Source organism: Oncorhynchus nerka, linkage group LG28 (genome assembly GCF_034236695.1).
Source record: "Oncorhynchus nerka isolate Pitt River linkage group LG28, Oner_Uvic_2.0, whole genome shotgun sequence".
NCBI lineage: Eukaryota > Metazoa > Chordata > Actinopteri > Salmoniformes > Salmonidae > Oncorhynchus > Oncorhynchus nerka.
In genome coordinates, this window is record NC_088423.1 from 16,188,904 (window position 1) to 16,477,261 (window position 288,358).

The following is a 288,358-nucleotide window of genomic DNA, read 5'->3' on the forward strand; positions in this document are numbered from 1 at the left end:
AAACAGGACCCAGGTGGTAAGTATAAAGATCCAGTCCATTTAAAAAACTGGAGGCCTCTTACACTTCAATGTTGTGATGCGAAAGTCCTGGCGAAATACATAGAATGAAAAAGGTTTTTACCAGATAGTTCATTCTGATCAGACAGGTTTTTTACATGGACAATTTATTGGAGATAAGACAATTAAGACAATTACTTGAAACAATTGAACATTATGAAACATCAAAGATACCAGGCCTGGTCTTCACAGCAGATTTTGAAAAGGTGTTTGATAAAGTACTACTAGAGTATATATATATATGCCTGGATTAGTTTAATTTCGGTGAATCTCTTATACAATTGGTTAAAGTTATGTACAGCAACCCCAGATGTAAAATAGTAAATAATGGTTACTTCTCAGAAAGTATTGCGCTTTTAGGAGGAGTTAAACAAGGCTGTCCGTTGTCTCCATATCTATTTATTATGGCCATTGAAATGCTAGCTATTAAAATGAGATCCAACAAGAACATCAAGGGGTTAGAAATCCAGGGGATAAAAACAAAAGTGTCAATGTATGCCGGTGACTCAAGTTTTTCTAAAGTCTGCAATCTGGATCCCTGCACAGTCTCATTGAAGATCTTGATCACTTTTCTAGCCTCTCTGGACTAAAACCTAATTATGACAAGTGTACCATATTACATATTGGATCGTTAAAAGACACAGTGTTTACACTACTTTGTAGTTTACCAATAAAATGGGCGGATGGTGAAGTAGACATACTTGGTATTCACATCTCAAAAACATGAATTAACTTACCACAATCAAAATAGATAAGATTCTGCAACGATGGAGAAGTAAATACTTGTCTTTTAATGGTAAAATCACATTGATTAACTCTTTGGTCCTATTACAGTTTACTTACTTACTAATAGCGCTGTCTACTCCAGTCTACACATTTTTTAAATCTTATGAGAAAAAATTCTCTACAGCCAATATGTATTCCACATACAGTGAATTGCATTGGGGGCTATGGAGGGGGCTGAGTAAAAGCTAGCAACAGTCTGTACGACACAGTCCCCCTCCAAAACGAATTATGTTTGGTTAGTAGAAACCTCACTGAGTATTTTCCACCCCAGTTTATTTGAGAATGGTAGTAAAGTTTTTCTCTACAGTCCAATATGTATTCCATATACAATTAATTGCATTGGAGGTTATGGAGGGGCGGAGTAAAAAGTCAGCAACACTTCAAATGACCTAGCTTTAGTTCAAACTCATCTGTTTTTTATTGTAGGGACTATATTGAGTAGACGGGACCCTGGTTTTACGGAGACACAATCAATAGTTTTTCCTGTACAGTGCAATATTTGTATGTGCGGTATACAGAAATGTTTATTTGACTTTGAAACATGTTTGTTTTGAAACCCACATTTAATGCAAATTTCACTTAAATATGAACAAATATGAATAACTATTAATGTTTATACAATTATGTTTACTATATTATGAATAAATACAAGTTATTGACACTTTTCTACTATTACGTGGGGGACTTTTATTTCGAAAATTACAGAAATTCCGTGGCCCGGAAATGCTTTTTTTAGTGATGCCAAATATGTTTTTGTATAACTAAACCAAGATAGCCCCCTGTCGTTTCAAATATGAACAGATGAGTCATAGTGGGCAGAACAAGCAAGGAGGTGGGCAGAGCCAAGCACAAGCTAGCGAGATCCTATTGCCCGATCCAGCATACATATGTATATTTCCGTTAGGGAACGCCTACTATGTGAAATGCGCGTGTGCCATAACTCAATCCGATTTTGCAATCCTAAACAACGTGATTTAAAAAAAAGTTGGCGATGGCTAAAGTCTACAAAACTTAGTCCACTCTGTTCATAACATATTCTAGTTTTGGGAACAGAAAACTGTATTGAGATCAAATGTTTAATCGATGAGAACATTTGCAGAATGTAGGCCAAAATCCATCTTCTCCCACTGCTCGCTAATGAGCTTCCTCTCACGACCATATTTGGTAGTAAGTGGAATCTCCAAGCGGATTCTTCATATTTATACATCCAGTGAAATATCTGTCTCATTGTTCTTATCTGTGGTGTTGCTGACGATACGCGGGTCATGGTGACAGTTCCCGCACAATGAAACAGGAAGTTAGTCATAGTTTGCTAAACGTCCTAACTAACTCCAATAGCTTATGTATAATTAGGCAATAATGCACGACGGGGTGTGGTATATGGCCATATATGTTCTTATGGACACAGCCCTTTTAGCCGTGGTATATTGGCCATATACCACAAACCCCAAAGGTGCCTTATTGCTATTATCAACTGGTTACCAACGTAATTAGCTCAGTAAAACTACATGTTTTCTCCTACCAGTGGTATGTCAGCCAATCAGCATTCAGGGCTGGAACCACACAGTTAATAACTACAAATATGCTACCCCCCCAGAAATGCCTCTGTACGTCTTGTCTCTCCACTTAAGTCACACCAGACAACTGAAACCGTTGAGGTGATTGAAAATGCCATCCATCTCTGCCGATGGTGTGGTTTGGGGTGTGCATTGTTAAATAAAGGTTAAAGAAAACAATTAATTGTTGGACAAGACTATGTGGGAACTATTTAGATGTAACACAGGAAGCAAACGTGTATTTCCAGATTTTTACCCCCTATCCCTTTTTGTAGGTTTATGGTGCTTTCAAGACAACTTGGGAACTCGGAAAAAAACGAGTCATGACGAATCATAACGTCAGCGAACTTCAGGTCGGAAAGTCGGAGCTCTAGAAAGAGGCCCGGGTTCCCGAATTGGAATTCCGGGTGGATGACTGTTGAAAACGAATTTTACCAGTCGGGGGGCGTTATTTTTCGTAGTTCTTAGTTGTTTTGAATGCACAGAACTCGGAACATTGATATTTCCCAGTTGTTTTGAACGTAGCATTGCTAGGCTGGCAGTCTTCAGATGTGACCGTCACAAGGCAATTCGATTTGAGCTGAAAGTATTTGCACAACGGATTAAGATGTCGAATAAATAACATGCGGACTCCAAAAGGTCACCACGCCTTCAGGTTTGTGTGTTTGTTATGTTTGGACCTGAAGGTATGCACTGCGTGTGCTATCACAATTGGATACTTTCTGGCTAGCTTATCTAATATTACATCTGTCTAACAACTTGAAAATCTAGTAACCAGGTTGCAGCAGGCACTTTTCCAATAGCTGCCAAATCTGTTGCGTTATTATCGGTATGTGTCATCTACAGCTGAGGACATTGCTTTTTGTAGCGTGGGTGTTGGGCTACATCGCCTTTCTGCTCGGTACTAGAAAGATGTGGACAGGGAAGTACGTGCGCAGTCCACTCGCTCGTTCACTTTTCATGAACATGATAAGCGAAAGCGAAGAATCCGGACAAGAAACCCAAGAGGTAAGTGTCTTAAGTACAGAGTTACCTTTAAAAAACTATTTACTGGCAGAAATCCCTGACATAATTTTGCGGAAGTGAGCATTTTAAATGAAAAATTGTGCATTCAGCAAGAACCAGCGACTGTATTTCCTTGGTTGCCAGGTGGAATAGAATTCGTATTTCCGAATCAAATATTCAAGAGCTTTTATTTTATGTCCGTATTTGTGAAGAGATTGACACAAATAACCGGATAAACCAGTGTTGTGGTAATGAGTAATTCTCACTCTCTTGCACTCTCCCATTTCTCCTCCTTTCCCCTCCCTGCTCCTCAGTGGTACAAGTGCTCCCCAGACCTGTTGGGGGAGGTGGTTAGGCCTCTGTTTGTGCAGAGCCATCTGGACCAGGACACCCAGGCTTTTCTGAGACGCAGCATCGAAAAGTCTGGCTGGATGTTCACCCAGTTCTACCACTCCTTCATCTCCACTGTCCTCAGCCCCCTGGTGTCACGCACATCCATCAATGGGTAGGGAAACAGTGTTTTAATGCTGTCATTCTGTCTTTCTCACGCCCTCCTGTTTTGGGTCTCTGCTTGCTCTTTTCTTGCCTCTCAATATGTTTTGTCCAGGTGCCGTACCCCTCACTCATTATTATCCTTTCTCTACTTATCTCCCAGGTTCCTAGGTCGTGGCTCTATGTTTGTGTTCTCTGCAGATCAGCTCCAGCAGCTGCTTCGCGTCGCCCCCGAGTGGCGAGGGGAGAGACTGCTGGACCTAGGGGCCGGGGATGGGGGTGTCACTGAGGTGATGGGAGCCCACTTCAGAGAGGTCTACGCCACTGAGGTTTCTCCTCCCATGAAGTGGCAGCTCCAGAGGAAGAAGTACAGGTAAGTGAAATACACACATTACACACCATACACAGTCTCTGATGTCCTCTTCTTTCTCTTAGGCTTTTAGGCATTGATGAATGGCAGCATACTGGGTTCCAGTATGACCTGATCAGCTGTCTGAACCTGCTAGACCGCTGTGACGACCCCCTGGATCTCCTCAGGGGCATCCACCGCTCGCTGGTGCCCAGCACGGGAAGACTCATCCTGGCCGCTGTCCTGCCCTTCCAGCCCTGGGTGGAGATAGGTGAGATGGAGCACAAATCAGTGATACAGGTTGAAGACTTAGGGCCATGTCCTTACTTGAGACTTCCAGCTAAATCATATGTTGATGTCAATGAGATATTTGTGTGAATGTGTATGGAGCTGCATTCGGGCTGGATAGTAACAGTATTTAAAATAAAATATATGGGGACTTTTATTGTTTTGGCTGCCACAAGGCCTTTTCTAGCTTGGTCTCCTGAATCTGTGTTTTTTCTGTCTCTAGGTGGGAAGTGGCAGCGCCCTAGAGAGCACATCAAAGTGAAGGGGAAGAAATGGGAGGAGCAAGTCACCAACCTGTCCAATGAGGTGTTCCGGGAAGTGGGGTTTGAGGTGGAGGCAGTGACTCGGCTGCCGTACCTGTGTGAGGGAGACATGTACAAAGATTACTATGTACTGGATGATGCTGTCTTCGTCCTGAAACCTGTGGAGGAGTGAAGTCAGTTACTGTATCTTGGGGTGCATCTCAATTATCCACATTTGCATCCTCATCTCCTTCCTTCATCTGCATTATCTTAAAACAACCAACCATCCTTCCAACGGGACTGAACCATAGATAATGGGCTGGTTCCACAGTGCAGGTGACTGCTGACTGACTGATCTACAAATGATTTAGCACCATACATAACAACTTGTTTATTATTTTTAGATCGTTATGTCAGTCACCATTTGCCCACAATGCATCATGGATTTGATGCTCTCAAACAGGGCCAATGATAAAGTCCTCTGGAGGCCAAAAGGCTGTATTAGCATGGGCAGCGCCATTTAGGGCTTCCACCATTTTAATGTAGTCAACTGGGTGGGACTTCCAACTTTATTTGGCTGATTCCTATTGGTGACCCTGTTGGAGTCATGCTCAACTGTTGCTTTTACCCATCCTTTGTTTTCAGATGAGTGCAGATCGAGGAGAGGAAGCAACTTTAGACTATTGAGATGCATCATCTGACCTTTCCTAGAGCATCTGTGTATAGTAGATACAGTAGAAAGCTTTCTGACTGGCTGCTGGATTTGTATTGAATTAGTGAAGGTTAAGTAAGATTTTCTTAATTACATTGAGAGTATTTCTCATTTACATTACCACTTTATCTCTTTAAAGTCAGCTGGGGAATCCTGGTTTGACACTTGGGTAGCTCCACTGTTTACCAACTGTCGTGTCATACTGTGTCATACCTCTACATTCTAAGAAACAAAAAAATGGATGTTTGCCATTGAATATAATAACTCAATTGGAATATAATAACACAACTCTGTAAATGATAGGGAGGGAGGATTTCATCTTCTGTGCCAACATATCACTGGAAATAGTCTGTTCTTGGTTGACGTATAGTGATGTAAATGTATTGTCTTATTCTGGGTTAGTTGGTCATTTCTCCAACAATAACATTGTGATACTGTACATATGAACTGGTTGATCTAATTGATTTAGTCAAGCACAGATGGAGGGAATTCCTTCCCACCAGTCTATTTGTTTTAAGGTTTAATTAGAAGCACACTGTTTCTAACTGTTGTATTATCAACTGGGCAGTAACGTTCTGTTACAATGACATCTGGGTTGATTATTTATAGCAATGTGAGGCCTTGTCAGTGACGATCTCCCATCTAGTTTAATAGGCAGCAGAACAAGTTTACTTTAATGTTCCAGTCACTGTATTTTACGTAAAGTAATATCACCTCAACAATTAAAATATTTTTTCTGTGACTTATGTCATTCTTGACCTTCATAGTAGCTAACTTATTTATATTTAAAGTGCATTGGACGTTTGAGATGACGTATGTGCAGTATGTATCAGAAAGGATGTAATTTGCATGAAAGATGTCTTGGATGCCAGTGTAATGTATGATGTGCATTTGAGTGACTTAAGTCTATTTAAGCTTATTTGAATATACTCTCCAATGTAGTTGTTCAATCCAATGTCAAATTTCCAGTTCGGTCTGTGGATTAATCCGTTTTTTAATAAATAGACTAGTTAAAAATAATGAATAGAAATTCAATTTCTGTGATCACGGACGTGCCCCTCCCACGGGCGTGTCCCATTCCGCGAACGTCAAGTTTTTCCCGACTTGCATTTGGGCGCCGATATCTTTGGCCACGTCGCGCATTACTCGACATTTTTCCGTTCAGACCGATGAAAACATCCATTTAGGTGCCTGACAGAACCTCTTGTAAGGTTTTAAACCGGTCAGTAACGGGGGCTAGAAGGTCGAATTTGTTTTGACCGGCATAAATTCGTGCTAGCGAAGGCAAGCCGCCTTCAATACCCAGCAGAGTCATGAACATTTTCAGACTCACCGGCGATCTTTCCCATTTAGCAGCCATCATTATTCTACTTCTAAAAATATGGAAAACCAGGTCCTGTGCCGGTGAGTACGATTCCCATTTTGAGTATTTTCAGCCTGCACACATCTCCGATTGACATCTTCATTCCAGCTAGCAACGTTTCCTTAGCTCGGTAACGACGTTAGTGCTTGCGGCTTTATAGCAAACCAGATTGTTAACATTGATGCTAGCACGGCCTTGTTAATAATGTTGGGAAAGGCCGAAATACACCTAGCCAAATTAAATCACCTAAATCCCAGTGATCATGACACTTTTGGTTGGTTATCGTTAGTTAGCTTCTACAGCTAATTAACAAGAAATCAACTAGTTGAGTATCCCATTCATTTACTGACCAGCTAGCTGCTAGTGATGTCAGGCAACAGATTTGCGCATGTCAGTTTGGGGGCACCCATCTGCGCAGCGGGCGAATGCGCCACTATTAACCCGTTTCCCTGTGTGATATGTCATGCATCAGGTAGCCTAGTGGTTAGAGCGTCTAACCACTAGGCTACCTGAATGATTTCTTAACTGACTGGCTAGTTAAAGAACGGTAAAACGAAAATAAATACAATTATTCCTGTTGTAGTACAGGAACTGGGAACTCGGAAACAAACGAGCTCAGATTGGGGGAAAATCGTTATGACCAGCCATCCAACTCGGAATTTCAACTCGAAAACTTACGCCGCTTTCTAGTGTTTAGACTTTCCGACCTGAATCGTCACCGACGACATGATTTGACCTGGTATTCTTTCGAGTTCCCAGTTGATTTGAACGCCGATGCTACCCTGGCCTGACCTGTGACGTGGCAGCGCTTTTACTTAAACGCGGATAAGAGAAATAGCTGTCGAATGCACAGCTAGAGCAGAATATTGACTTTACCTTATACAAAATTAAATTGGTTCAATTCCAATGTCCCCATGGGAATACAATGTTTGTTTTATAGTCTGTTGTGTGAACTAGTTTGGGGTTGAAGGTCAGGTTTAGGATGCATTATCTGAGGAGTCACTGACACCTGTCATGTATCAACAACTTCAGTTGGCAGGTGGCCCACAAGAGTTTGGATTTGTGACACCAATTCCAGTCAGGCAAAAATCTGTTTATGCTCAGGTACTGTGCCTGTCATTAGGAACATAACTAAATCACTGAAGTTGAAAACATTCTTTAGTATACTCTAGACTAGCGGCGTTATTAATGTATTGGGAGGTTGACTACAAGTGGGTGTGAGGGGACAGGTTGCCACTTCAGTGTTTGCAGGCAGGCCTTCTGAGGGGCAGCTGTGAGTCTATGCCTGTTTAGATTGCCTGTAATAAAACGCCTTGGAAGTCTTAAGTTCTTATCACTGTCATCACTATCTGGCCATGCTAGAGAAGACAGAAGCCTGGTGCAGGGTCTAACTGGGTTAGCCTGTGAAATGGGATAAAATTAGCTTGCCAGGTTTGGATTCCTATCAAGAGGCCACCACAGTCCCTGTTCCTCCCTGGGAAGTTACACTGATCTGACTGGATAGGTGAAAGCAAGGATTCCACGTCTTAGCCTCACACCAACCCTGTCGCGTCACATCCGTGGTCACTCTAAGGAAGGATGCACAACAATTTCAGATGAAGGACAAGAAGAGGAATTTCTTAAGGCTTTGGAGAGAGACTCTTGAGGGACTGTTGTGAGTTTGGCAGAGAAGAGCAACATTTGACGTCTCATACACCCGTTGGTTGGTTGTCTCTCTGACAGGTATCTCCGGGAAGAGTCAGATCCTGTTCGCCTTGGTGTTCACCACGCGCTACCTGGACCTGCTCACCTCCTTCATCTCCCTCTACAACACCACCATGAAGGTGAGACACCCACACCATAGACCCCCTCACCTCCATGAGGGTGGCAGGCTCATCCTCTTACAGCTCTTTGTGCAAGCAACACACCCCACCCGTGCTCTGTAGTAGAGCGATCTATTCACAAGTCAATATTGAAGTACTGATAAGTTGACACACCCTTGAATATCCAAGGTTCATTGGTGTATGTGGGTGGGTGTGTCCAAAACGTATAGCTCTAACAATGGATACCGCTAGTTAGTACATTTTAAAACCCAACAAGCAGATAATTTGCTAACTTTTCTCATCTGTATCTGAGGTTGCTTTTAGTAAGATGTCAACAGTGCCTTCAAAGTATTCAAAACCCTTCATTTATTCAACATTTTGTTACAGCCTGAATTCAAAATGCATAAAATGTTCTCTTTTTCTCACTCCTCTACACACAATACCGCATGACAGTGAAAACATGTTTGCAAATGTATTTAAAATGAAATGCATAAATCTCATATAAGTATTGACATCCATTTGCTATGACACTCCAAATTGAGCTCATGTGCATCCAATTTCCTTTGATCTTCCTGTCACAACTTCATTGGGGTCCACCTGTGGCCAATTCAATTTTTTGGGATGTGATTTTGAAAGAAACACATGTCTAAGGTCCCACAGTTGACAGTGCATGTCAGAGCAGAAACTGTACCATGAAGTTGAAGGAACAGTCCATAGATCTGCAAGATGAAATTGTGATGATGCATACAGTGGCAAGAAAAAATATGTGAACCATTTGGAATTACCTGGATTTCTGTGTAAATTTGACTAAATCTGTTCTTCATCTTATGTCAGAACAATAGACAGTGTGCTTAAACTAATAACACACAAATTATTGTATTTTTCTTGTCTATGTTGAATACATAATTTAAACATTCACAGTGTTGGTTGGAAAACGTATGTTAACCCCTAGGCTAATGTCTTTTCCAAAAGCTAATTGGAGTCAGGAGTCCGCTAACCTGGAGTCCAATGAGACGAGATTGGAGGTTTTGGTTAGAGCTGCCGTGCCCCATTAAAGAAAAACACTAAAATTTGAGTTTGCTCGAAGCATTGCCTGATGTGAACCAGGCCTCGAACGAAAGAGATCACAGAAGACCTAAGATAAAGAATTGTTGCCTTGCATAAAGCTGGAAAGGGTTACAAAAGTATGTCTAAAAGCCTTGATGTTCATCAGTCCACAGTAAGACAAATTGTCTATAAATGGAGAAAGTTCGGCACTGTTGCTACTCTCCCTAGGAGTTGCCGTCCTGCAAAGATGACTGCAAGAGCACAGTGCAGAATGCTCAATGAGGTTAAGAAGAATCCTAGAGTGTCAGCTAAAGACTTACAGAAATTTCTGGAACATGCTAACATCTGTTGACGAGTCTACAATACATAAAACACTAAACAAGAATGGTGTTTGTGGGAAACACCACGGAAGAAACCACTGCTGTCAAAAAAAACATTACCACTGCACGTCTGAAGTTCTCAAAAGAGCACCTGGATGTTCCACAAAGCTACTGGCAAAATATCCTGTGGACAGATGAAACTACAGTTGAGTTGTTTGTAAGGAACGCACAACACTGTGGAGAAAAGGCCCAGCACACCAACATCAACACCTCATCCCAACTGTAAAGTATGGTGGAGGGAGCATCATGGTTTGAGCTGCTTTGCTGCCTCAGGGCCTGGACAGCTTGCCATCATTGATGGAAAAATGAATTCCCAAGTTTATCAAGACATTTTGCAGGAGAATGTCTACAGGACAACCAAAAACACAGAAGTAAATCAACGACAGAATAGCTTCAACAGAAGAAAATACGCCTTCTGGAGTGGCCCAGTCATAGTCCTGACCTCAAATCGATTGAGATGCTGTGGCATGACCTTAAAAGAGCAGTTCACACCAGACATTCCAAGAATATTGCTGAACTGATACAGTTTTGTAAAGCGGGATGGTCCCAAATTCCTCCTGACTGTTGTGCAGGTCTGATCCACAAATACAGAAATTGTTTGGTTGAGGTTATTGTTGCCAAAGGAGGTTCAACCAGTTATTAAATCCAAGGGTTCACATACTTTTCCAACCCTGCACTGTGAATGTTTACATGGTGTGTTCAAGAAAGACATGAAACAGTATAGTTTGTGTTATTAGTTTAAGCAGACTGTGTCTATTGTTGTGACTTAGATGAAGATCGTAACATTTTATGACCAATTTATGCAGAACTCCAGGTAATTCTAAAGGGTTCACATACTTTTTCTTCCTACTGTATATCTGGGGAAGGGTATAAAACAATTTCTAGAGTGTTGAAAATTTCCACAGTGGTCTCCATTGGGAAATGGAAAAAAACATGAACTACCCAGACTGCCTAGAGCTGGCTGTCCAACCAAACTGAGTACCCGGGCAAGAAGGACCTTGGTCAGGGAGATGACCAAGAACCCAATGACCACTCTGACAGAACTACATAGTTCCTTGGCTGAGATGGGAGAACCTGATAGAAGGACAAGTCTCTACAGCACTTCACCAATCTGGGCCTTGAGAGAGTGGCCAGATGGAAGCCACTCCTAAGAAAAAGGCACATAACAGTACACCTGGAGTTTGCAAAAAGCCAGGTGAAAGACATGCTGACTAGACCGCGTGCGTCATTGCGCACATGTTGATTTTTGTCCAGATGCGATCAGGACACGCTGGTTGAAATATCAAAACAAACTCTGAACCAATTATATTAATTTGGGGAATGGTCAAAAAGCATATTAATATTCATGGCAATTCAGCTAGCTAGCGTGCTGTTGCTAGCTAATTTGTCCTGGGATATAACCATTGAGTTGTAATTTTACCTGAAATGCACAAATGTCCTCTACTCCTACAATTAATTAAAGGTGAACAGAGTTAGTTTCTAGTAATCTCTTCTTTGAACTTTATATGGCGGTTGGCAACCGACCTTACGATGCATCATCACCAACTGAACTGGAGTGTGGACCTCAGTTAATCGTTCAATCAACCACGTGGGTATATGCTCCTAAAAACCAATGAGGGGGTGGGACTTTCAGCTATTTTAGCGTCTGGCCATGTAGACACAAGTGAGCAGTGTGGATACAATGATTGAATAACATGTATGTGTAATGTTTTTTTGTAACGCAAGTGCTGTGGTCAGCATGAAAGACAAAATATTCTCTGGTCTGAGACAAAAATATAAATGTTTGGCCTGAATGCAAGTGCTATGTCTGTAGAACCAGGCAGATCTCATCACACTTAACACCATCCCTACCGTAAAGCATGGTGGCAGCATGCTATGGGGATGCTTTTCAGCGGCGGAGACTAGGATCCAAGTACAGGGAAATCCCAGATGTGAATCCTATTGAAAATCTGTGGAAGAACTTGAAGATTGCTGTTTACCGCAGCTCCCCATCCAACTTAAAAGAGCTTGAGAAAATCTACAAGGAAGAATGGGAGAAAATCCCCAAATCCAGATGTGCAAAGCTGATAGACATACAGTACCAAAGACAACTCAAAGCTGTAATTGCTGCCAAAAGTGCTTCTACAAAGTATTGACTAGGTGTGAATTCTTAAGTAAATTGGATGTTTATGTATTTCATTTTCAATTAAGTTGCTAACATTTCTAAACATTTTCACTTTGTCATTATGGGGTTATTGTGTGTATATTACATTTTCAGGATATAAAACACTGAGGAATAAGTCAATGGGTATGAGTACTTTCTGAAGACTGGTTAACTCTGGTCTGCAACCTTTTCTAGTGTGTGTGTTTTAAACCTTTTGCAAGCTATAAAGTTTACTTAATTTTTTAAAATAGCTTTCAAATTGGCACGTTCTTCTCTACCCTGCAACTCTTCCCTGGGTTTGATGTACAATGTATGTTTTCTGTCAATATACCTGCTAAATAATCTAAGGGGACCCCATAAAATGTTTAGTATTTTCCCAAATTCTGTTTCCTGTTTTTATTTTGGTACGCAATATTACGTTTTCATTGTTTCGCTATGTTCTGAGTCCATGAAAATATTTCAATCGCATCAGAAGACCATTATTGAGGTCTGATTTAGATTGCTTGTTGTTGGTGTAATTCCCCTTTAATTGCTCATCTAGCAAGAGGAATGTGTAGGTCTAGCAATTTTCTGCTGTTGGCCTACTGCTGTAGCACGTCATGGCAGTTTGCAAAACAATCGCCACCCAATGATTGTATCAATATAGTGCTGTCAGGTAAGCCTACTTTTTAGTTAACATTTCAATGAGATTTTAGTTTTTTTGTGAAACCCATTCGGTCTACCCACAAGATGGTTATCATTAGCATCGCTAACTGTCTAGATAGACACGCGCACACCAAACAGACAGGGCCAATATTGCTGAACATTTATTGGCGGATGTTACATTTGGCTTTTTGAGGCAATAGTAAATAACCAGAGGTGGGATAATGTCAATGTGGCTTTGATTGGATAGTAGCTGGGAGATTTGTTTGACAGTTTGCAACGGAACACTTTAAATGCATGTACTTTTAGAATTGATTGGCGAGCTACTCAGGTGAGCTGCGAGCTAATCTACCTGTTGGAGACCCTTGGGTTAAAGTAATTTGGATGTAAACACACTCGCCTTCCAAGTTATAGTGAAGGGATCATCTAATCAGTGTGCTGTATGTATCCTCACCCTTGACTAGTGGATTGTATTATGTTTCAGGTAATTTACATTGGCTGTGCGTATGCCACCGTGTACCTGATCTACACTAAGTTCAAGGCCACCTACGACGGTAACCATGACACCTTCAGAGTGGAGTTCCTGGTCGTCCCCGTGGGAGGGCTGGCTTTCCTTGTCAACCACGACTTCTCTCCTCTCGAGGTAAGTCCACACACACACGTATCGGTATGATGAGTGCATACTGCATCAGTGTCTTATACAACAATGGATTTAGAGCCACACACTCCACCACTCTCTCCCCATCCTCTCTCCCTCCAGATCCTGTGGACATTCTCCATCTACTTGGAGTCGGTGGCCATCTTGCCACAGCTCTTCATGATCAGTAAGACTGGCGAGGCAGAGACTATCACCACCCACTACCTGTTCTTCCTGGGCCTGTACCGGGCCCTGTACCTCATCAACTGGATCTGGCGCTTCTATTTGGAGGGGTTCTTCGACATGATCGCTATCGTGGCCGGTGTCGTTCAGACAATCCTCTATTGCGACTTCTTCTATCTGTACGTAACGAAAGGTGAGTCGAGTTGCAGTCTTCCAACTTATTTCCTAAGTAAGTTTGGTGCAAAGTGTGACGCTGTAATGTCCTTTTACTCACTCCTCTTACAGTCGCCGAAACTGTTACACAAAGAGTGCTTAGAGTAATGCCCAATTCACATCGTGACTTATTTCATAATGCCGTATGACATCTTCATGCAATCTGGTTCCGCTACTGGACGGCGAGCATAGAAACCCTATGCTTCTCCATCCAGTAATAGAACCAAATTGCATGAAGATGACACAACGCAAGACAAGATTGAGGAGGGTCTCTAGTCAGAGATCACGTTTATTTTGGATAATTGCAAAACGACTTTCATTCTAGACAGGAGAAACATATTGTTTCAGTTGATAATAAAACATTTATTTTAGTTTTTCCTAAACTTGTTTCTCAAATTTTCTACCAAGTTAAACTAGTTTACAGAGCAGCTAGCTAACAGTAGCTAAAAACTAGGCTATGCATAAGATATTGTAGCTAGCGACCTGCACCTAATAATTAGAAATAAAACTCAAATGGGAGGCAAGTCACATAGTATAATTGGCTTAGCGGTCAATGTGTATTTAACAATACTATTAAAATAGTACTCACTTATAGGAATGGTTAATTGTTTATAAGCCACTAGCTATCCCATAAAACCATTGCTGAAAATCTCATCTTGTTCACCTGTATTTAGCTTGTTTTTATTTTATTTCTCATTTGTTTTTGTTCTGTTATTTTTAGTACTACATTGATATTGAGTACTGCATTGTTGGGTTTAGAGCTTGCTAGAAAGTCATCTCACTGTACTTGTACACGGACTCTGGCTGTGCTGAAGCACACTCGATGACAATGCAAAGTTTGGAAAAATGTAAAAGTATGCACATCCGTTTCACAACAGAGCCTTCAACTGCAGGGTGTGCAGTGATACAACACTGTTGCATACAGTCCCCATTTAAATGAATGACATCTGGCACATCTCTACAGACTGCTCAGATGTAATGTGAATGAGGCATTAAGTATTCTATGGGGTACTGGTTTTGACACAAAGCTAAATGTAAGAAAATGGGTCTGGGTGTATCGTGCAATGGTGACTTAATGAGGCCGTGCAGCGTGAATAAGCTAGCATGAACTTTGACTTCCGAGTCTAGTGTCTCATCTTACCCCGTTCTATATTAAGTGGGAGCTATAATGGTTCAGCATTTGTATACGTTGGCTAACTAACCAGGCACTTTACTCCTACTCTCAATGTGGAAGCCTAGGGTCTTAAAGTCCAGTATATATGATTACTTGTCACTTTCAGCACTCACCAGCAGCCTCTGTTAGATGTGAAGAAAATGTGCTGAGCATCGGTTGAACAGGAGCGTTGAACCTAAACATCTCTCCTCTGTTTCAGTACTGAAAGGAAAGAAGCTGAGTCTTCCAGCATAAGTGCCAAAGATCATCAATTTGGCAGACTCGTGGATGGCACGACAAAGGAAATCGTTGCCTCCATCCCACCCTCTCTACTCCCCCCACCAGTGTAAGATGCGTGAGACAGAGAGCGAGACTTTTACAGTTTGTCCTGTCTCCTGACCACTATCAGCGACACCCATGGGCCTGTTCAGGGGGGTGCAAACGTAAGGGCTCTCAGAAAGAAATGTACTGTGTAGAACAGATTATGTAAAGCTAGATAATAGTTGTCAGCTCAATTCATTATATTTCTATCTGCAACGCTTTGAACGCTTCACCTCGCTGAATACACCCTAGAATCAACCTGAAGAGGCCATCCTGCAGCTTTCTGTTTGATGCATCGAGCATTTTTTTATCACTGTATAAAGGAAGAATTTTTCTACATAAGTGTACTCTGATTTGACACGTTAGCGAAAGAGGTGAAAACAAATTGCCTTTGATTTGGCACTGTAAAACATTGGAGCCAACTTCTTGGGGTGGGATATTAACTAAAACCGTTTATCTCAAATGTACATAGTATTTTTTTTCCTGAATCCCAATGGAGCGGAAGTGTAATGGAGGCGTTGTATCCCTTGGCTGGAAAACCTTTTTGTTTTTGTCTTTCTGACCCAGTGTACATTCCTGTATAAAGATGGCAGTTAAAACTGTTCATGTCCTAGTCAATACTTAATATTTCCCCAAACTGGCTTTTTTTTTAGTTGAAGTTGGAATTTACCAGTAACTGTCACCTGCTATTTGAATTAACTGTACATTTTCGGTGGATATGAGATCTCACTCAGCGCCCCAAATATGTTTTCACTGATACAGTAACTGCCGCATCTGCATTGTTGTAAATGGCTTTCAATTCACATTTACGTCAACATTCTTACAATGGGCTATCTATATTTATCATAGTCTGTGATTTCAAAACGGCTCTTCTGAAATTAGTTCATTCAATGGCAATATACTGTAGGCTACCAAGGCAGAAATCAGCTCCTGAAGCCATTCATGTTCTATTCAGATATATTTTGTGCATCTTTCCTTTCAAAAAAAGATAATGTCCATAGAATTGTCTACATGATGTGCATATTGTTGAGCTCTAGCTAGGAGATCTAGCTGTTGATCTTTGTGACAAACATGATTCTACGGGCCTTGTTAAATTGGAACCAGAATGACTACCTTATTTTAAAGACATCTGCCTTGATGTTGTCTTCACATGCAGATCATTCCAATTGGTTAGGATTTGATTTTTTCCTGAGCTTTCTTTTGCATGATGTTGCCATCACAAATAAAGATTTTACGGGAAACATTTGACTCTGGCTTCCTGACTTGACTGAATGAGAAGTGAGAGGTGTTGAGATGACTGTACTTTATTAATTGCAGAAATTAGTTCATCACTACAGCCATAGTAAAAAATGAAATGCAACATTATTCATGTTCAATTCAGGCAGTGTTATTTGCTACTGGCTACATAATAAGCTACATAAATGGCAGTTAATTTACAGTTGGATAACACAAGCATTTATAGAACATTGACTAATAAGCTGGGTGGCATTTGTCTTGATGAGTCCGCAAACGATCTCTACGATTGAAAGCTTTCCCGCAATCCATACATTGGTAGGGCTTCTCTCCCGTGTGAGTCTTCATGTGTCTGCTCAACTGATGGGAGGTGCCGAAGGACTTGTCACAGGTGAGACATGGATAAGGCTTCTCCCCGGTATGACTTCGTCGGTGTATGGTGAGATAATGGGCTTGAACAAAACCCTTCCCACAGTCCTTGCACTTGAATGGCCGCTCTCCAGTATGGTATCTCATGTGTATCCTCAGTTCAGATGCGGATTTGAAAACCCTTGTACACTCCTTATATGTGCAGGAATAAGGATTCTCCCCTGTGTGAATCAGCACGTGTCTTGCCAATGGGGCAGGGCTGTAGAATCCCTTACCACAGTAGGAACACGGGTAACGCACCCCTTTGTGGTAAACATTCTCATGCATTTTCATTTGACCTTTGTCCCTGAAAACTTTGTTACACTGGGAACAAGGGATGCGTTTCACTTGAGGAGTGTGAACACGATTCATGTGAGATTTCAGAATCCCCTTGGATTGGAAGGTCTTACCACACTCCCAGCAAAGGCATGGTTTCTCTCCTGTGTGATTTCTCTGGTGTGTCACAAGAGCAGTTTCAAAATGGAACTTCTTTGGACAGTGGGCGCACTTGTATGGGGGCTCCCCGCCAGTGTGAATCCTCTGGTGTCTGATGAGAGCTGCTAAATCAGCATAGCTTCTCTCACAGTAGGTGCAGCGGAACGGACCGCTGAACTGATGGTCATCGACGTAGTGTCTAGAGAGGTACCTTATCACATTGAAGCTCTTCTCACACATGGTGCATTGAACCGGTTTGTGCTCTACCTTGTGTATTGCAAGTGTTTCTTGGTCTGGGAACATCCTTCGGCAATAGGCACAGCGGAGCGGGTTGTGGATGCGCTTGTGTGCCGTCAGTGTGGATTTTAGCCCGAATTCCTTACCACATTCATGACACTTATGGACTTTCTTTTCCCCTAATTCAACAGGTTCACCCTTCTTCACCTTGCAGAACAGTCTCATGTGCCTCCTCAACACAAAGTCAAACTTGTACTTCGACCCACAACGAGGGCAAGCATGTGGGCGCTCATCTGAGTGAGATAGAATGTGATATCGCAGGTATCCCAATATAAATTTATGGCAAATAGGACACCTTGCACAGCGTTTGGATGATCCTATAGGTGCGCTGGGTTCCGGGGAAGAAGATTCGGTTGCAGTGGTGGAGGACGACTCACTGTCCTTAGGCGTTTCCTCAATAGGAAAGACACATCTTTCAATATGTTTCTGGAAGCTTCTCAAGGTCTTGTAAATCTTCTTACAGGTGGGACATCGATAGGGCCAGTCACCAGTGTGAGTCACCATGTGTTTTCTCAAGACTGCAGGACGCTGAACGACCTTACCACACACCTTGCATGTCCTACGCTCCAGGGACCTTTTGGCCCTTGCGGATGACCCCTCCACGGAATGCATGTAAGTGAAGGCAGAATTCTGTTTGCTCAGAGTGGCAGAGAGCTGTAGGATTTCTGCTTCACATGTCACACTCTGCTGGTGTGTACTGCCCGATGGCCCTGGGTCTGTTTGCCCCGTAGCTGGAAGACCACTGCTCTCTCCAAGCTCCCCTTGTTGACGACTCAGAAACAGACAAGCCTCTTCATGAGCCTTCACACTGTAATCATGCTTGAAAGTCCTCTCACAGTTACTACATTGATGGATGCCTTTCTTCGGATGGGACTCCATGTGGATCTTCAGTTCAGAAGGGTTAGGGAAGACCTGTTCGCACACTCTGCACTTTTTGGGCTCAGTGTGGATAATCTGATGCCGCTTCATGCTCGAGCTTGTGGCTAAAGTCTTCCCACAAACAGGACATGTCTTGCAGACAATGTGTTTTTGTTTTTTTTCGTTTTGGGCTACTTTTTGTCCTGGCGGACGCGGTAAAATTTTCTTCAACATCAGACCCTTGTATTGCATTACTGATATGGACGGCTCACTTTCCTCAGGCGTTTCCTCAATAGGAAAGACACATTTTTCAGTATGTTCCTGGAAGCTTCCCAAGGTCTTGTAAATCTTCTTACAGGTGGGACATTGATAGGGCCAGTCACCAGTGTGAGTCACCATATGTTTCCTCAAGACTGCAGGACGCTGGACGACCTTACCACACACCTTGCATGTCCTACGCTCCAGGGACCTTTTGGCTCTTCCAACCTTTTGACTGGGTTTGGGGGTCTGTGTTACGTTAGCGATAACAACCCCTTGTAGGTCCACTGAGGGCTTTTGTATCATGGAGGACATGATTGCTTTAGACACGCCTATGCTTATCTTTTGTCCAGGTTTGACTGTGGTTCTGCATTTTTGATCATGGGTTTCCTCTTTCTTTTGGGGGTGCTTTTTGAGAAGTTTGAAAGGCTTCTCTATCCCATCTTCCCCTATAACCATCACTGTTTCATACTCCGGATCTCTCTCTGTCACTTGGTCAGCAAACTCGGCAGCATCCTCTGTCTCCTCGTCACTAACAGAGGATATTTTGTTTTTCTCACATTCCCCTGACCTGCTATCCATCCCCTCTTCGCTTTCTTTCACATCCATACGTTTTCCTTCTTTCTCCACCTCTGTTGCAATCACCACCCGTTCCACGGGAGGAAGACAGAGAGCTGAGAGAATGCAGTCCCCATCGGTGGAAGATGGAGGGTCTGTGAAAGAAGGAAAAAGGGAACCAAAACTCAACTCAGTAATGCTCAACAGATGTAATTTGCCATTGGGTGTGTCAAAACGAATCCATCATATAAAGCATGAAAATGATGGGTTCTGTGAGATGCCTACCATGGTTGTCCAGCGGGCCAAGGTCTCTGTGGTACTGAAGTAGGGTTTTCAGCTGCTGAGGGTGAGACACGGACTCAACACATTCCTCCAGAACAGAGGGAACATCGCCGAGCAGCGAGGAAGCCTGACAGATGAGGGTACAGAGTTAGAAAGAACATAGGTAGAATTCCCACAAAGCCTAAGTGCCAAGCCCATGGTTCCTCTATATGATTTTAGTTTATTTCTTCTAGTACCTGTTGGAAGTTTGACATGGGAAGTAGCTTCTCAAGCCTCGAAAGAAATTGCCACATGAGATTCTGTATGGCTGCGTCATAACTGGGACCAAATTCTACAGGAAAAACATCCTAAAACAGAGTAATAAAATATGAGCTATAAAAACCTCTGAGGAGACTATTTAATTTGTGGAAATGACACACAGCTATTCCATACCCACTTACCTGGAAGAAATGTTCTCTCTCATCAGGGTCTTTTAGAAGGGTTTGAACCAGCCCCAGGAAGTTGGATTCAGATAATCCTACCTCTGCATCAGTCGCCTGAAACACAGAATATAATCATGTTGCCTTCATTAGGACATCTAGATGATATCTTGTCATTTAGGCTGCATATGTTTTTGCCATAACTTATCATTGTTAGTGATGCACCGATATGACATTTTTGGCTGAAACCGATATCCAATATTTTCCTTGACAAAAGATTCGATACCGATAACCAATATTTTAATTTTAGCGGCCTTTTAAGCATTCTAGTACAGTTAAATAGTTAACACACACACACACACTGCATGCCAGTGTAAGAGGCGTAACAACAGTCCCTGGTTCGAATCCAGGTTGTATCACATCCGGTCGTGATTGAGAGTCCCATAGCGCGGTGCACAATTGGCCCAGTGTCATCCGGGCAATCATTGTAAATAAGAATTTCTTCTTAACTGACTTGCCTAGTTAAATAAAGGTTACACACACACACACACTGACCAAAACGTTATTTTGTTGGCATAGACGTATGTCCCCATTACCAGTAAAACATAATCAAAACCTATTTCTTTCACTTACTTGCTGTGCTGTTTCGTTGTTCATTTGTTTCATTCTCAACCAGGATTTCTATGGAATGCCGTTTGAGTCTTTGCGTGCCAAGAAAGATACACGTCAAATAAGCTTGTTGACCAACCAGGACCTGAATATGCGTTCATTAATTTTTACACGATGATTACACTATCCCTCGTATTTCATATGTCACAACGATTCATCGATACATATGCTATGATGCTGGTAAAGTTGTCTCACGCACCTACAGTGCTGGTCACAAAAAAAACTATCTAGCTCATGGATGCAAACAATGTTCTTCCCCAAAAACAAAGCAAAACAACATCATCTGTTTCAGTAGCTACAGTTAGCTTGCTAACTATATAGCTAGGTGTCATCTAAAATAATTTATAAGACAGTTCTTATTTGATTAATGGTAGTCGAACCCATCTATTTTATTTTACCTTTATTTAACTAACAAGTCAGTTAAGAACAAATTCTTATTTTCAATGACAGCCTAGGAACAGTGGGTTAACTGCCTGTTCAGGGGCAGAACAACAGATTTGTACCTTGTCAGCTCAGGGGTTTGAACTCGCAACCTTCCGGTTACAAGTCCAACGCTTTAACCACTAGTCTACCCTGCTGCCCCATCTATGTGAAGCTAGCCACAATAGTGGACATTGCAGTCAGCCTTCGAAATAAAACTATGGCATAATTCTACTATTTGTATTAATTTGCATCACTGTCAATGACATACTTTTATTTTGAAGGCAAACTGCAAATTCCACTATTGTGCCTAATTCTTATTGTGGCTAGCTTCACAACACGGTCCGGTTGAGCCTCACCAGCCAGATGAAGCTAGCTGGCTGCTTATAACATTAGCTTTGGGAAACAGGGTTAATCAATCAAATGTATTTATAAAGCCCTTCTTACATCAGCTGATGAAGTAGCTGGCTAGCTATTTATTTTCATGAACTGAAGTTCAATTTCAATAGGCTAACAACAAGTGGCAACCTCGCTAATACTTACTCACAAGGATTCCTAAAACTGCAGTTTCTACTGGTCATTGTTTACAGGCTGGTTGTATTGATGCTAGCTAGGTACCAAGCTAAAGCTAACTACCCCAGAAGTTAAGGTCGAACAAATGATGCTTTATTACCCACGCGGTATTTTAAACACATCGTTTGTGGCTGGTGTTTGCTTGTTTGCAGACCGTTTTGTACAGTTTTGACAGTGCTACTGTATCTTTGTTGACACGCAAAGACCCAAACGTGTTCCATAGTATGCATGTCGTGAAGCGAATATCAGTGAAGCTTATACTGCGTAACTCCGGTAGGGCAACATCTGAAAAATAGCGCACTTGGTAGTGTGTACTGGTGCTCAACCAGTCGGCTTAAGCCAACATGACCAACGACAGAGAACGGTTGATTGTCAAGGGCAATGAATTCCATTATCTTGGCTTTAATAGATTTCGTCTTTGAGTTGTCTCTCTGAAATGTTCTTACTCTTTCAAATGACTGCTCGACTTGTTGCCTGCTCGATCCACATAGCAGACATTGTGTGGGCTAGGTTAGGAATGCTGTGTTAAGCAAAATTTCACGTGCCGTTATTATGTCACGTACCTAAGTTATATAGGTATGCACGGTAGCTTTGACATAGGTTTTTAACATCGGTGTTAAACTAGACATCGGGTCGATACCGATGTTGGCATTTTTGGCTAATATCGTCCGATTCCAATATGCTCACCAATATATCGTGCATCCCTAATCAATGTCTTAACAAAAATATGCCTATGACTGACTGATTTAAACAATAGCTGAGTATCTGCCCTAAGGAGCTCACCTGTGTCCCCCAGAGAGGTGTGAGGGTCTGTATCCTGTCTAGGTGTGGCTGAATGGTCTGGAGGTCTGTGATCGGCTTGGAGCGACACAACTCTAGGACCAGCTGAAACCAAAGCAAACATGTCGGGAGACTTATTTGAGACAAAGATGACTAAATATTATCATATGACATTGTTCCCCACATAATGATGAGCACTAGTTCTGTCTCTTCTTCTCACCCTTGCTCGAAGACCCAGAATAAGTTGGGCCCTCTGTCTGAGGTTCAGAAGCTCTGGAACCATCTCTGTGACCATGGTAACAAATTCCTCCAGCATCCCATAATCCATCACGTGTCTCTGCTGGATTGTTTGCCAGATGGCTGCAGAGACCAGCCGCAGTGGTGGGACCATGAGGCGCAGAGAGGGGAGAGGAAGAGGGGGACCTGAAACACAGAAGTTGACTTAGTTGTTCACAAATCAATTTATAAGTACCTATTATTGCACATTACATCAAACTCTAGCAGAATGAACAAACTATAAAACCCTAAAAGATGTGAGAACGATGAGCAACTATCAGTTCATGAATCAAATGTATTTTATAAAGGCCTTATTACATAAGCAGTTGTCACAAAGTGCTATACAGATACCCAGCCGACAACCCCAAACAGCAAGTAATGCAGTTGCAACTGACTGTGATAAATATATGTTTTTTGTTTATGTTCTTCAACATTCGGTTTCAGGAAGTTAGCCACTTTGCTTGCTAGCTCGTCATGTAGTTGCTATACTGATTTCTTTATATCCACTGTCTAGCTACCTTTTTAGCTAAAAGTCCTGTTTTACCTTTTCCCCCATGGATGCGTCTTTCCATATTGAGTGTTCCTTGCCGTTACATCCGAAAACGGTAGGTGTGAAAATGATGTTAATAATAGCCACGTTTACTCGTAAGTTTGCACAAAAAAAGGTTAGGTCGTTACGTTATCTTTTGTAACTCAATCAAAGATGGTGGCTCAATGGTCGTTAATGGTACCTATTTTACATCCGTGTGGAAGCTATATTGATATTACAATGGTTCCGCACACGCGCTAGAGCAAAACAAAAAAATAACTCGCTGCGCAGAACTTTAGAGCAGTGCGATCAATTCCATACGGAATAATTTTAGAGCGGGACTGCCGACAAGCGCTTCCGTTAATAGCGCAATGACAAAGATGTTCTATTATATTGACAAGATAGTCGAGCAACCACTCAACAATGGAAATAGTCCGATTCGTAACAACCTAACCTTTACGAAACTAATATTCGATCAAATAAGACGCACGTAGCCAATTAAATGTTCTTGTTGACCAAATTCAATACTCTGATTGACCTCCATACATAAAATCCTCACTTCGTGGTTCTATTTTCGTGGACAGATTTTTGGGCGGAGTAAACGCTCTCGCTTCGCTTCTTCCTCTCTGTCAATGAGCGCTTCCGGAGGCAAATCTTTGGCGCCTCACATTCACGAACTTTAAGACCGGAAATTAATTTGATTAACCATAAAGCAACACCACAGTTTTTGAGTATAGATGTGACTGGAGCGAATACCACACGATGAGCGGACACATTTCAGGAAAAAATGGTAAAATGCAGTAGAATTTGTGATCCAAACTAGTAACGCTACAGAGAAGCTAGCTATCTAATTTAGCTAACGTTAGCCAGTGAAGTTCACGTCCTTTTCTCTTTTACCCAATTATCTAACGCTAGCCAGTGAAGTTCACGTCCTTTTCTCTTTGCTAAACCTGCGAACTGTCCGGGTCGAATTGCATTTATTTTAGCCATGTGTAGCTTTACCAAAAAACTCAAGCTAGCTAGTCATGTATTAGCTTAGCCACCACCATCCATTTTTACATTGTTCATCGCAGCGTAGAACGACTGCCCCTTCTCATTAATGCCACGAAGTTCAAGGCCAACCTCGGCAATGCAGGCTGTTGTTTCCAGAAAGCAGGGGACTGATTTAACACCCCGTGCCTAAATGTTTTACTACATTCTGGAGTAAATGGAGATTCTAGAAGTAGCCTGCCCACACCTTTTGGGGATTTAAAGGTATACTTCGGTTTCTTGCAAATTAAGCTTTTGTCTACTTGCTGCCTACAGCCCACATGTCTATGCAAAAGGTGAATTGTTGTTTAATATTTTGTATATTTTGTTTATTAGAAACACAATCATGTATTATCTCCTGCCTTGGTATAGACTCTGAGATTAGATAGGTTACTATGTTGCACTCCTATTTCACAGCAATACTGTAGCCTACCCCTACTGTCATAGACTACCGGTCTATTTACATTTGAGCATGGTAATTGAATGAGCAACGAATAAATAGCCTAATATTTATTGTGGAGTGGGAATACTCAATTCTTGTCAGAAAAAGAGAGACATGCCCTGCAATATGATTATGATTTAGGCCTACGAAATACAATTTAAATAAATGGCTCCCGAGTGGCGCAGCTGTCTAAGGCACTGCATCTCAGTGCAAGAGGTGTCACTACAGTCCCTGGTAAAAATCCAGGCTGTATCATATCCGGGCAAAAAAAAGGTGCTGGTTAGCGCCCCCATATCTAATAGATAAGCTGTTGTCAAAGCTGAAATGAGTATGACATCCGGGCATTATAAAGTATACTACATGTTGGAAATGTTAAACTTCGTTCTACTGTTTAGGATGCTTCCTAGAGTAGCTCAAAAAGCTCATGCAATGTTTCCAAAAACTGCTCCATGAAGCAAGGTGGTGAAGAGCTAAAACGACACTACTTGATCTTGAAATGTGCAACTGAGACGTCACATAGGAAACAATGGGGTGGCGTTATCGATGACTCAGTTTATGGTTCATCTGAACGGAATCAGTTGTAACAAAACTGGCATTGCTGTCCTCGTCAACCAAATTCTCTGTTTTCAGGTCCCCCTCTTCCTCTCCCCTCTCTGCGCCTCATGGTTCCACCTCTGCGGCTGGTCTCAGCAGCCATCTGGCAAACGGTCCAGCAGAGACAAGTGATGGATTATGGGATGCTGGAGGAGTTTGTTACCACGGTCACAGAGATGGTTCCAGAGCTTCTGAACCTCAGACAGAGGGCCCAACTTATTCTGGGTCTTCGAGCGCGGGTGAGAAAGGGGGGGGGGGGGGTGTAGTGTTAATCAAACCATTGGAAAGATGAGATGATCATATTTAGTATTATTGTACCCACTATGTCTCCTGACTGGTTTGCTCTGGTTTCAGCTGGTCCTGGAGTTGTGTTCCTCCAAGCCGATCACAGACCTCCAGACCATTCAGCCACACCTGGACAGGATACAGACCCTCACACCTCTCTGGGGGACACAGGTGAGCTCCTTAGGGCAGAGACTCAGCTAATTTCTAAATCAGTCAGTCTTAGAGATTTCTGATAAGACATTGATGTATTTTGGCAAAAACATATGCACCCTAAATGACAAGATATCATCTAGATGTCCTAATGAAGGCAACATGATTTTATGCGTTTCAGGCGACTGATGCAGAGGTAGGATTATCTGAATCCAACTTCCTGGGGCTGGTTCAAACCCTTCTAAAAGACCCTGATGAGAGAGAACATTTCTTCCAGGTCAGTCAGTATGTGGGTATGGAATAGCCATGGGTCATTTCCTCATGACTGCTGTGTATTTCAACAATTTAAATAATCTCTTTTGAGAGGTTTTCATAGCTCATATTTCTTTACGCTGTTTTAGGATGTTTTTCCTGTAGAATTTGGTCCCAGTTATGACGAAGCTATCCAGAAACTCGTATGGCAATTTCTTTCGAGGCTTGAGAAGCTACTTCCCGTATCAAGTTTCCAACAGGTACTAGTAGAAATAAACTAAGATCATAGAGGAACCATGGACTTGACATTTAGGCACTGTGGGAATTCTACCTATATTCCTTCTAACTCTGTATTCATCATTGTCAGGCTTCCTCGCTGCTCAGCAATGTTCCCTCTGTTCTGGAGAAATGTGTTGAGTCTGTGTCTCACCCTCAAGAGTTGAAAACCCTGCTTCAGTACCACAGAGACCTCGGCCTGTTAGACAACAATGGTAGGCATCTTTCAGGACTCATGTAGATGTTAGATATTTTTTCAGTTGGGGACATTAACATTTAATCTTTATTTAACCATACTATCTTTTTCTAGATACTCTGTCTTCCACCGACGGGGACTGCATTCTCTCAGCTCTCTGTCTCCCTCCTGTAGAAAGGGTGGTGATTGCAACAGAACAGACAGAATCAGAAACACCAGTATCATCCTTGAATGTCTTCATGGATACATTCACCAAAGAGTTGGAGGTGGACTCTGCAACACTGACAGAGTACACAGAGATGGAACCGGGGACAAGTATGGATGTAGTAGAAAGAGAGGAGAGCGTGGAATGTGAGAGAAAGGAAAATGAGGAGGATGATAATGCAGAGTTTGCTGACCCAGAGACTGAAGCGGTGGAACCAGTGTATGAAACTGTGACAGTTTTAGGGGAAGATGGGACGATGGAGCCTTTAGTCAAGAATAAGCTCAAAAGGCACGAAAGAGAGAGAATTGATGCCAGTGGCATGCCTCATGGAAAGAAACACAGAGAACCTAGCCCTGCACCAATGAAAAGCATAGACCTGTCTGATAGGATCATAACGTCCATGCTTCACAAACCCTCAGTGGAGATGCAAAGGATTAATACCACTAACCTAACATTGCCCTTAAGACCAGTGAGAAGAAACAGGGGGTGTAAGATGAAGACCTTGCTAGCAGGAGAACGGAAACAAACCAAAACTGAATTTTCAGAAAAACGCGGTGTCTGCAAAAGAGTTAAAACACCCCAAAACCCCAATACATGCACAGTGTGTGGACGTGTCTTATCCCGCTTTTCAGACATGAAAAAGCACATGCAAACCCACAACAACGGTCGCACCTATCAATGTCGCAATTGTCAGAAGACTTTCAAGCACTTGTACAATTTGCAAACTCACAGAAAGTCATGTCTGTTTGGAACTGGGCAAAAAGAGGAGGTTCCTTCTGGAGAGGGCAGTAGTGCTCTGTTTACTACTTGTGAGACAGAATTCGCACAATCCTCCATAGACCGTAGAACGTGCAAAGTGTGCGGCAAGATTGTGCATCGCATTGGATACTTAAGTACCCACATGAAGATTCACTCAGAGAATCGCCACTATTCTCTCGGAGAAGCGGAAACAGTCCAGAAACCGTCACCTGAAGGAGGGGACACAGAGCCGTCCAGTGGTCTTCCTCTTGAGGCAACACCTGAGGACAGTGACTCGTCCTTCACCAGCAGTACACACCAGGACCCGTCTTACGACCCAGAACCCAGCCAGACCAAAAGACCCAAGTGTTGCAGCACAACAAAGAAGCCTGACCGAAAAACTTTCCAAAAACATATTTGCCGTATTTGTGGTAAAAGCGTGACTGCTGGCGCCTTTGAGTATCACATGAGAACTCACTCAGGCGAGCGCCCTTTCTCCTGCCCTCATCCTCAGTGTGGGATGAAATTCATACACAGCGGAGGTTTGAGGGCCCATCTCAGACGTTATTGCAAGGTTCAGACAGTTGACGCTGCTGAGCTCGACAGCTTCGACATACGTTTTGAATGTGACAAATGTGAAAAGACATTCACTATCCAATCAAAACTAAGGAAACACAAACTTATCCACGGTCCGCTCTACTGCGCAGGATGCAGAAAGGTATTGCCTGACTTACAAACTTTAACCAGACACAAGCTCTGGCACCGGCCTGTTCAGTGCAGCATGTGTGAGGAGAGCTTCATGCTCACAAACCTCAGAACACACTATCTGGATGTCCATAAGTTCAGCGGGCCGTTCGTCTGCACCCATTGTCCGAAAAGCTACAAGAAGTTCCATTCCCTCATCAAACACGAGATGGTTCATACTGGGAACCTCCCCTTACAGTGCTCCCAGTGTCCAAAAAGGTTCATCTACAATTATGACCTAGTCGAACACGAGAAAAGGCACTCTGACGACAGGCCTTGTCTCTGCTGGGAGTGTGGCAAGGCCTTTTATACAAACATTGACCTGAAACAACACATGCAGAATAGCCATGGTGAAAAATCCACAGAGTATCGCTTCCCGTGCCGCCATTGTGGGAAACCTTTCAGGCTTAGTAATTCCCGTGCGAACCACGAGAAGACTCAGCACGGTGGGGTGCGTTACCCGTGTACGTACTGTGGTAAGCAGTTTGTTTGTGCAGATTCGTTGAAAAGGCATGATCTGATTCACACGGGGGAGAGGCCTTTTAAATGCAATCATAAGAATTGTGATAAGGCTTTCAGGTCGAGAGCTGAACTGAAGATACACATGAGATACCATACTGGAGAACGGCCGTTCAAGTGCAACGTCTGTGGAAAGGGCTTTGTTCAAGCCAATTTTCTCACTACGCACTACAGGACTCATACAGGGGAGAAGCCGTATTCATGTTCCCTCTGTGACAAACGCTTTAACTACCATGACTCCCTGAAGAGACACATGTCTACACACTCAAACGAGAAGCCTTATAAGTGCCTGGATTGTGGAAAAGCTTTCGAACGTAAAACGCTGTTGAATGTACATCAACGATCATGTACATCATAGTTTTGAAATGTACTTTTTTTGTTGCATAATATAACAAGATAAGATTGTGGCCTGATAAATAATTTCCCAAGTTTTTTGTTTAACACGGTCAATCTGTAAATGTTCTTTTTCATATTACTGCAGTTGTACTTTTCTTCCATAAGTGAAATTTTAATAAAAGTATAATACAATACATCATTGGAGTTGTATGGTTTTGTGTATGTGTAGCCACACACTAGGAGCTCAGATGCAAAAATGTAATGTCTATTTTAATATATGAGAATTAACCAATGATATCAGACCACACCCGGCCATGATTACAGACACCTGTGTGTGTCTTTTGAGACTATATAAACGAGTCACCCCGCAGTATTTGTCATTATACCCTGATGAAGACAGCTTGTCTGTCAACGTTGGACATTCCATTTTTGCATCTGAGCTACAGTGAGTGGCTCCTTTATTTTTCATGTGTTCCACTCCGATAGCCAGCACCTCACCTAAATAGGTGTTTCTTTCGACTCTAGATTTGTGTATGTGTAACCATGGTCCTTTAGTCACTCTCTTTGCCTCAACTTGGGCTACATTGCACACAGTCTGGTCTATAAAATTTTTAGTATGCAAGTATTTTTACATTGTCTTGTGCTTACAATGCAAAACCATTTAAAAGTACTTGGAGAGTTTATTTTAACTATGAAAACACCATGACACAGAATTAGCTCATTGAACACATTCATTAAATCCCATGAACATCATGGAAATATGCAAATGAGAGACAACCGAAGTGGAACTGATTCACATCACATCGTTTGATTGGGGGTCTTTTAACAGTCGGACACAATCACAAAAAGAAAAACATTTCGAGCAGGCTATGAGTAGCTTTGTTGTCTGTTCCTATACTGTACTGTCAGCCTGCTAACTATATTAATTATTGTTTTTTTGGTACTTTTCCTCAAATGAATAAACCTACGTTGACGATGGCTTCCAGGAATTTACCAGGAATTAAATGACAGCTGAAGCTGATGCGCCAATCGCAGTGTCATTAGCGCACTGCTTGATAAATTCGCTAGCAAATTGAATTCAATGAAGCAAAAAATAATCTATCTGTTTAAATTTTTTTTTTTTTTTTTACAAATCCTTGACATTACAATTAGATTGTGAATAAGTGTGCGGTAGTTTAGCTATAAACGAACTCTTACAATCGCGGCTGGTGACGTTCTAGCTAGCGAAGTGCGTTAGCCTAAATTCGAGAGCAGTCCAATGTCAACACATTAACGACGTCCCCTTGGCATTACATCAACAACAATTGGTCGATCGAGGGTGGTAATTTAAAAAAAGTAGTGTTTCTTCACCCAGAGATAACAATTAAGAATTTTAAACTTTGGCCAGTTAGCTAGCTGTTCACTTTTACTTGCTAGATAGGGAGATTTCTCTCTGTCAAGATGCCTGGAATGGTAGCGTTTGGCCGGCGATGGGGAATTGCGAGCGACGATCTGGTCTTCCCCGGCTCATTTGAGCTGTTCGTCAGGGTTATATGGTAAGTGTTGTTGCCACACAATTAAATTTGTCCTATCAAAAGTGAGCTCGACATTAACGGTACGATATTTAAACGGAGGGATGATTCACAAGTGTTGTCATATAGCACGTGCAGTATTAAAGACTGTTGTCAGTCATTGCTACCTCGATCCCACACTGTAGCAACTAGCAAGGCAGCAGCTGAAGGCCTATTCTCTCTTCTTGGTTTGTATTTATTTTATTAGAAAATTATGAAAGCAAGAAAAACAATGTTATCCTCCTTGCTGTGCCCAACCCACAACCTCATCCTTCCAAAGGTTGCCGCAGTGACCTCTGCTGGTATTGCATTGATGTTTTAATGATCTAATAAAATCAATATGTACTTCTGCCCTGCCCTACAGGTGGATAGGGACACTGGCACTGTACACTCTCCATGAGGGGAAGTTTGACTGTTCTGGTGGGAGAGTTCTACACAGCTACCTGGTGGTTCTACTCATCCTGTTGGCTTTCATCATCATGTCTCTATGTGCCATCGTCTACGTCAGCGCTCAAGGTGAATCCGGCACACTTTTACTGTTATGATATGATGAGGAATTTACATGAATTATCCACAGAGTTTAGAATTTGTGTTATATGTCAATTTTTGTTGTTGTTGACTATTCATAATAATATATAAAAAATAAACAGGTCTGTTTATCATAACATATATCGTCAACATGAAACTCATCTCTGATTGCTTTGTTTCCCTAGGGACGATCACTAACCCAGGCCCGCGGCGCTCCATCCCAGTGCTGGTGTACGTGCGGGCGATGCTCTACGTCCCTGAGCTAATTTGGGCCATCCTGGGGGCCATCTGGGTGTCTGATGACAGCCAGGGCTGTCAGCCTGCTGAGGTGGGGGCCGTCATCGCTGCAGTGGTCGCCAGGTGGGTTGGAAGAACTCATTTCCCCCCCCTGAATGTATACTGTGGTATGTTTACATGTGGTTAAGGCAACACATATAGGCCTACATGCCCCTTGAATACACATGGTCAGTTTACATGATGTGAAACATTCTCCTGTCTCCCTCCCTGGCAGTTGGATTCTGCTGCTGTCCACAGGGGTGGGGGTGCTGTTTGTGTTCGACCCGCTAGGCAGCACCCATCCTGGGCCTCAGTCACAGGAGCTGCTGGGAGTAAGGGACCTGGAGAGCAGTCAGGGCTCACAGCTCCTGTCCACTGCCCGCTCCGTGGCTGTCAGGGTGTGGGAGAGCAGGCTGAGGCTCCTCTGCTGCTGCCTGCCTCGGGATGAGGGCCACAGAGCTGCCTTCTCCAGCATAGCTCAGCTTGTCAGTGGATTTTTCTCGGTGAGTAAAGGAAACAGGGTGTGTGTACGTGCATGCACATCTTGTTCATTTTTTTACTTTGTGTAATTGTAGGATACAGACCTGGTTCCCAGTGACATCGCAGCAGGTTTGGCTCTGCTACACCAGGAGCAGGATAAGATGGAGCAGTGTAGAGATCCAGACGAGGCCCTATCTCACAGCCCCTCATCACCTATCGTAAGTACTGGAGTCAGTCAATTAATCAGTGAGTCTGTCAATCAATCAATCAGTTGCCTTGGTGTGTGTGTTTTCCGTAGGCAGAAGATCTTGAGGCAGAGCTGGAGAAGGCAACCCACTGTATGCAATTTGCTGTAGCTGCATATGGCTGGCCCATGTATGTCTACTCCAACCCTCTCACCGGAGCCTGCAGACTCAGCAGGGACTGGTAAGACTGTGGCACCTCTAATTTAATGTGCTCATCCTTAACGATTTTTGAGCTGGGGTGTGAAAGTAATTTGTCCTACATATTTGTTAACAGCAATATCAAGAACAGTGGACATCAGTGTATTAAGTAACTTCATGAACAAAAACACAAGCACACATATGTACTGTAAACACATACTGTGGCAAGTATGTGAACCCTTTTGAATTACCCTGATTTCTGAATTAATTGGCCATTAAATTTTTATCTGACCTTCATCTGGCACAACAATAGTCAAACACAGTGTTTATAAACAAATAACACACAAATTATTGTATTTTTCTTGTCTATATTGAATATATAATTTAAACATTCACAGTGTAGGTTGGAAAATGTATGTGAACCCATAGGCTAATGACTTCTCCAAAAGCTAATTGGAGTCCAATCAATAAGATTAGATTGGAGATGTTGGTTTTAGCTGCCCTGTTCTATAAAAACACTCACACAATTTGAGTTTGCTATTCACAAGAAGCATTGCCTGATGTGAACCATGCCTCGAACAAAAGAGATCTCAGAAGAACTAATATTAAGAATTGTTGACTTGCATAAAGCTGGAAAGGGTTACAAAAGTATCTCTAAAAGACTTGATGTTCATCAGTCCACAGTAAGACAAATTGTCTATAAATGGAGAAAGTTCGGCACTGTTGCTACTCTCCCTAGGAGTGGCTGTCCTGCAAAGATGACTGCAGAATGCGCAATGAGGTTAAGAATAATCCTAGAGTGTCAGCTAAAGACTTACAGAAATCTCTGGAACATGCTAACATCTCTATTGACGAGTGTACGGTACGTAAAATACTAAACAAGAATGGTGTTCATGGGAGGACACCACGGAAGAAGCCAGTGCTGTCCAAAAAAAACATTGCTGAACGTCTGAAGTTCGCAAAATAGTACCTGGATGTTCCATAGCGCTACTGGCAAAATATTCTGGGGACAGATGAAACTACAGTTGAGTTGTTTGTAAGGAACACACAACACAATATGTGGAGAAAAAAAGGAACAGCACACCAACATCAAAACCTCATCCCCACTGTAAAGTTTGGTGGAGGGAGCCTAGACAGCTTGCTATCATCGACAAGAAAAATTAATTCCCATGTTTATCAAAACCTTACATTCTCCTGAAAAATGTCAACTGTCCGCCAATTGAAGCTCAACCAAAGCTGGGTGATGCAACAGGACAACGACCCAAAACACACAAGTAAATCAACAACAGATTGGCTTCAACAGAAGAAAATACGCCTTCTGGAGTGGCCCAGTCAGAGTCCTAATCTCAACCCAATTGAGATGCTGTGGCATGACCTCGAGAGCAGTTTACACCAGACATCCCAAGAATATAGCTGAACTGAAATAGTTTTATAAGACGAATGGTCCAAAATTCCTCCTGACCGTTGTGCAGGTCTGATCTGTTACTACAGAAAACATTTGGTTGAGGTTATTGCTGCAAAGGAGGCTCAACCAGTTATTCAATCTAAAGGTTCACATACTTGTTCTCACCCTGCACTGTGAATGTTTACACGGTGTGTTCAATAAAGCCATGAAAACGTATCATTGTTTGTTATTAGCTAAGCAGACTATTTGTCTATTGTTGTGACTTAGATGATCAGATCCAATTTTATGACCAATTTATGCAGAAATCCAGTTATTTCCAAAGGGTTCACATACCTTTTCTTGCCACTGTATGTACTGTAAACACATATATGCCCATATACTGTATGTTTCAGCTGTAAGACCCAGTCTGCTGAGTATGACATTGTCGGAGGAGACAATATGGGCTGCCATTTCTCCTCCGTCCTCCACAGCACCGGCCTACAGTACAGAGACTTCATCTACGTTAGCTTTCACAACCAGGTACTTCAACTCAGGGCAAATCTCAAGTGAGATCCTATTCCCCCATTAGTGTGCTGCCCGTTGGCCAGTGTTGAATTCTCTAGTTCTGATAAATATAAATCTGTCTGTTCCAGATCTATGAGATTCCGTTCTTTGTGGCTCTGGACCATAAGAGAGCGGCAGTACTGGTGGCTATTAGAGGAACACTGTCACTACGGGTGAGACTTCTCATCACTCTAAACCTCCTGTCTATCCATCTCAATCTTTCACTAGTTAATGTACATTTCTGTGTAGGATTTGCTGACTGACCTGTCTGCAGACTGTGAGAACCTTCCAGTAGAGGGAGTGTCAGGAGCATGCTATGCTCACAAGGTAGGTGGAATAATCACTTTACATTTTAGTCAGCTCTCACCCAGAATGACTTACAGTTGTGAGTGGGTACCTTTTCATACTTTTTCATACTGGCCCCTGTGGGAATTGAACCCACAACCCTAGTACTGCAAGCGGGGCCACGGGACCAAACTTAACTTAACTTATATTGAGCTTTAATTTCTTAGAATTTCTATCAAATCATAACTCATCTACCAAGGGAGGTATTGGTAGACATGAGCTGGCTGTAACCTCTTGTGTTCCACAGGGCATGTCTCAGGCAGCCAGCTACATCTGTAAGAAACTCCTCAACGATGGCATTCTAAACCAGGCTTTCACCATCGCGCCTGTAAGAGCCCTCACCTTTCCTCTCTCGGATAAAGTACATTAGTTGTATATAACCCTAAAATCACCAACTGTGTGTGTTTGTGTTTTTTCAGGAGTACAAGCTAGTCATCACAGGCCACAGTCTTGGAGGGGGTACAGCCTCTCTCCTGGCCATTCTATTACGGAGCTCCTTTCCCACCCTGCAGTGTTACGCCTTCTCTCCACCAGGGGGACTCATGAGGTAACAAGTTCAACACACATCAAAAGAATGCATGTTTAGCATTACATCAAGCGTTGATTTAACTTGGTGTAATGTACATAGTATTAGATTGATTTCCCTCTGTGCTCTCTCTGCAGTAAAGCCCTGGCTGATTTCTCCAAGGAGTTTGTAGTGTCTGTGGTGCTGGGGAAGGACTTGGTGCCAAGGTGAGGAGCAGAGGAGCCCCCCTCAACCCATCCCTCTGGTTATGGAGACCCTCTGTGCTCCCATGTTTATCTCAAACAAACTGTGCTTTCTTAATGAGTTTCTGTTATGAGTTTCTCACTATTACACATTATTAGGGGCTGCAGGTAGCCTAGTGGTTAGAGCGTTGGACTAGTGGGTTGTAAGATCGAATCCCCGAGCTGACCAGGTAAAAATTTGTCGTTCTGCCCCTGAACAAGGCAGTTAACTGTTCCTAGGCCGTCATTGTAAATAAGAATTTGTTCTTAACTGACTTGCCTAGTTAAATAAAGGTTCAAAAAAATCATAATAATTATACTAGTACACACAGTGGACCAGGATAGGGACTGGGAAACACTTGTTCCTTGTGTGCATGTAATAATAATAATATGGGCCATTTAGCTGATGCTTTTTATCCAGTGACTTAGTCATGCATACTTTTTACGGATGGGTGGCCCCGGAAATCGAACCCACAACCTTAGCAGTGCATGCTCTACTGACGGATCTACAGAGGACCATGCTCTACTGACGGATCTACAGAGGACCATGCTCTACTGACGGATCTACAGAGGACCATGCTCTACTGACGGATCTACAGAGGACCATGCTCTACTGACAGATCTACAGAGGACCATGCTCTACTGACGGATCTACAGAGGATCATGCTCTACTGATGGATCTACAGAGGACCATGCTCTACTGACGGATCTACAGAGGACCATGCTCTACTGACGGATCTACAGAGGACCATGCTCTACTGACGGATCTACAGAGGACCATGCTCTACTGACGGATCTACAGAGGACCATGCTCTACTGACGGATCTACAGAGGACCATGCTCTACTGACGGATCTACAGAGGACCATGCTCTACTGACGGATCTACAGAGGACCATGCTCTACTGACGGATCTACAGAGGACCATGCTCTACTGACGGATCTACAGAGGACCATGCTCTACTGACGGATCTACAGAGGACCATGCTCTACTGATGGATCTACAGAGGACCATGCTCTACTGACGGATCTACAGAGGACCATGCTCTACTGACGGATCTACAGAGGATCATGCTCTACTGATGGATCTACAGAGGACCATGCTCTACTGATGGATCTACAGAGGACCATGCTCTACTGACGGATCTACAGAGGACCATGCTCTACTGACGGATCTACAGAGGACCATGCTCTACTGACGGATCTATAGAGGATCATGCTCTACTGATGGATCTACAGAGGATCATGCTCTACTGACGGATCTACAGAGGATCATGCTCTACTGATGGATCTACAGAGGACCATGCTCTACTGACGGATCTACAGAGGATCATGCTCTACCGACGGATCTACAGAGGACCAATCTAGAATTGGCTTCCTATTTTGCAACAAAGCCTCCTTCACTCATGCTGCCAAACATACCCTCGTAAAACTGATTATCCTACCAATCCTTGACTTCAGCGATGTCATTTACAAATGAACCTCCAACACTCTACTCAGCAAATTGGATGCAGTCTATCACACTGTCATCCGTTTTGTCACCAAAGCCCCATATACTACCCACCACTGTGACCAGTATGCTCTCGTTGGCTGGTCATCGCTACATATTCGTCCCCAAACCCACTGGCTCCAGGTCATCTATAAGTCTTTGCTAGGTAAAGCTCTGCCTTATCTCAGCTCACTGGTCACCATAGCAACACCCACCCGTAGCAATCGCTCCAGCAGTTATATTTCACTGGTCATCCCCAAAGCCAACACCTCCTTTGGCCGCCTTTCCTTCCAGTTCTCTGCTGCCAATTACTGGAACGAATTGCAAAAATCTCTGAAGTTGGAGACTTATCTCCCTCACTAACTTTAAGCGTCAGCTGTCAGAGCAGCTTACCGATCACCGCAGCTGTACCCAGCCCATCTGTAAATAGCCCATCCAACTAACTACCTACCTCATCCCCGTTTATTTTTCTGCTCTTTTGCACACCAGTATTTCTACTTGCGCATCCTCATTTGCACTTATATCACTCCAGTGTAAATTGCTAAGTTGTAATACTATTTGCCTATTTATTGCCTTACCTCCTTACTTCATTTGCACACATTGTATACATTTTTTTCAATTGTGTTATTGACTGTATGTTTGTTTATCCCATGTGTAACTGTTGTTTTTGTCGCACTGCTTTGATTTATGTTGGTCAGCTGGCAGTTGTAAATGAGAACTTGTTCTCAACTGGCCTACCTGGTTAAATAAAATGTTTTTAAAAAATGGCGTACTGACTGAGCTGCAGAGGACCATGCTCTACTGACTGAGCTGCAGAGGACCATGCTCTACCGACTGAGCTGCAGAGGACCATGCTCTACCGACTGAGCTGCAGAGGACCATGCTCTACCGACTGAGCTGCAGAGGAACATGCTCTACCGACTGAGCTGCAGAGGAACATGCTCTACCGACTGAGCTGCAGAGGAACATGCTCTACCGACTGAGCTGCAGAGGAACATGCTCTACCGACTGAGCTGCAGAGGAACATGCTCTACCGACTGAGCTGCAGAGGAACATGCTCTACCGACTGAGCTGCAGAGGAACATGCTCTACCGACTGAGCTGCAGAGGAACATGCTCTACCGACTGAGCTGCAGAGGAACATGCTCTACCGACTGAGCTGCAGAGGAACATGCTCTACCGACTGAGCTGCAGAGGAACATACTCTACCGAGTGTCAGTGTGTCGACTCCAGTGGAAACTCCTGATTTCTGAGTCTGAATGTGAAAGGTCTATGGCGTACGATGGAGACTATATATTTAGGATCTGTCCCCTTGTTACAGGCACACAGAAAATGACCGCAACTCCACCGCCCTCTCAAACAATTTTTTCTCTTGAGTTAGCGTTCATGTGCTAGTTCTGTGTTTTGTTGAAAGGCTGCACATATTTCATTTTCTCTCCATCTCTCAGGTTGAGTTATCCCAACATGGAGGACTTGAAGAGGAGAATACTAAAAATGGTTTCTAATTGCAATAAGCCCAAGGTGAGAACATTATCATTCAAATCCAAAATGAAGTTTATTATGAGTAAAATGATATGGGCAGAATCGTAACTATGGAGAGGGACCTTGATGATTTCTGATGACTTCTTCCTCTTCCTTCTCCTTTTCTCTCTTCCACTCCCTCTCAGTACCGTATCCTGCTCCAGGGCTGTTGGTATGAGTTGTTTGGGGGAGAGCCTGATGACTTCCCTACTGAGATGGACAACAGACGGAAGGAGGAGCTTAACCAACCGCTTTTGGGGGAGGAGTCACTGCTGATTCGCAGCTCATCATCCTATCAAGGCCTGGCTTCCGAGGAGTCACCTGTACACGGCTCCCACCTGCCACTTTACTTACCGGGACGTATACTGCACATTACAGAGGACGGGCCGGCACGGAGGTGTGTATGAGGCACACACACACAAAGTTAACTTTTTTTACAACCAGATCTGTATTTAGGATTTTAAAGAAGTGTACAGACATTTTTTGCAATGTCACTTGTTTTTGAAAAATTTACTCCACCCGGTGAGACTTCCTCGTTCTGCAGTATGGGGGCTTGAACAAAACATGAACAAATGCTCCAAAAACACCCAAATATATCCTTTTAGAAACGGAAACAGTCTCAGTATAGTGATGCGGGTCTTTTAGATGTTGTACACATGAAATTGGGTAATTCCGACTTTTTCTGCAACATTATGTTCCATTTTGTTGTGACTTGAGCGATACCTCTCCCTCCATTCTCCACGCAGCCTACACAGAGCATTGAACACCTGGATAGGGGAAACTACTCAAGTCATACAAAATGGAATATAACGTTACTAATTAAGTTCAGAATTACACCATTTTGGTTGTAAAAAAATTAATTTAAAAAAAGGTTAACTTTTCCTTGCATGGAGTCTTTAATGTTATTTTGAAATCATCACTTTGTCTTAATAAATCACTGTTTATTTATTGAAAATAACTTTTGGATCATTTATTTCCCTGAGCCTCCTTTTTTCTTGAAATGCTTGCTGATCGTGTGGGCATTAGGAAACAAATTTGAAGATGCAGTTGAAGTCGGAAGTTACATACGCTTAGGTTGGAGTCATTAAAACTTGTTTTTCAACCACTCCACAAATGTCTTATTAACAATCTACAGTTTTGGCAAGTCTGTTAGGACAGCTACTAAGTGCTTGACACAAGTAATTTTTCCAACAATTGTTTACAGACAGATTATTTCACTTATAATTCACTTTATCATAATTCCAGTGGGTTAGAAGTTTACATAGACTAAGTTGACTGTGCCTTTAAACAGCTTGGAAAATTCCAGAAAATTATGTCATGACTTTAGAAGCTTCTCATAGGCTAATTGACTTCATTTGAGTCAATTGAAGGTGTACCTGTGGATGTATTTCAACGCCTACCTTCAAACTCAGTGCCTATTTGCTTGACATCATGAGAAAATCTAAATAAATCAGCCAAAACCACAGGGGGAAAAATGGTGGACCTTCACAAGTCTGGTTCATCCTTGAGAGCAATTTCCAAATGCCTGAAGGTACCATGTTCATCTGTACAAACAATAGTACGCAAGTATAAACACCATGGGACCAGGGCAGCCGTCATACCGCTCAGGAAGGAGACGTGTTCTGTCTTCTAGAGATGAATGTACTTTGGTGCGAAAAGTGCAAATCAATCCCGCCAAAACCGCCATAAAAAAGCCAGACTACGGTTTGCAACTGCACATGGAGACAAAGATGATACTTTTTGGAGAAATTTCCTCTGGTCTGATGAAACAAAACTAGGACTGTTTTGCCATAATGACCATCGTTATGTTTGGAGGACTGGTGCTGCAGGAGGGACTGGTGCACTTCACAAAATAGATGGCATCATGAGGCAGGAAAAGTATGTGGATATATTGAAGCAACATCTCAAGACATCAGTCAGGAAGTTAAAGCTTGTTTGCAAATGGGTCTTCCAAATGTACAATGACCCCAAGCATACTTCCAAAGTTGTGGCAAAACGGCTTAAGGACAACAAAGTCAAGGTATTGGAGTGGCCATCACAAAGCCCTGACCTCAATCCTATAGAAAATTTGTTGGCATAACTGAAAAAGCGTGTGCGAGCAAGGTGGCCTACAAACCCGACTCGGTTACACCAGCTCTATCAGGAAGAATGGGCTAAAATTCACCCAACTTATTGTGGAAGGCTACCGAAAACGTTTGACTCAAGTTAAACAATTTCAAGGCAATGCTACCAAATATTAATTGTGTGTATGTAAACTCCAGACCCACTGGGAATGTGATGAAAGAAATAAAAGCTGAAATAAATCATTCTCTATACTATTAATCTGACATTACACATTCTTAAAATAAAGTGGTGATCCGAACTGACCTAAAACAGGGAATTTTTACTTGGATTAAATGTCAGGAATTGTGAAAAACTGAGTTTAAATGTTTTTGGCTAAGGTGTAGGTAAATGTCTGACTTCAACTGTATTTACAAACACAGCCCTGATTGGCTGATAGGATGGTTTCGAGGTTACCCCCTTACCCAGATGAATAGTCATGGTCTATTATAATCAGACCACATTGTGACACACACATTCCAGGATTATTTTTCAATCAGCTCTTACATAAAAAGGGCATTATCATTTTCAAAGTTTTTTTGACCTCCGTGTGAAAATATGTAGAAGGAAAAACAACAGGAAAATCATGTTAACTACACTGCCCCTTTAAGTACATTACATCCATGTCTGCCTTTGTCATTGACCAAAGTCCTCCACTTTTTCTTACCCTTCCTTCCTTCTAGGTCCTGTTTTTCCCAGGTGCGTTACCGGGTGGAGTGGTCCAGTGAAACGGTGTTCCGTAGTGTTCTCATCAGTCCCAGGATGATGGCCGACCACATGCCTGACGCTGTGCTCCTGTCGCTTCGCAGTCTGACACAGGACAGGCCCTTCAACCTCTGCCCCTCGTCGCTTAGCAACAGCCACCTCAACGTCATCTGATTCACACTGCTACACACACCTGGACAGGACAAGCCTGACTGTCTTTCGCTAGTCTGACCCCATTCTGTCCCCAGTCCTTCTGTTCCAGTCCTGTTTCTTCCTTTCCCCTGTCTATAATCCCCCCAGCTTCTGTCCCTGTTTTGTCGCCACCCCATGAGGGGTTCCTCAACAGCCAAGTCAAAGGGGCAAGACAATTAGACTCATCAATAAAAGGAATGTGCAGGACTGTCTTTCTCACTATGACTTTGGAAAGGGAGTTGCAATTTGATTATTTATTTGTAGTCATCATTTGTTGCCAATTCATTGGTTATTGCTTTCTTCTTTTGAGTAATTCCATGAAAAACTGTCATTGTGTCGTTAACATCAAATGCGCTTTGTGTACATAGTTAGATATTATTGCAGTGTAACTATAATTCCAAAAGTGTACATTCAGATTTTATTTTGACTATTTTTTTAGGTCGCTGGTTTTGAAGAGATTATTTGTTGATTGTTTAACAGTGGTTTGTCTTTGTCCTGTGCTGAATGTCTGAGATTTGAGGAAGAAATTGTCCTGGACCACAGATCTACGATCAGATTATCCTCTCCCTAACCATTAGGGTGATGAACAATATCTGACCCTGTATAAGTGGTTGGGGAAAACTTCTACCTCAAAGATCAGGGTGAATAGTGCCTATGCATCACATAACAATACGTTTCACCAATACTCTCGATGCTTGACCAGTGTTCTGTTTTGCTCCATGTATGCAGAATGAGTAGTGCATGATACAAATGAGTTAATTTGCATGAAAACAACTTCTGGGTGATATGAGGTAACCTAAATTACTCCAGTTTCATAACACATTTTCTGTTAACTTGCTATTTACATATTATTACACCATCAGGTAATTCAACATTGATTACATAAAGTCACAGTAATGTAGTAGTTTACATCCTGAATTGTGTATTATTTCGTTTGACGATACAAATAAAAGCATGTCATGTTTCTGTAGTTATTTTTGTTTCTGGAGGCAGCTTACATTATGTATCAAACATTTGCAAAGTCCCGAAGCAGCTTTTTTAGACTACCTGTTAAAACAGTACATTGATGAGGCACATTGAATAAAGATGGGTTATTACAGATATGACCAATATTGATGGGAATGAAAACTGGCACAAATTACAAAATGTTTCCAAAATATCAAAAATGATTACATTTTCTCCCCTCAAACCCCAGCCCGCTTTTAGCATGTGACGTCACCATGACCGGAGCCAGTCAACAACACAGAAGCTCATCTGTTGGGAAGTCGGGAAGGTAACTAAGAAGCGGAGCCAAGTAGCAACCGAGATACTTTTCTATTTAGCCCCCTTGTAAGTCAACTGTCCATATGAGAAAGGGACCGCAACTTGTTGCCGTTCATTGTACTATTGTTTATCTTCTCCGTAGCTAATGGTAACTCGGTTATATTTTAGGGACACTATTTGGTCTCGCTGCACCACAGAAATATAATTGGGTTGCTGCTGGCAGGCTTTCTTTCACAATTAGCGTAACGTTTTCCTCGGCTACTGTTAGCCCGCTAGCTGCCGAGAAGAGAGGAGGACAAGAAAATGGAGTTGGACGATGGAGTTCTTTACCAGGACGACTCTGGCAGTTCGGCGATGATGTCTGAACGGGTTTCGGGTCTGGCGAGCTCAATTTACCGAGAGTTTGAACGGTTGATCTGTCAGTACGACGAGGACGTTGTGAAAGAACTCATGCCGCTCGTCGTCGCAGTGTTGGAGAACTTGGACGCGGTGTTCGCGGAGAACCAGGAGCACGAAGTTGAGTTGGAGCTTCTGAAAGAGGACAACGAACAACTTGTTACCCAGTATGAACGGGAGAAATCGCTCAGGAAATCTACAGAAGAGGTGGGTTTGAGTCCTCGACTGTCAAAGAGGGAAAAGAAGGACAAGTTAGTTGATGGAAAAGCTTTGCATGCTTCCAACTGCTAGACCACTAAAGTTAGCTTTGACAGTTCAAGCACAAGTAATATTCCACAACAAGCAGCACATACATACTGTACCCAATACTGTAGCTAGTAAGTTTTCCAATTTGAGATAACTCTCAGCTAGCAGTGCATGTTTCTTAGGAGAACTTGCGAACCGTTTGCTAGCTATATATATACGCGTGTTTGTTAGCTTTAATCCCCTAATATGCTAGCATGCATGCAAACTATGGCAATGTTGGTAGCCTGTAGGCTAACCTTAAAGCTATAGCAGTCTGACGCCGGGAAGATAATGTCATCTGGCTGCAACAGCTGATACATATGCCTCATTTAGCACTGTTGCAAATATTATGGCAGGTGACACATTACTGTGCTTAAATAATTTACACTATACGAATGCAGCTCCACCCAAGGAGAATTACATGTTTCTCAAATAATGGGTCAGGACGGAGTGGTGGGTCTCGGTTGACTCCTTTTAGGTCACAGCTCCAGATAGCTGTAAGCAGGGTTGCCAGGTCTTGCAAAAATGTGTAGCCCAATGACTCCTCAAACGGCTCACATGGCCGGGAAAACTAGGCCAAAATTATTTTTCTGCAGCAAAAGACTGGTATCATTTATCCAATAATCCCTTTTTCGATAATGCTATGAGCGAATTAGGAAGGAATATCGATGTAACGACGTAGGCTAAGAAGCAAAATGTAGTTTTCCTTTAAAATAATAATTACAGTGAGTTTAAGAATGTCAGAAGAGAAAATATAATTTGTCCATATTAGATCATTTTCCATCGATGGATGTCGATTAACTTGTTTTGACTTCTATGATTAAGCAATAAGGCCCGAGGAGGTGTGGTATTTGGCCAATATACCACTGCTGAGGACTGTTCTTAGGACACAGCCCTTAGCCCTGGTATATTGGCCATATACCACAAATCACTGCCTTATTGCTATTATAAACTGGTTACCAACATAATTAAAACAGTAAAGGTAATTTTTTGTCATACTCGTGGTACATGGTCTGATATACCATGGCGTTCAACCAATCAGCATTCAGGGCTCAGACTACCCAGTTTATAATTGTAAATAAATCCAGTTTGCATGTACATAACTATAGATACATTCTACAGGAGAGTTTGAGTGATAAAAGTTGGACAGACGTAAAAAATGAATCTTTGGCGATTTTCTGGCAATTGTGCTGTTATTATGTGCCAGATGTTAAGACTACAAACTATTATAAATTGCCTATTTGCGAGTGATGCATTTCAATAGGCAGAGGCTGGCTACTGACTAAAATCTGAGGTAATAATTGCAATTCAACTTTGCCGAGCTATATGCAGGTAGCCTATGGCCACTGATATCCCAGTATCTCATTTTAGGGAAAATTGTATTTATTTATTCGTTATTTTACCAGGTAAGTTGACTGAGAACACGTTCTCATTTGCAGCAACGACCTGGGGAATAGTTACAGGGGATGAATGAGCCAATTGTAAACTGGGGGTTATTAGGTGACTGATGGTTTGAGAGCCAGATTGGGAATTTAGCCAGGACACCGGGGTTAACACCCTTACTCTTACGATAAGTGCCATGGGATCTTTAATGACCTCAGAGAGTCAGGACACCCGTTTAACGTCCCAGCCGAAAGACGCACCCTACACAGGGTAGTGTCCCCAATCACTGCCCTGGGGCATTGGGATATTTTTTTAGACCAGAGGAAAGAGTGCCTCCTACTGGCCCTCCAACACCACTTCCAGCAGCATCTGGTCTCCCATCCAGGAACTGACCAGTACCAACCCTGCTTAGCGTCAGAAGCAAGGCAAGGCAGCAGTGGTATGTAGGGTGGTATGCTGCTGGCAACAAACAAAAAAAGCCCACAATGAAACTGTGGAGGATGATATATTTGCGATAGAGCTATGACCATGATTACAATTGATTACTTCCAAATGAATTTAACATGGCCATTAATAATATCATAATAACACAAGGCTACAACAACAAACTGAAGTTATAAGCTATTTATTAAATCTGTTTGCCAGTTCTGATAGGTTACACAAGTGGCACAAATTGATTTTCAATGACTCCAGTGATATTGTAATTTCAACATATTTATTGTACCAAATTGTAGGCTACAGTAGCCTACAATGGCATATACATTAATAGCCTACTTGATGGCCAACAGATGAAAAACTATCATTCTCCATATTTAATGTCAGTTTTTGGACTTTTGTCCCCATAACAGAAGCATGTAATATAACTTCCATTTCATATTTTACTCGTGCAGGACTCAAGACCCAAGAACTGAGCATGCATAAAACCTTATGCTTGATATGGTTTTCCATAATAAATGTTGACATTAGAATGCAGTTTATTTATACCACCTCTGAGCGAATTGATCTAAAGCACTCTAGTGCGCCTAAAGTAGTTTTTCAGTGCTTTGTTGCCGTTATATCAGTTCTTACGCTTTAATATGTTTTATGGAAAGAGATTTGTAAATAAGTGTCTCCACAATGACCAATGTAAATAGCCTACCTACAACTGGTAAGAAGTTGCCATGACGTGTGCGAGTGATGCTCTAGCTCTGTGAATCAGTTGTCCGCTGCAGCAGTCTCAACCAGTGCTCTCAACACTCACTCAGTAACAGCCTACCTCACTGCCTGATAGTCAGCAGCATCAAGTTATATTATATCTATTTTTTTTAAAGAGAAATGCCATGGCGGCCGCAGTGCAATTTAGAAGTATCCCAAAAACCCGCAACATCGTTTTGAAAGTAGCCCAATTTCGCAAGGGAACTGCATACATGGCAATCCTGGCTGTAAGTATGGCTAGGTTCGAGCTTTCTGACTAGAGACATAATATTATGTGTAACCTTGTCATCAGCTGTTGTAACCAGATGACATATCTGCCTAGCTTCAGACTGCTCTCTTTCGCTCTATCCTGCTACAACTGAACAGTTGTTTGTTTGTTCTGCCACCAACGCATTATGCAGTCTACCTACCAGACTACTCTCTTTCTGTCCCCCTGTTGCTCTCTCTCTCTCTCTCCCGGTTCTCTGCCTTTCACCCACTAGGCTATCCATATGTTCTCTATCTATAATCACACTGTTCTAGAGTGGTTGTATTTCACCCCTCCTAACCCCCCTCTGTGTCGTTGAACTCCCTTTATTCCCATAACTGCTGTTGTGGAAAATTTGATCCAAAGATTAAGGCAAAGACTATTCAATGATATAATAGAATAATCTTTAACACAAGCAGCTACAAGGGGAGATCTATCTCTGATTTCACAGGGATGAACTCCAGGAAGAAATGGTTACATGTCCCTTATATATTGGGAGGTGATAATACAATCATATTGTTTACACAACAGTTATTTGAATAAAAGCAGCTCTTCCAGAACACAATGGCTTTGTGTTAGGGTGCAGACATACCAGGAGTCTATGAAAAGCATAACACAGAACATATCCCTTGAAGTTACAACCGCTCACCCTAAATTCTGCCACCACATAGCCAAAGTGAAAGCTCCTTTCCTCTCCTATAGATGGGTTAATTTACAGGTCAGGTGATCCTTGTTTAGCAGTTGACAGCAGCAATACTGTATGCTTCACCTGTTTTTAAATGTTTTGCTTTCTCTGAGCATGGTTTAGAAAGTCCTCTTTTGTAGTGTTGGTTATGGATTGTGTGTGGTGCTCTGCCCTTCAACTTCATTCACTATTAGTGTTAACTCTGACATTACACCACTTAGACAACATTTGAAGGTCACAGTGTAATGTTCCAAATCTGCGACTTATCTCTCACTTTGTCTTGTCACAGCATTCTCTGCCGTTAGCCACACGAATACTGAGAGCTCTTGTAGTACACTATGTAGGCCTAGTTTGTATTAGACATGTCATGATTTGCACACTAAGTGTGTCTGGCCAGGGACTGTGTGTGTCCCTCCAGTCATTTGCTTTGCACTGCTCTTGACGTTCTCCTCAGAGCTGCAGTTCATTGGCATGTGGAATTACAACAAGAATCGAAATGGTTCGTAAGTAGTTAATAAACGGGAAATTACTTAACAAGCACTTTATAAACAAATAGAAAAAGCATGAGTCCAATGTTAAATTATTTACCCGTGTGATGCCTAGGTGTTTACTTTGAGGTTGAAAACTGTCTGCTTAATTTGCTTTACATACAAGCCTGGCTAACTCAGTCATGTTGTTCGTTAGGCTCTAGAAAACCCATTCACGTTCGCAGGACTGTAAAAATCCAGACACCTGCTAGGCTGTAAGTAGAGACATGATGGTTCTCAGTTCGTGAGCAACACTGCAGATGAACACCCCGGTCACAAGTACTTCTACAACCAGTGCAGTCCAGTGTAGCACTGATCTCTCCCAGAGCTGAAACCACAGGAACTCTTTGAGATGGACTGTTACTCTTCACTACAGACGGAGAGAGGAAGAGAGCAGGGCCAGGCAGGAAATTCCTGGGAAAACGAGACTTCCTGAGTTCCTCTCTCCGGCCAGGATACTCCTGGGACACATTCCTCCAGACATCCTGAGGTCATGGACCGGTTCAGGATGATGTCAGAGGGTTATGTCATTTGTCAGACCCACCACACACGCATGCCTTTTCCACCATTTCCTAGTTGTCAGTTCACAGCGGTTATCAGGAGCGACTAAAAAAGCATGTCATTGAATTGGGGCTGGAAAACCGAGGTCGGGGCGAGTTTGCACTTACCTGAAGTGAACTTTCCAGGAGCCGTCCTTGTCCTACGAGTCAGTGGATGAGTGTGACGAATAGTTTTACTTAAATTTTTTTTTTTAATTACCCCCTTTTACTCCCCTATTTTGTAGTATCCAATTATTAGTAGTTAATATCTTGTCTCATCGCTACAACTCCCGTACGCGCTCGGGAGAGACGAAGGTCGAAAGTCATGCGTCCTCCAAAACACAACCCAACCAAGCCGCACTGCTTCTTAACACAGTGCGCATCCAACCCGGAAGCCAGCCGCACCAATGTGTCAGAGGAAACACCGTGCACCTGGCGACCTTGGTTAGCGCGCACTGCACCCGACCCGCCACGGGAGTCGCTGGTGAGCGATGAGACAAGGATATCCCTACCGGCCAAACCCTCCCTAACCCGGACGACGCTAGGCCAATTGTGCGTCGCCCCACGGACCTCCCAGTCGCGGCCGGCTGCGAACCCAGAGTCTCTGGTGGCACAGCTGGCACTGCGATGCAGTGCCCGAGACCACTACGCCACCTGGGAGGGTACGAATAGGTTTTATAGACGTGTCAAACCCAGCCTCTAGTCCAGATGTCAGTTTCTCACAGGTTTATAGACATGTCAATCCCAGGCTCTAGTCCAGCTGTGTCAGTTTCTCACAGGTTTATAGACATGTCAAACTAGGGCTGGGCGATATGACAAATTATTACGATATATACTACCATTCAAAGGTTTGGGGTCACTTAGAAGTGTCCTTGTTTTTTGATAGAAAATCACTTTTTGTCAGTTTAAAATAACATCAAATTGATCAGAAATACAGTGTAGACAATGTTAATGTTGTAAATGACTATTGTAGCTGGAAACGGCAGATAAAATAAAAAAAATATTTAAAAAAAATGAATATCTACATAGGCATACAGAGTCCCATTATCAGCAACCTTCACTCATGCCTTCCAATGGCATGTTGTGTTAGTGTTAGCTAATCCAAGTTTATAATTTTGAAAGGCTAATTGATCATTAGAAAATTGCAAAAGGGTTATGTTAGCACAGCTAAAAACTGTTGTTTTGGTTAAAGAAGCAATCAAACTGGCCGCCGTTAGACTGAGTATCTGGAGCATCAGCATTTGTGGGCTCGATTACAGGCTCAAAATGGCCAGAAACAAAGCAATTTCTTCCGGCGCCGACAGAGATGGCCGCCTCGCTTCACGTTCCTAGGAAACTATGCAGTTTTTTGTTTTTTTACGTGTTATTTCTTACATGTACCCCAGGTCATCTTAGGTTTCATTACATACAGTCGAGAAGAACTACTGAACATAAGAGCAGCGTCAACTCACCATCAGTACGACCAAGAATATGACTTTCGCGAAGCGGATCCTGTGTTCTGCCTTTCACCCAGGACAACGGAATGGATCCCAGCCTGCGACCCAAAACAAAGACGTCTAAAAAGAGGGAAACGGAGCGGTCTTCTGGTCAGACTCCGGAGACGGGCACATCGCGCACCACTCCCTAGCATTCTTCTCAACCAATGTCCAGTCTCTTGACAACAAGGTTGATGAAATCCGAGCAAGGGTACCATTCCAGAGGGACATCAGAGACTGTAACGTTCTTTGCTTCACGGAAACATGGCTCACTGGAGAGACGCTATCGGAGTCGGTGCAGCCAACTGGTTTCTCCACGCATCGCGCAGACAAAAACAAACATCTTTCTGGTAAGAAGAGGGGCGGGGGCGTATGCTTCATGTTTAACGTGACGTGGGGTGATCATAACAACATACAGGTACTCAAGTCCTTCTGTTCACCTGATTTAGAATTCCTCACAATCAAATGTCGACCGCATTATCTACCAAGGGAATTCTCTTCGATTATAATCACAGCCGTATATATTCCCCCCCAAGCAGACACATCGATGGCTCTGAACAAACTTTATTTGACTCTTTGCAAACTGGAATCCATTTATCCGGAGGCTGCATTCATTGTAGCTGGGGATTTTAACAAGGCTAATCTGAAAACAAGACTCCCTAAATTTTGTCAGCATATCGATTGCGCAACTAGGGCTGGAAAAATCTTGGATCACTGCTATTCTAACTTCCGCGACGCATATAAGGCCCTGCCCCGCCCTCCTTTCGGAAAAGCTGACCACGACTCCATTTTGTTGATCCCTGCCTACAGACAGAAACTAAAACAAGAAGCTCCCGCGCTGAGGTCTGTTCAACGCTGGTCCGACCAATCTGATTCCACACTCCGACTGCTTCCATCACGTGGATTGGGATATGTTTCGTATTGCGTCAGATAAAAATATTGACGAATTACGCTGATTCGGTGTGCGAGTTCATTAGAACGTGCGTTGAAGATGTCGTTCCCATAGCAACGATTAAAACATTCCCTAACCAGAAACCGTGGATTGATTGCAGCATTCGCGTGAAACTAAAAGCGCGAACCACTGCTTTTAATCAGGGCAAGGTGTCTGGTAACATAACCGAATACAAACAGTGCAGCTATTCCCTCCGCAAGGCTATCAAACAAGCTAAGCGTCAGTACAGAGACAAAGTAGAATCTCAATTCAACGGCTCAGACACGAGAGGCATGTGGCAGGGTCTACAGTCAATCACGGACTACAAGAAGAAAACCAGCCCAGTCACGGACCAGGATGTCTTGCTCCGAGGCAGACTAAATAACTTTTTTTACCCGCTTTGAGGTCAATACAGTGCCACTGACACGGCCTGCAACGAAAACATGCGGACTCTCCTTCACTGCAGCCGAGGTGAGAAAGACATTTAAACGTGTTAACCCTCGCAAGGCTGCAGGCCCAGACGGCATCCCCAGCCGCGCCCTCAGAGCATGCCCAGACCAGCTGGCTGGTGTGTTTACGGACATATTCAATCAATCCCTATCCCAGTCTGTTGTTCCCACATGCTTCAAGAGGGCCACCATTGTTCCTGTTCCCAAGAAAGCTACGGTAACTGAGCTAAACGACTACCGCCCCGTAGCACTCACTTCCGTCATCATGAAGTGCTTTGAGAGACTAGTCAAGGACCATATCACCTCCACCCTACCTGACACCCTAGACCCACTCCAATTTGCTTACCGCCCAAATAGGTCCACAGACGATGCAATCTCAACCACACTGCACACTGCCCTAACCCATCTGGACAAGAGGAATACCTATGTGAGAATGCTGTTCATCGACTACAGCTCGGCATTTAACACCATAGTGCCCTCCAAGCTCGTCATCAAGCTCGAGACCCTGGGTCTCGATCCTGCCCTGTGCAACTGGGTACTGGACTTCCTGACGGGCCGCCCCCAGGTGGTGAGGGTAGGCAACAACATCTCCACCCCGCTGATCCTCAACACTGGGGCCCCACAAGTGTGCGTTCTGAGCCCTCTCCTGTACTCCCTGTTCACCCACGACTGCGTGGCCACGCACGCCTCCAACTCAATCATCAAGTTTGCGGACGACACAACAGTGGTAGGCTTGATTACCAACAACGACGAGACGGCCTACAGGGAGGAGGTGAGGGCCCTCGGAGTGTGGTGTCAGGAAAATAACCTCACACTCAACGTCAACAAAACTAAGGAGATGATTGTGGACTTCAGGAAACAGCAGAGGGAACACCCCCCTATCCACGTTGATGGAACAGTAGTGGAGAGGGTAGTAAGTTTTAAGTTCCTCGGCGTACACATCACAGACAAACTGAATTGGTCCACCCACACAGACAGCATCGTGAAGAAGGCGCAGCAGCGCCTCTTCAAACTCAGGAGGCTGAAGAAATTCGGCTTGTCACCAAAAGCACTCACAAACTTCTACAGATGCACAATCGAGAGCATCCTGTCGGGCTGTATCACCGCCTGGTACGGCAACTGCTGGTAAGGACACCTACACCACCCGATGTCACAGGAAGGCCATAAAGATCATCAAGGACAACAACCACCCGAGCCACTGCCTGTTCACCCCGCTATCGTCCAGAAGGCGAGGTCAGTACAGGTGCATCAAAGCTGGGACCGAGAGACTGAAAAACAGCTTCTATCTCAAGGCCATCAGACTGTTAAACAGCCACCACTAACATTGAGTGGCTGTTGCCAACACACTGTCATTGACACTGACCCAACTCCAGCCACTTTAATAATGGGAATTGATGGGAAATGATGTATCACTAGCCACTTTAAACAATGCTACCTAATATAATGTTTACATACCCTACATTATTCATCTCATATGTATATACTGTATTCTATATCATCTACCGCATTTTTATGTAATACATGTATCACTAGCCACTTTAACTATGCCACTTTGTTTACATACTCATCTCATATGTATATACTGCACTCAATACCATCTACTGTATCTTGCCTATGCCGCTCTGTACCATCACTCATTCATATATATTTATGTACATATTCTTTATCCCCTTACACTTGTGTCTATGAGGTAGTAGTTTTGGAATTGTTAGCTAGATTACTCGTTGGTTATTACTGCATTGTCGGAACTAGAAGCACAAGCATTTCGCTACACTCGCATTAACTATCTGCTAACCATGTGTATGTGACATATAAAATTTGATTTGATTTGAAACTTGTCAGTCTATTCTTGTTCTGAGAAATGAAGGCTATTCCATGCAAGAAATTGCCAAGAAACTGAAGATCTTGTACAACGCCGTGTACTACTCCCTTCACAGAACAGCACCAACTGGCTCTAACCAGAATAGAAAGAGTGGGAGTCCCTGGTGCACAACTGAGCAAGAGGACAAGTACATTGGTGTGTAGTTTGAGAAACAGACTCCTCACAAGTCCTCAACTGGCAGCTTCATTAAATAGTACCCGCAAAACACCAGTCTCAACATCAAAAGTGAAGAGGCGACTCCGGAATGCTGGCCTTCTAGGCAGAGTTCCGCTGTACAGTGTCTGTTTCTTTTGCCCATCTTAATCTTTTCTTTTTATTGGCGAGTCTGAGATATGGCTTTTTCTTTGCAACTCTGCCTAGAAGGCCAGCATCCTGTTGTCGCCTCTTCACTGTTGACATTGAGACTGGTGTTTTGCAGGTACTATTTAATGATCAACTTGATGTTATTTTAATGGACAAAAAAATTAGCTTTGCTTGCCAAAACAAGGACTTTGTGTTGTTTGTGTGTGTGTATACACAGTGGGGAGAACAAGTATTTGAATCACTGTCGATTTTGCAGGTTTTCCTACTTACAAAGCATGTAGAGGTCTGTCATTTTTATCATAGGTACACTTCAACTGTGAGAGACCGAATCTAAAACAAAAATCCAGGAAATGACGTTGTATGATTTTTAAGTAATTAATTAGCATTTTATTGCATGACATAAGTATTTGATCACCTACCAACCAGTAAGAATTCCGGCTCTCACAGACCTATTAGTTTTTCTTTAAGAAGCCTTCCTGTTCTCCACTATTTACCTGTATTAACTGCACCTGTTTGAACTCGTTACCTGTATAAAAGACACCTGTCCACAAACTCAATCAAACAGACTCCAACCTCTCCACAATGGCCAAGACCAGAGAGCTGTGTAAGGACATCAGGGATAAAATTGTAGACCTGCACAAGGCTGGGATGGGCTACAGGACAATAGGCAAGCAGCTTGGTGAGAAGGCAACAACTGTTGGCGCAATTATTAGAAAATGGAAGAAGTTCAAGATGAGGTCAACCGCCCTCCGTCTGGGGCTCCATGCAAGATCTCACCTCGTGGGGCATCAATGATCATGAGGAAGGTGAGGGATCAGCCCAGAACTACACGGCAGGACCTGGTCAATGTCCTGAAGAGAGCTGGGACCACAGTCTCAAAGAAAACCAGTAGTAACACACTACGCCGTCATGGATTAAAATCCTGCAGCGTACGTACACTACTCATCTCATATGTATATACTGTACACGATACCATCTACTGCATCTTGCCTATGCAGTTCTGTACCATCACTCATTCATATCTTTATGTACATATTCTTTATCCCTTTACACTTGTGTGTATAAGGAATTGTTAGGTTAGATTACTCGTTGGTTATTACTGCATTGTCGGAACTAGAAGCACAAGCATTTCGCTACACTCGCACTAACATCTTCTAACCATGTGTATGTGACAAATACATTTGATTTGATTTTGATTTGATTTGCTCAAGCCAGCGCATGTCCAGGCCCGTCTGAAGTTTGCCAATGACCATCTGGATGATCCAAAGGAGGAATGGGAGAAGGTCATGTGGTCTGATGAGTCAAAAATATAACTTTTTGGTCTAAACTCCACTCGCCGTGTTTGGAGGAAGAAGAAGGATGAGTCCAACCCCAAGAACACCATCCCAACCGTGAAGCATGGAGGTGTAAACATTATTCTTTGGGGATGCTTTTTTGCAAAGGGGACAGGACGACTGCACCGTATTGAGGGGAGGATGGATGGGGCCATGTATCGTGAGATCTTGGCCAACAACCTCCTTCCCTCAGTAAGAGCATTGAAGATGGGCCGTGACTGGGTCTTCCAGCATGACAACGACCTGAAACACACAGCCAGGGCACATAAGGAGTGGCTCCGTAAGAAGCATCTCAAGGTCCTGGAGTGGCCTAGCCAGTCTCCAGACCTGAATCCAATAGAATATCTTTGGAGGGAGCTGAAAGTCCATATTGCCCAGCGACAGCCCCGAAACATGAAGGTCTGTATGGAGGAGTGGTCCAAAATCCCTGCTGCAGTGTGTGCAAACCTAGTCAAGAACTACAGGAAATGTATGATCTCTGTAATTGCAAACAAAGGTTTCTGTACCAAACATTAAGTTCTGCTTTTCTGATGTATCAAATACTTATGTCATGCAATAAAATGCTAATTAATTACTTCAAAATCATACAATGTGATTTTCTGGATTTTTGTTTTAGATTCCGTCTCTCACAGTTGAAGTGTACCTATGATAAAAATTACAGACCTCTACATGCTTTGTTAGTAGGAAACACTGCCGATTTTGCAGGTTATCAAATACTCCACACTGTGTGTGTGTGTGTGTATATATATATATATATACAGTGCCTTGCGAAAGTATTCGGCCCCCATGAACTTTGCGACCTTTTGCCACATTTCAAGCTTCAAACATAAAGATATAAAACTGTATTTTTTTGTGAAGAATCAACAACAAGTGGGACACAATCATGAAGTGGAACGACATTTATTGGATATTTCAAACTTTTTTAACAAATCAAAAACTGAAAAATTGGGCGTGCAAAATTATTTCTTATTGTCAGAAGTAGAACTCACAAATAACATTTTAACTTGTTATGGAAGCGCTTCCCCAGTGGGAATCGAATTTTCTGAAATTTCAAGTGCACCACGCATAGTTTATGATAAAAATCAAAATTTCATAAAAATTGACATCCAATATACCAAATTAAAGCTACACTCGTTGTGAATCTATCCACCAAGTCAGATTTGTAAAATGCTTTTCGGGGAAAGCATGAGACGCTATTATCTGTACCATGCAGCCTCACATACTGCAACGTCACAAAAACGACAGATTTTTCGTTAGCGCTCGCAAACGAAAAGGCTGAAATAAAATATAAAACATTCCTTACCTTTGACGAGCTTCATTCTTGGCACTCCTAGATGTCCCATAAACATCATTTAGGTCTTTTTCGATTAAATCGGTCCATATATAGCCTAGATATCGAGCTAGGAATACCTTGGAATTGGAGGAAAAATTAGCATTTCATAACGTAACGTCATTTTTTAAAATGCCAAAAGTCGACGATAAACTTTCACAAAACACTTCGAAATACTTTTGTAATGCAACTTTAGGTATTAGTACACGTTAATAAGCGATAAAATACCTCAGGAGGCGGTGTGAAATCGTTAGCTTGTCCGTGGAGAAAAATATGTTTGGAAATGGTCGCCCCAAAATCTGGGCGGTGCCAGTAGGAAAGTAGTTCCCTTGTTTGGGTTAGACCAAGAATCAATTGCGAAACTAATGACGTAACTCTAGACAGCATGGGGAAGCTGTAGCCAATGAGAACTCGGCTCTATTTAATTCTGTTCTCTGTAAACAATTGCCTGCAGGCGCGGAAGAATATATTTTTACATTTTCAGTGAACAGATTTTCATGCACTATTCGACGGAAACGCACGTTCTGTAAATGGCACAGGCGTGATTTAAACAGTTTTGGAAAGGTCTGACTGTTTCCTAGCCACACACACTAACCAAATGAACGTACTATATTCCTGGCATGAATAGCAGGGCGCTGACATTTTATTGCATATTTCAAACTTTTTTAACAAATCAAAAACTGAAAAATTGGGCTTGCAAAATTATTTCTTATTGTCAGAAGTAGAACTCACAAATAACATTTTAACTCCACATTTAAAAATAAATAAATATGTAAACCCTTAAGATATAATAGTGCAAGTCGATATGCATTAACTGTTAGCCTAATGGCACATCAGTTTATGTTGGGTTGTTGTCTTATAAGTTGCAAGAAAGACAAGTCTGTCTACGGTCTCTGGCTTTAAAGCTGCCCTATGGCAGGTCACTATGTTGCCACCTGTGCTAAAAACACGCTCTGAGGTGGATCTTTTTTTGGAGGTGGATCTTTTTTTGGAGGTGGATCTTTTTTTGGAGGTGGATCTTTTTTTGGAGGTGGATCTTTTTTTGGAGGTGGATCTTTTTTTTGGAGGTGGATCTTTTTTTGGGGGTGGATCTTTTTTTGGGGGTGGATCTTTTTTTGGGGGTGGATCTTTTTTTGGGGTGGATCTTCCACCAGTCCAGTGGATTGGTTTCACTGTCGGCATCTGGAGACTGAAGGTAGCAGCTGAGTCCCTTTTCTACCAACTGGATTTCAGTAAGACCTGTGGTGGTGGAGCATGGCTTTATGAAAACACTGCCCAGTGACTTTCTCTTTAGCTGGCATTTGTGGTGAAGCAGCAGCAGCAATGTCTCCCTGTGCTGGGCTTGGGTTTTCATGTCCCTCATTGACCATCTCTGAGACAGCTCTTGCTTTTATGTGGCCCATCTTCTCCTCTGATGTAATGTGTTTTCAACCGAGGGTCGAACCAACGAGGCTATGTCCAGGAGGTCATCTGTGGCTAGGTCATCATATTTCTCATTTGCTTTGATGGTTTGGGTGAGACCTGTTTCATGAACTTTGTATTGAACAGGTATAGTACTGGCTTCAGGTAAGACACACTGACATAAGACTCACCAGGCGGAGCATCTGTGAATTCTAGGAGTGGGGTCAATGCCTGGTTTATGGACTCAAGAACATCCAAATCTGTATAGGTGGGAGCTCAGTGCCGGGTCTTCTTGTCACTGTACAAGACCTGTGAAATGTCTTTCTCCTGCTCCAGTACTCTTTGCACCATTTTTTGATGTGATCCCCACCTGGTAGGTGACTCCGTCACAAACTTGTGCTGGGGTCGGTTGTGTTCTTTTTGATCAACTGCCAGGTCTCTTCTTTTTCCACGAATAGGAAAAGGCACCTACCACTTTCTTGCTCGATTGCTCGATGCACCCGTTTGTCTCTACCCACTCTCTGTAAGAGAAATCAATACATTTTAATAAAATGTTAAAATCACAATAATCCCTTTAGTTATGTACAAATGTAATACTTAATCAGTTGATGGGGGGGGGGAAAGCACATTTACTTTATTCTATCCAATCACGTCAATATACACAATTGACAAGGTTACTTACCAATGGCCAAGTGCAGACGATGTCCAAAACATTGCAGTCGGGTCCATTTGTTGATTTGAGCGGCCTTCACAATGTTCGCACCACTATCCGTTGTAATGCAGACCTGTCTGTCTTGACTGGGTCCCCAGGAGGCGTGAGCGTCAATGAGCCCCTCTGCTATAGCTTCACCCGTGTGGTCATCGGGAAAGTATGATGTTTGAAGGCATTTATTACGAAGATTCCACTCTGTCGATATCGTGGATAGTGAAGCTAATTTAAGGCTCTGATGTGTGACTAGACCACAGATCGGTAGTAGTAGCAACATACATAAAATCTGTCTTGAGCTGTTCCTCAACCTTTTCCATACACTCGGCGTAGAGTTTAGGCAGTGCGATGTGAGAGAAATGTTTGCGGCCAGGGAGCACGTACCTGGGGTCAATTAAATTGATAAACCACTTTAAACCTTCATTTTTGACTGTTAATTGGTAGCATGTCTTCAGCAATGCAATGCATACTAGCGTTTGTGATGTCCTTGTGTCTTTTCAATGTTTGCTCATAAGGTATAAACGCTGTCAGTGTTGACTCCCGAGATTAGCTGGTGCTTGAGGGGCGTTTATCAATACCGTGGCTCAAACTTTCTGCATGTTCCAAGGAGTGATTTTGCTTCAGATGGTGACAAAAGTTTGTCGTATTACCAGACTTGGTAGCCACCTGTCTACGGCATACTTTGCATCGAACATTGCTCTGCTCTTCGTCGGACTTCAAAAAGCGAAACCACTTCCAAATAACTGAAACAGTTGGACCCTTTTTTATCAATAGTGTCTTAGAGGGAAGCTGCTTCTTCTCCATGGCTATTACTGCCACTGTTTTTGCCTAAATAAATCATTTTTCGTGGTTAATAGTGGCTACTCCATCACTCGAGGTGCTAAGTGGTTTTTCGTGGCCGTATACCTCGCCACGTGCATATTGTCATTTTTCTGCACTTTCCTGCTACATCACGTAGGTGAAATGGACTGCGGTACCTAATTATTCTATATCGATATTGTCAAAATGAATGTAGACGTTTTTATATGGTTATTGATGTAAGTAATTACCTCTATTGATATTGATTTATCGCCCAGCCCTACGTCAAACCCAGGCTCTAGTCCAGCTGTCAGTTTATGTCACTGTACTGAAACAAACCCCCACAGTCGCTCAGCCCCTACTTTGCTGTACTTAGCTGATGAGAGCTTGAACAGAGCAGACCCTCCCTAAGCTATGGGCCTGTTAAAGGCAGGAGCTGTTACTGTCTTGCATCTGTACCCAGGATGAGTAGGAGCAGTCAGGACTGACACACACACCACATACAGAGAATCAGGACTACCAACATGGCTCTCTGGATTAGACCTACATTTCTGCTGTAAAAAAAATGTGCTGTTTCAATTAACCTACTTGTGTAACCAACCAGGTATTGAACCCAATTCATCAGTTTTAATTAAGTAAAACCGGCATGTTGAATTTCACAGCCTAAACCATTCATATTGTTTGTTGATTTGGACAATGATTGGGATGTTTGATGTTGAGCCAGTTCTGATTTCATATTATAGTCAATTGGGATTTGAAAAAAATTATAACAGGCTTTGATTGAATACCCCCTGGCTGTTATTGACTTGTTGAAAGTGAAAAGGTCTTTGTGTTCCTGTTCACATGATGTTTGTTCTTATAATGTTGTCTCACTGGAAGTTCACAAACGCTCTGACAGATTGTGCTGTGACCTGCTCCAACCCCAGACACATTAATGCACGCACAATACACACACACACACTTCACCCTCAAACCAAGGAACACATTTATAACACAATATGTTAAGTTGATTGCATGTTTAATAAACTCATCTCAAATCTAACTTCGGGATCTTGCCAACCACAGATGCATGACCCTTTTAGTGACTTCCAGATCTGTGATATCTGATCTCCTTTCTGGCAGCGCCATCCTGCTATCCCAGCTGCCCTGTTCTACCCAGGCAGCAACCCAAAGAAGACTCCGTGCACTTAATAAAACTCTGTCAATACAATGTTGATACACTGGGGCACTTTGTGCGTGTGAGAGAAAGAGAGCTGTGTGAGATGGAGCGTGTGTGTGTCTGTGTGATAGAGCTGTGTGTGTGTGTGTGAGAGAGAGGGAGAGTTTGTGTGTGTGAAGGGACAAAGGGAGCATTATGCATGGTCAGGAGGAGAGGGGGAAGAGGAGGTAGATGGAGACTAGAGAAACTCTTTCTCTGGAGCGTTGTCTTATGAACACCCAACTATGGGTCATATGATTAGCAGCCCGGAGAAAGTGTGTGTGTGTGTGGTGGTGGTGGGGGGTGTAATCTAAGGGATTAGGAAGAGGGGGTGAGGTTCGAGGGATTGATGTTGGGTATTATGCTTTTATGACAGTTAAAACCATATGTGACGTGGAGCCTTGTGTTTAGTGTTGTTGACTGATCAATTCTCCCTCCTCTTTCTCTTCTCCCAGCCCTCTTGTCCAGTCCAGGCCTCATGTAGGCTAATGCTCTTATTAGATTTGCTGTTTTACTTGGAGTTCACTGTGAGGAAGTCTGTGTCTTTTCTTTACTGCCCTTCAGACCCTCTCTCATACCTTCCCACATCGTTTTCTTAATCCATTTCTCTCTTGCTTGCCCTCTCGTTCTCTCGCTATGCTTATGGTTTGAACAGGGCCTTGAATACACCTGCAGCCAAACGAATGATTTAATGTTCGTAAAAGGCATTCTGAGGAATGCCTTTATCTGCTTTCTGACATAGAAAGTTGCCTTCATGTAGAGAAGAGCCTATTTGTTCCAGTAGGCCTCCGGCAGAGCAGGGGTGAGTCAATCCCGCAGCAGATGACTGCTCATCCCAGCCGATGGGCTCTGGTCGATAAGCCCTGCATCCACACACAACTCTATGATCACAAGACTCAAGACTGTTTACGTGTGTCGGCAGTGACTGAGGGCAACTTTAGTTCCAGCCTTGTGTTATAACACCGGATTCACCTCAATCTAGTGTCAGGTGTGTTGGTGCTGGGCCAGACCCAAAGCCTGCAACACTGTTCTAATAGGTCTCTAAACTGTCACCGGCTAGTTCAGCTCTTTTACTGTACGTTTTACTGTACGCAACCGGGAGATCCATGAGGTGGCACACAATTGGTCCAGCATCGTCCGGGTTTGGGGAGGATTTGGCCGGCTGGGTTGTCCTTGTCCCATCGCGTTCTAGCTACTCCTGTGGCGGGCAGGGTGCAGTGCATGCTGACACTGTCGCCAGGTGTACAGTCGTGGCCAAAAGTTTTGAGAATGACACAAATATTCATTTCCACAAAGTTTGCTGCTTCAGTGTCTTTAGATAATTTTGTCAGATGTTACTATGGAATACTGAAGTATAATTACAAGCATTTCATAAGTGTCAAAGGCTTTTATTGACAATTACATGAAGTTGAGGCAGTAAATATTTGCAGTGTTGACCCTTCTTTTTCAAGACCTCTGCAATCTGCCCTGGCATGCTGTCAATTAACTTCTGGGCCACATCCTGACTGATGGCAGCCCATTCTTGCATAATCAATGCTTGGAGTTTGTCAGAATTTGTGGGTTTTTGTTTGTCCACCCACCTCCTTGAGGATTGACCACAAGTTCTCAATGGGATTAAGGTCTGGGGGAGTCTCCTGGCCATGGACCCAAAATATCGATATTTTGTTCCCCGAGCCACTTAGTTATCACTTTTGCCTTATGGCAAGGTGCTCCATCATGCTGGAAAAGGCATTGTTCGTCACCAAACTGTTCCTGGATGGTTGGGAGAAGTTGCTCTCAGAGGATGTGTTGGTACCATTCTTTATTCATGGCTGTGTTCTTAGGCAAAATTGTGAGTGAGCCCACTCCCTTGGCTGAGAAGCAACCCCACACATGGATGGTCTCAGGATGTTTTACTGTTGGCATGACACAGGACTGATGGTAGCGCTCACCTTGTCTTCTCTGGACAAGATTTTTTTCAGGATGCCCCAAACTATCGGAAAGGGGATTCATCAGAGAAAATGACTTTACCCCACTCCTCAGCAGTCCAATCCCTGTACCTTTTGCAGAATATCAGTCTGTCCCTGATGTTTTTCCCAGAGAGCAGTGGCTTCTTTGCTGCCCTTCTTGACACCAGGCCATCCCCCAAAAGTCTTCGCCTCACTGTGCGTGAAGATGCACTCACACCTGCCTGCTGCCATTCCTGAGCAAGCTCTACTGGTGGTGCACTGATCCCGCAGCTGAATCAACTTTAGGAGACGGTCCTGGCGCTTGCTGGACTTTCTTGGGCGCCCTGAAGCCTTTTTCACAACAATTGAACTGCTCTCCTTGAAGTTCTCGATGATCTGATAAATGGTTGATTTAAGTGCAATCTTACTGGCAGCAATATCCTTGCCTGTGAAGCCCTTTTTGTGCAAAGCAATGATGACGGCACGTGTTTCCTTGCAGGCAACCATGGCTGACAGAGGAAGAACAATGATTCCAAGCACCACCCTCCTTTTGAAGCTTCTTGTCTGTTATTTGAACTCAATCAGCATGACAGAGTGATCTCCAGCCTTGTCCTCATCGACACTCACACCTGTGTTAACAAGAGAATCACTGACATTATGTCAGCTGGTCCTTTTGTGGTAGTGGAAATGTTTTTGATGGATTCAGTTAATTTGCATGGCAAAAATAGCCATCATACAAATTGATGCAGCAGACTTTGAAAATGAATATTTGTGTCATTCTCAAAAGTTTTTGCCACGACTGTACAGTGTTTCCTCCAACACATTGGTGCTGCTGGCTTCCGGGTTAAGCGAGCATTGTCAACTACCAATTGGATATTGCGAAATTGGGGGGGGGAAGGGGTATTAAAAAAAACAACTTAAAGTAGACAGTTGATCAGTGTGTGTTGGGAGTGGGGTTTTATGTCTCGCTAGGTTATGTCATAACTCCTCAGCCTTATTTTGCTGGCAGCGGCAGAGTTCTCCAGTTACAGACAGATTCTCTCGTTCCCATCAACAGAAAAACTACAACAATTGTCGATGTGAAGATACTGGTGCTGAGCTCTAATGGACAACAACAAGAAAACTTACTGCCGGACACTGATCTGTCAGTGCAACACACACACTCAAGTGGTGTGTAGGCACCAAGGAGCTGGCGCTCTGAACCTGTTGTCTGACATAATGACTGAATAGAACTGAAGACCGACTGTCTCTTCATGTTGACCTCAGACCTGATCCACAGACACAAAACAACACACTGAATGCATCTGCAGACAGACACACACAAAACAACACACTGAATGCATCTGCAGACAGACACACACAAAACAACACACTGAATGCATCTGCTAAGAGACACACACAAAACAACACACTGAATGCATCTGCTGACAGACACACACAAAACAACACACTGAATGCATCTGCTGACAGACACACACAAAACAACACACTGAATGCATCTGCTGACAGACACACACAAAACAACTCACTGAATGCATCTGCTGACAGACACACACAAAACAACACACTGAATGCATCTGCTGACAGACACACACAAAACAACACACTGAATGCATCTGCTGACAGACACACACAAAACAACACACTGAATGCATCTGCTGACAGACACACACAAAACAACACACTGAATGCATCTGCTGACAGACACACACAAAACAACACACTGAATGCATCTACTGAGAGACACACACAAAACAACACACTGAATGCATCTGCTGAGAGACACACACAAAACAACACACTGAATGCATCTGCTGACAGACACACACAAAACAACACACTGAATGCATCTGCTGACAGACACACACAAAACAACTCACTGAATGCATCTGCTGACAGACACACACAAAACAACACACTGAATGCATCTGCTGACAGACACACACAAAACAACACACTGAATGCATCTGCTGACAGACACACACAAAACAACACACTGAATGCATCTGCTGACAGACACACACAAAACAACACACTGAATGCATCTACTGAGAGACACACACAAAACAACACACTGAATGCATCTGCTGACAGACACACATAAAACAACACACTGAATGCATCTGCTGAGAGACACACACAAAACAACACACTGAATGCATCTGCTGACAGACACACACAAAACAACACACTGAATGCATCTGCTGAGAGACACACACAAAACAACACACTGAATGCATCTGCTGACAGACACACACAAAACAACACACTGAATGCATCTGCTGACAGACAGACACAGGCAGGCAGGTGGGTTTTGTCTCATTGATCTCACTCCAGATTTGAGTCAGTCCCTAGTCTCTCCCAATTCACTTCTGTGTCTGTCTGTCTGTGTGTCTGTCTCTGTCTCTAAGGATCACAGGAGGTGGTGGCAGAAGGAATCTGACAAACATGATGCATACAGCTAGCAATGTGTCCTGTCTGTTGGCTAGAGATCAATGACCTTTCTCACAAGTACTTAACACACATGGACACATGCCATTGTGTTACACACAGTGTTATACAGTGTTTTAACAACTCTCTGTCTGTCTGTAGCGGTACATGGTGTTTGAGGACAGTCAGGACATGGAGAAGAAGGACCTTCAGGGTCGACTGGTGATGCTGGAGTCTCACACACGTCAAATGGAGCTCAAGACCAGGAACTACTCGGACCAGAGTGAGTCTTAACAAACACACAAAAGGACAGATTCATACTGTGGTGGTTAATTTTTTTATCAAATGAGGAGAGACCAACTTATCACACAAGTCAGAGTTATACTTAAACTAAATCTTTAATCACTTATTAATAAGGAAGCAGGTCAATACAACACACACGCATATAAAGTGAATCAATTGAGTGCTCTACGATAATGATGGCTGGTCGACGAATCACCCTCCAATGATTTGTTGAGAGCCCCGAGACAATAGTAAAAAGGTATTTTTATAGCCAAGATACACCCCTTTCAACCTACATGACGAACAACAGATGTATAGAATGGGTCACAAGGTTAAGATTTGTATGAAAGTTACTTATAATTCACAGCAGACCGTATCTGCTGTAAAAACAGTTCTCATTATGTAGACTCCAAGGTCTGGCCCTGGGGTCATCTCTCCCTGGTACCTTATAGAACAGAAACATTAACTCATGCTCTGGAATGCGGTCTCTTTAGGTTTTGTCACCCAAAAGACATTGTAAATCTCCTGTCAGTGTTATCTACCATAGGCCCATCCTCAGTAGAACACACACAGATGAGTGTTCTAACAACCCCTTATTCTTTTGCATAAAACAACCATTTGATGCAATGAAGGTATTATAACAATCTTGTAATTTCCACCATAATACTCAATCAGTTACATAATTGATCAATCAATCATTATCTTTTAGGACTGGAGCTGTGAACCCCTAATCAGTGTCTCCCCTAGGATTATTTTCAGCTGGGGTGGGGGGTTTGTTCAGAGGTGTCTGTAAGTGCAGTCTATAAGGGGGTTGTTTGGAGGTGTCTATAAGGGGGTTGTTTGGAGGTGTCTATAAGGGGGTTGTTTGGAGGTGTCTATAAGGGGTTGTTTGGAGGTGTCTATAAGGGGTTGTTTGGAGGTGTCTATAAGGGGGTTGTTTGGAGGTGTCTATAAGGGGGTTGTTTGGAGGTGTCTATAAGGGGGTTGTTTGGAGGTGTCTATAAGGGGGTTGTTTGGAGGTGTCTATAAGGGGGTTGTTTGGAGGTGTCTATAAGGGGGTTGTTTGGAGGTGTCTATAAGGGGGTTGTTTGGAGGTGTCTATAAGTGCAGTCTTCAATAGAGACTTTAATTTCATTCTGCATCACACATCAAAGTAAGTTTATTCCGGTTTGCTGAGTTGGTGTTTGACTCTGATCGGTTTAAATAACCACTTTATGGGGAAGTACATGTATTGCTCTCTGCCAACTGACCCTGACTGAGTGTGTGCGCACGCGCGCGCGCACACACACACACACACACCGCCTGACTTGATATTCACCAACACTCACAGCCAGGTCCACAGTCCTTGTTCTCTCCAATGTTGTCTTTCTCCCCCTTCCCCTGTCACCACTTCTTCCTTTCTTTTATTTAACTTCTTTCTTATTTTAGCCATGATATCTCTCTCGCTCTCACACACCGGAACTAGATAGGGAGAGGCTGAGCAGTAATACGCATGTGTTGAGTCATTTAGATGTGAGAACACTCCTCATGAGGCCAGCTCATAGCTCAGATTGCTCATCAGGTGTGGGTAGAGTAGATGATGAACAGGACAGATATAGTAGACCGCAAGCCCTAAACACACTTCCACTTTCCAATACACACACACAGCAGGTGAATTCCTAAAGGGTTATTTCTGTCTGTTCATTCTTTACTTGGTTCCTCTTTGTCTACCGGTAGTCACTAGTAATGGTAACAAGTAAATCACATAGACAGCAGAGCTAAGTCCTAGGCATTCACTAAACCACCTCTGACGGTCTGGGTTTGAAGCCTGTGTTCTACTGAAGCAAATCCCAGACCTATATCATATTCCACTAAGAGGCAACGACAAAAAACCACAGTCCGCTGTTAGCCGTGCTATCATAGAGAAATGTAGAGGGGGGTAGCAGATTTGATTTAGATAACTTTGTTAGCATTTACTGACAAACACTTCACGCTGTGTTGGGAGGGTCATTGTCAATGACCAGATGGTATTCCTGCTTGGGTTAGTGTGTCTGCCTCACACACTCTGTCTTTGTGAAGGCATTGGTTGAGTTCCTTTCGCATTGCCCGGGTGGGCGGAGTTAGCTCATTTTAGACCATTCCATTGGTCCTTTAATTGAAATCTCCACCCACCCAGGGCACCGGGCCATGCAAATACAAATTCCACCATTATAAGGCTGGGCAGTCATCTGAACACTCACACAGGATATTGTCATGGTGTTTTCACTATAAACAGTTCAAGCCAGCCAAGTTTCCTACAGTGGATTAAGTTACAGAGCTCAGAGCTATGTGTTAATAGAGTAGAGTTGATTCTAATGTAGGCTAGTGTGTTTGGGTTCCTGCTTGTGCTTTTTTTATCATACAGTTTAAACATGGCTTCCGAGTGTGTGATGAGTGGTACAACTTTGTGTATGAAACGGCATAGAATTCCTGAAATTTTTCATAGGGAAACGTTTTTACTCATGGCAGGATTATGGCTGTTCAGGGTCCTTAACCCGAAGCTGTGTAAAATATCTCAGCATGAATGTTTGAGTGAGCCAGACAGTGTTGTTACAAGTGCGCTAATGACACCTGGTGGTCATGCATTGCTACTACAACCGACAGCAGTTACTTACTTTATTTGGTTTCTCATCTTGGAAGCCTGTTTTGAGGAGGATATTACTGATGTTCACGGACAGATGTTACTGATGTTCCAAGATTGCATTCACTTTTAACTAATTGGACACAAAAGGCTTTTCTATGTTCTTTATAACATTTAGTGTTATTTTGCCTCATTGACCATGTTATGTTTTAACTGAGATCACACGTTCTCTCTTTCAGTCGGTAGAATGGAGGAACGAGAAGCAGAGCTGAAGAAGGAGTACAATGCCCTCCACCAGAGGCACACAGAGGTATGAGGAGGGAAGGGAAGTGTGTTGTATTGCGTATTGGGACCAGGGTTGGGGTCAATTTCATATCAATTCAGAAATTACAATGATATTCCAATTCTCTTCCAATGCTTTTCAGTTAGGAAAATTTGGAATTGGAATTTAGGTTACTTTCAGAATTGACACCATCTGTGATTGGGACTGTTCCATTCTTACCATTGTACTGGGCAAGTAAAAGTCAAGTATTTGTAAGTATATGACATATGTTTGAGACCCAGGTCTGCATCTTATTGTTGAGAGAGACTCTCTACATTAAAATATGTTGCCTCAACTCAGTCTGTCTAAAGTCTGTTTTCCATAATGTATTACAAACACATTGGCGCAGACGCCAAAACAAACCACTCTGGCCTGCATAGAGAACATGACATTTTAAATATGGATGGAAATGCGATTTTAGAAGCTGGCACAGTTGACAGCTGAATACCCCACATGCCAGGAGGCTGTCTGTTCCAGCTGTACATGGTACCCCACATTTTTAATTTTTAATTTATTTTATTTAACCTTTATTTAACCAGGTAGGCTAGTTGAGAACAAGTTCTCATTTGCAACTGCGACCTGGCCAAGATGGGATGATCAGTGAGATATACCTGCTGGAGCACGTGCTACGGGTGGGTGTTGCCATCGTGACCAGTGAACTGAGATAAGGCGGAGCTTTACCTAGCATGGACTTGTAGATGACCTGGAGCCAGTTGGTCTGGCGACGAATATGTAGCGAGGGCCAGCCGACTAGAGCATACAGGTCGCAGTGGTGGGTGGTATAAGGTGCTTTAGTGACAAAACGGATGGCACTGTGATAAACTGCATCCATTTTTCTGAGTAGAGTGTTGGAAGCAATTTTGTAGATGACATCGCCGAAGTCGAGGATCGGTAGGATAGTCAGTTTTACTAGGGTAAGTTTGGCGGCGTGAGTGAAGGAGGCTTTGTTGCGGAATAGAAAGCCGACTCTAGATTTGATTTTCGATTGGAGATGTTTGATATGAGTCTGGAAGGAGAGTTTACAGTCTAGCCAGACACCTAGGTACTTATAGATGTCCACATATTCAAGGTCGGAACCATCCAGGGTGGTGATAGTCGGGCGTGCGGGTGCAGGCAGCGAACGGTTGAAAAGCATGCATTTGGTTTTACTAGCGTTTAAGAGCAGTTGGAGGCCACGGAAGGAGTGTTGTATGGCATTGAAGCTCGTTTGGAGGTTAGATAGCACAGTGTCCAAGGACGGGCCGGAAGTATATAGAATGGTGTCGTCTGCGTAGAGGTGGATCAGGGAATCGCACGCAGCAAGAGCAACATCATTGACATATACAGAGAAAAGAGTCGGCCTGAGAATTGAACCCTGTGGCACCTCCATAGAGACTGCCAGAGGACCGGACAGCAAGCCCTCCGATTTGACACACTGAACTCTGTCTGCAAAGTAGTTGGTGAACCAGGCAAGGCAGTCATCAGAAAAACCGAGGCTACTGAGTCTGCCGATAAGAATATGGTGATTGACAGAGTCGAAAGCCTTGGCAAGGTCGATGAAGACTGCTGCACAGTACTGTCTTTTATCGATGGCGGTTATGATATCGTTTAGTACCTTGAGCGTGGCTGAGGTGCACCCGTGACCGGCTCTGAAACCAGATTGCACAGCGGAGAAGGTACGGGTGGGATTCGAGATGGTCAGTGACCTGTTTGTTGACTTGGCTTTCGAAGACCTTAGATAGGCAGGGCAGGAAGGATATAGGTCTGTAACAGTTTGGGTCCAGGGTGTCTCCCCCTTTGAAGAGGGGGATGACTGCGGCAGCTTTCCAATCCTTGGGGATCTCAGACGATATGAGAGGTTGAACAGGCTGGTGATAGGGGTTGCGACAATGGCGGCGGATAGTTTCAGAAATAGAGGGTCCAGATTGTCAAGCCCAGCTGATTTGTACGGGTCCAGGTTTTGCAGCTCTTTCAGAACATCTGCTATCTGGATTTGGGTAAAGGAGAACCTGGAGAGGCTTGGGCGAGTAGCTGCGGGGGGGGGCGGAGATGTTGGCCGAGGTTGGAGTAGCCAGGCGGAAGGCATGGCCAGCCGTTGAGAAATGCTTGTTGAAGTTTTCGATAATCATGGATTTATCGGTGGTGACCGTGTTACCTAGCCTCAGTGCAGTGGGCAGCTGGGAGGAGGTGCTCTTGTTCTCCATGGACTTCACAGTGTCCCAGAACTTTTTGGAGTTGGAGCTACAGGATGCAAATTTCTGCCTGAAGAAGCTGGCCTTAGCTTTCCTGACTGACTGCGTGTATTGGTTCCTGACTTCCCTGAACAGTTGCATATCGCGGGGACTATTCGATGCTATTGCAGTCCGCCACAGGATGTTTTTGTGCTGGTCGAGGGCAGTCAGGTCTGGAGTGAACCAAGGGCTATATCTGTTCTTTTTTGAACGGAGCATGCTTATCTAAAATGGTGAGGAATTTACTTTTAAAGAATGACCAGGCATCCTCAACTGACAGGATGAGGTCAATATCCTTCCAGGATACCCGGGCCAGGTCGATTAGAAAGGCCTGCTCACAGAAGTGTTTTAGGGAGCGTTTGACAGTGTTGAGGGGTGGTCGTTTGACTGCGGCTCCGTAGCGGATACAGGCAATGAGGCAGTGATCGCTGAGATCCTGGTTGAAGACAGCCGAGGTGTATTTGGAGGGCCAGTTGGTCAGGATGACGTCTATGAGGGTGCCCTTGTTTACAGATTTAGGGTTGTACCTGGTGGGTTTCTTGATGATTTGTGAGATTGAGGGCATCTAGCTTAGATTGTAGGACTGCCGGGGTGTTAAGCATATCCCAGTTTAGGTCACCCAACAGAACAAACTCTGAAGCTAGATGGGGGGCGATCAATTCACAAGTGGTGTCCAAGGCACAGCTGGGAGCTGAGGGGGGTCGGTAGCAGGCGGCAACAGTGAGAGACTTATTTCTGGAGAGACTAATTTTTAAAATTAGTCGTTCGAACTGTTTGGGTATGGACCTGGAAAGTATGACATTACTTTGCAGGCTATCTCTGCAGTAGACTGCAACTCCTCCCCCTTTGGCAGTTCTATCTTGACGGAAAATGTTATATTTGGGTTTGGAAATCTCAGAATTTTTGGTGGCCTTCCTGAGCCAGGATTCAGACACGGCAAGGACATCAGGGTTAGCGGAGTGTTCTAAAGCAGTGAGTAAAACAAACTTAGGGAGGAGGCTTCTGATGTTGACATGCATGAAACCAAGGCTTTTTCGATCACAGAAGTCAACAAATGAGGGTGCTTGGGGACATGCAGGGCCTGGGTTTACCTCCACATCACCTGTGGAACAGAGGAGGAGTAGTATGAGGGTGTGGCTAAAGGCTATCAAAACTTGTCGCCTAGAGCGTTGGGGACAGAGAATAAAAGGAGCAGATTTCTGGGCATGGTAGAATATATTCAGGGCATAATGCGCAGACAGGTGTATGGTGGGGTGCGGGTACAGCGGAGCTAAGCCCAGGCACTGGGTGATGATAAGAGAGGTTGTATCTCTGGACATGCTGGTTGTAATTGATGTGGTCACCGCATGTGTGGGGGGTGGGACAAAGAAGGTATCAGGGGTATGAAGAGTGGAACTAGAGGCTCCATTGTAAACTAAAACAATGATAACTAACCCGAACAACAGTATACAAGGCATATTGACATTTGAGAGAGACATACAGCGAGGCATACAGTAATCACAGGTGTTGAATTGGGAGAGCTAGCTAAAACAGTAGGTGAGACAACAACAGCTAATCAGCTAGCACAACAACAGCAGGTAAAATGGCGTTGACTAGGCTGGGAGGGTCGGATTAACTACACACAGAGCCGGAGTGCGGCTGGGGCCGACAGATAAAACATAAACAAGCAGAATGGAGTACCGTGATTAATGGACAGTCCAGCATGCATCAGCTATGTAGCCAAGTGACCAGTGTCCAGGGGGTAGCGGTGGATGGGGCAGGGAAGCTAGACTGGCGAGTATTATCCAGGTTTTTAAAAAACTGGCAGTAGATAACAATGACTAAATAGCTTGTAGCTAGTTAGCTGGTTAGCTTCTGGAGGTTCTTGAATGTGTTTTAAAAATAATAGCGATTCCGTATCACATTGGGTGAGGCAGGTTACCGGAAGGTATAATTGAATTAAAAATCGAAAAGAGATTGAAAGTAAATATGGGTCCAGTGAGTGGTTGGGACGCGGCGATTCAGACAGGCTAACAGTTAGTAGGCCGGGGCTAAACAAGGTAGCAGTTAGCGGACCAGGGCAAAACAAGCTAGCAGTTAGCAGGCCGAATTAGCAAGCAAGGAGATAGCAAGGGCTAGAAAGTTAGCCTTTGGGGGACGTCGCGATGGGGTGAGTCTGTTTATGCCTCTTCATGCGGTGACATCGATAGACCGGTCGTGGGTCCGGATATTGTAGCCCAGGAGTTTTGCTTCGGTGGTAGCACAGGAGCTCTGGCCGGGCTAGCTTCAAGCTAAGTGGATGGAAACACTCCCTGCCCACGCTAACCCCCCACCCTGTCTCCCTGTGGTATGCCCCATGCAGATGATCCACAGTTACATGGAGCACTTGGAACGTACCAAACACCAGCAGGAGACACCCTCGGACACAAGCACAAGCAGATCAAGGTACGGTCATTTACAGCACCAGTCAAAAGTTTGGACACACCTACAATTAAGGGTTTTTCAATTTTTTTGCTATTTTCTACATTAGAATAATATATGTAGAATATGTATATGTATATATATGTAGAATAATAGTGAAGACATCAAAACTATGTAATAACACATTTGGAATAATTAATGAATAAATCAAAATGTATTTTATATTTGAGATTCTTCATAGGAGCCACCCTTTGCCTTGATGACAACTTTGCACACTCTTGGCATTCTCTCTACCAGCTTCACCTGGAATGCATTTCAATTAACAGATGTGCCTTGTTAAAAGTTTCTTTGGAATTTCTTTCCTTAATGCTTTTGAGCCAATCAGTTGTGTTGTGACAAGGTAGGGGTGGTATGTAGAAGATAGCCCTATTTGGTAAAAGACCAAGTCCGTGTTATGGGAAGAAAAGCTCAATGAACAGTCCATTACTTTAAGACATGAAGTTCAGTAAATCTGGAAAATGTCAAGAACTTTGAAAGTTTCTTCAAGTGCAGTCGCAAAAACCATCAAGTGCTATGATGAAACTGGCTCTGATGAGGACTGCCACAGGAAAGGAAGACCCAGAGTTACTTCTGCTGCAGAGGATAAGTTTATTAGCGTTAACTGCCCCTCAGATTGCAGCCCAAATAAATGCTTCACAGAGTTCAAGTAACAGACACACATCAACATTAACTGTTCAGAGGAGACTGTGTGAATCAGGCCTTCGTGGATGAATTGCTGCAAAGAAACCACTACCAAAGGACGCCAATAATAAGAAGACTTGCTTGGGCCAAGAAAAATGAGCAATGGACATTAGACCGGTGGAAATCTGTCCTTTGGTCTGATGAGTCCAAATTTGAGATTTTTGGTTTTAACTGCCGTGTCTTTGTGAGACGCAGAGTAGGTGAACGGATGATCTGCGCATGTGTGGTTTCCACCTTGAAGCATGGAGGAAGAGGTGGGGTGGGGTGCTTTGCTGGTGACACTGTCTGTGATTTATTTAGAATTGAAGGCACACTTAACCAGCATGGTTACCACAGCATTTTGCAGCGATACGGTATCCCATCTAGTTTGCGCTTAGTGGAACTACCCATTTGTTTTTCAACAGGACAATGACCCAACACACCTCCAGGCTTTAAGGGCTATTTGACCAAGAAGGAGTGGGATGGAGAGCTGCATCAGATGACCTGGCATCCACAGTCACCCGACCTCAACCCGTTTGGGATGAGTTGGACCGCAGGGGGAAGGAACAGCAGCCAACATGTGCTCAGCATATGTGGGAACTCCTTCAAGACTGTTGGAAAAGCATTCCAGGTGAAGCTGGTTGAGAGAATGCCAAGAGTGTGCAACACTGTCATCAAGGCAAAGGGTGGCTACTTTGAAGAATCAAAAATATAAACTCAGCAAAAAAAGAAACGTCCCTTTTTCAGGACCCTGTCTTTCAAAGATAATTCGTAACAATCCAAATAACTTCACAGATCTTCATTGTAAAGGGTTTAAACACTGTTTCACATGCTTGTTCAATGAACCATAAACAATTAATGAACATGCACCTGTGGAATGGTCTTTAAGACACTAACAGCTTACAGGCAATTATAGGCAATTAATGTCACAGTTATGAAAACTTAGGACACTAAAGATGCCTTTCTACTGACTCTGAGAAACACTAAAAGAAAGATGCCCAGGGTCCCTGCTCATCTGCGTGAACGTGCCTTAGGCATGCTGGAAGGAAGCATGAGGACTGCAGATATGGCCAGGGCAATAAATTGCGATGTCCGTACTGTGAGATGCCTAAGACAGCGCTACAGGGAGACAGGATGGACAGCTGATCGTCCTCGCAGTGGTAGACCACATGTAACAACACCTGCACAGGATCGGTACATCCGAACATCACACCTGTGGGACAGGTACAGGATGGCAACAACTGCCCGAGTTACACCAGGAGCGCACAATCAGTCCTCAGCCTGTCCACAATAGGCTGAGAGAGGCTGGACTGAGGGCTTGTAGGCCTGTTGTAAGGCAGGTCCTCACCAGGCAACAACGTCGCCTATGGGCACAAACCCGCCGTCGCTGGACCAGACAGGACTGGCAAAAAGTGCTCTTCACTGACGAGTCTGGGTTTTGTCTCACCAGGGGTGATGGTCAGATTCACGTTTTATCGTTGAAGGAATGTGCGTTACACCGAGGCCTGTACTCTGGAGCGGGATCAATTTGGAGGTGGAGGGTCCGTCATGGTCTGGGGCGGTGTGTCACAGCATCATCGGACTGAGCTTGTTGTCATTGCAGGCAATCTCAACGCTGTGCTTTACAGGGAAGACATCCTCCTCCCTCATGTAGTACCCTTCCTGCAGGCTCATCCTGACATGACCCCCCAGCATGACATTCCCACCAGCCATACTGCTCGTTCTGTGCGTGATTTCCTGCAAGACAGGAATGTCAGTATTCTTCCATGGCCAGTGAAGAGCCCGGATCTCAATCCCATTGAGCATGTCTGGGACCTGTTGGATCGGAGGGTGAGGGCCAGGGCCATTTCCGCCCAGAAATGTCCGGGAACTTGCAGGTGCCTTGGAGGAAGAGTGGGGTAACTCACAGCAAGAACTGGCAAATCTGGTGCAGTCCTTAATGCAGCTGGTGGCCACACCAGATACTGACTGTTACTTTTGATTTTGAGCCCCCCTTTGTTCAGGGACATATTATTCCATTTGTTAGTCACATGTCTGTGGAACTTGTTCAGTTTGTCTGTTGTTGAATCTTGTTATGTTCATATTTACACATGTTAAGTTTGCTGAAAATAAACGCAGTTGACAGTGAGAGGACTTTTCTTTTGTTTTGCTGAGTTTATTTTGATTTGTTTAACACTTTTTAGTTTTTCATGATTCCATATGTGTTATTTCCTAGTTTTGATGTCTTCACTATTATGCAATGTAGAAAAAAGTCGAAATAAAGAAAAACCCTTGAATGAGTAGGTGTGTCCAAACTTTTGACTGGTACTGTATACAACTATCAAAATCACTGTGTGTACAGTATCATATAGCACTGTTTCCCAAATACACTGCTAGTTTGTGGCCAGTACATCCTGGGTAGCGTGTGTGTTTTTGTATTTTAGTGTACAATGTCCGTATCAGTATGGCACATCAAGATTCATTGGCATAGTTGGCTCCTCACCCTGAGAGAGTAAGTTGATGTGAGGTGCTTCATCACTGCAGGCAACACTCCAATGCTTGCTGCTCTCCACAGGCAGTTCAGAACCTGATGGAGGGAAGAAGAGAAGAGAAATGGGAGGAGAGGGCAGGCAAGGGGATGGGAGAGGAGATGGGATGGAGAGAGGGCAAGTGCGGATGGGATGAGCAGGGCAGAGGGAGAGGGCAGGCAAAAGAAGAGAGGATAGGAGGTGATGACATTTTAGTGGATCTGAGTTGAAGGGAGTCGAGGAGGAGGAAGAGGAGATTGGGAGATTGAGTGGGACTATTCTGTTGTATATAAACCAGCTAGAAGTTGTCAGTGGTCAGCTGCAGTAATCTCAGTGTGATGATTAGAGGGTTTCAGAGCTGTAGTGTGTTAGTCTGCTGAGCAGATCAGAACAGTGAGTCAAACAGCAGTGAAAAGAGGTCATGGTCTCACGCTGGATAAGCCTCCGTTTTGAACGGTCTAGAGAGGGATGTTTACTTTGACCACTACATTAAAGCAGATTGTGATGCTTTTTAGATTGAAACAGATTTAAACATTTTGTGTTTGTTCACAAGGCACTCATTTGTAATTTTCAGCGGTTTCCCCTAACACAGGTGTTACATTATGTATTATGTGTGTGGCAGCAGCCCTCCAGTCTTTCAGTAGTAGCAGGCGCTGCCAGTATCCACAGGTTTGTCCTCCCAGTCTCTCCCTGGCTCAGCCAATCAGCATCGAGCTGGGAGGAGGCATATGTTACTAGCTCTAATGCTGCCTCAGCATCCGAAAGGGAGGGATAAGAGGGGAGGGAGGCGGGGGGGAAGAGAGAGGGAGGGGAGAGCGAGAATTCTAGACTACAGCGGCAGCAGTGTCGCAGCTTAGCAAAGAAAGGACAAGCAAGAGTATCGTCTGACAGAAAGAGGATACAATACATCAAAAGAGTGGAGAAAGGGAAAACCGCTGCGAAGCCAGTGTCCACTCTCTTTCTCTCCTCTCTTCTCTCTCTTCTTTCTCTGTCTCTCTCTCTCTCTGATGTCACAGTAGTGTTGAACTGAAGCCGGCATCACTCTACAGTAGCAGTTGCTGCTCTCTCTCTCTCTGCCGCCACCACCGCTGCTGCTGTTGTTTCTGTGGCCGTCGCTTGCTGGTCTGAGCTCGCATAGCTCGAGACTGCTCTACTCTGAACCAGATCTCCTGTACCTGACCATTCTTCTCACTCCAGCAGTCAGCGACAGACCGTGTGTATGTCAGGTGTACTTTGTCGACGGACACCAAGGGAATTATACTTCTTGGCGTTGTGATCCAGGGACAGTGTGTAAAAGCTTCAGAGGCGTGTGTTTTAGCCCCCTTCCCCTGGTCCCAGCAGTGTGGGGCGCTGGGCCATGTTCAGGGAGGGCCATGAGCCCGGGGCGTATACTGTTGTTTGTCTTTGGCTTTGTGGGGGGTGCCGTGGTCATTAACTCTGCCGTGCTGGTCTCTCTGTCTGTCCTGCTGCTGGTGCACTACTCTGTCTCTACTGGCCTCCCTGCCCTGCCCGCCCTGCCACGACCGAACAGGTACTGTACGACCCTGTGAGTGTGTGAGAGAGAGACAGAAACGTTGCCTCACTCCTGAAGGTAACTCTGTGAAAGGGATGGGTGTGTTTACCTCCTTCCTGTCCTCTTCTCCATCTCTGCTCTTTCTCTGTTCCTACTCTGTCTTCTCATCTTCTCCTTGTTTCATGCTGTCCATTCTCTGCTTAAATCACCTGTACATTTATCTGCTTGCTTACCCCTCTCACTCCACCTCATCCCTCTTTCCCTTTCTTCTTTACTTCCCGTGGGGTAAAGCCAGTTGCCATTATATTAACATGTGGTTACCATGCTGTGTTTATGACAGACAGCCAGGCATTATGGTTCTGCAGGCTGAAAGTAGGTCAGGTGAGAGAACCTTCTCAGATAGTAGATACTCAGACACACTCATCCATTCTAACATTACATATTATTTACGTTAATGTATCATTTATTTATACAGTTGATCCCATTTGATAAATAAAACATCTCCTTTACAAGAGGGACCTGTCAAAGCTGTATGCTATTTTTGGTTTTAGGATATTTCTTTGATAGTTGAATAAATATAGTTGATTTTTAGTTGAGCTTCTCTCCAGTTTATGTCCAATGGCAGGCAGTGACGCCTGTCTGTCTCTGTCACCCCACTATGGAGAGACAGATTGCCTATGGTCTGCTATTAAGTACAGCTGGCTTAACATGGAAGCCATTGTTTCTGCCTACGGTACTTTACTGTTAGCTCCTCATTTGATGTGGGTGGGTTAATATTGAGCTCCACTTCCATTGATGTTTAAAGTAGGCTTGGGCGGTGTACCGTGTTCTGGGGTATTTAGAAATACAGTGGGGCAAAAAAGTATTTAGTCAGCCACCAATTGTGCAAGTTCTCCCACTTAAAAAGATGAGATGCCTGTAATTTTCATCATAGGTACACTTAAACTATGACAGACAAAATTAGAAAAAAAATCACATTGTAGGATTTTTCATGAATTTATTAGCAGATTATGGTGGAAAATAAGTATTTGGTCAATAACAAAAGTTTATCTCAATACTTTGTTATATACCCTTTGTTGGCAATGACAGAGGTCAAATGTTTTCTGTAAGTCTTCACAAGGTTTTCACACACTTGCTGGTATTTTGGCCCACTCCTCCATGCAGATCTCCTCTAGAGCAGTGATGTTTTGGTGCTGTTGCTGGGCAACACGGACTTTCAACTCCTTCCAAAGATTTTCTATGGGGTTGAGATCTGGAGACTGGCTAGGCCACTCCAGGACCTTGAAATGCGAAGCCACTCCTTCGTTGCCCGGGCGGTGGGTTTGGGATCATTGTCATGCTGAAAGACCCAGCCACGTTTCATCTTCAATGCCCTTGCTGATGGAAGGAGGTTTTCACTCAAAATCTCACGATACATGGCCCCATTCATTCTTTCCTTTACACGGATCAGTCGCCCTGGTCCCTTTGCATGATGTTTCCACCCCATGCTTCACAGTAGGTATGGTGTTCTTTGGATGCAACTCAGCATTCTTTGTCCTCCAAACACGACGAGTTGAGTTTTTACCAAAAAGTTATATTTTGGTTTCATCTGACCATATGACATTCTCACAATCTTCTTCTGGATCATCCAAATGCTCTCTAGCAAACTTCAGACGGGCCTGGACATGTACTGGCTTAAGCAGGGGGACACGTCTGGCACTGCAGGATTTGAGTCCCTGGCGGCGTAGTTTGTTACTGATGGTAGGCTTTGTTACTCTGGTCCCAGCTCTCTGCAGGTCATTCACTAGGTCCTCCCCGTGTGGTTCTGGGATTTTTGCTCACCGTTCTTGTGATCATTTTGACCCCACTGAGTGAGTTCTTGCTTGGAGCCCCAGATCGAGGGAGATTATCAGTGGTCTTGTATGTCTTCCATTTCCTAATAATTGCTCCCACAGTTGATTTCTTCAAACCAAGCTGCTTAACTATTGCAGATGTAGTCTTCCCAGCCTGTTGCAGGTCTACAATTTTGTTTCTGGTGTCCTTTGACAGCTCTTTGGTCTTGGCCATAGTGGAGTTTGGAGTGTGACTGTTTGAGGTTGTGGACAGGTGTCTTTTGTACTGATAACAAGTTCAAACAGGTGCCATTAATACAGGTAATGAGTGGAGGAAGAAGAAGAAGTTACAGGTCTGTGAGAGCCAGAAATCTTTCTTGTTTGTAGGTGACCAAATACTTATTTTCCACCATAATTTGTAAATAAATTCATTCAAAATCCTACAATGTGATTTTCTGGATTTTTTTTCCTCATTTTGTCTGTCATAGTTGAAGTGTACCTATGATGAAAATTACAGGCCTCTCGTCTTTTTAAGTGGGAGAACTTGCACAATTTGGTGGCTGACTAAATACTTTTTTGCCCCACTGTAGCCACGGGAGGGTTTTTCAATACCGTCAATACCTTTTTGAAACTCTTTCAAATCAAATGTTATTTGTCACATGCGCCAAATATGTGCCATCTTTTCAGTCTCCTGAGGGGGAAAAGGTGTTGTCGTGCCCTCTTCGTGACTGGCTTGGTGTGCTTGGACCATGATAGTTTGTTTGTGGGTTGGACACCAAGAAACTTGAAGCTCTCGACCCGCTCCACTACAGCCCCGTTGATGTGAATCTGTCTTTCTGCCCCTGAACAAGGCAGTTAACCCACTGTTCCTAGGCTGTCATTGAAAATAAGAATTTGTTCTGAACTGACTTGCCTAGTTAAATAAAGGTCAAATAAAAAAAATATATAAAAAATGTTGACCTGTTTTAAAGGTCTCGCTCACATCGGCTAGGGAGAACGTGATCACCCAGTCGTCCGGAACATCTGGTGCTCTCATGCATGCTTCAGTGTTGCTTTCCTCGAATCGAGCGTAAAAGGCATTTAGCCTGTCTGGTAGGCTCACGTCACTGGGCAGCTTGCCGCTGGGTTTCCCTTTGTAGTCCGTAATAGTTTGCAAGCCCTGCCACATCCAATGAGCATCTGAGCCGTTGTAGTATGATTCAATCTTAGTCCTGTATTGATGCTTTGCTTGTTTGATGGTTCGTCTGAGGGCATAGCGGGAGTTCTTATAAGTGTCTGGATTAGTGTCCCGCTCCTTGAAAGCGGAAGCTTCTGGTTGGGATATGTACTTGTGGGGACGACGTCGTAGATGCACTTATTGATGAAGCCGGTGACTGAGGTGGTATACTCCTCAATGCCATTAGATGAATCCCAGAACATATTCTAGTCTGTGCTAGCAAAACTGTCCTGTAGCGTAGCATCTGCCACATCTGACCACTTCCATATTAAGCCACTGGTACGTCCTTCTTCATTTTTTGCTTGTAAGCAGGAATCAGGAGGATATAATTATGGTCAGATTTGCCAATTGGAGGGCGAGGGAGTGCTTTGTATACATCTCTGTGTGGAGTAAAGGTGGCCGAGTTAATTTTCCTCTGGTTACTCATGTGACATGCTGGTAGAAATTAGAGGTGGACCGATTAATCGGCATGGCCAATTGGCCGAAGTTTTCATAACAATCGGTAATCTGCATTTTTGGATGCCGATTTACATTGCAATCCACGAGGAGACTGCGTGGCAGGCTGACCACCTGTTACGTGAGTGCAGCATCAAAAGGACCTGGTGGCTGCAAGGAGCCAAGGTAAGTTTCTAGCTAGCTTTAAACTTATCTTATTAAAAACAAATCTTAACTTGTGATTATGTTAACTACACATTGTTGATTAAATTACTAGTTTATCTAGCTTGTCCTGTGTTGCATATAATCAATGCGGTGCCAGTTCATTTATCATCGAATCACAGCCTACTTCGCCAAACGGGTGATAATTTAACAAAAGAGCATTTGTGAAAAAAGCACAATCGTTGCACCAATGTACCTAACCATAAACATCAATGGCTTTTCTTAAAATCAATACACAAGTATATATTTTTTAAACCTGCATATTTAGTTAAAATAAATTCATGTTAGCAGGCAATATTAACTAGGGAAGTTGTATCACTTCTCTTGCGTTCCGCGCAAGCCGAGTCAGGGTATATGCAGCATTTTGGGCTGCCTGGCTCGTTGCGAACTGTCTGAAGACCATTTCTTCCTAACAAAGACCTTCATTCATTTGCCAGAATTGTACATAATTACAACATTGAAGGTTGTGCCAATGTAAGCAATATTTAGACTTAGGGTTGCCACCCGTTCGATAAAATACGGAATGGTTCCGTATTTCACTGAAAGAATAGACGTTTTGATTCCGAAATGATAGTTTCCAGATTTGACGATATTAATGACCTAAGGCTCGTATTTCTGTGTTTATTATATTATAATTATGTCTATTATTTGATAGAGCAGTCTGACTGAGCTGCGGAAGGCAGCAGCAGGCTCGTAAGCATTAATTCAAACAGCACTTTCCTGCATTTGCCAGCAGCTCTTAGCCATGCTTGAAGCACAGCGCTGTTTATGACTTCAAGCCTATCAACTACCGAGATTAGGCTGGCAATATTATGTGCCTATAAGAACATCCAATAGTCAAAGGTATATAAAATACAAATGGTGTAGCGCGAAATAGTTGATGCGTCATAATGCCTATAATAGTGACAACCTAAAACTGGGAATATGGCAGACTGAAGTTTAAAGGAACCACCAGCAAGGAACTTAAACGTTAGCCTTTTTACATGGCATATATTGCACTTTTACTTTCTTCTCCTACACTGTTTTTGCATTATTTAAACCAAAATGAACATGTTACATTATTTTTTTGAGACTAAGTTGATTTTATTTATGTATTATATTAAGTTAAAATAAGTGTTCATTGTTCATTCAGTATTGTTGTAGTTGTCATTATTACATATATCTATATATATCGGCAGATTAATCTGTATCAGATTTTTTTGGTCCTCCAATAATCGGTATTGGTATTGGCATGGAAAAATCATAATCGGTCAACCTCTAGTAGAAATTAGGTAAATACAGATTTAAGTTCATAGCTCTGAGGAAAATGCTCTGTGCAATGAGGAAAAAAATAACCCCATGGAGATGAGACCAGCAATCAACAATCCATCTCTTCTCCCTTATTCTGTCAATACTGAATATTCCTCCCCCTCTTCTTTTTCTGAATCCAGGAAGGAACGTCCCATCTCCATGGGGTTATTCCAGTTACCAGGAAGTGATTTGACCCCTGACCCACAGAGGGAAACCGTGGAAACGCCGTCTGAACCCTGGAGATATAACGACCTGAGCCACCCTCACTCCAACACCAGCCTTAAGGTAACAATCTACTTCCCACCTGTCAATCGCTTTCCTCCGGTGCCAACGTTGTTCTATCATGCAGCCACTGTTTTGGACAGACTTTTCACAAATTCACTGTGTGAGTACAAAGTGTACTCGGTGGTTTAAGTCTGCAATCTAAGATGAATGACCATACCCTCAGACCTGACCATCCCCCATGCCTCCTCTTAGCATTTCCCAGAACTCTGAGGGGTGACGTAAGGCAGGGGTAATTTGGCCCAGAGTAGATACTCTGTGTCTTTGTGGAAACATACGCTTTCAACCCATCACCCTGCCGGAGGACGGGAAGGCTTATTGAAAAGGAAGCTTGATTCAGTGTGTCTGCAGTACCAAAGCACGATTGAGAGGGAGACTTGAATCAGTGTGCCTGGAATGCCTAAGCAGGGGGGTGGGGTATGAGTGTGTCTGTGTGTGGCTGAGGGCCCATGGGGAGAGAGGAAGTGGTACCATTCGGGGCCAGGAGCAGGGGAAGGGTAGAACAGAGGAGAGAGGGAGAGAACAGGGGAAGAAGGGAACAGAGGAGCGAGAGAAGAGGGGAAGAGTCTAACAGAGAAACAGGACAGAGTGTCTGAGCAGACTGAAGGGCTGCTTTCTGCCAGGGCCATGCTAGAACCTCTCCATAGTTGCCCATAGAAACCACGCTGTGAGAAAAGTTCTATCATGAATACTCATTCATGATGGGCTGATTTTAAGTATTCATTTGTTGTGATATTCTTCTACACGGGGGTCAAATGGAATAATTCAGGTACCAGGAAGAGGGGTATTTCATGTCAGAGATTGCAAGACAACATTTGACGTAAGATATGGGACTGGCACTTAAGTTTCATCTATCCATGTTGAAGCTCAGTCCTGGCTGCTGCTAAATCATATTTTCTACATAATACCCTTCTCTCTATCAAACCTTTGCTTTCTCAATCCCTGATCCCACTAAACTGTCTCTTTCTCACTTTAGATGCCTCTGGCACAATAGAGGTGTCACTGTAGATCTCTCATGCTGACTTTTTAGCACACACACACACACACAGCCTTTTCATCAGGCTCCCACAGTTCAGACTCACAGGGATGCCTTTGTGTGACACCTCCGATTCGACATTTCCCAAAGATTTACAGTTTTTGGTTACACTCCTCCCCCTCTCCCACAGTCTCTTTCTCTCTCTCCCTCTCCCCCGCTGATTCTATCTGTCTCCAGTTTGCACACACTAGTGTTTCCCATAGGATTTGTTTTCAGTACTGGTGGGTGTTCCCATAGACTTCCAGTCATTAAGCCAACAACTACCCATTTAAAAGCGTGTCTCGCCAGGAAAAAATAAGTGTATGTGTATATTTGCATACATACGTGTATATATAATATATATGTATATACAGTTTAAGTCATAAGTTTACATACACTTAGGTTGGAGTCATTAACCTGTTTTTCAACCACTCCACAAATTTATTGTTAACAAACTATAGTTTTGGCAGGTCGGTTAGGACATCTACTTTTTGCGTGACACAAGTAATTTTTCCAACAATTGTTTACAGGCAGGTTATTTCACTTATAATTCACTGTGTCACAATTGCAGTTGGTCAGAAGTTTACATAGACTAAGTTGACTGTGCCTTTAACCTGAAAGGCCGCTCAGCAAGGAAGAAGCCACTGCTCAAAAACCACCATAATAAAGCCAGACTACGGTTTGCAACTGCACATGGGGACAAAGATCGTACTTTTTGGAGAAATGTTCTCTGGTCGATGAAATAAAAATGTAACTGTTTGGCTATAATGACCATCCAACGAAGTCAAGGTATTGGAGTGGCCATCATAAATCCCCGACCTCAATCCTATAGAAAATTTGTGGGCAGAACTGAAAAAGCATGTGTGAGCAAGGAGGCCAACAAACCCGACTCTGTTACACCAGCTCTGTCAGGAGGAATGAGCCAAAATTCACCCAACTTATTGTGGGAAGGCTACCGAAAACATTTGACTCAAGTTAAACAATTTCAAGGCAATGCTACCAAATACTAATTGAGTGTATGTAAACTTCTGACCCACTGGGAATGTGATGAAAGAAAGAAATAATAAATTCTCTCTACTATTATTCTGACATTTCACATTCTTAAAATAAGATGGAATTTTTTGAATTGTGAAAAAGTGAGTTTAAATGTATTTGGCTATGTAAACTTCAGACTTCAACTGTACGTGTGTGTATACAGCTATATATAAACTCAGCAAAAAAGAAACGTCTTCTCACTGTCAACTGCGTTTATTTTCAGCAAACTGAACATGTGTAAATATTTGTATGTCATGCTGGAGGGTCATGTCAGGATGAGCCTGCAGGAAGGGTACCACATGAGGGAGGAGGATGTCTTCCCTATAATGCACAGCGTTGAGATTGCCTGAAATGACGACAAGCTCAGTCCGATGATGCTGTGACACACTGCCCCAGAACATGACGGACCCTCCACCTCCAAATCAATCCCGTTCCAGAGTACAGGCCTCGGTGTAACGCTCATTCCTTCAACGATAAACACAAATCCGACCATCACCCCTGGTGAGACAAAACCCAGACTCATCGGTGAAGAGCACTTTTTGCCCGTCCTGTCTGGTCCAGCGACGGCAGGTTTGTGCCCATAGGCGACGTTGTTGCCAGTGATGTCTGGTGAGGACCTGCATTACAACAGTCCTACAAGCCCTCAGTCCAGCCTCTCTGTCTATTTTGGACAGTCTGAGCACTGATGGAGGGATTGTTCCTGGTGGAACTAGGGCAGTTGTTGCCATCCTGTACCTGTCCCGCAGCTGTGATGTTCAGATGTGCCGATCCTGTGCAGGTGTTGTTACACTGAGAGGATGATCAGCTGTCCGTCCTGTCTACCTGTAGCGCTGTCTAAGGCATCTCACAGTACGGACATTGCCATTTATTGACCTGGCCAGATCTGCAGTCCTTATGCCTCCTTGCAGCATGCAATATCTAAATACAGTTGAAGTCTGAAATGTACATACACCTTAGCAAACTACATTTAAACTCAGGATGAACCAGACTTGTGGAGGTCTATAATTTGTTTTCTGAGGTCTTGGCTGATTTCTTTAGATTTTCTCATGATGTCAAGCAAAGAGGCACTGAGTTTAAAGGTAGGCCTTGAAATGCATCCACAGGTACACCACCAATTGACTAAAATGGTCAATTAGCCTATGAGAAGCTTCTAAAGCCATGACATAATTTTCTGGAATTTCCAAAGCTGTTTAAAGATAGTCAACTTAGTCTATGTAAACTTCTGACCCACTGGAATTATAAGTGAAATAATCTGTCTGTAAACAATTGTTGGAAAAATTACTTGTCATGCACAAAGTAGATGTCCTAACCGACTTGCCAAACCTATAGTTTGTTAACAAGAAATTTGTGGAGTGGTTAAAAAAGTTATGACTCCAACCTAAGTGTATGTCAACTTCTTATTTCAACTGTAGGTGTACAGCAGCCCATTATCAGCAACCATCACTCCTGTGTTCCAATGGCACATTGTGTTTGCTAATTCAAGTTGATCATTAGAAAACCCTTTTGCAATTATGTTAGCACAGCTGAAAACTGTTGTGCTGATTTAAAGAAACAATAAAACTGTACTTCTTTAGACTGGTTGAGTATCTGGAGCATCAGCATTTGTGGGTTCGATTACAGGCTCAAAATGGCCAGAAACAAAGAATTTTCTTCTGAACTCGTCAGTCTTTTCTTGCTCTGAGAAATGAGGGCTATTCCATGTGAGAAATTGCCAAGATGCTCGCCTTCTAGGCATTGTTCTTCTGTCCAGTGTCTGTTTATTTTGCCCATCTTCATCTTTTATTTTTATTGGCCAGTCTGAGATATGGCTTTTTCTTTGCAACTCTGCCTAGAAGGCCAGCATCCCGGAGTCGCCTCTTCACTGTTGACGTTGAGACTGGTGTTTTACGGGCACTATTTAATTAAGCTGCCAGTTGAGGACTTGTGAGGCATCTGTATCTCAAACTAGACACACTAATGTACTTGTCCTCTAGCTCAGGCCTCCCACTCCTCTTTCTGTTCTGGTTAGGGCCAGTTTGCGCTGTTCTGTGAAGGGAGTAGTACACAGCGTTGTTCGAGATCTTCAGTTGAGGACTTGTGAGGAGTCTGTTTCTCAAACTGGCAATTTCTTGCATGGAATAGCCTTCATTTCTCAGAACATGAAAAGACTGACGAGTTGCTGAGGAAAGTCCTTTGTTTCTGGCCATTTTGAGCCTGTAATCGAACCTGGAAATGGCAGGTTTCAACAGGTATGCCTTGGTAAAAGTTAATTTGTGGAATTTCTTTCTTAATGCATTTGAGCCAATCAGTTGTGTTGTGACAAGGTAGGGGTGGTATACTATTGGTAAAAGACCAAGTCTATATTATGGTAAGAAATGCTCAAATAAGCAAAGAGAAACGACAGTCCATTACTTTAAGACATGAAGTTCAGTCAATCCGTTAAATTTCAAGTGCAGTCGCAAAAACCATCAAGCGCTATGATGAAACTGGCTCTCATGAGGACCGCCAGAGTTACTTTTCCTGCAGAAGATAAGTTCATTAGAGTTAACTGCACCTCAGATTATAGCCCAAATAAATGCTTCACGGAGTTCAAGTAACAGAAACATCTCTACTGTTCAGAGGAGACCGCGTGAATCAGGCCTTCATGGTCAAATTGCTGCAAGGAAACCACTACTAAAGGACACCAATAAGGAGAGGAGACTTGCTTGGGCCAAGAAACACGAGCGATGGACATTAGACCAGTGGAAATCTGTCATTTTGGTCTGAGTCCACATTTTTGATTTTGGGTTCCAACAGCCATGTCATTGTGAGATGCAGATTAGGTGACCGGATGATCTCCTCGTATGTGGTTCCCACCGTGAAGCATGGAGGTGGTGTGGTGGTGCTTTGCTGGTAACACTGTCTGTTATTTATTTAGAATTCAAGGCACACTTAACCAGCATGGCTACCACAGCATTCTGCAGCGATACGCCTTCCCATGTGCTTTGTGGGCCAATCATTTGTTTTTCAACAGGACAATGACCCAACACACCTCCAGGCTTTGTAAGGGCTATTTGACCAAGAAGGAGTGGGATGGAGAGCTGCATCAGATGACCTGGCCTCCACAATCACCTGACCTCAACCCGTTTGGGATGAGTTGAACTGCAACAGTTTGAAAGATTTTACTGAGTTACAGTTCATATAAGGAAATCAGTCAATTGAAATAAATTCATTAGGCCTTAATCTATGGATTTGACATGACTGGGCAGGGGTGCAGCCATGGGTGGGCCTGGGAGGGCATAGGCCCACCCACTTGGGAGCTGTGATTGTGAGGCCGGTTGGATATACTGCCAAATTCTCTAAAATGACATTGGAGGCAGTTTATGGTAGAGAAATTAACATTTATTTCTCTGGCAGCAGCTCTGGTGGATATTCCTGCAGCCAGCATGCCAATTGCAATCTCCCTCAACTTGTGGCGTTTTGACATCTGTGGCATTGTGTTGTGACAAAACTGCACATTTTAAAGTGGCCCTTCATTGTCCACAACACAAGTTGCACCTGTATAATGATCATGCTGTTTAATCAGCTTCTTGACATGCCAGACCTGTCAGGTGGATGAATTATCTTGGCACAGGAGAAATGCTCACCAACAGGGCTGTAAATAAAATTTTATTTCAGCTCATGAAACATGTTGCATTTTATTTTTGTTCATATATCGATAGATACGTAATGTCTTTGCAATAATCTTGTTTCAACATAAATCTGTTGTTCTCTCTCTTCTGATTGCCCCCCCACCTTTGTAATCTTTATACCTCTGTGTTTTGATTATGTGGCCAGTTGTGATTGCGGCTCTAAAACAGGCCTTCGTTGTAAATTTTCTCTTAACCAGTTGGGGGCGCCAGACTCCCCATGCAGATGGCAGAGGCGTTCAAGCCAATCAGCAGGCTAAACAGAACCAGGTCCAAACTACCGCGTTGTTGTTTTTATGGCCTGTAATTGCTGTGTTGTTGACGACGAATACGACGTCGTCTCATAAAAGCGTAATCTAGTCTTTATGCCACCATAGATCATAGTACATTGCCAGCTGCATGCAACCCAAGCAGGTTCCTCATCTGGACCGGGGTGTGACCGTGGGGCTGAATCTTAAATGATCCCTATTCCCTATGTAGTGCATTACTTTCAGCCCTATGGGGCTCTGACCAAAAGTAGTGCACTATATAGGGAGTAGGGTGCCATTTCAGATGCATCGCAGTCTTTCAGGGGTTCAGACAGCTTGCTAGGATTATTAATGAATAGAGAGCACCAGCTGTACTTCAACCCAATCAACTAGCCGTAACTGTAGAATATGCTACAACATGTTTGTTTTGTTTTCTAACTGTGTGATCTAACGACTTTGATTTGAATTTAGATGTTTTTCTGGTTGGTTTAAACTGCATTTAGTTTTCTTGTTTTATGCACTTTTATACCATTGCCTTTATACCATTTGCCTTTTGACTGAGCATTAATGGTTTTGTTGCATTGGCTAACTTTTTTTAAAATATGCTTATTCCTTTTTGAGAGAAAGAAGCTGACTTGAGAATGACCATCTGTCATTATTTAATTTATTCTTATCTTTCTCTTCGGTAGGATGAGATGTCAAATGCTAACCGTGGAGGCTCCAAGTCCAACCCACCTATGTCTCCTAAAGGGGGCTCCAAGTCGGGGACCCCCATGTCCAGCCAAGGAGCAGGCTCCAAAATGTCTTCTCAAGAAGAGTCCAAATTCAGTACCCCTATTTCATCTCAAGGGGTGGACTCAAAGTCGGTTACCCCAATGTCCAGTCAAGGGGGCGGGTCTATGTCGGCCACTCCCATGTCTACTTCTGCGTCTGATGTTGCCATGGCATCTGTGGGCACACCCCACCAGGAAGAGTTAGAGGAACTGAGCGAGGGTCTGAACAGGAACCTGGACAGAAGCGACAGGAAGCCAGAGAACATCAGCAGTAAGAACACCACAGTACAGGAGGGACAGGACTCCGAGCTGAGAGGAGCAGGAGTCAGAGGAGGGTCAGGACCTCTCACAGGTCAGTACTGTAGTTCCAGGGCATAAACTGAGAACATGGGGATTGGCTATGTTGGGGGACTTGGATTTTGTTACATTAGAAAACCTACTAAAATGTGTTTGGCATCACATTGGCCTCACCACTGTATTCACCATGTCAAACGTACCCGTTTGTCCCAGAAGGTTAGTACTCTAACATGTTATTCCATCTCCTCTACAGACGCAGCAGATGATAACACTGAGTCATCAGAGGTGCAGTCCATCATAGAGTCCACTCCTGAACTGGACATGGACCTCAGTGGCTACAAAGACGCCAGGTAGGGTCAACAGGAACTAGTGTTTCTATCTCCATCTCTGCATCTCTATCCTGAACACTCAATCATCATTTATCTGTCAAACTGTACAGACAATCGCTTCCAGCTTGGTCCTTACAGCCGGATATGAAAACAAACACTTTATTTCATGATGCAGTGTATTGAAGCTGTGGTCACTCAGATGACCTCCCGCTCTCTCCCTCCCCCCATCCATCTCTCCCCCTTCCACCTCCCTCCTCCCATCCCTCTCTCCAGTACTCCTTCTAAAGGAGTAGGTATAGAAAATATGGCGTTCGACAGGAACACAGAGTCTTTGTTTGCGGAGCTGTCCTCGGCAGGACCCGACATGGGAGTAGACATAGCAGACATGGACGAGGGGGCCGACCTGCTCGGTAAGACACGTCCCCTGTAGACACTTGCCGCTCACCTATTCCAAGACCATCATCTCATACCCACACCTTGGGTAAATCTGGAAAACTTTACCTCAGTCCCAAATGAATGGCAAAAACTCAACTGGCACTTGTGTGTACTTGCCATATATACTAGGATGAACTCGCCTTTCTACAGAAAATATTTACTATTTCTCCCCCTTCACATTAACTTTATTTCCATACTGCATACTTCATCTCATTATTTCATATTTTCCTGGTTCTTCTCTTCAGATGAGTTTTCTGGTGTGTATCAACCATTCCATTCACACCCCTTGCATTTTCTCCCTTATCACCCTCTCCCTAGTTCTCCCTTTTTAGCTTCCAAACTATGACTAAAATATACAGTGGGTCTCCCTTTTAGTGAGGTTGTAGGTTAGGTGTTCTTTAGGCTGTATATTGACCTGGTGGAGTCCCCATAGAGTCAAGTCGTGCTGTAAGACGATCTTGTCAAGTTAATCAGTTTTGTTTTCTACCCCACATTGCCAGCATGGGTGTCAGACTCAGACCTTAACTTTCTTGGTAAGACTGAAGGAATGTGTGTATCATGTTGTTTTATATCGTTCCATTTTAGACTGGAGGAATTCCCATTTCTTATTAAAAATGTTTCCTTTTCATCCCTCCTTTTCCCCGAAGGTATGGGTCGTGAAGTGGAGCACCTCATCCATGAGAACACTCAGCTGCTGGAGACCAAGTAAGGCGTGTTTTCAAATCACCTGCATCCATGCTCAAGAAATCAATGGAACATTATTAAATTGCCAGAGCAAGAATGTCCCACGTTGTGTAGTAAATTCACACTACTGCCACCTTCTGTTCACAGAGGGATATGGCTTTCGTCAAAGAGTTCACCTAGCGCAGTGTTTCTGAATCCTGGTCCTGGAATCAACGGGGTGCACATTTCTGTTTTTATCCTAGCACTAAACACCCAATTCCATTAATCAAAGTTTTGATTATGAGTTGATTATAGTGGAATCAGGTGTGTAATGCTAGGACAAAAACAGAAATGTGCACCCTTTGGGTCCCCAGGACCAGGATGCAGAAACAGTGGCCCAGAGAAAGTTGGTGTAGGGCCTAATGATCATGCTGACTAATCTCTGTCCTCACGGTTGCGTCAGAAATGCGTTGAATGTGGTGAAGAATGACCTGATAGCGCGTGTAGATGAGCTGTCGTGTGAGAAGGAGGTGTTGCAGGGAGAGCTGGAGGCTGTGACTCAGGCCAAGACTAGACTGGAGGAGAAGAACAAGGAGCTAGAGGAGGAACTCAGGAGGTCAGTCTTTACTCTGCCTTCCTTCTCTCTGTCTGTTTGTTCCCCTGTTGAGATTAATATGGGATCCCCAGGCATCTCTGTGTGTTCATCTCAAGCATGTGTGTGTCTGGTGTGTGTGTTCATCTCCGGTATGTGTGTCCCCGATGTGTGTTCATCACATGGTGTGTTTCTCTCTTAGGGTTCGGGTGGCAGAGGAAGACAAAGTGAAGACCAAGAGTGAGGAAGATGTGAGTTTGTGTGTGTGAGTTGTTTGTGTGTGTGAGTTGTTTGTGGAAGTGTCTAATGAGGGTGCTGATACCACTCCTGGCAGGCGGATGTTCCCACGGCTCAGAGGAAGAGGTTCACCAGGGTAGAGATGGCCAGAGTCCTCATGGAGAGGAACCAGTACAAGGAGAGACTGATGGAGCTACAGGAAGCTGTACGATGGACAGAGATGATACGGTGAGAAGAGGGAGAGGGAGGAGGGGAGTCTTGTAACTAAGAGCCAATTTATGCTTGATTCAAAAAGGCTTCGTATGGATGATGTGACGCAGGTGCGGAGCCTCCGGAGGCATGCAGAGGCCAAATTTAGTGCCACTGTGGGCCTCCCAAATTTTGTAACAATGCGGAGGGCTCCGTATAGCTCCACATTGACAGGATTGGTTGACGGTTGGTGGCGGCTGGAGGTCCTGTATAAACATAAACTCACTTGATGACAGCTCTGCTCAAAACCTCTGCACTGCTCTGTGAAGCGCAAGAAGTATGAATGCCCTGACTTCTGCAGAGGCCGCATGACCGCCAATGCAGACATCGGATTGACCAAGCAGCGCCTTTTAAAGCTGAGCTACTCCAAAATAAAGTGATGCATATTGAAGAGTTTTTGTCTTCTGTGTTCCACCCACACATTGTTCTTATTGATAAACATGCACCCCTTCTAGTGCGTTCCGTCTTTGGCGACTCTAGCTAGTTGAGTAACAAGATCGTTTTTGTCTCAGCTGAATAGTGATGACTCCATGAAATATGTTGTTATCTTCCCTCAGAGCATCTAGAGAGAACCCTGCCGCCGCAGACAAGAAGAAATCCAGCATCTGGCAGTTGTAAGATTCCCTCCTTTTTTACCACCCCTCCTTTTTCTACTTCCCCTCCTTTTTCACCACCCCTCCTTTTTCTACTTCCCCTCCTTTATCACCACCCCTCCTTTTTCTACTACCCCTCCTTTTTCTACTACCCCTCCTTTTCTACTACCCCTCCTTTTTCTACTACCCCTCCTTTTTTTCTACTACCCCTCCTTTATCACCACCCCTCCTTTTTCACCACCCCTCCTTTTTCACCACCCCTCCTTTTTCACCACCCCTCCTTTTTCACCACCCCTCCTTTTTCACCACCCCTCCTTTTTCTACTACCCCTCCTTTTCTACTACCCCTCCTTTTTCTACTACCCTCCTTTATCACCACCCCTACTTTTCACCACCCCTCCTTTTTCACCACCCTCCTTTTTCACCACCCCTCCTTTTTCACCACCCCTCCTTTTCACCACCCCTCCTTTTTCACCACCCCTCCTTTTTCACCACCCCTCCTTTTTCTACTAACACTCCCTTTTCTACTACCCCTCCTTTTTCTACTACCCCTCCTTTTTCTACTACCCCTCCTTTTTCTACTACCCCTCCTTTTTCTACTACCCCTCCTTTTCACCACCCCTCCTTTTCACCACCCCTCCTTTTTCTACCTCCCTCCTTTTTCTACTTCCCCTCCTTTTTCTACTTCCCCTCCTTTTCTACTACCCCTCCTTTTTCTACTACCCCTCCTTTTTCTACTACCCCTCCTTTTTCTACTACCCCTCCTTTTTCTACTACCCCTCCTTTTCTACTTCCCTCCTTTATCACCACCCCTCCTTTTCACCACCCCTCCTTTTCACCACCCCTCCTTTTCACCACCCCTCCTTTTTCACCACCCCTCCTTTTTCACCACCCCTCCTTTTTCTACTAACACTCCCTTTTCTACTTCCCCTCCTTTTTCTACTTCCCCTCCTTTTTCTACTACCCCTCCTTTTCTACTACCCCTCCTTTTCTACTACCCCTCCTTTTTCTACTACCCCTCCTTTTTCTACTACCCCTCCTTTTTCTACTTCCCTCCTTTATCACCACCCTCCTTTTCACCACCCCTCCTTTTCACCACCCCTCCTTTTTCACCACCCCTCCTTTTTCACCACCCCTCCTTTTTCACCACCCCTCCTTTTTCTACTAACACTCCCTTTTCTACTAACACTCCCTTTTCTACTAACACTCCCTTTTCTACTAACACTCCCTTTTCTACTAACACTCCCTTTTCTACTAACACTCCCCTTTCTACTAACACTCCCTTTTCTACTAACACTCCCTTTTCTACTAACACTCCCTTTTCTACTAACACTCCCTTTTCTACTAACACTCCCTTTTCTACTAACACTCCCTTTTCTACTAACACTCCCTTTTCTACTAACACTCCTTTCTATCTAATTTTCTTTACTCTTTTCTTTTTTGTCTCTGCTTTTTTTGTATTATCTTTGTATTTCTCCGTACACTCCTCATCTCAGGGGTGTCATACCATACCTGAAGCTAAAGTCACTACGATGATTGTTGACCATCATTGATTCTGTTTTCCCCTTTTTGTTTTCAATTTTGTCTTTATTATATATATATTTATTTACATCGCGTTTTGATCTCCAGCGTGTAGGTAAACCTTTGCCATGCTAAGTGTCTTCTTGAATCTGGTTTTCAACAAACAACATTAACAAAACATGCAGGGAGTGCCTGCCTGATCAGGGAATGGCTTTTTACTTCAAGTGACATTTTGTTTTCATTTAAATTCGGAGTGAGCTCACATTTTTTGAAAACTCCTAAGGAAAACCAACACTTATCCTCTTTGTCAAAAGTTTTGAATACGATTCACCTACAAACAGAAGGTGTGTGTACCTAGTACGCATATGAAATGTATTTAACTTAAATGTCTTGTAAATAGCCATTTCCTAATACAGGCTCTCCCTGTTGAGTTTCAGTAGGAATGGCTATGGTGTGTGGTTAATTTATGAATGACATGTATTGTTGGAGAGCGGTGTAATGCATCTGGCTAATAATTTACTTATATTTTAGGCAGAGGGTAAAGCATTTATTTGTTGAAGAGGCGGTGTGTGCGTGAAATGTTAAATGCATGTTTATTGATGAAGAAATCCCTTGTCTTTCCTGTTGCCCTCTGGTCCCTCTGTCTCTGTTATCATGCCTGTGGTTGTTGTTGTTTGTCATATGTGTGCAGGAGGTGTGTTGGGATGTGGGAGGGTGTGTGTGATGGGGTTGTGATGAGAAACTGGGCATACGGTGGAATAGATGGTTGTATTCCAGAGTCAGGTGCAGTATGCCATCTGTGATTGGACAGATTTCTGAATTGACAGACTGAGGTTGTTACCAAAAGGGAAGGCTATTTTCTGCTATATGGAGAGGGTCATGAAGTCTGTTTTGACCTGATGGACTGTAGATATTTGATCTTAAACAGAAAGAATCCTGATATTTTTGGATCTAGCCTTATCTCACTCTTACTTAACAAGCGTTGTCTAGAGCTGGGATTAGCAGTAATAGTTTGTAACTTTTGTTGTGTTCTGTGTTGACATACTAACTGCCTGGTTCATGTTACAGTATTAACCAATGCATTCCCTGCTCTCCCAACCCCTGTAAAATTGCTGAGTGGAGACTGGCTCGCTGTTAAACCCTTCTTTTGGTCATTGGTGTAGTCTTGGGGGTGGAGGGGTGTAAATCAACCCTTGATTTGAATATTTATCCCTTAAACCCTGCCGCTGCTGCTTTGTCCACCCCTCTATATGTGTCTCTGTCTGCTCTTTCTTTCTATCTTCTCCATCCCTGTATCCCTCTCTCCATCCCTCCCTCCGTCCTCCAGTTTCAGCCGGTTGTTCAGTTCAAGTGGTGGAGCAGCTAAGAAGCCGGCCGAGGCGGCTCCAGTCAATGTAAAGTACAACGCCCCCTCGTCCCAGGTCCAGCCCTCCGTGAAGAAGAGGAGCGCAGCGCTGCAACAACTACCCAGTGACAAGAGCAAGGCCTTCGACTTCCTCAATGAGGAGTGAGTGTTGGAGACATCTACTCATCTCTCCATTCACTCATGATCCACCCAATTATTAATGCACCCTTTCACTCATCGAGGATTTAATCCTCCTTTGGCCCCACCTCCATGCCCCCATCTGTTCTGTTTATTTATCTATCTATGCCAGATTGTGTGTCCAGAATAGATGGGTTTTTTTTTTTATGCATCTCCCCGTTCAGGTCTGAGGCAGGCAACATGGTGTCTCGTAGGGAGCAGAAGAGAGCCCAGTACAGACAGGTGAAAGCCCACGTTGAGAAGGAAGAGGACGGCCGGGTACAGGCCTATGGGTGGAGCCTGCCACAGAAATTCAAGGTAGTTCAAGTCTCTTTGTGGATTACTTAATATGGCTGACTTTTAATATAAGTTAGGTTAAGCGACTCCAGGTATTTTGACCACACAATTTTATTTTACAGGTGGCCAACGGTGGTCAGACGTCCGAGAACAAGATGAAGAATCTACCTGTACCGGTCTACCTCCGACCACTGGATGAGAAAGATGCTACCATGAAGGTGTGTATACCAAAGTATGTGAGCTAGAGCGGAGCGTGCCCAATTTGACTGGTGCGTGGAGTGAGTTTCCCAAAGGCTGGCGCTTCGGCCTTCTCGCCCGCTCCAGTAGCGCTCACTTCACAAGCTCAGGCCATGCCCAGCCCAGCATGCATTTGTAGTTTATTTGTGTGCTGCTAATAGCCCTTGCTTTAGTTTCTGTCATCTAGTATGCTAAATATTTTCATAATGAAACTGATAAAACACACAGGTGCAAAATCAGGTGACTTACAAAGATGAAAAGGTCCAAGCACAAGAGAGGGCAGGGCGTGTGGTAATGTAGTGCCCACAACTAAAGAATCATTATGGGGTCAGGAAAGACTGGTATCCCGAAAGTACTTAGTACGTGTACATACTAACAGAAAGGAACGAGGTGAGTAGCTAGCTGTGTCATTGTTGCAAAGTATTTATAAACTAAAAATCACATCTCTTTAAGTTTTGTTCATTTTTGTTCTATTATTTATACAATAGGCCATCATTGATTTTGTCCCAATAGGCCAGGCATATTGCCTCTTTCAAGGAGCTTTATCTGTTTTGATAGGGTTGTTTTACCTAAAATCCTTTTTGGCCTACCTACAAAAACAATAAACTCATTCCTGCCCAACCTGGCAAGAACGGCCCAAAAGGTGTTTAGCGTCCCCAGTGGCTCTGCAAGTGCTTAGAGGGTATTCTCCACTGCTGACCTGTTCTCCAGGCACCATCACATGAGCCTGAAGTCACAGACTGGTCAAACTCATGTTTCTAAAAGTGAATTCAAATGCACTGTAGACTGAGCCTAATAAGGCATTGTTTGTTTAATTTGTAATGAATTCTAAGTAAGTCACAGCATATATATGCAATGTATAGAATAGAATGATTTAATGTGTTGGGTTGTAGTTTGAAATACTTTCTAAACTAGCTCCCTGTCTGGCTCCTGAGCTATTTAGATTGTTTATATGCTGTTTAATATGACATGTAGCCTATTTGAAATGATGAGCACTTCTTACATTCATATTTTCATGTTTATTCAAATACTTTTCCTTCAGGTCATATGGGGTTTGATTTCAATACTTCAAAACAAAATGGTAGGTCTGGGTAGTCACAAAAATATGAGTGGTTTTTAGCAGAGCAGTAGGAAAGGACCGCTCAGCTCCGCTCACAAACTGGTCTGTACACCTATTCTTACCTTGTATGTCTCTCTATATATAGGGACATATTGCTAACTGTGTGTCTCCCTCCCGTAGCTGTGGTGTGCTGTAGGTGTGAACCTGTCAGGGGGTAAGACTCGTGACGGGGGGTCAATAGTAGGAGCCAGTGTGTTCTACAGTGACCTGACCAGCCCTGGTCCTGAGAGCCGTTGCAGGAAGACAGGATCACAGAGCAGTCTGGACAAACTGGACCAGGACCTGAAGGTACATATACACAACACATATGGTCAGCCAGCACACTCACACACACACATGTGCTCATACAATACAGGCACGCTCATACAATACAGGCACGCTCATACAATAAAGGCACGCTTATACAATACAGGCACGCTCATACAATACTTGTGTGGTGTAGGAGCAGGAGAAGGAGCTGCATCACCAGGAGGAGCTGTCCTCTCTGGTCTGGATCTGTACCAGTACTCAGGCCACCACGAAGGTCATCGTCATCGATGCCAACCAGCCTGGGAACGTCCTGGAGAACTTCTTAGTCTGCAACTCCCACGTCCTCTGCATGGCCAGCGTGCCAGGTCTGTGTTTGTGTGCGTTTTTACATGAGCACTCAAGACCCAGCAAAATATGTATATTTATTTTGATTGTAGCTAACCATAACATGTTTGTACACGTTTTTATATGGTGGTCTTGGGTGTATATGTGCTTGCGTGTGTGTCAGGTGCTAGAGAGACTGACTACCCGGCAGGGGAGGAGGTACCCCATAACCCGGAGGCGGGGTCAGGTGCTGAGGGCGGGACTCTCGAAGCCAGCACAACCAGTAGTGGCTCAGGGGGCGAAGCTGGAGTGCTGGCAGGGATCAATGTGGTTGGCTGCTCTACTGAGGGGGCGGTGGCTACCCCCCAGACAGCAAGCCCAGAGAATGAGACCGACACAGGTAAGAGATGTCCCTCTGAAGTTTCTACTGATCTAGTCACACTGGACTGATGTGCCGAGTTGGTGGATACTTTGCTAGTTCCAGAGGTGGGTGATTGCTGGGTTTGCTAGCTCGACGAGAGGTCATGGACCCGGACGAACCCGAGAACAATCAGACCGGAACCCGAATGGAACCTAGACCCGATTGGACCAGAGTGACAAAAACGTTATGTTTATCAGCCAAGTTGGTCTACTGGTTAACAAGTAGGTCTTTAGATGTCGACTAGGCCTTCTGTAAGTTAATACATTCACCTTATTAGCATAAAATAAATATGCTATAGTCTATGCAGAGCTGTGGTTAGGTCCATTCAGTCTGTCAGCTGTAGGTACGTAGACCGAGACCCGATGACAATCAAACAGGACCCGACCCGGTCCCGAGGGACAAGTTACGACTGTCGGGTATATCAGGCCCACTCGGAACAGTGAAGACCTCTAAACTAAACCCTTTCACCCCACTTTCTCCATGGAATGATCCGCTGAATTCCTAGGTCTACCCTACAGGGTTATAGAAACATGTGATTTGGGCTATTGGTTCCCAAATGGGATTCCCGGTCCATTTAAAAAGTAGCCTACTCTTCTTCTCTCTCCCTCCTCCCTGTGTAGACTTCAAGGCTGCAGAGGAGGCTACTGAAGCTACAGAGGTCAGTGCAGGTCCCGCAGGTCCGGAGCATGACTTAAGTCAGAGGGGAGTCTACACTGAACATGTCTTCACTGACCCTCTGGGTGTTCAGAGTACTAGCCCTGGGAAGTCGCCAGCCAACTACACACAGAGGTATGGACAAACACACACACACACGGACAAACAAAAACACACACACAAACACGCATTATACATACTGTTTCCATTCTCAGGGAGTCTGATCTGGTAAAGGATGGTGTGAGCTCCAACCCTAACTTAGAGGAACAGGACCTGATGAGAGAAGAAGCCCAGAAGATGAGCAGTGTTTTACCCACCATGTGGCTGGGGGCACAGAACGGATGGTGAGACGCCAATCTGCTAATTAATCAATCAGATCTGTTTATCAATCTCATATTGATCTCATCAGTCAAACGTGTCTGTGTGTGTGTGTGTGTGTGTGTGTGTGTGTGTGTGTGTGTCAGTGTGTACGTGCACTCGTCAGTGGCCCAGTGGAGGAAGTGTCTCCACTCTATAAAGCTGAAGGACTCTGTCCTGGGCATCGTCCATGTGAAGGGGAGAGTGTTGGTGTCTCTGGCTGATGGAACACTGGCTATCTTCCACAGAGGAGTGGGTAAGGCTGACGTGTTTCCATATGCTTTCTTACATTTGTTTGTGTGTCCGTTGATCTACTTGAATCCCATATAAGGGGATTCACCTGTTTTTGCTTTGTCATTATGGGTATTGTGTGTAGATTGAGGGTGGGGGAAAAAATAAAAGATTTAATGCATTTTAGAATAAGGCTGTAACATAACAGTGGACAAAGTCAAGGGGTCTGAATACTTTCTGATTGCACTGTATATGCTGGTGCTAAACCCCACCCCTTCCCCTCCAGATGGTCAGTGGGATCTGACCAACTACCACCTGTTAGACCTGGGCAGACCCCACCACTCTATCCGCTGTATGACAGTGGTTCACGACAAGGTCTGGTGTGGCTTCAGGAACAAGATCTACGTTGTCCAGCCCAAAGCCATGAAGATAGAGGCATGTCTGACACACACACGGAATCATGCAGGCTCAGACGGACTGACTCTCATTCTAAACACACAGGCTCAGACGGACTGACTCGCATTCTAAACACACAGGCTCAGACGGACTGACTCGCATTCTAAACACACAGGCTCAGACGGACTGACTCGCATACTAAACACACAGGCTCAGGCGGACTGACTCGCATTCTAAACACACAGGCTCAGACGGACTGACTCGCATTCTAAACACACAGGCTCAGACGGACTGACTCGCTTTCTAAACACAGGCTCAGACGGACTGACTCGCATACTAAACACACAGGCTCAGACGGACTGACTCGCATACTAAACACACAGGCTCAGACGGACTGACTCGCATACTAAACACACAGGCTCAGACGGACTGACTCGCATACTAAACACACAGGCTCAGACGGACTGACTCGCATACTAAACACAGGCTCAGACGGACTGACTCGCATACTAAACACAGGCTCAGACGGACTGACTCGCGTACTAAACACACAGGCTCAGGCGGACTGACTGACTCGCGTACTGAACACACAGGCTCAGGCGGACTGACTGACTCGCGTACTGAACACACAGGCTCAGGCGGACTGACTCGCGTACTGAACACACAGGCTCAGGCGGACTGACTCGCGTACTGAACACAGTCTCAGGCGGACTGACTCGCGTACTGAACACACAGTCTCAGGCGGACTGACTCGCGTACTGAACACACAGTCTCAGGCGGACTGACTCGCGTACTGAACACACAGTCTCAGGCGGACTGACTCGCGTACTGAACACACAGTCTCAGACGGACTGACTCGCGTACTGAACACACAGTCTCAGACGGACTGACTCGCGTACTGAACACAGTCTCAGACGGACTGACTCGCGTACTGAACACAGTCTCAGACGGACTGACTCGCGTACTGAACACAGTCTCAGACGGACTGACTCGCGTACTGAACACAGGCTCAGACGGACTGACTCGCGTGCTGAACACACAAGTCTAACCATCCACAGATTATAGTTGTAACCCTCCTCTCCTTTTCCATCCTCTCTCATCTCTCTCCCCCCATAGAAGTCATTTGATGCCCACCCCCGTAAGGAGAGCCAGGTGAGACAGCTGGCGTGGGATGGAGATGGTATCTGGGTGTCGATCCGACTGGACTCTACTCTGAGACTGTTCCACGCCCACACACACCAACACCTGCAGGATGTCGACATAGAACCCTACGTCAGCAAGATGCTGGGTGAGGAACCCAGGGCATTTAAACACCTGTTGTTGTGTTCTATGCTTCTAATGCAACTTGTTTGAGTTTGTGTGTCCTCGTTAGCTGATTAATATGGAACAGGGATTCATGGCGTTAGAAAGCCCAAGTCACGTACAGGAAATATAGACCCGTACTTCATTATTTTATTTTCTTAATAATGAGTCATGTTGATCTCCCTCAGGTACGGGGAAGCTGGGCTTCTCGTTTGTCAGGATCACAGCTCTCATGGTGTCCTGTAACCGTCTCTGGGTCGGCACTGGCAATGGAGTCATCATCTCTATACCTCTCACTGACAGTAAGGGGAAGTAATGCATCTCTCTCTCATCACCGTCTCTTTGCCCATCTCTTTCCCCTCTATGTAATTATTCATGTATCTCTCATCCCTCCATCTATTCACCCTTTCTCTATTTAATGATTCATCTCTCTCTCGCTCGGTCTCTAGCCAATAAGGTGACGGCGGGGCCAGGTAAACCTGGTGGAACAATCTGTGTGTATGGTGATGAGAACAGTGACAAGGTGACAGCTGGAACCTCTGTACCCTTCTGCTCCATGGCTCACGCTCAGCTCTGTTTCCATGGTCACCGAGATGCCGTCAAGTTCTTCACGGCTGTCCCAGGTAGTTTCACTTCTCTTCCCTCTCTTCTTCTCCTCCTCCTGCCTTTTAACTGGATGAAGTTCCTCCATCCCCCAGGTCAGGTGATCCCGTCAGGTGCTGGCGGAGCAGCAGAAGTGGGGAGTGACAAGTTGGTAGAGGAGCACCCTCAACAACAGCAGGAAAGGTCTGTTCTAGTGTTGAGTGGTGGAGAGGGATACATTGACTTCAGGATGGGTGAGTTGGCTAGGACCGTATTATCAGACAATCAATTGACAAGTACTGTCCTTATATGGCAGGGAATGAAAACATACAGATTTGTATAAATTGAAGTGGCTTAATGTTTGTCTGTGTGTAGGTGACGAGGCTGGGGAAACTGAGGAGCCACTGGATGAGCACACTCTGAAGCTGCAGCCTTTCCTGGCTAAAGCTGAGAGGAGTCACCTGATCGTCTGGCAGGTCATGGGCAGTCAGGCCTGAACTTTTAACCCTTGATCTCTAACCCTGCCACAGAGATGAAGAATGGGAGGAGCCTGCTCGAAGCAGGAACAAAGCTGGCCAATCAGATTCACTCCTCTGCATGTTTCTTTTTGTTTTACGGTTATTTTTTATTTAATTTGTAATTTTACTGATTGTATTGAATTTTAAATCTGATACAAGCCCGTTGCTCTTCTATTATTATTTTTATTATTTATTTTTTTTATTATTATTGAAAACTAAATCATTTCTGTTTATTTAATTTTCTTAGGTCATGTTTTACACTTGGTTTTATATTGTATGCCTAGTGTCCAACCAACCCCTTTGTCCAAATACTGCGTGGTGATTGGTGGGAATCAATGTAGGTTCAGGTTCAGTCTTTGGCCACACCCCTGTCCTCATCTTTGCTTCCTTTCAGTAAAGGACCGATGGAACAGAGGAGACAATACTGTATGAAACTGTACGAAACACCTGCACACAGGAGAATAATAATGTCGGTGTTTGAACTGCAAAACCAAATCAACTGCATGATGTCCAATAAGAAAGCAAGTATTACAGGACAATCCAGCGATGGAGCCAATCGTGTGTGTCCTAAATGATACAGGTGTGCTCTTCTTTCATGATCAATTTTATTTTGTGAGAACATGGATGTTGATTTTACGCAATACAGTTTAATCAATTGTCAGTTTTCTGGACTTGGGATCAGTGTTGTTCTCCATGACTATGGTCTATGGAAAACCTGATAGATCGCAGATCAATCATGTCTGCAGCTGCAGGGTCAGAGAATCACCCTATTCCAATACCTAAAAATGCATCCTCCCTTCCTAGGGGTAATTACAACTGGGTTGGATTGATGATTGAGACAGATTAGTAGTTAATTACCTCACGGAAGGTAGGTAGGAAGGCAGGGTTGCACTTTAAGTGTGTTGGAACAGGGTCTCTGACTTTAGTTTCTGGGCCGCTGCTCTCCCATCCTGCTCTCCCATCTTCCTTCCCATCAGCTAGAGCTTGCAGACATTTTACAAAAATCAACTGTTGCCTTAGGTTTGAAAGTTTTTAAAAAATAAGAAAAAGGAAATGTTTAACTGCATTATGGACTTTTGAAGTGTGACGGAGTATGTATACCTATGTGAAAGAATGTTACCAAAGGAAAAATAATTTCAGTTGATCAGAATAAAGTAAATGTACAGTGTTGTAGCAGTATTTTCAACCCGTCTCTCTGTAGATACAATAACATTTTGACAGACCGTCTTTGTTATAAGGTTCGTGGTGTATGGATAGATATATTTTTAAGCCATCTCTGCCAATGCAGAGGTGTGATTGTGTATAATAGCTGGTTTCTCTGCGCCTGGAATCTTTTGTATGCTGAGAGTAGATGTTACCCATAGGCACAGATCTAGGATCAATTTACCCTCCGCAAATCTCAACGTGAACAATTAGGGGAGGAACAACTCAACACTGACATTAGATAAGCGTCTAGGGGCAACGTCTTCCTTTTACCTTTTGTACACTAGGGGACAGAGTGACTGATCTCTGACCAAACAGGATCCCTCCTGATAGGTTGATATGATACTGAAGTTTTCAGAGACTATTTGAAGCCTATTTTTATTATTGACTTTTTGTATGTTTGTCTTTTCGACCCTAATCTGTGGTTGCTTCTAGATGGGGAGTATAAGGTGTCATTTAATCTGTGGTTGCGTCTAGATGGGGAGTACGGTGTCATTTAATCTGTGGTTGCGTCTAGATGGGGATTACGGTGTCATTTAATCTGTGGTTGCGTCTAGATGGGGAGTACGGTGTCATTTAATCTGTGGTTGCGTCTAGATGCGGAGTAAAGTGTCATTTGACATCCTCTGCCGGAGTCTGGTCTGTGTACCAGCAGATTGTGCTGGTGAGTGTTACTACGGTGTCTGTCGTGAGGAGTGAACGAGGGCGTGTGTTTTGCCTTTGCTGGTCTGTGTGTCTGTCTGTCTGTCTGTCTGTCTGCTCTCCAGGAGAAGAGACCTTTCATATCGCAGTTTAGCCATTTCAGTATTTATTTCTATGAAAGAGTCTTTGCAGTTCAGAATGTAACTTTGTACCATATGAAATATGACTATGAATATAAATTGTATATGAAACATTGAAATGGCTTGGGTTTATTGTTTTGACAATGATTGTAATTGGAATGGTTGAATTAGAGAGACTACTGCGCTATACACTACCCTGCTTGTACAAAACATTAAAAACACCTTCCTAATATTGGGTAGCACCCCCTTTTGCCCTCAGAATAACCTCAATTTGTCTGGGCATGGATTGTTCAAGGTATCAAACGTTCCCCAGGGATACATGTTGACTCCAATGCATCCCAACGTTGTCAAGTTTGCTGGATGTTCTTTGGGTGGTGGTGGACCAATCGTGATACACACAGGAAACTGCTGAGCATGATAAACCATTCTTACCCATTTATCCTCTGAATGCCACACATACACAAGCCATGTCTCAATTGTCTTGAGGATTAAAAATCGTATTTTAACCTGTCTCATCCCCTTCATCTACACTGAATTGAAGTGGCTTTAACAAGTGGCGTCAATAAGCTTTCAACTGGATTCACCTTGTCAGTCTGTCATGGAAAGAGCAGGTGTTCCTAATGTTTTGTACACTCCAGGGGAGGTTGAGTGCACTGGGTAGAAGTTGGCATTAGGCACAGATCTGGGGCCAGTGTATCTTCACAAAATCCTTCATTACTGCTCAGGTAAAATGTGAAACTGACTTTAGGTCAGTGCCTAAGATCAACTCCTGTGTTGATGAACAGGTCAAGGTCTCCCCCCCCCCCCCCCCCCCCCCCCAACTTGTGTTGCTGTGACTGGTTGTCCCCAATAACAGTTCATCCATCACCTATCTATGTACTGATACAGCATATCTTTAGACTTGAATTATTTTAACTATCAATTAAACTGACTTGTGGGGGAAACTTGTGTCTCCTCTGCTTTTGGCTTTTTGCAAGATTTTCAAGAATTTTGGAAGCACTGTCAGCTGCTTGTTAACAGACCTGGGTCTTTCCAATGCATGAGGTGTGTTTAAAATCGACGTCATGAAATATACATTGTTTTCAAATTTAAAAAACGCATACATGCAGTGAGCTCAAAGTATTGGCACAGTGACAAATGCTTTAATTTGAGGGTATTTTCATCCATATCGAGTGAACCGTTTCAGAATTACAGCACTTTTTGTACATAGTATCTCATAGCTCTGGTTGATCGTGAGTCTCCTGTAACGCCCTGGACCAGAGATAATCGGGTACCAGTGTCCAAGAGGTTGCTACAATCACAGCTGCATCCTGTAGAGCACTCAAACTCAAGTCTGGACATCGAAGCCAGTACCACTACGTGTTTTCATTTGTTGCCCTCTAATTGGGAACTGTTTTAGACAAGGGACACCAGGTGGGTGCAATTAATTATCAGGTAGAACAGAAAACCAGCAGGCTCTGAACCTCGTAGGGTCGCAGTTGAATAATCCTGGTATAGAGTATAGCGATAGTATAGCATGTAGTAGTTTTAGTGACCACTAGATAGCACCAGTGTCTTGTATATAGTCAACCTCTTCAGGAGTACTTAGTTACTATGCAAGCTCAATGCTCTATGGCAGAGAAAAATACTTGCTTGCTTTATGTGCATGTAACACTGGGATTCCTGACCTGGCGTGGGATCAGAGATCGTTTTACCTGATAATTCTAACACTTCCGGGAATGTTTCAAATAATTTCGATTTTAGGTGAGAGTCAACAGAAGCCCATGCAACTAGTGTAGGCTAGTCATTTAAATTGGGTGCGTTTTAGATTATACTTAATATTAATTTGACAAAGGCTGTGTAGAGAAATACGGTATGGTCCTGATATGATCATTGTACATTGGCCTGTCTGACTGTGCACTGGGCAGGAGCTGTCCCCTCCGCTGTGGTGCTGAGTATAAGAACGTTCGGGATGGCGCGAATCCGGGTGCCATAGCCACGATCATCCCAGAGTAACACGCAAGAGCAGCGACATGATTAGGGAATTGTAAAGAAACAGTGATAAATTAAAACTCCAATAATAGGCTAATAACTTGGGCCAATACATCTGGAATGTCAATCAGTGTACCTTGCTGGGAGGGTTTTCCCGCGATCGTGTAGGTTTAGAGACGTCATGATGATGCTCACTCTTATTGGTTAAGGGACTGCCATGTTCTGAATTAGCATAAAGGACGCAACTGGAAAAGGATCCACTTGGGGGTAAGCTGGTGATGCGTCACAGCCCTTGGTAAAAGAGAGAGAGAAAAAATAACTCAAAATATCGACAATCCTGCGAATCAATGCGTGCCAATGGCAACGAAACCATTCGTGATCTCAAAACGGAACACAAACGTGCTACAGGTGATTCGAGGCATGAGCATTGGAATCGAAGATATCCGGGGTCCCAAGTTCCATAAACAACTTATACAAACGTTCCATAGAAACTTGACATGGAGTATTCGCGGTTGAAGTCCTACACCGTGTAGAGAAGAGCACAATATTTCACCGCATCACTTCTCGAGACCATGAAACAGCACCGAATGTGAGCGCGAGGGAGTGAAACAAGAACAAGTTTAGGCTGAGAAATCCACCAACCGCCGAAGAAGCCAGCAGCCTCACGCGCTGTCAGCAAATCACAAGGAGAAAAGTTCTAAGCCTGCTGCGCCTTTGTCTTTCGCATTGCGTAAGTGAACTAAAAAACAGCTACATAAATGTACAGGGACAGTATTATCTGTCTTGCTGAGATATCAGAATAGCAGCAGAGAGCAGAGGAAAATAAAACAACAACTGCTGTTTTGTATTGACAACAACAATAATAGCAGATCATCATGGATACAGGGGGGTCCTCCGGGCTGGCCAAATCAGCCGCTGTAAAACTGTCCGAGATGGGAGAAAGAACGAAACAGTTTGGCAACGCAATGAAAGCCCCGGACCATCAAAGACGGATCATTTTAGTGATCGTCTGCGTGGCTCTTCTTCTAGACAATATGCTCTATATGGTTATAGTCCCGATTATTCCCGACTACCTTGCTGATTTAGAGCTTGAGCAAGCAGAGCACGTCCACGTAGTTATACATCCTAATTCTTCAATCAACAGCACAATGAGCTCAGCCCAAGCTAAAAGCAACAGGGACAATTTAGACGTCCAAATAGGAGTACTTTTTGCGTCGAAGGCTATCTTGCAGCTCTTGGTGAACCCTTTGTCAGGAACTTTCATAGACCGCGTTGGATACGACATTCCACTCCTGATAGGACTAACCGTCATGTTCTTTTCCACATGTATATTTGCTTTCGCTGAGAACTACGCGACACTGTTTTTTGCTCGTAGTTTGCAAGGTCTGGGCTCAGCTTTCGCCGACACCTCAGGAATTGCCATGATAGCAGATAAATACACCGAAGAATCGGAGAGAAGTAAAGCCCTTGGTATCGCCCTGGCGTTCATCTCTTTCGGTAGCCTGGTAGCACCTCCCTTCGGGGGTATCCTGTACGAATTTGCCGGTAAACGAGTACCGTTTATCGTTCTCGCCGTTGTTTGCCTTATAGACGGGATTCTGCTCTTGACCGTGATCAAGCCGTTCTCGAACAGGACTAGAGACAATATGCCGGTGGGTACCCCCATCTACAAACTAATGGTTGACCCCTACATAGCTGTCGTGGCAGGTGCCCTAACAGTGTGCAATATCCCCCTGGCCTTTCTGGAGCCCACCATAGCCAACTGGATGGAGAGCACCATGCATTCAACTAAGTGGGAAATGGGATTATGTTGGCTGCCTGCTTTCTTCCCACATGTTCTGGGTGTCTACATGACCGTCAAACTGGCTTCTAAGTACCCCAACCTGCAGTGGTTCTATGGAGCCTTGGGCATGGTCATTATCGGGGCCAGCTCATGCACCGTCCCAGCATGCAAAACATTCGGCCAGTTAATCGCCCCGTTATGCGGCATATGTTTCGGCATTGCTCTCGTGGACACTGCCCTGTTGCCAACACTTGCCTTTCTGGTCGACGTGCGTCATGTGTCCGTGTACGGCAGCGTCTACGCTTTAGCTGACATCTCCTATTCTGTCGCGTATGCCATGGGTCCTATCGTGGCGGGGAATATAGTGCACAACTATGGGTTTGTCCAACTCAACCTGGGCATGGGCCTCGTCAATGTCCTGTACGCACCGGCGCTTCTGCTGCTCCGTAATGTGTGCCAAATGAAGCCGTCCTACTCCGAGAGAGATAACCTGTTGGTGGACGATGATGAACCCGAGGGTCTGTATGATACCATGAAGATGGAGGAGCGGAAAGGCAAGAAGAAGGGTTATAGTTCGGCAGGGAACTGCTTGCCTGTGGTGGTGGTGGATGAGAATGGAGGGTTTGACCCGTTTAGAGCACAAACACGTGCCTCTTCAGAGGAATCCTTTGGTCCAGAGTACAGTTAGAATACTCAGAGTACAGCTAGAATACTCAGAGTACAGCTAGAATACTGTATCGCAACATAGAACTACACCTAGAATGGAGTACAACTTAGAACGTCCCCGAATACACTGAGAGTTCGAGAGTTAGGACTTATGGACCTGCCAAAAGAGGGTAGACAATCACTTCACTCTGTAATATACTCATGTGCAATATAGAAATACCCAATCACCCAATCATACTTGTGTGACCCGTTTCAGAAGGTTATTTCATTTCATCGTAATTGAACAAGTCTTCTCTGTATGTATTGTTTCTTATGGTCGTCTAAATGGAGTACTATTGTGAGAGGTCTATCAAATACAGTTGACTATGTGTGCATTACTACTGCAGAGTATTGTAAAAAAGTAAATAGATAAATGTATGTACAAGATTATATTGATATTATAAATACACGTCCAACTGCCAACGCATCAACTAGCCTTTTGTGCAAAAAACAACAACTCCTTTTTAGTACTGGTAACCATTGATTTTCTTTCTTAATTTCGTTGACATATTGACTATAATTTGTATTTAGCTTTTGTTTTGTTTTGTTTTCCTTTTCCATATCTAATATCGAAACGTTGCCTAATTGTGACCTCTGTATTTTTGTAATTTCTTTTTGTGATGTTTTTGTTTTTCTTCGTGAAATGTAGTGTATTATAAACAAATGCGTGTTGTACATATGTGGATATTTACATAGTAAATGATTCAATTGTATTTGGGCCTATGCATATTTGAGTGTGTGCGTGATGTATGCGTGTATGTTGAAACGGTGTATTGTCAAAACGTAATGAAGTGATTATCCGTCATAACTCATTAACAACTTCCTAAATTGAGCACATATATGTTAATATATCGATAATAGTTATAATAAAATTGTATTTAAATATAACGTGTTTTGTGTGTGTCATAATTATTTATAGTGAGATTATAAAATCATCTTTAAATCATACTTGTTGTTCAGTTCTGAATCAAACGAATAGCGTTTGATTAGGTGCGTAATGGTCGCTAGCTAGCAATGTTACCAAATCAACTGGTGGATAGGAATCCTTAATTTTGTCTGTCCTACACCCAATCCATATGTTGAAGAGAATAGACAAGACGATGAAGTTAATACACAAGCCCCCTTCGGATCCTGGTTGAATCAACAGTTTAGTTACAGACATTAGTTAACAATCTCTATTACAAACATAACAATTTCTGTGCGTAATTTTGATTTAGGTGTAAACGCTTTGTAGTCAGAGATTGGAGAGAAAATTACAGTTACAGGGGTGGATTGTTATTCGACCCATACTGTAAAGATAACGAATAGTTTGCCCTTTTGAAATACGGGTATTATGATATATATGATACTTCAACCAACTGATCGTTTCACTGTGGGGTTTATAGATTACATCATTCATCAAAAACTTTACGCACGAGAAACAGAGAGAGAGAGAGTGCGTGTTTTATGGGTGTGTGAGTGAGAGGGGCAGAGAGAGAGAGAGAGAGCGAGAGAGAGAAATGCGAACCGTATTCTTATTATTTAAGAATGATTTAGTTCCTGTAACGTCATGTAAACGTCTACTTGGTGGTGCGTAAAGTCATGGTGCAACTAGCTTGCGCTCAGCGCTGTCCGTGGTTCTGAAAGTTGACACGCGCTGTGAAAGCTCGCAGCAGACGCCCCACAAGGAGAACGGTTCTAACGATATTGTTCTCTCCACAACCAAGTGTAGGTTGTCAAGCTATTCGTTGATGTTCAGCTCTCAAACTCAGAAAAAGCCCCTTCTTTCCCCCGACACACTCTAAATTCAACAATAAAGTCATACGGGCTAACCCGGATTGTAGCTACTAAAATCTCAAGATCATTTTCATACTTTGTCAGAGGTGGGCAGGGGAAGCAAGCCAAGCTGTCAAATAATATGTTCCACGAATAGATTTCGATGGGAGGAGTTTGCTGCTTGCGGGGTAGGTAGAGACAGACAAACACCTAGAGCATCTTTACTAAGCAAGCGCGCTTTAAAAGTAAAAGCCTTGCAATCGGTGTGAGATAGGAGTGAATATCATGAAGCGTGAGACAGAATGGGGAACGATCATTCGTTCGCGTCAAAGGATTTAGTTATGTTAGTTCTATGCACGTACGCGGGACAATATTTAATCTTGTTGCAAACCTTTTTGACCTCTTGAGGAGTGAAGGAAGACATCAATTTCTAAGGTAAGCGGAAATCTTTTCTCTTATCCTCATTATTCACAAATATGCCTAGTTCAGTAAGTTAACAGGTGCACGATGTGCTTAGTTTGGATGACTTGGAAGGAGACAGCTCCTCTATTAATATTTATGGATAGATTGTGATTGTGGTTATGTATCTATAATCTATCTATGCTGAATACAATAATACATTATATTTAACACTAATGCATACCATATCAAAACCTGGTGATAAGATTTTGCTTTATAATTACATTTATAATACGATTTATAATACGAACTCGACAGTGACAGTTATAACGTAGCAATCCTATTTTAAAGTAATCAATTTTTTCCTTTGTTTTGAATTATTTGGATGTACCGGCTTCATGCAGAAGGCTGAACTTCAACCAACTCTTGTGAGTTTGAATTCCTCCTGACCGATCCTGGCTGGATAACAACATGCCTATCCTGGAGAGAGAGCCGCCGAAAGGCCGAAGGGAAAGCTATGTATGAAAGTCTTAGGTTATATATATATCGATATACTAATATTCTTTATGCACTAAATCGATACTTTCAAATTGTTTAAAACACTGAGGGTAATGAATTGTTTAATAAGGATTGTGTCTGGCTGTAACTTGCTATCAACTATTTCTAAAACAAATCTTTGCTTTATCTATACGGGCATATTATGAAAATGTAGGCTTTATCGGACAACATTATAAGGTGAATTGTAATAAGTCTATGTTATTCAGGTCGTCGCAGAAGTGAGTAACAATAACTGAATCGATAGTCATTTATTGGTGGATAATTAGCATAATCTAAAATCTGCTTGCTTTACTTGTTTCACTCAGTTTACATTGTTGCTGTTTTATCACAATGTTGCTTGTGACTGACAAAATACCATTGCTGAGACACTATTTTAGGGAATTCGTTTCTTACCTTGACATGTACCACAGTCCTTTTTGTAACCTTAATTGTTTTCCAAAGTATGCACTTATTGATACAAATTGGCTTCTTACTTGTTCTATTTCTTAACAAATTGTCATGAGAAGTGATTTTCACAAGTGTCTTGCAGAACTAACGCATTGATTAACAATAGAAAAAGTATGCAGCAACAAGCTTGAAAGCTATTCCAAGTGTAACAGGTACAGGCGCTGCCTATGGGGCTGAAAATAACATGGATGCTGAAACGCTGTGTCCTTGTACCGACCGCTAGGGGCAGAAACTAGAGAACTGGAAGGCTTTTATTACACTGGTAAATTAAAATACACTCAGATTTGATGTAATGCAAATGTATGATCCAACACAGAGCTTTGGAAGCCGTGATACTTGCGCCCAAATAATTGTTCTCTGTCTAAACTTTTATAATGTAAAAGCCAATTTATCGAGGCTTTTATTGTTGTTGGAAGATATACACATTCTGCGAATTGTAAAGAATACAGAGAAGTAATCCGGGAAGTCAAACGTCTCAACAATTCACGTTTCTGTTGCCAGAGCACTTTAGCTATATGCTACTAGAATTTACACAGCACCATTGGTTTAGGTTACGGCGAATATGAACGAAGCACAAGCCCGTGGTGTGACACTTCAATTGCCCACTGGGGATCAATTAATTAAACAAAATTTAATTCAGAACGATACGATTCTAATGGATCTCGCCCAAGAGTGGCCATTCGCTTGGGGCTAATTCTAAGGTAAAATATCACCTACATATCCATTCAATCATACCTATTTCACATTTGATTTACACACTAAAAATAAGGGTTCCTCAAAGGTCTTTGGGAAGGGTGATGGTTCTATGTGGAACCATAATAACCCAAATAATCCCTTCGAGCCCTTCAATGGTTATTTGCAGTTCAGATAAGGGTTCTTTCCTCTTTTAGTGATGATTAACATGTAGGGCAGTTGGTTCATTAGAATATGTTGGGGCGTGGTTTGCGCACAGCTCTTTTTGTGCAACCGTGAGTGAGAGTGTCATTCCAGTTTATTTAATATGTTGTGTTGTATTATAATATATCACTTATGCATATGGCCAGTGATTGTATCTTGTTAAAGACTCACATATGGCCTTGTGTCAATTGAGAACGGTTGACTAAATGCTGGCACACTTTATTCAACCAATCAATAAAAACAGTAATAATGTCTTGCGGAAGTTTAACAATGCATTATGGCAATTAAACCCTAATTAAAAACCCTGTATTGTTCTTCAAAGAACATTTCAGATTGAAAACATTATTTATAGAACCATTCTCCATAAATGTTCTATATAGCACCAAAAAGGGTTTCACTATGGTTACAAGCCATATTAACCCTTATTTGGCACTATATAGAACCCTTTTATTTTAGTGTGTAGTTAACCCATTCTCACAAGTTACACTGGCCAGAATGACAGAACTGATTCAAACATATCAGGCCAAATTGGGACAAATAATTAGTCAACACTCAACACACTTACTCCCACTCCATATACAGCACTTTCCATTAGCATTTTATTCAATATAAAATAACCATAGCTGTTTCGATCAAAAGGAGCGTTTTCGTATCCCACAGGGCGCTGTAAAATTAATTCTCGACTTGGCTTCAAGCAGTTCGAATGAATAATTCACTCAGGTTCTAAGAATACAAGCTTTAAAGAGAAACTTCATGAAGAAAATTAGGTATTTTAATGTTCAGACGAATGAATACATGCCTACAGGCAGGAAAACAGCTTCCTTATAATGATGAACACATTTTGTCCTTTTGGGTGCAGCATCATTGAGTCAATATTTATCCCAATCCAACCATTACAGAGGGTGTGATTGATTGATTGATCTCACAATGTTAGGTCCTGCCCAAGGTGCCTGTCCCACCCCTGAAACAGACTCTGGACATGTACCTGAGCTGTATGAAACACCTGGTGAAGGAGGAACAATATCAGAAGACTAAAGCCATCGTGGTGAAGTTTGGAGAGCCAGGCGGCACTGGAGAGCTGCTGCAGAAGAAACTACTGGAGAGGAGTGACAAGACATACAACTGGGTAAACTCCCTCCCTCCCTCCCTCCCTCCCTCCCTCCCTCAGACAAGCACTGTGTCCCAAATGGCACCCTATTGCTTATATAGTGCAAGGGCTCTGGTCAAAGGTAGTGTGCACTATAGGGAATAAGGTGTCATTTGAGAGGTAGACAAGACCCTCTAGTAAATGTAAACATGACACCTTATACATTCTGTTAGCCACTGTGGGAGTGTGATCCTTGTTAGGTTTCTATTGTTTTGAAACAGAAGTCAGATTTGGTGTGGGATGGGATGCCAGTTTACCTTTTAGTTCCCATATGTGTGAAGCATGCAAAGTAGTATACCCTTCTACACTCCTTGAAAAAATGGTGCTATCTATAATCTTTTTTGTTGCAATTAGAACCCTTTTAGTTCCAGGTAGAACCCTTTTGGTTCCAGGTGGAACCCTTTTGGGTTCCATGTTCAGTGCCTTCAGAAAGTAGTTACACCCCTTGACTTTTTCCATATTTTGTTATGTTACAGGCTGAATTTAAAATGGATTACATTTAGATTTAATGTCACGAACCTATACCCAATACCCCATAATGTCCAAGTTGAATGATGTTTTTCCAAATGTTTCCAAATGAATTAAAAAATAAAATTCTGAAATGTCTTAGATCAATAAGTATTTAACCCCTTTGTTATTGCAAGACTAAATACTTTCAGGAGTAAAAATGTGCTTAACAAGTCACAGAAGAAGTTGCAGGACAATAATAGTGTTTAACATAATTTTTTAATGACTACCTCATCTCTGTACCCCAGATATACAATTATCTGTAATGTCCCTCAGTCGAGCAGTGAATTTAAAACATAGATTCAATCACAAAGACCAGGAAGCTTTTCCAATGCTTCACAGAGATGAGTAAAACAAATTAAAAAATAAGCAGACATTGAATATCCCTTTGAGCATGGTGAAGTTATTAATTACACTTTGGATGGTGTATCAATACAGCCAGTCACTATAAAGATAAAGGTGTCCTTCCTAACTCAGTTGCCGAAGAGGAAGGAAACCTCTCAGGGATTTTACCATGAGGCCAATGGTGACTTTAAAACAGTTACAGAGTTTAATGGCTGTGATAAGAGAAAACTGAGGATGGATCAACAACATTGTAGATACTCCACAATACTAACCTAATTGACAGAGTGAAAAGAAGGAAGGCTGTACAGAATAAAATATTCCAAAATATGCATCCTGTTTGCAACAAGGCATGAAAGTAATACTGAATTTTTGTCCTGAATACAAAGTGTTATGTTTGGGGCAAATCCAATACAACACATTACTGAGTACCACTCTCAAGCAAAGTGGTGGCTGCATCATGTAATGGGTATGTTTGTAATCCTTATGGACTGGGGAGTTTTTTCAGGATAAAAAAAAATACTGACTGGAGCTAAGCAAAGGCAAAATCTTATAGGAAAACCTGGTTCAGTCTGCTTTCCACCAGACACTGGGAGACTTTTTTCTAAGAGTGTACAGTATACTTCGACATCACTTCAGGTTGAAACATTGTAGAGCACAAGTAGAAGTAAACACGACCTAAAGGTGTGATATATCAGGAGTGTGTCGATAACGGAAAGCTAAACAATCTCCTTTGATAACCCATTGGAGACCTGTCCATAAAGACTGTAGAGTCTCCACACTGTGATTGAAGACACTATCAACTTCATAAATGGCCCAATACACTTGGACCATCAATAACAGCTGGCAACGGAAGGAGGAAAGAACTAAAGCTGTGGCCATAGATCTATCAGATCTGCCACTTGGTGTCTGCAGGACCGATCCATCACTGGCCACTTAGATGATCAGTCAGTCCTGAATTAAAGTAGCTTTCTGATATCTATCAAACTCCCACTCCTCCGCCACAGCCTCTCTCCTCCTCGAGTTCTTTTGTCCTCTCTTTCTCTTTGTTCTCTATCAAACTCCCACTCCTCCTGCTGCAGCCTCTCTCCTTCTCTCCTCCTGTAGTCTTTTTGTCCTCTCTTTCTCTCTGTTCTCTATCAAACTCCCACTCCTCCTGCTGCAGCCTCTCACCTCCTCTACTCCTGTAGTCTTTTTGTCCTCTCTTTCTCTCTGTTCTCTATCAAACTCCCACTCCTCCTGCTGCAGCCTCTCTCCTTCTCTCCTCCTGTAGTCTTTTTGTCCTCTCTTTCTCTCTGTTCTCTATCAAACTCCCACTCCTCCTGCTGCAGCCTCTCACCTCCTCTACTCCTGTAGTCTTTTTGTCCTCTCTTTCTCTCTGTTCTCTATCAAACTCCCACTCCTGCTGCTGCAGCCTCTCACCTCCTCTACTCCTGTAGTCTTTTTGTCCTCTCTTTCTCTTTGTTCTCTATCAAACTCCCACTCCTGCTGCTGCAGCCTCTCACCTCCTCTCCTCCTGTAGTCTTTTTGTCCTCTCTTTCTCTCTGATATCTTTCAAACTCCCACTCCTGCTGCTGCAGCCTCTCACCTCCTCTACTCCCCTCCATCTTGCTATGATATCCAGTGCACTCATGATATTGATGGCTTCTCACACTGATGCCCATGAGATTCCCTTCTAAGAATACGTTTTCAGTATTGTGTTTAAAGCCAGTTCAACAAAGCCACAGTTTAAAAACCTGCAGGAGCAGCTTTTGGCACCTTGTCAACATGGATGGACAAAGTGGAGGCCTTGTGCCTGTGTTCTCTCTCTCTCCCTCTCTCTCTCTCTCGCCATCTCTATCTCTCGCTCTCTCAGGTTTATGACTACTGGCTAGAAGATATGTATTTGAATCAGAGATTGGCCCTACCAGTCAACTCCAATCCTGCCATGGTCTTCCCAAAACAAAACTTTAAAGATCGCAAAGACTCACTCAGGTATGTGAAAGACTCACTTCCTCAGTGTGAATAAGATTAGTGCTGTTTGACTGACAACCAGTTTAATCATACTTGACAACAGGGAGTCATGTACAGTACATACTGTAGCAATCTCGGCACCCAAACCAAATCAGCTACTCTGACGAGAGACTATGTACATTGAGATGATTTTGACTGTTTGAACTAGGTACTTACTTATTTAGATAGTTAATTATTTATTTATTTATTGCATTTTCTCATCCTGAATCCCTCCACAACTTAGAAGCTGTCCAACTATATAATGGTAAATACAATATACGGAGTACAATATTGTATTATACTGCAATATACAATGGTGCTGGTGCAATGCAATACATGGCTACTATGCTTCCTGTCCTGTACTGTAAACCACATTTGGTGAGAGATTTCTAACAATGTTTTCAGCAGGCTTAAACCAAACCAGATTCACAACTATGTTTTCTGCAGGCATGAACCAAACCAGATTTACAACTATGTTTTCAGCAGGCATTAACCAAACCAGATTTACAACTATGTTTTCAGCAGGCATAAACCAAACCAAATTTACAACTATGTTTTCAGCAGGCATAAACCAAACCAGATTTACAACTATGTTTTCAGCAGGCATTAACCAAACCAGATTTACAACAATGTTTTCAGCAGGCATAAACCAAACCAGATTTACAACAATGTTTTCAGCAGGCATTAACCAAACCAGATTTACAACAATGTTTTCAGCAGGCATTAACCAAACCACATTTACAACTATGTTTTCAGCAGGCATTAACCAAACCAGATTTACAACAATGTTTTCAGCAGGCATAAACCAAACCAAATTTACAACTATGTTTTCAGCAGGCATTAACCAAACCAGATTGACAACAATGTTTTCAGCAGGCATTAACCAAACCAGATTTACAACTATGTTTTCAGCAGGCATAAACCAAACCAGATTTACAACAATGTTTTCAGCAGGCATAAACCAAACCAGATTTACAAGTATGTTTTCAGCAGGCATTAACCAAACCAGATTTACAACAATGTTTTCAGCAGGCATAAACCAAAACAGATTTACAAGTATGTTTTCAGCAGGCATAAACCAAACCAGATTTACAACTATGTTTTCAGCAGGCATTAACCAAACCAGATTTACAACAATGTTTTCAGCAGGCATAAACCAAACCAGATTTACAACAATGTTTTCAGCAGGCATTAACCAAACCAGATTTACAAGTATGTTTTCAGCAGGCATTAACCAAACCAGATTTACAACTATGTTTTCAGCAGGCATTAACCAAACCAGATTTACAACTATGTTTTCAGCAGGCATTAACCAAACCAGATTTACAACAATGTTTTCAGCAGGCATAAACCAAACCAGATTTACAACAATGTTTTCAGCAGGCATAAACCAAACCAGATTCACAACAATGTTTTCAAGCAGGCATAAACCAAACCAGATTTACAACAATGTTTTCAGCAGGCATTAACCAAACCAGATTTACAACTATGTTTTCAGCAGGCATTAACCAAACCAGATTTACAACTATGTTTTCAGCAGGCATTAACCAAACCAGATTTACAACAATGTTTTCAGCAGGCATAAACCAAACCAGATTTACAACAATGTTTTCAGCAGGCATAAACCAAACCAGATTCACAACAATGTTTTCAAGCAGGCATAAACCAAACCAGATTTACAACAATGTTTTCAGCAGGCATTAACCAAACCAGATTTACAACTATGTTTTCAGCAGGCATTAACCAAACCAGATTTACAACTAAGTTTTCAGCAGGCATTAACCAAACCAGATTTACAACTATGTTTTCAGCAGGCATTAACCAAACCAGATTTACAACATTGTTTTCAACAGGCATAAACCAAACCAGATTTACAAGTATGTTTTCAGCAGGCATTAACCAAACCAGATTTACAACTATGTTTTCAGCAGGCATTAACCAAACCAGATTTACAACTATGTTTTCAGCAGGCATAAACCAAACCAGATTTACAACAATGTTTTCAGCAGGCATAAACCAAACCAGATTTACAAGTATGTTTTCAGCAGGCATTAACCAAACCAGATTTACAACAATGTTTTCAGCAGGCATAAACCAAAACAGATTTACAAGTATGTTTTCAGCAGGCATAAACCAAACCAGATTTACAACAATGTTTTCAGCAGGCATTAACCAAACCAGATTTACAACAATGTTTTCAGCAGGCATAAACCAAACCAGATTTACAAGTATGTTTTCAGCAGGCATTAAGCAAACCAGATTTACAACAATGTTTTCAGCAGGCATAAACCAAAACAGATTTACAAGTATGTTTTCAGCAGGCATTAACCAAACCAGATTTACAACAATGTTTTCAGCAGGCATTAACCAAACCAGATTTACAACAATGTTTTCAGCAGGCATAAACCAAACCAGATTTACAAGTATGTTTTCAGCAGGCATTAACCAAACCAGATTTACAACAATGTTTTCAGCAGGCATTAACCAAACCAGATTTACAACAATGTTTTCAGCAGGCATAAACCAAACCAGATTCACAACAATGTTTTCAGCAGGCATAAACCAAACCAGATTTACAACAATGTTTTCAGCAGGCATTAACCAAACCAGATTTACAACTATGTTTTCAGCAGGCATTAACCAAACCAGATTTACAACTATGTTTTCAGCAGGCATTAACCAAACCAGATTTACAACTATGTTTTCAGCAGGCATAAACCAAACCAGATTTACAACTATGTTTTCAGCAGGCATTAACCAAACCAGATTTACAACTATGTTTTCAGCAGGATTAACCAAACCAGATTTACAACAATGTTTTTAGCAGGCATAAACCAAACCAGATTTACAACAATGTTTTCAACAGGCATAAACCAAACCAGATTTACAACTATGTTTTCAGCAGGCATAAACCAAACCAGATTTACAACTATGTTTTCAGCAGGCATTAACCAAACCAGATTTACAACTATGTTTTCAGCAGGCATAAACCAAACCAGATTTACAACTATGTTTTCAGCAGGCATTAACCAAACCAGATTTACAACTTTGTTTTCAGCAGTCATTAACCAAACCAGATTTACAACTATGTTTTCAGCAGGCATTAACCAAACCAGATTTACAACAATGTTTTCAGCAGGCATAAACCAAACCAGATTTACAAGTATGTTTTCAGCAGGCATACACCAAACCAGATTTACAACAATCATTACATTACATTTAAGTCATTTAACAGACGCTCTTATCCAGAGCGACTTACAAATTGGTGCTTTCACCTTATGACATCCAGTGGAGCAGCCACTTTACAATAGTGCATCTAAATCTTTTAAGGGGGGTGAGAAGGATTACTTTATCCTATCCTAGGTATTCCTTAAAGAGGTGGGGTTTCAGGTGTCTCCGGAAGGTGGTGATTGACTCCGCCAGCCTGGCGTCGTGAGGGAGTTTGTTCCACCATTGGGGGGCCAGAGCAGCGAACAGTTTTGACTGGGCTGAGCGGGAACTGTACTTCCTCAGTGGTAGGGAGGCGAGCAGGCCAGAGGTGGATGAACGCAGTGCCCTTGTTTGGGTGTAGGGCCTGATCAGAGCCTGGAGGTACTGAGGTGCCGTTCCCCTCACAGCTCCGTAGGCAAGCACCATGGTCTTGTAGCGGATGCGAGCTTCAACTGGAAGCCAGTGGAGAGAGCGGAGGAGCGGGGTGACGTGAGAGAACTTGGGAAGGTTGAACACCAGACGGGCTGCGGCGTTCTGGATGAGTTGTAGGGGTTTAATGGCACAGGCAGGGAGCCCAGCCAACAGCGAGTTGCAATAATCCAGACGGGAGATGACAAGTGCCTGGATTAGGACCTGCGCCGCTTCCTGTGTGAGGCAGGGTCGTACTCTGCGGATGTTGTAGAGCATGAACCTACAGGAACGGGCCACCGCCTTGATGTTAGTTGAGAACGACAGGGTGTTGTCCAGGATCACGCCAAGGTTCTTAGCGCTCTGGGAAGAGGACACGATGGAGTTGTCAACCGTGATGGCGAGATCATGGAACGGGCAGTCCTTCCCCGGGAGGAAGAGCAGCTCCGTCTTGCCGAGGTTCAGCTTGAGGTGGTGATCCGTCATCCACACTGATATGTCTGCCAGACATGCAGAGATGCGATTCGCCACCTGGTCATCAGAGGGGGGAAAGGAGAAGATTAATTGTGTGTCGTCTGCATAGCAATGATAGGAGAGACCATGTGAGGTTATGACAGAGCCAAGTGACTTGGTGTATAGCGAGAATAGGAGAGGGCCTAGAACAGAGCCCTGGGGGACACCAGTGGTGAGAGCGCGTGGTGAGGAGACAGATTCTCGCCACGCCACCTGGTAGGAGCGACCTGTCAGGTAGGACGCAATCCAAGCATGGGCCGCGCCGGGAGATGCCCAACTCGGAGAGGGTGGAGAGGAGGATCTGATGGTTCACAGTATCGAAGGCAGCCGATAGGTCTAGAAGGATGAGAGCAGAGGAGAGAGAGTTAGCTTTAGCAGTGCGGAGTGCCTCCGTGATACAGAGAAGAGCAGTCTCAGTTGAATGACTAGTCTTGAAACCTGACTGATTTGGATCAAGAAGGTCATTCTGAGAGAGATAGCGGGAGAGCTGGCCAAGGACGGCACGTTCAAGAGTTTTGGAGAGAAAAGAAAGAAGGGATACTGGTCTGTAGTTGTTGACATCGGAGGGATCGAGTGTAGGTTTTTTCAGAAGGGGTGCAACTCTCGCTCTCTTGAAGACGGGAGGGACGTAGCCAGCGGTCAGGGATGAGTTGATGAGCGAGGTGAGGTAAGGGAGAAGGTCACCGGAAATGGTCTGGAGAAGAGAGGAGGGGATAGGGTCAAGCGGGCAGGTTGTTGGGCGGCCGGCCGTCACAAGACGCGAGATGTCATCTGGAGAGAGAGGGGAGAAAGAGGTCACAGAACAGGGTAGGGCAGTGTGAGCAGAACCAGCGGTGTCGTTTGACTTAGCAAACGAGGATCGGATGTCGTCGACCTTCTTTTCAAAATTGTTGACGAAGTCATCTGCAGAGAGGGAGGAGGGGGGGGAGGGGGAGGAGGATTCAGGAGGGAGGAGAAGGTGGCAAAGAGCTTCCTAGGGTTAGAGGCAGATGCTTGGAATTTAGAGTGGTAGAAAGTGGCTTTAGCAGCAGAGACAGAGGAGGAAAATGTAGAGAGGAGGGAGTGAAAGGATGCCAGGTCCGCAGGGAGGCGAGTTTTCCTCCATTTCCGCTCAGCAGGCATTAACCAAACCAGATTTACAACTATGTTTTCAGCAGGCATAAACCAAACCAGATTTACAACTATGTTTTCAGCAGGCATTAACCAAACCAAATTTACAACAATGTTTTCAGCAGGCATAAACCAAACCAGATTCACAACAATGTTTTCAGCAGGCATAAACCAAACCAGATTTACAACAATGTTTTCAGCAGGCATAAACCAAACCAGATTTACAAGTATGTTTTCAGCAGGCATACACCAAACCAGATTTACAAGTATGTTTTCAGCAGGCATTAACCAAACCAGATTTACAACAATGTTTTCAGCAGGCATAAACCAAACCAGATTTACAAGTATGTTTTCAGCAGGCATTAACCAAACCAGATTTACAACTATGTTTTCAGCAGGCATTAACCAAACCAGATTTACAACTATGTTTTCAGCAGGCATTAACCAAACCAGATTTACAACTATGTTTTCAGCAGGCATTAACCAAACCAGATTTACAACTATGTTTTCAGCAGGCATTAACCAAACCAGATTTACAACATTGTTTTCAGCAGGCATAAACCAAACCAGATTTACAACAATGTTTTCAGCAGGCATAAACCAAACCAGATTTACAACAATGTTTTCAGCAGGCATAAACCAAACCAGATTTACAACTATGTTTTCAGCAGGCATTAACCAAACCAGATTTACAACTATGTTTTCAGCAGGCATTAACCAAACCAGATTTACAACTATGTTTTCAGCAGGCATTAACCAAACCAGATTTACAACTATGTTTTCAGCAGGCATAAACCAAACCAGATTTACAACATTGTTTTCAACAGGCATAAACCAAACCAGATTTACAAGTATGTTTTCAGCAGGCATTAACCAAACCAGATTTACAAGTATGTTTTCAGCAGGCATAAACCAAACCAGATTTACAAGCTGCAGTACGTGGAGAGTATCAGTAGCCAGTCTGCATCATCTCTTCTCTACATCTCTGCTGCTTATTAAATGAGCTGTGGTCTGCCAGCCTGACAGACAACACACAAACACACACACACAAACACACAATTACACGCACACACACACACACACACACACACACACACACACACACACACACACACACACACACACACACACACACACACACACACACACACACACACACACACACACACACACACACACAAACACAAGCACACACATACACACACACGCAAGACCATCCAGATACAGACTATGTACTGTTAGTCAACATTAGCTTTTGTCAGCTCACAGTGAGCTAAGTGAAAACTAGCAGGACCTCCAGAACAGCCTGCTAATAGACCGACAGAGACTCTTATTAGATTAGGAGTGAAAGATCTAAGCAGTCCGCTGAGACTGGTGGCCTGCTTAGCTGGCTGCCCTCCTCCTCTCCATCCTCAGCCTCCATACAGGGGTGTGGTGGTGAATGTGTGGTTGGGGGGTGTAATAAGTATCTGTGTGTGTATGTTTGTGTGTGTGTGGTGTAGCCCACTTTGTATATTGATCTGGGGTTTGAACACATAAACACTGAGACAAATGACAGAAAACACCAGGGCTGACGTGGCGCTGTGTTTTGCTCCTTATCTAGATACACACACACACGCACACACACGCACACACATACACACATACACACGAAAACACACATGCACGCACGAAAACACACACACGCACGCACGCACGCAAACACACACACGCACGCAAGCAAAAATACACACACACACACACACACACGCACGCACGCACACAAACACACGTGCACACACACGCGCACACACAGCATAGCCCTATAATCTAGTAGAAATGTAATTATAGCTCTCCAATGAGAAAAGGGGGGAGTGGGTTGTGGTGTGTCTTGCGTGCATTTGAAGCATCGTGAGCAGATGGAGATGTTAAAGTAACAGCCTGGAACTGTTTGTCAATCAGTATATGTGGATATTTAAATTAGGGATATGGATGAATAAAATATCCACATACAGAACAATTATATAGTTACAATTCAGTAATACATATTTTAATTATTTATTTAACCAGGCAAGTCAGTTAAGATCAAATTCTTATTTACAATCAAGGCCTAGGAACAGTGGGTTAACTGCCTTGTTCAGGGACAGAACGACAGATTTTTACCTTGTCAGTTCAGGGATTCGATTCAGCAACCTTTCGGTTACTGGCCCAACGCTCTAACCACTATACTGTATATATATGGAGAAAAGTGTGAGAAGAAGAAGAGTGTATTATAGTGTATAGTGTGGAGTATATTGTAGGGTATAGTGTACAGTATAGTGTAGAGTATATTGTAGAGTATATGGTAGAGTATAGTGTAGTGTATAGTGTAGAGTATATTGTAGTGTATATGGTAGAGTATAGTGTAGAGTATTTTGTAGAGTATTTTGTAGAGTATATGGTAGAGTATAACGTGAAGTATATGGTAGAGTATATGGCAGAGTCCAGTGTACAGTATATAGTAGAGTATATTGCAGAGTATAGTGTATAGTGCAGAGTATAGTGTAGAGTATATTGTCGAGTATATCGCTGAGTATATCGTAGAGTTTAGTGTAGAGAATAGTGTAGAGTATATTGCAGAGTATATTGTATAGTATAGTGTAGAGTATATTATTGTATGTTGTAAATTGTATAAGAAGGGTATATTTGAATAATGGATGCCAGTAATTTAATGAATCTACTGTTACATGAACACTTTGTATTGTGCCAGTCTTATTGATGTTGTGTGCGGTGTGCTGAATCAGTCTTTCTATTCTCTATCTTCTCAGATTTGCTGCTCACCTCATCACAGGAGTTCTGGAGTACAAGGAACGTATTGACACGTGAGTGCCCTTAAATACAGTTTGTCCACTCTAGTCTATTCTATACCGTAGAAGGTGAGAATGAAGATAATCTATATTCTACAATATAAAGGGGAAAAATAACACTTTTATTTATAAAAACAATATACAGACAATCTAGAACAGGGGTATTCACCTCTTATCTTACGAGGTCCAGAGCCTGCTGGTTTTCTGCTCTACCTGATAACTAATTGCACACACCTGGTGTCCCTTGTCTAAATCAGTCCCTGATTAGAAGAGAACAATTAAAAAATGCAGTGGGACTGGCTTCGAGGTTCAGAGTTGAGTTTGAAGGATCTAGAATGTAAGTGGATAAAACGGTCCTGTAGAGCAGCTGAGGTTGTCTGAAGTCCCATGCCTCTGTGTCTCTGTGTGTTTCCTGGGCCTGCTGCCTGACAGGTGGGCGTTGCCTGTGTACTATTTATCATAAACATAAATAACAAATAGAAACAGAGTACACAGACCTCATCTAGAAAATAAAACAAACAAATATGTATTTATTTATACAGAAACAGAGTACACATACCATGTAGAATATAAATGTCCTCTCCAGAGCAGCTGAGGGTTGTCTGAGTCTCTGTGTCTGTGTGTCTCCTGGGCCTTGGGGTCTGACAGGCGGGTGTTGCCTGTGGACTTTGCTCGGGGCCAGCTGGCAGGGACCCCTCTGTGTATGAAGCAGTATTACCGTCTCTTCAACACATACCGTCTGCCCGGCCACAAGAGGGACACCCTCGTCATCCACAAGCCTGGGTCGACTGAGCAGGAGCACATCATCGTGGCATGCAAGAACCAGGTCAGAGAGAGACTAAGGGCTCGATTCAATCCATAGCGGTGTGATTGAAATGTAAAGATAATTTCCGATTGAGCCGACGTATGCAGTGTTTACCGTGAATGCAGTCTCAGCGAACGCGGGAACAATGCCTTTAAATTTATTTTATGCTGTAGCGAAGGTCTTTAGCGCTACGGATTGAATTGAGCCTTAAGATTGCGTATCAAATGGCAGCCTTTTCCTATCCTTATGGGCCCTGGTCAAAAGTAGTGCATTATGACCTCCCGGGTGGAGCAGTGGTCTCGGGCACTGCATTGCAGTGCTTCCTGTGCCACCAGAGACTCTAGGTACGCGCCCAGGCTCTGTTGCAGCCGGCCGCGACCGGGAGGTCCATGAGGCAACACACAATTGGCCTAATTTTGTCGGTCATCCTCCCGTTAGGGAGGGTTTGGCCGGTAGGTCATCCTCCCGTTAGGGAGGGTTTGTCTCATCTGCACCAGCGATTCCTGTGGCAGGCCGGGTGCTGTGAGCGCTAACCTCCGACGCAGTGAGTGTTTCCTCAACACATTGTTACGGAGGATGCATGCCTTTCGACCTTCGTCTCTCCCGAGCCCTTACAGGAGTTGTAGCGATGAGTCAAGATAGTAACTACTAACAATTGGATACCACAAAATTGGGGAGAAAAGGGGGTAAAATAAATACATTTTAAAAAAGTAGTGCATTATATCAAATCTAATTGTACAATTTTCTTCGTAAACAACAGGTATGGACTAACAGTGAAATGCGGGCCCTTCCCAATAATGCAGATAGAAAGAAAATATTTAGTCAGAACAGAGAATATTGTTTCTCATGATCTGAGAGTCTTTAGGTGTCTTTTGGAAAACTCCATGCGGCTGTCATGTGCCTTTTACTGAGGAGTGAGTGGCTTCCGTCTGCCCACTCTACCATAAAGTCATGATTGGTGGAATTCTGCAGAGATGGTTGTCCTTCTGGAATGTTCTCCCATCTCCACAGAGGAACTCTAGAGCTCTGTAGGAGTGACCATCGGGTCCTTGGTCACCTCCCTGGCCAAGGCCCTTCTCCCCTGATTGCTCAGTTTGGCCGGGTGGCCAGCTCTAGGAAGAGTCATTGGTGGTTCCAAATTTCTTCCATTTAAGAATGTTGGAGGCCACCATTGATTTGATTTGATTTTGATTTGATCTCAAGGATTATCAATGGAAACAGGATGCACCTTAGCTCAATTTTAAGTCTCATAGCAAAGGGTCTGAATACTTATGTAAATAAGGTAAATAAGGTATTTTATATTTGCAGAAGTTGCAGAAGGGTCAGAATACTTTCCGAAGCCAATGTATATTATTTATGTCATTGTTCAAAGTTCATAAAGGTAAAACGTCAGAAACATCAACATAAACAATAAACAATGCGAAGACCGTTAAAGTAACCATGACTATTAGGGTGGGAAGCCAAGAGTTATCTTTTACAATGAATCTCACTCCCGCCACATGAAAAGGCTAAAAGGGAGGTCAAGGAAAAGAGTCTTTCCGTACCTAGTGATGGTTCCAGGAACTATCAATCAGTGGTACATATTAAGAAGCCATCCCTGTGGAGAAATGGAATATTAAATTAAATTACTGATTGAATCTGCCATTTTGCCAGAGAGCCACCTTGAGTCACAAGGACAATTGATCAGGTTGCGTCCCAAATGCCCCCCTACTCCCTATGCAGTGCAATACTTTTGACCAGGACCCATAGGACTTTAATTAGCCAACTGCCATATGGACCGATGTACAGCAGGAATTTAGTTAGCCTGCTACCGTATGGACCGATGTACAACAGGACTTTAGTTAGCCTGCTACCGTATGGACCGATGTACAGCAGGACTTTAGTTAGCCAGCTACCGTATGGACCGATGTACAGCAGAACTTTAGTTAGCCGTCTACCGTATGGACCGATGTACAGCAGAACTTTAGTTAGCCGTCTACCGTATGGACCGATGTACAGCAGAACTTTAGTTAGCCGTCTACCGTATGGACCGATGTACAGCAGGACTTTAGTTAGCCTGCTACCGTATGGACCGATGTACAGCAGGACTTTAGTTAGCCTGCTACCGTATGGACCGATGTACAGCAGAACTTTAGTTAGCCTGCTATCGTATGGACCGATGTACAGCAGGACTTTAGTTAGCCTGCTACCGTATGGACCGATGTACAGCAGAACTTTAGTTAGCCTGCTATCGTATGGACTGATGTACAGCAGAACTTTAGTTAGTCTGCTACCGTATGGACCGATGTACAGCAGAACTTTAGTTAGCCTGCTACCGTATGGACCGATGTACAGCAGGACTTTAGTTAGCCTGCTACCGTATGGACCGATGTACAGCAGAACTTTAGTTAGCCAGCTACCGTATGGACCGATGTACAGCAGAACTTTAGTTAGCCTGCTACCGTATGGACCGATGTACAGCAGGACTTTAGTTAGCCTGCTACCATATGGACCGATGTACAGCAGAACTTTAGTTAGCCTGCTATCGTATGGACCGATGTACAACAGGACTTTAGTTAGCCAACTGCCATATGGACCGATGTACAGCAGGAATTTAGTTAGCCTGCTACCGTATGGACCGATGTACAACAGGACTTTAGTTAGCCGTCTACCGTATGGACCGATGTACAGCAGAACTTTAGTTAGCCGTCTACCGTATGGACCGATGTACAGCAGAACTTTAGTTAGCCGTCTACCGTATGGACCGATGTACAGCAGAACTTTAGTTAGCCGTCTACCGTATGGACCGATGTACAGCAGAACTTTAGTTAGCCGTCTACCGTATGGACCGATGTACAGCAGAACTTTAGTTAGCCTGCTACCGTATGGACCGATGTACAGCAGGACTTTAGTTAGCCTGCTACCGTATGGACCGATGTACAGCAGGACTTTAGTTAGCCTGCTATCGTATGGACTGATGTACAGCAGAACTTTAGTTAGCCGTCTACCGTATGGACCGATGTACAGCAGGACTTTAGTTAGCCTGCTACCGTATGGACCGATGTACAGCAGGACTTTAGTTAGTCTGCTACCGTATGGACCGATGTACAGCAGGACTTTAGTTAGCCTGCTACCGTATGGACCGATGTACAGCAGGACTTTAGTTAGCCTGCTACCGTATGGACCGATGTACAGCAGAACTTTAGTTAGCCAGCTACCGTATGGACCGATGTACAGCAGAACTTTAGTTAGCCTGCTACCGTATGGACCGATGTACAGCAGGACTTTAGTTAGCCTGCTACCATATAGACCGATGTACAGCAGAACTTTAGTTAGCCTGCTACCGTATGGACCGATGTACAGCAGAACTTTAGTTAGCCTGCTACCATATGGACCGATGTACAGCAGAACTTTAGTTAGCCTGCTATCGTATGGACCGATGTACAGCAGGACTTTAGTTAGCCAGCTACCGTATGGACCGATGTACAGCAGAACTTTAGTTAGCCTGCTATCGTATGGACCGATGTACAGCAGGACTTTAGTTAGCCAGCTACCATATGGACCGATGTACAGCAGAACTTTAGTTAGCCTGCTATCGTATGGACCGATGTACAGCAGAACTTTAGTTAGCCGTCTACCGTATGGACCGATGTACAGCAGGACTTTAGTTAGCCAGCTACCATATGGACCGATGTACAGCAGAACTTTAGTTAGCCGTCTACCGTATGGACCGATGTACAGCAGGACTTTAGTTAGCCAGCTACCATATGGACCGATGTACAGCAGGACTTTACTTATTCTGCTACCGTATGGACCGATGTACAGCAGGACTTTAGTTAGCCAGCTACCATATGGACCGGTGTACAGCAGAACTTTAGTTAGCCGTCTACCGTATGGACCGATGTACAGCAGGACTTTAGTTAGCCAGCTACCATATGGACCGATGTACAGCAGAACTTTAGTTAGCCTGCTACCGTATGGACCGATGTACAGCAGGACTTTAGTTAGCCTGCTACCGTATGGACCGATGTACAGCAGAACTTTAGTTAGCCTGCTACCGTATGGACCGATGTACAGCAGAACTTTAGTTAGCCGTCTATCGTATTGACCGATGTACAGCAGGACTTTAGTTAGCCTGCTACCGTATGGACCGATGTACAGCAGGACTTTAGTTAGCCTGCTACCGTATGGACCGATGTACAGCAGAACTTTAGTTAGCCTGCTACCGTATGGACCGATGTACAGCAGAACTTTAGTTAGCCGTCTATCGTATTGACCGATGTACAGCAGGACTTTAGTTAGCCTGCTACCGTATGGACCGATGTACAGCAGGACTTTAGTTAGCCGTCTACCGTATGGACCGATGTACAGCAGGACTTTAGTTAGCCTGCTACCGTATGGACCGATGTACAGCAGGACTTTAGTTAGCCTGCTACCGTATGGACCGATGTACAGCAGAACTTTAGTTAGCCAGCTACCGTATGGACCGATGTACAGCAGAACTTTAGTTAGCCTGCTACCGTATGGACCGATGTACAGCAGGACTTTAGTTAGCCTGCTACCATATGGACCGATGTACAGCAGGACTTTAGTTAGCCGTCTACCGTATGGACCGATGTACAGCAGGACTTTAGTTAGCCTGCTACCGTATGGACCGATGTACAGCAGAACTTTAGTTAGCCGTCTACCGTATGGACCGATGTACAGCAGGACTTTAGATTAATCTATTTTGAGGTCCTATAATAAAGCACATCAAATCAGATATCTGTTTTAACCTGTAAATATTCTAACACCTTTTCATGTTCATGACAAATTTCCGCTCGGGTACAATAAAATGAATCCTTATCCAAACATTTTTGTTTTTCCTCTTCTCAGTTCTTTGTGTTGGACCTAGTTGTAAATAAGAAAAAGCTGAAAGAAATGGACATCTTAACCCAGTTGGAGAAGATAGTGAAGATGGCGGAGAACTCAGAGGAGAGACAGCCTCCATTTGGTCTGCTGACGTCTGATGGAAGAACAGAATGGGCCCAGGCTAGAGAAGTGCTCATCAAAGGTTTCACTTCAGACACCTTACAGTCTGCATTATATCATAACTATAATAATAACGCAGATATCAAGTAGTAATATCCTCATAGTAATAACTCGAAATAAATCTCGGCAAGACTATGAGAACACATATATTTGCATAAACTCACCTAGTCTGTCTGTCTCCAATCCTCCCTCCCTCCCTTAGATTCGGTAAACAGAGAGTCATTGGCTGTGATTGAGAAGTGTCTGTGTGTGTTGTGTCTGGACAACCCCAGTGGGATGGAGGTTGGGGATACCAGCCGAGCCCTGCTGATGCTCCATGGAGGAGGCCATGAGAAGATGGGGGCGAACCGTTGGTATGACAAGCCAATGCAGGTAAGGCCATGCCAATGGCACCACGACCCGTATTCATACAGTGTCTCAGACTCCGAGTGCTGATCTAGGACCAGTTGTTCCTTTTACAGAGGATAATACAGAATAAGATAATATGGATGGGGTTGACCTGATCCTATATCAACACTTATAAATAAAGGCCCTGGGCCCGTGGAATGGAATAGAAAGAAGCGTAGACAGTTCCATGTAGGATGTGTAACCCTCCTCTATTTCAGTTTATTGTAGGGGAGGACGGAGTCTGCGGAACAGTGTGCGAGCACTCACCCTTCGAGGGCATCGTTCTGGTGGCATGTACTGAATACCTGATGAAATTTATGTAAGCAAAGGAACAAAACATGAATGCATCCTTATGGTGGTAGATTTATGTGGAGTTGACAACTGGTATCCCCCAAGGTTCTATTGTGGGTTCTGTGTAATTTAGTTAACAGCCAGTTTATTACATTATACATCTTAAATCAGATCATTCACATTTACAGCTAATGTATTAATCAAATCAAATTGTATTATTTGAGGTCTGTCATAAAGCAACATGCTGTTGATGAATAATACATTTATAAATAATAATACATGATTCTAAGGAAGTCATGTGACGTGCTCTCTCCACAGGACTGGAAGTCCCTCCAAGATGGGGAGGGCCACCAGCGTGTCGGAGCTTCCTACTCCTGCTAGACTGCTCTGGAAGACCACACCTCACATCCAGGACCTCTTGAAGGCCTCTGCTGAGAGACTACAGAGGTAAGACACACACACACACACACACACACACACACACACACACACACACACACACACACACACACACACACACACACACACACACACACACACACACACACACACACACACACACACACACACAGCATAGCCCTGCCATCTAGTAATCTACCCTTAATCTTACCCCCTCACTACAATAACCAATGCATTTTGAATCCAAACGTTGTTTCTTATTCATCAATGTTTTCTATTCCTCAGGCTGGTTAGAGATCTGGACATGGATGTGCACAAGTTTGAGGTCTATGGAAAAGAATTCATCAAGAAACAGAAGATGAGCCCAGATGCATACATACAGGTGGCTCTACAGCTGGCATTCTACAGGTACAGTACACCTGTATGAAATGTATCTAAAATAACATGTGGTTGGTTGCTTTGACAAATTATACTGTATCAGCACACTATTCATTTTAATACATTGTTTGCTAATTAATGACAGTCTTTTTAAAACAACAAAAACCTCAAGGAACTTTGTTTCGTTGGTCACACATAAAGTGAATTTATGGAAGTGTCTCCATTGATATACAGTAATTATATATATTTTCTTTTTAATTTCTCAGATGCAATGGAAGGCTGGTGTCCACTTATGAAAGTGCATCTATCCGTCGTTTCCATGAGGGCCGGGTGGACAACATCCGCTCAGCTACCTCCGAGGCTCTGGCCTTTGTGAAGGCCATGACGGACGAGAAGGCATCTCTCTCTGTGAGTCATTTTTCTTACTTAGTCCCCCAATTACTGGGCTACTCCCATTATACTGTTCATCATGTCCTCTTAACTGGTGCCACCGCCTCCCTCCCACCAGAGTCGAGAGTTGTTCCAGCCACAAACACACAAGCAATGCACAGAAGTGCGCGCACACACACACACACACACACACACACACACACACACACACACACACACACACACACACACACACACACACACACACACACACACACACACACACACACACACACACACACACAGAAGCAGCTGATCCCTCTACATATTTCATGCACAATCTCTCATATGACTCCTTGTCTCCTCTCATAACATGTTCAAAATGGAGTAATCATATTTAGCTCATAAGACTTAATGTAATTATTTATTTATGATCTTGTTTGTATTACATTTTACAGGATTCTGAAAAGATGAAACAATTGTGGGATGCAATTAACGCCCAGACAAATTACACAATCACAGTAAGTGCAGATATTTGAATAAACTGTCCATTGCATAAGTCAATTTGATAAAGAGAAACATCTTTTTCAAGGCCTAGATTCAATCAGATCAAGCATTAACCGCTGCTCTTGTGATCCTTGTCACGAAGCCACACCCGCCCCACTCGCATTAAAGGTTCAGAACGAGAGTGTAGCCTATATAGAAATAATGACGCGAAATTGAAAATCATTCAACTAAATAATAAGGATTTCTATCAGCCTAATCGAGGTGTAGATTACATCTCACCTTCCAGTGTTCGAACTTGTAAACAAGGCTGCATGGGATTTCTCTTAATGCAACTCTGTGCTTCCAGTGGCAATGTCCGCTTTAGTTATAATGCCGGTAGCCGGTAGCCACTTTTTGATTTGACAGCTCTAACGCAGTTCCACCTCAGACACCGCCAAAAACTATGCAGATGTTGGCTAAAACAGATCTGATTGAATTGGGCCCTAATTAGCTTAAATACATGGAGCGCTAAGGGTTCTTGGTGTTTCACAGGCTATTACAGGGTTGGGAATAGACAATCACCTTCTCGGACTCAGAGAGATCGCACAAGAGCTCAAGATGGAGAGGCCGGAGATCTTCACAGATGAAACCTATGTGGCCAGTAACCAGTTCATTCTCTCCACCAGTCAGGTATACCCTCTAGTCATCGCTTTGCTATGTGGCTATTGCTAGTGCAGCCATAATATATGCTATATAATATGTGCAATTTAGCAGACGCTTTTATCCAAAATCATGCATGCATACCTCTAATCTCAGTATTTGACAAGCAGCTAGATGACAATAATATTATTTCAACCAATTGTGTTATAACTATTTATTACATATATATATATATATATATATATATATAAATCATCTATGAAGTAATCAGTAACAGTTTATATAACTACTTATAAATCCCTAGTTAAAGTATACCTGAGTATACCTGAGTAGATGGCAGTGGCAATTTTAGCAATATTAACACTGAGCTAAACGCTAGAGCTGCCGCTTTCAAGGAGCGGGACACTAATCTGGACGCTTGTAAGAAATCCCGCTATGCCCTCTGATGAACCATCAAACAGGCAAAGTGTTAATACAGGCATTACAGACTCGGTCAAGGAGAGGTTGACTAAGATTGAATCCTACTACACTTGCTCTGATGCTCGTCGGATATGGCAGGGCTTGCAAACTATTGCCAACTACAAAGGGAAACCCAGCCGCAAGCTGCCCAGCAACGTGAGCCTACCAGACAGGCTAAATGCCTTTTATTCTCGCTTTGAGGCAAGCAAACTGAAACATGCATGAGAGCCCCAGCTGTTCCGGACGACTGTGTGATCACGCTCTCCGTAGCTGATGCGAGCAAGACCTTTAACCTGTTGCTTCTACTCGGGACGCTTGCGTCCCAACTAGAGCTCTGGAAATGCAAATGCGCTACGCTAAATGCTAATAGTATTAGTTAAAACTCAAAAGTTCATTAAAATACACATGCAGGGTATCGAATTAAAGCTACACTCGTTGTGAATCCAGGCAACAAGTCAGATTTTTAAAATGCTTTTCGGCGAAAGCATGAGAAGCTATTATCTGATAGCATGCAACACCCCAAAAGACCCACAGGGGACGTAAACAAAATAATTAGCATTTCGGCGTTACACAAACCGCACAATAAAATAGAAAACATTCATTACCTTTCACCATCTTCTTTGTTGGCACTCCTAGATGTCCCATAAACACTATTTGGGTCTTTATTTCGATTAAATCGGTCCATATAAAGCCTAGATATCGTTATATGTAGACTGTGTGATAAACGAAAAACATCGTTTCAAAACGTAACGTCATTTTTTAAAATTCAAAAAGTCGACGATAAACTTTCACAAAACACTTGAAATACGTTTGTAATGCAACTTTAGGTATTAGTAAACGTTAATAAGCGATAAAATTCATCAGGAGGCGATGTAAAGATCATTAGCTGTCCGTCTGGAAAGATGTCCGGCTAGAAACTCAACGAAAATATCCGGTCCTAGACCGGATTAGATACGGTGTCCTGCATGTGTTTGACCAAGAAAAAACTCGAAGGGAAATGACAAGACTCTAGACACCGTGTGGAAGCTGTAGGTACTGCAACCTCAGTCAATTAATTGTGGTTCACCTTTATCAATGGGATCAAGTAGCGCATGGATATATTTTCCCATTTTCAGTGATCAGTTTTTCCTGTGCTTTTCGATGTAAATGCCGTTCTGGTAAAGCCACAGCAGTGATTTAACCAGTTTTTTAAACGTCTGAGTGTTTTCTATCCACACAGACTAAGCAAATGCATATACTATATTCCTGGCATGAGTAGCAGGGCGCTGAAATGTTGCGCGATTTTTAACAGAATGTTCAAAAAAGTAGAGGGTCGACTGAAGAGGTTAAACAGGTGAACATTCACAAGGCCGCGGGGCCAGACGGATTACCAGGATGTGTACTCAGGGCAAGTGTCTTCACTGACATTTTCAACCTCTCCTTGACCGAGTCTGTAATGCCTACATGTTTCAAGCAGACCAACATAGTCCCTGTGCCCAAGAACGCGGAGGTAACCTGCCTAAATGACTACTGCCCTGTAGCACTCACGTCTGTAGCCATGAAGTGCTTTGAAAGGCTGGTCTTGGCTCAAACAACACCATCAACACCATCATCCCGGAAATCCTAGACCCACTCCGATTTGCATACTGCCCCAACAGATACACAAAGATAACACAATCGAAATTGCACTCCACACTGCCCTTTCCCATCTGGACAAATGAAACATATATGTGAGAATGCTGTTCATTGACTACAGCTCAGCGTTCAACACCATAGTGCCTACAAAGCTCATCACTAAGTTAAGGACCCTGAGACTAAACACCTCCCTCTGAAACTAGATCCTGGACTTCCTGGCGGGCCGCTCCCAGGTGGTAAGGCAAAAACACATCTGCCACGCTGATCTTCAACACGGGGCCCCTCAGGGGTGCATGCTTAGTCCCCTCCTGTACTCCCAGTTCACCCACAACTGCGTGGCCAAGCACGACTCCAACACCATCATTAAGTTTGCTGACGACACAACAGTGGCCTGATCACCGACAACGATGAGAGCCTATAGGGAGGAAGTCAAATACCTGGCAATGTGGTGCAAGGACAACAAACTCTACCTCAACGTGAGCAAGACAAAGGAGCTGATCGTGGACTACAGCTGCAACATCGAGAGCATCCTGACCGGTTGCATCACCTCCTGGTATTGCAACTGCTCGGCATCCGATCGTAAGGTGCTACAGAGGTTGGTGTGTATGGCCCAGTACATCACTCGGGCCAAGCGTCTTGCCATCCAGGACCTCTATACTAGGTGTTGTTAGAGGAAGGCCACAACATTTTTTTAAAGACTCCAGTCACTCAAGTCATAGACTGTTCTCCCTGCTACTGCACGGCAAGCGGTCCTGGTGCACCAAGTATAGGTCCAAAAGGATCCTTAGCAGCTTCTACTCCCAAGCCATAAGACTGCTGAACAATTAATCAAACGGCCACCCAAACTATTTGCATTAACCCCCCCCCCCCCCCCCCCACTGCTGCTACTCACTGTTTATTATCTATGCCTAGTCACTTTACCCCTACCTACATGTACAAATTGCCTGAAATACCTCGACTAACCTGTACCCGCGCACATTGACTCCGTACCGGCACCCCCTGCTGTGCTCACTTGAACAGGAAGGTGGCGCGGCGGTCCTTGTTGTGGGCAAATTTTGTCATCAAACTTTGTCATCAAAGTCTGGCATTCTCTGGATTTATGGTGCTTTCAAGACAAATGGGAACTAAAAAAAAACATGGTCGAATCATGATGTCAGTGATCTTCAGGTTGGAGCTCTAGAAAGAGGCGCGAGTTCCCGACTTCGGAAATCCCAGTTGGATGACCGTTCAAAACATATTTTCTCAGTCGGAACTTGTTTTTTTTTCAAGTTTCCAGTTGTCTTGAATTCACTGAAGTCTGAGATTTCCCAGTTCCAAGTTTCCAGTTGTTTTCAACGTGGCAGAAGTCATGCTGGATTGAAAGCATGGCCAATGTATTCAACCTTTTCTGGTCCATGGTGTTGCATGTGAATGTTTATCTTTTTAAGCTTGGAAAAGAGACCCTTAAAACCCAGACTTGGACTACACACCCTCTCCACTGAATAGCTGGCTACTGACTGCTTTGCAATGCTTACAGTTAGCCCCTGATTCCTTCCAACCCATCATTGTTGAATTTGAATGTTTATGTCCAATAGCCGATGAGCACCGATACGTTTTATCTATAATTTTTCTTCAAATGACAAGGATTGAAAAGGATTTGCCAGTAGATTGTTCGACTTGATTCATGATAATGACTGCTTGTTTAAAGCTTGCCAGCTAAGATTTTGAAAGTATGATATTGACATGATCAGTCCAATCAAAGCTACGGTAGATTTGACGTCATTTTATCTGCATCCAATGATCTTGAGCTTTCTTGGATGGGCATTACCAATCCCTACACTCTGTGTTGTCCGCTGGCTGCCCCTCCACCACAGAAAGCAATGATCTAGGCTGAAACACCTGCATTTGGGAGCTGCCTTACACAAGAAAGCAAAAAAGAGACCATTCTTGTATTCGGCTTTATTAACTGAATGATTATTTACATTGTTTACAAACTGATATGTGACACGTATTAATGCCAAAATAACATGCAAAACAGACAACAAAAGGGTGCCCCACCTGCCCTGAATAATGGGGCAGGTAGATGGGTATTAACCACTGGTAGATGGGTATTAAGCACTGGTAGATGGGTATTAACCACTGGTAGATGGGTATTAACCACTGGTAGATGGGTATTAACCACTGGTAGATGGGTATTAACCACTGATAGATGGGTATTAACCACTGGTAGATGGGTATTAACCACTGGTAGATGGGTATTAACCACTGGTAGATGGGTATTAACTGGTATACATCCTCCTCAGGTCCCAACCACAGTGGAGATGTTCTGCTGCTATGGCCCGGTTGTTCCTAACGGCTACGGGTGCTGCTACAACCCCCAGTCAGACCACCTCCTCTTCAGCGTGACCAGCTTCCACGGTAGCACCGAGACCTGCTCGGCAGTGTTCATCAAGGCTCTAGACGAGGGCCTCGTAGAGATGAGGGATCTGTGCAGGAAGAGTAATAAGCCTCAGAGCAGCGCTGCTCCTGCTGCCTCGAAGGCGGTTGAGAATAACCAAGGAGCAGGCAGCAAGCTTCCAAGCACACTTCAGAAAACAGGGAAGTAATTCATACCAATGTAGCTTATGACGGCTTCAGAGTCACACTCAACTTCCGCCGCATCCCGGTATGTCGTAAAAGGAGCGTTAACTAGTTGTCCTGTGTGTATTTTCATGTTTGTGCAATCAGGTTTTTGTTTTACGACTTATTCTCTCAATTCAATCAGAAAATATGAAGCCTTAACTATGTAACTATGTACATAAAACTAAGAGTTAATAATTTAGCTGTAATGACTACAAAGAATTAAACATGGAAAAAAACATAGTTGTAGACTCTCATTCATCATTGACACTGTGTGGGAGTCAAGACAGAGCAGAGATATCTGGTCTACTAATAGGAAACTAAAGCCATGCCTGCTATTTCAGCACTGTAGTGACGGACAGCTCCTCTTCACCGAGAGGATGAATGAACTAGCTCCTAAATGATCTCAGTGTATGTACGCTCAACATATATTCATCAGCTTTGTTGAAACAACTCCTAAATATATACCGGAATATACCATTATTCACATTTGTCATGCAAACAATCATATTGTAACTAATGGGATTAAAGTAAACTAGGTTTAATCGTCAATATAAGGACGATGACAAAAAGGGATTTCTATCAGGTAAAGTCTAAAGGATGACAGGCACTTTAATGTTCTATATTTTTTACTTACGTTTGTTAAGAAATTATATGACGTCATATACATGATATGTGAAGAATAACAGTTGACGGATATACAGGAGCTCATTGCTTGAGACAAAAAATACTTCAATGATTCTTAATTCAGTAGCAACCGTTGCTATGTATCAGTATATTTGTGCTGTGAACCATATTTGTCATGTCCTATATGTGTGTATATGTGACGCAATAGTTTGAGTAATGAAAACGTCTGTGTTACCTTACTGCATCAGTTCAGTAGGATGAACTGAGCTTTACTCACTAAGTGGTGATAATGTAACGTGAATCATTGTGTGTATGTTTCTATAGTATACCAGTAGTAGTGTAGAAACATTAAGAATACAATACAGTCATTCAAGGCTTTACTGGGCAATAATAAAATAGCTTACGCAGCAAGGCTTGCACATGCAATTCATATGAAATCTATTCATTATCTTAGCTATTTTTGGTATTCAGCAATATTTTGGTCACAGTAGAATGTAGAATGTGTTAGAACATATAATACAGTAATGTCCTCTTGTGTGTAATAGAGAAGTGTCTTATTGTAACAAGCAAAAACCTGCATGTTTTAGATGATGGTCTCATGTTCAAAACCTGTCAGTTTGTCCTTGTAAATGTTTCATTACTATCACAAATATCGAAGTGTTTAAATGTTAATTGTTGCTGTTTCATGTTATTGTTGTTTTGTGTTAATAATGTATTTTGCTGGACATTTGAATGTGAACCAGGTGACAGCGCAAGTATTTTATCAGATGTACTTTTTCTCACTTTATACCTCACATAGTCACCCTATCCTCCTTTCTCTCTCTAGTTCCCTATGCATGCACAATGAGGAAAAGAAGTCTTAGAAATGCACGTTAAGTGCACTTAAAAAAGCTTAAAAAGCGATAAAAAAAGGTCTGCTTGTTGTTGTACCTGTATATGAGTCCATACAAAACATAAACAGATTTGCCTTAAACTTTTGACTGATATGCTTACAGTACAGTATTTCTAGAGGTATTTCCATAGGTATAGGTAGTCGAGATTATGTGCAGGATTGTCTCATACCGTTTCATCAAGTGGATGTGGTGATTCTGTGGAAGAAGAAATGTGTTACCTGTTTGTGTGACGTATGGAAATGAATAGGAATGTAGTAGTGGTGTTGATATGCTGGTTTTTGAGTTTCATATTTTGATTGCTTTCCTAATGGCACCCTTTTCCTTTTATATTGCACAACTTTTGACCAGGACTTTGCTCAAAAGTAGTGCACTATATAGGGAATAGGCTGCCATTTGGGATACAAACTTTATATATTGATAATGGTCTAATGTGTGTTTCCACTCATATTATGGAATCTAAGGCATTGATTGATACTGATTGCAGTAGCGCAGAATATCAGCATGATTCACATTTAAAGGCAAGGTTTCCCCTTTCGTGACGCCCTCTATTCACGGTAAACAATGCATGTCAGCTCAATCGGAAATTAACTTTACATTTCAACCACGCTACAATGCAGATCTTCAGTGCTACAGATTGAATCGATAGGGAGTGATAGGGAGAGTACTGTAGTTTGTGCTGTATCAATTGTATTTATTTTATATAGTCAATTGAATTTTCAGTGAATGCATACAAATCTAGTAAAACATTGAAAAGCTTATTTATTTTTGTAGTTAAATACATACATTTATTTTCATCCAAAAACCGATATGATATACGCACTTGAATTGTATTGGAGATATTTATGAGAATATATTGTAACCTTTTGCTGTGTAGAGAATACTGCAATAAATAAAATGAATTCCAAAATATCACGAGGCTAGCTTCTCCTTGGAATAACACACTCAATTCCTAGGTCAATCCTCAGCTGTGAATGGGGGTGCAAGAGAGCGAGTGTATCCCAAATGACACCCTATTCCCTACGTAATGCTCTAACATGAAAGTACTGCACTCTATAGGGAATAGGGTGCCATTTGGGACAAACAAGGACACAATCCGTTAAATATAAAGTGTATGGGAGTAGCCTACAGTATACTGTAGTAAGTCTCTCTAATGAACATCTGTGTCAACTGCCACAACAATTGGAGGTATAACAACCAGCCTGTTTTGCCTGAGTCAATCTGTGTGTATTATAAGGTCACATCTCTAACCCATAGAAATATCAAAACTAGAATGGAGATCCATTCATTGGTATATTCAAAATGGCCGCCGGTCCACTCATCACAGAACATAGACTTGAATGGGTATCTCTATTCTACTCATTCAATTTCAATGTCTTACCCATTCCATAGACGGGTTGGTTGTTTAGCCACAAAACCTATCCGTGTACAACTATGGGGCAAAACAGACGAGGTTGGCTTAGATATTTGACAACATGTAAACTATATTTAGTCTCAATGTTTATTGAAAACATAAATACATTTGCACAATGAACACTTGTTGTCTTTCAAATACATTGTTACAGTTGTTGGTTACTTAGCTAGCCAATATTAGCATTGACATGAAATCAGTCAAAACAAGACATGGTATAAAGAACAAGATAAAACAATCTGAAACAAGCCACCTACGATTCCCTAAATGGCAGCTTCTTGTCATTGTTACTAGCTATCTGATCGTTTAGAATCATAACAATACGCGGCTTGCGGCCACATCGATGCGCGCTTCATTTTCGTGACGTTGTCAGCCAACCCGTCAAAACAGCAGACGGCTTAGTTCCACTGGCATCTGATTGGGTCTAAATGATTTTATGTGTGTAACGGCCGTCGTTGGAATGAGGTGAGGACCAAAGCGCAGCTTGGTAAGTGTTCATCATATATTTAGTAAACCGAGAACACTAAACAAAATAACAAAGGCGAAACGAAACAGTTCTGAAACGTGACATACACATAACAGAAAATAATCACCCACCACTCAAAGGTGAAACCAGGCTACCTAAGTATGGTTCTCAATCAGGGACAACGATTGACAGCTGCCTCTGATTGAGAACCATACCAGGCCAAACACAGAAATCCCAAATTGTAGAAAAAAGAACATAGACTGCCCACCCCAACTCATGACCATGACCATACTAAAACAAAGACAAAACAAAGGAACTAAGGTCAGAATGTGACAATGTGAGAGAGCTACACACACTATGAAACTGTACCTCACATTAGCACAACAGCCAGGAAGCCTATGAGCTCTGGAGCTTTCCAGAGAACTATCTAAGTTGATATATTATATGACCGTATTTCTCAACTCCAGTCCTTGAATACTAATGGGCTCCCAAGTGGCACGGTCTAAGGCACTGTGTTAGAGGTGTCACTAGAGATCCTGGTTCGATTCCAGGCTGTATCACAACTGGGCTGTAATTGGGGGTACCGTAGGGTGGTGCACAATTGGCTCAGCATTGTCCAGTGTCGGCTGTCATTGCAAATAATAATTTGTTCTCAACTGACTTTTCTAGTTAAATAAATAAAATCCCCCGAACAGCACACACTTTTGTTGTAGTACATCTTTTTGTTGTACTACAAAAAATGCACAACTGATTCAACTTGTCAAGAATTTGATGATTAGTTGACAGGTGTAAATAGGTGTGCTTGTCCATGACCACAACAAAAGTATGTACTGTTGGGGGTACTGGAAGACCGGAGTTGGGAAACATTCAGATATGATACTGTATTTAATTATATACATTTTATGAATTTGTACAAATGACTACATAAAATGATGGATGTCACTCTCCCCACATTGAGGCACCTTACAGCACCTGAAGCCAACTGAGAAGAGCTGAAAAGTAAAACTTGACAACACAAAATCTCAACAAGTCCTGGAAGGTGACAATGCTCCAGTACCGGAGACAAAATCTTCCATTATACTAGATTATCCACAGATGTACCTTAACATTTTGATATTTTTGTACCCCAGAGAACAGAATTGTACCCTAACTGTACCCTTATATCTGAGAATGTGGTAGAGTGTGTGTTATTATTATTATTAGAACAATGATATTTAATTAAGCAGACGCTTTTATCCAAAGTGACTTAGTCATGCGTGCATATAGTTTACGTATCGAACCCATTATCCTAGAGCTGCAAGCGCCACGCTCTACCAACTGAGCTGTTGACGAGCCAGCCGTTGACCAGTCCAGACGGACTTGGACAGGTTAGGATCCATGGATGTAGGAAGCCCACCTGTGGATGGGTGAGGTGGGAACATCAGTGCTGATCGGTGTCTGCCACGCAGCAGACAGAAAGACAGGCTCACCTGCTGACTGCTATTGACTGACTGGTGCTCAGAGCTGACCTCTACACTGTTGTTTACATCTCTCCCCTGTTAGGAGACAGGCTGATTATGTGGTTCTGTTATGAAACAGTGTTCTAGAGCAGAGTAGAGTAGAGTGGAGTGAAGAAGAGTAGCAGACTCATTTACTCAAAGCAACAAACAGAACTGTCAACATGGACAGGGACACATATTCAATACATGTGTCCCATGCAGGAATTGAACCATAACCCCTGCTGCTATTTGTATTTGTATTTATTATGGATCCCCATTCACACTCTTCCAGGGGTCTAGCAAAATGAAGGCAGTTTATACAATTTATTTAAATTTTATATAATACCCATTTGAATGCAAATGGGTACTTTTAGGTCCATCTCTGAGAGACATACCCTGTTAATACAGTACAAGCCTATTCTATTCTGTTTTATTCTTTTCTATTCTATTTTATTCTATTGTCTCAGACAGGATAGAAACTAGATGAGTTCAAATTCCCAGCCCACACACAGTACGTTCATAATGACCATTTATTCAACAGGCTGTCCTTTGTCATCATTTGTACAGTATTCAGCTCTAATGTTGCAGCAGCTGATCACCCTGTAGTTTGAATCACCTTCTCTAATTCAGCATTTGCACATGGATGAGAAATGACAGCCACAAGGAAACCATGAGTCCATTCAATGGGCAATTATCCTGTTTCATACCAACCAAAACTATAACTGTCATCTAAATATGTTGTTCAACTCCATTGATTTATGAATATGATTCAGAGCTTCAACAACAGTCATGATGTAGCCAGTCATCTCTGAAAAGCAAACTGAGCATGATGACATTTCTATTTCTTTCCGGAAATGAATCTAGATGTGCATCTCAAATGGCATACTGTATAGTGCACTTCTTTTGACCAGTGCTCTATGGGCCCTAGTCAAAAGTAGTGCACTAACTAGGGAATAGGGTGTCAGTTGGGACACACACTAGATAGCAAACATTCTCACACCGTCGCCTTGTGTTTCAGTTATTCAGACAACTCAGTCAGTGACATTTAAAAGTAAATTCAAAGAAAATAATACTGTCTACCACACTAGACTGCCATTCTTAAAATCGTTCAATTAAGCCAGACTATGGCTGTCTGTTTTCCTCACTAAAGGATCTTGATAATAACCTTCCTGGCATTCATGAAGGAGCTGTTCTTGAGGAAGAGGTTCCTATCTGGCTAAGTTTTTATACAACGTCTCAGAGCCTAATTGGCCGAGAAGTGAAGGCCTATTAACTAATAGCTTTCTGTTACAGTTATATGCCAAGAGCTGAGTGAAGGGCTGCATCCCAAATGGCACCCTATTCACTATTTACTGCAGTATGGGTAAAGAAGTGCACTAAATAGGGAAAAGAATGCCATTTGGGAAGCAGACCAGGTATTGTAATGTATCCCCACCTCAGAACTCAGATCTCAGAAGTCCATTTAAAAGGCATAGATAGACGTAAAGGTACTGATATGTACCTCTTGTCACTTTATCCAATCCTCCACAGACATTCTTACACTGAAAAGTATTTGTTTTATTTTGACTGGTTGCTTTTAAGACTTGGACTACTTTGGAAATTTAAAAAAAAAGAACCCTAGTAATGGTTGAGTGCTCAATCTTTCTGCACATGAATAACCAACAAGTGGGTGCTTTTTGTAAACTAATCACATCCCAAAAACAGATAAGGATAGGATTGGAAAATGTTTTGAATGGCACCTATGCATTTATTTCCTTACAGTACCTAAACAAATATCTTCAACTGCATTTCAGCTCTAATCCAAATCATATTACTATAAATATATCTAAACAGTGTTGGCAACACGTGATTCATATCCTCATCTTTCTAAACAGTGTTTGCAACACGTGATTCATATCCTCATCATAAAATCAATAACCAATTTGAGGGTTGACATTGTGGAGTGGTTCCAGATTGCAGGCCATGCTTAGACATGGGTGTAAATCTTAGCCTATTGTACGCTGTGCAGGACGAGGATGCCATTGGAGTGATTTATGCTTTTGTGTGCGTGTGTGTGTGTGTGTGTGCCGCAGCGTTCGGGCTCCTACTAAATGACCGGGGTTCATTTGAGTGGTCTACGAGGTGGATAGAGGCCCCTGGGTGACCAGCGGGAGGAGCTGGTTGGTAAAACAGCACGATGTGTGTGTGTGTGTGTGTGTGTGTGTGTGTGTGTGTGTGTGTGTGTGTGTGTGTGTGTGTGTGTGTGTGTGTGTGTGTGTGTGTGTGTGTGTGTGTGTGTGTGTGTGTGTGTAGAAAGGTATGGGACGTGAGGCAGGCGGGGGTCTTAGTCATCAACAGGAAAGGCCCCAGCAGGGCTCTGATTATTAAGGAGATAAGAACCCCTAATGAGGGACCCACTAGCATCTTCATCTGCATCATTCACACCCATCATTCATCATCATCAGGTCTGATTCCTATTTTCCACTGATTTCCCGTCCTCAGAAAAAAATTAAATAGTACTGTAGACTCAGTTGGAAGTGAATAGAGAAGACTGTGTTATTTTACTGTACCGTTTGTATAGATTTGGATAGTATGTAATCTGTGCCCACGATACAACAGAACAGGATACCCTTCTGGACTACAGTCTTGAACAGGATAAGGGACTGTATATAATTCCTCCTATACATGCCAAACCAACTCAGCTATCACACTCTGCATCTCTCTCTCTCTCTCTCTCTCTCTCTCTCTCTCTCTCTCTCTCTCCAGAGAGTGTTGACCAGGATGCAGAGAGAGAAAGAATGAGATGGAGAGATATGGAGAGAGAGAAACAGAGAGAGCGAGATGGAGAGAGAGAGAAAGATAGAGATATAGATAGAGAGAGATGCAGAGTGAGCAGCCACATGACTAGATGAGAGTTGAGAGTCTCTCAAGAGAATAAGTGGTTGTGCCAGGCTGTCATCTTAAGAGGAGACTCAACCATCCACAAAAGCATTACAAGGAGACAATCATTTAATTCTAATCTTCGCATCAGAGTAACGATTCTGGGCTGCCTGCCCTGGTCTCACAGCGTAGCATGAGAGGAGAGAAGCTCAGAGAGGAGAAGAGAGGAGAGCCAGTTGCATAAGTATCCACTATAAAGATCAATCCGAGTCGCCAGGACAGAGAGAGAAGTTAAGATAGAAAGCTCCTCATTAAGGACAGTGCATAGTGACTCCTCTACTGCTTGCCTCACAAGCCCCGTCTCACTGATGCATATTTGTGGACTGGTGAGTTCTCTGAAGGACATTGCAGCATAGTTGTCGTGACTTGTAGGTGAACAGAGACTGTATATACGCCACTAATATCCCACTTGTCAAGGGAGGGTAAACCAGAATGCATAAGTTTGCAGTTTGTATGCATATAGACTGTCATTTAGGTCACATGGACCTATACTGCTGTTAAGGTCATTTCCCCCAACTTTCTACTTCTGTGTACAGATGAGTTGTGAGAGGGGTGGAAAAAGTCAGATAGAGGGAGAGGGATGGAGGGAGTGGGATGGAGGGAGAGGAATGGAAGGAGTGGGATGGAGGGAGAGGGATGGAGGGAGAGGAATGGAAGGAGTGGGATGGAGGGAGAGGAATGGAAGGAGTGGGATGGAGGGATGGAAGGAATGGGATGGAGGGAGAGGGATGGAAGGACTGGGATGGAAGGAGAGGGATGGAAGGAGAGGGATGGAAGGAGAGGAATGAGGGAGAGGGATGGACGGAGAGGGATGGAAGGAGAGGAATGAGGGAGAGGGGTGGAGGGAGAGGGATGGAGGGAGAGGGATGAGGGAGAGGGGGAGAGGGATGGAGAGAGAGGGATGGAAGGAGAGGAATGAGGAGAGGGGTGGAGCGAGTGGGAGGGAAGGAGAGGAATGAGGGAGAAGGATGGATGGAGAGGGACGGAAGGAGAGGGATGGAAGGAGTGGGATGAGGGAGAGGGGTGGAGGGAAAGGGATGGAGGGAGAGGGATGGAGGGAGAGGGATGGAAGGAGAGGGATGGAAAGAGTGGGATGGAAGGAGAGGGATGGAAGGAGAGTGATGGAGGGAGAGGAATGAGGGAGAGGGATGGAGGGATAGGGATGGAAGGAGAGGAATGAGGGAGAGGGGTGGAGGGAGTGGGAGGGAAGGAGAGGTATGAGGGAGAGGGGTGGAGGGAGTGGGAGGGAAGGAGAGGAATGAGGGAGAGGGGTGGAGGGAGAGGGATGGAGGGGGAGGGATGAGGGAGAGGGATGGAGAGAGAGGGATGGAAGGAGAGGAATGAGGGAGAGGGGTGGAGGGAGAGGGATGGAGGGAGAGGGATGAGGGAGAGGGATGGAGAGAGAGGGATGGAAGGAGAGGAATGAGGGAGAGGGGTGGAGCGAGTGGGAGGGAAGGAGAGGAATGAGGGAGAAGGATGGATGGAGAGGGACGGAAGGAGAGGGATGGAAGGAGTGGGATGAGGGAGAGGGATGGAGGGAGAGGGATGGAGGGAGAGGGATGGAAGGAGAGGAATGAGGGAGAGGGGTGGAGCGAGTGGGAGGGAAGGAGGGAGAGGAATGAGGGAGAAGGATGGATGGAGAGGGACGGAAGGAGAGGGATGGAAGGAGTGGGATGAGGGAGAGGGGTGGAGGGAGAGGGATGGAGGGAGAGGGATGGAGGGAGAGGGATGGAAGGAGAGGGATGGAAAGAGTGGGATGGAAGGAGAGGGATGGAAGGAGAGTGATGGAGGGAGAGGAATGAGGGAAATGGATGGAGGGATAGGGATGGAAGGAGAGGAATGAGGGAGAGGGGTGGAGGGAGTGGGAGGGAAGGAGTGGGAGGGAAGAAGTGGGATGGAGGGAGAGGAATGAGGGAGAGGGATGGAGGGAGAGGAATGAGGGAGAGGGATGGAGGGAGAGGAATGAGGGAGAGGGATGGAGGGAGAGGGATGGAAGGAGAGGGATGGAAAGAGTGGGATGGAAGGAGAGGGATGGAAGGAGAGTGATTGAGGGAGAGGGATGGAGGGAGAGGGATGGAGGGAGAGGGATGGAAGGAGAGGAATGGAAGGAGAGGGATGGAAGGAGTGGGATGGAGGGAGAGGAATGAGGGAGAGGGATGGAGGGAGAGGGATGGAAGAAGAGGGATGGAGGGAGAGGAATGAGGGAGAGGGATGGAAGGAGTGGGATGTAAGAGGGATGAAGGGACAGTCAGCAGCAGGGCAGGAGAGGCTGACTGAGGAGAGAAAAGGAGTAGAACTTCATTACAGACCGTGGATGGTCCCAGCACTGTGTCCCAGACGAGAGAGGCTGTGTAAGGAGACAAACAGAGGCTCTGTCATGAGCAGCCAGACCCAACACAGGCTCTCCCCACAGTCAAAGCCCACCACAACCCCACATCAGACCCCCATCCTCACAACCAACGACCAGCGGCCCCTCGAGCCGCTCCCCAGCCCAACGACCACAGTCCCCCAACCAACCTCCACATACGCCCCCCACCCCCAGCCAGCCAACCATACCACCAACCCCGTCCCCAGCCTCTCCCCAGCCAACATTACATCTCCGCATCCACCCCCACCTCCCACCCCCAGCCAACCATCACTTCCCCATAGCTGTTAGCTACTCCATCAATCAGTCCTCATCCCACAACCACATGCCGTAGAGCATCTGATCACTACTCGCTAGCCCACAACACCGGCCGCAACCAACGACTCAGCCAATTATAGTGATCCATTAAAGCATGAGCAACTGACGGGTGCACAAAAAGATGAAAGCACCGCCCCAATGCCACGGCAACGGTAGCCAGTGTGTTCCAGTGCTCCATCTACAGCCAGCCAGTTTGTTGTTGTTGACAGAGAGAGAAGAGACAAAAGCTATTCTGCTGTTGATACACGTCCTGTCCTCCGACCAGGGGAGGAGAATAAATCACAAGGCCAGAACGAGTGGAGAGGAGAGATTAATAATGTCTTGCTTGGTGTGTTTGGGTTGTGTCAAGCCTCACCTTTTCTATGTTCCTTAAAAAGAGGTAATGTCCCAATTGGCACCCTATTCCCAACATAGTAGACTAGCAGCCTTATAAAAATAAAAACAACAGTAAAAAGACAGCGAAAAATAATAGTAGCAAGGTTATATACAGACACCGGTTAGTCAGGCTAATTGAGGTAGTATGTACATGTAGTGATGGTCAAAGTGACTATGCATATATTATAAACAGAGAGTAGCAGCAGCGTAAAAGAGGGGGTGGGGTGGGACAATGCAAATAGTCCGGGTAGCCATAGGATTACTTGTTCAGAAGTCTTAAGGCTTGGGAGCTGCTGAGAAGCCTTTCGGTCCTAAACTTGGCGCTCCGGTACCGCTTGCCATGCGATAGTAGAGAGAACATTCTATGACTGGGGTGGCTGAGGTCTTTGACAATTTTTGGGGCTTTCCTCTGACACCGCCTGGTGTAGAGGTCATGGATGGCAGGTAGCTTAGCCCCAGTGATGTACTGGGCCGTACGCACAACCCTCTGTAGTGCTTTGCTGTCTGAGGCCGAGCAGTTGCCATACCAGACAGTGATGCAACCAGTTAGGATGCTCTCGATGTTGCAGCTGTAGTACCTTTTAAGGATCTGAGTACCCATGCCAAATCTTTTTAGTTTCCTGAGGGGGAATAGCCTTTGTCGTGCCCTCTTCACGACTGTTTTGGTGTTTTTGGACCATTCTAGTTTGTTGGTGATGTGGACACCAAGGAACTTGAAGCTCTCAACCTGCTCCACTACAGCCCCGTCAATAAGAATGGGGGTGTGCTCGGCCCTCCTTTTCCTGTAGTCCACAATCATCTCCGTTGTCTTGATTATAATAGGTTGTTATTCTGGCACCACCCGGCCAGGTCTCTGACCTCCTCCCTATAGGCTGTCTTGTCGTTGTCAGTGATCAGGCCTTTCACTGTTGTGTCGTTGCAAATGTAATGATGGTATTGGAGTCGTGCCTGGCCACAAAGTCGTGGGTGAACAGGGAGTACAGGAGGGGACTGAGCACGCACCCCTGAGGGGCTCCACTGTTGAGGATCAGTGTGGCGGATGTGTTGCTACCTACCCTCACCAACTGGGGGCAGCCCATCAGGAAGTCCAGGATAGTGTTGCAGAGGGAGCTGTTTAGTCCCAGGATCCTTAGCTTAGTGATGAGCTTTGAGGGCACTATGGTGTTGAATGCTGAGTTGTAGTCAATGAACTGCATTCTCACATAGGTGTTATTTTTGTCCAGGTTGGAAATTGCAGTGTGGAGTCCAATAGAGATTGCATCATTTGTGGATCTGTTTGGGCGGTATGCAAGTTGGAGTGGGTCTAGAGTTTCTGGGATAATGGTGTTAATGTGAACCATTACCAGCCTTTAAAAGCACTTCATGGCTACGGAAGTGAGTGCTACAATTCTGTAGGCATTTAGGCAGGTTGCCTTAGTGTTCTTGGGCACAGGGACTATGGTGGTCTGCTTGAAACATGTTGGTATTGCCTCCCGGGTGGCGCAGTGGTTAAGGGCCACCAGAGACTCTGGGTTCGCGCCCAGTCTCTGTCGTAACCGGCCACAACCGGGAGGTCCGTGGGGCGACGTACAATTGGCCTAGCGTTGTCCGGGTTAGGGAGGGTTTGGCCGGTAGGGATATCCTTGTCTCATCACGCACCAGCGACTCCTGTGGCAGGCCGGGCGCAGTGCGCGCTAACCAAGTGAGGTGCACTGTGTTTCCTCCGACACATTGGTGCGGCTGGTTTCCGGGTTGGATGCACGCTGTGTTAAGAAGCAGGGTGGCTTGGTTGGGTTGTGTATCGGAGGACGCATGACTTTAAACCTTCGTCTCTCCCGAGTCCGTACGGGAGTTGTAGTGATGAGACAAGATAGTAGCTACTAAACAATTGGATACCATGAAATTGGGGAGGAAAAAAAAAAGAAAAAAACATGTTGGTATTACAAACTCAATCAGGCACATGTTGAAAATGTCAGTGAAGACACCTGCCAGCTGGTCAGCACATCCCCGGAGCACACATCCTGGTAATCCATCTGGCCTCACAGCCTTGTGATTGTTGACTCACGCCGGTTTCAGAGAGCATGATCACACAGTGGTCCAGAACAGCTGATGCTCTCATGCATGCCTCAGTGTTGCTTGCTCGTGTCACTGGGCAGATCGCGGCAGTGCTTCCCTTTGTCGTCTGTAATAGTTTGCAAGCCCTGCCACATAAGACAAGCATCGGATCCAGTGTAGTATGATTCAATCTTAGCCCTGTATTGGCACTTTGCCTGTTCGTCAGACAGCATAGCAGGATTTCTTCTAAGCTTCCAGGTTAGTTAAGTTAAGAACAAATTCTTATTTACAATGATGGCCTACCCTATGGGACTCCCAATCACAGCCGGATGTGATACAGCCTGGAGTCAAACCAGGGACTGCAGTGATGCCTTTTGCACTGAGATGCAGTGCTTAGACCATTGCGCCACTCGGGAGCCACACCATAGAGAGCAGGACACATGGGAGTCTTTGATCAAAAGCACACATTACACAGTATGGCCCACTAGGGATCCCAGTGCAATAAGCTTCTTACCCACAACACACTGGCAAATTATGAGATATGATAAGAGAGCATTAAAAAACCAATGGGCCATACAGCCCATAAAGTAACATTGGTGATTTTCACAGCTAGGCTATGGCTCAGGAGCTTTACCTCAGACTTTGTGTGCATTCCAAATGGCCCCCTATTCCCATATAGTGCACTCATTTTGACTAGAGCCCTATGGGCCATAGTAAAAAGTAGTCAATAGGAAGAAGGGTCCCATTTGGGATGCAACCTCTGTTTACAAGTGAGTTGTTTATATTTACTTCCAGAGGGCTGTTATATGAAGACTGTAGGAGGTAGTGAAGGTATATAGCAAGATGACACTTTTAAAGTAATGAGTCCTTTGATAGTAGGCTGGGGACAGGACAGCATTGGTTGGTGACAGAGAGAGATAGAAAGAAAGGAGGAAGAAAGAGAGAAAGAGAGAGAGAGAGAGCAAAAAAGAGAGAGAGGTACTCCATCATGGCGGAGGCTAGGAAACTCATCCTATGACCCTAAATCACAGTGTTATTGCTCTAAACAGATCACAGCACCAAGATGGCTCCCCTGGGACCACTGCTCAGCTCCAGGTTTATAGGTTACTTGGGTAATTGAACAGCAGGAGGTAAAATGTTTAATACACCAATCTGTTAAGGGAAGTGTAGCTTCAGCTACTCACTAAACCATGGGTAGATGGAGTCTTTTAATTTGAATTTTTTTCTCTCCATCTCTCTCTCTCTTTCTATCTCTCCCTCTCTGTCTTTTCCTTGCTATATGTCTTTTATCTTCTTCTCTCGTTCTTTCTCTCACTCCTTGTTGTTGTGTTCTTGTTGTGATGGGGCCTGGCTTTAGAGGGATGGAGAGACGGAGGGATGGTATCATAAGTGGGATGTATGTCTCAGTGTAAATAAGCCTGCCACACAGCACAGATGGGGTCCTTGCTGTGGATTGGTGATGGTCCTGTAGCTACTGCAGAGTAGAGGGATGGCTGTGTCTTCACTTTATTGCTTTTAGAAGGGAAACTTGTCAGGAAAACTAGCTCTGAGCAGGCTGGAGTTTGGACAATGAATGACAACATTTTTGGAGAGTGGCCATATAACTGCAAATTGTCTCCACATGTTTACAGTTACCCAAAAGAAACACATATCAAAAGTTGTGTTAAAACAAACTGGAAGGAAGTGTTCTCATTTGCATATGGTTGAGTTTGATTATTGCCAAGTCACTGCGTTGCCTCTGGGAAGATGTCACAGTAGGCAATATTCTTCGCTTCTAGTATGCTTGTGACGATTGTCACCTAAGCTAAAGTTTGGCCTGATTATGAATAACCAGACAATGTTAATGAAACTGTTTATTAGACGCACATGTACTTTCTGAATATAATGTGGGATTAGCGATGTATTTCAACGTCTTGATTGTTGATCACCTGCAAACGTGTGGTCGAATGCTGTCAATGGGTTTATGTGAGCAAATCCTGTTGTCATGCGTCGCCCAGAACTTTATCACAGGAGGTTGGTGGCACCTTAATTGGGGAGAACGGGCTCATGGTAATGACTGGAGCGGAATCAGTGGAATGGTATCAAACATGGTTTCCAGGTGTGTGATGCCATTCCATTTGCTCCGTTCCGGCCATTATTATCAGCCGTTCTCCCCTCAGCAGCCTCCTGTGAACTTCATGTTCATGTATTTATGATCAGGAAGTACAACTGTGATATAATGATGTTTGATGATTCAATTGTGAGGGTTATCCTTAAATGTAGATGCTTACCTTGTTTTCCTTGTTTATTAAAGAGGGTTCATTTCCTGGTCTGAGAATTGACAATCAAGAGCGCATAGAGCAGGGGTGTCAAACTCATCCCATGGAGGGCCTAGTGTTTGCTGGTTTTTGGTTGTTCCTTTCAATTAAGACCTAGACAACCAGGTGAGGGGAGTTCCTTACTAATCAGTGACCTCAATTCATCAAGCAAGTCCAAACCATTAGTGTGGGAATTGGAAAGGATATGGTCACTTGTCAAATGTTTGCAGACGGGAGAAGTATTGTATTGAAGATGTTGCAACTGTGATGGGGATCATACTCTGGACTTCCTTGAGTGCCCTGTTAGGTGGAACGAGGTAGAGGTGTCAAGGATCAAGGCTGTACAGCAGGTCTCCTATATGGAGGCAGTGAAGACGGTCGACAGGGCAAGAGGCAACAGTGTTGAAGATATGGCGGTAGATGCATTGCAACCACTTACTAGTGTTTGAAGTCAATTGTGTGATCTGGATACACTCATTGTGAAGAATGTAGATTGCATGGCGTTTATAGCCACAGTGATTCATTGTACAGCACAAGGGTCTAAGAAGCCGGACATCATATCTGCAGCCGAGAAGTTTTTGGGGCTGCAAGACTTCAAGGCAGAAGCACTGCAAGGACTAAATGTCCCGCCCTCACTGGGGTCTTTTGAGCCTGTGTTGGGGCCGGATTAGAATTAGTTTTTTTATTTTTATAGAAAAGCCGGTTGTTTTTGTTTAGTTAATTTATTTTTTGATAGCTTGTGTGATATTTGATTTATTTTCACCCACTTGATTTACTTTTTGGGGATCCTTATTATTCGCCCGAACAGTAGGTGGTGGAATGCACATCAAATTGTTGCGAACGCCATTATACTATAGAAGAACAAGAAGAATGGACACTGTCCTCTGTGGAATGAGTTTGGCACACATGGCATACAGTATTGTAGTGCAGCGGTAGCTTATCTAAAGCATGGGTATAGCACAGTTATTGATATGTGTGCTGTTATAAATACCTATGTTAATTATTTAAACATGTATGTATGATATTTGCTTTGAATGTTCATTGACCAGATATGTGTAATGGTTTCACATTGGTCAGTTGCATCATGGGTATTTGTATTTAGACACCTGTCATTTGTTTGTTTGTGGGACAGAGTCAGGGTAAGGCTGGCATGTTGTTGGGTTAAACAGGCATATTATTGAGACTGGGGTTTTCCTTTGAAAGAGCTCTACTTATTTTGATTAACATTGTCTTTGATCGACGTCACAAATGGTGTCAGAAGTTCCGGAAAACCCCGCCACAGTGAGGAGTGCAGTCAAGCTATAAGATGGAGGAAGGTGATGTGAGGCTCGAGTTGGCAAACACTGCTGACCAATGGTTCTGGTGGCTGACCACAGAGGATGACCTGTTCAAAAGGGGCTACAGAGGTCATCAGGGCCTCTATCCAAGGAATTCCCACAGGCCTGGCAGCACTGGGCAGACATTTACCTGGCTGACTCATCGCTGCAGCAGCTTATCCAAGTGTAGCGGTTTCTGCTAGAGGTGATGGGGCGAGGCCTGTCTCTGGGGAAGGAGCTGTGTGACTGTGATACCTGCCCAGGCAGCTCAATTCTAATATTCTTTTCACTAATAGGTATTTTGACCAATCAGATCAGCTGTGAAAAAGTTTGGAAGTGAAAAGACCTGATGTGATTGGTCAAGATCAATTAGTAGAAAAAATATCAGAATTGGTCTGCCTGTGTAAATGCAGCCTAGGAGAAGCTGTGCATGTGACTGGGAAGTCTTACCTTGTGGCATGGACGGATGTTACCACTGCAACAAGCACGGACACATACTGGCTACCTGAGGGTTCATTTCCTGGTCTGAGAATTGACAATCAAGAGCGCATAGAGCAGGGGTGTCAAACTCATCCCATGGAGGGCCTAGTGTCTGCTGGTTTTGGGTTTTTCCTTTCAATTAAGACCTAGACAACCAGGTGAGGGGAGTTCCTTACTAATCAGTGACCTTAATTCATCAAGCAAATCCAAACCATTAGTGTGGGAATTGGAAAGGATATGGTCACTTGTCAAATGTTTGCAGATGGGAGAAGTATTGTATAGAAGATGTTGCAACTGTGGTGGGGATCATACTATGGACTTCCTTGAGTGCCCTGTTAGGTGGCCCTGTCAATAGCCTTCATTTCTCAGCACAAGAATAGACTGACGGGTTTCAGAAGAAAGTTCTTTATTTCTGGTTGTTTTGAGCCTGTAATCGAACCCACAAATGGTCATGCTCCAGATGCTCAACTAATCTAAAGAAGGCCAGTTTTATTGCTTCTTTAATCAGCACAACCATTTTCAACTGTGCTAACATAATTGCAAAAGGGTTTTCTAATGATCAATTAGCTTTGTAAAATGATCAACTTGGATTAGCTAACACAACGTGCCATTGGAACACAGGAGTGATGGATGCTGACAATGGGCCTCTGTACGCCTATGTAGATATTCCATAAAAATAAGCCGTTTCCAGCTACAATAGTCATTTACAACATTAACAATGTCTACATTGTATTTCTGATCAATTTGATGTTATTTTAATGGACAAAAAAAGAGTTTTCTTTCACAAACAAGGACATTTCTAAGTGACCCCAAACTTTTAAATGGTAGTGTATGTCAAAAGCCCTCATCAGCTCTACTACTAGTCAACGTGTCTACAGCTAGAGATGCTAAGGCTGCCAGGGATTCCAGGACCAGGGCACCCCCCCCCCCCCCTCCACGTCTCCCCCTTCACCCCCAGGCAGTGAGCTGTTCACTGGGGCCGTGGCATGGTGTGCTGCCCTGCCACCCCCAACCCCAGCCCAGCAGTGACAGCTCCTTAATGAGCCTAGTGCATGGAGAGGACCTGGAGGTCCACTCTGCCAATACAACTGACTAGCCTGACAGCCACTCAACCCCCTGTTTACAAAGCCGGTGGAGGTCCTTGCCACACACTCCCACACACACACTCTCTCTATTCTCTCCACAGGCCCGTGTCACAAAGCCAAAGGTACAGGCCCCACTGTATAACATTAACAGTGATAAATAAATATGGCGAGGAAAGGACTGCACCTGACCAGTAACCATCCAAATCTAACAAAGTCCAAACAGCAATCCCTCTGCAAAACTTCCTTGCTAGACTGCAACTTTCTCCACCGAAAAGTCTTATTTCCCCTCTGAAACAGATGTGTAGGGAATCTAATCATATCCTAAAAAAATTATCAAGGGCCAAAACCTGGCAAAATGTCTCCTTTGAAATGTGGAAGAAAACATCTGTCAATGGCTGCTTTGATATGACAGAAACACAGCTGTCTCTGCTACGCTGTTGACTTCGGTTGACTTCCATAGCTTTGCATGGCAATATAGTCAACATTATACTGCACACCTGTCCTCTCCCTCACGGCCTTACCGAACCCTAGGATTCCAACATTCTGATCCTATTAGAAACTCTCATGCCATTTTTAAAGCTAAAATAACGTTCCCTTGTGTTCCCGTAATAAGCTGCTGCCTGTGGCACTTTGAAATCACTGCCAGAGGAGAGAGAGAGAGAGAGAGAGGGGAAAAGAGAGAATCTGTTTCGCTTTCTGACATGATTGGTCGACTCTAGTGTGGACACAGAGCAGATGGTGTTATGTAGTGCATGGAGAGAAGACGTTGCAACAAGTGTGCAATTACAGGCCCAACGAGGTGCTACTGCTGGGGTTCAAAACAAGCTCCAGGAGAGAAAGATTATTCAATGGCAATGCAAAACTAGACTTCAAATCCAGCCTGTGCCATTGGACAGTTTCGGGTTGAGTCCCAATTGGCACCCATCCCCTATATAGTTTGCTACTTTTGACCAGAGCCTGTATAGGGAATAGGGTGCTATTTGGGAGGCAGCCTACATGTATGCCCCCCTTGACTTGTGTGCCCCCACAAAAATGGTAATTCAATGTTATAATCATCATGCTACTGTCTTGTGAAATGCTGACAATCAGTTTATTTATGCAGCCCCTAAGTGGTAATCACTAGTGTCATATTATTATGTGAATGTGATCATGTACCCGTATCATTACTGTCAAAAAGTTCATTTGGCAATAATATGTCATCTTTCCCACGCAGACGCCAGACCATTTCATTTGCTCAGCCAGCTGTTTTGTTACACTTGGTGAAATTGTGTGTTTTATTTGAAGTATGAATACTGAATGTCTTCAACCAGACGTCATACTAAACTCAGATGTATGGTATTGGGTCCTCCTGCTTGGCCATCAGCGCTCAGCTGCTTCATACTTCACCTCCAGCTACCTCAGTCAATATCCATCCTCCCTCACTGTCATCAAGATGAGAAAAAAAATTACTCACCAAATGCCGGATGTGATTTCCCAAACCAAACTTTTTTCGCTGCATGGCCTTGAGCTTGTCTGAACTCTAACCTAAATATTTCACTTTCATTCTGTCTTCCTCTTTCTCCTCTGCTTTCTCCTCCTCTCTTCTCATCCGCGGATTTTCAGAGGTAGGAACGGCACCTCTGTTCCTGACCGGGTGGTGTGTGAGGATAATTTGTCTCTCCTGTGGCCCTGGCTGTAACACGCTGAGATGGTTCCTGGTCCAAAGGCAACTTCCTCCTTCAGAACCACTGATTCTGCAGTATTCTGATTATAACCTCGAGTCAAACAATGAGGAGAATACACGAAGGAGGAGTGGAAATCCGAACCATCAGCAATGCTATTGTTTATGTGTTCTAAACAGGCAAGCCTACAATAGCATAGCACTCACTAGTATCATACTCATTGTCACACTATGCATAGGGTTGATACTCATGTAAGGGCCAAAACAACTCTTGCTAACCTCTACATTGTGTAACAACTGTTTGGCTGATGTTGCAATGTCAAAGATGAACTGGACCAAAGACGATTTAGCGAAATACCCTGCACATCAAACTATTTCTGCTAACGCCCATTGAGTACGTTGCCCGTGTGTTGTCAATGGGCTGTGCAGTGCATTCTTGGAGATTCTGGTTCAAGGAGTCAATTGGCCTATGAGTCAACTTGTTCTCTGTAAAATTGTATATATTTGGAATCGTGACATTACATACTCTGGAGCTAAATAAGCAGTTCCTCAACTTTCTACAAGGGATGCTCCAAGCATTATTCATTTCTCCACTCATTGGCCAAAAAGAGTAGCATCTTCTCGTTTCTTGGAGTATCTTTGACTGTACCGTCAATGTGCTAGCAACCCTCCAGCAAGAGGTAGCAGTGATGGGAAGCTTGCCAAAATACCAATTTCTTAATGAATCCCTTCGATGATTAATTAGCTGTGTACCACCTGTATCATCTGAATAATTTCTATTGATATAAAAAAAAAATCAGTCTTGTCAGTTACTGTAGCTACCAGTATCTAGGTTTTGAAATTGGTAGGTGCTAATGCCATGGCATTGAGATGCACTTCGCATAAAGCTATCCTAGTTATTGAAACTATTAACATTAACAAAACTAGGGAAAATAAAAAGAAACTGTACAAAACATGAAGAACACCTGCTCTTTCCATGACTCAATAATAGGAAGATGTTTTTAATGTTTTGTACACTCAGTGTACAGTTGAAGTCGGAAGTTTACATACACTTAAGTTGGAGTCATTAAAACTCATCCACAAATTTCTTGTAAACAAACTATAGTTTTGGCAAGTCGGTTAAGGCATCTACTTTGTGCATGACACAAGTAATTTTTCCAACAATTGTTCACAGACAGATTATTTAACTTATAATTCACTGTATCACAATTCCAGAAGTTAACATACAGTAAGTTGACTGTGCCTTTAAACAGCTTGGAAAATTCCAGAAAATTATGTCATGGCTTTAGAAGCTTCTGATAGGCTAATTGACATCATTTGAGTCAATTGGAGGTGTACCTGTGGATGTATTTCAAGGCCTACATTCACACTCAGTGCCTCTTTGCTTGACATCATGGGGAAATCAAAAGAAATCAGCCAAGACCTCAGAATGTGGTTCATCCTTGGGAGCAATTTCCAAACGCCTGAAGGTACCATGTTCATCTGTACAAACAATAGTACGCAAGTATAAACACCATGGGACCACGCTGCCGTCATCCTGCTCAGGAAGGAGACGCGTTCTGTCTCCTAGAGATGAACGTGCTTTGGTGTGAAAAGTGCAAATCAATCCCAGAACAACAACAAAGGACCTTGTGAAGATGCTGGAGGAAACAGGCACAAAAGTATCTATATCCACAGTAAAACGAGTCCTATATTGACATAACCTGAAATGCCGCTCAGCAAGGAAGAAGCCGCTGCTCAAAAACTGCCATAAAAAAAGCCAGAATATGGTTTGCAACTGTACATGGGGACAAAGATCATACTTTTTGGAGAAATGTCCTCTGGTCTGATGAAACAAAAATAGAACTGTTTGGCCATAATGACCATCGTTATGTTTGGAAGAAAAAGAGGGATGCTTGCAAGCCAAAGAACACCACCCCAACCGTGAAACACGGGGGTGCCAGCATCATGTTGTGGGGGTGCTTTGCTATACAGGAGGGACTGGTGCACTTCACAAAATAGATGGCTTCACGAGGAAGGAAAATTATGTGGCTATATTGAAGCAACATCTCAAGACATCAGTCAGGAAGATAAAGCTTGGTCGCAAATGGGTCTTCCAAATAGACAATGACCATTGACAATGGTAAAAGCTGAAATAAATCATTCTCTCTACTATTATTCTGACATTTCATTCTTAAAATAAAGTGGTGATCCTAACTGACCTAAGACCTCATTTTTACTGGATTACATGTCAAGAATTGTGAAAAACTGAGTTTAAATATATTTGACTAAGATGTATGTAAACTTCCGACTTCAACTGTATATGGTTATGTTGTCAGTTGTTATCAAATATACCATGCAAATGCTATGCAAATAAGATCCATATGAATTTCAACATCTTGGGTATTCACTATAAATACAACTACGTTAGCAATTACCTTTTGGGATACAACTGTATAAATGACATGAAGATTGAATTGCTTTTTTTCCAGAATGAATTTCAGTTGTGGCAAGTTGGATAAGATTAAATATATAGTAGGCATACAAGAGCAACATTCACATGACTGACATGACAAATCCTGACAAGGTATATACAAGATAAATGTAAGTCACAAAAAACGTTTTAATTAAAGAGCCGTGTTGTACAAGATAAACACAAGTCACATATACATTTTCATTTTAAAGCCATACTGATGCCGGTATAATACTGTTAGTGGCTCTCTTGGGGGTTTAAGCGATAAAGACCGGAGTCTGTTCCCAGATGGCAGTACATATTGGCAGTTCAGTGGATGTGTAAGATCCATAATGATTACTTTACCCCTCTTACATGCTCTCGTTGTAAATGTCTCGAATAGCCTTTTGCTTTCTCCCTACAATCTTACCACTGTCCTGCACAACCCCCTCCAGGGTATTCTGACTTGCCCATGTTAGGGAGCCAAACCAGGCAATGACACTAAATGTTAAAACAGGCTCTATAAAACATCTGTAAAAGGACTAAATAATCAACTCCACTCTACTGTACCTCAAAAGGAATAAATAGCCCGCAATAGTAAACATGTCTTATATAATACATTTTCTGTGGCACAACTGTCATGGTTAATGTATTTACTTCTGTGAGATAACAGTTGGTTTGTTTAGGGGCTGATGATGCAGGCATAGAAATAGAATGAATAGGATAGAATCACTATTTATTTGGATACATGTTGGGTTGAGGCTGGTTCAACGGCAGTAGAATCACAGCAGTCCTGTATACTGCAGTGTGTTGGGTTGGTGAGCTCTGGTTTCAGGATCCCTCTTTGTCTGTTCAGACACCATCCTCCTCTCTCTCTCTCTCTCTCTCTCCCCATGGCAAGCCAGGGCACTCCCCAGTACAGTCCACCCCAAAAAAGCACTCCCTACAGGAGTTAGCCTCACAGTGTTTGACTTCCCTTAGCTTTATTCAAAACACTCACAGCAAATACAGTTGAAGTCGGAGGTTTACATACACCTTAGCAAAATACATTTAAACTCAGTTTTTCACAATTCCTGACATTTAATCCTAGTAAAAATTCCCTGTCTTAGGTCAGTTAGGATCACCACTTCCTTTTAAGAATGTGAAATGTCAGAATAATAGTAGAGAGAATTATTTCTTTCAGCTTTTATTTCTTTCATCACATTCCCAGTGGGTCAGAAGTTTACATACACTCAATTAGTATTTGGTAGCATTGCCTTTAAATTGTTTAACTTGGGTCAAATGTTTTGGTTAGCCTTCCACAAGCTTCCCACAATAAGTTGGGTGAATTTTGGCCCATTCCTCCTGACAGAGCTGGTGTAACTGTATCAGGTTTGTAAGTCTCCTTACTTTTTCAGTTATGCCCACAATTGTTCTATAGGATTGAGGTCAGGGCTTTGTGATGGCCACTCCAATACCTTGACTTTGTTGTCCTTAAGCCATTTTGCCACAACTTTGGAAGTATGCTTGGGGTCATTGTCCATTTGGAAGACCCATTTGCAACCAAGCTTTATCTTCCTGACTGATGTCTTGAGATGTTGCTTCAATATATACACATAATTTCTCCCCCTCATGAAGCCATCTAGTTGTGAAGTGCACCAGTCCCTCTTGCAGCAAAGCACCCCCACAACATGATGCCATCTATTTTGTGAAGTGCACCAGTTCCTCCTGCAGAAAAGCACCCCCACAACATGATGCTGCCACCCCCGTGCTTCACGGTTGGGATGGTGTTCTTTGGCTTGCAAGCCTCCCCTTTATCTTCCAAATATAACGATGGTCATTATGGCCAAACAGTTCTATTTTTGTTTCATCAGACCAGAGGATATTTCTCCAAAAACGTACAATCTTTGTCCCCATGTGCTGTTGCAAACCGTAGTCTGGCTTTTTTTATGGCGGTTTTTGAGCAGTGGCTTCTTCCTTGCTGAGAGGCCTAAACAGCTTGGAAAATTACAGAAATTGATGTCAAGGCTTTGGAAGCTTCTGATAGGCTAATTGACATAATTTGAGTCATTTGGAGGTGTACCTGTGGACGTATTTCAAGGCCTACCCTCAAACTCGCGTTCTGTCTCCTAGAGATGAACGTACTTTGGTGCGAAAAGTGCAAATCAATCCCATAACAACAGCAAAGGACCTTGTGAAGATGCTGGAGGAAGCATGTACAAAAGTATCTATAACCACAGTAAAACTAGTCCTACATCGACATAACCTGAAAGGAAGAAGCCACTGCTCCAAAACCGCCATAAAAATGGCAGACTTTTTCTTAAAATAAAGTTGTGATCTTAACTGACCTAAAACAGGGAATTTTTATTCGGATTAAATGTCAGGAATTGTGAAAAACTGAGTTTATATGTATTTGGTTAAGGTGTATGTAAACTTCTGACTTCAACTTCTGATCTCAACATTCTAATAATTATTTAGAACACTAAAGCTTAGCAGTTACAGTAAGATATGAAGCCTTTTCAGTACAGGGCTCCCCCTAATCAATGTTTAGTAGTACTCTAAAACTGAGATGGTAAGCAAGATATCAAACTTTAATTTATGATAATGCTGTGCAAAAACTGGCCCTGATCACTTACATGATAAACATGTAAGTGATCATGTTTGGTGACAGATGGTGTCTGAAAGGTCACAGAGACACACGTATGGGGTCCCATCAAAAAAGGAACAATCCATGAGCTTCTCTGCTTTGCTCTGGAGGGTCTCCTTTGTGAAGGCTGCCACCAAAGAGCCTTTTGATATCAGCATGCTACAGAGGTAGGCCCCCACACCAGGCTCTAATTCCATAGACACACAGCCCCCTTCCCTGTGGATGGAGGGAGATATTGCTGTCATTCACATATACCTGGTGAGCAGTTGATACTCAACACCCTGCGGAAGCATTCATTGGATATTCATCCTGTTTCGTATATAATAATTATTATACATTACAGGACCGGGGCATTTATTCCTCATACAAACAAATTATCTATTAATATCCCAAATGTCTTTGAAAATGCTAAATCATGCATTCTCCATCAATAATACCAAAGATTGTCTATTATAATCACAAGATAGTTGAGTGACCGCACTACTTTAAAAATGGTGGAAGCTTCAATGGCATTGTCCATGCTAAAACAGGTTATATCCATGATGAGTTCTCCATCTATCCCTAATACAACAGGCACAACTCGATTTATATATATATATTTTTTCAAAGTTGACGAAATGCATTCGTAACAACCTAAACATTACGAAACACCTATTCAATTAAATAAGCCTCACGTAGCAAATGTTTATGTCACGCCCTGGTCTAAGTATTTTGTGTTTATCTTTATGTATTGGGTCAGGCCAGGGTGTGGCATGGAGTTTTTGTATTGTGGTGTGTTTTGTCTGGGGGTTTTGGTGTGTATGTTAGTGGGATTGTAGCTTAGTAGGGTGTTCTAGGAAAGTCTATGGCTGTCTGGAGTGGTTCTCAATCAGAGGCAGGTGGTTATCGTTGTCTCTGATTGGGAACCATATTTAGGCAGCCATATTCTTTGGTTGTATTGGGGGGTGATTGTCCTTAGTGTCCTTGTTCCTGTCTAGGTTAGGTTACACCAGTATAGGCTGTTTCGGTTTTCATTACGTTTATTGTTTTGTTGAGTTTGTATTTAGATTCGTGTTACGTTTGTTTATTAAAACATGGATCGTAATATACACGCTGCATTTTGGTCCGACTCTCCTTCACCATTAGAAAACAGTTACAGAATCACCCACCACCAACGGACCAAGCAGCATGTCAACAGGCAGGAGCAGCTGCAGTGGGAGAGGCTGCACCACCTGGAGAAATGGACATGGGAGGAGGAACTGGATGGTAAAGGACCCTGGGATCAGCCTGGAGATTATTGTCGCCCCAAAGCCGAGCTAGAAGCGGCAAAAGCGGAGAGGCGCTGGTATGAGGAGGCAGCACGGCGACGTGGATGGAAGCCCGGGAATCAGCCCCAAAAAATTATTGGGGGGGGGGCTTACAGGGAGTATGGTAGGAGGTAGGAGACCTGGTAGGAGACCTGCGCAAACTCCCTGTGCTTACCGGGGGGCTAGAGAGACCGGGCAGGCACCGTGTTATGCAGTGGCGCACGGTGTCCCCAGTGCGGGTGCATAGCCCGGTGCGGTATATTCCAGCTCCACGTATCGGCCGGGCTAGATTGAGCGTCGAGCCAAATGCCATGAAGCCGGCTCTACGCATCTGGTCCCCAGTGCGTCTCCTTGGGCCGGTGTACATGGCACCAGCCTTGCGCTCAGTGTCTCCGGTTCGCCTACATAGTCCAGTGCGGGCTATTCCACCTCGCCGCACTGGCAGGGCAACCGAGAGTTTTCAACCAGGTAAGGTTGGGCAGGCTCGGTGCTCAAGAGCTCCAGTGCGCCTGCACGGTCCGGTCTATCCAGTACCACCTCCACACCCCAGTCCTCCGGTAGCAGCTCCCCGCACCAGGCTTCCTGTGCGTTTCCTTGATCCAGTACCACCGGTTCCAGCACCACGCACCAGGCCTTCAGTGCGCCTCGCCTGTTCAGCGCAGCCAGAGCCTGTCTCCTCTCCTGCGCTGCCGGAGTCTCCCGCCTGTTCAGCGCAGCCAGAGCCTGTCTCCTCTCCTGCGCTGCCGGAGCCTCCCGCCTGTTCAGCGCAGCCAGAGCCTGTCTCCTCTCCTGCGCTGCCGGAGTCTTCCGCCTGTTTAGCGCTGTCGGAGCCTTTCTCTTCTCCTGCGCTGCCGGAGTCTCCAGTCTGCCCAGCGCCGCCAGTCTGCCCAGCGCCGCCAGTCTGGTCAGCGCCACCAGTCTGCCCAGCACCGCCAGTCTGCCCAGCGTCGCCAGTGCTCCCAGTCTGCCCAGCGCCGCCAGTCTGCCCAGCGCCGCCAGTCTGCCCAGCGCCGCCAGTCAGCCAGACTCTTCCAGATCTGCCAGTCAGCCAGACTCTTCCAGATCTGCCAGTCAACCAGACTCTTCCAGATCTGCCAGTCAGCCAGACTCTTCCGGATCTGCCAGTCAGCCAGACTCTTCCGGATCTGCCAGTCAGCCAGACTCTTCCGGATCTGCCAGTCAGCCAGACTCTTCCGGATCTGCCAGTCAGCCAGACTCTTCCGGATCTGCCAGTCAGCCAGGATCTGCCAGTCAGCCAGGATCTGCCAGAAGTGCCAGTCGGCCAGGATCTGCCAGTAGCACCAGTCAGCCAGGATCTGCTGAGACCACCAGCCAGCCAGGATCTGGTAGATCTATCTACCTGCCTGAGCTTCCTCTCACTCCCGAGCTTCCTCTCACTCCCGAGCTTTCTCTCACTCCCGAGCTTTTTCTCACTCCCGAGCTTTCTCTCACTCCCGAGCTTTCTCTCACTCCCGAGCTTTCTCTCACTCCCGAGCTTTCTCTCACTCCCGAGCTTCCCCTCAGTCCCGAGCTGTCTCAGTCCTGAGCTGTCCTTCAGTCCCGATCTGCTCCTCAGTCCAGTGGGGTTCTGGGTGAGGACTACTAGGCCATGGTCGGCGGCGAGGGTGGACTATCCAGGGACGCGAGGAAGAGGGACTAAGACATTAACTGAGTGGGGTCCACGTCCCGCGCCGGAACCGCCACCATGGACAGACGCCCACCCGGACCCTCCCTATTGTGTTTAGGTGCGTTCGGGAGTCCGCACCTTAGGGGGGGGGGGGGTTCTGTCACGCCCTGGTCTAAGTATTTTGTGTTTATCTTTATGTATTGGGTCAGGCCAGGGTGTGGCATGGAGTTTTTGTATTGTGGTGTGTTTTGTCTGGGGGTTTTGGTGTGTATGTTAGTGGGATTGTAGCTTAGTAGGGTGTTCTAGGAAAGTCTATGGCTGTCTGGAGTGGTTCTCAATCAGAGGCAGGTGGTTATCGTTGTCTCTGATTGGGAACCATATTTAGGCAGCCATATTATTTGGTTGTATTGGGGGTGATTGTCCTTAGTGTCTTGATGTCCTTGTTCCTGTCTAGGTTAGGTTACACCAGTATAGGCTGTTTCGGTTTTCATTACGTTTATTGTTTTGTTGAGTTTGTATTTAGATTCGTGTTACGTTTGTTTATTAAAACATGGATCGTAATATACACGCTGCATTTTGGTCCGACTCTCCTTCACCATTAGAAAACCGTTACAGTTTAATTACATTTTTTGTTGACGCCACTCTCTCATTGACCTCCATGAAAAATTACTTACTTCGTGGGCTTATTTTCGTGGACAGATTTTGGGCTGAGTAAAACCTCTCACTTCGCCTCTTTCTCCCTGATAATACTATGCTTTTATGAGTGTTTGGATATTTCACAACTGATTACACTGATTAAACCAAAATCAATAAACTGTAGAAAGAGTCGTGTTTGTGTCTTTCTTCACAAAACATCACCAATATCAGCTGCTGTTATCTTTTACAGCTTTGAACATCTTTTATCAACAAACTGAGAGACACTTCATACACTGTAGGGGAGAGTTGGGTAAGTTGAGCCAAAGGGGTAAATTGAGCACCCTTGTTTCTAGGAAACCATACAAAGATTAACCATCTGACCAAATATTTAGGAAGAGGTAATCATTTCATGGAGTCTGTGAAGGAAGAAACCACATGGAAAAATTAGTAGTAGGCAAGTTAGGTCCAAAAAAACTATTTTCACCAAGTCAAATCAATTTGTTTTAAGAGGTTTCATGATGCTTGTATCTATACCAAAGTAGATATTTTTAAGATTGTTCTATACATCAGTTGGGGTCTATAAGCTTCAATATGAGGTCCCAAAAATAAAAATCAAGTTAATTTTTGTAGCCGTTTGGGCTAATATAATCAAAATGTTTGCCTTGAGGTAAGTTGAGCCAATAGCCATGGGATAAATTGAGCAAATTAAAGTGTTTTCTTCCCAAGCATAATGCAAGGCATTATTGATGGGATATGAGGTAACAACAGGGCCTGGTCTATGTTAAATGTGTAAAACAAAGTACAAAGTGTTTGTTAGGTGTTAAGCTTGTGTTAAAATATCCTCCTGGGTGGCACAGCTGTCTAAGGCACTGCATTTTAGTGCAAGAGGCTTCACTAAAGTCTCTGGTCTGAATCCAAGCTATCACATCCGCCCGGGATTGGGAGTCCCATAGGGCGGCGCACAATTGGGCCAGCGTCGTCCGGGTTTGGCCGGGGTAGGCATTCATTGTAAATAAGAATTTGTTCTTAACTGACTTGTCTAGTTAAATAAAGGTAAAATGAAAATGATTAAAATACAAAGTGATTGGGATTATGTTGAATTGTGTTTGGGAAATAAAGATAGGCTAAGTTTTAAAAAGTGGTAATATTTAATTCAGTACAGAAATGTGTATGCAGCTCAATTTACCCCATACGCTGGGTAAATTGTACCAAGATACCACTTTTTTAGGACAAGCTGTCCCGGATTATCGCTTATCATGTTACATCTACTCCTGAGTCCAGGTTGAAGTAGTGTATTATATGTGACTCATTTCAGGAAACGAAGCGTATGTCGTGCGTCACTATTTCACAGGAGAGCCATCTGAACATAAATAAAAATTGTTTTATCAAAATGCATTTTTTTTTTACAGAAAGGCCTTCTGGAACATGTGTACTTTCATATATCTTAATAACAAACTTGTTTGTATGCCATCTGTAAATACAAATAAAATTGTTAAATTATGAGCCTAGTTGGTTTAGCCAAGGAAAAATATTGCAATCTTCCCGCTAGCCATGATTGGCTGAGATAATGAGTGGGCTGGACATGCCGAGAGATGAGTTCGGATTTGTCTGCCATGTAGCACGCTTCTGTCTATAATATGAGTCAGTATGTGTAGGTAATCCTTTCTAACATGGCTTTTTTGAAAGATTTCACGTAGTAGAACTGCATAACTGTTGCTCTCCACTTTCTGGAGGACCGAGTTTGGAAATCAGTGGAATTAGAGTATGATAGCTACGGAGATGTAGAAAATTCTGGCATTTGATTGCAAACAGGCAGTCAAAAAGAGAACACACAGAAGGATCTGGATTACATTTTCAAACTGAAGGCAACCATGGCATCCGTGACAGAAAGTGGGTAGCGTCCATCCATGGTAAGAGCTAGTTACATTGTCAGATATTACACGTTTCTAACTTAGTCAGAAAGTAATTTTCATTTCAAGTTCAAGTATACTTTTAGCTAGCTAGCTAATGTTAGCTGGCCAGCTAGCTAACATTACGTGTATGATCTGTGTTGTACTATTATTTGTTTCTCAGAGCCAGAGCCATTTGCATTTGCCATTTGCATTTCTAGTTATAGCCTAATGTTAGCTAGCTAATATTGAACCTGCTTGGTTAGCTACCTGCAGATTCATACATGGTAGAAATGTTATGAGTTGGGATTATAGTTCATTGTTTAGCTAGCTACATGTCTAAACAAAAGACTCCACTATGCAAGGAACTGTTTCAATAGACTGTTTATGATGTTACTGTGACAACTGTCGATAGACGTAGCTGGTAAATTCACTCTGGCTATCTACTCCAAATTCGCAGAATAATTGACAAATTTACGAACACTCAATACCCATTGAATATGGCCGGTGTCAGTAAACGTTGGCAAAGAAAACGTTATTAAATGTTGTCAGCAGCACAGTTGCAATCACCAACTCTCTGGATAACATAAAAACAGCCTAACCAGCTCTGCTAGGGTGAGTAAAATGGTCAGAGTGAGCTGTTCTCTCATTTGTGTCTGGACGTTCCAAGCAAGCTAGGCAACGTTAGCCAGTTAGCTTGGGAGCTTGACTGTTGTTGTTAGGTCAAAACGTTCTGATCAACCCTACTTTTCAGCCAGAGCGTCCAGTGTGCGCTCAGAACACTCCGAAAGTGAAAAGCTCTGAATTTACGAACAGACAATCTGACAACGCTCTGAGTTTACAAACGCGCAGAGCACACTCGTAAATTTACGACACACCCATAGTATAAATCAGCCTTTAGTCTTGACATCTTTGGTTGTTTAGTACATTGCCTCACATGTGAATCCTTAAAGAGATGGGTGGGGCTAAAGCTTAAGAGGGTGTGAACGATGTTGAATGGTTGTAGACAAAGAAGAGCTCTCCAATAAGTACCCAAATATTCAAGGATCATTTTCTCAAAAGTAAGGTTACAAGTTTTCAACTTTCAAAGAATAATTACTTTCCCATTGTTCCTCAACTGTAGTGTATGATATACCATTTTCTAGCTCTGAGTCTTTACTTTTATCCAATGTAAAAAAAACACAATTTCAAATTTTGCTACATAAGACTGAATCGAGCCGGTCAGTCACATAATAGGGAATAGGGTGTCATTTGAGATGCAGTCCTGCTCTTGATTCATATGAAAATAAGACAAATTTCTAGCTGGCACGGAAATCAACCTTCATCCTCCCTCTAGCTAGCAGCCTGACTGAGACTGACTAGATCTTGTCATTACTTAATGAGGTGTCATGTACAGTTTATATAAAAGGTATGACCTTATTAAACTATGAGTGAAAGGGTAAGGCGATGGTTCTGAGAGGATTTAAAACATTAAAGCTGAGCTGTATGGGGACTGGAACTGCCTGGGACTCGGCCTGTCTATAACCTAATGTCCACCGAAATAGAACCGTCAGTCATTGACGTTGTTAAGGTGACAATATAATCTGTACCGTTGTTTCTGTGAATATAATTCATGGACATTTTTGTAGGGGTTGATACATTTTTTGTTTGGGCAAATCAAGTCTGACATTTTATAGTTTAAATTACAAACTTTATGAAGTATTAAAAAAGCAATTTGAAAGACAGTACAATGTTATATTCATTATCGGTGCCTAGGATCATGCAACAAACTGAAGACAGAAACCATATGCATATAAAAGAGACTAACAATAATATAACCACTTAATGGAGGTCCATGGTCAAGATATTCTGAAATATTTTAAAGAAACTAAATGATCATGGCACACACACGTGATCATTCCCTCATACAGTAAGCTTCTATCCAGTGCAGAAAAGAGTCCAACTAGCCGAAGACTGATGATCATTTCCCTAAGAGCAACTGGAAAAATCTAGCTTTAAATCAAAATCTCTTTTAGAGATTGATCTGAGCTCTCTCTCCTCTCTAAGAACTGCTCTATTCATTATTTCCTTTTACTGGATTTCTGACAACCAATTCAATTAGTCTGGATATGTGTGGGCGTAAAAAAAAGGAAACATGACAGACTCAAAAGATGGATGGCAACCTTTGCTTCACCATTAAAAATCACAATCACACCGTATCGAAGCTCCATCCATTTGTTTATTAGCTACTACCAGCAGAATTAGTAGACTAACTTTCACTGGAATGGCACGTGGAGAATAGCGGACTGAAACACTTCCTCTGCCATTCTATTCAAATGTATTTCTCCATGAACTTCAAAATTAACAGCCAACAGTGGACAGCGGATGACGTATCAAATGGCATTTCCTCCATTTACTATGTGGTCGTAAATAGAAATGTATGAATCACAAGAAGGTAATAGATCAGCTATGGACCTGTGTTACTGTAGCTTTTCAGTATGGTGAGGGAGAGATGGTGACTCATCATCCACCTGACCTTAGTGGCAATCTGTGGGGACGGTCTGTCTGGCTTCTGTGGCGCGGGCGGTATAGGGGGTGGCGCCTGTGTGTGTGTCTATGGTCTAGGGGGAGTCAGAGCCGACCTCCTGGTAAATGAAGGAGTAGAGGCTGATGTCAGGACAGCGGATGATGCAGCGCTGACACACTGAGCTGTAGTACTGACCCAGGAGACCAAACACATTCCTAAAAACAAGAGACAGAAACAAATGTTGGATCTTAATTTGACCAGTTTCCCTCAGCAGGAAAATTATCCTGCAGCAACAGGAAATATTAGTTATTGTGTGGATTATAGGGGTTGATACATTTTTCTTTAGGGAAAATCAAGTATGACATTTTATAGTGTAAAGTACACATTTTAGAATCCTTTTAAACCTTGAATACACTACACGTTTGCATTTCCTACTGTGTAGGACATGTCCTGCATCAACAGGGTGATCAAATTAAAATACTATATCTCATTCACCAAGCATCAAAGTGTCTGACCTAATGCAAGACCAGCTGAGCATCTAACAGAGGACAAACATTCAAAAATTGTATTGTAATTTTTATTGATGTGATTTAGTAAAACCAATTGTTCACCAAAAATACAAAATACTATAATCAATATCATCACAAAGTGTTTGACTATGCAATGTTGAAAATCCTCCAATACATTTCAGTTTTGTATGTAAAGAGCCATGGGATTACACCAGACATGGAGAGCAAAAAACAACAGACTACAGTACAAGCTTCATTCATTCATTCATTCATTCGTCAAAGCAAAGGGTCTGATGTGAGCCGAGGGAGTACCGTAGACATGCTTGAGAGGGAGATGTGTTTTTAATACGGAGAAGCTGCACATCAGACTTTTCCCAGATCAGACTACTCCAGGCTGTTTTTTCCCGGACTAAAGATCCGGATGCTTCTGCGTACGTGCGGAACCCGTTCTGGATCACATTGTGGATCACGTTCTGGGTCACATTCTGTGCCTGTTTATTCTCTACTCCTATAGAACTGGCTACTCTGTTGAACGGTGCTTGTTTAATAAAGTTAGATCAAACTGAATCAATGTCTGGCTGAATCAATGTATTCTACATAACATAACTGAATTTAGTAGCATAGTAGAACATTACTGTAAGACAACAACACCACATTTTTCTTTCATGTGGCCAAAACTCAACAGCGTGCACCACTAGGCAAAATAGACAGGTAGGCTACGCTACAGTACACCATCTGCTCTAAAATACGCTCACTGTGCATCATTCAAAACAACACTTTAGATTACTTCAAAACTACACTGTATAACTTAAGAAGATCTAAATGCATATCCCCATGAATCTGATTCAAATCACATGGTTGGTGTGCAGATGCTACATGGGAGTTTCACCTGTAACACTTGAAGAATGATCAATTAAAATGAAGGGAAGGAGACCACAACAATTGTGTGCTTAAAGTAGAGGTAAAGAAACCCCTGCAGAAGCTTCAGGATAAAAATGTCTGAGATAAGTCAGATACGCAGCCTTTTAAAAAATCAAATGCCTTTCAGTATTACAGTATAGAAAGAGCACCATGTGAGGGTTAGGGACATGGTAGTACACATGTCAGATATAGAGAAGGACTGTGCGTGTGTGTGTGTGTGTGTCTTACCTACGCTGACTTGTCTCTGTGTGAGGAAGGAGTGCATGGTGTGGAAGTCTGTCATCAGGTCGCTGTCACGTAGGTGAAGTAGGCCACGTCTCGGCCCGCCTCGGCAGCTGCCAGCATCTGGAGCAGAGCTGGGAGGGGGTGGGGGGAGATTGAGAGAAAGAGAGAAACAGAGAGAGAAAGAGAGGGCGAGAGAGAGAGAGAGGAGAGGGAGAGATGGACCGATGCTTTCTATAGACACAGTACAACACCGGATGACAGGATCATAGGGTTCATGTTCTAAACACAGCAACAACTCACACAAACAGATACAGACAGTGCAATTTCAACTGGCTGTGGAAGTCATTGTCTCAAACCAGGGCTGAACTTGAATGTTTAAGGGATATACAATGAGTATACAAAACATTAGGAACACCTGCTATTTCTGTAATATAAACTGACCAGGTGAAAGCTTTGATCCCTTATTGATGTTAAATCCTCTTCAATCAGTTTAGATGAAGTGCAGGAGACAGGTAAAAGAAAGGATTTTTAGGCCTTGAGACAATTGAGACATGGATTGTGTATGTGTGCCATTCAGAGGGTGTAATGGTTTTCCTGTGGTGAAGGAGAAGCGGACCAAAATGCAGCGTGGTGGTTATTCATGTTCTTTAATAAAGGAACTAGACATGAAATAACTAACAAATCAATAAATGTGGAAAACCAAAAACAGTCCTATCTGGTGCAAACACAGAGACAGGAACAATCACCCACAAACCCAGGCTACCTAAGTATGATTCTCAATCAGAGACAACTAATGACACCTGCCTCTGATTGAGAACCATACTAGGCCGAAACATAGAAATACCCCAAAACATAGAAAAACAAACATAGACTGCCCACCCAATTCACGCCCTGACCATACTAAATAATGACAAAACAAAGGAAATTAAGGTCAGAACGTGACAGAGGATGAATGGGCAAGACAAAATATTTAAGTGTCATTGAAAGGGGTATGGTAGTAGGTGCCAGGCGCACCAGTTTGAGTGTGTCAAAAACTGGTCCACCACCCAATGTACATCCAGCCAACTTGACACAACTGTGAGAAGCATTGGAGTCAACGTTGGCCAGCATCCCTGCGGAACGCTTTTCGAAACCGCGTAGAGTCCATTTACTAATGAATTGAGGCTGTTCTGAGAGCGAAGGGGGTGCAACTCAATGTCAGGAAGGTGTTCCTAATGCTAAGTACACTCAATGTATGATCCTGGGGATAGGTTGATTCCACCCCCACTTTCTCAGTCCCCCCCTGAGGAGCCAGCCCTAGAACGGGGGATGACAGGGTCTGGCCCCAGAGACTAGTGTATGTTTAATAAAGAGGCTGATTAATGAAGTAACCGGGTACAGAGTGAAGCAACGGTAACACGCTAACGAACACTGCTGAATAAACATCTTCAACAGTGGGGGCTGAAGCTAGTTTATTTTTCTTTCACACTTTCCTTTCCTTCTTTTTCCTGTTGTCATCTCTCTTTCAACTATTCCCACAATTTTAAGTATGGATGGAGCTATTTGAGCGAGACCAGGCAAATAGAGGGGCACATTGGGCTATATTAAGTTTCTGTTCTCCCCAGAGGCATGCCATTATGAAGACAGTGGGGTAACAACACTGCCAGTTGACTTCATAGAGAGAGGGGCCCTCCCTGTCTGGCTCTGGACCGATGCTAGGCTAATTAACTAACTGGGATGCATGCTGACATATATATACAGAAGGAAGTACCAATGATGAAGGTGGAAAGAAGGAAGAGGATGGGGATAAAAACACAGAGGAAGATTTTGGCAATTAAGTGATTTTTATACTTACCCAGAGCCACATGAACTCATTGATACTATTTTTATGTCTAGCCGTTCTGGTAAACTTCCAGTCATTTTTTTAGCAGTTTAAATGAAATATTATGATATATATCCATTGATTATTGGAGGATATAACCCAAATATAGTGTCAAGAAAAAGTATGTGAACCCTCTGGAATTACCTGGATTTCTGCATAAATTGGCCATCAAATTTGATCTGATCTTCATCTAAGTCACAACAATAGAAAAACACAGTGTGCTTAAACTAATAACACACCAATTATTGTATTTTTCTTGTCAATATTGAATACATAATTTAAACATTCACAGTGTAGGTTGGAAAATGTATGTGAACCCATAGGCTAATGACTTCTCCAAAAGCAAATTGGAGTCAGGAGTCAGCTAACCTGGAGTCCAATCAATGAGACGAGATTGGAGATGTTGGTTAGAGCTGCCTTGCTCTATAAAAAACACTCACAAAATTTGATTTTGCTATTCACAAGAAGCATTGCCTGATGTGAACCATTCCTCGAACAAAAGAGATCTCAGAAGATCTAAGATTAAGAATGGTTGACTTGCATAAAGCTGGAAAGGGTTACAAAAGTATCTTTAAAAGCCTTGATGTTCATCAGTCCACGGTAAAATACTAAACAAGAATGGTGTTCATGGGAGGACATCACGGAAGAAGCCACTGCTGTGGTTGCATCATGGTTTGGGGCTGCTTTGCTGCCTCAGGGCCTGGACAGCGTGCTATCATTGATGGAAAGACATTTAGCAGGAGAAAATAAGGCTATCTGACTGTCAATTGAAGCTCAACAGAAGTTAAGTGATGCAACAGGACAACGACAAAAAACACAGAAGTAAATCAACAACTGAATGGCTTCAACATAAGAAAATACGCCTGCTGGAGTGGCCATGTCAGAGTCCTGACCTCAACCTGATTGAGATGCTGTGGCATGACCTCAAGAGAGCAGTTCACACCAGACATCCCAAGAATATTGCTGAACTAAAGCAGTTTTGTAACGAGGAATGGTCCAAAATTCCTCCTGACCGTTGTGCAGGTCTGATCCACAACTACAGAAAATGTTTGGTTGAGGTTATTGCTGCAAAAGGAGGGTAAACCAGCTATTAAATCCAAGGGTTCACATATTTTTTCTTGCTACTGTATTTGGGTTCCATTTGTTTGATGCCATTCCATTTGCTCCTTTCCAGACATTATTATGAGACGTCCTCCCCTCAGCAGCCTCCACTGCCCCAGATATATGCCTCATCACAATTCTATCTCGATCTGCGGACAATTCTTGGACTTCATGGTATAGTGTCTGCTCTGACATGAACTGTCAACTGTGGGATCTTAGATAGGTGTGGTAATTTCTAAATCATGTCCAAACAACTGAATTGGCCACAGGGGATTCCAATCAAGTTGTAGTGACTTCTCAAGGATGATCAAAGGAAATTGGATGCACCTGAGCTTAATTCTTCATTTATCTACACACAATATCCCATAATGACAAAGCAAGTACCCTTCCTGTTTCCATTGATCATCCTACAACTTGATTGGAATCCACCTGTGGTAAATTCAATTGATTGGACATGATTTGGAAAGGCACACACCTGTCTATATAAGGTTCCACAGTTGACAGTGCATTTCACAGTAAAATCCAAGCCATGAGTTTGAAGGAATCCTCCAAGACAGGATTGGGGGAAGGATACCAAAACATTTCTGCAGCATTGAATGTCCCCAAGAACACAGTGGCCTCCATCACTCTTAAATGGAAGAAGATTGGAATCACCAAACTTCCTAGATCTGGCCGCCTGGCCAAACTGAGAAATCGGGGGAGAAGGTCCTAGATCAAGGATGTGACCAAGAACCCAATAGTCACTCTGACAGAGCTCCAGAGTTCCTCTGTGGAGATGGGAGAACCTTCCAAAAGAACAACCAACTCTGCAGCACTCCACCAATCAGGCCTTTATGGTAGAGTGGCCAGACGGAAGCCACTCCTCAGTAAAAGGCAAACGACTGCCCGCTTGGAGACAGCCTGCTTTGCCAAAAGGCACCTAAAGTACTCTCATACCTGATGAAACCAAGATTGAACTCTGGCCTGAATACCAAGCGTCACGTCTGAAGGAAACCTGGCACCATTTCTACGGTGAAGCATGGTGGTGGAGGCATGGACTGGGAAACTAGTCAGGACAGAGGGAAAGAGCAAAGTACAGAGAGATCCTTGGTGAAAACCTGCTCCAGAGCGCTCAAGACCTCAGACTGGGGCATAGGTTCACCTTCCAACAGGACAACTACCCTAAGCACACAGCCAAGACAACACAGGAGTGGCTTCGGGACAATTCTCTGAATGTCCTTGAATGGCCCAGTCAGAACCGGACATCAACCCGATTGAACATCTCTGGAGAGACCTGAAAACAGCTGTGCAGCGACGCTCCCTATCCAACCTGACAGAGCTTGAGAGGATTTGCAGAGAAGAATGGGTGAAACTCCCCAAATACAGGTGTGCCGAACTTGTAGTGTCATACCCAAGAAGACTCGAGGCTGCCAAAGGTGCTTCAACAAAGTACTGACTAAAGGGTCTGAATACTTATGTAAATATGATGTTTCCGTTATAAAAATAAAAAAAATTGCAAAACATTCTAAAAAACAGTTTTTGCTTATGGGGTATTGTGTGCAGATTGATGAAGAAAACACGATTGAATCCATTTGAGAATAAGGCTGTAACGTTACAAAATGTTGAAAAAGTCAAGTAGTCTGAATACTTTCCGGATTCACTGTAATTGAGCTATTTCTGTCTTTTATTTCAAATACATTTGCCAAAATTTCTAAAAACATGTTTTAACTTTTTTCTTGTCAGGTATTGTGTGTAGATGGGTGAGAAAAAAAATATTTTAATCAATTTTGAATTCAGGCTGTTCAGGCTGTTACAACGAAATGTGGATTAAGTCTAGGGCTATGAATACCTTCTGAAGGCACTGTAGGTCCATAATGGATAGGTGGGCTGAGGCAGGTGATCAATTCCCCTATTAATGAAAAATATTAACGTTGTCATTTGATCAATAAGAGGTGGGCAGACAAATAGGTCTTAAGTAAATGAACGTGTTCCGTAGCCAAAACTAACCAAAGAAAGGCCATACTAACTGGCCTGTGTCCCAAATGGCACCAAATGGCACTCTATTTAGTGCACTAAACTAAACTAAAGGAGTGCACTATATTGTAGGGGATAGGGTGCCTTTGGGACTCATACATTACCTGTTGGAGCTTGGCTTTTCATGCTCGTCTCTCCTTTACTCAGCAGCACAGTCCACATTGGACCACGACAACACAGAGTTACAGAAGAATGTTCATTCTTAAAGTCTAATCCATTGGGGGTGGGGGGTTCTAAGCAGACATATATAATTGTTTTATGATGGTCATACTATGAATCATATAGCTATTTGATTTCGCATTTTAGGTATTAAAATATTACAATTGCATTGATAAAATATTGAATTAGGCCTTTACTACTACAGACCAGAGGAACGCATTGAACAACATTCATGAATGGCAGCGGTCTAAGGCACTGCATCTCAGTGCCAGATGCGTCACTACAGACATCCTGTTTCGAATCCAGGCTATATCACAACCGGCCGTGATTGGGAGTCCCGTAGAGCGGCGCACAATTGGCCCAGCGTTGTCCGGATTTGGCCAGTGTAGGACGTCATTGTAAATAAGCATTTGTTCTTAATTGACTTGGCTAGTTAAAAAAAGGTTAAATAAAAAAGGTGTCTGTCCTACAGTATCAGTTAAAAGTTTGGACACGCCTACTAATTCAAGGGTTTTTCTTCATTTTCACTATTTTCTAAATTGTAGAATAATAGCGAAGACATCAAAACTATGAAATAACACATATTGAATCATGTAGTAACCAAAAAAGTGTTAAACAAATCAAAATATATGTTATATTCGAGATTCTTCTTAATAGCCACCCTTTCTCTTGATGACAGCTTTGCACACTCTTGGTATTCTTTCAACCAGCTTCATGAGGTAGTCACCTAGAATGCATGTCAATGAACATATGTGCCTTGTTAAATGTGAATTTAGGGAATTTCTTTGCTTTTAATGCGTTTGAGCCAATCAGCTGTGTTGTGACAAGGTAGGGGTGGTATACAGAAGGTAGCCCTATCGGTAAAAGACCAAGTCAATATTATGCCAAGAAAAGCTCAAATAAGCAAAGAGAAATGACAGTCCATCATTACTTTAAGACATGAAGGTCAGTCAATACGGAAAATTGTAAAAGTGCAGTTGCAAAAACCATCAAGCGCTATGATGAAACTGTCTCTCATGAGGACTGCCACAGGAAAGGAAGACCCAGAGTTCATTAGAGTTACCAGCCTCAGAAATGGCAGCCCAAATAAGTGCTTCCCAGAGTTCAAGTAACAGATACATCTCAACATCAACTATTCAGAGGAGACTGCGTGAATCAGGCCTTCATGGTTGAATTACTGCAAACAAACAACTACTAAAGGACACAAATAATAAGAAGAGACTTGCTTGGGCCAAGAAACACGAGCAATGGACATTAGACAGGTGGAAATCTACCCTTTGGTCTGATGAGTCCAAATTCGGGATTTTTGGTTTCAACCGCCATGTCTTTGTGAGACGCAGAGTAGGTGAACGGATGATCTCCGCATGTGTGGTTCCCACCGTGAAGCATGGAGGAGGAGGTGTAATGGTGTGGGGGTGCTTTGCTGGTGACACTGTCAGTGGCTTATTTATAATTCAAGGCACACTTAACCAGCAATGCTACCACAGCATTCTGCAGTGATACACCATCCCATGTAGTTTGCACTCAGTGGGACTATCATTTGTTTTTCAACAGGACAATGATCCAACACACCTCTAGGCTGTGTAAGGCTATTTGACCAAGAAGGAGGGTGATGGAGTGCTGCATCAGATGACCTGGCCTCCACAATCACCCGACCTCAACCCAATTGAGATGGTTTGGGAGGAGTTGGACCACAGAGTGAAGGAAAAGCAGCCAACAAGTGCAATGTGGGAACTCCTTCAAGATTGTTGGAAAAGCATTCCAGGTGAATCTGGTTGAGGGAATGCCAAGAGTGTGCAAAGCTGTCATCAAGGCAAAGGGTGGCTACTTTGAAGAATCTAAAATCTAAAATCTATTTTGATTTGTTGAAACTTGTTTGGTTAGTACATGATTCCATAGGTGTTATTTCCTAGTTTTGATGTCGTCACTATTATTCTACAATGTAGAAAATAGTAAAAATAAAGAAAAACCCTTAAATGAGTAGGTGTGTCCAACCTTTTGACTGGTACTGTATACAGCGGGGAGAACAAATATTTGAATCACTGTCGATTTTGCAGGTTTTCCTACTTACAAAGCATGTAGAGGTCTGTAATTTTTTATCATAGGTACACTTCAACTGTGAGAGACCGAATCTAAAACAAAAATTCAGGAAATGACATTGTATGATTTTTAAGTAATTAATTTGCATTTTATTGCATGACATAAGTATTTGATCACCTACAAACCAGTAAGAATTCCGGCTCTCACAGACCTGTTAGTTTTTCTTTAAGAAGCCTTCCTGTTCTCCACCATTTACCTGTATTAACTGCACCTGTTTGAACTCGTTACCTGTATAAAAGACACCTGTCCACACACTCAATCAAACAGACTCCAACCTCTCCACAATGGCCAAGACCAGAGGGCTGTGTAAGGACATCAGGGATAAAATTGTAGACCTGCACAAGGCTGGGATGGGCTACAGGACAATAGGCAAGCAGCTTGGTGAGAAGGCAACAACTGTTGTCGCAATTATTAGAAAATGGAAGATATTCAAGATGACGGTCAATCACCCTCGGTCTGGGGCTCCATGCAAGATCTCACCTCGTGGAGCATCAATGATCATGAGGAAGGTGAGGGATCAGCCCAGAACTACACGGCAGGACCTGGTCAATGACCTGAAGAGAGCTGGGACCACAGTCTCAAAGAAAAACATTAGTAACACACCACGCCGTCATGGATTAAAATCATGCAGCCTACGCAAGGTCCCCCTGCTCAAGCCAGCGCATGTCCAGGCTCGTCTGAAGTTTGCCAATGACCATCTGGATGATCCAGAGGAGGAATGGGAGAAGGTCATGTGGTCTGATGAGACAAAAATAGAGCATTTTGGTCTAAACTCCACTCGCCGTGTTTGGAGGAAGAAGAAGGATGAGTCCAACCCCAAGAACACCATCCCAACCGTGAAGCATGGTGGAGAAAACATCATTCTTTGGGGATGCTTTTCTGCAAAGGGGACAGGACGACTGCACTGTATTGAGGGGAAGATGGATGGGGCCATGTATCGCGAGATCTTGGCCAACAACCTCCTTCCCTCAGTAGGAGCATTGGAGATGGGTCGTGGCTGGGTCTTCCAGCATGACAACGAGCCGAAACACACAGCCAGGGCAACTAAGGAGTGGCTCCGTAAGAAGCATCTCAAGGTCCTGAGTGGCCTAGCCAGTCTCCAGATCTGAACTCAATAGAACATCTTTGGAGGGAGCTGAATGTCCGTATTGCCCAGCGACAGCCCCGAAACCTGAAGGATCTGGAGAAGGCCTGTATGGAGGAGTGGGCCAAAATCCCTGCTGCAGTGTGTGTAAACCTGATCAAGAACTACAGGAAACGTATGATCTCTGAGATTGCAAACAAAGGTTTCTGTACCAAATAAGTACCAAATAAGTTCTGCTTTTCTGATGTATCAAATACTTATGTCATACAATAAAATGCAAATGTATTACTTAAAAATCATACAATGTGATATTCTGGATTTTTGTTTTAGATTCCGTCTCTCACATTTGAAGTGTACCTATGATCAAAATTACAGACCTCTCTACATGCTAGTAGGAAAACCTGCAAAATCTGCAGAGTATCAAATACTTGTTCTCCCCACTGTATCTAGGAGATATAAGAAAGCTCAAGAAATATATATATTAAAACAAAAGATATATATATATATATATATTTTTTTTACACATATTTAAACCATATTTAAACAGTTTTTGTGAGAAGACAGATTTTTGGGATGTCTCATGGTCTGACAAACTCCACTCCAGCTCTGTCAGTGTGACATCGGCAGATGTGGTTGATTGATAAGCATCCAATGCAAAAACATATCTCGAGCTTAAATGTTCAGATTTTGATAGAGATTCTTTTATTATGTTAGATCGACTCTTGGGGGTTTTAAAGGATTCATGGATTATTCAGAATATGTGTTTTTCATGTTATACTGATAGGGGCCATTTTTGGGAGCACTCCAAAAAAAAAATCCACGTAATAAAGTGTTGATAATTGATTTGTAAATAGTTTATTCACCATGTATTAATCTTTACTTTGGTAATGTTAGTAAAGCAGTTATTCACACATTTATAAACAACTTTTACAGTATGTAATAATGATTTTTAAGGTCATCATAAGATGTTTAATATAGGTCCTTATAAAACATATACTAATCATTAGTAAAGTATTTTTGCATGGCTTCATCTAAAATGAGGGCTATTTATACTTTATAAATACCTTGCAAATGTTTTGAGTGTTATTATTACTCATCCATTATATAAATGCTTCATTACACAGAGTTACCCCAAACGCCCCACAGCCCCAGTTCCCTGTATCAACCGCAGAGAGATTCTGACTCCTCTCCCCCGAGCGGGAGAAACCACAGTATGCCTGAGGGAGAAGGGAGAGGGAGCGGGAGAAAGGAAGAGAGAGTGACTTTAGAGAAGATATACAAAAAACAAGACCAAAAAAAGCAGCCAGAAATGTATCAAATTAACTCAAACAATGGGGCCATATAAAGTGCAGTGGTGATAAACAATGGGGCCATATAAAGTGCAGTGGTGATAAACAATGGGGCCATATAGAGTGCAGTGGTGATAAACAATGGGGCCATATAAAGTGCAGTGGTGATAAACAATGGGGCCATATAAAGTGCAGTGGTGATAAACAATGGGGCCATATAAAGTGCAGTGGTGATAAACAATGGGGCCATATAAAGTGCAGTGGTGATAAACAATGGGGCCATATAAAGTGCAGTGATGATAAACAATGGGGCCATATAAAGTGCAGTGATGATAAACAATGGGGCCATATAAAGTGCAGTGGTGATAAACAATGGGGCCATATAAAGTGCAGTGGTGATAAACAATGGGGCCATATAAAGTGCAGTGGTGATAAACAATGGGGACCATATAAAATGCACTGGTGAGAAATAAACTGAACCCTTCAGTTGGTCAATGCTGATGTGACATTATGCCAAGTCAACAGATCATCAGTCATGGCAGGCCTGGCTACCAGTAAGTGAGTCGAAGATGATATCTCATTTAAGTACAGTAAAGGCGGAAGGAAGCAGCCTATTTAGCCGCAGGGCTACGATCACTGTTCAGTGTAGTTCCACGTCACAGGTTACTGGTATGTTTCATAACACAATCATGACAACTCCAGTAAAATCCCATACATTCACACATACAGTGGCAAGAAAAAGTATGTGAACCCTTTGGAAATATCTGGATTTCTGCATAGATTTGTCATAAAATTTGATCTGATCTTCGTCAAAACAATAGACAAACACAGTCTGCTTAAACTAATAACACACAACAATTATACGTTTTCATGTCTTCATTTAACACATTGTGTAAACATTCACAGTGCAGGGTGGGAAAAGTATGTGAACCCTTGAATTTAACAACTGGTTGACCCTCCTTTCTGCAGCAATAACCTCAACCAAACATTTTCTGTGGTTGCGGATCAGACCTGCACAACGGTCAGGAGGAATTTTGGACAATTCCTCTTTGCAAAACTGTATCAGTTCAGCAATATTCTTGGAATGTCTGGTGTGAATTGCTCTTTTAAGGTCATGCCACAGCATCTCAATCAGGTTGAGGTCAGGACTATGACTGGGTCACTCCAGAAGGCGTATTTTCTTATGTTGAAGCCATTCTGTTGTTGATTTACTTCTGTGTTTTTTGTCGTTGTCCTGTTGCATAACTTAACTTCTGTTGAGCTTCAATTGACAGTCAGATAGCCTTATTTTCTCCTGCTAAATTTCTTGATAAATTTGGGAATTAATTTTTCCAATCAATGATTTGAAGCTGTCCAGGCCCTGAGGCAGCAAAGCAGCCCCAAACCATGACGCAACCACACTATACCACACTACACTTTACAGTTGGGATGAGGTTTTGATGTTGTTGTTCTGTGCAGAAATTATTTTTTTGAACATCAGCTTCTTCCGTGATGTCCTCCCATGAACACCATTCTTGTTTAGTGTTTTATGTATTGTAGACTCATCAACAGAGATGTTAGCATGTTCCAGACATTTCTGTAAGTCTTTAGCTGACACTCTAGAATTCTTCCACTCCTAGGGAGAGTAGCAACAGTGCTGAACTTTCTCCATTTACAGACTATTTGTCTTACCGTGGACTGATGAACATCAAGGCTTTTAAAGATACTTATGTAACCCTTTCTAGCTTTATGCAAGTCAACAATTCTTAATATTAGGTCTTCTGAGATCTCTTTTGTTTGAGGAATGGTTCACATCAGGCAATGCTTCTTGTGAATAGCAAAATCAAATTTTGTGAGTGTTCTTTATAGAGCAAGGCAGCTCTAACCAACATATCCAATCTCGTCTCATTGATTGGACTCCAGGTTAGCTGACTCCTAACTCCAATTAGCTTTTGGAGAAGTCATTAGCCTATGGGTTCACATACATTTTCCAACCTGCACTGTGAATGTTTAAATTATGTATTCAATATTGACAAGAAAAATACAATAATTGGTGTGTTATTAGTTTAAGCACACTGTGTTTGTCTATTGTTGTGACTTAGATGAAGATCAGATCAAATTTGATGACCAATTTATGAAGAAATCCAGGTAATTCCAGAGGGTTCACATAATTTTTCTTGCCACTGTACATGAAATATATAACATAGCAATGTCATTCCATTTGCCTGCAGGGCCTAAAGCTTGGCACATTATTCAATGTAATGCATGCTGCGTGCGTAAAAGCCCAGAGGAAAGATCTGGTTTACCTCAGTATTAACAACTTCACAGTTCACACAGAGCTTGATTTCTTTCCAGCCATTTAAATGTTATATATTTGAAAATGACACCTAAACAGAACAATCAGACCGATAGAACATTTACATCAACAAGGGCTTTTGATATTGATTGACATGAAATGAGTCATCTAGGCAAATTAAATGATGGATATAAGCAGGCGCTCTGGATATCAATTGTTGCATGATAAATGAGGTGAGTAGAGTCAGAATGAATGGTGAGTACCCCTCCTCCCCAGCTGCATCCCAAATGGCACCATATTCCCATTGGCCCTGGTCAAAAGTAGTGCAAGACATAGGGAATAGGGTGCCATTTGGGACGCATCCACACCCGTCTGTCCAGTGGTCCATTCTAGGGGTTTAAAAGGGCAGATGTGACACTTAACTAAACAACCCTCTAATCAAGATTGATCTCCATGTTCGGATGTTACACCTCCTGTCAGAAATGTCAAATGTATTTCCGTTGCTTTCTGAAGTGAGACTTGACAACATCAATGTAACGTCTTGATTGCGCATTGTCAATTTCTATCAGAGAGAGAGTACTATGAGAGGAACTGGACACCTGAATAATTCTGATTCAATTACCCTCCACTTGATTTGGATCAAATCATGTGAATAGTTATAGTAGTAGCAATAAGGATCAGAATGTCGTATTAATAAACTCAGCAAAAAAATAAACAGCCCTTTAACAGGACCCTGTCTTCATTGTAAAGGGTTTGAACACTGTTTCCTATGCTTGTTCAATGAACCATAAATAATTCATGAACATGCACCTGTGGAACGGTTGTTAAGATACTGACAACTTACAGATGGTAGGCAATTAAGGTCACAGTTAAGAAAACTTAGGACACTAAAGAGGACTTTCTACTGACTCTGAAAAACACCAAAAGAAAGACGCCCAGGGTCCCTTCTCATCTGCATGAAATTGCCTTAGGCATTCTGCAAGGAGCCATGAGGACTGCAGATGTGGCCAGGGCAATAAATTGCAATGTCCGTACTGTGAGACACCTAAGACAGCGCTACAGGGAGACAGGATGGACAGCTGATCATCCTCGCAGTGGCAGACCAAGTGTAACAATACCTGCACAGGATTGGTACATCTGAACATCTCATCTGCGGGACAGGTACAGGACGGCAACAACAACTGCCACTAGGAATGCGCAGTCCTCCCATTAGTGCTCAGACTGTCCGCAATATGCTGAGAGAGGCTGGACTGAGGGCTTGTAGGCCTGTTGTAAGGCAGGTCCTCACCAGACATCACTGGCAACAATGTCGCCTTTGGGCACAAACCCACCGTCGCTGGACCAGCCAGGACTGGCAAAAAGTGCTCTTCACTGACAAGTCGCGGTTTTGTCTCACCAGGGGTGATGGTCGGATTTGCGTTTATCGTCGAAGGAACGAGCGTTACACCGAGGCCTGTACTATGGAGCAGGATCGATTTGGAAGTGGAGGGTCCGTCATGGTCTGGGGCGGTGTGTCACAGCATCATCGGACTGAGCTTGTTGAATGACCCTCCAGCATGACAATCCCACCAGCCATACTGCTCGTTCTGTGCATGGTTTCCTGCTAGACAGGAATGTCAATGTTCTGCCATGGCCAGCAAAGAGCCCGGATCTCAATCCCATTGAGCACTTCTGGGACCTGTTGGATCGGAGGGTGAGGGCTAGGGCCATTCCCCCCAGAAATGTCCGGGAACTTGCAGGTGCCCTGGTGGAAGAACTGGCAAATGTGGTGCAGTCCACGAGGAGGAGATGCACTGCAGTACTTAATGCAGCTGGTGGCCACACCAGATACTGACTGTTACTTTTGATGTTGACCCCCGCTTTGTTCAGGGACACATTATTCCATTTCTGTTAGTCACGTGTCTGTGGAACTTTTTCAGTTTATGCCTCAGTTGTTGAATCTTGTTATGGTCATACAAATATTTACACATGTTAAGTTTCCTGAAAATAAACGCAGTTGACAGTGAGAGGAGTTGACAGTGCAGTAGTAGTCGTAGTAAAATGTAGTAGTAGTAGTAAAATGTAGTAGTAATAATAGTAGAATGTAGTAGTAATATTAGTATAGAATGTAAGAGTAATAGTAGTAGAATGTAGCAGTAGTAGAAGTAGCAGTAGAATGTAGTAGTAGCAGTAGAATGTATTCGTAGTAATAGTATATAGTAGAAGTAGTCGTATTAGTAGAAGTAGCAGTAGAAAGTAGCAGTGGTAGTAGTAGTAGAATGTGGTAATAGTAGTAGTAGAAGTAGCAGTAAAATGTAGTAGTAATAGTAGTAGTAGTAGCAGTAATAGTAGTAGTAGTAGTTTGGTAGTAGTAGTAGCAGTAGTAGTAGTAAAATGTAGTAGTAGTAGTAGTAGTAGGAGTAGTAGTAGAAGAAGAAGCAGTAGAAAGTAGTAGTAGTAGTAATAATAGAAGTAGAATGTAGTAGTAGAATGTAGTAGTAATAGCAGTAGTCGTAGTAGAATGTAGTAGTAATAGTAGTAGAATGTAGTAGTAATAGTAGTAGTAGTATACTGTGGTAGTAATAGTAGCAGTAGTAAAATGTATCAGTAGTGAAATGTATCAGTAATAGTAGTAGTAGTAGTAAAATGTAGTAGTAGTAGCAGTAGTAGTAGAATGTAGTAGTAACAGTAGCAATAGTAGTATAATGTAGTAGTTATAGTGGCAGTAGTAGTATAATGTAGTAGTAATAGTAGTAGAATGTAGTAGTAATATTAGTATAGAATGTAAGAGTAATAGTAGTAGAATGTAGCAGTAGTAGAAGTAGCAGTAGAATGTAGTAGTAATAGTAGTAGAATGTAGTAGTAATATTAGTATAGAATGTAAGAGTAATAGTAGTAAAATGTAGCAGTAGTAGCAGTAGAATGTATTCGTAGTAATAGTATGTAGTAGAAGTAGTCGTATTAGTAGAAGTAGCAGTAGAAAGTAGCAGTGGTAGTAGTAGTAGAATGTGGTAATAGTAGTAGTAGTAGAAGTAGCAGTAAAATGTAGTAGTAATAGTAGTAGTAGTAGTAGTAATATTAGTATAGAATGTAAGAGTAATAGTAGTAGAATGTAGCAGTAGTAGCAGTAGAATGTATTCGTAGTAATAGTATGTAGTAGAAGTAGTTGTATTAGTAGAAGTAGCAGTAGAAAGTAGCAGTGGTAGTAGTAGTAGAATGTGGTAATAGTAGTAGTAGAAGTAGCAGTAAAATGTAGTAGTAATAGTAGTAGTAGTAGTAGTAGTAGTAATATTAGTATAGAATGTAAGAGTAATAGCAGTAGAATGTAGCAGTAGTAGAAGTAGCAGTAGAATGTAGTAGTAGCAGTAGAATGTATTCGTAGTAATAGTATGTAGTAGAAGTAGTCGTATTAGTAGAAGTAGCAGTAGAAAGTAGCAGTGGTAGTAGTAGTAGAATGTGGTAATAGTAGTAGTAGAAGTAGCAGTAAAATGTAGTAGTAATAGTAGTAGTAGTAGCAGTAATAGTAGTAGTAGTAGTTTGGTAGTAGTAGTAGTAGTAGTAGTTTGGTAGTAGTAGTAGCAGTAGTAGTAGTAATAGTAGAATGTAGTTGTAGTAGTAGTAGTAGGAGTAGTAGTAGAAGAAGAAGCAGTAGAAAGTAGTAGTAGTAGTAATAATAGAAGTAGAATGTAGTAGCAGAATGTAGTAGTAGTAGAATGTAGTAGTAATAGCAGTAGTCGTAGTAGAATGTAGTAGTAATAGTAGTAGAATGTAGTAGTAATAGTAGTAGTAGTATACTGTGGTAGTAATAGTAGCAGTAGTAAAATGTATCAGTAGTGAAATGTATCAGTAATAGTAGTAGCATTAGTAGTAGTAGTAGTAGTAGCAGCAGTGGTAGTAGTAGTAGCAGCAGTGGTAGTAGTAGTAGTAGTAGTAAAATGTAGTAGTAGTAGCAGTAGTAGTAGAATGTAGTAGTAACAGTAGCAATAGTAGTATAATGTAGTAGTTATAGTGGCAGTAGTAGTATAATGTAGTAGTAATAGTAGTAGTAGTACTAGTACAATGTAGATGTAATAGTAGTAGTAGCAGTAGTAGTAGAATGTAGTGTGGTAATAGTAGTAGCAGTAGTAGCAGAATTTAGTAGTAATAGTAGTAACACTGGTAGTAGAATGTAATAGTAGTAGTAGCAGTAGTAGGAGAATGTAGTGGTAATAGTAGCTGTATAATGTTGTAATAATAGTAGCAGTAGTGGTAGTAGTAGAACATAGTAGTAGTAGTAGTAGTAGTAGTAGTAAAATGTCAAATGTAGTAGTAATAGTAGTAGCAGTAGTAGTAATAGTAGCATTAGTAGAATGTTGTAGTAGTAGTAGTAGTAGTAGTAGTAGTAGTAATAGTAGTAGCAGCAGTGGTAGTAGTAGAATGTAGTAGTAGTAGTAGTAATAGCAGTAGCATTAGTAGTAGAATGTAATAATAACAGTATCAATAGTAGTATCATGTAGTAGTTATAGTGGCAGTAGTACTATAATGTAATAGTCGTAGTAGTAGAATGTAGTAGTAATTTCCGTAGTAGTAGAATGTAATAGTATAATGTAGCAGTAAGTAGTAGAATGTAGCAGTAATAGTCGTAGTAGAATGTACTAGTAATAGTAGCAGTAGTAGACTGTTGTATTAGAATGCAGTAGTAATAGTCTTAGTAGTAGAATTTAGTAGAAATAGTAGAATGTAGCATTAAGTAGTAGAATGTAGCAGTAATAGTCGTAGTAGAATGTACTAGTAATAGTAGCAGTAGTAGACTGTTGTATTAACATCAAGGCGGTTGTATTAACATCAAGGCGGTTGTATCAAGGCGGTTGTATTAACATCAAGGCGGTGGCCCGTTCCTGTAGGTTCATGCTCTACAACATCCGCAGAGTACGACTCTGCCTCACACAGGAAGCGGCGCAGGTCCTAATCCAGGCACTTGTCATCTCCCGTTTGGATTACTGCAACTCGCTGTTGGCTGGGCTCCCTGCCTGTGCCATTAAACCCCTACAACTCATCCAGAACGCCGCAGCCCGTCTGGTGTTCAACCTTCCCAAGTTCTCTCACGTCACCCCGCTCCTCCGCTCCCTCCACTGGCTTCCAGTTGAAGCTCGCATCCGCTACAAGACCATGGTGCTTGCCTACGGAGCTGTGAGGGGAACGGCACCTCAGTACCTCCAGGCTCTGATCAGGCCCTACACCCAAACAAGGGCACTGCGTTCATCCACCTCTGGCCTGCTCGCCTCCCTACCACTGAGGAAGTACAGTTCCCGCTCAGCCCAGTCAAAACTGTTCGCTGCTCTGGCCCCCCAATGGTGGAACAAACTCCCTCACGACGCCAGGACAGCGGAGTCAATCACCACCTTCCGGAGACACCTGAAACCCCACCTCTTTAAGGAATACCTAGGATAGGATAAAGTAATCCCTCTCACCCCCCCTCCCCCTTAAAAGATTTAGATGCACTACTGTTCCACTGGATGTCATAAGGTGAATGCACCAATTTGTAAGTCGCTCTGGATAAGAGCGTCTGCTAAATGACTTAAATGTAAATGTAAATGTAAATTTAGTAGAAATAGTAGAATGTAGCATTAAGTAGTAGAATGTAGCAATAATAGTCATAGCAGTAAGTAGTAGAATGTAGTAGTAATAGTAGAATGTAGCAGTAATAGTCGTAGTGGTTGAATGTAGTAGTAATAGTAGTAGTAGAATTTAGCAGTAGAATGTAGTAGTAATAGTAGAATGTAGCAGTAATAGTCGTAGTGGTAGAATGTAGTAGTAATAGTAGTAGTAGAATTTAGCAGTAGAATGTAGTAGTAATAGTAGAATGTAGCAGTAATAGTCGTAGTAGTAGAATGTAGTAGTAATAGTAGTAGTAGAATTTAGCAGTAGAATGTAGTAGTAATAGTAGAATGCAGCAGTAATAGTCGTAGTGGTAGAATGTAGTAGTAATAGTAGTAGTAGAATTTAGCAGTAGAATGTAGTAGTAATAGTAGAATGTAGCAGTAATAGTCGTAGTAGTAGAATGTAGTAGTAATAGTAGTAGTAGTAGAATTTAGCAGTAGAATGTAGTAGTCATAGAAGTAGAATGTGGTCGTATTAGTAGAATGTAGTAGTGATAGTAGTAGAATGTAGTAGTAATAGTCACAGTTGTAGAATGTAGTAGTCATAGAAGTAGAATGTGGTCGTATTAGTAGAATGTAGAAGTGATAGTATTAGTAGTAGAATGTAGTAGTAATAGTCACAGTTGTAGAATATAGTAGTAAAATAGTCATAGCAATAAGTAGTACCGTAGTAGCAGTATTGTAGTAGAATAGTCGTAGCACTGTAGTGGATTGTAATGACCATGGAATATGATAATTAGGCCCAACTAGCCTAACCACTCAATATCCTTTCATTGAAGATGACATGCTCCACACTCCACCTCCAGGCTTGAATCTAGTACAATGTTTACCTAAGGAACAGTAAACATGTTAGTCATTTCAGTTAACTTTACATTTGGCAGTAGCGATTATGAAATCATTGCGTTGTATTTGTCTGACTGTATGCAATGGCTTGACACTAAAGCTATTACATCAATGTGAGGAGGCTAATTTGAACTTAAATGCCAATTAAGGTTCTTAGGGATGCATATAATTATTTTAAGGCATGAGGCACAACACATACACACAGATGGAAGATCAAAGCATAACATCAAAGAACGGTAGCTGTAGTGTGTCCCCTCCTTACTTCCACAGTCATTAATAATACAGAATGTTCATATTTGTGTCTACATTAAAACGGACAACACATTTCACTTAAAGCACTCCAGATATACGCAGAAGAGAATGTGTGCTCCCCAAATGGCACCCTATTCCAAAAGTAGTTAATACGTAGGGAATAGGGTGCATTTGGGATGCTGTCACAGCCCCAACCCCACACAACAACAATGTTAAGTTTGAAAGTTGCCAAAAGGTTACATCATGAATTGGTGTTTTATACTTTTTTGTACTGAATGGTGTACTCTAATTAAGTATTTTGTACATTAATTGTGTTATCTACTGTTTAGTATGCTTTTGTAGCCTACTTTTGGTTTAGTATAATTCTCACAAATCGCCAGCTACAAACCATTACTCATCATATTGAGCATTCAGCTCTCTGTTCATTTTCTTACAGGCTGACTACACCACTCGTGTCGAGTGCGCGAGCGTTGCAAAATAAATTCAGAAATCTATATTATTAAATTATTGCACCCACACTGCTCGCGCGCGTCAACGAGTGACTGCATTGCCAAGGGCTAAAATAGAAGTCAGTTCTATTTCTGACGCAGATCGCGCTGCAAGTCCTGCCTCTCCCATCTCCTCATTGGTTTATAGAAGCAGGTACCCACGTTCCATTTCCTCATTGGTTATACCCACGTGGGTGGCTGAAAGACGAACGAGGTCAGTGGCGGTAATGCACCTGTAATTTCAGAAAATTGGGCAATCAATATTGTTTAACATTTCAAAGTGAAATCCCCTAAATATGTACAGTATATCACTGTCTGATTAGCAAGCAGCTTGGGTTCTTGTCCTGATGTTTTCCATCCCACGGGTAGCTCTCTGCGTAGCCAGTGTATGTACTGTACTGCTCAGTACCTGGGGGGCCGAACAGAACAGAAACCATTCAGAATCAGACCAATATCAACAATTAACCAAGATTAAAGGGATAGAGAAATTTGGCAATTAAGTCGTTTTTCTACTTACCCAGGGTCAGGGATATAATATTTATGTCTCTGTGTGCAGTTTGAAGGTAGTTTCACGGGACAATGCTAACTAGCATTAGCGCTATGACTGGAGGTCTTCCGGCAGACTTCCAGTCATTGCTTTAGCATTGGCTGATGAAACTTCCTCCAACCTGCACTCAGAGACATAAAAATGGTATCCACGAGTTAATCTTACTCTAGGTAAGGGGAAATATCTTGAATTAAAGACTATAACAGTCTTTAATGTTAGCCTATGGCACTTTCATTGAATGAGAGCATCAATTGAGCATAAATTACTGACAATTGACAGTGAAAGACAACGTACCAAAAATTTCAGGATAGCTGTGATTTTTACAGCCAGCCAATCTCTCTTTTTGTAATTGTACCATGTGAACTGATGAACTGATGCCACAGGAGAGCAGCTGGCTCCAACAACAGTAAGGTCAACTTATTACCCCGTGGGTAGATGAGGGAGCTAGTTTGTGTCCCAAATGGCACCCTATTCCATACATAGTGCACTACAGTTGACCAGACCCCTATCGGACCTGGTCAAAAGTAATGCACTATAAAGGAAATCTAAAGGATGCCGTTTGTGACGCACCCTAGCAACAGCCCTAGCAACAGCCCAGCCCACAAGGGAGGAAGGGATGGAGGGGAGCGTTCAGAACAAAACGAAGGCACAAATTAACCTCTCATTCATTAGGCGTCATTAGTACCTGCGGTAGCTGTGTGTGTGTGTGTGTGTGTGTGTGTGTGTGTGTGTGTGTGTGTGTGTGTGTGTATGTGTGTTTGCAGTGAGTGTACAAACAAGAGCTGATTACTGGAGGAGAGCCCTCTGGTCAGTGGGTTAGTATCTCTGCTCTCCAGAAGGAGACATTTTATGAGCCATGTTATTTGACAAGCCCGGTAGGTCACTAATAATCAGCTCAGGATTTATATATTTTTTCATTTGATGTATGTACAGTATGTACTTAACTAGGATCGTCCGCTCGGTAACAACTGCCACTGTTTCGCAGAGAGACCTGGTAAGTCCTGGTAACACTTGCCTCTCTAAGACGTTGATGCAGCATCTCTTGTGTGTGTGTTATTCCAGTTCTGAGAATGATAAAAAAGGATTCATGCAAAATTAGTGCTCCAAAGAACTGTTCAAATCCTACTTAAGCTACATTTTGAGCAATCGAGATAACCACTAGCAATCTTTCTAATTCTTGCTTAAAGAGTTTAACTATTTTCTTAAAACATTTTTCTTCAATGGTTGGTCATAATGGAAAGAGCTTTGTGATTTCTGTCTGTAAATGACAAACGCTCTACAAATAAAATGTATTCATATTATTATGATGATTGCATATTGGCTGATTGCCTGATATTAAGATAACAGATGGTATCGATTGAGGTAAAGTAAGCTATACAATACAGTTATAGAGATTGAGCCAAGGCACTAAGAGCTTTGGAAATCTATTAAACTAGATGGCTTATGGCAGTCGGAGAGCAAGACGGCGTAACGCATCTACAAACTGTAAAAGGGAAATGCCAGCATCTGGACTGGAGAGGAGCTTGGTTAATAGATAAGGCCAGCGTCCCAAATGACACCATATTCCCTATATAGTGCACTATAAAGGGAATAGGGTGGCAATTGGGACGCATTCAAGGCCTTTGTCTTTATTGGCAGTTGAGAGATAACACATTCATTCCTGCACTTCAGGATGCAGATAGACAGATACATTTGACCTTCATCACAAGTGGACCATCAGAATAATTCCTTTCGAATGCTAAACTGTGTCTGTCTGACTCTGACTGTCACACCGCCCATTGAAGGGAGTAGTGTGATATTGATAGAGCATTGTCTTGGAAGACGAGGACCAAAGGTTCTTATTTGAGACAAAACAAACGTTTGGATTCTCTGGAAAGCCAATGGTTGGCATTTGATCTATTTCACCAGAGCAAGTTTCATAAGGCCACACATTCAAAATCAGTCTTTCCCTCTCTTACAATCACACAAACAGCTGTTTAATATGTGAGCAGCTTGATAGGGCACAGACCAGACTAGAGGCCCGGGACTGGCTTTGATGATTAGGACGTTCATTCACTTCAATGCTTTGCTGGGTAAATATGCCAGTTCTTGACATGTATTGTTTCTGACAAATATAGTCTCTCTAATTTGTTGAGGACTGGCCACTAGGGAGACAGAGAAAGGTCAGAAACAAATCTCATCTTCAGCTTTTCAAGGAAGAACTAGGCAAGTGGAGGCGATTTCCCTCGAGAGGTTACTTTCAGTCTCAATACCAGAATGTCACTAAAACCTTTAGTATAAACATAATCAATGTAATCCACCTCTTTCCTTGCCCTTTAAAAGACCACCGTTACTGTGTACAGTACAATAAATGTATACAAACAGAGTACAAAAATACCCACCCACACGATGTACTCAGTCTGCAAACAAACTGTATACCACCAGTATTCAGCAACATAAACAGTTTGTAGCCTTTATAAGCATGCATACATACTCTGCTGTACATATAGTCATTATACGAGCCTACACTTTGGATCTATATAAGCACAATAATGGCACTCTATTCCCTCTAGGGTGCTATTTGGGACACAACCTAGACCACATAAGTGAATGGGACCGTTCAAAATCGCAACCTCGCAGCCTGCGAGTCGAGACTGACTGATCAACAAATCACCTTGCATCAGAACCACTCAATGTTGTTTGTAGATAGTCACAACTTACCCATGATACATCACAGTTCCGATTCTCACGGCCAATTCTGGGGCTATTCCTTCCAGGAACTCACAAGCACCCAGAGTTTTGTAGCTCCACCCACCTAATCAGTATTCTAACCCTCTCCAAGAGCCAGCCAGGGAAAGGAGGGATGAAGGACAGGGTACTTCTTAGAGAGGAGTCACCTTCAGCCTCCCTCCCCTCCCCACCCGGCCCTGCCCCAATCTCCCCTATCCTCCTCTCCCCTCCACTCTCCTCTCCTCCACTCTCCCCTACCCACTCCTCCCCTCCTCTCTCCCATCCACTTACACCACTTAGTGTTATTACAGCAGCATCAGAATTCATTACCTCAGTGCATGAAGACCTGTCCCTGTTCCCCTTCCGTCATCTTTATTAAACCTTCCCACCACCAGCAGCATTTTGTTGCCCCCCAAGTCTCAAGTCTGTTGTATCATTGCTAGCCGGTATTAAATCATGATATGTCTTGACATGAGTTGGTGGAGGACGGGGGGGACAGGGACGGGGATGGGGATGGGGGGAGATGTTTAATGGCTCTTACCCCATTGAAATTTGCCAAAGTGCCCGGACCTAATTGAATTTGCCTTAATTGCCTGGCTAGGCTGTACTGTGTGTCTGCCATCAGGGCGGTCAAAAGTATAAATAGGATGAAGGGGAAAGCAGATGATTCAGTCCTCCTGACCAGGAAACGACATGACGCAGAACAGAGCAGAACAATACCTCAGAAGAAGTGACCTGCGGGGTGTTAAGACACAGTCAGCTACATACAGGAGGGTTGTTGATACGTCATACTGTATGTTTTCAGCATTTCCCTGTGTGTGTCCTTGTAAAATAACTTTAATAAAACAGATATTTTTCATTGTTTTGCAGACTTTTACACAAATAGTAGTTTAGCAGAGTGGGTCTTTTTAAATGTGGGGGGAGGGGGGAGTGAGTGTCTGAGTGTGTGTACGGAGTGTTTGTGTACGTGCTTGTGTATGTGAGTGTGTGTACGGAGTGTTTGTGTACGTGTTTGTGTATGTGAGTGTGTGTACGGAGTGTTTGTGTACGTGAGTGTGTGTACGGAGTGTTTGTGTACGTGTTTGTGTATGTGAGTGTGTGTACGGAGTGTTTGTGTACGTGTTTGTGTATGTGAGTGTGTGTACGGAGTGTTTGTGTACGTTTGTGTATGTGAGTGTGTGTACGGAGTGTTTGTGTATGTGAGTGTGCGTACGGAGTGTTTGTGTACGTGTTTGTGTATGTGAGTGTGTGTTATGTGAGTGTGCGTACGGAGTGTTTGTGTATGTGAGTGTGCGTACGGAGTGTTTGTGTATGTGAGTGTGCGTACGGAGTGTTTGTGTACGTGTTTGTGTATGTGAGTGTGTGTTATGTGAGTGTGCGTACGGAGTGTTTGTGTATGTGAGTGTGTGTACGGAGTGTTTGTGTATGTGAATGTGCGTACGGAGTGTTTGTGTATGTGAGTGTGCGTACGGAGTGTTTGTGTATGTGAGTGTGTGTACGGAGTGTTTGTGTACGTTTGTGTATGTGAGTGTGTGTACGGAGTGTTTGTGTATGTGAGTGTGCGTACGGAGTGTTTGTGTTCGTTTGTGTATGTGAGTGTGTGTACGGAGTGTTTGTGTACGTTTGTGTATGTGAGTGTGCGTACGGAGTGTTTGTGTATGTGAGTGTGTGTACGGAGTGTTTGTGTACGTGAGTGTGCGTACGGAGTGTTTGTGTATGTGAATGTGTGTACGGAGTGTTTGTGTACGTGAATGTGTGTACGGAGTGTTTGTGTACGTTTGTGTATGTGAGTGTGTGTACGGAGTGTTTGTGTACGTTTGTGTATGTGAGTGTGTGTACGGAGTGTTTGTGTACGTGAGTGTGTGTACGGAGTGTTTGTGTACGTGTTTGTGTATGTGAGTGTGTGTACGGAGTGTTTGTGTACGTGTTTGTGTATGTGAGTGTGTGTACGGAGTGTTTGTGTACGTTTGTGTATGTGAGTGTGTGTACGGAGTGTTTGTGTATGTGAGTGTGCGTACGGAGTGTTTGTGTACGTGTTTGTGTATGTGAGTGTGTGTTATGTGAGTGTGCGTACGGAGTGTTTGTGTATGTGAGTGTGCGTACGGAGTGTTTGTGTATGTGAGTGTGCGTACGGAGTGTTTGTGTACGTGTTTGTGTATGTGAGTGTGTGTTATGTGAGTGTGCGTACGGAGTGTTTGTGTATGTGAGTGTGTGTACGGAGTGTTTGTGTATGTGAATGTGCGTACGGAGTGTTTGTGTATGTGAGTGTGCGTACGGAGTGTTTGTGTATGTGAGTGTGTGTACGGAGTGTTTGTGTACGTTTGTGTATGTGAGTGTGTGTACGGAGTGTTTGTGTATGTGAGTGTGCGTACGGAGTGTTTGTGTACGTTTGTGTATGTGAGTGTGTGTACGGAGTGTTTGTGTACGTTTGTGTATGTGAGTGTGCGTACGGAGTGTTTGTGTATGTGAGTGTGTGTACGGAGTGTTTGTGTACGTGAGTGTGCGTACGGAGTGTTTGTGTATGTGAATGTGTGTACGGAGTGTTTGTGTACGTGAATGTGTGTACGGAGTGTTTGTGTACGTTTGTGTATGTGAGTGTGTGTACGGAGTGTTTGTGTACGTTTGTGTATGTGAGTGTGTGTACGGAGTGTTTGTGTACGTTTGTGTATGTGAGTGTGTGTACGGAGTGTTTGTGTACGTGAGTGTGTGTACGGAGTGTTTGTGTATGTGAGTGTGCGTACGGAGTGTTTGTGTATGTGAGTGTGCGTACGGAGTGTTTGTGTATGTGAGTGTGCGTACGGAGTGTTTGTGTATGTGAGTGTGTGTACGGAGTGTTTGTGTACGTTTGTGTATGTGAGTGTGTGTACGGAGTGTTTGTGTATGTGAGTGTGCGTACGGAGTGTTTGTGTATGTGAGTGTGTGTACGGAGTGTTTGTGTACGTTTGTGTATGTGAGTGTGTGTACGGAGTGTTTGTGTATGTGAATGTGTGTACGGAGTGTTTGTGTACGTTTGTGTATGTGAGTGTGTGTACGGAGTGTTTGTGTATGTTTGTGTATGTGAGTGTGTGTACGGAGTGTTTGTGTACGTTTGTGTATGTGAGTGTGCGTACGGAGTGTTTGTGTATGTGAATGTGTGTACGGAGTGTTTGTTTTCCTTTTTTGTAAGGGTGTGTACTGAGTATTTGTGCGTGTGTGTGTGTGTGTGTGTGTGTGTGTGTGTGAGTGTTGTTAGTGCCTGCCTGTAGAGGGGGTGTCTGATTAAGAAAGATAGGGGAATCTTCACAGCGTGGTACCTGCCAGGCCGACTCACAATCAGCCTATGCGCTCACACACGCACACGCGCACACACGCACACACACACACACACACACACACACACACACACACACACACACACACACACACACACACACACACACACACACACACACACAGCGTAGGCAGAATTCCCTCTCTCTTCAGTCAAAATCTCACTAACCAACCCAGTCATCTCACCAAACTCTAGTCTCCGGGACAGATTCATCCTCACTTGTTGGGACCGACAGGTTCACATCGTTGAAGAGCTATGAGATCAGTCTGCAAAGTAATGGCCAATCACTTATGGCTGCGGCTAAAGTCAAGCCATATATTTAGAGAAATTATACATGGATGACTCAGCCATTTTCTTTTCAACAGTGACATTAAAACCAATGCTGTAATGCTTTGGCCATACTGTATTTCTGGGAAAGTCAATATAAAATCGTTGCACAATTAACTGACAGAAACCGGGTTCTCACCGATAGAGATGGGAGTGAAACTTAAATGACAAATTCAGTGCCATTCAGTGCTATAAAAAAACTACTTTTCTGATCATGCTATTTTCATTCTTACTATTTCATCTTAACGCTTGCTTAAACAGGGCGAGATGGGTTTTACTGGGCCATTCAGCCAGCCAGTGTGCGCCCTGGGCTAAAATGCATCTCAGCCAGCGTTCGCTAGGCACTAGGCCGAGAGAGAGGGGAGTGAGCGCTAGCTACATTTGTCCTTGCATGCAGCCTTTCAATTCACTTCAGTTATCAAAATGCATTCAGACATGACCCCCTTTATATGCTCTTTATCAGGGCAGCAGAGATCTATCGGAGAGGAGAAGCCACATTCTTTAGTTACTCAGCTGTAAAATGGACACAGCACAGTATTGATTAAAACACACCAGAGCTGGGTTCAGCATAGACTCAGACCATGGATGTTGAAGGGTTTCTGTTCTGTTTTCATTGTTCAAGAATATGAATGTTCAGGTTCTAAATAATTCCGCTTTCGTGTGAAGTTGAGAAGCCCTTTATAAACAAGGACATCTTGATTATAACTACAGGACCGGTAAATAAATCCTTGTTTGTTTATTTGTCTATCAGGACTATACCATTCACAACATGGACCTGATGTAATCAGTAATTACCCCACACACAAACAGACTGAGCAATCAACAGTCCATATACAAACTTCTACATACGAACAACATCTTACAGACAAACAATGACTACATCTCATCTGCCCAGACCAGCATGCTCACCCCCCCATCCCTAGTGCCTGCATTATTATTGGCTTTAAATTGTACTAATTTGTTTCTCTGTCGCCCATCCTAATTTCAATATTTAAATAATGAATCATTTGAATTTTCCATTGTTGTAACGGCTTTCTACTGGTGAAGGAGAGTCGGACCAAACTGCAGCGTGTAGATTTCGATCCATGTTTAATAAAACAACTTAACACGAATCAGCACACAAACTCAACAAAACAATAAACGAAACGAAAACCGAAAACAGCCTATACATGTGTCTACAAACCTCTAACAAGGACATCAAGACACACAGGACAATCACCCACAATACAACCAAAGAATATGGCTGCCTAAATATGGTTCCCAATCAGAGACAACGGTAAACACCTGCCTCTGATTGAGAACCACTTCAGACAGCCATAGACTCTCCCAGAACACCCCACTAAGCTACAATCCCACTAAGCTACACACCACATACAAAAACCCATGTCACACCCTGGCCTGACCAAAACATAAAGAAAAACACAAAATACTTCGACCAGGGCGTGACAATTGTGTTAATAATGGCAGATTGATTGATTTCCAAGTTTTTAGTATGTGTTTTTTCAAGATGAGTGATGAGAAGAGAATCGTCCAGCCCATTGGGTATCTCACTACACCCCCACATGCCATGTCTGGAAATATGCAGACAGACCGATTAAAAGTATGTTTACTACTAACCAGTCATTGATGGGGCCAATCTTCGGAAGAGCCAATTAGAGGAAAGAACAGGGAGAGGGTACCCACTCCAGGAAGTGATTGTCACAGCAGTAGGTTCTCTGGGCTGATGCCTGGTGCTGTGAGAGCCATCTGACGAGTAGGACTGAAAGAATGAAGGGTTCTGTCATTTACAGCAACCCTGCTGTGAGTTACCTGTTGTCTGTTCTGTTGTTATTTCCTCCTTCAGATGATGGGTCAAGAGTACACAGCATTATTAAGTACCCTAGCCAGCCATATACAGTGACTTCAGAAAGTACAGGGCATTCAGGAAAGTATTCAGACCCCTTCCCCTTTTCCATGTTGTTACATTACAGCCTTATTCTAAAATGGATTACATTTTTAAAACATCTTCATTAATCTACACACAATACCCCATAACGACAAAGCGAAAACAGGTTTTCTTCATTTTTGCAAATGTATAAAAAATGTCAAATTCCTTATTTACATAAGTATTCAGATCCTTTGCTATGAAACTCGAAATTGAGCTCAGGTGCATCCTGTTTTCATTGATCATCCTTGAGATGTTTCTACAACTGTAGAGTCCACCTGTGGTAAATTCAATTGATTGGACATGATTTGGAAAGGAACACAACTGTCTATATAAGGTCTCACAGTTGACAGTGCATATCAGAGCAAAAAACCAAGCCATGAGGTCGAAGTAAATGTCTGTAGAGCTCCGAGACAGGATTGTGTCGAGGCATAGACTTGGGGAAGGGTAACAAAAAATGTCTGTAGCATTGAAGGTCCCCAAGAATACAGTGGCCTCCATTATTCATACATGGAAGAAGTTTGGAACCACCAAGACTCTTCCTAGACCTGGCCGTCCGGCTAAACTGAGCAATCAGGGAAGAGGTGCCTTGGTCAGGGAGGTGACCAAGAACCAGATGGCACTCTGACAGAGTGGCCAGATGGAAGCCACTCCCCAGTAAAAGGCACATGACAGCCCGCTTGGAGTTTGCCAAAAGGCACCTAAAGGACGCTCAGACCATGAGAAACAAGATTCTCTGGTCTGATGAAACCAAGATTGAACTCTTGGCCTGAATGCCAAGAGTCACGTCTGGAGGAAACCTGGCACCATCCCTACGGTGAAGGATGGTGGTGGCAGCATCATGCTGTGGGGATCTTTTTCAGCGGTAGGGACTGGGAGACTAGTCAGGGTTGAGGAAAAGATGAACGGAGCAAAGAAGAGAAATCCTTGATGAAAACCTGCTCCAGAGGACCTCAGACTGGGGAAAAGGTTCACCTTCCAACAGGACAATGACCCTAAGCACACAGCCAAGATAATGCAGGGGGAGCTTCGGGACAAGTCTCTGAATGTCCTTGAGTGGCCCAGCCAGAGGCCGGACTTGAACCCAATTGAACATCTCTTAAGAGACCTGAAGATAGCTGTGCTGTGACCCTCCCCATCCAACCTGACAGAGCTTGAGAGGATCTGCAGAGAAGAATGGGAAAAACTTGCCAAATACAGGTGTGCCAAGCGTGTACCGTCATACCCAAGAAGACTCGAGGCTGTAATCGCTGCCAAAGGTGCTTCAACAAAGTACTGAGTAAAGGGACTGAATACTTAGGCAAATGTGATATATTACACTTTTTACTTTTTAATAAATTAAAACTAAAAACCTGTTTTTTGCTTTTGTCATTATGGGGTACTGTGTGTAGAGTGATGAAAAAACAACAACTATTTAATCAATTTTAGAATAAGGCTGTAATGTAACCAAAATGAGGAAAAAGTCAAGGGGTCTGAATACTTTACGAATGAATTGTATTCATACCCCTTCACTTATTTCAAATGTTGTTGTGTGACAGCCCGAATTCAAAATGGATTAAGTAAAAATTTTGCTCACCCATCTACAAACAATACGAAATAATGACAAAGTGAAAACATGTTTTTGGAAATGTTTGCACAATACATAAATATCTTCTTTACTTAAGTATTCACACCCCTGAGTCAATACATGTTAGAATCACCTTTGGCAGTGATTACAGCTGTAAGTCTCTAAGAGCACACCTGGATTGTACAATATTTGCACATTATTATTTTAAAAAGTTCTTCAAGCTCTGTCAAGTTGGTTGTTGATCATTGCTAGACGGCCATTTTCAAATCTTGCCGTAGACATTCAAGCCGATTTAAGTCAAAGCTATAACTAGGCCACTCAGGAATATTCAATGTCTTCTTGGTAAGCAACTCCAGTGTATATTTGCCCTTGTGTTTTAGGTTATTATCCTGCTGAAAGGTAAGTTTGTCTACCAGTGTCTGTTGGAAAGTAAACTCAAATCAAATCAAATTTTATTTGTCACATACACATGGTTAGCAGATGTTAATGCGAGTGTAGCGAAATGCTTGTGCTTCTAGTTCCGACAATGCAGTAATAACCAACAAGTAATCTAACTAACAATTCCAAAACTACTGTCTTATACACAGTGTAAGGGGATAAAGAATATGTACATAAAGATATATGAATGAGTGATGGTACAGAGCAGCATAGGCAAGATACAGTAGATGGTATCGAGTACAGTATATACATATGAGATGAGTATGTAAACAAAGTGGCATAGTTAAAGTGGCTAGTGATACATGTATTACATAAGGATGCAGTAGATGATAGAGTACAGTATATACATATGCATATGAGATGAATAATGTAGGGTATGTAAACATTATATTAGGTAGCATTGTTTAAAGTGGCTAGTGATATATTTTACATCATTTCCCATCAATTCCCATTATTAAAGTGGCTGGAGTTGAGTCAGTGTCAGTGTGTTGGCAGCAGCCACTCAATGTTAGTGGTGGCTGTTTAACAGTTTGATGGCCTTGAGATAGAAGCTGTTTTTCAGTCTCTCGGTCCCAGCTTTGAGGCACCTGTACTGACCTCGCCTTCTGGATGATAGCGGGGTGAACAGGCAGTGGCTCGGGTGGTTGTTGTCCTTGATGATCTTTATGGCCTTCCTGTAACATCGGGTGGTGTAGGTGTCCTGGAGGGCAGGTAGTTTGCCCCCGGTGATGTGTTGTGCAGACCTCACTACCCTCTGGAGAGCCTTACGGTTGTGGGCGGAGCAGTTGCCGTACCAGGCGGTGATACAGCCCACCAGGATGCTCTCGATTGTGCATCTGTAGAAGTTTGTGAGTGCTTTTGGTGACAAGCCGAATTTCTTCAGCCTCCTGAGGTTGAAGAGGCGCTGCTGCGCCTTCTTCACGATGCTGTCTGTGCGAGTGGACCAATTCAATTTGTCTGTGATGTGTATGCCGAGGAACTTAAAACTTGCTACCCTCTCCACTACTGTTCCATCGATGTGGATAGGGGGGTGTTCCCTCTGCTGTTTCCTGAAGTCCACAATCATCTCCTTAGTTTTGTTGACGTTGAGTGTGAGGTTATTTTCCTGACACCACACTCCGAGGGCCCTCACCTCCTCCCTGTAGGCCGTCTCGTCGTTGTTGGTAATCAAGCCTACCACTGTTGTGTCGTCCGCAAACTTGATGATTGAGTTGGAGGCGTGCGTGGCCACGCAGTCGTGGGTGAACAGGGAGTACAGGAGAGGGCTCAGAATGCACCCTTGTGGGGCCCCAGTGTTGAGGATCAGCGGGGTGGAGATGTTGTTGCCTACCCTCACCACCTGGGGGCGGCCCGTCAGGAAGTCCAGTACCCAGTTGCACAGGGCGGGGTCGAGACCCAGGGTCTCGAGCTTGATGACGAGCTTGGAGGGTACTATGGTGTTGAATGCCGAGCTGTAATCGATGAACAGCATTCTCACATAGGTATTCCTCTTGTCCAGATGGGTTAGGGCAGTGTGCAGTGTGGTTGAGATTGCATCTTCTGTGGACCTATTTGGGCGGTAAGTAAATTGGAGTGGGTCTAGGGTGTCAGGTAGGGTGGAGGTGATATGGTCCTTGACTAGTCTCTCAAAGCACTTCATAATGACGGAAGTGAGTGCTACGGGCGGTAGTCGTTTAGCTCAGTTACCTTAGCTTTCTTGGGAACAGGAACAATGGGCCCTCTTGAAGCATGTGGGAACAGCAGACTGGTATAGGGATTGATTGAATATGTCCGTAAACACACCGGCCAGCTGGTCTGCGCATGCTCTGAGGGCGCGGCTGGGGATGCCGTCTGGGCCTGCAGCCTTGCGAGGGTTAACACGTTTAAATGTCTTACTCACCTCGGCTGCAGTGAAGGAGAGTCCGCATGTTTTCGTTGCAGGCCGTGTCAGTGGCACTGTATTGACCTCAAAGCGGGTAAAAAAGTTATTTAGTCTGCCTGGGAGCAAGACATCCTGGTCCGTGACTGGGCTGGTTTTCTTCTTGTAGTCCGTGATTGACTGTAGACCCTGCCACATACCTCTTGTGTCTGAGCCGTTGAATTGAGATTCTACTTTGTCTCTATACTGACACTTAGCTTGTTTGATAGCCTTGTGGAGGGAATAGCTGCACTGTTTGTATTCGGTCATGTTACCAGTCACCTTGCCCTGATTAAAAGCAGTGGTTTGCGCTTTCAGTTTCACGCGAATGCTGCCATCAATCCACGGTTTCTGGTTAGGGAATGTTTTAATCGTTGCTATGGGAACGACATCTTCAACGTTCTAATGAACTCGCACACCGAATCAGCGTATTCGTCAATGTTGTTATCTGACGCAATACGAAACATATCCCAGTCCACGTGATGGAAGCAGTCTTGGAGTGTGGAGTCAGCTTGGTCGGACCAGCGTTGGACAGACCTCAGCGTGGGAGCTTCTTTTTTTAGTTTCTGTCTGTAGGCAGGGATCAACAAAATGGAGTCGTGGTCAGCTTTTCCGAAAGGAGGGCGGGGCAGGGCCTTATATGCGTCGCGGAAGTTAGAGTAACAATGATCCAAGGTTTTTCCACCCCTGGTTGCGCAATCGATATGCTGATAAAATTTAGGGAGTCTTGTTTTCAGATTAGCCTTGTTAAAATCCCCAGCTACAATGAATGCAGCCTCCGGATAAATGGATTCCAGTTTGCAAAGAGTCAAATAAAGTCAATAAACCAGGTGTTCCTCTAGTATTTTACCTGTGCTCTATTCTGTTTATTTTCTTCCCCAAAAAAACTCCTAATATTTGCCCAAAACATAACACTTTGTATTCAGGACATTGTTAATTTCTTTGCCACATTTTTTGCAGTTTTACTTAAGTGCCTTATGCAAACAGGATGCATGTTTTGGAATATTTGTATTCTGCACAGGATTCCTTCTTTTCACTCTGTCATTTAGTTTAGTATTGTGGAGGAACTTCAATGTTGTTGATCCATCCTCAGTTTTCTCCTATCACAGCCATTAGACTCTATAACTCTTTTATAGTCCCCATTGGCCTCATGGTGAAATTCCTAGTGGTTTCCTTCCTCTTCGGCAATTGAGCTAGGAAGGACGCCGGTATCTTTGTAGTGAATGGGTTTATTCATACACCATTCAAAGTGTAATTAATGACTTCACGATGCTGGAGATAGCAAATCAGGTTTTCAAGATATGTAACTTTCAAAATACGGAAATCATCCTTGTATGGTGCATTGTGCAACATATGATGCAAAATGTATCATACAGGGATGATTTCTGTATTTTGAAAGTTACAAGCGAAACATTTTGGGACTTATGAAACAATTACCAAAATATTGTAAAATATACACTGTACAAAACATCAAGAACACCTGCTCTTTCCATGACATATACTGACCAGGTGACTCCAGGTGAAAGCTATGACCCCTAATTGATGACCCCTAATTAAATCCACATCAATCAGTGTAGATGAAGGGGAGGAGACAGATTAAAGAAGGATTTTAAAGCCTTGAGACAATAGAGACATGGATTGTGTATGTGTGCCATTCAGAGGGTGAACGGACTAGACAAAACACTTAAGTGCCTTTGAACGTGGTATGTTAGTAAGTGCCAGGCACACCGGTTTCTGACAAGAACTGGCAACGCTGCTGGGTTTTTCACGCTCAACAGTTTCCCAGGTGTATCAATAATGGCCCGCCACCCAAAGGACATCCAGCCAACATGACAACTGTGGGAAGCATTGGAGTCAACATGGAACAACATCCCTGTGGAACTTTTTCGACACCTTGTAGAGTTCATGTGCCGACGAATTGAGGCTGTTCAGAGGGCAAAGGGGGGATGTGTATCTAAATATCAAGAAAGTGTTCCTAATGTTTGGTATACTCAGTGGATATGTCAACAGTCCATCCTACAAAGGACTCTGCTGTGGATTATATTTCATGAAAATCTCCAGAAAGCCCAGCAGTGTACTGTTGTACTAGAGTAGACAGTAGTGGTGATTGGTTTTAGGGGCTGTCAGATCTGTCATGTGCTCCAGGGCTTCAGTGAAGAGGCGAGAGTCGATGAGTTCTGGGCCGTTGTAAGGGTAGTGGTGGTTCTAGTGTACTATAGTAGGGTAACTAGGTGTTACGGATACAGTTATCCTGTGTGTGTGTGTATCCTGTGTGTGTTTCTTTTCTCTCCTTCTCCCCTCACAGGTGAAAACCATCACTCCCCAATCAGTCAACAATCAATCATCAATCAGAAGACATACCTCCTCCTATTTCCTACCCTATCACAGTTCCTTCCCCATGGTTTAAAAAACCTCATCATTTTTTTTGCTCTAGAGCAATCTCTAGCTCAATCTCTAGCTCAATCTCTCTGTAAATGCCATGTCTGTAGGTCTCTGTGTTTCACTCTCGCTTTGTGTCTTAACCTCTCTTTTGTTCAAAGCACCTCCATAGCACTTTGTCATCACCTGTGAGTATTGTTTTTGGTTATGGTGTTTGTTTGTTGCTGGTGGGAAAAGGGGGAAACCAAGACAAGTCGCCCATGGGCATACACTACCCGTAGGTGAACTTTGTTAAATACACTAGTTAGAACTGGGCGGACCACCCACTGTATTTTTGGTTAGTTAGTTAGCTGTTGTTAAAGTAGGCTAGTCTAGCTTAGGGGTGTTTTTGAATACTTATTGTTTCTTTCCTTGGGTCCAGCTCAGCCCCTTTTCCTGCTCCCCCCATTACCGTGTGTTTATAAATAAACCTAGAGTTTGACGGTAGATTTCTGTTGTCGTGGTTATTTCGTGCACACTTTTACTTTGTCACAATAATAATTTGCATGAGTTATGTTACGGGTCTCATTACCATCCCCCCTAGACTGTCGGGCCAAAAGGGATTCGTAACATAAGTGGGGGCTCATCCGGGATCTGTCATAACTGACACCCATGCCGCTCATGTAGATTGTTGTAGTGGTATAGTTCAGTGTTGAGCGTCATAGCTGAAGTAGCATTAGTGTTTGCTATTTTCTTTGGCACTTGTGAAGTAGTGTAAAATGACTACTTTTGATTTGAAATCCTTTTTGGATAACCCTTCGTGGGAGGTTTTTGACAAATGTCGTAGAGTTGATTTAATGACCTTGGCTGACCATTATTCAGTATCGATTCCGCAGAGTTTAGTTAAGGCGGAGGTTAAACAGCTAGTATTAAATGTATTGTTGGAAGAGCAGGTGCTTGTGTTACCGCTGCCTGAGCCTACTACCCCTGTAGGGGATGTTGCTGCTCCTGTGAGCCCATTGTTGTCTGTTAATGAGGGAGAGGCTAAAACACCAGCCACATTGTCCCGTTTTGATCCACTCTCCCCACTGTCAAATGGTGATGCCAGGAGGGATGTCCGTTTAGCACAGTTCCAACTGGAGGTGGAAGAGAGAGGCCAAATTAGGCGAGAGACTCTCCAGTTGGAGATGTGTAAAATAGAGGCAGAAAAAGAACGAGAACAACGACATTTGGAGATGTGTAAAATTGAGGCAGACAGAGAACAAAGGCAGTTGGAGTTCAAAATGCGCCAGATGGAACTGGAGGCAGAGACAGCGAGGCTAGCCTCCGGTCCTACTGTGCCTGTTTGTGAGCCGTCCTCACCTGCTGTGTCCTCAAACACGTTTGACATTAGTAGGCAGATTGCCTTAGTACCTTTGTTCAGAGAGTTAGAGGTTGACTCCTATTTTTGTGTATTTGAGCGTATAGCCGTAGCATTGAAATGGCCTGAAGAGGTATGGTGCCTATTACTTCAGTGTAAAATAACTGGTAAAGCCCAAGAGGTTTTGTCAGCGCTACCTCTGGAGGACAGTTTGAATTATGAAGTGGTCAAAGCTACTGTTCTTCGTGCCTATGAGCTTGTGCCTGAGGCATACCGACAGAGATTTAGGTCTCATAGAAAGTCTTCTAGTAAGACTTATGTGGAATTTGCTAGAGACAAGGGAAATCTGTTTGATAAATGGCATGCTGCTAGTAAGGTAACTGATTTCAACTCTCTCCGGGAGTTAATCTTGTTGGAAGAGTTTAAAAATTGCTTACCCGAACGCATTGTAGTTTACCTAAACGAACAGAAAGTATCCTCCCTGGCAGAAGCGTCTGTGTTGGCAGACGAGTTTGTGTTGACGCACAAGAGTGTGTTTTCGGTTCAAACTGAGAGTAGAGCCACTGAGTTTCCTACCTCTAGCCCTAGTCGGCCAGCAGTAGTATATCAAGCACGCCAGAAGAATGAGCGTCCCTGTTTCTATTGTCATAAAGTAGGACATATGATTAATGATCGCTTCCTGCTTAAACGCAAACAAGGGATGCCAATTCGTGCCAAGCCACCAACAGGTGTTGCTCTAATTCGTACGGTTGTGAGGTCTGCAACAAAACAGGTGCCTAAGGGTAACTGTAGTTTGAAAGTCTCAGTCCCCGACCGCAGTTATGAACCATTCATTTTCGAGGGGTTTGTGTCCCTAACGAATGACGAAGCGTCTCAGCGACCGGTTAAAATCCTAAGAGATACTGGTGCGGCGCAGTCGTTTATACTGTCTGATGTGTTGCCCTTATCTGACGATACATACTGTGGTTCCAGTGTGTTAGTGCAGGGTATTGAAATGGGTTTTGTCCCAGTGCCATTGCACTTTGTGAAAGTACACTCTGAGTTAATCAGTGGAATATTCAGAGTGGGGGTACGTCCTATGTTGCCAGTGAAAGGTGTGACCTTTATAATGGGTAACGATATTGCCAGAGGAAAGGTAGTACCCGTATTGGAAGTATTGGATAAAAGTGACCACTCTCTCTCTAATGAGCTGGCACAGAGTTATCCACATGTGTTCCCCGCTTGTGCTGTCACTCGTGCTCAGGCACGACAAGAGGGTGACGTGATAGATTTGTCGAACACTGTTCTGTTCAAAGAGGTTGATCAAGAAGATGGATTGTGTGATACCTCTGAGAAGCTGATCACCTCTGACAAACAGCCCAGGAAAGAATCAAAGAACGTTGAACTTATTGCTGATGCAATACAGTTACCAGTCACTCGTGAGCAGCTGATTGCTAACCAAAAGGTTGACAACCAGCTTGCTAAATGTTTTTCTAGTGTTGTCTCATTGGAAGATGTGAAGAAGAAGAACGTGGCTTACTTCATTGATGGTAATCTCCTCATGCGTAAATGGAAATCCCATGTTGACGCGGATGGAGATTGGAATGCTGTTTACCAAATAGTGATTCCTACAGCCTTTCGACAAAATGTGTTATCCCTTGCTCATGATCACCAGTGGTCTGGTCATTTGGGAATCACAAAAACTTATGATCGGATCCTTCGACATTTCTTTTGGCCGGGTTTAAAACAAGATGTGGATCAGTTCTGTCGGACATGCCACACATGTCAGATAACAGGAAAACCAAATCAGGTTATTCCTCCCGCTCCTCTTTGTCCCATACCTGTCATATGTGAACCATTCGAGCATGTGGTGGTTGATTGTGTCGGACCGTTACCGAAGACAAAATCGGGTAACCAGTTTTTGTTAACGATAATGTGTATGGCTACAAGATACCCCGAGGCCATTCCTCTGAGAAGGATTACAGCCCCGGTAGTGAGTAAAGCCTTAAAAAAATTCTTCACGACATTCGGGTTACCTAGGGTGGTACAAAGCGATCAAGGTACCAATTTCCTATCCAAGCTCTTCAGGCAGGTGTTAAAATCCTTGTCAATTACGCACCGTGTGTCAAGCGCCTATCACCCAGAGTCTCAGGGTGCACTTGAAAGATGGCATCAGACACTGAAGTCTATGCTACGTAAATATTGTTTGGAATCTGAGAAAGATTGGGATGAGGCAGTTCCTCTAGTTTTGTTTGCTGCTCGTGAAACTGTGCAGGAGTCCCTAGGTTTCAGCCCGGCTGAACTGGTGTTTGGTCACACAGTGAGAGGACCAATGAAAGTCCTTAAAGAACAGTTCTTGTCCCAAGAGTTGTGTACCAGAGATGAGAATGTGTTGGACTACGTTAGTAGCTTTCGTGAGCGCCTACACCAAGCTTGTGCTCTCGCAAAGGAAGCTCTGTCTTCCTCACAGAGGAGCATGAAAAGACACTATGATAAAGAGGCTGTTTCTCGTCCACTACAGCCAGGTGACCAAGTACTGGTGTTATTACCTGTTCCAGGATCTTCACTGTCAGCTCGTTTCTCGGGTCCTTATTTAATTGAAAAGAAAATAAGTGAAACTGACTATGTGCTTCAAACTCCTGATAGACAACGCCAATCTCGTGTGTGTCACATTAACATGTTGAAAGCTTACCACACCAGACCCATCACACAGTTAGAGAGTTCAAAAACAGAAGAGGGTACTGCTGTCTCTGCTACTATTGCTATGATAGTGGACTCTCATATTGATGATGTTGATGGCTTGGAGTTGCGCAATACTCAGCAGCAGTGTGTTAGATTGCCCAACTCAGAAATGCTGCTGTCTATCCAATCCGGTCTGGTTCATTTAACGGATGGACAGGCCAATGATATTGTGAGGTTACTACACAGTTTTCCATGTCTCTTTAATGACGTTCCTACTCGCACAAACGTGTTGGAACATGACATTAATGTTGGAAATGCTACACCTATCAAGCAACACCCATATCGTATCAACGCTTCCAAGAGGAAGATAATGAGGGATGAGGTGAAATATTTGTTGGAGAATGACCTGGCTAAGCCAAGTTCAAGCCCTTGGAGTTCTCCTTGCATTTTGGTTCCTAAACCTGATGGTACGTCCAGGTTATGTACGGATTATCGAAAGGTAAATTCTGTCACAATGCCAGATTCGTTCCCGTTACCCTGACTGGACGACTGTATCGACACTATTGGTGCTGCTAAGTATGTAACCAAGTTAGACCTCTTAAAAGGTTACTGGCAGGTTCCGTTAACTTCACGTGCTTCTGAGATTTCTGCCTTTGTGACCCCAGACAACTTCCTACAGTACTCAGTCATGGCTTTTGGGATGCGAAATGCACCAGCCACCTTCCAACGACTGGTTAACTCCGTATTAGCTGGCGTTCCTAATTGTAGTGCATACCTTGATGACCTAGTGATTTATTCGTCTGAGTGGACAGATCATGTTGACTCGCTAAGGGTAGTATGTGAACGGTTGGCAGCTGCTTCTCTAACCCTGAACTTGGCAAAGTGCGAGTTTGGGAAGGCTACTGTTACCTATCTCGGTAAAGAGGTTGGCCATGGACAGGTGCGCCCTGTTGATGCCAAGGTCTTGGCTATAACTGCATTCCCTGCACCTACCACCAGACGAGAGCTACGCCGCTTTTTAGGGATGGTTGGCTACTACCGTAGCTTCTGTAAGAATTTCTCTGCTTAGTCCAGCTAGACCATTTGTGTGGTCCCCTGATTGTAAGAGAGCTTTTGAATCAGCGAAAGCACTCTTATGTAGTACACCTGTACTTGCTGCTCCAGATTTTGAACAACCGTTCAAACTTGAGGTAGATGCTAGTGCCAGAGGTGCTGGTGCTGTTCTACTGCAGCAGGACAAGAGTGGAGTGGATCATCCCGTTTGTTATTTTTCACGTAAATTTAATAAATGTCAAACAAACTATGCGACAATAGAACAAGAAGCTCTTGCTTTGTTGTTGGCTCTGCAATACTTTGAAGTATATATTGGTTCCAGTGCCCTACCCGTGATTGTATATACTGACCATAACCCCTTAGTTTTTCTCCACCGAATGTACAACCAGAACCAGCGCCTTATGCGTTGGGCGCTGATTGTACAAAATTATAATTTGGAGATCCGCCACAAAAAGGGTTCTGATAATGTGTTGGCAGATGCTTTGTCTCGTGTGTGAAAATGATTTCTGTATGTTTTGCAAGGTTGTGAGTATTCATTGAAATACTGTAGTCGCAACCCCTAGGGTTGCTCTTTTAAGGGTGGGAGTGTTACGGATACAGTTATCCTGTGTGTGTGTGTATCCTGTGTGTGTTTCTTTTCTCTCCTTCTCCCCTCACAGGTGAAAACCATCACTCCCCAATCAGTCAACAATCAATCATCAATCAGAAGACACACCTCCTCCTATTTCCTACCCTATCACAGTTCCTTCCCCATGGTTTAAAAACCCCATCATTTGTTTGCTCTAGAGCAATCTCTAGCTCAATCTCTAGCTCAATCTCTCTGTAAATGCCATGTCTGTAGGTCTCTGTGTTTCACTCTCGCTTTGTGTCTTAACCTCTCTTTTGTTTAAAGCACCTCCATAGCACTTTGTCATCACCTGTGAGTATTGTTTTTGGTTATGGTGTTTGTTTGTTGCTGGTGGGAAAAGGGGGAAACCAAGACAAGTCGCCCATGGGCATACACTACCCGTAGGTGAACTTTGTTAAATACACTAGTTAGAACTGGGCGGACCACCCACTGTATTTTTGGTTAGTTAGTTAGCTGTTGTTAAAGTAGGCTAGTCTAGCTTAGGGGTGTTTTTGAATACTTATTGTTTCTTTCCTTGGGTCCAGCTCAGCCCCTTTTCCTGCTCCCCCCATTACCGTGTGTTTATAAATAAACCTAGAGTTTGACGGTAGATTTCTGTTGTCGTGGTTATTTCGTGCACACTTTTACTTTGTCACAATAATAATTTGCATGAGTTATGTTACGGGTCTCATTACCATCCCCCCTAGACTGTCGGGCCAAAAGGGATTCGTAACACTAGGTTAGCCCAGTGATAATTGTATCTAGTGTAATGACTGACCTGTGATAATGAGACACTCGTTGTGTTCCAGGGCTGCAGTGAAGAGGCGGGAGATGATGACTTCTGGGTTGATCAGGAAGCAAATGACCCCTCCGCCCACAAACAGTTTGCCAAAGTCCACCTGCAGGCAGGCAGGCAGGCAGGCAGAGAGAGAGAGAATGAGAGAGAGTGAGAGAGAGTGACATACAGAGAGAAATGGAGAGATACAGAGAAAGAGAGAGACACAGAGAGAGAAAGAGACTGAGACAGAGACAGAGAGAAAGAGAGGCAGTGCCCACATGATGAGAACATCTGAGTTCAGTATAAACATCAGAGGTAAAGAGGATGCATAGAGACCAGAGCAGTAGAGCAGAGACCAGAGCAGTAGAGCAGAGACCAGAAGACCAGATCAGAGACCAGAGCAGAGAACAGAGACCAGAGCACTAGATCAGAGACCAGATCAGAGACCAGATCAGAGACCAGATCAGAGACCAGAGCAGAGACCAGAGCAGAGACCAGAGCAGAGACCAGAGACCAGAGCAGAGACCAGAGACCAGAGCAGAGACCAGAGACCAGAGCAGAGACCAGACCAGAGACAAGAGCAGAGACTAGAGCAAAGACCAGAGCAGAGACTAGAGCAAAGACCAGAGCAGAGACCAGAGTAGAGAACAGACCAGAGCAGAGCAGAGCAGAGACAAGAGCACCAGAGCAGAGTCCACAGCAGCAGAGCAAAGAACAGAGCAGATTCCAGAGCAGAGTCCAGAGCAGCAGAGCAGCAGAGCAGAGTTCAGAGCAGAGACCAGAGCAGCAGAGCTGAGACCAGAGCAGAGACCAGAGCAGCAGAGCTGAGTCCAGAGCAGAGTCCAGAGTAGAGAACAGACCAGAGTAGAGCAGAGACAAGAGCACCAGAGCAGATTCCAGAGCAGATTCCAGAGCAGAGTCCAGAGCAGCAGAGCAGAGTCCAGAGCAGCAGAGCAGAGTCCAGAGCAGCAGAGCAGAGACCAGAGCAGAGACCAGAGCAGAGACCAGAGCAGAGACCAGAGCAGAGCAGAGACCAGAGCAGAGACCAGAGCAGAGACCAGACCAGAGCAGAGCAGAGCAGAGACAAGAGCACCAGAGCAGAGTCCACAGCAGCAGAGCAAAGAACAGAGCAGATTCCAGAGCAGAGACCAGAGCAGAGACCAGAGTAGAGAACAGACCAGAGCAGAGCAGAGACAAGAGCACCAGAGCAGATTCCAGAGCAGATTCCAGAGCAGAGTCCAGAGCAGCAGAGCAGAGTCCAGAGCAGCAGAGCAGAGCAGCAGAGCAGAGACCAGAGCAGAGACCAGAGCTGAGACCAGAGCAGAGACCAGAGTAGAGAACAGACCAGAGCAGAGCAGAGACAAGAGCACCAGAGCAGATTCCAGAGCAGATTCCAGAGCAGAGACCAGAGCAGCAGAGCTGAGACCAGAGCAAAGTCCAGAGCAGAGTCCAGAGCAGCAGAGCAGAGACCAGAGCAAAGACCAGAGCAGCAAAGCAGAGACCAGAGCAGAGACCAGAGCAGAGACCAGAGCAGAGACCAGAGCAGAGACCAGAGCAAAGACCAGAGCAGAGTCCAGAGCAGAGTCCAGAGCAGAGTCTAGAGCAGAGTGTGCTGTCTGTCTACTATGCAAATATGAGATTTCAGTTCGTGAGCAGTTGGCACTAATGACAGAGAGAAAAAACATAAAAAGTGAATCAATTAAAATGCCAAACAAAGTTATCTTTTGTCTTTCAGATATGATTGATATTGTGTAGAGGAAAAAATAAACAAAACCTCGTCAATCCCCCACCCCTTCATTCTGACAGGATATTTATGTTCTCTCAGGCTGATTGGGATGGTAGTGGCCCAGTGTGCTGGAGGGAGGGTGGCTGTTTAGACATCTGTCCCCTCGTGCCAAAATGACTTCTCCCTGGGAGCAGCACTTAGTTAGGAGCTGTCCATGCCAGCTCAGGAGACAGCCAACATCACAACAGAACAGAGCAGTACTACTGTCCTGCTCTCTGCACCCCAGTCACCCACAAGCTTTGTCCCAAATGCCCCCCTATTCTCTATATAGTCCACTGGTCAAAAGTAGTGCACTACACAAGAAATAGGGTGCCATCTTGGACAAGAATAGCCCAGTCCCGTCCCGATCCACTGCTGCTAAATTGAGGAGAGTGCCTCTTGACAATCTATGTATGACGTCCTCCTTTTATTTTGTAAGATGAAGTTCTCCTTTTTCTCTGCAAATGAACTAAGTTCTATAACAGGCATAATGAAGCTGCCAATTTACAGCACTAGGTCTGTTTATTTCAATTGTTTACCATTTCACAACAAAACAACAAACAAGGTTCTTCAAGGCTTGATATAGACAGGAATACTGATTGTTTTGCTGCGTAGGAAACCATATAATCCACCATTTTCAGGACTGTCAGTTTTGGCTCACTGGCCCTCAGACAGCCCAGGCCAGGCAGGGCCAACCCGGTCTGTCTCACCCACTCTCACCCTTTCACACTAGACTCAGGCAGTGACTGGCAGTCTGTCTGACAGTCTGTCTGTCTGTCTGGCATATGATCTCACTGAACTGGTCAATCAACTCTGGGACAGTAGGGGGGGCCCAGGATGCCACACACACACACACACACACACACACACACACACACACACACACACACACACACACACACACACACACACACACACACACACACACACACACTCTCCAAGTCTGCTGCTGTCTGTCTTTGACAGGCTGTCAGAGAGCCCCTCCTCACCAGAGGCTCAGTCACTCCGACGGCAGGCAGGGTGCCCCGGCCCCAACTGGATCTGGTCATGTGCACCCATCAGCTGTCAGCCCGTGGCACAGCCTCCACAGGCAAACAAAAGGTGAAAGGGAGACAGGGAGAGAGTAGAACGGTCGGGGTAGAGAGCAGAGGGAGAGCAGGGCCTCGACCCCAGTCCCAGCACACATGTACTCTGAGACACACGCACACACACACACACACACACACGAACGAATGAACACCAGCACGCATACACACAGTAGTGCACTTTAAAGGGAATAGGATGCCATTTGGGACGTACCCATATACATACTCATATGGAGCGGTCAACTCTTCCATACATCTTATCTGTAGCATGCTGTACCCATCGTCTGGTTCCTACATGTTATGTGGAGCTTTGTGAGCCGAGTCGGTGCTGGAATACAGCTAAATGAATGGCCTTTTTAGCTCAATCACCATTCAGTGAAACATTTTCCTTTGTTGCTATTTGGATAAAATGGATAGGATGGATAGGCAATCATTTCTCATGAAGTGCATTACTTTTTCCAATTTGGAGGATGATCCAAGGTTTATCTTTCAGTCCAGTATGTCCTGAAAGATAAAACAAACCAAAAAGTAAGAGTAAATGTTAAGTCTCAAAGTGAGTCTTTCAAAGGCTGATTAAATACACTTAAAATCTAGTTTACTTGTTTCTAATAGTGTAATTAAAAAGGTTCTGTATCATTTCAGCCAGTAGATTTGAAAGTAGTGCTCACGAGCCAAAACGGATCCCCGAAATTGTGCACAATTGTGTAAAACGTCATCCATTTTGTATGATATTTTACATCCCCCAATTCTTATTTTTTTTATAACATACAAATTTGTAACATATACAAATTGCAGTAAGTGCTTAAGATCCAGTTCAATCTCTTATCAGTGTACATTGCATAACACTTTATAGACAGTGCTTCTCTTTTCCAAGTGATTCTGGGGACACGACATCACAGCCATTAATATCAACAGCCACTTCTTTGATTTCATAACTCAAATAAAAAAATAACTGGAAGAGAGAGAGAGAGAGAGAGAGAGAGAGAGAGAGAGAGAGAGAGAGAGAGAGAGAGAGAGCACAGGCACAAGGCCTCCACTTTGTCCATCCATGTGAGTTCAGTCAAGCTTTAACTTTTGATTTGAATTAGAATCATCTTTCACTCACTGCAGCAGGTCCGGGACGGTTATGTAGAAAGTCCTTCTTACATCGTTACAACAATGGCAGACGGCCCCAGGCCTCAGTCCCATCACAAAGTCACACTCATGTCACTACACTCCACTCCACAGCACTCACACAAAAAGGAAAAGGATGAAAGAGAAAGAGAGAGAGAAAACCATGGCCCCCTTCCACCTCCCAGCAACCCCTGGGCTACATTAACAAGGCCCCATGTCCCTTTTAAAAGGAGCAGGGACCTCAGGAGGCTAAATGTCATCTCCCCTGGCCCGGAACAAAAGCTGCCTGCCTGTGGAGGTGCAGTAGTGGGGCTATTTGAACTGAATGTCTTCCTTCTAACCTAGCATTAAGGTCATCACCATCTCACTACCAACGACCAAGTCTATTGAACTCCTCTGTGTGTGTGTCCTGCGTTGCCCTTCACCGGCATGCCATTTCAATCAATCAGAGAGAGAGGAATTTTATGAGAGCAAAATTAAATAATGACAAGGCTTAATGCGAGGCTGAGAGCCCACACAGGCCCAGAGAAACTCATTCATTTAAACCCATCCCTGGCTTTCATTTTTCTTTGCTGTCATTGTAGCCACTAGAAACAATCTTGCGTCATGTTAGCCATGTTGCCCACAGGACAACCTTTCTTTGACAGCCAATGGTTGGTAAGAGCAGGCTTTTAGTTCTAGAACACCCATATGAATATGGTCTTTTGGGAACAGGGAAATTAAGATAACCATTATATAACGTAAAATAACAATCCATCAAAAGATTTTCATGTATAGATGTGATGTAACGTGTAACAAGTGTTGCAGAGTGCAGATGGTTTCCATTTGACTAGAACTCTCTGATTTGTGTAGAAACTGACAACAGAACATAACCAAATCTACTTTACATAGAGGAAATGCTGGCTTGGAAAAACTTGAAACAAATGGGACCGCAACAGACTACAAATTAAATTCATGAATCACAGATACATTTATATTCAGTCAGTTTTAAATGATAGCTTGCTGAGGATGGTAGAAAAAAATGCTTCCGTTTAATTTGATCACCCTAAAGCGGAGGCCGAGGGTGCTGCCAAAACAGCACTCTTCTGAATGACCAATCATTGAGATCTACTAACAATGCTCTCCTCCTGGACACAACATCATCAGTAAGTGGTGTTGGCGGGGGTCCTTGGGTGGTCCTTTAGGAGTTTTCCCTACCCCCTAACTTCTCTCAGGAACGTCCAGCCTGTCATGCCCTGATCTGTTTCACCTGTCCTTGTGATTGTCTCCACCCCTCTCCAGGTGTCGCCCATCTTCCCCATTATCCCCTGTAATGGGGAAGATCCCCAGGCAGAGAGGTTAGCCAGTCTCTCTTTTTCTTGCCCTCCTGGTTTTGACCCTTTCCTGTCCTATCTCTGAGCTCGCCTGCCTGACCTCTCTGCCTGCCCCTGACCCTGCCTGCCATCCTGTACCATTGCCCCTTCTCTGGATTACCGACCTCTGCCTGACCTGACCCTGAGCCTGCCTGCCGTCCTGTACCTTTGCCCCAACACTCTGGATTATCGACCCCTGCCTGCCTTGACCTGTCGTTTGCCTGCTCCTGTTGCTGTAATAAACATTGTTACTTCAACGCAGTCTTACCTGAAACGTTATACAGCCAAGGTTAATCAGACCTTAGCTAGTGCAGGGTTTCTTCTGGATCAAAAAGGGGCTGATGTGGTGGGCATGGCGGGGGGTGTAACAATGGGCACTGTTTGCCCGTCTATGCAACTCAATTTGAGAAAACATCTTAGTGATGAGATTCTTTTGCAGTTTAAATCGAATTTCCTTTAAAAAAAATGTATTGGAAAATATGCTTAGGCAGCCCACCCAGGCATTTCAATGGTAGATGTGTCCAAGTGTCACTAGAATGATCACTGGCCTCAGCCATTTACACGCATTCAACAATCAGTGGTATTGTGGTGTAGCCTGGGTAAAGGTCCTTGGGTGTTTCCCCCATAGAATTAGTAAATAAAATACTACTATGGACATGAAAAGTTGTAAATACAACAAGTACTGATATTGTATCATATTATAACATTTACAGCTATCCAAGAAAACAAACATTGAGAAACGTATGGTCTGTTTACATACATTTTAGAGGCTATTTATAAAGAAATTGAGGATAAACCTGTATAAACTGCCTTTATTATTATATGACTTAGTTTAGCAAAAATTATATTACACAATTTCTGATATCTCATGTGAATTACTTGTATTTTTCTGGATCAGTAAAAGCAGGAAATGCATCACCTACAGTATGCCTCTATTGACATTCATTCCAATTAGACTGGTTTGGAATTCAATCTGACCACAATGGATGCCATTTTCTTACCATTCTAGAACTTTGAGGGTTTATGACAGTGTAGCCCCTCTAGTAATTTAATAGGATTCCTCTCCCAGGGGGGCTACCCTCTCCCTCCCCCAGGCAACTCAGCCAAGGTTAATCAGCCTTAGCTTGTGTCGAATTGCCACTAGAGTGACCGACTCAGCTCAGACATACAGGGTTTCTCCTACTGCTGTACAGTTACAGTCCATCTCAAATCAACTTTACCACCATGCTCATCCATCACCATTTACGTCTTTCGTCATCAGCTGGGTTGCAGATCAGTTCCAAATGTTTGTACTGTTAGCTAGTTAAGCTTCCATCTCAGTTCCAAAGTTTAGGACTTCTTCTTTCAAGAAAACCTTATCCTACAGGGTAGCCTAGTGGTTAGAGCATCGGACTAGTAACCGAAAGGTTGCAAGTTCAAACACCCGAGCTGACAAGGTACAAAATCTGTCGTTCTGCCCCTGAACAGGCAGTTAACCCACTGTTCCTAGGCCGTCATTGAAAATAAGAATTTGTTCTTAACTGACTTGCCTAGTAAAATAAAGGTAATTTTTTTTTTTTAAATGTTAGTCAGTAAATAGTCTTACAGTCAGCAAACAGTCACTGATAGTCAGTAAGGGGTCGTTACAGTCTTAGTCAGCAAACAGTTACTGATAGTCAGTAAAGGGTCGTTACAGTCTTAGTCAGCAAACAGTCACTGATAGTCAGTAAGGGGTCGTTACAGTCTTAGTCAGCAAACAGTCACTGATAGTCAGTAAGGGGTCGTTACAGTCTTAGTCAGCAAAGAGTAGTAATCAACTTCATTAATCCCACAAGGAGAATTTGGATTTGAATCATACCGCAACAATATAAACATGCATACATCAGAAATTGGATATGCCAATTGACATTTTCAACTGATAGTGGTCATTCCTACACAAGTTTTAAAGCTATGGATTCTCATAGTTCATTCAAGATTATGTGGACTGGACACTTGAATGACCAAGAATGAGCAATGAATGACCATAGCAGTTATGGTCAGAACATGTCGACATGAAATGTTAACAACAAAGGAATAATACAGGTATGTGATGCGGGCGGACCACTTTGACCTCTGAACCAGAACAGAGCGGTATACTACAACACAGGTTCAATGAGTTAGTCAGCTAACTTGAATAAACAACTCAAAAAAGCTATTGATTTTCTGGTTCATGAGGAACTGATGTGTTGTTGTTTATTGAGTTAATTAATTAGATCAAGTCCATTTCAAGCTTATCTTTCTAAAAAATAAAAAGTTAGCTGGCTAATTCATTGATCCTGCTTTGTAGTATACCCATCTGCTGTGAACCAGTTGGTTCATATGCTCATCTCTGGGGTTAATAGTGGGTAGAGGTCAACATTACTGTGACCTGCTGTATGATTCACATGTTGATCCTGTGATGAATATAGTTCTGTAGCATGGTAGCACTGACCTGACAGAGAAATAGATACGTCTAGAGATAATAGCCCTCTCTCATTCACTTTTGCCCTGAAAACACATTAAATAACAGCCATGCAATGTTGATATAAGTCCAATGTAATCATAAAGGTCTGCACAATATTGTAAATGTAATAATGAAATGAAATAACGACACGCCAGTACAGTGGCTCTTAAAACATGTGCTCAATTGCATTCATGCTGAACTGTTCTATGTCCATTTGTTGTAGTGCTGTAGATAAAAGACATGCCAGCACTGTCTGTGTAATTGGGGAAGCTAACCTGATCCATATCAGATGATTTGGCTTCATATACAGTGCCTTCAAAAACTCTTCACACCCCTTGACTTTTTCCACATTTTGTTGTTGTTACACTCTTGAGTTCAAAATGTACTAAATTGAGACTTTGTGTCACTAGCTTACACACAGTAACACATAATGTACAAGTGGAATTATGTTTTTTGAAATGTTTAATAATTCATTAAAATGAAAAGATTAGATTTGAGTCAAGTATTCAACACCTTTAAGACAAGCCTAAATAAATTCAGGAGTGAAAATGTGCTTAACAAGTCATATAATAAGTTGCGTGGACTGACTGACTACCTCATCTCTGTACCCCAGACATACAATTATCTGTAAGGTCCCTCAGTTGAGCAGTGAATTTCAAACAGATTCAACCACAAAGGCCAGGGCGGTTTTCCAATGGTTCGCAAAGGGAACCATTTTTAAAAAAGCAGACATTGAATATCCATTTGAGCATGGTGAAGTTATTAATTACACTTTAGATGGTGTATCAATACACCCAGTCACTGCGTAGATACAGGGGTCCTTCTTAACTCAATTGCCGGAGAAGAAGGAAACCGCTCATGGATTTCACCATGAGGCATTAGGAGACTTTATAACAGTTTAATGGCTGCGATAAGAGAATTGAGGATGGATCAACAACATTGTAGTTTGTACACAAAACTAACCTAAATGACAGAGTGAAAAGAAGGAAATCTGTGTAAAAATAAAAAAGATTGCAAAACATGCATCCTGTTTGCAATAAGGCACTAAAGTAAAACTAAAAAAATGTGTCCTGATGTCCTGAACACAATGCATTATGTTTGGGGCAAATCCAAAACACATCACTGAGTACTATTTCATATTTTCAAGCATGGTGGTGGCTGCATCATGTTATGGGTATGCTTGTCAGGGAGATTTTTAGGATAAAAAGAAACAGAATATAACGGTAGCATCCCACCTGGCCAACATCCGGTGAAATTGCAGAGTGCGAAATTCAAATGACAGAAATAGAAATATTTAACATTCATCCAATTTGTAAGTCGCTCTGGATAAGAGCGTCTGCTAAATGACTTAAATGTAAATGTAAATGTAAAAAACAAGTATCATACATCAAAATAAAGGTTAACTTCTTGTTAATCCAGCTGCTGTGTCAGATTTCAAAAAGGCTTTACCGTGAAAGCACACCATGCAATTATCTGAGGACAGCGCCCCGCATACAAAAGCATGAAAAACATTTTTCAACCAGGCAGGTGCGACACGGAAGTCAGAAATAGCGATATAATAAATGCCTTACCTTTGAAGATCTTCTTCTGTTGGCACTCCAAAAGGTCCCAGTTACATCACAAATGGTCCTTTTGTTCGACGTTACCAATAAACTTATCCAAACAAGTCAAACAATGTTTATAATCAAACCTCAGGTACCCTAATACGTAAATAAACAATACAATTTAAGACGGAGAATAGTATGTTCATTTACCGGAGATAAATAACAAAGAACGCACTTTCATCCACACGCATGGAAACACTACAGCCAAAATGGGAGCCACTTAGAAAAACTACAATTTCTAGCTAATTGTTCCAAAAACCAGCCTGAAACTATTTCTAAAGACTGTTGACATCTAGTGGAAGCCCTAGGAACTGCAATCTGGGAGGACTCCGCCTCGTAATAAACATGAAAGTCATTGGAAACAGTGGTAGGCTGAATTGTTTTTGGGGGGATGGTTTGTCCTCGGGGTTTCACCTGCCATATCAGTTCTGTTATACTCACATACATTATTTTATCAGCTTTAGAAACTTTAGAGTGTTTTCTATCCAAATCTACCAATCATATGCATATCCTGAAAATACTTCCCCCTACCCAAGAGAGGTTAATGAAAACATGCTCCAGAGTGCTCAGGACCTCAGACTGGGGCGACAGTTCACCTTCCAACAGGATAACGACCCTAAGCACACAGCCAAGACAACACAGGAGTGGCTTCAGGACAAGTCTCTGAACGTCCTTGAAAGAGATGGTGCAAAAGGAGTGGCTAATAAGTCTGGCAGCACATCTGACTGGGGGCTTACAGCAAATTGAATAATTATGTGACTAAACTCAACAAAAAGAAGAAGAAACGGTATTATGATGCCTTTGGAGTACATTAAATGAAATCATGGGCAGAAAGACAAATTCAACTCTATCTTTCAATGAATCAGATAGCTCATTCATCACAAAACCACTTGATGGCAGCAATTATTTTAATGATTAATTCATTGGCAAAGTGGACAAACTTAGGCAAGAAATGCCAACAACGAACAGTGAGCAATCATATTCATGCATAAAAAAACAAATAACTCAAGAAATGCATTGCAAGTTTGAATTTTGTAAAGTTAGTGAGGGAGAGGTGGAAAATTATTGTTATCAATCAATAATGACAAACCTCTTGGCATTGACAACTTGGATAGAAAGCTACTGAGGATGGTAGCTGACACTATATTCACTCCTATCTGTCATATCTTTAATCTGAGGCCTGGAGGGAAGCCAAAGTAATTCCGCTACCCAAGAGTGGTAAAGCGGCCTTTACTTGTTCTAACAGCAGACCTATAAGCTTGCTGCCAGCTCTTAGCAAACTGTTGGTGTTTGACCAAATAAAATGCTACAATGCTTCTCTAAGAACAAATTAACAACAGACTGTCAGCATGTTTATAGAGAAGGGCACTAAACATGTACTGCACTGACACAAATACCTGATGGTTGGTTGAAAGAAATTGATAAGAAGATTGTGGGAGTTGTACTGTTAGATTTTAGTGCAGCCTTTGATATTATTGACCATAACCTGTTGTTGAAAAAACATATGTGTTATGGCTTTTCAACCTCTGCCATATCGTGGATTCAGAGCTATCCATCTAATAGAATTCTAAGGGTTTTCTTTAATGTAAGTGTACCGCAGGGCAGCTCTCTAGGCCCTCTACTCTTTTCTATTTTTACCAAAGACCTGCCACTGGCATTAAACAAATCATGTGTGTCCATGTATGCTGATGATTCAACCATATACGCATCAGCAACCACAGCTAATGAAGTCACTGAAACCCTTAACAAAGAGTTGCAGTCTGTTTTGGAATGGGTGGCCAGTAATAAACTGGTCCTCAACTGAATATGGTAATGAATGGTGTGGTTGTTGAACAAGTTGAGGAGACTAAATGACTTGGCATTACCTTAGATTGTAAACTGTCATGGTTATAACATATACTGTAGATTCAATGGTTGTAAAGATGGGGAGAGGTCTGTCCGTAATAAAGAGATGCTCTGCTTATTTGACACCACACTCCAAAAAGCAAGTTCTGCAGGCTCCAGTTTTGTCTAATCTTGATTATTGTCCAGTCGTGTGGTCCAGTGTTGCAAGGAAAGACCTAGTTAAGCTGCAGCTTGCCCAGAACCAAGCGGTGCACCTAGCTCTTCATTGTATTCAGAGGGCTGATATAAATACTACACATGCCAGTTTCTCTTGGCTAAGAATTGAGGAGAGACTGACTGCATCACTTCTTCTTTTTATAAGAAACATTAATGTGTTGAAAATCCCAAATTGTTTGCATAGTCAATTTACACACAGCTCTGACACACACACTTACCCCATCAGACATGCCACTGGGGGTCTTTTCACACGTCCCAATTCCGGAACAAATTCAAGAAAGCGTACATTATTATATAGACCCATTATTGTACTGAACTCCGTTCCATCTCATATTGCTCAAATAAACTGGTTTAAAAAAAACAGATCAAACAACACCTCGCGGCACAACGCCTCTCCCCTATTTGACCTAGATAGTTTGTGTGTATGCATAGATATGTAGGCTACGTGTGCCTTTAAAAATTGTATGTAGTTCTGTCCTTGAGCTTTTCTTGTCTATTAATGTTCTGTATTATGTCATTCTGTATTATGTTTCATGTTTTGTGTTGGACCCCAGGAAGAGTAGCTGCTGCTCTTGCAACACTTAATGAGGATCCCAATAAAATACCAAATACCCCATCCAACCTGACAGAGCTTGAGAGGATCTGCAGAGAAGAATGAGAGAAACTCCCCAAATACAGATGTGCCAAACCTGTAGCGTCATACCCAATAAGACTCGAGGCTGTAATCGCTTCCAAAGGTGCTTCAACAAAGTACTAAGTAAAGGGTCTGAATACTTATGTAAATTTGATATTTCAATTTTACAGGTTTTAGAAATCCGCTAAAATTTCTAAAAACCTGTTTTTGGTTCGTCATTATGGTGTATTGTGTGTATATTGATGAGGGGGGAATATTATTTAATACATTTTAGGATAAGACTGTAATGTAACAAAATGTGGAAAAAGTCAAGGGGTCTGAATACTGAATGCACTGTATTTTTATTGTATTTTTTACAAATGTTAGAACTGTGTAGTTTGTTGATAAAAAAAGGTCAATTAAATGACAATTAAATCCATTTTAATCCCACCTTGTAACAACAAAATGTGGAGTCAAGGGTGTGAATACTTTCTGAAGGCACAGTTTTCAATGTTTAAGTGCACCTGACCCCAATGCACTGATTATGTGGGGTTTGACATGAAAGCAGTACATATTGGGGAAGTTTACCGGTTGCCTTAAATTAGTCCTGGACTACAGATTAAGCCTAAACCTAGTCCTGGACTACAGATTAAACCTAGTCCTAGTCCTACAGTTTTCTCCATCAAAAACTGCCCCCTAAAATACTATATATACATAACAATTTGTTAAGGTTACTGAAACTTTTAAATTGGTCTCTTTTCAGACTAATATTAAGAGATATGCTGAATAACTACTCAGAGAGAAGGTTACAGATGACAAAGTGATTAGTGTGGAAAGCAATGGCAGTAGGCTAGTGCCCCCTCATGGAAATGAGACTAGTTTCAGACATCTATATCTATCTGCAGTTGCTTTTTATAACTGCAGTGAGTGCACCTCCAGATGTCAACATCTGTTCTCAGAACTGTGAATATTCACTTCAATGACTTGTAAGAGATATTCTATTGGCCATTGCCTCTTTGATTTCAATAGATTATGTTCATACCCTAATGTTCGAGCCCAGAATGCTGAATGTCTGAAAGCCCTGGTATATGAGACCGTATTCTACGGGTACGACAAAACATTGATTTTTACTGTACTAATGACATTTGTAACATGTTTATAATAGCAATACCACAGCTAAGGGCTGTATCTTAGCCGTGGTATATTGGCCAAATATAAAATAACAATTAAGACTAGGGCTAAATCAACTGAGCTACAGTGGTCTTCTGTAGCTCAGTTGGTAAAGGATGGCGCTTACAACGGCAGGATGATGGGTTTGATTCCCAGGACCACTCGTACATAAAATGGCATACATTATACAAAGTAAATGAACTATTTTACAACAATGTGCCTCCTTTGTGACCAAAGAGGGGAGATGGCAACCTGGCTTTAACACCCCTGTAGAAGTCAATGTCAGGGGGGTTGGAGTGCATTGACATCCTAGAGTTGAGTAGGGGGAAGGTACAGAAGAAAGCATTGGCCAATAAACAGGCTCCTTAGACAGGTTGATGGAGTGGTCCATTTTTATTTTTTATTTTTTTTATTTCACCTTTATTTAACCAGGTAGGCTAGTTGAGAACAGGTTCTCATTTGCAACTGCGACCTGGCCAAGATAAAGCATAGCAGAGTGAACAGACAACACGGAGTTACACATGGAGTAAACAATTAACAAGTCAATAACACAGTAGAGAAAAAAAAGGGGAGTCTATATACAATGTGTGCAAAAGGCATGAGGAGGTAGGCGAATAATTACAATATTGCAGATTAACACTGGAGTGATAAATGATCAGATGATCATGTACAGGTAGAGATATTTGTGTGCAAAAGAGCAGAAAGGTAAATAAATAAAAACTGTGGGGATGAGGTAGGTGAAAATGGGTGGGCTATTTACCAATAGATTATGTACAGCTGCAGCGATCGGTTAGCTGCTCAGATAGCTGATGTTTGAAGTTGGTGAGGGAGATAAAAGTCTCCAACTTCAGCGATTTTTGCAAATCGTTCCAGTCACAGGCAGCAGAGTACTGGAACGAAAGGCGGCCGAATGAGGTGTTGGCTTTGGGGATGCTCAATGAGATACACCTGCTGGAGCGCGTGCTACGGATGGGTGTTGCCATCGTGACCAGTGAGCTGAGATAAGGCGGAGCTTTGCCTAGCGTGGCCTTGTAGATGACCTGGAGCCAGTGGGTCTGGCGACGAATATGTAGCGAGGGCCAGCCGACTAGAGCATACAAGTCGCAGTGGTGGGTAGTATAAGGTGCTTTAGTGACAAAACGGATGGCACTGTGATAAACTGCATCCAGTTTGCTGAGAAGAGTGTTGGAAGCCATTTTGTAGATGACATCGCCGAAGTCGAGGATCGGTAGGATAGTCAGTTTTACTAGGGTAAGCTTGGCAGCGTGAGTGAAGGAGGCTTTGTTGCGGAATAGAAAGCCGACTCTTGATTTGATTTTCGATTGGAGATGTTTGATATGGGTCTGGAAGGAGAGTTTGCAGTCTAGCCAGACACCTAGCTACTTATAGGTGTCCACATATTCAAGGTCGGAACCATCCAGTGTGGTGATGCTAGTCGGGCAAGCGGGTGCAGGCAGCGATCGGTTGAAAAGCATGCATTTGGTTTTACTAGCGTTTAAGAGCAGTTGGAGGCCACGGAAGGAGTGTTGTATGGCATTGAAGCTCGATTGGAGGTTAGATAGCACAGTGTCCAATGACGGGCCGAAAGTGTATAGAATGGTGTCGTCTGCGTAGAGGTGGATCAGGGAATCGCCCGCAGCAAGAGCAACATCATTGATATACACAGAGAAAAGAGTCGGCCCGAGAATTGAACCCTGTGGCACCCCCATAAGGAGAGGGATCGGCTGGGGAAAAGACAAGAAGTGATTACTTATTTTCAATGTTTAATTTCAAATAGTTAATATTATTTATGTATTTTTATTCCCCAGGGGAGAGGAAACCTTGTTCCAACTGACAATAATGATGACAGTAAAGAGCCACTGTGGAAAAGACAAGAAGTGATTTCTTGACTCACATTTACATTTTTGTCAATTAGCAGACACTCTTTTCTAGAGTGACTTACCCTTACAGTTGACTCAGACTTACTTGATTTATTAGTGTAGTAAATGCAGAGTAGTGGACTAAATGGCCAAAGGGGTGATTGAGGAAGGTCGACATAATTAGTTTGGTCATATAAAGGTGCAGTCTGTGATTCCAAAAACTACAAACCTTGGTCTGTGTCTGCTCCAAAGCCATGGTGATTGATTGGTTCGTTCATTCCTTAAAGGAGAAGTTCACCTAAAATACAGAATTTCTGAAAGTGATTCCTTACATTGAAAGTAGTTCAGTGGAGTTTGCCTGCTCCCTCCCTGTCGTGGAGACCGCTGCAAAAATGGGTCATGTGACTCGTGATTAACTGGAAGCAGGCCTCTCTCTTCTCCACTGTGAGGGAACGGCTGTTTCAGGAATCTTCTAAATGTGGACAAATACGTTGTTTTATAGAAAGCCTATGGCCGAATTAGGTATTTTTTATCAAAAGTACCATTGGTTTTGAGTCAGGAAATGTGTAACAACTGAGCATGTGCTCTCTTTGCGGAATCCCTGCTATGTTTAATGACACTACTGTACATGCCCTTACTTTTCGGTGGGACGCGAGGGGCCTGCATCCACATACTTCATGTGACCCATTTATTTTCAGCTTTCTCACTTCTACACTACATGGAGAGTGAGAGGGAGAGAGCAAACTCGACTGAACTAGTTGCAATGTATTGAATCACTTGGGAAATTCTGGATTTTAGGTCAACCTCCCCTTTAAGGAGAAGGCTCGGCTTCGAGAAAAGACAAGGGTGCATCTGAAATGGCACCCCATGGCTCTGGTCGAAAGTAGTGCACTCTATAGGGCATTTTGGAAGCAGACAAGGAGTAAAACAATTCGTTTGGTCATTTAAGTAAACAAGGCTGCTGAATGATAATAAGTAAATGTACAAGTGGTAGTAATTTGTGGCATAAAATGTAACTGATAAAGAGCTCAGTGGTAGGAGAATAATGTACAATTGATTACACACATCATAGTCCTATCTACATCAATCGCCCAAAACCTGTTACAAATGCACCATGAGGACAGAGAATCAACCTTTTCACAAATGAAAGGTTAAAGGAAGAATTGTGAAGGTAGTTTTTTGTCCTTTTTTGACTTTCTGCACACAGGCCAACCATCCTAACTGCTGACCAATACAATACATAAATCAGGGCGCTAGAACGGAGCTAGCTCCCAATTTGGTGTTCGTCAGAGAGAGGAGGAACGTAATGGGGACCAAGCCCATTCGGATTGGGCCCTCCATTAATCTCTGCTCCAGGCTGCAGCAACACCTCACCGACAGGTAATAGATTTCATTAGGCTCTCTCCGAGGACCTCAGGCGGCTGCTCAATCCATCTCTGACTAGCTGCTCAATTTTCTGACTCATTATTGCCAAGTTAGCTCAAATCTGGGGGCCAAGATTCCACTTGTGCTGTTTGGTCTACGCAAAATCCACATGGTCTTTTTGTTTTGGGGAGGTTCACTGATGCTCTTTTCAGGGAATGGCCTTTAACATTTGAACACAGAGGCCTAAAATGAAATATATACCACAAATATGCATAGAAACATTTTACTTATGCATTTACACTGAACAAAAAATAAACACAATGTAAAGCTGAGCTAAAATAATTTCCCCATATGCACAAAAAGCTTATTTCTCTCAAATGGGTTTACATCCTTGTTAGTGAGCATTTCTCCTTTGCCAAGATAATCCATCCATCTGACATGTGTGGCATATCAATAAGCTGATTAAACAGCATAATCATTACACATAGGCACCTTGTGCTGGGGACAATGAAAAGCCACACTACAACGTGCAGTTTTATCACATAACACAATGCCACAGAGGTCTCAAGTTTTGAGGGAGCATGCAATGAATTGATTGCAGGAATGTCCACCAGAGCTGTTGAGATATTGGCAGTATGTCCAACCCGGCTTCACAACCACAGACCACGTGTAACTACGCCAGCTCACACCTGCAGGATCGTTTGAGACCAGCCACCCAGACAGCTGATGAAACGGTGTGTTTGCACAACCAAAGAATTTCTGCACAAACTGTCATCACCAGGGTCTTGACCTGACTGCATTTCGGCGTCATAACCAACTTCAGTGAGAAAATGCTCACCTTTGATGGCCACTAGCATGCTGGAGAAGCGTGCTCTTCACGGTTGTATCCCAGTTTCATCTGTACTGGGTAGTTTGAATGCACAGAGATCCTGAGGCCCATTGTCGTGCCATTCATCCACAGCCATCACCTCATGTTTCAGCATGATAATGCACAGACCCACGTCGCAAGGATCTCTACACAATTTCTGGAAGCTGAAAATGTTCTTCCGTGGCTTGCACACTCATCATACATGTCACCCATTGAGCCTGTTTGGGATGCTCTGGATTGATGTGTATGACAGCGTGTTCCAGTTCCCGCCAAAAGCCATTAAAGAGGATTGGGACAACATTCCACAGGCCACAATCAACAGCCTTATCAACTCTATGCAAAGGAGGCGTGTCGCACTGCATGAGGCAAATGGTATTCACACCAGATACTGACTTGTTTTCTGATCCACGCCCCTACTTTTTTTTAAGGTATCTGTGACCATCGGATGCATATCTGCATTCCCAGTCATGTGAAAACTATACATTAGAGCCTAATGAATGTATTTAATTTGACTGATTTCCTTATATTGTATGAACTGTAACTCAGTAAAATCTTTGAAATAGTAGCATATTGCACTTATATTTTTGTTCAATGTAAAAGTATACAGAATCAAACAAATCATATTCAAAAATGATCCCTGCCTTACTACCTTTAAAAAGCTAATATTTCGTTCCAAAGGCAGATTGTTTTTGGTAAATTCCCTGACCCTCCCTCTGGGGAGCAACTTGATTACTGACTGCTTGGCTGACAGATTCTGTAGTGCCTGCTAATGAGAGTATTCCAGCTGAAGATGTACATTGTCCTTCATCATGCCCTGTGTCCACAATGGCACCCTATTCCCTGTATAGTGCACTACTTTTGATCAGAGCCCCCTATGGGGGGCTAGCGTGTAATTTCAGACGCAGCCATGGTCTTTCAGGCCAGCTGGCTGGCCACAGCTTCAGATGACTAATAGGACATAAACCTTTATTATGAGAGCATCTATACAGAGTTTTTTCTGGATTAAAAGGGGGCTTAGGTGGTGGGCGTAACAGGGGCGTGGAAGGGGGCACACGTTGGTGCGGCTGAATTTTAGAGGCCCCCCATCTTGACTGTGTTGAGAATTGTTTGAATTTTTAAGCCAATTCTTTGCAATTCTACACATTTCTATATCGAGCCGAGATACATCTTTACATTTTTAAAGCAAATTTCCTGCAATTCGACAAATTTTGCCACACAGCTGAGAGAAACTGTTTTCCCCATCCAGAAAATGTATTGGATTTTGAATTATTTTATAATGATATCAATATACCTCACCGCAAATATTTTTTTGCCAGTTCTCAATATTGTGTGTCATGTATTGACCTTCAACCCCACTGTCCTCTGTTGTATGTTAGGCTAACTCATTCACAATGTAAGACTGTCAGTCAGTGACTATATGGGACAGAGTATAGCCCTATGTATGGCGTGTGAGAGAAAAATTATCTATTTACCTGCTTTGTTTAATATTAATAGTTAACAATTATATGCTTAACAATAGCAAGAGATTTTCATAACTACTAATGCTGTGCTTCTGTAAAAGGATGGTTACCATCTAGCTCCCTGCAGGTGGTCTGGGCATATCGTCAAGGACATGGTGTGACTCGAGATTGAGGTAACTTGAGGAACAGAACAGACCTGTTATTGTTTTTAATCAACCTTTAGGGGGCTCCCTAGTGGCGCAGTGGTCTAAGGCACTGCATCACAGTGCAAGAGGTGACACTACAGTCCCTGGTTTGAATCCAGGCTGAATCACATCTGGCTATGATTGGGAGTCCCATGGGGTGGCGCACAATTGCCCGGGGTAGGCTGTCATTGTAAATAAGAATTTGTTCTTAACTGACTTGCCAGGTTAAATAAATAATAATCTTCTGAGACACATGGTCACACGGCCGAAGACAAAGAGCCTCTGAGAGTGACCACAGCTCTTCAGTCCATCCTGTTTTTTTAGTTTCTTTCAAGGGCATAACTGTGTGGCGATATGAAGAGAAAGGAGGCTGGCTTGAGAAAAGGGAGTAACAGAACTGGCGTTATCACTTGTTTGAGCGCTATGACAAGCATTTCGCTACACCCATAATAATATTTGCTAAACATGTGTATGTGACCAATAACATTTTATTTGATTTTGATATGAACTCACACACCCAATAGTTTATGATGCCTTGATCTACCGGGGAGGGGTGGAACCAGCCATGACTATGTATTTTTAGGTCTACTATATAAGACTTCTGCATTTTCGGTATTGTTGAGCTCTCGGTCCTGCACTCAAGAATGTGTGGGCGACCAGCTTCATTATTGCAATTCTTAATAATAAAAATGATTGTTTGAAGAAATGACAATTCTCTCTCACTTGTTAGAATTTCCCCGGGCAATTGTGGTCCACAGCTCAGATGCACTCAGTGCAAATTCTTTACGGCAAGTGATAATGTTCTTAAAATTGTGTGTCATATTTTCACCTTTTGGGTCAATCCCACTGTTGGGGTGTGTTATTCAGTGAATAGGTTACATGTTGGGGTGTGTTATTCAGTGAATAGGTTACATGTTGGGGTGTGTTATTCAGTGAATAGGTTACATGTTGGGTGGGGTGTGTTATTCAGTGAATAGGTTACATGTTGGGGTGTGTTATTCAGTGAATAGGTTACATTTTGGGGTGTGTTATTCAGTGAATAGGTTACATGTTGGGGTGTGTTACTCAGTGAACATGTTGGGGTGTGTTATTCAGTGAATAGGTTACATGTTGGGGTGTGTTACTCAGTGAATAGGTTACATGTTGGGGTGTGTTATTCAGTGAATAGGTTACATGTTGGGGTGTGTTATTCAGTGAATAGGTTACATGTTGGGGTGTGTTACTCAGTGAATAGGTTACATGGAGCAGAGTGTGTGTGATATCTTGGTATCGGCTAAAACACTCTACAATATTGTGTGTCATGTTTCGACCTTTCAAGTGAACCCCTGTTCTAACAACTCGGTGTGTGAGTGATTCAGTGGGTACATAGGACAAGCGACAGACAGACTGTATGTGTAGTTACCTTGGTACACAGCTCAGACGTCCTCAGTGCTAATTGGACCATGTCTGGCTAATTTGACAATGTCTGGCAGCAGAGCCAGATGTTCCACAGCATCAGGCTCCAGAAGACGTTTGTTTCCGTTGGTTGTTTATTTACCACAAGGTGCTCAGCTGTGACATAGTCTATTAGGCTTTTGGGTTTTAATCCCGCATGATTAAACAATAACTTGATCATTTAGAATTTAAGCAAATAAATAAATAATATTGGTGACTAGAAAATATTATTTAGCAAAAGAGCAGGAACTAGGCTTAAATTGTCACAGAACCAATATGTTGTGTGCTTTGCTCACAGACACATTTTATCTACTGTATATACTGTGCAGATCCTCCGGTGGAGACGTTCTGCCGTTGTGGTACATTCATTCATAACAATATTGCAAGATCAAAACGCTTCTATGACACGCCAACCATCCATGAACTCGAAATATAGAAGATATTTACTACCATGTATTTATTTACAGCCATAACGGCTGCCAAATGTCAGCGTGATCAATCACGGAGCAATTTCATCAAGGTTGCAGGGAGGGAACAAGGGGGCCGTGATTGAACGTAGCGTCTTCCTGGAACCGATGCAAATGACCCAGCAGTGTGGGTGTGTGTGTGTGCGTGTGGGGATAGGACAGTGTGTTAACTTCCTGGACAGGGGGAGAGTAGCAACAGGGAGCCTTGACTGGCGATTTAGTGTTGGGCCATGGGAAGGACGTTTATATTACAGCAAACAGGGCCTGACTAAATGCTGTCATAAGTAATGACCAGGGTGACATCATAAACCAGTCCTCTGAATGAATAAAGTAGGGCCTGATGGGATACAGCCGAGCTAGCATAGCCCCGGTTTGACTGTTAAATCACAGGGAGACATCAAATCAACTGAACTAACACTGGCTGTATGACTTGAAACAGGTCTATTCATCACATCGACCTGGCAAAGTAAATCAGGTGAGAGGAGAGGGGCCCGCCGGTGATGGAGAGAGACTCAAGTCAGGATTTACCACTACCGTTGCCTCTTCTACCCTCTTCTTCCCCTCCACTCTTATACAATAAAGCATGAATGCTCGGCTGGCTGGCTCTCTGGATATGTGACCGTGTAAAGATGAAACACTTGCGTCCGCACATATCCACCAATACCAGAGAAAACAAATCTGATGCTGTCTCTCACAGGCTTTTCTACTATTCATTAGGTGCATCTTCGATAATGCATATTCTATGAGAGTGCTTGCCCTGTCAACACCTGCCAGTCATCCCTCCATCTCACTCCTCGCTTGTTCTCCCTGACACTCAGACCCATCATGCTCACTGACATGTCCACCCCAGCTCTTTAAACAAACAACAACAAAAATGAATGAAAGGAAAAACAAACACTTTAACCTGATTTACAAGTGGCCCCGTCTCTTTGCATATATCAATTTTTTAATCGTATCAGAAGCAAACCCCCTCTCTCCCTTCAGCCAGTCTGCAAATTGGGTTGCTAAAACAAAGATCAATTACTCAGTCAAGATGTGAATGAAACGGGTGGAAGTGAGAAAATTAAAAACTTCATAGAAGTGTTTTCCCTCAGTGATATAAATCAGGAATCAATAAAACAGCCTAGGCCCCAGAGTGCATCCAAAATAGCACCCCATTCTCTTTATAGCAACCTATACCCTATCCCCATTATATAGGGAATAGGGTCGATTTGGGATGCGTCGCATGATGACATGTATCATTAACTACAGCTGACACTTTAATTTGAGATTTGCACAGTGGTGATGTGCCGGTTGACTCATAACCCGCAGGCCCCAAGGTTATATCTGGGGGCAGCCGGGTTTAGGGTCATGCAATATTGTGGATGAAGGGCGGGTGGGTTGCGGGCGGGTTGAATAAAGAGAAAATCAATGCATTAAAAATCCATAAATGTATCATTCTTGTGCAATTCATAGGCCTATCTATAGCATGCCAAATACATGGCAATTACCAAATGCTTTTGGGAACTTGGGCAGAAAAAGTTTACATCTATTCACTGAGACAAAAAGGACAATGTCGGAGTTTAATGTAATAAGAGAAAAGATGCCAAATGGAGAGTTTAAAATAAAGAGAAGGGAGGGTTAGAATAGTGGTGTAATGTTTGGTTGTGTGGTAAAAGAGGATGGTAGCAGAGCCAGCAATGTAATGTGTGATGATTGTGAGGCGCTATACAAATTCCCCAGTCACAGGGACTTCAAAATGGCACGTCAAGGGAACTCAACTGTTCAGATAGGTGAAATGGAATAGTAGCCTGAAATCTGGACACTGACTGTAGGTCTAGAACCCCTCACAGCCTGATAAACTGAGCGTACAAAACATTAGGATCGCCTGCTCTTTCCTTGACAGACTGACCAGGCGAATCCAGGTGAACACTATGATCCCTTATTGATTTACAAGTAGGTCGTCATTGTAAATAAGAATTTGTTCTTAACTGACTTGCCTAGTTAAATAAATAAAAAATACAAATCCACTTCAATCAGTGTAGATGAAGGGAAGGAGACAGGTTAAAGAAGGATTTTTAAGCCTTGAGAGAATTGAGACATGGATTGTGTATGTGTGCCATTCAGAGGGTGAATGGGCAAGACAAAATATTTAAGTGCCTTGGAACAGGGTATGAGAGTAAATGCCAAGCGCACTGGTTTGAGTGAGTCAAGAACTGCAATGCTTCTGGGTTTTTCACGGTTATGTCACGACTCCTACCGAAGGTGGCTCCCCTTCCCGTTCGGGTGGCGCTCGGCGGTCGTCGTTGCCGGCCTACTAGCTGCCACTGATTCTTTCCTCCCCCTCCTTGTCTGTTTATTGGTTACACCTGTTATGGATTGTGGTGATTAGTTGGGCTTTATTAGTCAGCCGGCCCGCCTGTTTCTTTGTGCGGGATTGTTTGTGTAACATTTGTGTATGTTGGAGTCGAACGTGTTTGTTCCTGTTCGTGGGTTTTTGCTGGACTGTTATAGTCCCTGTGTTTGGGGCATTTGTTTTTTAGCGCCCAGTGTTTTGTGGGGTGGCCTATGTTCGCCATGTGTGCATTAAAGAGCACTACCTTGAACTCTCGGTTTCCTGCGCCTGACTTCACACCCACGACACCCAGATCGTTACAGGTTAACAGTTTCCTGTGTGTATCAAGAATGGTCCACCACCCAAAGGACATCCAGCCAATTTGACACAACTGGGAAGCATTGGAGTCAACATGGGCCAGCATCCCTGTGGAATGCTTGACACCTTGTAGAGGCCATGCCCTGACGAATTGAGTCCGTTTTGTTTTTACATATACTAAGTTGACTGTGCGTTTTAAACAGCTTGGAAAATTCCAGAAAATTATGTTATGTGTTTATAATCGGCAGGAATTTAGTTATGTGGGAATTGCAGTGAGGAACACAGAATGGTGGCGATATCACCTTTCTTGATCTACAGAGACGAGCTAAATTCCTTTTTAGAACCCTGTTCCCAGGGCCTGTTTCTGCACATCTGCTAACTACCACGTAGACAAAAGAGGTTGTCCTTATCTATAAAAGCTGAGAGCCAACTCTGTTCATTAGGCCTTAACTCAGCACTGTTGAAGTGCATGGTTACCTGCTCCATTTTTGCAAATCTTATAATAAAGTTTTTGTTTGAAGAATCTGCAGACTCTCTTCCCTTCCTATAGAACTTCTATCACTGGTCGCTTTAACAGCTTTTAATTTCCTTAAATTCTCCCTGGTCTTTGCAGCGCGAGAGAAGCAGACATGAAAGAGAAAACAAACTTTAAGATGTCAACTAGATTGAACTATTAATTCTAGCGATTTATGACATTCTGCTAAAAAGGGTTTATTTAGTCTAATAGGGCAACAAGTAGCTTAATAACAGAAGAAAAGCTGCATGTATCTTATTATAGACATGTTGACAAACAAATAGCCTACCAAAATGTCAGAAATTATGAGCAGAAATATAGGCCTATTTAAAATAAAAATCGCTCTGCCATCTGACTCTACAGCGCATTTTCTATATTAGCGGGATTGAGTTGGGTTTTCACTTTATCACATGTAGTTGGGCGGTTGCGGATGAATTATTAGCAAATGCGGGCGGGTGTGGGTGAACAAACAGCTGACCCGCACATCACTAGTACACGGTAAGTGTCCAGTACCATTGACTTACATAGACCAAAACTTACCACAATTTGTGTTTCTTTTTGTATGGCCACTATAAACTAAATTGTTGAGCTGTCAATGTAATCCACCTCTGAGATGTGTAAAGTGTTTTCGCAACAATCACTTACCACTGTTGTTGACATCCAAGTTCTATGGACCATGGTCAAAAGTAGTGTACTATATAGGGAATAGGATCCCATTTGGGACTGGCCCAATGGATTTTCTTCAGACAGCTAGGGCAGTTTCATATGGCTTTGCTTTCGGCAAAACTGAGTGACGTTCACAAACACTTTTTTTGCTATACTGTACATCAAGGTGTTAGCTTGTCAGAGAGAATAGCAAAAAGTGTTTTGCTTGTTCTAGAATCTAATAGAACCTGTTTCATAAAATAGGCAAATCCTGTTACAAGTGGACAATGCTTGAATTATATTGTGTAAAAAAATATAACTTTATATTTCCTCATTATCAGTGTAAGAACAATGTAAATACTCCACTATATGAAATGATTTATGACATACGTAGTGTTGTTCAATTGATTTGACAGGTTTAAGAATGGAATAATGCTTTGTGTTTCTATGTGATGTCATGTCATGTCAGGCAAGTGTTTTCCTCTGACAGCCTACTAAACGTGACCTTTCGATGGAAAGGGATTAAATTACTTCTTGACTCCTGTTTCCCCTCAGTATGTACAGCTGCTACCACAGCACTGCAATTCTCAAACATACATGACATCCATTACACTGTTTTGTGCCAAATGATAAACACTGCTGACATTCTTGCATGAAAGGAATAGTAAGGGATATATTTCTTCTTGAGACGAGAACCATCAACAATAATGAATGTGTCTTTGAACAATTTCCATTATCCTGTTGCTGTACCTAAACTATACTATGTTAGAACAACATCAATGAATGAAATCTAGAAATATTCAGAATTTGTTTTGTTAAGCTCAGTTGACAAAATGACTAACCAACCACTTAGAGCCATCCTCTATATTGAGTTCTCAGGTCAAGATGTCACCTGTCTTTTTAAATAGAATATCTCCACTGCTACAATTCAGGCAGATTGATCCCATTTCTCTAGGGACTGTTTAGCTAGACAGCAGGCAGGTGCTGATGTTGTGTTTCTCTAGGGACTGTTTAGCTAGACAGCAGGCAGGTGCTGATGTTGTGTTCCTTTAGGAGGCTTTCTCTGACTGTACTGTAGCTACCAGCAGCACAGCAAGGGAGGGGGGGAGAGAGAGAGAAGAGAGAGAGGGGAGAGGGAGGAAGGGGGAGACAAAGGAAAGAGAGAAGAGAGGATGGATGGCCACTAGACAGTGCAGGTGCAGACTGGCGACAGAGAGAAGAGGGAAGAGAGGGACCAAAAAAAGAAAGGAAGAGGAGAGGAGTAACTACAGAAGAGGGAAGAGATAGGATGGATGGCCAATTGGCCACTAGACAGGCCACGCAGGTGCAGACTGGACTGGCGACAGAGCCCTGGCCAATTAAGCAGCTCTCTCGTCAACGTGAGTGAATCCAGGTCTTCCGTGCGCTGCCTGGCCTTGTAAATGACAACATCTATCCCAGACCCCATTTTGAAATAGCCTATGTAAAGTCAACGGAGTCTTGAGATTGAGACATAAATTGTAATAAAGAAGCAGAAAATAATATAACATAAGAATTCTGCAATAAACAAAACCAAATGAATTACTAGCGACTGACAGGAGCAAAAAAGAGACTGACAAACTATGAATACCTTATTTATCTCAGCATCTCTTTACTTCAAAACACTATTATTACAAGTCCTATTTTACCAAATATATACAGTGCATTCGGAAAGTATTCAGACCCATTCCCTTTTTCCACATTTTGTTATAGACTTATTCTAAAATGGATTGAAATGTTTTTTCCCCCCTCATCAATCTACACACAATACCCCACAAGGACAAAGCAAATACTGTTTTTTAGATATTTTTGTAAAAGCATTTACAAATAAAAACCTGAAATGTCACATATATCAAATTTACATAAGTATTCAGAACCTTTACTCAGTACTTTGTTGAAACACCTTTGGCAGCAATTACAGCCTTGAGTATGACGCTACAAGCTTGGCACTGGGGGTTTTCTCCCATTCTTCTCTGCAGATCCTCTCAAGCTCTGTCAGGTTGGATGGGGAGCGTCTCTGCCTGGCTATTTTCAGGTCTCTCCAGAGATGTTCGTTCAGGCTTTGGCTGGGCCACTCAAGGACATTCAGAGACTTGTCCCAAAGTCACTCCTGCATTGTCTTGGCTGTGTGCTTAGGGTCGCCATCCTGTTGGAAGGTGAACCGTCACCCCAGTCTGAGGTCCTGAACACTCTGGAGGAGGTTGTCAGCAAGGATCTCTCTGTACTTTGCTTCGTTCGTCTTTCCCTTGATCCTGACTAGTCTCCCAGTCCCTGCCGCTGAAAAACATCCCCATAGTATGATTCTGCCACCACCATGCTTCACCGTAGGGATGGTATTAGCCAGGTGATGAGTGGTGCCCGGTTTCCTCCAGATGTGACGCTTGGTTTTATCAGACTAGAGAATCTTGTTTCTCATGGTCTGACAGTCCTTTAGGTGCCTTTTGGCAAACTACAAGCGGGCTATCATGTGCCTTTTACTGAGGAGTGGCTTTTGTCTGGCCACTATGGTGGAAACTTGCAAGATTATGTTATAATACTTTTATTGCATCAAATGGTTGTTTTATGCAACAGAATAGAGTATTCTTAACTATTGTGTGTGTTCTACTGAGAATGGGCCTCTGGGAGATAACACTGACAGGAGATGTATGATGTCTTTTGGGTGATAAAACCTAAAGAGCATTCCAGAGCATGAGTTACTGTTTCTGTTCTATAAGGTACCATGGAGACATGGCTCCAGTATGGAGTTGGGGGAAAGACACTGGTCTCTACACAATGAAAACTGTTGACATAGCAGATACTGTCTGCTATGAATTATAGGTATCTTTCATACAAATCTTAACCTTGTGACCCATTATATACATCTGTTGTTCATCATGTAGGTTGAAAGGGGTGTATCTTGGCTATTGAACGTTTGTCTCTGGGCTCTCAACGAATTATCTGAGCATGAATCGTTGACCAGCCATCATTATCGTAGAGCACTCAATCGATTCACTTTATATGTGTGTGTTGTACTGACCTGCTCCCTTATTAATAAGTGATTAAAGATTTAGTTTAAGTATAACTCTGACTTGTGTGATAAGTTTCTCTCCTCATTTGATAGCAAATAAATTAACCACCATACCAATCTACCATAAAGGCCTGAATGGTGGAGTGCTGCAGAGATGGCTGTATTTCTGGAAGGTTCTCCCATCTCCACAAAGGAACTGGAGCTCTGTCAGAGTGGCCATTGGGTTCTTGGTCACCTCCGTGACCAAAGCCCTTCTTTCCTGATTGCTAAGTTTGGCCAGGCGGCCAGCTCTAGGAAGAGCCCTGGTGCTTCCAAACTTCTTCCATTTAAGAATGATGGAGGCCACTGTGTTCTTGGGAACCTTCAATGCTGCATAAATGTTTTTGTTACCCTTCCCCAGCTCTGTGCCTTGACAAAATCCTGTTTCGAGAGATCTACAGACAATTCCTTTGACCTCATGGCTTGGTTTTTGCTCTGACATGCACTGTGAACTGTAGGACCTTATATAGACAGGTGGGTGCCAAATCATGTCTAATCAATTGAATTTACCACAGGTGGACTTCAATCAAGTTGGAGAAACACCTCAAGGATGATCAATGGAAACAGGATGCACCTGAGCTCAATTCCCGAAGCAAAGGGTCTGAAAACGTATGTAAATAAGGTATCTGTTTATATTGAATACATTTGCAAAAATGTATAAAAACCTGTTTTTGCTTTATCATTATGGGGTATTGTGTGTAGATTGATGAGGAAAATGTCATCAATTTTAGAATACAGCTGTAACGTAACAAAATGTGGAAAAAGTGAAGGGGTCTGAATACTTTCTGAATGCACTGTATAGTGCACTCATTTTGACCAGGACCCATAGGGCTCTGTTAGAAAGAAGTGCACTATGTAGGGAATAGCAGTTGTGGGTGAATGCAATCCTAGGCTATTCCATATAACGGTTGCTGTCATTAGACACATGCAGATGTAGCCAGATGATTAAATCAAATCAAATCAAATCTTATTTTTCACATGCTTCGTAAACAACAGTTGTAGACTAACAGTGATATGCTTATGCACAGGCCCCTCCCTGACACACTCTGCCGGAGTCGGGTCTGTGTACCAGCAGATTGTGCTGGTGAGTGTTACTACGGTGTCTGTCGTGAGGAATGAACGAGGGCGCCTTTGTGCCGGTCTGTATGTATGTGTGTCTGTCTGTCTGCTCTCTAGGAGAAAAGACACCTCATATCGTTGTTTAGCCATTTCAGTATTTATTTCTATGAAAGAGCCTTTGCAGTTCAGAATGTACAATATGAAATATGACTATATATGAATATAAATTGTATATGAAATGTTGAATGTTTATTGTTTTGACAATGATTTATTAAAATTAAAATGAACCTGCTTAGTTTTGATATTGACTACAACGAATATCGCTCCGCCCTCAACTTCCGGACTTGTCTCCAAACCTTTTTCTTTAGACTTTTTTTTGTGTGAATTTGACCCCTTTTTACCCCTCTCCCCAATTTTGTGGTATCCAATTGTTTTAGTAGCTACTAGCTCATCGCTATAACTCCCGTACGGCTCGGGAGAGACGAAAGTTGAAATTCATGTGTCCTCCGATACACAACCCAACCAAGCCGCACTGTTTCTTAACACAGTACGCATCCAACCCGGAAGCCAGCCGCACCAATGTGTCAGAGGAAACACTGTGCACCTGGCAACCTTGGTTAGCGTGCACTGCGCCCGGCCTGCCACAGGAGTTGCTGGTGCGCGATGAGACAAGGATATCCCTACTGGCCAAGCTCTCCCTAACCCGGACGACATAGGCCAATTGTGCGTTGCCCCACGGACCTCCCGGTCGTGGCCGGTTGCGACAGAGCCTGGGCGCGAACCCAGGGTCTCTGGTGGCACAGCTGGCGCTGCAGTACAGCGCCCTTAACCACTGCGCCACCCGGGAGGCCCCGGTTTTTACTTTTAATACATTTACAAAGGTCTTAGTTTTTTCCTTCGTCAAATTTTTTCATTCAACTTTTTCACACTGGACGCTTTATCTGGACATGGTTCTACAAGACCTTCATCAGCCGAAAAATGTACAGCAGAACTAACACCTTATGGTGAGGATAGCCGTGTTGCAAGCACAGCGCACTGTCCCCATTCCACCTGGTCATACTGCTCCAGTTTCAACTGTTCTGCCTGCGGCTAAGGAACCCTGACCTGTTCACCCGTCGTGCTACCTTGTCCCGGACCTGCTGTTTTCGACTCTCTCTCTCTTTCTACCGCACCTGCTGTCTCGACCTCTGAATGCTTGGCTATGAAAAGCCACCTGACATTTACTCCTGAGGTACTGACCAGTTGCCCCCTCTACAACCACTGTGATTATTATTTGACCCTGCTGGTCATTTATGAACGTTTGAACATCTTGAAGAACAATCTGGCCTTAAATGGCCATGTACTCTTATAATCTCCACCCAGCACAGCCAGAAGAGGACTGGCCACCCCTCAGAGCCTGGTTCCTCTCTAGGTTTCTTCCTAGGTTTTTGCCTTTCTAGGGAGTTTTCCCTAGCCACCGTGCTTCTGCCTATGCATTGCTTGTTGTTTAGGGTTTTAGGCTGGGTTTCTGTATAGCACTTTGTGACATCTGCTGATGTAAAAAGGGCTTAATAAATAGATTTGATTGAATGGTTGAATTGGAGAGAGAGAGGGTAACTACTGAACTATGCACTTCACTAAGTGTACAAAACATTAAGAACACCTTCCTAATATTAAGTTGCACCCCCTTTTGCCCTCAGAACAGCCTCATTTTGTGTCAAGCATTCCACAGGGATGCTGGCCCATGTTGACTCCAATACTTGCCGCAGTTGTGTTAAGTTGGCTGGAAGTCCTTGGTGTGGTGGACCATTCTTGCTTGCTGTGCGGTAGAAGAGAAAACAGTCTGACTTGGGTGGCTGGAGTCTGACAATCTTTAGGGTCTTCTTCTGACACCGCCTGGTATATAGGTCCTGGATGGAAGGGAGTTCGGCCCCAGTGATGTACTGGGCCGTACGCACTACCCTCTTTAGCGTCAAAGTCGGATGCCAAGCAGTTGCCATACCAAGGATTGATGTAGCCAGTCAAGATGCTCTCAATGGTGCAGCTGTAGAACCTTTTGAGGATCTGAGGGCCCATGCAAAAGCTTTGCAGCATCCTGAGGGAGAAGAGGCGTTGTCGTGCCTTCTTCACGACTGTGTTGGTGTGTGTGGACAATGTTAATTCCTTAGTGATCCGAGGAACTTGAAGCTCTCGACCCGCTCCACTACAGGCCCATCGATGTGGATGGGGGATTGTTCGGCCCTCCATTTCTTGAACGCCGAGCTGTGGTCGATGAACAGCATTCTCACATAGTTGTTCTTCTTGTCCAGGTGGGAGAGGGCAGTGTGGAGTGCAATAGAGATTACGTCATCTGTGGATCTGTTGAATTGGAGTGGGTCCAGGGTGTCTGGGATGATGATGTTGATGTGAGCAATGTGCCTTTCAAAGCATTTTATGGCTACAGATGTGAGTGCTACGGGGCGGTAGTCATTTAGACAGGTTACCTTGGCGTTCTTGGGCACAGACTGTGACTGCCTCTGACTTACACAGCCAATATGATCATTGGATAATGAGCCATCTGTGCTGTGTCTCAACCTAGATCACTACACCACTAGCACTGTGGTTTGCTACCTTCTGCTGGGCAATCTGACTGGTATCATCATTATGGATAATAAACACTTGATTAGTTTAGTAGTGGTTCTCAAAACATAATAATGATGATTGTGTGTGTGATCACTAAATCGGATCACTAAATTATATTATTTACGTGTATTGTTTTATATTGTCAGGTATTACTGCACTGTTGGAGCTAGGAACATACATGACCAATAAAATGTGATTTGATCATTACTCAATTACATTATTTCTTACCTTGCTGCAGTACAAATGAATGACCCCTCTCTTTGCATGATTGGAATTGTATTTCAATATGGCATTCTAAAAAGGGGAACGCACACCAATAAATGTCATTAAAATTGTTCAGCACAGGAGGCCCTTGCTTTTTGTTGGCAGTAACTGTCTTCGCCTTGATTTCTGGGATCTAGGCACCACCATATGGCCACTTCAGGTAACAACATGTATTTCTACAACCGTGGATGTGATGGATCGTTTTCTCTTGAAAACATTTGACAGAACACCACAAACATTCTTAACACAAATAATGAATTCATGCATTTGGTCAAGAAGAGATGTGGTCCTATGTAGCTCAGTTTGTAGAGCATGGCGCTTGCATAAGGGTCGGAAACGCTCCGATAAATTTCCAGAAATTTTCCATGAGAAATTAAGCTCTGGAATTTGGGGAATTTTGCTTATATTCATCAAAAAGTTAGCTTATAACAGTGAACCTTTTTTGTGGGATACACATAAGGCAAATCTAGGTCTATTTTGGTTAAACTATCCCCAATTCAATTGAATTGCAACCCTCTGCATGCACAGTGCATTCTTCCATCACATGTGCAGTGCAGTCTTCCATCACATGATTATGTTTCTCAAGAAAGGATGCAGTTTAACAGAGTTCAAGTCAAGGTTAAGCAAATCATAGAAAAGCATACTGTATTGCAATCATCTCTGATAGGTGGTCGAATGTTCGTGGGCAAGGAATAATTAACTACATCATCTCCACCCCTCAACCAGTATTCTACAAGAGCACCGACACACGGGACAGCAGACACACTGGTCTCTACATTGCAGATGAGCTGAAGACAGTCATCAATGACCTTGGACCAAAGAAGGTATTTGCACTGGTGACAGACAAATTCTGCGAACATGAAGGCTGCTTGGTCTAAAGTGGGAGTCCTACCCTCACATCACACCCATTGGCTGTGCTGCTCATGCATTGAATCTGCTCAAGGACATCCTGGCACTGAAAACAATGGATACGCTACAAGAGAGCCAAGGAAATGGTTATGTATGTGAGGGTCATCAAGTTATAGCAGCAATCTACCTCACCAGGCAAAGTGAGAAGAATAAGAGCACCACATTGAAGTTACCCAGCAACACCCGTTGGGGTGGTGTCGTCATCATGTTTGACAGTCTCCTGGAGGGGAAGGAGTCTCTCCAAGAAATGGCCATATCACAGAGAGAGTGGTAAGCAGCCTGAAACCTATAGCAGTAGCCATTGTACGGAATGAGGTAGACAATGCCATCCTGTCTGATGTTCAGTCTCTGCTTGCAGATGTAAGAGAAAACATCTGTACTGCCCTGATCACTTCACTGTTGGTCCAAGCAGAGGAAACTGCCATTCTGAAATGCATCAAAAAGCGTGAAGACTTCTGCCTTGAAGCCTATACACACCGCAGCGTACATGTTGGACCCCAAGTATGCTGGCAAGAGCATCCTGTCTGGTGCAGAGATCAACAAGGCCTATAGTGTCATTAATATGGTGTCCCGCCACCTTGGCCTGGATGAGAGCAAGGTTCTTGGAAGTCTGGCAAGGTACACTTCCAATCAAGGCCTTTGGGATGGAGATGCAATATGGCAGTCGTGCCAACATATCAGCCACCTGGTGGAAGGGACTTTGTGGATCTGAGGCTCTTTCCCCTGTCGCCTCCAAAATCCTCCAAATCCCACCAACATCAGCCGCCTCAGAGCGCAACTGGTCCTTGTTTGGGAACACACACACCAAAGCACACAACGGGCTGACCAATACAAGGGTTGAAAAATTGTTGGCCATCCGGTAAAATCCTCAACAAGGTTGGAAAGTGACAGTGAAGATTAGGCTTCAGAGTCTGATGTTCAAGAGGTGGACATTGAGGAGGTCCAGGGAGAAGACATGGATGCCTGAGAGGAAGACAACCAAAGTTTTAGTTTCTAGACTAACATTTTACAGATGTATGTTGAAAACGTTTTTTTAGAAGATGTGATGGATCATTGGGGATCATTCAATTTTCCCTTTTGTTGTTCAGTGAAATCATCCCATGTGAAGAGTCAACTCATTTAAATAAAGTTAAATTCGTAACTAAATAGTTTATTTAATTTCCTTTGGAAGGATTTAATCATTTGCAATTATGTCTACTTATGATAAGGTCAAATGTTTATGTTTCTGTCTCCATATGATATGTTAAATACAGTATATCAAATGCAAAAAACATCTACATTTAAATGGTATTAATATTAATTTGCAAATATTTCCGTAAATTCCCATATATTCCAATATATTCCCGTTAATTCCCACGGAAAGTTTCCACCTCTGAATACGCACCGCCAGGGTTGTGGGTTTGATTCCCACGGCGACCCATATAGAGATTACGAGATTACGTGAACCATATGTGAAATGCATGACTAACATGCTGACTAAACCGGGTGCGTGCGATGAATTTGTCCATCCACACCAGACGCGATCAGGACACACAGGTTGAAATTTCAAAACGAACTGAACCAAACATATTTATTTAGGGACAGGTCAAAACGCATTAAACATTCATGGCGATTTAGCTCGCTAGCTTGCTGTTGCTAGCTAATTTGTCCTGGGATATAAACATTGGGTTGACATTTTACCTGAAATGCACAAGGTCCTCTACTCTGACAATCACTCCACAGATAAAAGGGTAAACCTAGTTAGTTTATAGTCATCTCTTCTTTGGACTATATATGGCGGTTGAAAACTAACTTCAAGGTTCATTACCACCACCAACTGGACTGGACCCCAGTTCAGGTTTCAATCACCCACATGGGTATATGCTCCTAAAAACCAATGAGGAGTTGGGAGAGGCGGGACTTGCAGCTCATCAAGCGTCAAAAATAGAAATATAGAAATGAACGTGCTTCTACACCTGCATTGCTTGCTGTTTCGGGTTTTAGGCTGGGTTTCTGTACAGCACTTTGAGATATCAGCTGATGTAAGAAGGGCTTTATAAATCAATTTGATTTGAACCAAGTTCCATTTTAGCGCCTGGCTATGCAGATGCTTGTTGACGCCAGGAGCAGTTTGGATGAAATGTTTGAATAACGTGTACAGTCGGAAGATTACATACACTTAGGTTGGAATCATTAAAACTCGTTTTCAAAAACTCCACAAATGTCTTGTTAACAAACTATAGGTTTGGAAAGTCGTTTAAGACATCTACTTTGTGCACGACACAAGTAACTTTTCCAAAAATTGTTTACAGACAGATAATTTCACTTATAATTCACTGTATCACAATTCCAGTGGGTCAGAAGTTTACATACACTAAGTTGACTGTGCCTTTAAACAGCTTGGAAAATTCCAGAAAATGGCTTTAGAAGCTTTGGATAGGCTAATTGACATCATTTGAGTCAATTGGAGGTGTACCTGTGGATGTATTTCAAGGCCTACCTTCAAACTCAGTGCCTCTTTGCTTGACATCATGGGAAAATCAAAAGAAATCAGCCAAGACCTCAGAAAATAAATTGTAGACCTTCACAAGTCTGGTTCATCCTTGGGAGCAATTTCCAAACGCCTGAAGGTACCTCGTTCATCTGTACAAACAATAGTATGCAAGTATAATCACCATGGGACCACGAAGCCATCATACCGCTCAAGAAGGAGACGTGTTCTGTCTCCTAGAGATGAACGTACTTTGGTGCGAAAAATGCGAATCAATCCCAGAACAGCAAAGGACCTTGTGAAGATGCTGGAGAAAACAGGTACAAAAATATCTATATCCACAGTAAAACGAGGCAGATATCGACATAACCTGAAAGAACGCTCAGCCAGAAAGAAGCCACTGCTCCAAAACCGCCATGAAAAAGCCAGGCTTTTGCAACTGCACATGGGGACAATGACCCCAAGCGTACTTCCAAAGTTGTGGCAAAAGGGCTTAAGGACATCAAAGTCAAGGTATTGGAGTGACCATCACAAAGCCCTGACCTCAATCCTGTAGAAAATGTGTGGGCAGAACTGAAAAAGCATGTGTGAGCAAGGAGGCCTACAAACCTGACTCCGTTACACTAGCTCTGTAAAGAGGAATGGGCCAAAATGCACCCAACTTATTGTGGGAAGCTTGTGGAAGGCTACCTGAAACATTTGACCCAAGTTAAACAATTTAAAGGCAATGTTACCAAATACTAATTGAGTGCATGTAAACTTCTGACCCACTGGGAATGTAATGAAAAACAAGTTGAAATAAATCATTCTCTCTAGTACTATTCTGACATTTCACAATCTTAAAATAAAGAGGTGATCCTAACTGACCAAAGACAGTTAGATGTCAGGAAGTGTGAAAAACTGAGTTTAAATGTATTTGGCTAAGGTGTATGTAAATTTCCGACTTCAACTGTATGTGTATATTTATTTTGCAGCTCTTGTAACATGCTGACCACACTGCCTGCGTTACGTGTCGCGAGCGTTGCAAAATAAATGTACACATACATGTTATTCAGTCATTGCACCCACACTGTCTGTCTCAACCTGCTGGTAGCACCACTGTCTGTCTCAACCTGCTGGTAGCACCACTGTCTATCTCAACCTGCTGGTAGCACCACTGTCTATCTCAACCTGCTGGTAGCACCACTGTCTGTCTCAACCTGCTGGTAGCACCACTGTCTGTCTCAACCTGCTGGTAGCACCACTGTCTATCTCAACCTGCTGGTACTACCACTGTCTGTCTCAACCTGCTGGTACTACCACTGTCTGTCTCAACCTGCTGGTACTACCACTGTCTGTCTCAACCTGCTGGTACTACCACTGTCTGTCTCAACCTGCTGGTAGCACCACTGTCTGTCTCAACCTGCTGTAGCACCACTGTCTGTCTCAACCTACTGTACCGGACAGAGATGAAAAGTAGAGGAAGTTTTATGAAGTCTCCTTGTTCAACTGAAAGCTTTGGTTCCACCGGAGTAGCTGACAATGGAAGAAATGTATCAGCTTCCTATCAACCAACATTTGTAATGACACGTGTAAACGTAATTGAGGATGTTCTTATGATGAAATTCAATAAGCATAACTTTATACTATGCCCTTGGATGCATCTAAGGTGACTGGCTCTTACCTCTTGCATATTTTAATATAAAATGCAGTTACACAGAATTCTATATTGACACTAGAACAGCTACCAGTCATTTGGACTGCTCATGAACTTAATTTTTGTATTACTTTGACATTTTTAAAGTCCTGCCCCATCAGTCCTGGACTTTTCCTAAATAAATCTATACAACACACCGCCATTGGTAGAATCTTAATATCGTAAACAGAACTGGATAATTGATAATCACCCCGATAATTGCCTCGAAACTGAACCTAAACTATACCAAAACAAATTTAACACAACAGATCAAAGTAAAGTATGATGGGGGAGAAAGGGGGAGTTGATGAGAGAGGGGAAGATTAGAACGATTATGTAATCACCAATTGTGAATGAAGAACAGGAGAGTCCACCGAATCCAAGCAGTCTTATCAGTGTACTCTGGCCTACTTGGAGTACACAGTGAGGAGCGTGCGTAATATACAATGGCAAGAAGACCAAAACGAATGCGCATGCTGTAATTAGCGTTGCTACAAAACCTGAATGAAAACGACTGAGATGGTTGGGAAGAAATGTATCATGACGTCTGATGATAATTTTTCTGGTTCTGAGCCTCAGCCTGAATAACCTACACCTCTGAGGCCTAAGCAGAAAAAATACAGAATAGTGTGCACTGAGCAGGTGCCTGCACCACCACCAAATGAAACAGGCCTACCTCAAACAACTAAAAAACGAAACTGGAGATTAAAATCTCCAATCAGATTAACCAGAAAATAATTTCTCTTCCCTGCTCAGGGACTGTTACCTTTGAAAGCCAATGACAATAGGTGTGTAGGACTCCTTCAGCCAGCAGGTGAGGGGAGGCCAACTTCAACCAGCAGTCATGCTACATGATGTAAAGAGTACCAGAAATAGAATAGATACAGAGCCCTGGTAGTCTGTTGATAAACCAACGTCACAGTGTCACTACCAAGAATTTGGTTGTCCATCACAGGAGGTTGGTGGCACCTTAATTGGGGAAGACGGGCTCGTGGAATGGTAGCAACAACACCAGACAAATGGTTTCCATGTGTTTGAGCCAATTCCATTCGCTCTGTTCCAACCACTATTAATGAGCCGTCCTCCCCGCAGAAGCCTCCACTCTTGTTCATAGTCCATACAATCATTGCTAGCTAGCTGTTGACATGTCTTTGTACTGTAGCGAGCCATCCCAATCAACCTGTCAGTAATACCACCGGCGCGTTTTGGTGATGATGTGTCCAGAATGGTTTCACACAGACCTTTCCTGAGCAGGCTAATGTTAGTGAATAATGTCATATGGCTTGCAGCCATTATGGCAATTAATCTATAGTTCAACAACACAAAATTCATGTATGTACAGTGCAATGGGACAAGTGGCCAAGGTCTCCGGTCTGACAACCAATGCCTGATAGTAAAACTGAAACCAATAGCTAGCCACTTTTAGCATGGAATAGTTAGCTAACGTTAGCTAGCTAGATGCAAACCTCAGCTTCAAAGTTTAACGTTGATGTCATGAGACATTAAACCAATGAGATGAAATAGTTAAACACGGTTTCGACTGTAACGTAGCACAAAACAGATTAGCAATAAGAATCCAACTTTCGTTCATTTCTTCTCTACCAGGGTTTCCCAAACTCGGTCCTGAGGCTCCCCCTGGGTGCACATGTTGGGTTTTGCCTTAGCACTACACAGCTGATTCAAATAACCAAAGCTTGATGGTGAGTTGGCTATTTGAATCAGCAGTGTAGTGCTATAGGGCAAAAATTAAAACGTGGACTCGGTGCTATGCCCGCCGCGGTATATGGCTGGGAAAATGTACCTCAATCCAGGGATGTATTATGCGTTCAAAGCAACTGGGAACTCGGAAATCTCTCATTTCTGACTTCAGTGCGTTCAAGACAACTGGGATCTTGGAGAAGAAAACGAGCTCTGACTTAGAATTAGACTTGGTTAAGCTTCTCTAGTGTCCGTGAGTTATTTACTCTGAAAAATAAGAACCTAACAACACACACACACACACACCTATTGATTGATGTATTCTGTTCAACTGTGTCTCAGCCCTTGAGCTACATTTCCCTTCACAATTGGAAATGGTAGATGTTTGCCAGCATTTCTCTCATTCTCAGAGTTGTCTAGAGGGGTGTGGAGCTCCCCAGGACAGAGAAACTGAGACAAAAGCTGCACATTGATACAGAAGAAGAGGAACTGAAATATGAACGCAAACTACACTTCGGTGCACATACACACCCACATTATTTGACTAACATGTCTGCATCCCAAATGATACCCTGTACCTTGTATAGTGCATTACTTTTGACAATAACCCTGCTCAAAAATAGTGCACTGTATAAGACATTGGGATGAATAATATATACATTCACATGGATTTTTAAATATTTTTTATTTCACCTTTATTTAACCAGGTAAACTAGTTGAGAATAAGTTCTCATTTGCAACTGCGACCTGGCCAAGATAAAGCAAAGCAGTTCGACACATACAACAACACAGAGTTACACATGGAATAAACAAACATACAATCAATAATACAGTTGGAAAATCTATATACAGCATGTGCAAATGAGGTAGGATAAGAGAGGTAGTAAGGCAATAGATAGGCCATGGTGGCGGAGTAAATACAATATAACAATTAAACACTGGAATGGTAGGATGTGCAGAGGATGATTGTGCAAGTAGATATACTGGGGTGCAAAAGAGCAAGATAATTAAATAAATACAGTATGGGGATGAGGTAGTTGGATGGGCTATTTACATATGAGCTGTGTACAGGTGTAGTGATCTGTGAGCTGCTCTGACAGCTGGTGCTTAAAGCTAGTGAGGGAGGTAAGAGTCTCCAGCTTCAGAGATTTTTGCAGTTCGTTCCAGTCATTGGCAGCAGAGAACTGGAAGGAGAGGCACCAAAGGAAGAATTGGCTTTGGGGGTGACCTGTGAGATATACCTGCTGGAGCGCGTGCTACGGGTGGGTGCTGCTATGGTGACCAGTGAGCTGAGATAAGGCGGGCCTTTACCTAGCAGAGACTTGTAGATGACCTGGAGCCAGTGGGTTTGGCGACGAGTATGAAGCGAGGGCCAGCCAACGAGAGCATACAGGTCGCAGTGGTGGGTAGTATATGGGGCATTGGTGACAAAACGGATGGCACTGTGATAGACTGCATCCAATTTGTTGAGTAGAGTGTTGGAGGCTATTTTGTAAATGACATCGCCGAAGTCGAGGATCGTTAGGATGGTATGTTTGGCAGCATGAGTGAAGGATGCTTTGTTGCGAAATAGGAAGCCGATTCTAGATTTAATTTTGTATTGGAGATGCTTAATGTGAGACTGGAAGGAGAGTTTACAGTAACCAGACACCTAGGTATTTGTAGTTGTCCACATATTCTAAGTCAGAACCGTCCAGAGTAGTGATGCTGGACAGGCGGGCAGGTGCGGGCAGGGATCGGTTGAAGAGCATGCATTTAGTTTTACTTGCATTTAAGAGCAGTTGGAGGCCACGGAAGGAGAGTTGTATGGCATTGAAGCTCATCTGGAGGTTAGTTTAACACAGTGTCCAACAAAGGGCCAGAGATATACAGAATGGTGTCATCTGCGTAGAGTTGGATCAAAGAATCACCAGCAGCGAGAACAACATCATTGATGTATACAGAGAAGAGAGTCAGCCCGAGAATTGAACCCTGTGGCACCCCCATAGACTGCCAGGGGTCCGGACAACAGGCCCTCCGATTTCCCATACTGAACTCTATCGGAGAAGTAGTTGGTGAACCAAGCGAGGCAATCATTTGAGAAAGCAAGGCTGTTGAGTCTGCCAATAAGAATGTTGTGATTGCAGAGACGAAGGCCTTAGCCAGGTTGATGAATACGGCTTCACAGTAATGTCTCTTATCGATGGCGGTTATGATATCGTTTAGGACCTTGAGCGTGGCTGAGATGCACCCATGACCAGCTCGGAAACCAGATTGCATAGCGGAGATTTGTACAGTGAGATTCGAGGTAAACTGTTTGTTAACTTGGTTTTCAAAGACCTTAGAAAGGCAGTGTAGAATAGATATAGGTCTGTAGCCATTTGGGTCTAGAGTGTCTCCCCCTTTGAAGAGGGGGATGACCGCGGCAGCTTTCCAATCTATGGGAATCTCAGACGATACGAAAGAGTGGTTGAACAGGCTAGTAATAGGGGTTGCAACAATTTCGGCAGATCATTTTAGAAAGAGAGGGTCCAGATTGTCTAGCCCGGCTGATTTGTAGGGGTCCAGATTTTGCAGCTCTTTCAGAACATCAGCTATCTGGATTTGGGTGAAGGAGAAGTGGGGGAGGTTTGAGCGAGTTGCTGTGGGGAGCGCAGGGCTGTTGACCGGGGTAGGGGTTGCCAGGTGGAAAGCATGGCCAGCCGTAGAAAAATGCTTATTGAAATTCTCAATTATTGTGGATTTATCAGTAGTGACAGTGTTTCCTAGCCTCAGTGCAGTGGGCAGCTGGGAGGAGGTGCTCTTATTCTCCATGGACTTTACCCATCCCAGTGTTATTTTAGATAGTGAGGAAGGCACTTTTAAAGAATAACCAGGCATCCTCTACTGAGGTCATTGTCATATCTATGAGGGTGCCCGTGTTTACGGATTTGGGGTTGTACCTGGTAGGTTCATAGATAATTTGTGTGAGATTGAGGGCATCAAGCTTAGATTGTAGGATGGCCGGGGTGTTAAGCATGTCCTGTCCCAGTTTAGGTCACCTAGCAGCACGAGCTCAGAAGATAGATGAGGGGCAATCAATTCACATATGGTGTCCAGGGCACAGCTGGGGGCAGAGGGTAGTCTATAGCAAGCGGCAACAGTGAGTGACTTGTTTCTAGAAAGGTGATTTTTTAGAAGTAGAAGTTCAAATTGTTTTGGTACAGACCTGGATAGTAAGATAGAACTCTGCAGGCTATCTCTGCAATAAATTGCAACACCGGCCCCTTTGGCAGTTCTATCTTGTCGGAAAATGTTATAGTAAGGGATGGACATTTCAGTGTTTTTGTTGGTTTTCCTAAACCAGGATTCAGACACGGCTAAGACATCCGGGTTGGAACAATGTGCTAAAGCAGTGAATAAAGCAAACTTAAGGAGTAGGCTTCTAATGTTAACATGCATGAAACCAAGGCTTTTACGGTTACAGAAGTCAACAAATGAGAGCACCTGGGGAGTAGGAGTGGAGCTAGGCACTGCAGGACCTGGATTAACCTCTACATCACCAGAGGAACAGAGGAGAAGTAGGATAAAGGTACGGCTAAAGGCTATAATAACTAGCCGTCTAGCACGTTCGGAACAGAGAGTAAAGGGAGCAGGTTTCTGGGCACGATAGCATAGATTCAAGGCATAATGTACAGACAAAGGTATGGTGGGAAGAGAGTACACTGGAGGTAAACCTGGGCATTGAGTAATGATGAGAGAGATATAGTCTCTAGAGACGTTTAAACCAGGTGATGTCATCGCATATGTGGGAGGTGGAACAACATGGTTGGTTAAGGTATATTGAGCAGGGCTAGAGGCTCTAAAAAGACAGTAATCACTAACCAGGACAGTAATGGACAACGCATATTGATATTTGATTACTACATGATTCCATATGTGTTATTTCATAGTTTTTATGTATTCACTATTATTCTACAATGTAGAAAATAGTACAAATAAAGAAAAACCCTTGAATGAGTAGGTGTGTCCAAACTTTTGACTGTTACTGTATACAAGTACACCACTGACATACCGCATAAGGAAAAACATGCAAAATCGTACTAGATCCTTAATAGATTACTTATTAGATTTTTGTACAAAAAAAATATTCTGCCATAACAGATTCTTACTTGATTTTTATGATTCTGTTCCATATGGGCTTCCGGGCTCTAACCCTTGCTATTATATTTTCCAATACAATAGCCTCGACTATACAAAGGGTTAGCCGATAACAAGATGGAGGTCTCACCTTGCAGGGAGGCACCCAAATTACGAAGATGTGTTTTCACTCTTACGCAACACTGTGCCTTTATCCAAGAAAATGTGTAACACGCTACAATGGACGGGAAGAGCTCCGTTTGGATCTCCACTGCCTGTCATACAGACCTCGACAGTTACACAGTAGAGCATCTTCATAGTGTACTGTCTTTGATTATAGTCTGTAAATAGGGCTTAGCTACATACAGTATGCGGACACAGAGGTCTGGACTTCAGTCATTTTTTAGAATAACAAAATCCCATCATCAGTGGGGGTGCCCAGGGGCGCTGACCTTCAGCAGGCCCCCATTGATTTTGTTGATCACTCTCACTCTGATGTCTTAAGGAAATATTTTGTTACAAGGCTTCCTTCTTTTCACTACGTAATTTATGTTAGTATTGTGGAGTAACAACTAAAGATGGAACAACATCATTGTAATCTCCTACTACAGCCATTAAACTCTAACTGTTTTAAAATAACCCTTGGCCGCATGGTGAAATCCCTGAGCGGTTACCTTCCTCTTAGACAACTGATCTAGGATGGGCGCCTGCACAGATTCAAACAGTTAGCACCACTCGACCTGTCGGTCTCCAACAGACGTTGTATGATTCGTTCTTCGAGCCGTCAGTGAGCCGTTGAGCGAATCCCATAGTGAGACATTGAAACAAGTATTTGAAATAGAATTGCAACTCTTGTACAGCACCAACTCTCACAGGAACCCCTTTATGTTATTTTGTGCTGGCTCGGCCTGCTGCAAGTAAAAATGTGTTTTTTTTTTCCAAGAAAAAGAAAGAAGCATGTTATGCCAATTATGATCAAGAAGAAAGGATAAAAAAATCAGGGACTGGACATTTTGTCAGGGTATATTAACAATACAATGTTGACATCTAGTGGTAGGATTTCATAATTTCATGGAGAATGTCTGACAGCGAACCCTGATTAAATGAACAGTACATTTGTATGTAATATTTATTTAACTAGGCAAGTCAGTTAAGAACAAATTCTTATTGACAATGGCGGCCTAGGAACAGTGGGTTAACTGCCTTGTTCAGGGACAGAACGACACACTATTACCTTGTCAGCTCGGGGATTCTATCTAGCAACCTTTCAGACACTGGCCTATACTATAGTATATAGCCTTAACATGATAGTATTTATTGTTGAGTATAAGAATGTGGGTGAGCTCTTGGAAGCTCAGATACTTCAATTTCAACAGCACTACACAATCCCAGTGCTTGCTGGCTTATTTTCCAAGAAACAGCATTGTGTTGAGATAGATATCTCCCACTGGGCACACACTGGTTGAATCAACATTGTTTCCACATCATTTCAATTAAATTATGCTGAACCAACATGGAAAAGACGTTGAATTGACGTCTCTACACAGTGGGCTTCAATTTCACTGAGGGAGATGTAAAATGATGACTAACTGAGGATGAACCTTTACAGTGTGGGAGAATAATCTCTGTTCCATTTGTCTTTTTGGGGCCAATAAAAGGTATTTAGTACTGTTTTCCTGAACTGAAACAGACATGGCACAGTGTTGTTTTGGTAATTATTAACTAAAAGGCCTACGCACAGTGATTCGGAAAGTATTCATGCTTTCCCCCTCCCTTGATTTTTTCCACATTTTGTAAAGTTACAGCCTTATTTTAATCTGGATTACATTTAATTATATCCTCGTCAATCTACACACAATACCCCATAATAAATATCAGAGCAAAAACCAACCAATTGTCTCTAGAGCTCCGAAACAGGAATGTGTTGAGGCACAGGGGGGAAGGGTACCGAAAAATGTCTGCAGAATTGAAGGTCCCCAAGAACACAGTGGCCTCCATCATTCTTAAATAGATGAAATTTGGAACCACCAAAACTGTTCCTGGGGCTGATAAATCAGGGGAGAAGGGCCTTGGTCAGGGAGGTGACAAAAAACCTGATGGTCATTCTGACAGAGCTCCACAGTTCCTCTGTGGACATGAGAAATCAGGGGAGAAGGGCCTTGGTCAGGGAGGTGACAAAAAACCTGATGGTCATTCTGACAGAGCTCCACAGTTCCTCTGTGGACATGAGAAATCAGGGGAGAAGGGCCTTGGTCAGGGAGGTGACAAAAAACCTGATGGTCATTCTGACAGAGCTCCACAGTTCCTCTGTGAACATGAGAAATCAGGGAGAAGGGCCTTGGTCAGGAGGTGACAAAAAACCTGATGGTCATTCTGACAGAGCTCCACAGTTCCTCTGTGGACATGAGAAATCAGGGGAGAAGGGCCTTGGTCAGGGAGGTGACAAAAACCTGATGGTCATTCTGACAGAGCTCCACAGTTCCTCTGTGGACATGAGAAATCAGGGGAGAAGGGCCTTGGTCAGGAGGTGACAAAAACCTGATGGTCATTCTGACAGAGCTCCACAGTTCCTCTGTGGACATGAGAAATCAGGGGAGAAGGGCCTTGGTCAGGGAGGTGACAAAAACCTGATGGTCATTCTGACAGAGCTCCACAGTTCCTCTGTGGACATGAGAAATCAGGGGAGAAGGGCCTTGGTCAGGGAGGTGACAAAAACCTGATGGTCATTCTGACAGAGCTCCACAGTTCCTCTGTGGACATGAGAAATCAGGGGAGAAGGGCCTTGGTCAGGGAGGTGACAAAAAACCTGATGGTCATTCTGACAGAGCTCCACAGTTCCTCTGTGGAGTTGGGAGAACCTTCCAGTGGGACAACCATTTCTGCAGCACTAGACAAGTCAGGCTTTCGTGGTAGAGTGAGCAGACAGAAGCCACTCCTCAATAAAAGACACATGACAACCTGCTTGGAGTTTGCCAAAAGGCACCTAAAGGAGAAACAAGATTCTCTGGTCTGATGAAACCAAGATTAAACTATTTGGCCTGAATGCCAAGCATCACGTCTGGAGGAAACCTGGTGCCATCTCTACTGTGAAGCATTGTGGTGGCAGCATCATGCTGTGGGGATGTTTTTCAGCGGCACATGAGATTCTTGATGAAAACCTGCTCCATAGCATTCAGGACCTCAGACTGGGGCGAGGGTTCACCTTCCAAAAGGACAACGACCCTAAGCACACAGCCAAGACAATTCAGGAGTGGCTTCGGGACAAGTCTCTGAATGTCCTTGAGTGGCCGAGCCAGATCTCTAACTTGAACCTGATCAAACATCTCTGGAGAGACCTGAAAATTTGCACAAAAAATGAAAAAACGGTTTAATTCTTTGTCATTATGGGGTATTGTGTGTAGACTGAGGGAAACACAATTTCATCAATTTTAGAATAAGGCTGTAACGTAACAAAATGTGGAAAAAGTAAAGGGGTCTGAATACTTTACGAATGCACTGTGTCTGATGTTGTAATATAAGGAATTACATTATATCATATTAACTCAACCTTCTAAGTGTTACAGATCGACTTTGATTATTTATTGGAAGTTTGTTTTATCCATGTTTTAAAGTCTGTCAGTTTTATAGACCTAGGCAAAGGTCAACTCCCTTATCTGCTCAGAGTAGACTAGAAGTGACACAAATGTTTATAAAGGTTTGTGTATGTTTTGTTTGTATGCATTATAAATTGTTCATAAAACTACTTTGAAACTTGAAAGAGCAAGATTACATGCCACACTGTTTTCTATTCCTTTATCAATGATTTCCACAATGTTTATTTTCACATACAATTTGGAGAAGAGCAAAAACGAGTGTAACCAACTTCATATAGCCACCCAGAAGAAAGGTACATGGACACCCACACTTCAGGTTAACTTGGTTTTCATCTGCAGTGAAATACATCAAACAGTGATGACAGGCATTGACAGGATGGTCACAGCCACAAGTTCACTGGCTTCTCACAGAACATCTCTCTCAGACTGAATGCACAAAGTGATCAAATAGTAAATATGTGCTATGTTCAAAAATACAGTAAGACATACCTGCAGTGAAAGGTATCAAACAGTGATGACAGGCATTGATTGACCTGATGGTCACATCCACACGTTCACTGGTTAGGTAGGACATATTTTATATAGGAGCAACAGTAATGATTACATGCCTTCAATGTGAAGTGACATCAATCCATAAATACATAGCACAAGTACAACCTGTTTTATATAAACATTTTAAGGTAGTAAGAAAATAACATTCACTTAATAAGTCTAAGTCACTTAAGAAGTCTTGAATGGGCCTCCCAGGTGGCGCAGTAGTCTAAGACACTGCATCGCAGTACTAGCTGTGTCACTAGAGATCCAGGCTCTGTCGCAGCCGGCCGCGACCAGGAGACCCATGGGGCAGCGCACAATTGGCCCAGCGTCGTCCGGGTTAGGGGAGGGTTTGACCGGCAGGGATGTTCTTGTCCCATCGCGCTCTAGCGACTCATGTGGTGGGCCGGGCACAATGCACACTGACACGGTCACTAGCTGTACGGTGTTTACTCTGACACATTGGTGCAGCTGGCTTCCGGGTTAGGGGAGGGTTTGACCGGCAGGGATGTTCTTGTCCCATCGCGCTCTAGCGACTCATGTGGTGGGCCGGGCACAATGCACACTGACACTGTCACTAGCTGTACGGTGTTTCCTCTGACACATTGGTGCAGCTGGCTTCCGGGTTAAGAGGGCATTGCGGCTGGGTTGTGTTTCGGAGTCCGTACGGGAGTTGCAGTCATGGGACAAGAGTGTAACTACCAATTGGATACCAGGAAATTGGGGAGAAAATGGGGTAAAAAAGTGTAATATAAATAAAAAAAATGTCTTGAATTACCAATAAATCAAATGCCTGCAATAGCTAGCGTGACATTACAATTCACTGACAGTGCAAGTTAGCACATCATTAACATGGCTAGCTAAGCCAGCAAACACTTGGTTAACTTGCCGAAATAGGCTTTAAATACATTAGCGACAACATAAATATATACATAGCCACATTGGCTATTGACATTGTGATATATTAAACGGTTTTCAAAAGACACTATGTGTTACACTGTTTTAAACAGTTTTTACATGCAGAGGAATGAGACACGAACCGGTTTTCAACATATCTCTCTCAGACTGAAGAGCAGGCAGACCAACTTTCCAAGTAGAGGAGAAGCACTCAAAACCCACTACTTGTTCTTTCAAGGAAAATAATACAAAATAGGTAAATGAAGACCTCTCATTTTGCCAACCTTACTACAATGGCAGTACATATTTTTATGAATTCGACCACTCATAATGAAAGGAAACGTTATTATCATAACACCATTTCGGAAGTGAATGGTTTCACCCACTTTCTGCCAGAGAACAGCGGTTTTCTTCAATATTTACATTGCACGCAGTGAGAGTGAGGTTGATGTAAACTCTACAATTTCACTTTGTCACACAAACCAAATTACCCCAGCCATTAACACACTGGTTGCTGTAGTTTCATTCACCTCAGTCGATCTACAAACACATAGCCTATTAGCTTTAAAAAATGTTTGCAGATTTACAGCTTATTTCCTGCAAGTCTATACATTTTGCCATGATTTATGCTATTTTGTTGAGACATTGAGTGAGAGTGATCAACAAAATCAATGGGGGACGACTGGCTGATGACTTGTTTCTGTTATTCCAAAAATTAAGATCCAGACCTCAGTGTCCTCATCATACTGTATGTTGCTAAACCCTGTTGACAGACTACAATCAAAGACCGTACAGTATGAAGATACGGGGGGTTTCCATTGGAGAACCAGTTTTAGCCTATAACAAATCGTACTCTCCTTGCGTTGTGTTGTGTTTCCTCCAAATAAATCACATCAGCCAGTGGTCCCAGTTGAGCATCATTTATTTCTGTTGCTGTTGTTAAAATGGGAAACAGCAGGTTAGTTGTACAGGGCTTAACGATATTGATGGCTATCGATGGCAAAATCTGTAGCATGAAGACAACTGTGTTTGCAGTGGGCTTATGTGACCATTACATCGGTGTATGCTGCTAACACACTTATTTACAGCAATCATATGCCAAAGCACATCCCAGAAAGCCCCTCAATCCCTAACAGGTACCATATACCCAAACATGTATAAATCAGTAACGTACAGCAAACTTGTACACATTGTAAAATAGAAAACAGTATTCAGAACGTGACCTACCCCTTGCATCACATTTCCATCCTGGGAAGACCTGACGTTCGCGATCTCCCCCTATCTGCAAGCGGGGTCAATCACAACACACCTTATTGTCATCAGAGTTGAACCAACCAATAAAAATGCTTGAACATTAAATACACATTTCTTTAGAGGCAAGTGGAAACATAACCAACCCTGTTCCATTCTCCCCTGCTGAATTACACTTGCATACTACAAAGAATCAAAATGAGGTATGCAATAGCTTCAAATACATATGTTACCAAATATTCCAGTGCAAAGACCTTTCTCTAAAGAGAATTAGGGGAATTCAAAGACCCCGTAGGAAAACATGCCTGTCACATGTTCAGTACACTCAGTGACAATAAGAACCTCAGACAGAAAAACCTTGGTCTACATGATCTCTGACCCATTACCTCCATGGGGTCTCTTGAAAGTAAAAGTTTTTTTTATTTTTAAATGGCCTACAGACATGGATTCTAATTCTACACCCACACATGTATTCTAATGAATTCTGTATGAAAAACCCTGTGTCTGCATAGTCTCTATGAGTCTCACTTGGTGTTTCCTAACCTGACCAGCCCCTGACCTGACAATCCTAACAGAGTTATCATTACGTGTAACCTGTTCAACTACAACCACCATTGGTGGGTAGTCAAGGTCAAGGGTTCTGTGACTGTTGCTGGAACTTGTGCCACCAGCGGCATCTTCAGAATGCCTTTCTTCCTCAGAGGGTTCGGAGGTTTCTTCTCCAAAGGTTAGCTCTGACATGCTTGAGTTCTGAGGGTCCCTCGCCAGTGGCCCATCTTCCAGCACAACTGGGCTCTCTTTTTCAGGGGGCTCCGACTGTGTTTCCTCCGAGGTCTGTTCTGATACCCACACACTAGTCCTCTCACTGATGTCCATTTCTGGTATATCGTTCATGGATGAGTCCTCTATCTCCTCACTCGGATCCTCACGGTCTCCCGTATTAGGTGTCTCCAAGGCAGTGTCAGGTAGAGGCAAGAAGTTTACAGGCATTATCAGATTGGACCGGTGGACCGTTTTCTCCTGGCCAGTCGACATGTTCTGTATCTTGAAGATGTCACTATTCTTCTCCGTAACAATATAGAGGTTGTTCTCCCAACGATCCGCCAGCTTCCTCTTTCCACGTTCACCCTTATTCGCCAGCAGCACCCGATCACCGACCTCCACTGGAGCTCCTCTGATCTTCCTGTTGTAGAGGCCCGCATGCCTCTTCAGCTGTTTGGTTGCCGACACCTGTACCGTCTCCATGGCCTCCCTCAGGTCTCTCGTCAGGGACTTGATGTACTCGTCATAGTCTACAACCTCTGAGTCTTGCAGCACAGTACCAAACATCATGTCGACAGGCAGACATTGGGGTTCTCCCAAACATCAACTGGAAAGGGGAGTGGCCCGTGGTTTCATGGACTGTACAGTTGTAGGCGAATGTCAATGACTTCAGCTTCTGGGGCCACCTGTGCTTCGCTCTCGTAGGTTAAGCCCTGATCATGGTTCCCAGCGTTCTATTGAATCTTTCGACTCCCCCGTTCCCCATCAGATGGTAGGGAGTTGTGTGCGACTTCTGGACTCCTGCAGCACTCAACAACTCAGCAATCAATGTACTTTCAAAGTTGGCCCCTTGGTCAGAGTAGATACGACGAGGAAAACCATACACACAGAAGATGTTGTTCCACAGCTGAAGGGCCACTGCTTTAGCTGATTGGTTCGGACACAAGAAGGCATGGGCCATCTTAGTAAAATGATCAGTGATGACCAGAACATCCAAGGACTTTGGATGTTCTGGTTGGAGTCTTCAGCAGACCAGAAGTCTACACACACCAACTCGAGGGGCTCAGTCGTGATGATGTTCTCCAGTGGAGCTCCTGCCTCTGGCTCAGGGGCCTTACTGAACACACACTTCTTGCAGGTCTTGACATACTCTCTCACATCCGACTCCAGACCATGCCAGAAGAACCTGTCTCTTCAAGTACAATGTCCGCTGTTGCCCCTGATGACCGGCTTCATCGCGAACACCCTTCAAAACTTTCGCCCTCATTGAGGTGGGTACTACATACTGGTAGGTCTTCTTCTTTGACAGCAAACTTTTGGTAACGCGATATAGTACACCCATTTTCAGAGTGAGCTTCTCCCAGGTCTTCAGAATCTGCAGAGCCTCGATTGGTTCATGGCCACGTTCCCTACTAGAAGGTCTACGGCCCCTGTCCACGTAGAAGTACGTTAATGGGTTGTTGTCTGTCCATACAGTGAAAAGGCTTGCCCCTTGGCCAATGACTAAACTTCTCACAGACGGCCCAGCGTAAAGCAAAAAACTATAACCTATGGGCAGGATACTTTGACTGTGCATAAGTAAGTGATTTGCTAGCGAATGCTACGGGTCTGGCTGCAGACCCATCCTCTGGCACCTGGGAGAGGACAGCACCTAATCCATTACTAGATACATCTATAGACAAGAAGGCTATAGGCAAGAAAGGTCTACTAAAATTAGGTTGGGCAGGCATGACCTGATCGAGCAGAGCTTGTTTCAACTGATAAAGGCCTGTTTGCACTCACCAGTCCAGTCTGCTGCTTTGAGTTTCCTATGTATTCCTCTTTTCCTCTTGCCTTTCCCATGGCGTGGTGCCTTTGTCCCAGTTGTCAGCCCATACAGCGGCTTAGCGATGGTGGAGCACCCCTCAATGACCTGCTGGTAATAGACTATCATTCTGAGAAAGGACCGTATCTTCCCCTGGGAGGGCACGTCCGTGTTATCCTCCATGAGATCCTTCTCTGTCATCCCTGCAATAGTCTTCACTTTTTCTGGGTCTGTGGCCACACCTCCTTCACTGATGACATGCCCCAAGAACCGCACTGACCTCTTCATGAAATGGCATTTCTTTGGAGACAATTTCAGATTATGGGCTTTGAGACGCTCAAAAACTGACTCCAAGCGTTGCAATCCAAATTCTTCAGGGCAAGAATTTGGGCAAAAGGGCAAAAAACAGGGCAAAAAACAGCAAATCGTCCAGGTAGCATAGAAGGCTAGAAAAATGTTGATCCTCAATAAATGCTCAAAATCATCCTCATGAATGTAGCTGGGCTGTTGCATAGTCCTTGTGGAAGACGGTTATATTCATATAACCCAAAAGGAGATGTGAAGGCTGTAAACTTCTTGTTGTCTTCATGCACCTCCACATTGTAGTAGCCTGAGGTCAAATCCATTGTAGAGAAGAAGGCATTGCCACCCAGGGCTGCCAGAGCATCAGCTTGGTGAGGTAGAGGGTGAGCATCCTTTACGGTGTGAGCATTGAGACATCGGAAGTCTGTACACAGTCTCAGATCGTCAGACTTCTTCAATTTTAACGCCCGCTTCAGCCTTACCGCTCCCACTCTTTCTGGCACTTCGGTTCCTTTCCATCTCACTACATTTGCCAGCAGACGGAACAGTTTGTCATCTCCATTGTGTTCAGATGATGACATCTTCTCCCAGAAGTCACTGTCTTCAGCTCCCTGATGAGGTGTTTTACCACCTTGCTGCCTAGGATGAGCTCATCACGTTGGCCATCCACTACTAGAAGAGGGACAGAGACACTGCTGCCATACACAGACAGATTCAATTCACACACACCTACAGGCTTGGTCTTCAACCCCCCACAGCCAACCAACACCACTTCAGTCAGACTGAGGGAGCCACTCTTGAGCACCCCTGCTTTCTCAAGGCGTGGCACCACTGTTGAGCTCAATGTGCATGCCATAGAACCGCTGTCAACCATAGCGCTCACCTCTATAACATCCCCCAGTAACACACTAGTATAGAAGAGTTCATTGTTGTGGACCACTCTCTGTGTATTTTGCATAATGACTTTTTCGTTCAACTTGACTTCATCACAAACACTTGAATATATTGACTCTAAATCTACACCACTATCTGATTGGGGCACCTCACAAGGCCCAGCACTTCCCCCCACCCCGTGCGGGCCAGCTAGTTTTCCCTGCCGCTGTGTCTTGTTGCTGTTTGATGGAGCGACTGGAGTTACCGATGAAGTGCGAGGAAATTCTTGACGTGTGTGCCCAGCTGCATAACAGAGGAAGCGTGGAGGAAGGTGTGAATAACAATGATCCATTGTGCTGTGATTCACATCCCCAAACACTTTGCATTGCAAAGACGGGTTCTCCCTTCTCCTGGGCCTCCTCTGGAAACAGTTATCATAACTGCCTACAGGTTGCTGTGGCCTCTGCTCCAAGACCCGTTTAAGCATGGCAATCACACGATCCAATGCCTCGGATAAGCCATTTGCAGGCTGCTGCAAGGGGTCCGGGTAGTTTGCAACACTGGCCTACGTACTTCCTGCGTCAGTGACCAGTGGGGCCAGCAGGAAGGAACGTGGAGCCCTGCACTTCCTCTGGTACTCCTCCAGCCTGCCATGGAACCTCCGCAGCCACATGAATATCAATGACAGCTCTGGGTTCGGACAGTGCTTGATGAACATGCATTTAACATTTACATTTAAGTCATTTAGCAGACGCTCTTATCCAGAGCGACTTACAAATTGGTGCGTTCACCTTAAGACATCCAGTGGAACAGCCACTTTACAACAGTGCATCTAAATCTTTTAAGGGGGGGGGGGGTGAGAAGGATTACTTTATCCTATCCTAGGTATTCCTTAAAGAGGTGGGGTTTCAGGTGACAGTCAGAACACGTAATGGATTGTCTAGCTCCTTGTTCTGGCTCTTCAAACAGTCCTCTGCCACCTCTATGGCCCTGTTCAGTCTGATCCAGTAATCAAATGGAGTCTCCCCTTCCATTGGCAACGTAGAATAAACATCAGCTAGGGGCATGTCAGAGTTGATTGTGTCGCTAAAGTGATGCTTCAGAATGTCAAAAATCGGTCTAGGGCCCTGGCTTAATTCAACTGGGTTACTGCGTTGGCTTACTCTTACCACGCCACGTGCCCGCCCTGTCAGCTTACCCAAAACTTCATCTGACCTCTCCTGCCCACCATAGCCCTTCTTCTGCATGTACACTAACATGGTCTCCTCCCACTCATGCACTGTGCATTCCTCTGAACCAACCCCCTGAAACACACGGGTTCCCTGACATCATTTTTCACCACTACATTTAGACTAGAGCTGGCCCCAACCTTGGTACCATCAACATAATCAACATTCTGTCCCACACCATCTCCCATGGCCTTTGATTCTAAACAAGAGGCAATATTTTCACCTATGGAGTAACCTATCTACTTAACAATGCCCGCCAGGAAATCCATAGACACATCCTCCTTCCTAGGACTAGGTGAAACTGGCTCGAATGAGTTGAGGTAGCTCTAAATCATGTGGAAAGCACACTTGCCTGTGTAGTTGGCCTGGCCAGAGGTGTGGAAGTAAGTGGAAAAATAGCTGCCCCCCTACCCACTGGCGGTGAAGGGTTAAACATGAGAACTCCCCTACCGCTCCCAAAACTTTCCATTAAAAAAAAATATATATATTTTACAATGTAAATATTACGTCATTTTTAAATCACAATCAATATGAACACTTCTATAAAATCAGCTTGAACATAATGCAATCAAAATAAAAGTTCAGTAGTTGTTGTCTGACAAGACCAAGAATCAACAGAGAAGAAACAAGAAATGCCTTCATCAATAGTTGTCACCACCGTGTGGTAGAAAATGGCGTCGCCCTCACGTTAATTTGCATCGGAAGGTTACTAGCGTAACAGCACAATTACATCAGTAAATAATCATACCATCACCACATACAAGTAATAATCAGGATATTATATTTCTCCCACTCACTCATGCTACCAGGAGCTCCCTGAGAATTCCACTTGTGCAGAATGCGAAACCTAGGCCTCTGGCGTGCAGCAGGGTAGCCTAGTGGTTAGAGCGTTGGACTTAGTAACCGGAAGGTTGCAAGTTCAAGGTACAAAATTGTCGTTCTGCCCCTGAACAGGCAGTTAACCCACTATTCCTAGGCCGTCATTGAAAATAAGAATTTGTTCTTAACTGACTTGCTTTTTTTAAATAAAGGAAAAATAAATCAAATCAGCAACCACAGTACTTCTTGAAGCCGGGTCTCGGATCCCTCCACGTGACGTCCGGCGAAGACAAGAAGACGAGTCACCGCACCAGTGAAACATATGTAACACCTTGCATCACAATTTCATCCTGGGAAGACCTGATGTTCGGGATCTCCCCCTATCTGCAAACTGGGCCAATCACAACACACCTTATTGTCATCAGAGTTGAACCAACCAATAAAAATGCTTGAAAATTAAATACACAATTCTTTAGAGGCAAGTAGGAAACATAACCAACGCTTTTACACACGCTTGAAGGTGATGTCAGACCGACTTTGGCTAACTAAGCTCATGCACAGAAACACGTCATCGGGTTAAACAGTTGTTTCGCGCCGAACTGCGAATGTGGAGGCCGTCAAATCAAAGGCACTTGTTCGATATAAAATAGCTTAAGACGAAAATAAAACTTGTTAGCTTGTCACTTTCACCAATCTAGGCTCTACCTTTAGATTCCAAGAAAATGTGCAACTAAGGAAGAACCTTACAATTCTCCCATTTACCTCAATCCCCAAACCTCGGCCAGATCTCTCGCGATGTTACGGCACTGGGTTTAGAAACTAAAATGAGAGAAAGTATTTGTGAATAAACAGGACAATAGGATCTAGATACTAAATGGTTTGTCTTTATTTCATCGCAGTTTCTTTCTCTGTTGATTTGCTTGAATAGAGAGCATTGTGAGATTCACACACTAACACACACACACACAGGAGTAGACCTCTTTCTCTCTAGAGCCGATGTCACTCACACGAAGAAACATGGAAGCAATTTCTGTTGCAGATGTAAGTAGCAAGTGTCATGATCTAAAGCAACTTTGCTGATACACGAAACAACGTAAACGCGATTGAAATGGACTCACGAAGCAACCCAGATGCAATTGTTGCCAGCAACAACATTTGCTGTACAGGTTGCTTCGTGTGACACAGGTTTTATCTTCAGACAACATTTAGTTAACAGAGAATGAATAGCAGCATTGTAGACCAATCAGATTATATCTCTACACATGAGAAACATTACAACATCCTGTATTCCGAGGCCAACAAAGTGAAAGTGACGTGGATGAAACGTGTAGAGAGGAATCGTCGCAGTCAATTGACTGTTGTACCTGTGTGACCAGGCTGAAATGACAGTGCTCTGTGTTGGTGTCCCGTTACACATGTGGCTGAGTGGACTATATAAGCAGCGCAATGCAAACCAGTCGTATAAATCAGTGTGTGCTGCTGTCTACCCCTGCAGAATTGTTTGAGGAGCGAGATAGGCTGCTGCAGATTTCATTCCTTTCGAATTATTTGAAAGAGCAAAACATATTTTTTTAGCAATAATGGGTGTTATGGTTTCGCAACTCTTCTCTCGTTTCTTCGAGAAAAAACAGATGAGAATTCTGATGGGTAATACTTATTTCCAACATTGTTAATGTCATTGTGTTATTATTACAATGTTGCAATGTCTGTACAATGTTACAATGTATTTGTTACAATGTGTTATAACATTTACTTTTTTTGATTGATTTGACATAGGCTTATTATTATATGAATATTATTCATATTACTTAGGTTTTAAAATGATCCATATTGTTCCTACAGTTGGGTTAGATGCTGCAGGGAAGACCACTGTCCTGTACAAACTAAAACTTGGAGAAGTTGTCACCACTATCCCCACTATTGGTAAGCATTGATAGGCTATATGCACTGATTGACAACGTTTGCTTCTTATATGTATTTGACCCAGCGCTGCTAGACAGAGCATAGCTGAATGTCCTTTGTGCTGATCACCATAGGATTCAATGTGGAGACGGTTGAGTACAAGAACATCAGCTTCACGGTGTGGGATGTAGGTGGTCAGCACGTCATCAGACCTCTGTGGAAGCATTACTACCAGAACACGCAGGTAGTACTAACCCTAATACTCTCAACTAACCTGAACATCCCCAAATAACCCTAACAGTCTCAGTTAACCCTAATACTCTCAACTAACCTGAACATCCCCAAATAACCCTAACAGCTTCAACCTACCCTAACCCTAACAGCCTCACCTAACCTCAACAGCCTCAACTAAGCCTAACCCTAATTAACCTAAACTAACAGCCTCAACTAACCATAACAGCCTCACTTAAACACTCAGGTATCCTAACCCTAATAGCCTTAACTATGGGATCATTTCAAATCCCGTCAATTCAGAAAATTAATTCCAATTCCAATTTTCCTCATTCCTTAAAAGCATGTGTCTGTGTTCCAATATCTTCATCCAGGGTCTTATATTTGTGGTAGACAGCAACGATCCTGAGAGGATAAATGATGCTACAGAGGAACTACAGAACATGGTGAGTCATCTGTCCTTCCATTCATATTTCCATTCATATTTCCACACTTTCCTATAGCAACTCTTAAGTTTGCTCTTGGCCACCGGAGAGGATCGTAGTAACAGTATAATGGGATCTTTCTGATTCCCTACGAGGAATGTAATAATACAGTAATATGTCTGTTCTAATAGAGATAGGAGAGAGTGTTTACCTGTTTAATGTGACTGTTCTGATTCCCTGTGTTCTGTGTTATTGATCCTCCACACACGATGCAACATTACAGAGAAAAGTGTAATAACTCATTCAGTACTGTGGCTGTTCTGATTCCCTGTGTTCTTTGCTGTTGACCCACAGCTTGAAGAGGACCAGTTGAGAGATGTAGTTCTGCTGGTGTTCGCCAACAAACAGGACCTTCCCAACGCCATGTCTGTCAGTGACATCACAAATAAACTGGGACTGAGGAAACTTCAACTGAATACTCCTGTAAGTATGACCATCTAGAATCTCTAAGGTTTCGCAAGCCAATTCTAACTAGCGTTAGCGCAATGACTGGAAGTCTATGGTATACACTAGCATGCTAGCTGTTACCATGCTAGCAGTTAACATAGACTTTTCTGTCATTGCGCTAAGACTAGTTAGCAATCGCGCTGATGCTAATGCTAATGAGCAACTTTCTTAAAACTGCATGCAGAGACATAAAAATGGTGTCCATGAGTTCATCTGACTCTGGGGAAGTAGATAAAGGGCGTCATTCCCAAAATCCTGATGAATCCCTTTAAATGTCAAATGCTACAACGCGCCTCGGATTGAATCACTGCCAAGATTTGCTACATAATGCACTCTGATTGTTTGTCATCTCAGTGGTTTGTCCAGGCTACCTGTTAATGACTGACTGTTTTAATGGCTGACTGTTTGTCCTCTCTCCTCAGTGGTTTGTCCAGGCTACCTGTTAATGACTGACTGTTTTAATGGCTGACTGTTTGTCCTCTCTCCTCAGTGGTTTGTCCAGGCTACCTGTGCAACCCAGGGTTCAGGTCTGTTGGAAGGACTGGACTGGTTGGCTGACCAGCTTTCCAAGCGCTAACTTAGCTGAGTTGGCTCCGGAGTGAAGTTACCCCTAGGTACAGGTCTAGGATCAGCTTCCCCTCCCTGGACCTTAATCATTAGTGGGGGAAATGTAAAACTGACCCAAGATCAGTGTCTCGGTGCAAAGGTTCCCTGTAACAGCTGCGCTCAGCCCTTCTTAAGAACGACCAGGACACAACGTTTACTCAAGGACAACCATACAATCAGAACAAAACTTAGAATTGCCTTTTTCTAATGTATTGCACATATTGTAACATGTAAAGTTATAAATGTTTTATATTAAAATAATTGTATCACTGAATGAATGTAAGCAGATTCTTTATCAAACCCCCTGTATTTATTTCCTGATTTCCAATTCCTCAATACCTCTAATAAAATAATGTGTTTAAATGTATCTGCAGTCGTTTTCTTTGTGGGTGTGGTCACTGTGCAGATGGAAGAGTAACAATTCAGAAACAACAAATACAAGACAATTGTTTCAGTAATTTCCCTCATCATCACTGCAGGGTCTGTGTAATGGAGACCAAGACTAAAACTCATCAGGGACATATTTGCGAACATTTTAACAATACAATATCGACATCTAAAGGTAGGACCTCACAATTGCATGGAGAATGTATGACAGCAGCATCCCTTGATTAAATAAACAGTATGTTATATAAAAACATTTAAACTACAGTATATAGCCTTAACATGAAAGTATTGATTGTAGAGTATAAGGTTGTGAGCTCTTGGAAGTTCAGATACTACAATTTCAACAGCACTACACAATCCCAGTGCTTGCTGGCTTATTTTCCAAGAAACAGCATTGTGATGAGATAGATATCTCCCACTGGGCACACACTGGTTGAATCAACATTGTTTCCACATCATTTCAATTAAATTATGCTGAACCAACATGGAAAAGACTTTGAATTGACGTCTCTACACAGTGGGCTTCAATTTCACTGAGGGAGATGTAAAATGATGACTAACTGAGGATGAACCTTTACAGTGTGGGAGAATAATCTCTGTTCCATTTGTCTTTTTGGGGCCAATAAAAGGTATTTAGTACCGTTTTCCTGAACTGAAACCGACATGGCCTCACCACAGTGTTGTTTTGGTAATTATTAGAAGGCCTACGTACATTGAATTCGGAAAGTATTCAGACCCCTTGACTTTGTCCACATTTTGTTATGTTAGAGCAGGGGTGTCAAAGTCAAATGGACGGAGGGCCAAATAAAAAAATCAGCTACAAGACGAGGGCCGGACTGTTCGAATGTTCATTGAAAATTTTTTAAATGACGCATATAGTCTAGTGAACCTAATTGAACCTACTGAAAACCTAACAAATATATTACAATATGATCAGATAAATAAAGCAATATTTTCTTATGGCTCTGTCAGTAATCTTTAATTTTCAACAGACACAAAAGACAAATTTCCTTTATATAAATATCCCCATAACATGAACATTAAATGAAAGAAACCGGTATTCAAGGCACCATCAGTAGACTATATTTTCTATTTTAGCAAAAGTGGGCTAAATTTACTTCAAAGAAAAAACAATAATAGCAATTTTCTATCATCCACTCAACTGAAATATTTTTAAAATATAATTGGATTGAAATACAAAAAAATAAAGTGCAAAAATCTATTAATCAAAAACAACACTTTGTTTAAGGAGAAGTAACATGCAGTGAAAACAAATATTAAATTTTAACTTTTAAACTTGAACTGAGTAAAAACTCTAAATATGTGATTGCACAGTAATGTTCACTTGTTTGAGGTTGAGGGTGATACTTGGTGGTGTCCCATCTTTTCCACAAGTTCATCAATGTTCGGGTAAGGCTCTGAGCTGAAGAAATCCTCAGAATTGAGTGGAGGTGTTCAGCAGTAAGTCGACTTCTGTGTGATGTTTTGTTCAGGTTCATCAAAGAAAACAGTTGTTCACACAGGTATGTGCTGCCAAACATAGACAACGTTTGAGCAGCCTGGATGCGCAGCTGGGGCATTGTGCCGGGAGGAACGGGCGAACTCCGCAGCACCCACTGCCGCATATTTTGCCCTCAGTGCATCATTGCATTGGAGGTCAATCAACTCCATTTGGAGGTTTGGTGGTGAGCTTTCCACGTCAACAGCAAATGGGTTACCGAGCAGTTCCAACCTGCTTTTTGTGCTTCAAAGTCAGCAAATCGGCGTCGAAAGTCAGCGGCAAGCATACCCATTTTATCAGCCAACTGTGTGCTCGGGAACGCACTGGTAGAGAGCTTCTCTTTCATGGTCTGGCAGCTGGGAAAGTGGCTCAAATTTTCTTTCCGCATCTGCGTCTCCCACAGAGTCAGTTTGGTTTTAAATGCCTTCACTGTACTGTACATATCAGAGATGACACGATCCCGACCCTGCAGCTGCAAGTTTATTGCATTCAGATGACTCGTAATGTCACACAGAAAAGCCATTTCACACAGAAACATTTCGTCTCGGAGTTGTGTTGTGTCTTTCCCTTTGCTGTCCAAGAACAGACAAATCTCCTCACGAAGCTCGAAACATCTTTGAAGCACCTTTCCCTGGCTTAGCCATCGCACCTCTGTGTGATAAGGCAAATCACCATGCTCCGTTTCTAACTCCGTCAGAAATGCCTTGAACTGGCGGTGATTCAAACCTTTGGCTCTGATAAAGTTAACTGTGCGCGTGATGATGCTCATTACATGCTCCATTTTCAAGGCTTTACCGCACAACGCTTCCTGGTGTATGATACAATGATAAGCTGTCAGCTCACCTGTCGCGTTTTCCTCTTGCATCTTTTCCCGTATCTTCGCCACCAGTCCGCTCCTGTGTCCACACATCGCAGGTGCTCCGTCGGTTGTCAAACCCACGAGTTTTTCCCAAGGCAGCTCCATCTCATTTACACATCTTGACACCTCTTCATACAAATCATGCCCCGTAGTTGTGCCATGCATAGGACGTAAAGCCAAAAACTCCTCTGTCACGCTTAGGTTGGAGTCCACTCCGCGGATGAAAATTGACAACTGGGCAATGTCAGAAATGTCGGTGCTCTCATCCACAGCCAAGGAATATGCAATAAAATCTTTTCCCTTTTTCACAAGCTGCTCTTTTAGATTGATGGACAACTGGTCTACTCTCTCGGCAATGGTGTTTCTGCTCAGACTCACATTTAAAAAGAGTTGCCTTTTTCTGGGCAAACTTCGTCACAAACTTTAATCATGCAGTTTTTGATGAAATCCCCTCCGTAAATGGCCGGGCTGATTTAGCGATCTCTTCTGCCAAAATAAAACTGGCCTTGACAGCAGCCTGGCCTTGTGATTTGGCTTTTTGAACAGAGCCTGTCGAGATTTGAGGCCTCGTTTTAATTCCTCTGCCTTTTGTAGCCTTTGTTCCATGTCCATATTCTTGTTTTTGTCCGCGTGTTTCGTTTCATAATGTCGTCTCAGATTATACTCTTTCAGTACCGCCACACTTTCTCCACACAGAAGACACACAGGTTTTCCAGCTACCTTCGTGAACATATACTCCGACTCCCACCTTGTTTGAAACCCCCGGTTCTCAGTATCCACCTTCCGTTTTGCCATTTTTGATGGGTATCTGAAAGTTAATTTTACTGTGATGCTGACGACTGCTGTGCCAATAAATATTGAAATGAAGCAGCTTACTGCTCGGTGCGTCACCTTTGCATTGTGGGAAATGTAGTATTGGTGCGTGTAAAAGATCTGCGGGCTGCCGGCTTGCTGCGGGCCGGTTCTAATAATAAATCAAGATCATCCCAGGGGCCGTAAAAAACCTTCTTGCGGGCCGGATGTGGCCCGCGGGCCTTGACTCTGACATATGTGTGTTAGAGCCTTATTCTTAAATGTAATTTTATCCTCATCAATCTACACCCAATACCTTATAATGACAAAGCAAAAATAGGGTTAACATTTTATACATTTGATAAAAAATACAAATTAATACCTTTTTGACATAAGCATTTGCTATGAGACTTTAATTTGAGCTCAGGTGCATCCTGTTTCCATTGATCATCCTTGAGATGTTTCTACAACTTGATTGGAGTCCACCTGTGGTGAATTCAATTGTTTGGACATGATTTAGAAAGGCACACACCTGTCTATATAAGGTCCCACAGTTGACAGTGCATGTCAGAGCAAAAACCAAGCCATGAGGTCGAAGGAATTGTCCGCAAAGTTCCGAGACAGGATTGTGTGGAAGCATAGATCTGGGGAAGGGTATCAAAAAATGTCTGCAGCATTGAAGGTCCCCAAGAACACAGTGCCCTCCATCATTCTGAAATGGAAGAATTTTAGAACCACCAAAACTGTTCCTAGAGCCAAACTGATCAATCAGGGGAGAAGGGCCTTGGTCAGGGAGGTGACCAAAAACCTGATGGTCACTCTGACAAAGCTCCACAGATCCTCTGTGGAGATGGGAGAACCTTCCAGTAGTACAACCATTTCTGCAGCACTCCACCAACCAGAACTTTATGGTAGAATGGCCAGACAGAAGCCACCCCTCAGTAAAAGGCACATGACAACCTGCTTGGAGTTTGCCAAAAGGCACCTAAAGGACTCTCAGACCATGAAAAACAAGATTCTCTGGTCTGATGAAACCAAGCTTGAACTATTTTGTTGAATGCCAAGCATCAACTCTGGAGGAAACCTGGCACCATCTCTACTGTGAAGCATGGTGGTAGCAGCATCATGCTGTGGGGATGTTTTTCAGCTGCATGTACTGGAAGACATGTCAGGATTGAGGGAAAGATGAACAGAGCAAAGTAGAGAGATTCATAAGAAAACCTACTCCATAGCACTCAGGACCTCAGACTGGGTGAAGGTTCACCTTCCAAAAGGACAACGACCCTAAGCACACAGCCAAGACAATGCAGGAGTGGCTTCGGGACAAGTCTCTGAATGTCCTTGAGTGGCCCAGCCAGATTCCAGACTTGAACCTGATCGAACATCTTTGGAGAGACCTGAAAATAGCTGTGCAGCGACGCTCCCTATCCAACCTGACAGAGCTTGAGAGGATCTGCAGAGAAGAATTGGAGACACTCTCCAAATACAGGTGTGCCAAGCTTGTAGCGTCATACTCAAGAAGACTTGATGCTGTAATCACTGCCAAAGGTGCTTCAACAAAGTACTGAGTAAAGGGTCTGAGTACCTTTTTTAAAACATTTGCTAAATCTTTTTTTTTAAAGTTTTCTTTGTCATTGTATTATAAGGAATTACATTATATCATATTAACCCAACCTTCTAAGTGTTACAGATCGACTTTGATTATTTATTGGAAGTTTGTTTTATCCATGTTTTAAAATCTGTCAGTTTTATAGACCTAGGCAAAGGTCAACTCCCTAGGCAAAGGTCAACTCCCTTATCTGCTCAGAGAATAGTCTAGAAGTGACACAAATGTTTATAAAAAGATGAGTTTGTGTATGTTTTGTTTTTCTGTATCAATTAGAAATTATTCATAAAATTACTTCGAAACTTGAAAGATTACATGGTATTCTTGTCGCTTTTGACACTGTATTTTTCTTTTTCGATTCCTTGGCAGAAACTAGTCCACATTTCCTACTGTGTGTGTTTCTACAATGTTTTATTTTCACATACAATTTGGAGAAGAGCAAAAACGAGTGTAACCAACTTCATATAGCCACCCAGAAGAAAGGTACATGGACACCCACACTTCAGGTTAACTTGGTTTTCATCTGCAGTGAAATACATCAAACAGTGATGACAGGCATTGACAGGATGGTCACAGCCACAAGTTCACTGGCTTCTCACAGAACATCTCTCTCAGACTGAATGCACAAAGTGATCAAATAGTAAATATGTGCTATGTTCAGAAAATAACAAAAATACAGTAAGACATACCTACAGTGAAAGGTATCAAACAGTGATGACAGGCATTGATTGACCTGATGGTCACATCCACAAGTTCACTGGTTAGGTAGGACATATTTTATATAGGAGCAACAGTAATGATTACATGCCTTCAATGTTAAGTGACATCAATCCATAAATACATAGCACAAGTACAACCTGTTTTATATAAACCTTTTAAGGTAGTAAGAAAATAACATTCACTTAATAAGTCTAAGTCACTTAAGAAGTCTTGAATGGGCCTCCCAGGTGGCGCAGTAGTCTAAGACACTGCATCGCAGTACTAGCTGTGTCACTAGAGATCCAGGCTCTGTCGCAGCCGGCCGCGACCAGGAGACCCATGGGGCAGCGCACAATTGGCCCAGCGTCGTCCGGGTTAGGAAGGCAGGGATGTTCTTGTCCCATCGAGCTCAAGCGACTCCTGTGGCGGGCCGGGTGCAATGCACACTGACACTGTTGCACGATGTTTCCTCCAACACATCGGTGCAGCTGGCTTCCGGTTAAAGTGGGCATTGTGTCAAGAAGCAGTGCAGTGCGGCTCGACTGGGTTGTGTTAAGGCAGTCGCACGGCTCTCTCCGTACGGGAGTTGTCGTGATGGGACACTGGTGTTCAAATTTGTGATGGGATCCACATTTGGATACCACGAATTTGGGGAGAAAATGGGGTAAAAAAATGTAATATAAATAAAAAAGATGTCTTGAATTACCAATAAATCAAATGCCTGCAATAGCTAGCGTGACATTACAATTCACTGACAGTGCAAGTTAGCACATCATTAACATGGCTAGCTAAGCCAGCAAACACTTGGTTAACTTGTCGAAATAGGCTTTAAATACATTAGCACAACATAAATATATACATAGCCACATTGGCTATTGACTTTGTGATATATTAAACGGTTTTCAAAAGACACTATGTGTTACACTGTTTTAAACAGTTTTTACATGCAGAGGAATGAGACACGAACCGGCTTTCAACATATCTCTCTCAGACTGAAGAGCAGGCAGACTAAAAAAAGGAAACGTTATTAACATCACACCTTTTCTGAAGTGAATGGTTTCACCCACTTTCTGCCTGAGAACAGCGGTTTTCTTCAATATTTACATTGCACGCAGTGAGAGTGAGGTTGATGTAAACTCTACAATTTCACTTCAGTCATCTACAAACACATAGTTTATTAGATTTTTTTTTGCAGGTTTACAGCTTATTTCCTGGAATTCTATGCATTTTGCCATCGGGTGGGGAGAAATGTTGACCGTTTTAAAGCTAATTTCCCGCGAATCTACACATTTGGCCATGATTTATGCCATTTTGATAAGCGATTGGGTGAGAGTGATCAACAAAATAAATGAGGGACTCTGGAGATCAGCGCCCCTGGGCAGCCCAACTGATGACTTGTTTTTGTTATTCCAAAAAATAAGATCCAGACCTGTGTCCTCATACTGTATGTAGCTAAACCGTGTTGAAAGACAGTATGAAGATACTGGGGATTTCTATTGGAGAAGCAGTTTTAGCCTATCACGCTTGAAGGCGATGTCAGACCGACTTTGGCTAACTAAGCTCATGCGTAGATACACGTCATCGGGTTTAACGGTTATTTCGCGCCGAACTGCGAATGTGGAGGCCGTCAAATCAAAGGCACTTGTTCGATATAAAATAGTTTAAGACGAAAATAAAAACGTGTTAGCTTGTCACTTTTACGAGTTTGAAGTAATAACATGTTCTACTAGGATATATTTTATATAGGCGACATTTGCATCAATCTGGGCTGTGCCTTTAGATTTCGAGAAAGTATTTTTATGTGAATAAACAGGACACTAGGATCTAGATGGTTTGTCTTTATTTCATCACAGTTTCTTTCTCTGTTGATTTGCTTGAATAGAGAGCATTGTGAAATGCGCACACGAACACACACACACACAGGAGTAGACCTTTCTCTCTAGAGCCGAAATCACTCACACGAAGCAACCTGGAAGCAATTTCTGTTGCAGATGTAAGTAGCAAGTGCCATGATCTAAAGCAATTTTGCTGATACACGAAGCAATTCAAACGCGATTGAAATGGACTCACGAAGCAACCCAGATGCAACTCTGTTGCCAGCAACAACATTTGCTGTACAGGTTGCTTTGTGTGACATCGGCTTTATCTTCAGACAACATTTAGTTAACAGAGAATGAATAGCAGCATTGTAGACCAATCAGATTATATCTCTACAGATGAGAAACATTACAACATCCTGTATTCCGAGGCCAACAAAGTGAAAGTGACGTGGATGAAACGTGTAGAGAGGAATCGTCGCAGTCAATTGACTGTTGTACCTGTGTGACCAGGCTGAAATGACAGTGCTCTGTGTTGGTGTCCCGTTACACATGTGGCTGAGTAGACTATATAAGCAGCGCAATGCAAACCAGTCGTATAAATCAGTGTGTGCTGCTGTCTACCCCTGCAGAATTGTTTGAGGAGCGAGATAGGCTGCTGCAGATTTCATTCCTTTCGAATTATTTGAAAGAGCAAAACATATTTTTTTAGCAATAATGGGTGTTATGGTTTCGCAACTCTTCTCTCGTTTCTTCGAGAAAAAACAGATGAGAATTCTGATGGGTAATACTTATTTCCAACATTGTTAATGTCATTGTGTTATTATTACAATGTTGCAATGTCTGTACAATGTTACAATGTATTTGTTACAATGTGTTATAACATTTACTTTTTTTGATTGATTTGACATAGGCTTATTATTATATGAATATTATTCATATTACTTAGGTTTTAAAATGATCCATATTGTTCCTACAGTTGGGTTAGATGCTGCAGGGAAGACCACTGTCCTGTACAAACTAAAACTTGGAGAAGTTGTCACCACTATCCCCACTATTGGTAAGCATTGATTGATATATAGGCTATATGCACTGATTGACAACGTTTGCTTCTTATATGTATTTGACCCTGCGCTGCTAGACAGAGCATAGCTGAATGTCCTTTGTGCTGATCACCATAGGGTTCAATGTGGAGACGGTTGAGTACAAGAACATCAGCTTCACGGTGTGGGATGTAGGTGGTCAGCACGTCATCAGACCTCTGTGGAAGCATTACTACCAGAACACGCAGGTAGTACTAACCCTAATACTCTCAACTAACCTGAACATCCTCAACTAACCCTAACAACTTCAACTAACCCTAACCCTAACAGTCTCAGTTAACCCTAACAGCCTCAGCTAACCCTAACAGCTTCAACTAACCCTAACAGCTTCAACTAACCCTAACCCTAAGAGCCTCACCTAACCTCAACAGCCTCAACTAAGCCTAACCCTAATAAACCTAAACTAACAGCCTCAACTAACCCTAACAGCCTCACTTAAACACTCAGGTATCCTAACCCTAATAGCCTTAACTATGGGATAATTGCAAATCCCGTCAACTCAGAAAATGTATTCCAATTCCAATTTTCCTCATTCCTTAAAAGCATGTGTCTGTGTTCCAATATCTTCATCCAGGGTCTTATATTTGTGGTAGACAGCAACGATCCTGAGAGGATAAATGATGCTACAGAGGAACTACAGAACATGGTGAGTCATCTGTCCTTCCATTCATATTTCCATTCATATTTCCACACTTTCCTATAGCAACTATAAAAGCAGCATTGTAGAAACTTCACACTCAACGGTACGACTTGACTAGGGTAGTGTCAACAACGCAGCTAGCCTACCCCAGCAGTACTGTATCATTTTAATCATTTTAGTCAATTAGATTCTTGCTACGTAAGCTTAACTTTCTGAACATTCGAGACGTGTAGTCCACTTGTCATTCCAATCTCCTCTGCATTAGCGTAGCCTCTTCTCTAGCCTGTCAACTATGTGTCTGTCTATCCCTGTTCTCTCCTCTCTGCACAGACCATACAAACGCTCCACACCGCATGGCCGCGGCCACCCTAATCTGGTGGTCCCAGCGCGCACGACCCACGTGGAGTTCCAGGTCTCCGGTAGCCTCTGGAACTGCCGATCTGCGGCCAACAAGGCAGAGTTCATCTCAGCCTATGCCTCCCTCCAGTCCCTCGACTTCTTGGCTCTGACGGAAACATGGATCACCACAGACAACACCGCTACTCCTACTGCTCTCTCTTCGTCCGCCCACGTGCTCTCGCACACCCCGAGAGCTTCTGGTCAGCGGGATGGTGGCACCGGGATCCTCATCTCTCCCAAGTGGTCATTCTCTCTTTCTCCCCTTACCCATCTGTCTATCGCCTCCTTTGAATTCCATGCTGTCACAGTTACTAGCCCTTTCAAGCTTAACATCCTTATCATTTATCGCCCTCCAGGTTCCCTCGGAGAGTTCATCAATGAGCTTGATGCCTTGATAAGCTCCTTTCCTGAGGACGGCTCACCTCTCACAGTTCTGGGCGACTTTAACCTCCCCACGTCTACCTTTGACTCATTCCTCTCTGCCTCCTTCTTTCCACTCCTCTCCTCTTTTGACCTCACCCTCTCACCTTCCCCCTACTCACAAGGCAGGCAATACGCTCGACCTCATCTTTACTAGATGCTGTTCCTCCACTAACCTCATTGCAACTCCCCTCCAAGTCTCCGACCACTACCTTGTATCCTTTTCCCTCTCGCTCTCATCCAACACTTCCCACACTGCCCCTACTCGGATGGTATCGCGCCGTCCCAACCTTCGCTCTCTCTCCCCCGCTACTCTCTCCTCTTCCATCCATCCACAACCCTCCTCTCCTCCCTTTCTGCATCCTTTGACTCTCTATGTCCCCTATCCTCCAGGCCGGCTCGGTCCTCCCCTCCCGCTCCGTGGCTCGACGACTCATTGCGAGCTCACAGAACAGGGCTCCGGGCAGCCGAGCGGAAATGGAGGAAAACTCGCCTCCCTGCGGACCTGGCATCCTTTCACTCCCTCCTCTCTACATTTTCCTCCTCTGTCTCTGCTGCTAAAGCCACTTTCTACCACTCTAAATTCCAAGCATCTGCCTCTAACCCTAGGAAGCTCTTTGCCACCTTCTCCTCCCTCTTGAATCCTCCTCCCCTCCCCCCTCCTCCCTCTCTGCAGATGACTTCGTCAACCATTTTGAAAAGAAGGTCGACGACATCCGATCCTCGTTTGCTAAGTCAAACGACACCGCTGGTTCTGCTCACACTGCCCTACCCTGTGCTCTGACCTCTTTCTCCCCTCTCTCTCCAGATGACATCTCGCGTCTTGTGACGGCCGGCCGCCCAACAACCTGCCCGCTTGACCCTATCCCCTCCTCTCTTCTCCAGACCATCTCCGGTGACCTTCTCCCTTACCTCACCTCGCTCATCAACTCATCCCTGACCGCTGGCTACGTCCCTCCTGTCTTCAAGAGAGCGAGAGTTGCACCCCTTCTGAAAAAACCTACACTCGATCCCTCCGATGTCAACAACTACAGACCAGTATCCCTTCTTTCTTTTCTCTCCAAAACTCTTGAACGTGCCGTCCTTGGCCAGCTCTCCCGCTATCTCTCTCAGAATGACCTTCTTGATCCAAATCAGTCAGGTTTCAAGACTAGTCATTCAACTGAGACTGCTCTTCTCTGTATCACGGAGGCGCTCCGCACTGCTAAAGCTAACTCTCTCTCCTCTGCTCTCATCCTTCTAGACCTATCGGCTGCCTTCGATACTGTGAACCATCAGATCCTCCTCTCCACCCTCTCCGAGTTGGGCATCTCCGGCGCGGCCCACGCTTGGATTGCGTCCTACCTGACAGGTCGCTCCTACCAGGTGGCGTGGCGAGAATCCGTCTCCTCACCACGTGCTCTCACCACTGGTGTCCCCCAGGGCTCTGTTCTAGGCCCTCTCCTATTCTCGCTATACACCAAGTCACTTGGCTCTGTTATAACCTCACATGGTCTCTCCTATCATTGCTATGCAGACGACACACAATTAATCTTCTCCTTTCCCCTTCTGACGACCAGGTGGCGAATCGCATCTCTGCATGTCTGGCAGACATATCAGTGTGGATGACGGATCATCACCTCAAGCTGAACCTCGGCAAGACGGAGCTACTCTTCCTCCCGGGGAAGGACTGCCCGTTCCATGATCTCGCCATCACGGTTGACAACTCCATTGTGTCCTCGTCCCAGAGCGCTAAGAACCTTGGCGTGATCCTGGACAACACCCTGTCGTTCTCAAATAACATCAAGGCGGTGGCCCGTTCCTGTAGGTTCATGCTCTACAACATCCGCAGAGTACGACCCTGCCTCACACAGGAAGCGGCGCAGGTCCTAATCCAGGCACTTGTCATCTCCCGTCTGGATTACTGCAACTCGCTGTTGGCTGGGCTCCCTGCCTGTGCCATTAAACCCCTACAACTCATCCAGAACGCCGCAGCCCGTCTGGTGTTCAACCTTCCCAAGTTCTCTCACGTCACCCCGCTCCTCCGCTCTCTCCACTGGCTTCCAGTTGAAGCTCGCATCCGCTACAAGACCATGGTGCTTGCCTACGGAGCTGTGAGGGGAACGGCACCTCAGTACCTCCAGGCTCTGATCAGGCCCTACACCCAAACAAGGGCACTGCGTTCATCCACCTCTGGCCTGCTCGCCTCCCTACCACTGAGGAAGTACAGTTCTCGCTCAGCCCAGTCAAAACTGTTCGCTGCTCTGGCCCCCCAATGGTGGAACAAACTCCCTCACGACGCCAGGACAGCGGAGTCAATCACCACCTTCCGGAGACACCTGAAACCCCACCTCTTTAAGGAATACCTAGGATAGGATAAAGTAATCCTTCTCCCCCTTAAAAGACCTAGATGCACTATTGTAAAGTGGCTGTTCCACTGGATGTCATAAGGTGAAAGCACCAATTTGTAAGTCGCTCTGGATAAGAGCGTCTGCTAAATGACTTAAATGTAATGTAAATGCAACTCTTAAGTTTGCTCTTGGCCACCGGAGAGGATCGTAGTAACAGTATAATGGGATCTTTCTGATTCCCTACGAGGAATGTAATAATACAGTAATATGACTGTTCTAATAGAGATAGGAGAGAGTGTTTACCTGTTTAATGTGACTGTTCTGATTCCCTGTGTTCTGTGTTATTGATCCTCCACACACGATGCAACATTACAGAGAAAAGTGTAATAACTCATTCAGTACTGTGGCTGTTCTGATTCCCTGTGTTCTTTGCTGTTGACCCACAGCTTGAAGAGGACCAGTTGAGAGATGTAGTTCTGCTGGTGTTCGCCAACAAACAGGACCTTCCCAACGCCATGTCTGTCAGTGACATCACAAATAAACTGGGACTGAGGAAACTTCAACTGAATACTCCTGTAAGTATGACCATCTAGAATCTCTAAGGTTTCGCAAGCCAATTCTAACTAGCGTTAGCGCAATGACTGGAAGTCTATGGTATACACTAGCATGCTAGCTGTTACCATGCCAGCAGTTACCATAGACTTTCAGTCATTGCGCTAACAATAGTTAGTAATTGCGCTAATGCTAATGAACAACATTTTTCAAACTGCATGCATAGACACAGTTGAAGTCGGAAGTTTACATACACTTAGGTTAGAGTCATTAAAACTTGTTTTTCAACCACTCCACACATTTCTTGTTGACAAACTATAGTTTTGGCAAGTCGGTTAGGACATCTACTTTTTGCATGACGCAAGTCATTTTTCCAACAATTGTTTACAGACAGATTATTTCACTTATAATTCACTGTATCACTATTCCTGTGTGTCAGAAGTTACATACACTAAGTTGACTGTGCCTTTTAAACAGCTTGGAAAATTCCAGAAAATGATGTCATGGCTTTAGAAGCTTCTGCTAATTGACATCATTTGAGTCAGTTGGAGGTGTACCTGTGGATGTATTTCAAGGCCTACCTTCAAACTCAGTGCCTATTTGCTTGACATCATGGGAAAACCAAAAGAAATCAGCAATTTCCAAACGCCTGAAGGTACCATGTTCATCTGTACAAACAATAGTACGCAAGTATAAACACCATGGGACCACGCAGCCATTCATAACGCTCAGGAACGAGACGCGTTCTGTCTCCTAGAGATGAACGTACTTTGGTGCGAAAAAGTGCAAATCGATCCCAGAACAACAGCAAAGGACCTTGTGAAGATGCTGGAGGAAGCAGGTACAAATGTATCTATCTCCACAGTAAAAACGAGTCCTAAATCGACATAACCTGAAAGGCCGCTCAGCAAGGAAGCCACTGCTCCAAAACCGCCATAAAAAAGCCAGACTACGGTTTGCAACTGCACATGTGGACAAAGATCGTGCTTTTTGGAGAAACATCCTCGGCTCTGATTAAACAAAAATAGAACTGTTTGGCCATAATGACCAATCGTTATGTTTGGAGGAAAAAGGGAGAGGCTTGCAAGCCAAAGAACACCATCCCAACACACACGGAAACAAACACCCACAAACCAAAAGTGAAACCCAGGCTACCTAAGTATGATTCTCAATCAGGGACAACAATTGACAGCTGCCTCTGATTGAGAACCATACTAGGCCGAACTCAAAAACCAACATAGAAAAACAAACCTAGACTGCCCACTCCAACTCACGCCCTGACCATACTAAAATAAAGACCAAAACAAAGGAACTAAGGTCAGAACGTGACAGCACCTCACAAAATACATGGCATTATGAAGAAGGAAAATTATGTGGATATATTGAAGCAACATCTCAATCAATCAATCAATCAAATGTATTTATCAAGCCCTTCTTACGTCAACTGATGTCACAAAGTGCTCTACAGAAACCCAGCCTTAAACCCCAAACAGCAAGCAATGCAGTTGTAGAAGCACGGTGGCTAGGAAAAACTCCCTAGAAAGGCCAGAACCAAGGAAGAAACCTAGAGAGGAACCAGGCTATGAGGGGTGGCCAGTCCTCTTCTGGCTGTTCCGGGTGGAGATTATAACAGAACATAGCCAAGATGTTCAAATGTTCATAGATGACCAGCAGGGTCAAATAATAATAATCACAGTGGTTGTTGAGGGTGCCACAGGTCAGCACCTTAGGACTAAATGTCAGTTGGCTTTCCATAGCCAATCATTCAGAGTATCTCTACCGCTCCTGCTATCTCAAGAGAGTTGAAAACATCAGGTCTGGGACAGGTAGCACGTCCGGTGAACATGTCAGGGTTCCATAGCTGAGGGCAGAACAGTTGAAACTGGAGCAGCAGCATGACCAGGTGGACTGGGGACAGCAAGGAGTCATCAGGCCAGGTAGGTCTGAGGCATGGTCCTAGGGATCAGTCCCTCCGAGAGAGAGAAAGGAAGAAAGAGAGAAAAAAAGAGAGAGAATTAGAGAGCATACTTAAATTCACACAGGACACTGGATAAGACAGGAGAAATACTCCAGATATAACAGACTGACCCTAGTCCCCGACACATAAACTACTGCAGAATAAATACTGGAGGCTGAGACAGGAGGGGTCTGGAGACACTGTGGCCCCGTCCGACGATACCCCCGGACAGGGCCAAACAGGCAGGATATAACCCCACCCTCTTTTCAAAGCACAGCCCCCACACCACTAGAGGGATATCTTCAACCACCAACTTACCATCCCGAGACAAGGCTGAGTATAGCCCATCTGACTCAGTTTACAGCTCTGTCAGGAAGAATGAGCCAAAATTCACCCAACTTATAGTGGGAAGCTTGTGCATGGCTACCCAAAACGTTTGACCCAAGTTAAACAATTCAAAGGCAATGCTACCAAATATTATTTGAGTGTATGTACATTTCTGACCCACTGGGAATGTGATGAAAGAAATAAAAGCTGAAATAAATCATTCTCTCTAATATTATTCTGACATTTCACATTCTTAAAATAAAGTGGTGATCCTAACTGACCTTAGACAGGGAATTTTAACTAGGATTAAATGTCAGATATTGTGAAAACTGAGTGTAAATGTATTTGGCTGAGGTGAATGTGAACTTCCGACTTCAAATGTAAAAATGGTGTCCATGAGTTCATCTGTTTCTGGGGAAGTAGATAAAGGGAAATACATAAAGGGTGTCATTCCCAAAATCCTGATGTATCCCTTTAAATGTTGAATACTACAACTCGCCTCGGATTGAATCCCTGCCCAGATTTGCTAAATAATGCACTCTGGTTGTTTGTCATCTCAGTGGTTTGTCCAGGCTACCTGTTAATGACTAACTTTGTGTCCTCTCTCCTCAGTGGTTTGTCCAGGCTACCTGTGCGACCCAGGGTTCAGGTCTGTTGGAAGGACTGGACTGGTTGGCTGACCAGCTTTCCAAGCGCTAACTAGCTGAGTTGGCTCTGTAGCGACGTTTACCCCTAGGTACAGGTCTAGGATCAGCTTCCCCTCCCCCGAACATAACCTTAATCATTAGTGAGTTCATTAGAACGTGCGTTGAAGATGTCGTTCCCATAGCAACGATTAAAACATTCCCGAACCAGAAACCGTGGATTGATGGCAGCATTCGCGTGAAATTGAAAGTGCGAGCCACTGCTTTTAATCAGGGCAAGGTGACCGGAAACATGACCGAATACAAACAGTGTAGCTATTCCCTCCACAAGGCAATCAAACAAGCTAAGCGTCAGTATAGAGACAAAGTAGAATCGCAATTCAACGGCTCAGACACAAGAGGTATGTGGCAGGGTCTACAGTCAATCACGGATTACAAAAAGAAAACCAGCCCAGTCACGGACCAGGATGCCTTGCTCCCAGGAAGACTAAATAACTTTTTTGCCCGCTTTGAGGACAATACAGTGCCACTGACACGCCCGCAACCAAAAAATGCGGACTCTCCTTCACTGCAGCCGAGGTGAGTAAAACATTTAAACGTGTTAACCCTCGCAAGGCTGCAGGCCCAGACGGCATCCCCAGCCGCGCCCTCAGAGCATGCGCAGACCAGCTGGCCGGTGTGTTTACGGACATATTCAATCAATCCCTATGCCAGTCTGCTGTTCCCACATGCTTCAAGAGGGCCACCATTGTTCCTGTTCCCAAGAAAGCTAAGGTAACTGAGCTAAACGACTACCGCCCCGTAGCACTCACTTCCGTCATCATGAAGTGCTTTGAGAGACTAGTCAAGGACCATATCACCTCCACCCTACCTGACACCCTAGACCCACTCCAATTTGCTTACCGCCCAAATAGGTCCACAGACGATGCAATCTCAACCACACTGCACACTGCCCTAACCCATCTGGACAAGAGGAATACCTATGTGAGAATGCTGTTCATCGACTACAGCTCAGCATTTAACACCATAGTACCCTCCAAACTCGTCATCAAGCTCGAGACCCTGGGTCTCGACCCCGCCCTGTGCAACTGGGTACTGGACTTCCTGACGGGCCGCCCCCAGGTGGTGAGGGTAGGTAACAACATCTCCACCCCGCTGATCCTCAACACTGGGGCCCCACAAGGGTGCGTTCTGAGCCCTCTCCTGTACTCCCTGTACACCCACGACTGCGTGGCCACGCACGCCTCCAACTCAATCATCAAGTTTGCGGACGACACAACAGTGGTAGGCTTGATTACCAACAACGACGAGACAGCCTACAGGGAGGAGGTGAGGGCCCTCGGGAGTGTGGTGTCAGGAAAAT

General features: G+C 43.3%; 10 protein-coding genes across 14 annotated transcripts in view; 9 read left to right on the top strand and 1 right to left on the bottom strand.

Annotated features, from left to right (window-relative positions):
• Positions 1–2,742: 2,742 nt before the first annotated feature.
• On the top strand, positions 2,743–6,229 carry mettl9 (methyltransferase 9, His-X-His N1-histidine). 2 transcript variants are annotated; one of them, XM_029640025.2, is made up of 6 exons: positions 2,743–3,054; positions 3,246–3,407; positions 3,719–3,909; positions 4,060–4,269; positions 4,332–4,516; positions 4,757–6,229. In XM_029640025.2, the coding sequence occupies exons 2-6, from the start codon at positions 3,312–3,314 to the stop codon at positions 4,966–4,968; spliced, it is 894 nt and encodes a 297-aa protein (XP_029495885.1). In that variant the 5' UTR covers positions 2,743–3,054; positions 3,246–3,311; the 3' UTR covers positions 4,969–6,229. The 2 variants fall into 2 exon arrangements, with proteins under 2 accessions (XP_029495885.1, XP_029495884.1); XM_029640024.2 differs by lacking the exon at positions 2,743–3,054 and having other exon boundaries at positions 3,061–3,407.
• A 352-nt stretch (positions 6,230–6,581) lies between these two features.
• On the top strand, positions 6,582–16,619 carry LOC115112942 (ER lumen protein-retaining receptor 2-like). Its single transcript, XM_029640026.2, has 5 exons — positions 6,582–6,891; positions 8,573–8,673; positions 13,349–13,507; positions 13,625–13,877; positions 15,271–16,619. The coding sequence occupies exons 1-5, from the start codon at positions 6,801–6,803 to the stop codon at positions 15,303–15,305; spliced, it is 639 nt and encodes a 212-aa protein (XP_029495886.1). The 5' UTR covers positions 6,582–6,800; the 3' UTR covers positions 15,306–16,619.
• Positions 16,620–16,659: 40 nt separating this feature from the next.
• Positions 16,660–23,675, bottom strand: LOC115112938 (zinc finger protein 11-like). The gene is made up of 7 exons (XM_029640019.2): positions 23,382–23,675; positions 22,782–22,984; positions 22,565–22,666; positions 20,141–20,236; positions 19,937–20,047; positions 19,704–19,827; positions 16,660–19,573 (listed from the first exon to the last, which is right to left on the bottom strand). Exons 1-7 carry the CDS (start codon positions 23,407–23,409, stop codon positions 16,842–16,844), a joined length of 3,396 nt encoding a protein of 1,131 aa, XP_029495879.1. The 5' UTR covers positions 23,410–23,675; the 3' UTR covers positions 16,660–16,841.
• A 283-nt stretch (positions 23,676–23,958) lies between these two features.
• LOC115112939 (zinc finger protein 14-like) lies at positions 23,959–29,328 on the top strand. The gene is made up of 7 exons (XM_029640021.2): positions 23,959–24,156; positions 25,468–25,670; positions 25,786–25,887; positions 26,048–26,143; positions 26,268–26,378; positions 26,486–26,609; positions 26,705–29,328. Exons 1-7 carry the CDS (start codon positions 24,129–24,131, stop codon positions 29,152–29,154), a joined length of 3,114 nt encoding a protein of 1,037 aa, XP_029495881.1. The 5' UTR covers positions 23,959–24,128; the 3' UTR covers positions 29,155–29,328.
• Positions 29,329–29,431: 103 nt separating this feature from the next.
• Positions 29,432–42,363, top strand: LOC115112943 (diacylglycerol lipase-beta-like). 2 transcript variants are annotated; one of them, XM_065012663.1, is made up of 15 exons: positions 29,432–29,577; positions 31,047–31,198; positions 31,396–31,570; positions 31,722–31,989; positions 32,062–32,184; positions 32,265–32,392; positions 34,147–34,273; positions 34,387–34,470; positions 34,547–34,624; positions 34,890–34,970; positions 35,062–35,189; positions 35,306–35,374; positions 38,324–38,396; positions 38,543–38,793; positions 41,180–42,363. In XM_065012663.1, the coding sequence occupies exons 1-15, from the start codon at positions 29,447–29,449 to the stop codon at positions 41,373–41,375; spliced, it is 2,064 nt and encodes a 687-aa protein (XP_064868735.1). In that variant the 5' UTR covers positions 29,432–29,446; the 3' UTR covers positions 41,376–42,363. The 2 variants fall into 2 exon arrangements, with proteins under 2 accessions (XP_064868735.1, XP_029495887.1); XM_029640027.2 differs by lacking the exon at positions 29,432–29,577 and adding an exon at positions 29,948–30,667.
• Positions 42,364–42,641: 278 nt separating this feature from the next.
• On the top strand, positions 42,642–103,833 carry LOC115112944 (C-Jun-amino-terminal kinase-interacting protein 4-like). 2 transcript variants are annotated; one of them, XM_029640030.2, is made up of 28 exons: positions 42,642–43,259; positions 64,240–64,360; positions 67,198–67,268; positions 71,832–71,914; positions 81,745–81,889; positions 88,521–88,956; positions 89,155–89,251; positions 89,504–89,640; positions 90,313–90,370; positions 90,792–90,944; positions 91,123–91,171; positions 91,255–91,385; positions 91,964–92,020; positions 94,847–95,026; positions 95,227–95,359; positions 95,461–95,556; positions 96,816–96,983; positions 97,138–97,309; positions 97,453–97,668; positions 98,310–98,478; positions 98,559–98,687; positions 98,808–98,956; positions 99,218–99,366; positions 100,444–100,615; positions 100,818–100,931; positions 101,079–101,252; positions 101,328–101,465; positions 101,587–103,833. In XM_029640030.2, exons 1-28 carry the CDS (start codon positions 42,960–42,962, stop codon positions 101,706–101,708), a joined length of 4,119 nt encoding a protein of 1,372 aa, XP_029495890.1. In that variant the 5' UTR covers positions 42,642–42,959; the 3' UTR covers positions 101,709–103,833. The 2 variants fall into 2 exon arrangements, with proteins under 2 accessions (XP_029495890.1, XP_064868734.1); XM_065012662.1 differs by lacking the exons at positions 42,642–43,259; positions 64,240–64,360; positions 67,198–67,268; positions 71,832–71,914 and adding an exon at positions 78,989–80,278 and having other exon boundaries at positions 91,964–92,021; positions 94,845–95,026.
• A 2,066-nt stretch (positions 103,834–105,899) lies between these two features.
• LOC115112649 (probable vesicular acetylcholine transporter-B) lies at positions 105,900–109,050 on the top strand. Its single transcript, XM_029639677.2, has one exon. The coding sequence runs from the start codon at positions 106,561–106,563 to the stop codon at positions 108,154–108,156; it is 1,596 nt and encodes a 531-aa protein (XP_029495537.2). The 5' UTR covers positions 105,900–106,560; the 3' UTR covers positions 108,157–109,050.
• Positions 109,051–110,181: 1,131 nt separating this feature from the next.
• On the top strand, positions 110,182–140,158 carry LOC115112945 (choline O-acetyltransferase-like). Its single transcript, XM_029640032.2, has 15 exons — positions 110,182–110,363; positions 110,732–110,846; positions 113,164–113,355; positions 116,081–116,199; positions 124,245–124,298; positions 124,932–125,109; positions 129,943–130,120; positions 130,301–130,470; positions 130,704–130,804; positions 131,095–131,223; positions 131,461–131,583; positions 131,820–131,961; positions 132,381–132,443; positions 132,961–133,098; positions 137,424–140,158. The coding sequence occupies exons 2-15, from the start codon at positions 110,799–110,801 to the stop codon at positions 137,724–137,726; spliced, it is 1,938 nt and encodes a 645-aa protein (XP_029495892.2). The 5' UTR covers positions 110,182–110,363; positions 110,732–110,798; the 3' UTR covers positions 137,727–140,158.
• A 128,408-nt stretch (positions 140,159–268,566) lies between these two features.
• LOC115120243 (ADP-ribosylation factor 4-like) lies at positions 268,567–271,329 on the top strand. 2 transcript variants are annotated; one of them, XM_065012665.1, is made up of 6 exons: positions 268,567–268,938; positions 269,134–269,214; positions 269,328–269,437; positions 269,799–269,870; positions 270,204–270,332; positions 270,711–270,840. In XM_065012665.1, exons 1-6 carry the CDS (start codon positions 268,872–268,874, stop codon positions 270,732–270,734), a joined length of 483 nt encoding a protein of 160 aa, XP_064868737.1. In that variant the 5' UTR covers positions 268,567–268,871; the 3' UTR covers positions 270,735–270,840. The 2 variants fall into 2 exon arrangements, with proteins under 2 accessions (XP_064868737.1, XP_064868736.1); XM_065012664.1 differs by lacking the exon at positions 270,711–270,840 and adding an exon at positions 270,847–271,329 and having other exon boundaries at positions 268,571–268,938.
• A 7,711-nt stretch (positions 271,330–279,040) lies between these two features.
• Positions 279,041–288,358, top strand: part of LOC115112946 (ADP-ribosylation factor 4-like) — a 10,696-nt gene continuing 1,378 nt past the window's right edge. Inside the window, exons 1-6 of the mRNA XM_029640033.2 lie at positions 279,041–279,407; positions 279,603–279,683; positions 279,805–279,914; positions 280,301–280,372; positions 283,962–284,090; positions 286,964–288,358. The exon at positions 286,964–288,358 is cut by the window's right edge and continues 1,378 nt beyond it. Of these exons, the coding sequence (XP_029495893.2) occupies positions 279,341–279,407; positions 279,603–279,683; positions 279,805–279,914; positions 280,301–280,372; positions 283,962–284,090; positions 286,964–287,050 (546 nt within the window). The 5' untranslated portion in view covers positions 279,041–279,340 and the 3' untranslated portion in view covers positions 287,051–288,358. The remainder of the gene's footprint in view (positions 279,408–279,602; positions 279,684–279,804; positions 279,915–280,300; positions 280,373–283,961; positions 284,091–286,963) is intronic.

What these genes read in the sequence shown, in the direction of transcription:
- mettl9 (XM_029640024.2), top strand. Translation starts at nt 3,231, where the DNA reads ATGTGTCATCTACAGCTGAGGACATTGCTTTTTGTAGCGTGGGTGTTG. An exon ending in CCGGACAAGAAACCCAAGAG is followed by an intron (nt 3,408 to 3,718) that starts GTAAGTGTCTTA and finishes CCTGCTCCTCAG; the next exon opens with TGGTACAAGTGCTCCCCAGA. An exon ending in CTCCAGAGGAAGAAGTACAG is followed by an intron (nt 4,270 to 4,331) that starts GTAAGTGAAATA and finishes TCTTTCTCTTAG; the next exon opens with GCTTTTAGGCATTGATGAAT.
- LOC115112942 (XM_029640026.2), top strand. Translation starts at nt 6,801, where the DNA reads ATGAACATTTTCAGACTCACCGGCGATCTTTCCCATTTAGCAGCCATC. An exon ending in GAAAACCAGGTCCTGTGCCG is followed by an intron (nt 6,892 to 8,572) that starts GTGAGTACGATT and finishes TCTCTCTGACAG; the next exon opens with GTATCTCCGGGAAGAGTCAG. An exon ending in TCTACAACACCACCATGAAG is followed by an intron (nt 8,674 to 13,348) that starts GTGAGACACCCA and finishes ATTATGTTTCAG; the next exon opens with GTAATTTACATTGGCTGTGC.
- LOC115112938 (XM_029640019.2), bottom strand. Translation starts at nt 23,409, where the DNA reads ATGGAAAGACGCATCCATGGGGGAAAAG. An exon ending in CCATGTCAAACTTCCAACAG is followed by an intron (nt 19,828 to 19,936) that starts GTACTAGAAGAA and finishes CTCATCTGTCAG; the next exon opens with GCTTCCTCGCTGCTCGGCGA. An exon ending in TGGCCCGCTGGACAACCATG is followed by an intron (nt 19,574 to 19,703) that starts GTAGGCATCTCA and finishes CTTCTTTCACAG; the next exon opens with ACCCTCCATCTTCCACCGAT.
- LOC115112939 (XM_029640021.2), top strand. Translation starts at nt 24,129, where the DNA reads ATGAGCGGACACATTTCAGGAAAAAATG. An exon ending in ACACATTTCAGGAAAAAATG is followed by an intron (nt 24,157 to 25,467) that starts GTAAAATGCAGT and finishes CTCTGTTTTCAG; the next exon opens with GTCCCCCTCTTCCTCTCCCC. An exon ending in AGAGAGAACATTTCTTCCAG is followed by an intron (nt 26,144 to 26,267) that starts GTCAGTCAGTAT and finishes ACGCTGTTTTAG; the next exon opens with GATGTTTTTCCTGTAGAATT.
- LOC115112943 (XM_065012663.1), top strand. Translation starts at nt 29,447, where the DNA reads ATGATTACAGACACCTGTGTGTGTCTTTTGAGACTATATAAACGAGTC. An exon ending in GAGGAACACTGTCACTACGG is followed by an intron (nt 34,471 to 34,546) that starts GTGAGACTTCTC and finishes ATTTCTGTGTAG; the next exon opens with GATTTGCTGACTGACCTGTC. An exon ending in CTAATTGCAATAAGCCCAAG is followed by an intron (nt 38,397 to 38,542) that starts GTGAGAACATTA and finishes ACTCCCTCTCAG; the next exon opens with TACCGTATCCTGCTCCAGGG.
- LOC115112944 (XM_029640030.2), top strand. Translation starts at nt 42,960, where the DNA reads ATGGAGTTGGACGATGGAGTTCTTTACCAGGACGACTCTGGCAGTTCG. An exon ending in TCAGGAAATCTACAGAAGAG is followed by an intron (nt 43,260 to 64,239) that starts GTGGGTTTGAGT and finishes GTCTGTCTGTAG; the next exon opens with CGGTACATGGTGTTTGAGGA. An exon ending in CTGCATGGCCAGCGTGCCAG is followed by an intron (nt 97,310 to 97,452) that starts GTCTGTGTTTGT and finishes CGTGTGTGTCAG; the next exon opens with GTGCTAGAGAGACTGACTAC.
- LOC115112649 (XM_029639677.2), top strand. Translation starts at nt 106,561, where the DNA reads ATGGATACAGGGGGGTCCTCCGGGCTGGCCAAATCAGCCGCTGTAAAA.
- LOC115112945 (XM_029640032.2), top strand. Translation starts at nt 110,799, where the DNA reads ATGCCTATCCTGGAGAGAGAGCCGCCGAAAGGCCGAAGGGAAAGCTAT. An exon ending in TACAAGGAACGTATTGACAC is followed by an intron (nt 124,299 to 124,931) that starts GTGAGTGCCCTT and finishes GGGGTCTGACAG; the next exon opens with GCGGGTGTTGCCTGTGGACT. An exon ending in TCTGCTGAGAGACTACAGAG is followed by an intron (nt 131,224 to 131,460) that starts GTAAGACACACA and finishes TCTATTCCTCAG; the next exon opens with GCTGGTTAGAGATCTGGACA.
- LOC115120243 (XM_065012664.1), top strand. Translation starts at nt 268,872, where the DNA reads ATGGGTGTTATGGTTTCGCAACTCTTCTCTCGTTTCTTCGAGAAAAAA. An exon ending in ATTACTACCAGAACACGCAG is followed by an intron (nt 269,438 to 269,798) that starts GTAGTACTAACC and finishes ATCTTCATCCAG; the next exon opens with GGTCTTATATTTGTGGTAGA. An exon ending in CAGAGGAACTACAGAACATG is followed by an intron (nt 269,871 to 270,203) that starts GTGAGTCATCTG and finishes GTTGACCCACAG; the next exon opens with CTTGAAGAGGACCAGTTGAG.